Here is a 288,358-nt window from a genome sequence, read left to right as displayed (position 1 = left end):
AGCACACCGACTGGGTCGACCTGCTACTAATTCTGCTAGACCTAGAGGCATCATTATGCTCTTTCTGGAATTCACCAAACTCATGTCTGTCCTGAAAGCTGCTGAGCTTAAACGTCATCTTATTTGGTCGGGACATACCATCTATATCTCGCAGGATGTTTCCAATGCAACGAATGCTCGCCGTAAGGAGTTCCTGGAGTTACGTCCTCAAATGAGACATCTTCATCTTGATTATGGCATCCTACATCCGTGCCTCTGCAAGGTTACTCATGATGGGCGCTCACGTACTTTTGATGATCCTGTAAAACTGAAGTTATTCTTACAACATTTTCCATCCACGGGAACGGATACAAGTGTTTCAGTGTTTTCTTTCTCTTTCTCTTTTGCTCTTATTCCCTCTTTTCTTAGACATCTTCCTAGTATTTCCCTAACCATTCCTTCTTTTCAATTCTGTTGTCTTGCTGTTTTTTCTCTTATATAACTTTTTAACTGGCTTATTCCTACTTGAGTTGCTCTTTCCTTCTTTCTGTGTCTGTTTTATTTCTTTCTCTCTCTTTCTCTATGCCAGTGGTCTGCCTTGCCGTCCGTCACCATGCTCCATCTTCATTGTATTTTCGTTTTTCTACAGATCTGGCTCTGTTGCCCTGATCTGTTTCTTCCCCTATCCTTTCCCACTTTCTATATTCTCTTCTCTTCTCTTCTCTCTCTCTCTCTGCTTCTTCCCTCATTCTCTCTTCTTGGTCATTCTGTTTTTCTATTTCTTCCCTATTAATATTGATGCTTTTGTCGGAGTTCACATGTTATACTTATGTAGTTCCTCATGTAGATTTACCCTTTTGTAACATTTTTGTTTGCTGTGTTTTCCTTTGTAGTCTCCTTCCTGAAGTGTCTTCCCTTCATATGTATTTCGTCCATCCAATCCTACATTATTTGTAATCTTGTCTCGCGGAACGTCCGCGGTCTTGGAAACCCTGTCAAAAGTCAAAAGATATTGTCCCATTTATCTAAACTTCAATCTCAAATTGCATTCCTCCAAGAGACTCATTGTTCTGATATAGAGTCGTTAAAGTTAAAACGACATTGGGTGGGTACACAAAGCTTTGTCAGTTCAAATTATTTCTACTGCACATGATGACGATGGACGATGGGTGATGGCTAAGATTGTGGTCCAGAACAAGACGTTAGTTCTATTAAATATTTATGGCCCTGTTCGCCCAGATCCAAAATTTTGGTCGGATATTAAAATTCTCCTATCTTCTATCGATTGCCCTAATATTGTTGTGGCCGGGGACTTTAACCAATGGTTGGATCCTTACTCCGATAGACTCTCCAAATGTAAATTCCAACCTGACAAAACCCACAAATCCTTTCAATCAGCCATTGCCTCTCGTCCATTTTATGATGTATGGAGAATGTGTAACCCTGATTCTTTTGAATATACTTTTGTTTCTAACATGCATTATACCAGGTCTAGAATTGACTACATTTTAGTGAGTAAATCCTTGCTCCCCTCTATTCAGAAATCAGAAATTGGTTCCATTTTTATATCAGATCACGCACCTGTTTATGCTACCCTTGATTTTACACTTACCACCTCCAAATTTAGCCGTTGGAAATTTAATTCCTTCTTCTTATCTGACCCCCTTTTTATTAAAAATGTCACCACCTTCATTACTGAATTTTTTGCTTTTAATGATCCCTCGGATACATCTATTCCTAACACCTGGGATGCTTTTAAGGCTGCCTCGGGTGCCTTTGTCATCTCTTTTATCTCTAAGAAGAAAAAAGTTACCAAAGCTAAATATGAGGTTCAATTGCAAACTATTAAAAAACTAGAACTTCTAAAGATCCTACTGCCCTTCATGCCCTAATTGCTGCAAAAACGGAACTTAATAAATTGGCGACTATTGAAGCTTGTAACATTTTACTTAAAATCAAATCTAAATACCACGGGGGTCAAAACAAAGCAGGCAAGATGTTGGCTAATTATTTGAAAATCAAATCTGAACGCAAGACTATTGGTCCCATTCTTAATGAATCCACCAACAAATTAGTGTCATCTGATGAGGATATTGCGGATGTCTTTCATGACTATTATCGGTCCCTTTACTCTGATGACACTTTCCCCTCTACCCAGAACCTTGATTCTTTTTTTTCAGGTCTTCCTCCCCCTCCACGCCTCCCTGATGAATTTGCTATGTTAGAGAAAGACATTACCCTTCAAGAAGTCATTACTGCCATCCATGCTTTGAAAAGATCTAAAGCTCCTGATCCTGATGGCCTTCCTGTCGAATTGTATTCTACTTTCTCCTCGATTTTTGCCCCTAAACGTTTACAACTCTTCAATTCTTTTATTGCTGAGGCCAAAGCTTTAGGGTCCTTCATGGACGCGTTAATCATTATTATCCCCAAACCTGATAAGGACCACTCTCATTGTAAAGATTTCCGCCCTTTTTCCCTAATCAACTATGATTGCAAAATTTTTGCTAAGATCCTTGCTTCCCGCCTTGACAACATTATTCCCCTTTTGATTAAAACGGATCAGGTTGGCTTTGTGAAGGGTCGGCTAGCATCGGACAATGCACGTATGTTTGCTAACATTATTTCCCTTAGTAAGAAATGTAAAGACCCCCTTGCTGCTCTTTCTCTGGGTGCAGAAAAAGCATTTGATCGAATTAATTGGCAATTTATGTTTCAGACCCTCCAATAGTTTGGTTTTGGACCCTCTTTTATTTCCTTTGTTAAATTGATAATATTCCTGCCCCCGTGCTAGTATTTTTGTCAATAATCAGTTTTCCAAATACTTTTCTTTATCCCGTGGTACAAGGCACGGTTGCCCCCTCTCTCCCTTATTATTTATCCTATGCCTTGAACCTTTCCTAGAACGCATCCGCAATAATCACCTGATTACTGGCTTTAAATTTTCCTCTGTTGACATAAAAATTTCTGCACATGCGGATGATATCTTAGTTTACATGTCCAATCCTGCTGATTCGTTGCCATATTTTATGAATGAAGTCCAACTTTACTCCTCTATCTCTGGCTATAAACTCAATTTATCTAAAACTGAAGTTCTACCCTTAAACTCTATTTGCTCCCAATTTATGTTCAGTGACACAGAATTTACTTGGTGCCTCTCCAAAATTAAATATTTGGGCATTTGGTTTTCTTCAACACTACCCAACACTCTTAAATTTACCTTTAATAATTTAATTCAGAAACTACAAGCCCTTCTCCTCCTTTGGTCCCCACTTTTTCTTTCCTGGTGGGGTAGGCTGGACACTATTAAAATGATGATTACTCCCCATGTGTTGTATACAGTCTCTAAGCTTCTCTTCAAAATTCCCAATGTGTATTTTTCCCGAATCAACTCTATATGTACAAAATTCCTTTGGAATAATAAACACCCTCGCATTGCTTTGCTTAAACTTACTCGTCCTAAAACTGAAGGTGGTGTCCGATTCCCTCACTTTAAAGCTTACCATTCAGCTTTTCTGCTTAAACAATCGTTTTCGCTAGCTTATGACTTTCTAAACATACCGGTCCCCAAATGGGTTCTTTTTGAACGTTCACTTTTTGCTTTTATGTCCAACTGTTCCTTTTTATCCCACTACCCCATTTTGAAATATTCACAAACTCTCATCTCCAATACCTTTTCTAAAGATGTAAACCCCCTGCATTGTTTTTTATCTTCCATTATTTGGTATAATACATTTCTCAAATACAAGGGTAAATCTTTTTACTACAAATACTGGAAGGAGAAGGATGTATCTTTTGTTTACCAATTCCTCCATAACTTCACTATTATTCCCTTCCAAGATTTGCAACTCCGTTACCACATACCTGACGCTCTTTTAGGTGAACACACTATTATTGCTACAGCTATTCAATCCTTCTTAGCTACTTTTACACTTCCAACTGACTTTCCCTCCATAGCACCTCCGACCCCTTTATATCCTTTATTCTCTACCCACAGACGTAAGGCTGCTCTTGTTTATACCATATTGTTATCTAATGCTCAAATTCGTTCCAAATCTAATATTGAAGTTACTTCGGAAAATGACTTATCTGTTTCTTTTTCTATTACTATGTGGGAAAAACTTTGGTCTAAGTTATATAAAGTCTCTGCAGCTGCACGTATTACTCAATCTTTATATTTTGTCTATCATAGAGCGATTATTACTCCTATTAGCATTTGCAAATTTTCTCCCACTTCCTCTCCCCTATGTTGGTCTTGTTCTAATGCTACAGGAAAACTAGTTCATTTATTATATGAATGTGCCTCTGTTTCTTCCTTTTGGAATTCAGTTTGGAAGGTTTGCATGTCTATTTTTAAGTTTAATACTGCTATATCATTTATACATGTTTTTCTAGGATCCTTATCGCCTGATATTGATATAGCTTCATCTGAATCTAGACTGTTTGACCTTTTTATCGCTCTAGATTTTAAGGTCATCTTATCGTCATGGAAAGATAGTTCCAAATTATCATTATCCATGTGGTGGAACTTTATTTGTGATGAACATAGGATTGCTACTGTCTCCTCTTCCTCCATCCCTCAAAAAATAAAATCTGATCTTTTATGGCTCCCATTTACTTCCTATCGTTCCTCTACTACTATGGCTACCTGAGTACTATCTGCTTTTTTCTCTTCTTTTCTCTCTTCTTCCTTTTTTCTCCTTCTTCTTCTTTCTTTCCTTCCTTTCTTTCTTCCTTTCTCTCCCTCTCTTTTCTCCTGCCTCATCCCCTGCCTATCTTTTTTGATATATTTATTCGTATACTACTAGGCCTGATTGTATTTTCCTATTCATGTTTATAATGTTTTCATTTCATGGCATGTACTCTGTTTTATTTGCAAAAATCTTCAATAAAACTTTATTAAACAAAAAAAAAAGAAAGTTCAGTTCAAGGGGGTTTGGCGTATAGGGGGAAATCAAAGTTCAGTCTAACAGCATGTCAGGCAGGAAAATTGAAAATGATACCTACCACCGACTTCTCCACCATGGGAGCAATTATACTTCCAAAGTTCTCATTTTATGCCCACAAAGTATCAGTTCATTCATATGTTATGGTTTTCATTGGTTGACCACAGTGGGCTGCACATGGTGTAATCAATACCTCACTATGAAATATGGAAACATTAAGTAATCCTTTTATCGAGTCATCAATTTCCACAACTTTATTATTTGCATACTTTCCTCAGAAGTTAAGTAATTCATCTGATGCACTGTCTGTTCGTTCCCAGGTGCTTTCTCTAGGGGTTGCAACTGTACTGATACATTTCTGTCAAAAGTGTTGCTAAAGCAGAAAGGGCTCTCTGTTCATGAGCAAGAAAAGAAACACTCTGAAGATTTCTCATAGCGTCTAAAATGAATGCTTCAGCTAGATTCTGCTTGTTAAAGAAAAAGGCAAAAAGAAACAATCAAGGCCTACATGAAAACTCATCAAAATCATTACTACAATTAGCAATATTATAAATTACACATTAGCATGAACATTTAAATGTTCTTAGTATATTCACTCATTCTTTTCTTCAAAGATTACATGCCAATTTTAGGCCCTATTAAACAAAAAAACATTTTGCACGTTCTATTTTCCAAACAGATTAATATGTAGGTCATGTTTGTCATTTAAATTACGTTTCATACATTGCTAATGAAATGCAACAAAACTCGAACTATTAAGTATCTTTAACCTAAAATATTGATTCATTTTCATGTAATTCATTATGTAAGCATTTTTCATCATATCACATTAGGTAATCAGCAGCACATTTCTAAATGAGCCATGTTTCATTTTCCAAACACATGTCTACTATTCATTAAGCATTATAATTATATATATTTTTTTACATTTCAGAAAATTCTTCTGCGTGCTTTTACGATGCAGTTGAGAATCTCATGTGTTCGTCCTTATTCCATTTTGCACACTTTGTTAAAATTAGTACGGTAAATCGCATCTAATAGAGAGGATTGATAAAGGCAAACGTCTTTAAACTTTCATGCTCCATCAGTCTACTTCACAGAAAAGCACTTCAGTCGGTGTTCATTTATGCCTGCGGTTTTGCCGTGTTGCATCACATTTTTGTCTCTTTTTGCCACCACCAAAAGGTCCATAAACTTCTCCACAGTCCGATCCAAAATTAGAAAGATACTCGAGTAAGAGCTGCAGAAGGCTGACCAAATGTTCCATAAACAAAGCATAACAAAAGAGTTCACAGTCCCTGTGCATAATGTTACACAACTCGTGAACAATAGAATGCCAAATAGCAATGGCTGCAGCTGACTGACCTAGGGCTACTTTTGGTACCTGTTTTGTTGATTAGCATGAAAAAGCACACATCTAAATGTGAAATTGGACTCTTGATGCACAGCATACTATAGTCTTTGTTGTGTGAATTGAGTTGTTAATCCAATACCTATAGAATCCAATGCTTTTGGTTATAATTCTAATAATGTCTTCCCTTGGCCAGAACTGTAAATTCAATCCTTCGTTATATCCTGATTCAAAGGTTGCCATATGCCCCAGTGCATTTTGGGGGCTACCATTCTTCAGGGAACATTACTTTTCCAAATTTTTACAATCCAATGAAGAAGATAAAACAAAATATTCTCATTTGTACACTCTGAGCTTTAAATTCTCAATTCAATGGGTTATAACATTTATATGGTAATATAACACCCTAAGTGGCCATAGTAATGCCCAGACATGGCGCACATAATCCAAGTTGTACATAACTGATGAGTCTTAATAAGAATAAAAACGGCCCGGGGTTGCTTGTGTTCTTTTCTGGCTGCGGCCTCACTCAAAGTTCACAATGGACTATTTCCATGAGGAACAGGATCAGTAAAGATGTACCTGAGGAGGGTCTCTGTCTATAGTGGCACAGTGTAAACAGATTGATGGGTCAGAATGCTATGAAGACTGGTTGAGACTATTTGCAAGCATGCCTCTCATCGCCTTGGATGTTTTTTATATTATTAACAATGGGCAGTTTGCAAAGTAGCATCAACAAAAATAATATTTGCAATAAAGAATGCTATAATTAACTCTAAATATATGAATTTGTTCGTGGTTTTTTGGGTCGGCCTATATATTAAACAAATTCAAAAGTTAATTGTCACTGTATGTTCTCGTTAATAATATACAGTCATCCTAATTGAAAATATGCTAAGTCTCAATTATGAGTGCGTACATTTTTTCCCTGGCCAGTCTCATTTTGGAAAGTCACATGGTTACATTAGCATTTGTAGAAATATTGTGGAAATCAGTAAATACAGGTGGTCATTTATGGTCATCCCTCTTTGGGCTTAAAAACGACCATCCCGAACTATGTGCTTGTTCTTAAAAATGTGCTTAAAATACCCGACTATGTCACTGCTCATTTGCTTTCTAGAAGTCAAATTAAAACAGTTTTTCAGAATACATACGATGATGATATGTGTAAGACTATATGAGAGATAGTGACAAAACTGGTTGCCCCAGATATGTGTTGAGTGAATCAGTCAGGTTGGACGGTTCATTTTAAATTTCAACAAATTACTAGAACACATGAAAACAGGGCTAGCAATGCTAGCTAGCCAGTATGAGGAGGTAAACAATTATTGGAGGTTGTGCAACACTGCATACATAACAGGAATACAGGTACCAATAAACTGCAAAAACATTGAATGCATGCAAAGCTAACATGCAATTTGTGTAAACAGAATGTCTCCACATGGTTGGGTAGTTCAACAGTTTTCGTTTAGTAGCGAGAAGGATGAACCGTGGTATGCGCACTGGAGGTTTAGAAAAGTATCACATTAGTCAGCCATATTGGAATAATGGGTGTTTATGTCATTGGATTACTAGTGTGCAAAAATACTAATCTGTCTACCATAGCCATCTTAAAAGGATTATCAGGACTGAGAGTAGGGTCACAGCCCATGTATCAGAGAATTATGATTATCATTGTAGGCAAAACAATCAATTCCTGTTGACCTAACATGTAAACAGGCAAAATAAAACAAAGCATCACAATTTCATTCCACAGAAGTTCTCTCTTTTTAAGAGTATTTGATTACATTCTCTGTGCTTTTCTTCTTTTTTGTTGTAATGATTTTTATTGATCTCAATAAAGTTCAGAGGAACAACAGCGAAACAGTGACATTTATGTCCAGCACGAACACAAAATTGAAATACAAACGTAGAGAGTGGTACAGGCACGTTTATCAGAGAAATACTAGTATGAGGAGGGGCGGGGGGACAACAATTCAAACCAGGAGGTTACAGCATAGTCAGTGGGGGGGAGGATAGACTACAGAAGGGGTGAGGGAGGAAGTACAAGGTATAGTAAAAGAAGGTAGGAAAAGGGCTGAAATAAAAATGAGGGGAATAAATTAAGGGGAATACAAATGAAACAAGGGATAAAGGGAGGGAGCCGAGGGTGGGTCAGTTGGGTGGTGTCCTCGGTTCATATGGTGAGGAGAAGGATGAAAACAACAGAAGGTAGGGGATTAAGCAGGTGGAGGTTATCGAAGAAGAGTCAGGGTGGGTCGGGGCCACCTGCAGAAAAACCATGTCAACTTTGCCCATCAGGTTATAGATGAATTCATAGGATGCAGTTTTGTACATGGCTGTGAGCCATTCCTCATGCACCGGTAGTCACGAAGAGTGCCAATGTCACAGGATACAGATCTTAGCAGCTGTGAAGATGGTGACAAGTAAGCGGAGGGCATGGTGTGTCAGCTCGGAGAGTTCTGTCAGCTCATGGAGGGATACCAAAGGAAGTGGAAGGGTACATTCATGGATTCCCGAAGCAAAGACCCCACTGCAATCCAGACGGGGTGGCATCTCAGCGCCGTCCAGTAAAATATGGATGATATCACAGGGTGTGCAATTGCACTGCCAGCAGGGAGAATGAGGCAACTGTCCTGCAGGCTGAAGCCAGGCCGATGTCCAATGCCAAAACTGGAGGATCTTAAAAAGGCTCAACCTAATCTGGTCTTCCCAGGCTCCATGGTCCAGGTCCTCTAGGAGCTCAGCCCAGTCTTCCTCTTCATACTCCACCTGCAGACGAGCCTGCCAGGTCATCCTGAGGCTGTCCATTTGCGGATGGGAGTAGAGGTGGAGGATCAGGAGATTGTAAAATCCAGACATCACTCACTTAAACTGACCCCAGGTGTTAAGATAATTGAGCACCAGAGAGTGGGGGATGGTTCAGAGTTGGGGGCCTAGATTTCTCATCAGGCAGTGACGTAATTGCATGCAAAACCACTGTTGCTTCGGTGGCAGGGGAAATTCCTCCCAGAGCACCGTGAAAGATTTGAGTTCCCCACAAGAGAGCTGATGTGTGAGGGTTTGAATCCCTGCTCTACACCATGGGCTCCAGTGAAGCGTGGCCCCCCGTGCAGATACCATTGTTGTTCCAAATGAGAGCTTCATCGTGTAGTAATGCATCCACCAAGAGGAGCTTATGGGATCACGTCCTGGTGGCAGAAATGGCCTGTAGCATGGGGTTCAGAGTCCCAGTGGTGGAAGGGCCAGGAAGGTAGAGGGGATTCTGCCCTGGTGTGCCCTCCTGAGGTCTATTTCACTCATGACCCACACCGGGCATGTTCACCATTTGTGAAAGGTGCAGGGCCTTGCAGTAATGCTCCACGGATGGTAGGCTTAAGCCCCCTGCAGACCTACGGGCACTAAGTTTCCGGACCATCCGGAGTGTCGAGAGGGGTATCAGTTGGGGAAGCATGTCTAACACATATTTGAACCATGGGAGGGTGACCATTTTCACTGCCTAAGTCCCGCCCCACAGAGAGCGGTTCTCCAGGCCTCTGTTGTCCAGGACGCCAAGATATCTAAGACGGGTATTCTTACACTGAAATGGGTATCTGGAGATGGCAATGCATGTGGTTATCTTTGACAGTGGTAGGGCTTCACTATTCACCTAATTTACTTTATAGCCAGATATCGCCGCAAAGGAGTCAATGATCCCCAGTACCATGGAGTTTGGAAAGGGGAGGTCTGAAAGGGTAAGCTAGATGTTATTCGCATATAAATACAGCGTCCTTCATGCATGGGTATACTCACGATTCATTCCGACTGGCACAAAGCAAAGATTCTCTTTCCCTTTCAAGATATGTTCAGCAATCTGTCGTAATTGGCATGGCCGCGTTAGCGATTAGCTGAAACTACACGCTGTCCTCCTTAACTTGGCTATGTATGAAAACGCCATTTTGAATGTTGCGGCGGCCATCTTAGACCATAAGCGGCCTCGTGGCCGGCGTGCCCTTTAGTCCGTTGTCCGTTCCACTGACCACTTCAGTCTGCCCAGCAACAGGCTATTTTTAGTACTGGTCAAGCTTGCACATGCGCAGTCCCAACTGACCAGTAAGCCTTCAGGAATGTGCGCCAAACTGACCAGCGGAGTTGTGCCCCCTCCAATGAGCTGGCAGTGTTCCAAAACATGACCATATATGTATATAAATGTGTCCTAACTTGTGCCGCCTACCTTTTATTGCCCCAAAACTGTATATAAATCGGGGTCACACCGGTGTTCGGTGTGATACCTCTTGCATTACCGAAGGGTGCTGTTTGAGTGTACCACCACCCCATGGGGTCTTAATAAACTTGTTCTTTGCCTTTTACAGTTTCCGTGCCAACAGTTCTTGAGTGTAAGTGGGTTATCTTCGGTGCATGTAGGCCTTGGGAACCCTGATTACTTCAAATTGGCGACCACGAAGGGACTCATCGGTGACTCGGATGCCCGAAGGAGAGGTCGTGACGAAGGCTTGGAAACTCACATGGACGCGCGCTGCCACGAGTGACCCGAGTCTTGGCTCCCACGGTGTTTCTTCCTTTCCTTCCGATCTGACCTTCCAGGTGGCGCCGGTCCCCGACTGAGTTTTCGATCGTCTGTGTTGCCGGGAAAGTGCCGTTTGGCTGATTTGATCACAAGACCTTGGCAGTTGGAATCTGGACATTTGAGAATTTGGGTAAGAGTTGTGTTCGGTAAGGTAGTCTTCGGACGCTTACTGAAGTTCTATGATATGTGTTCGGTAAGGTAGTCTTCGGACGCTTACTGAAGTTCTATGATTTGTGTTCGGTAAGGTAGTCCTCGGGCGCTTGCCGAAGTCCTACGATCTGTGATTTGACTTGAGTTAGCTAACGTTTGTGAATTTGTGATCTTTGAACTTATATGTGTAGTGCACTTCACATAGGCAGGCATGTAGAGATGTTTCTCTAACTTTGTTTTTTTCCTCTGAGCGGCACAGTTGTGTGAAGTACTGTAAGTGCCATTTTGTACGGTGTCACGCTTTCGTGAGACTTTTTGAACATGCCTGTTTTTAGCACACTCCGAGGGATGTGCTGTCTTGGAGAGGGTACCACAATTAGGTTAGCGGAAGCACAGCCGGCTCCCCCAGAGGGAACACCAAATCGCGAGATGTACATCAAACTTGGCCTTCCCCCTATTATGTACAGTAAATTATGGCATAAGTACACAAAGGCCGATCCTGAATTGCAATGGCCTCTACATGGGTCATTCGATTTACGTAAAGTACAGTTTGTAGAGCAATGTTTGTTTCAACGCAGGTCTAGACAAAACATGTTTGATTGTGTGCGAATGTGGGAGAAAGCGGTGCGTGAGCGTATGAAGCGTGAAGTTGCCTTGGCGGACAAAGAGCAGCGCAAGGCTGCTCGGGATAAGGCTTTACAGCTTGAGGAAAAGGAGGCTCAGGAGAAGAAAGAGAGGGAGGAACGGGAACGTAAATTGCAAACGACTGGTCAATTTCCTATTCGCCGACCGCTTTATCCTGTCCTTAATAATGAATTTGATGATTTTTCATTGCTAGATCGGTTACCGCCTCCGTACGTTTCGCCGACGGCTCCAGCTGAAGATCCGGGAGATGATGGGCAGGATAAGTCGGAAAAGAAAGGTGTATCCGCTCTCAGGTTTACTGCGGAGAGGTCCGCACATTTACGTAGTTGGGCTCGTAAAGTGAATAAGAACTGTGCTTCTCAGTCTGAGGTGATTGCAGAGAGGGGTAAATGGTCGGAACTTGAATTAATGTACTTTTTGTCTAGTTTGGCGGATGAAGTTGTTGCCGCGTATAGTGATCTTTCAGATACGTTAGAACCTAAAGCTTTGTCAGTGCATCGTGAGAATTTGGATAAAGGTTTATTTGATCTTGCAGATGTCGATGGCCTATTCAAGCAACTGATCCAATTGCGAGATGAAACGACCAGATTGCGGGAGGAGCGGAAAAGGAGGCAAAAGGAGGCCGAATCGGCGCTTGATGAGCAGATTAAGGAGTGTTCTCTCCGGGGTTCAGATAAGAGTTCTGCGTTGCATGTTATGCCTATGCGTGAAGCGGCGCCCTTGTATGTTCCACCTAAAGGGGAAGGTACAGATGATGATAAATCGTCAAAGGATGCGAAAGGGTATTTTGTATATAACTGGGTATACACGCCTTGGAATAGAGCAGATGTTATGGCATTGAAAAATTCTCTACCTGATCTTCGAAAAAATCCGGCAGCATTTTATGAAGGGGTGGAAGGGGCTATTTCGTCTTGTGTGATGACTCTTGTGGATATAGATTTGTTCTTTGGGTTAATTTTACCACCTGATATGTGGAGGCAGATTCGTAAAAATAATGATGAAACAATATTGGGGGGCACATGGAAAGAAATAAATGCTGCCGATTTAGATAGGGAACCGGCATGTAAGCCTTGTCAGTTAATTCTAGATCTTCCGGCAGCTATTTTGATTAAATTAAAGACGCTTGTTCCCTCTAAAAAGATCGATTGGACTATGCTAACGTCGTGTAAACAGAAACCCGATGAAACGGTTTCAGATTTCTTTACACGTTTTGAGGAGGCATTCCATGATTACAGTGGTCAATCTTTAACAGACGATACGGGTCGGCATCTGTTTGTAGATAAGTATGTGGCTAATCTCCTACCGGAGATTGCAAAACGATTGAAGTCGAGTGAAAGTTCCTGGGCCACGGCGACCCCAGCGTCTTTGTTAACTATGGCTCAGTACTATGAGCGGCAGGAATTGGAGGCTAAAGAAAGTGTAGAGAAAAAGGCGAAGGAATTGAAAACGAAGGTGATGTTGGCGCAGGTTCGGGGAACACAGGGTAGAGGGAATGATAGAGGTAGACGAGGTGGAGGAAATACGTCGTATGGTCGTACGGACATAGCGGAGGATCAGTGCGCTTATTGTAAGGAGTTTGGGCATTGGGCCGAAGATTGTCCGGTACTTCGTGAACAGCGTAGTCAGCGTGGTCGAGGAGGCGGAAGGTCGAGAGGAGGTTATGCGGGAGCGAGAGGTGGCGGAAGTGATCGTGGAAGGGTTGAGGAGAGGGGCCGTGGCCAGGATGAACGAAACACGTTTGATAGGCGGAATCAATATCAGATTTCGGAGGGTGAGAATGTGGAGCATCAGGATTATGTGCATGCATAGGACTGCGTAGGATGGGGTAAGGAATCAGTTGAAGTGCCGGTAGATCAGCAGGGTCCATATGTAACAGCGGGTATTCTGGGTTCTACTGATCAATTTCTAGTTGACACAGGAGCTACACGTAGCGCTTTGTCGAAAAACTTGGTTCCGAGGGCTCCCCTGTCTGGCGAAATGATTACATGTGTAGGGTTTGATGGCACACCCTCCCCCAGCCCATTGTCCAAGCCCCTTGCACTATGTCTTGACAAATACTTTAGTTTTGGTCAATTTTTGTTATCACCCCATACACCAGATAATATCCTGGGTATTGATTTGCTTAAATATTTTCGAGCAACGATACGTTGCGCTCCTGAGGGAGTGAGGGTTATCCTGAATGACAATTATCCTGACCCCGACAGGTTTTACGCCATCTCAGATATTCCAGCCTTGGCCTCTCTGCCGCATACGTTATGGGCGACCTCAGATACGGATGTGGGAGAGATGCGTATTCCACCAATACACATTACTGTTAAGGAGGGGGCCCCTCTACCACGAGTACCACAGTATAAGATCTCGAGAGAAGGTGAACTTGCATTGACACATATTGTTCAGGATTTGATTTCTGCAGGGGTAGTGGAGGAGGTCCCTTATAATGTTTGCAACAGTCCTATTCTTCCGATCCTTAAACGAGATACTGACGACAAAGTCTATCGCTTTATTATTGACTTGCGAGAGATCAATAAAATTGTCATTCCCCAATACCCGGTGGTGTCCGATATTACGACTCTGCTTACGCTGGTCCCACCCACGGCCACCACGTTTAGCGTAATTGATTTAAAGAATGCGTTCTTTTCCATTCCTGTTCATTCTGATAGCAGATACTTGTTTGGCTTCACGTTAAATAATAAATCGTATAGATTTTGTCGTGTTCCCCAAGGTTATACTGAAAGCCCTAGCATCTACAGCCAGGCTTTGAAAAGGCAGCTAGATTCGTTTAAATTGCAGTCTGGCGTTGCTCTCATCCAGTACGTGGATGACCTTCTGCTTGCTGCTGACACTTATGCACAATGTGAGGAAAGTACACTTGCGTTGCTTTCCTTTTTGGCACAAACCAATCATAAGGTTTCGAAAAAGAAACTCCAATACTGTAGACCTCAGGTGACCTACCTCGGTCATCTGTTGTCTAAGGAGGGGCGTGCATTAACATCTGATCGAATTCAAGCAATTTTAGATACACCAGTCCCCCGCACGCAGAGAGATGTACGTGCCTTCATAGGATTGACGTCTTTTTGTAGACAGTGGATTATGGGTTTTTCACACATCATAAAACCCTTGCTAGCATTATTGTCCAAAGCTACACCAATGCCTCTAGAATGGACAGATGATTGTCAGAAGGCTTTTGAACAGTTGAGACAGGCCCTTTGTTCTGCACCCGTGTTAGGCACACCAGACTACACGAAACTTTTCACATTGTACGTGCACGAGAATGATGGGTGCGCGTTGTCAGTGTTAGTGCAACTACACGGGGATAAGCAGAGACCATGTGCATACTTCTCTGCCATTTTGGATCCTGTAGCACGAGGGTTGCCTGGGTGTTTTCGAGCGGTAGCAGCAACGGCAGTGGCCATACGACAGAGTGAGGGAATAGTGTTATCACATAAACTGCTGGTGTTAGTTCCTCACGCAGTAGATGCTCTGTTAAACCAAACAAAGACCCAATACCTCACGAGTGCACGGCTAACGGGATACGAGCTGACACTTTTGGCGCCACATATTACACTAAAAAGATGCGCTACCCTGAACCCTGCCACTTTATTGCCCTATCCGGCCGAGGAGGGTCAGGAAGAAAAACATCATGATTGTGTTTTCCTGACCGAGGAACAGACAAAGGGTCGTGTTGACTTACAGGATGCGCCACATCCAGATGTGGATGGGGAACTGTGGGTTGATGGATCGTGTTTAAGGCTGCCAGATGGCACGACTTCCGCAGCTTATGCGATCACGACACTTAAGACAGTGGTAGAAACAGCTAGGATACCACAGAAATCGGCTCAGGCAGCAGAGCTGATAGCTGTGACAAGAGCCTGCGAATTGAGTGCTGGCCTATGTGTGAACATATACACAGACAGCCGGTACGCCTTCGGAGTAGCACATGACTTCGGGCTACTCTGGAGGGAGCGTGGGTTTCTGACATCTCACGGAGAACACATTATGCACGGAGAGCTAGTGCGTGATCTCCTAAATGCGTTGCTTGGCCCAAAGAAAGTAGCGATAGTAAAATGCAGTGCTCATAAAAAGATCACGGATAAAGTGGGCCAAGGAAATGCCTTTGCAGACAGCATAGCTAGACAAACGGCTATGTCCCGAACTAGCTCCCCCATGTATGTGATACAATCGCAGGCTGAGCGATGGAGTGATGCTAGAGCAGAAATATTGGACATTCAAAAATCAGCTACTGAATCTGAACTTGCGGCATGGGCAGCAGATGGGGTACTAGATGACGAGGGTTGTTGGAGAAGCAAAGACATGGAGAAATGGAAATTGCCTGCGGCTTACTTGCAGGCGATGGTCCAGATGACACATGGACTGGCGCATGTCGGAGCTCTTGCAATTACTCGGCTGTTAACACGAGCTTGGGAACATCCTGAGATCGCTAATACTGCGAAGAGAGTAGTGCAGACCTGCCTGGTTTGTTTACAACACAATCCCGGAAAGGGGACCCATACTCCGAAAGGAGGGTTCGTTCCACCTTCTGCACCATTTGAGGTACTCCAAATGGATTACATCCAACTCGAGCGCTGCAACAACCTGAAGTATGTCCTAGTGGTGGTATGTGCCTTTAGTAAATGGGTTGAGGCCTTCCCCACGAAAGACAATACGGCTTTGACAACAGCCAAGGTGTTGCTTAAGGAATTCTTTCCTCGCTTTGGAGTTTGCAAATTTCTGTGGAGCGATAATGGGCCTCATTTTGTCGGAAAGATTGTGGAGTATGTACTGAAGGGGTTAGGGATTCAGCAGAAGTTCCACGCTGTATTCCACCCGCAGTCGGCAGGTCTGGTTGAGCGGTACAATGCTACGTTGAAACTTAAGCTGGCCAAAATTGTGGCGTCTACATCGTTGAAGTGGCCAGACGCTTTGCCGCTAGCACTGCTCTCTCTTAGATCAGTACCCCATTCACGAACTGGCCTTACCCCCTATGAGGTGGTGTTTGGGCGCCCCATGAATATCTGGGGGGTGCCTAAGCCGCGATTAATACATGATGTGCCTTGTGTTATGATGAACGACTATTTGGCACGATTAACAAATGATTTACTCTCTATTCATCAACAGGTTCGAGAAGCGCTCCCTGACAACTCTACTGGAGAGGGCCATGATCTCCGTCCTGGGGATCACGTCATGATTCGGTCGTTTGAGAGAGCAAGCAGTTTGGAGCCCAGGTGGAAAGGCCCCGAACAGGTCCTCCTTGCAACCCGAACAGCTGTACGAGTGACCAACAGGAAGCGGTGGGTGCATTTGACACATTGCCGCCGTGTCTCTCCGGATCTGGTGACCCCTGCTGTGCTGACCGACTACAAGGAGATTTTGGAGAAAGAAAAGAGCCCAGCTGTGACGTCGGCCGAAGTTGAGGGAGCCTTCCCGGACCACGCTGTTGCCGGACGAGAGCGCTACAACTTGCGTCCTCGATAAGAAGATTTTTTTTGTATTTTTAATGACTGGTTGGTTACCGCTCCAGGTTTGTGAAACGGAAACCGGGAATTCCAAGGGGGGGGGATCAGTTCTGCCAGTGTAGCGACACCCGTCTTGGCCCGAAGAAGAAAAACAACGGCTACCTCGGAGTTCAGCACCGCATTTTTCTTTTTTTTTAGGTATACACGTACGTGTATCTGAGACTCTGTGAACAATTTGTGCTATTTGAGACTTTTGCACGAGTATTCCTGAACTATGGAATCAATGGCATCACGAGATAAACGAATATTGGGTGCCTTTCTCTTTGTTCTGACTATTGTGGTGATAGCTGTAATAGCCTGGGTAGTTGAACTTGTGGTGCCTGTACGTGAACATTTGCTGCCGACTACCCCGGCTCCATCTGAACATTTTCACTTTACATTACCCTATCACGAAGAACGACATCGGCAAACCTATCTGAATAACAGTTTTATTCAGATTCTTCTTCACACACATAATATGACCAATACCTCAAATTGCTGGGTGTGTGGGATGTTGCCAGGGCACCAGAAAAGAGGGGGCACCCCACTCATTCCACTCCCGTTTTCGCACAATGGATCATGTAACGCCTGGTACACCCTCCTCTTTACCTTGAGATGGCCAACCAAAGGGGGGGTGCTTTTCCGTTTGAACAAAGTATGCACCCATGACAAGGATGGGTTTCCGCGGGCTGAGGGTACTCAATTTGAATGGGAGGAGTACAGGCCTGATAATATGTCTGCCCCACGTGTGTACAGCAACCAGAGAAATGTAAATGTATCCAGCGCACATGTTATTAATGTTATTGCCACTAAAGCCGATTTGTGTATTAGGAATAAGGGTTCGATTGCAGTGGGGAAAAGCGAATGTAACACTACCCTTACTTTTGATAGTCCGAATGGCATCTCATTTGTAGCATCACGAAACACGTACTTCATTTGTGGAACGAAGGGTTACCATCAGCTTCCATTGGGATGGTTGGGCACTTGCTATGTATCGTTTGTGCTACCTCCTGTATTCATTGCCCCACCAATGTATCACAATGATTATACTTTGTATCATGATTTCGTCCTGAATAGGGTTAAACAGACTGTTGTTTTGGATGACATAGACCAAACCGATACTGCTTTGCAACAGTATGTGGACTTCAATTTGGGACTATTTTCCTTCGTGGGGGCTGCACTGAACAGCCGGAAAATAAGACGACTGACACGTGTTGTTGAGGCTGTAGCGAATGACACTGCCATTGCCTTGGGAAACATCACTGAGGAACTACAGATTTCTAGAATTGTTACGCTCCAAAACAGGATGGTGTTGGATGTAGTTCTGGCTGATCGTGGGGGGGCATGTAGAATCATTGGAAGCAGCTGCTGTGTATACATTCCGGACAATTCTCCATCTGTTTATGATGCCATATCCAAGCTCCACAAGATCGCAGCTGAGATACATCCGGACAATGGAACTTGGACACTTTCAGGATGGTTCTGGTCCATGCTTGCTACCTGGGGCTGGAAACTGTTGACGATTCTATGTATAATCGTGGGAGCAATGTTTTTCATATGCCTATGTATTCAATGTGGCCCAGCCTTATGTTCTATGTGTCTATCAGCTTGCATACCATCAAGACGAGCTCTTGCTCATGACAAAATGATGCTTCATAAGGAAGTAACACAAATAATGTTAATAGACATCGAGGACGAACATCCTGATTATGTTCACTATGAGGTAGATTCAGCTAAACGCTAAAAGGGTCGTCTGTCGTAATTGGCATGGCCGCGTTAGCGATTAGCTGAAACTACACGCTGTCCTCCTTAACTTGGCTATGTATGAAAACGCCATTTTGAATGTTGCGGCGGCCATCTTAGACCATAAGCGGCCTCGTGGCCGGCGTGCCCTTTAGTCCGTTGTCCGTTCCACTGACCACTTCAGTCTGCCCAGCAACAGGCTATTTTTAGTACTGGTCAAGCTTGCACATGCGCAGTCCCAACTGACCAGTAAGCCTTCAGGAATGTGCGCCAAACTGACCAGCGGAGTTGTGCCCCCTCCAATGAGCTGGCAGTGTTCCAAAACATGACCATATATGTATATAAATGTGTCCTAACTTGTGCCGCCTACCTTTTATTGCCCCAAAACTGTATATAAATCGGGGTCACACCGGTGTTCGGTGTGATACCTCTTGCATTACCGAAGGGTGCTGTTTGAGTGTACCACCACCCCATGGGGTCTTAATAAACTTGTTCTTTGCCTTTTACAGTTTCCGTGCCAACAGTTCTTGAGTGTAAGTGGGTTATCTTCGGTGCATGTAGGCCTTGGGAACCCTGATTACTTCAAATCTGGAAATGTAATTGGCTGATATTGTACCCCAAATGATTGAATTGATTGGCTACTGAGGACTTCTCAGAGTTGCTTCTTATATTGTGGTTGTGATAAAAAAAACTGGTTTTGATTTTTTGCTCTGTTTTGCCAATATAAACATTCTCACAAGGGCATTTCAGGAGGTAAATACAGTTGTTTGCATCACACATTAAAGAAGCCTTAGGACTACCTTTGTAGCCCAAGTAAGATGTTGAATTTCTGTTAATGCATTGAACACAGTTGTAGCACAGTATTGTTCCATCTTTTGTATCATCCCCTCCATTTTGTAGACTATTCAAGTGTACAACATGGTTTTTGCACAGGATTTCTTTGATCCATGTCTAAAAGATTAGCATGACAAGGGGCTGCTGGTGATGCCATTGATATACTGTAAAGTTGAAAAAAGTATATATCTCTGTATTCAGAATTGTGACATAGTGCATATTCAAGCAGTTGAAGTAAGAAGGTAAAGTTGTGGGGTTTGGCAAAAGGGGCCATTTAGGGCCTAATGCCCATCAGACTGTGGTATCAGTGTATAAAGCAACTTTAACTCAAGTTTTCTGAGTGTAATCTGATAGGCCAATTGTGAATAGAATATTGAGTTGGTCCATTATGTTATTTGGGTAAGAAGGTTGGCTTTGAATGATATATTATAGAAATCAGTTTATATATTTGCTCAAATTCTCATACATGGAACCAAAACTAGTTATATTCAGACAAAATTAACATTACATACTGTATCTTGAGCAAAGATACATTTGTGGAGGACAAGTAAGTATTGGTAGCAGTAGTTTTTAGTGTCTTTGTTTTTGCAATACATCTCAACATCTTCTAATATTTTTCCCAGAATTCTCTTTAGGAGCCAGCTTGAAATTCAGGTATGGATATACCGTTTTACCTGAAACATGATCATGGACTTTAATCTAGTAATCAATCAATCAATCATGGACATTTGTATAGCGCGCTACTCACCCGGTAGGGTCTCAAGGCTCTGGGGGGAGGGGTCCGCTACTGCTCGAAGAGCCAGGTCTTGAGGAGCGTCCTGAAGGAAAGGTGATCCTGGGTCAGCCGGAGGTGGATGGGGAGGGAGTTCCATGTCTTGGCTGCCAGGTAGGAGAAGGATCTTCCCCGGCGGTGGCTCTGCGAATGCGTGGTACGGCGGCGAGGGCGAGGCTGGTCGATCGTAGCTGGCGGGTGGGCGCGTAGAAGGTCAGGCGGTTGTTGAGGTACTTGGGGCCCAGGTCGTGGAGGGCCTTCTGTGCGTGGGTGAGGAGCCTGAACGTGATCCTCTTGCTGACGGGGAGCCAGTGCAGGTCTCTCAGGTGGCCGGAGATGTGGCTGTGTTGGGGGACGTCCAAGACGAGTCGTGCAGAGGCGTTCTAGATGCGCTGGAGTCTTTTCTGAAGTTTGGCTGTGGTTCCGGGGTAGAGGGTTTTTCCGTAGTCCAGTCGGCTGGTGACGAGTGCCTGAGTGACCGTCTTCCTGGTTTCGGTGGGGATCCATCGGAAGATCTTACGGAGCATGCGCAGGGTGTTGAAGCATGATGATGAGACGGCGTTGACTTGTCTGGTCATCGAGAGGGAGGAGTCCAGAATGAAGCCCAGGTTGCGTGTGTGGTCCGTTGGCTTGGGAGTGGTGCCCAGGGCAGGGGGCCATCTGGAGTCGTCCCAGGCGGAGGGCGATGATCCTAGGATGAGGACTTCCGTCTTGTCTGAGTTCAGTTTCAGGCGGCTGTTCTTCATCCACTCGGCGACGTCTTTCATCCCTTCGTGCAGGCTGGTTCTGGCGGTGGCGGGGTCGTTGGTGAGGGAGAGGATCAGCTGGGTGTCGTCGGCGTAGGAGATGATGTTGAGGTTGTGTTTGCGTGCGATGGCTGCGTGAGGGCTCATGTAGACGTTGAAGAGGGTTGGGCTGAGTGATGATCCTTGTGGTACACCGCAGATGACTTTGGTGGCTTCGGATCTGAACGGGGGAGGCGGACTCTCTGGGTTCTTCCGGCGAGGAACGAGATGATCCACTCCAGTGCCTTCTCTTGGACTCCGATTTTGCTGAGGCGCTGCACTAGGGTGCGGTGGCAGACAGTGTCGGACGCTGCAGAGAGGTCCAGGAGGATGAGGGCCGCTGTTCCCCGTTGTCGAGCAGGGATCTGATGTCGTCAGTGGCTGCAATGAGGGCGGTCTCTGTGCTGTGGTTGGCTCCGAAACAGGACTGCGAGGGGTCGAGGGATCCGTTCGTCTCGAGGAAGGCGGCAAGCTGTCTGTTGACGGTCTTCTCGATGACTTTGGCAGGAAAAGGGAGGAGCAAGATGGGGCGGTAGTTCTTGAGGTCGGTGGGGTCTGCTGTTTATTTATTTATTTATTTATTTATTTATTGCCATTCATAAAGCGTGAACAAATACCGGCAGGAGTCTCTGCGCTAGACTTCAGGAGGGCGCTGAGCTCGGCGTGCTTCCAGATCTCCGGGAAGGTGGCGGTGTTGAAGGAGGTGCTGATGATATCCCGGAGTTGGGGTGCGATGATGGAGTTGACCTTGTTGAAGACGTGGTGAGGGCAGGGGTCGGTTGGTGATCCGGAGTGGATGGTGTTCATCGTGCGGGTGGTTTCTTCGGTGCTGACCGGGGTACAGGCGTAGAGGGTGGTGGTGGGGGGCGCTGGTTCGGTGGTAGGGTGTGTGGTAGGTGCGCCAAAGCTGTTGTGTATATCGCGATCTTGCGGTGGAAGAATGAGGCGAGAGAGTCGCAGAGGGCTTGCGAGGGAGTGATGTCGTTGTTTCCGGTGCTGGGGTTGGAGAACTCTTTGACGATGCTGAAGAGTTCCTTGCTGTTGTGGGCATTGCTGTCCAGTCGTTCTGTGAATGCTGTCTTCTTGGTGGTGCGGATCAGCTGGTGGTGTTTGCGGGTGGCGTGCTTGAGGGCAGTCATGTTGTCTGTGGTCTGGTTGTGGCGCCAGGCTTTCTCGAGGGTGCGGCAGTTCTTCTTGGAGTTCTTGAGTTCGTCGGTGAACCAGGAGGCTTTCTTGCTGCCGGGTCTGTTGGGAGGGTTCTTCATTGGTGCGAGATCATTTGCGCAGTTGGTGAGCCACTGTGTGAGGTTGCTGGCTGCTTCGTTGTGGTCCGTTGTCCTGGCGGGAGGGTTCTGGCGGAGGGAGGTGGTGAGCTGCTCGGTGGTGATCTTGCTCCAGCTCCTGCGAGGAATTTGTTGCGGTGGTGGTGGGTCGTTGTTCTTCTGAAGCTGAAGTGGATGCACCTGTGGTCAGTCCAGTGGAGTCCGGTGTAGTGGCTGAAGGAGATGTACTTGCTGGAGGAGAAGATGGGGTCAAGCGTGTGGCTGGCGTAGTGGGTGGGGGTGTTCACCAGTTGCTTGTGTCGGAGGTTGGCGAGGTTGTTCAGCAGGGTGGTGGTGTTGATGTCCTTATTGTTCTCCATGTGGTAAATAAATAATTAATTACCGGTACTATTTTTGAATACAGTGAATAAAACAGATAGCTCAATAAATAAGAGACAGGATTCGAGGTATCTTGAGTCTTACAGGCTTTAATCAGGCATAAGGGAAGGGACAGGAACGGGATAGCCTGCACGGAAATAGAAAGGATGGCAGCTGCCAGAGAATGGGTAAGGGGATAAGGGGTAACTTTCAGTAACAGTACACAGTATATATACTAAAACAATTACATTACATTCAATACAGTAGGCGTAGCAATAGGCGTAACTCGTAGCAGTCGCGAAAGATAAGAGTAAAATGGGTGTAACAAGAAGGCGTGTACAGGGCGTATACATAGACATGTGATGTAGACGTCATGGAAGTGTCATAAATGGGGCGGAAACATGGAGGGGGCTACCTGAGCAGCTAGGACCTTTAACCTAGTGGTGCGCGCAAACGGGCAATGACGTGTTACCAGGAAGAACTGGGGCTATGACTTCTACGCTGGAAGAGGAGACTAAAGTCTGCAGTGTCAGAACGACTTGTACCTATATCATATCTGGTATCTTGTGTTTGGAATACATGTTGATAGAATCCAAAAGTTATCAGGGCAAAGGCTACTTGACACTAAGACTGGTGCATGCATAATTCTACATGTATTGCGTGTGCTAGGAATATTCTATGAATATTAATACAGTATTTCTCTTACATGGAGACAGAAAGGCTAGACCATGGCTGAAACTATTGATGCGATTCAGTAGCTTAGGAATGCAGAGGAGGAGGGCTGGACTGATAACTAGAAGCATAACATACTCTTGACAGACTGGGAGGCAGAGCCAGGCCGGGCCGGGCACTGCGAGGTAGGAATGTAAGTGAAGGGTCAGGGATGCAGGTGGGGGCTGCATCGCTCCTCGGAGTGAGTTTAGGAGACTGGAGCTTGAATCTGGTGTCCGGGCCCTTTTGAGGCCTAGAAACGGGGACAATTCAATGAATTAACGTGTACACTGTAAATCGTGGTAACATGAGCCTAATACTTGTTGCTTTCACGAGAACTGGAGACTGGCATACTAGAGATGGACACAACTATGATTGCGTCTTTAATCGATCATAGGGGGATACATGCATATCGATCATGCACATATAACATAAAATGGGGAACACGTAGGCACATATAACATGGCAAAATTTACTTTTCCACATTCCCTCCTTGTGCCCTACGTTTCCATCAGGAAACATCAATATTCATTATACCATCTATCTGTTCATATAGCATCATTTGCTCGTCTCGAATTGTCTTGGAACGGGACTTAGAACTAGGAATACAGGATGTAGCACACAAGCCGCAAATCGCAGGGCCACATTGTAAACAGAGGCAGCAACTGAATATGATCATTACTGCTATACCTAGGAATGACAATACTTTCCATCCCCAGGCAGATATAATACTCCAGAGCCAACCGGACCACGTCCAGGTGCCTGGATTCTGGTGTAACTGATGGGCAATTTTATGAAGTCTGGTTATAGCTGAATAAACAGACGGCGCATTATTAGGAATGAAAATGCAGCAACTAGATCCGATGACTCTACAAGTTCCTCCTCTATCGGCCAGTATGACGTCAAGGACGAGACGATTTTGGAGCACAACAAAACGCATAGCAGATTGTTCTTCTGTTAAGTTACCTAGAGCGGAAGTAGTCTCATTCACTACTGCTTCAAGGGTTCTGGTTAACCTACGTATTAACTTACTATTCTGGACAGGGCCTATAAAGAAGAAGAAACCTTTATTGAAGTCTTGATATTGTTCTAGAGCAGTTTCAGTTTGATCGACAATTGGGGACTCGGTCTCCCTTCTATGGCTAACGTGTACTAGATGTGTGTTTCTGTGATAATCAGATGGGGCTAGAAAAACTGGTGGCAGTAGGAAGGCAATGTAACATGTTCCATCCCAATCAAGGGGCAGACGAACATATGCGGTCTGACCACAAACAAAATAAGAATGACGTGAGGCTTTGAAAATAGATTTCCCACTGTCACTATACTCGACCACAGTAGTACAATCACTATGTCCTACATGTGCGGAACCATTCTTTCTGACACATAATTCGCCTTTGACTGGTAGTACTGAAATAGCAGGCAAATCTGGAGTAGTATCGGACTGAACATTCAGGACCATGAAATTCGAGGAATAATTACCTAAATCATATACTTCGTTTTCTAGATCTAACCCTGTTCTATGGGAAAGACCTTCCTTGTCTGGAAAACATGTTCTATTCAGAAGGGACATATCAGTTGAGGATGACGTTAACGTGGACCATGCTCCACACGAACCATTATGTGAAAACGGATAAGGAAAAAGTGGCAGAACTCCCTTCGGTGTCTAGAAAGGGGGGAGTCGACCACACACCCAACAATTAGTGGCATTGCTGGTCTGGTGTGAATAGTGTAACATTCGAATGAATGTATTGTTACGCATAGCAAGACAATAGGATAGCTCGTGAGGAGGCAGATCACTAAATGAGTGCTCTACTGTAACATTAGAAAGCATATGTACATGTGAAATTGGAAAACATAAATGTAAAGCATAACTTATGCATGTAACCATAAGACTCAAAAATAACAAAAAGAATAGAACGATAATACATCTTTTAGAGTTTTGACTAACTCTCTCACTGTGTGGGTCTATCTCATACATGTCAGGAACCTGTCTAACCGTTTCACCCGAGAGGGACTTAGACAATTAAACTGGCTGACTTATTTTACTAGACCGGAGTTTATCTTTATACTCCTGCTGCGGAGTTTTCTCTAACAGGGGAAGTTTGAATACAGAGTCTGTTTTTGGGCAGTCCTTAGGAATAAGGCAGTCTTTAATCAATGTCTTTTGTCGCAGTCCATGGAATTTCTTGATATGACTGATGTGGACCCATCTTCGGCGTCCTTCTAGCTTGACTGCGGTCCTTGTAGTTAACAACACCATTTGGGGCTCCTTCCAACGGGGCTCCAGCGGACTTGAACGATCGAAATTGCGCACCAGGACATATTCTCCCGGAACGACCTCATGCGGTTTCACCTCAGTGTTGTCTGGAAATGCAGCGGCAACCTGTGAACGACAAGAGTGTAGGGCAGACATCAAGGAAGCTAGGTAATCTGTCAACATATTACTGGAAACGTCTGTAATCTTTCGGGGCATAGGTGTACCCCACATGTTAGGAGGACGGCCGAATACGACCTCGTACGGGGACAGACCTGATCTGGAATGTGCAACCATTCTCATGTAGAACAGAGCAACTGGCAGGGCAACTAACCAATCTACACCTTTTTCTGTACATACTTTAGCAATGCGGATTTTCAAAGTCTGGTTATGTCTCTCTACGAGACCGGCTGCTTCAGGATGGCGTACACAATGGAACTTCCACTGGTACCCTAACAGAAGGGAAACTTGTTTCATGAGTTCGGATGAGAATGGCTGGCCGTTATCTGAATACACGACCCTAGGCTATCCAAAGTGGGGAAAATACTCACGAACCAACTGCTTGGCAGTGGTCGCAGCTGTGTAATCTGGAACTGGATATGCTTCTGTCCACCTGGACAAAGCGCATACAACTACGAGGACATACTTAAAACCTCGACATCGCTCCATCTGAATATAATCCATTTGGAGGACTTCAAAAGGGTGGTCAGGAGGTTGGAATCCCCCTTGTTCCACCGGGACACTTTTACCTGGATTGAACTGACAACATATCATACAGGTACGTACTTTCTGCTTGGCTGCAGCTCGTAAATGCTTGTTGAACCAAAGGTTCTGGATACTGTCTAACATAGCTTTTTCTCCTAGATGTGCTGGACTATGTGCGGTATTAATAATGACTTGAACCATAGAGTCGGGGAGAAACCATGTGGCTTTTCCCTTCGTCAACCATCCTTGATCTGTCTGGACCCCTCCTTGTTTGGACCATTTCTTGATTTCTTCGGGAGTAGCATGTAACTGTATGTCTATGACATCTTGTGTAGGGTCCTTAACTGTCATACAAGTAGTCTGATCTGGAGTGAGTGTCTGTGTCGTGTTAACTGGAATGTCTGGAGTCTGAGCTGTAAGCTTGGCTGTTCGATCTGCTAGATCGTTACCTTGAGAAATGATGTCAGTAACTTTCGTATGTGCTTTGCACTTCATAATGGCGATAGCTGTCGGTAAATGTATTGCATCTAACAGAGCTTGAATGAGGAGACCATGCTGGATCTTGGTTCCATGAGAAGTCATAAAACCTCGTTCTTGCCAGAACACTCCGAAGTCGTGTACGACTCCGAATGCATAACGTGAATCTGTATATATGTTAACTTTCAGGTTCTTGGCACGTATGCAGGCTTGGGTCAGAGCGACTAACTCTGCTGCTTGAGCAGACAGAGTATCAATACGGTGTGTTTCTATAACATCGGTGTCAGTAGTCACTGCATACGCGGCTACTAGTTCTCCTGTACTTGTTCTCATACATGAACCATCCACATAAAGTGTCAGGTCGGGATCAGGTAATGCAATATCTGTCAAGTCTTGTCTTGGCTTTGTCATGGTGTTAACAATTTCCACACAGTCATGTGTGGCAGGATTTGAAGTAACTGACGGTAACAGCGTAGCTGGATTTAGAATGTTGCAGCGTCGGATTTCTATGTGTGGCTGAAACAGTGTCAATTCATAACCTGTTAAACGTGCAATTGTCAAGTGCTGAGTCTGGGTTCTGTTTAAAAGAACTTCCACAGAGTGTGGAACTTGTACTGTCAGAGAGTGTCCTAACACTATGGAATCACTTTGTCTGATAGCTAGAGCTGTGGCTGCAACTGACTTGAGGCACGCAGGCAGAGCCTGGGCCACTGGATCTAATGTGCTAGAAAAATAAGCACAGGGCTTGTATTGTCCTGCTTGATCTTGTGTGAGAACAGATAATGCAGTACCATCACGTTCTGTGACAAAAAGTGTAAAAGGCTTACTGTAGTTCGGTGTTGCTAGAACAGGTGCTTGGCATAAAGCTTTCTTTAATTCATTGAAAACAAGTGTATGTAAGGGAGGACAGTCGATACGGCTGCCTCCTGTGTCGTTAACTGTATCAGTGGCTTGGCTAGATATGCATACTGAGGAATCCATTGTCTGCAGTAAGAAGTGAGGCCGATAAAAGCTCGTACCTCCTTCTGAGTCTTGGGCTGTGGAAGATGTGCTATTAACTGGATACGGTCAGGTGTCAACTGCCTACCCCACTTGGACAGTAAGTGTCCCAAGTAGACCACTTGCTGGACACAGAATTGTAATTTGGAAGGGGACACCTTGTGCCCCATCTCGGCCAGAAAATACAGGACTGTAAGTGACGCACGCTCGCAGTCACGTTCAGAACGGGCTGTAATTAACAGATCATCGACATACTGGAGTAGGGCAGTGTCAGTTGGCATGTGAATACTGTCTAGTTGTCTTTTAAGTGCTTGACTGTAAATGCTAGGGCTTTCTGTAAAGCCTTGAGGAGCTCGTGTGAATTTATAGCTTCTTCCATTTAAACAGAAACCGAAAAGGAACTGGCTGTCTGGATGAATGGGGACACTGAAGAATGCGTTCTTGAGATCGATAACTGAAAAGAATGTGGCTTCAGAATCAATGGCTGTCAATAGGGAAGAAATATCTGGGACTACTGGGTACTGGGGTATGATACATTTATTAAGTTCTCGGAGATCAATCACTAATCGATAAACTGGAGGTGCATTTGGATCAGTACGTTTCAGGACTGGAATGATAGGAGAATTACATATGTTGGAGTCAGTTTCTACAACCACTCCTTGAGCAATAAGCTCGTCAATAATTTTGGATAAGGCTGCTACAGCCTCGGGTGGCAATTTGTACTGTCTGATTCGTGGTAATACTACACCTTGCTTCAGAGTCACACGATGGGGTGTGATATGCATACAACCTACATCAGTTGGACCTTGCGCCCATAAATGCTGTGGTACATTCAATAATCTTGGATCAAAATCACGTAATACATAATGACCTTTGAAGTCTCTCAAAAACAGGCGGACCCCCTCTGGGGAACAGCAAATAACTGCTCCTAATTCTTTTAATGTCTTAATGCCTAACAAATTTTCTGGACAAGATTTCGTGAGTAACAAATCAGTAGTTCGGGACAATGGACCGACTTCTAGAGTAACTGGTTTCGATATTTCATTAACAATCGGCTTTCCTGAAAATCCAAGGGAAACATTTCTTGAGCCTGAGAGCGGAGCCCCTGGAACCTCGTCATGACTGATGGTAGTCCTACTTGCCCCTGTATCAATCAGAAACTTTCTGTCTTTCCCTAATACTTGACTATGTACATAGGGACCCTCTTGATCTACAGGAATCTCGATGAGAGGCAAGCCTACCTCCCTCTCTAGGCTGTTTCATGAATACGGCTGATAATCTGGATACTCTGACTGTGCATACTGGTACATCTGCTGTGTAACATGCTGTGTTGTAGCTATAGGCTGCGGTACTGTAACTGTCTGTTGTGCATTCTGCGGTGGCTGGGAAGTCTGTGAAACTTGTTCTTGTCTCGGCGGACGTGGTCTTTCTTTAGTTTTACCAGTAGCTATGTTATGTTTCAGAACTGCACATTCGTTTATAAAATGACCTGGCTGTTTACAATAATTGCAGGTCCCTTTGACGGGAGCTGTAGGATGACTGGCTTGATTCGGACCCCTCTTCTGACTGTCTTGTGGAACAGATTGTGCAACTAATACTTTCATTTTCGTGTCTTTCATACGTCTCCTTTCGTGTTCCTGCTCTTCCCTGATTCTGTTCTGGTGATACTGGAGCATTTGTAACATTTGTGACGGAGTATTAGCTTGCCAGGTACTTTTGACTTTCAATACTCGATTTTTAACTTGTGGACTTGAATTCTCGACTAGTTTGGTAACAAAAAGATGAGGGTATGACTCACTACTTGTTTTCAGACCACTGTTAATAATAAAACATTTTTCAAATCTAGAATAAAAATCACTAGTGTCTTCATCTTGTTTCTGTTTACAAGCTGAGATGGCATCCCAATCTTCCTTTTTCGTGGCTAGTAATCTTGGCAAAACTTGTATTAACAGTTCGGGCAAAGCTTTAGCTTTATCCCCAAGACCGGTACCTGGTACTCGTAAACCATCTTCAGCTTCTAAAGCTGTCCAATCTATCTTTTTCTCTCCCACCTCCCATTCTTTTTCTTTGAGTTTTTCATATATGCCTGCAGGCAACAGGACCTTTAACATCTCAATGATATCAGGATACGTGTATTCTCCCATACGGAGCATGTCTTTTAATTCACGGTGGAACCCTGCTGGATCTTTGTCGTGACAGGGAATTAACTTTTTCATCTCTAAGAGTTCCATCTTTGTGATAGGGGTGTAAACAAATACTCGTTCTAGATCACCACCCGTTGTCCTAACTGGGTGTACTTCTCGTAACGGATTCTGTCTATCTATGTAAAATGATTGACTTTCTGGAGGTGAGACGTGAACAAAATGTGGATTCAGAAACGTTCGATATTTGTGGCGCTGTTCTAGAATTATACTAATTAAATCGGTACCTAGACCTCTCCATCTATACTGGAGTAACTCGTTCAATACATCATGTAGTGGACCTGGATCAGAATGTTGTTCCTCATACAGTGTAATGAGGTACTGGATCATACACATACCCACCAGTCGTTGCTCGGCTGGGGGCAGTTTCAGAAACATTTGTGCCACTATTTCGTCTGGAAAAGTGGTAGAATCAGTAGTCCACTGGACTGCTGATCGGGCTAGTTCTTGTTCATGCATTGTACTAAGCTCACTATAGCCTATTCGTGATTTCAGAATGTGATCGGTAGCTTGGAATACTTGTTCAAGGGAACCTTGTTCTGGTGCTGGAGGAGGAAAACTTTTCCTGTAATCTAGGCGTGAATGTCTGTCGGAAAGTCTAGTTCTACCTACATACGCTATTCTGGAGGGATTCTCGTCGTCTACCTCTTCGGTAGGAGAGTCGTCTTCTTTCTCGGTTACTTGTGCTGCTTCTCGTTTCTCGTGTAACTTTATTATTTCCCTACGAATTTTCTTGTACATACTCTCTATACAATTCTGTGTCTTGTGTCTTCCCTCTGCTATATGGTCACTCCACCTGGTCAGGACTTTCATTTCTTCTTGATCTTTTCCTGGACAATCTTGTTCTCTTATTAAACAGTTAATTAAAAACTTTAAAAGCATAAGCTGGGTCTCGACTTTTCTTTGAATCATGGCGTCGCGAACACTTTCTGGATCCACTCCTGTACGGATAAAACGATATATTCTGTCTAGATGTTCTCTCATATCGGGCAGGGTGTCCAAATAGTCGGTCACCCGTCTTAAACGTAATGAATATATGACCATAGTACCATCGCCTGGAACTGGATCATAACGACATTCGGTAAGTGCTCGCTTGATATCTGTAAATGTATGAACTTTTGGCGTACGCTGTAACGCTAGTTCATGTAGCGTCATACGTCTGTGTTGAGGCGGGGTACCAGGAGGACTTCCCCCCGCGGCTCCTAAACTGGAATCGTCGGTGGGTACTGTACGTGTTGGTAGAGTGACTGATGTAGCTGGAACATGTACTGTATGCTGGGCCGGGGGTGCTGTAACAGATGTTGTAACGGGTGCGGTAACGTGAACTGTACCCACGGCCCTGGTGGCTGGAGGAACAGGAATTACATTATTTACGGGAGCAGGCGGAACAGGATTTGCATATTCTGGGACTGTATCGTCCAAATAGGACGAGAGAAAAATATCAGCTGCGGTCGGTTTGTGACGTAGCTTAATCGGAACTAATGGTGGCGGGAAATTACATGGTGCTTCTGGGGTTACCTTTGGCAAGCCCTCGGCAAGAAGAGGATACATACCCTTAACAAGGGCATTTCTCTGTCTGTCTGACTGTTCTGCTTTAACTCGTTCACCTACTTCGATTAATTCCCTTTCTTGGACTTTTTCTGAACATTTCCTACTTAATTCTGTTTTTCTGATTTCTTTTTCGGTTCTTCTATGAGATTCTTTGCGCCATAACTCGATGGCATCTTTCTGGGACTGTCGGGCTTTCTTTTTCCATAATGTCTCTCTACTCGCATGATGCACTCGGCATCCCATGTACCTGATACAGGCCATCTATATTTCTCTTCTAACTCCTTGGTATAGTCCACCCATAAGTCTAGATATAGTATGGCACTTAAGCAATGCTTATGATACATAAAATGACCTGGACTGTCCCTAGGCGGGACAGGAACTGCTTCCTCGAGCAACCCTTTTCGGGTTTTTAACTGACGTAACTTAGAGAATAGAGGCATTCTGTACTTGATTCTGAACACAATACAATACACGATAAACACAATAATGACTAGAAAAACAAATCACTCATACCACGACATGACACATTAAATAACATTTAGAATAACAGTTCGGACAGAAATATTACCTGGTATACTGAAAACAAAGACTTGAATTTCTCGAGAACGGAACTTACTAGAATTACTAGATGCACTGCTAAAACAGTACGAAACATACCGGTCCCATAAAGAGACACGTCAGGACCCGCATCCACCTAGGTGGACACTTCGGACTGGATCTGCGTACCCAAACCCATGGACCAGAGACAAATTAATTGACCCTGTCTAGATACTACCCCAGCAACGGTACTCACCGGGCAGCAAGAACGGAAGGCCTCGGACTGGACTGGACTGCTACGACGTCGGACTACGAACTTTGGACACTTCGGACTTCAGTTACAGGTGGGCCTCTGGATACCTCGGACCTTGGACACTCGGCTTGGGCTCTGGTCGGGACTCGCCGCGTTCCTCACCGCCTCGTCTGGATGCTGGACCGCAACCTCCGTCTCCTCCGTGGGCCTGAGGGATACTTGAAGCAGAAATATCTGCACGTGCACGGTATAGTTCCGTCACGGCTGCAGAGGGTCAGGGGGCCTGCGTGGCTTCGCCGGCGCGTGGGGAAAGGGCAAGTCCCTGTTCGGGCGCCATTATGTGGTAAATAAATAATTAATTACCGGTACTATTTTTGAATACAGTGAATAAAACAGATAGCTCAATAAATAAGAGACAGGATTCGAGGTATCTTGAGTCTTACAGGCTTTAATCAGGCATAAGGGAAGGGACAGGAACGGGATAGCCGGCAAGCTGTCTGTTGACGGTCTTCTCGATGACTTTGGCAGGAAAAGGGAGGAGCAAGATGGGGCGGTAGTTCTTGAGGTCGGTGGGGTCTGCTGTTTATTTATTTATTTATTTATTTATTTATTGCCATTTATAAAGCGTGAACAAATACCCGCAGGCGTCTTTGCGCTAGACTTCAGGAGGGCGCTGAGCTCGGCGTGCTTCCAGATCTCCGGGAAGGTGGCAGTGTTGAAGGAGGTGCTGATGATATCCCGGAGTTGGGGTGCGATGATGGAGTTGACCTTGTTGAAGACGTGGTGAGGGCAGGGGTCGGTTGGTGATCCGGAGTGGATGGTGTTCATCGTGCGGGTGGTTTCTTCGGTGCTGACCGGGGTACAGGCGTAGAGGGTGGTGGTGGGGGGCGCTGGTTCGGTGGTAGGGTGTGTGGTAGGTGCGCCAAAGCTGTTGTGTATATCGCGATCTTGCGGTGGAAGAATGAGGCGAGAGAGTCACAGAGGGCTTGCGAGGGAGTGATGTCGTTGTTTCCGGTGCTGGGGTTGGAGAACTCTTTGACGATGCTGAAGAGTTCCTTGCTGTTGTGGGCATTGTTGTCCAGTCGTTCTGTGAATGCTGTCTTCTTGGTGGTGCGGATCAGCTGGTGGTGTTTGCGGGTGGCGTGCTTGAGGGCAGTCATGTTGTCTGTGGTCTGGTTGTGGCGCCAGGCTTTCTCAAGGGTGCGGCAGTTCTTCTTGGAGTTCTTGAGTTCGTCGGTGAACCAGGAGGCTTTCTTGCTGCCGGGTCTGTTGGGAGGGTTCTTCATTGGTGCGAGATCATTTGCGCAGTTGGTGAGTCACTGTGTGAGGTTGCTGGCTGCTTCGTTGTGGTCCGTTGTCCTGGCGGGAGGGTTCTGGCGGAGGGAGGTGGTGAGCTGCTCGGTGGTGATCTTGCTCCAGCTCCTGCGAGGAATTTGTTGCGGGTGGTGGTGGGTCGTTGTTCTTCTGAAGCTGAAGTGGATGCACCTGTGGTCAGTCCAGTGGAGTCCGGTGTAGTGGCTGAAGGAGATGTACTTGCTGGAGGAGAAGATGGGGTCAAGCGTGTGGCTGGCGTAGTGGGTGGGGGTGTTCACCAGTTGCTTGTGTCGGAGGTTGGCGAGGTTGTTCAGCAGGGTGGTGGTGTTGATGTCCTTATTGTTCTCCAGGTGGAAGTTGAGGTCCCCTAGGAGGATTTTGTCAGCGGAGGGGAGGGCGTACGGGCTGATGAAGTCTGCGATGTCTTCGCTGAATTGTGTGCGTGGTCCCGGGGGTCTGTAGATGAGGGTGCCTCTGAGGGTGGTCTTGGGATCGGTGTGTATCTGGAAGTGGAGGTGTTCGGCGGCGGTGAAGGTGTTGTCGGAGTTGGTCGTGATGCGGATGGTGTTCCTGTGGACGATGGCGATGCCTCCTCCGGTCTGGTTGACGCGGTCCTTCCGGGTGGTCTTGTATCCGTCCGGGATGGCTATGGCGATGTCAGGCACTGAGGAGGCGTTCATCCAGGTTTCTGTAAGGAAGGCGATGTCTGGTGATGTTGTGTCGAGCAGGTTCCAGAGTTCGACAGCGTGTCTGTGGACTGAGCGGGTGTTGAGCAGGATGCACTTGAGGTGGTTGCTGCTGGTGCTCGGCTTGTCGGGTGAGGTGCAGGTCCGGATGCAGTTGAACTTGCAGGCTTGGCAGGTGAAGGGTCCGTGGGTGCGTTTCGGGGTGGCTCGGTGGCAGGCGGGCTTCCGGCCGTGGTTGAGTGTGTTGAGGGTGGCGGCGCCGTAGGTCTGTCGCGTGGGCTAGCCTCCTCGGGGGCCAGGGGTTCTGGCGCTGGGCGTGGGCCAGGCTCGGACGGGCGCAGACGGGCTTGCCTTTGGCGCGCCTTCAGCGCACAATGGGCGCACTCGCTGCGCATGAATGCTGCGCGTATGCGCGGACTCTGCCATAAATGGAGAGTGGGAGGGAGGGAGGAGCAGCTGAGAGGCGGGAGTGGGGTGGCGGCTGGGAGGGGGCGAGGGTACAGAAAAAGAAGCGGGGCGGGGCCACGGGGCGGGGCCGCGGGGGAGCAGCGTCAGGGAGCGGGGAGTGGGGGAAACAGCGGAAAGCAGGCGGCAGAGAGGCACAAAACCGGATAAAAACAGGGGCACGATGATCAGACAATGAGCACAAGATTGGGCACAAAAGCAGAGAAAAACACAACACAACAGGCGGCAGAGAGGCACAGAACCGGATAAAAACTGGGGCACGATGATCAGACAATAAACACAAGATTGGGCACAAAAGCAACAAAAAAAAAACAGCCAAGGGGCACCTGAGCCCAGGGGGCAGCGGCGAACAGGCGTCAGCAGCAGGGGGAACCGGCGCACTCAGGAGGAGCCACGCGGCGGGTGGAGCGACCGGCTCTGACCAGGTCAGGTCAGATCACAGCTCCCCGCCGCGTGTGCCACCGCCTAAATAGCAGCTGGGAGGCTGGAGCGGGGTGGCGGCTAGGAGGGGGCGAGGGTACAGAAAAAGAAGGGGGGTGGGCCGCGGGGGAGCAGCGGCAGGGAGCGGGGGAAACAGCGGAAAACAGGCGGCAGAGAAGCACAAAACCGGATAAAAACAGGGGCACGACGATCAGACAATGAGCACAAGATTGGGCACAAAAGCAGAGAAAAACACAACACAACAGGCGGCAGAGAGGCACAGAACCGGATAAAAACTGGGGCACGACGATCAGACAATAAACACAAGATTGGGCACAAAGGCAGAAAAAAACACAGCCAAGGGGCACCTGAGCCCAGCGGGCAGCGGCGAACAGGCGTCAGCAGCAGGGGGAACCGGCGCACTCAGGAGGAGCCACGTGGTGGGTGGAGCGACCGGCTCTGACCAGGTCAGGTCAGGTCACAGCATACACAGTGTCCACGGCTACTAGGGGCCCACATCTGTCAAAAATGTTCAGGATTACTTTCTTATAATAATCCAATTTCTTTAGAATGCCTTGTTCTATTTTGGTCAAATTTCTGAATAGTTAGTCTTTAAATTGTATCTTAGAATGTTCTTGTAAGAGCATTTTTTTTTACAAATATTAATAATTGTTTGTCTCACTGAGGAACGTGGATGGCAGTTTAATTGTTGCATATTCTTTCACGATTGGCTCCTTCTGTTTCACTATATTCGCTAATATATATTTAAAATAGATGGGTCTCATAAAAACAAATAATGGTATCTCAGTTTTGGGTTTGGTGGAACTGTACGTAGCTGTAATTATTGATCCTTTCTGTAAAACATGCTTTTTTAATTTTGGCAAATTTCTTTTTTTTAGATATTCATAATCATTGTTTGATTTAGCTTCTTAGCATCTTTTTTTGTTTGGTTTACCTTCTATACAGCCAATCTTGTGGATAAGGCACTACTATCACTGTCAAACAAACTTGACTCCTTTTTCTGATGATTTTGTTTATTTAGCCCTTTAAGTCGCACAATGTTCACTTTGTTAACTTTGTAGTCTGTTATGCCATGTTTGAACTTGTGTATTTTTCGCTGGTTAATGTCTTTAAAAGATGTGTATGCTCTGCAGTTAGTTTTGTCCAGTATTTTTCGACACGTTTCTATTTTTAATTAGACAATGGTTTTTTTCTGAAATCTGTTCTTGCAATGATTTAATGACTTTAGACAGTTTCTACGCTATCAGTAAAATTAATCAGGGGAACTTTTGGTGGGAATGCATACCATTTTGCCTTAATTGGTTTATTCAAATCTCAAAGCGAAGCTTTCAACAAGATCCCAAAACCCCCGAGTTGTCCATGTGGCTTTCTGGTATTGTATAAATATGGTTGTGTGAAATATTTGATCTATTTCAGGTCAAAGGAGGTATTCTCGGTATCTTTAGGTGGTGTTCTGAATGGGTGCAGGAAGATTTACTACTTCACATAGATAAGACAGTATCTTTTTATGTTAACTGGAGTATGACAGTGTTGAGGATCAGTGCTTTGTTGACATTTCTTGAAATGACATGTAGAAGTGTAATATGCTGAATATTTTGAACTAGTGTCATGAGATACATGGACTGTTTTGTGACTGCACTCTGCTACTAGACACAAGGTTGGCTCAGCTTTATTAAGGACAGCATGCTTTCAGGATAAAACCAAAGTTATGCACCTAATGGCCAATGGCACTCATGTCCACTGGCTTACGCTGTTTGACCTGAAGCCAATCTCTGTACATGTTTTCTCTTGATCATGTGATTTGTGGTAGGCAGCTAAAACTGTATACCAGACTAGACCCTAAAATGAAATTCAAAAATCTGTCCCAGTATGTTGTTTTCTAGGCGTAACCTGCAAAGGTTTAGAAAATTCCTAAAATGTCTAAAACTACCCCCATGCAAGAGCAAATGTCTATGAACATTGGGGCAGATATAGTAAGCATTTTAACGGTTACAAACTCTGATTTTTCAACTGCTAAAATCCTTTTTGGAATGTACTTATATCATTTGCGACCATAGGGATTCCATACAAAAACAGAATCAGATTGAAATGTATCAATGTTTTACGATCGTAATTCAATTTGAGTTGGGGTGGTAAGGCATTTACAAAATGGAATTGTTCCCCTAAAACCACTTGTGATCAAATATAAAAGCTTGTTTGGGAGAAGACAGTCACTCAAGGGCCCACTGCCAATTCTTAAACAAACTCGTCTATCTTTTTTTTATGTTGCTCTGTTTCCTTTAAGGAAAACGTGTTGTATTTAAAAAGAACCGTGAGGTTATTATAAACATGGTGGTCTGCTGTCCCTAGCAGGGCACTATCCTTGTCATGGCTTTCAATCAGAGTGAATTGCAATTTAAAATCTGCCTCTATATTATTGAGATCGAATGGTTTGCGAACCACTTCCATTACCAATTTTACAAACCAACGTATTAGTATAGAGGTTGGTTCATAAAATTAATAACTGTTCACCAAAATACTCGTTGTAAATGGAGAACAGATATTTTCAACCAGCCATTTCATTATCCATAGTTACAGAATTAGAAAATGGGATTAGCACATTGCAAAAACCATTTCTGTGCTCTCAGACTCTGGATGGGAGCATTTGAGCCCATAAAAATCCCTTGTACACCTGGCCCCCAAATTCTGTTTTGTGCTCGTCAAGATGCATTGATTTCGGTCTTCAGATGTTTCTAGTGAATTATGAAAGCCTGGATTATAGCCGGCATCTGATATTTAATTTTACTTGAGTAAAACTAAGTAATTTTCCTCTGTTCCTCTACATAAATAAAACGAATTGAATAATTTGATTTGGGTCGTAGACATGCTTTACATCTCAGCTGCTCATGCGATTTACTTTTCAGCGGCATTGGGACTTCTCTTGAATGCTCCCTTTCAAAATGAAAACTTCTAAAAGCTTCCAAAGCATAATAATCAAAGGTATTCAAAAGATACTTACGCCCCAAAAAGATTGCGCAAACAATTTATTTTCAAATTTCGGTGATTAGATAAAATTGCAGCTTACTTCTCCAACCTTTCTAAATGGGTTCGTTTCACTGAAAATCAATTATTTTCCTTTTAAGAGTGAGATTTTTGTTTTAAGGAAATGTTTCAGTAATTACAGATTGTGTGCAGACAAAGCGCCAGATATCTTGTGCAATAGACCAGCTGCAAGGAGTGTTTTCAGAAGTGCTAAGCAACTTGAGTACATGAGAACACCTTGGTACGTTACTCAGAAGGCATCTGAGCAGTTTAAGTGAAGAACCTGTTCTCAGAAAAAAACGTTTTCAGGCAAGAAGACAACTGACAAAAGACCTCATATAAAAAAAAAACTGCACTGTATTAAAAGCAACACCAGTGTGAATGGAAAACGAACATACAGGTTTTGGTGTGCGTCTTCAGTATTTTTAGACTAAATTAATTCCAGACTATAGTCTGCATGAAGGCGCAAATGGAAACGCAATAAATGTGTTATCAAAGTTGTTCATATATTTCAAACTTGAGTTGATATAACATGCTGGATAGATTTCAAAGTTAAAAAAAACAACCTCCTGTGGTATGCAAATAATGAGGAATAAGAAGCCTAACTTTGCTGCATGTCATTAGAGTACTTTGCAAATGTTCGATAAAGGTTTACATTTAAAAACTATGGGCCCAATTCACAAAGGTAAACTTAAACTTTTGTGTACGTTTACAATTGTTTTCTATTAGCAAAGGTATTTTACGAGTCTCCGCAGATAAAAAAAATTACTGTCCTATCTTTTTATGAGCGGACAATTCACATTCGTAAAATGCCTTTGTGAATAGCAAACAGTCGTAAACTTACACAAAAATATAAGTTTACCTTTGTGAAGCAGGCCCTATATGCTCTAGATTTCCGTCTTTATCTACATTTCCTCCTTCTTCCACCAAATTGCACTCTAGTCAAAAATAAAAAGATAAAAAGTAATTCCAAAGCATTATATTCTCTTTACGCTGTTTTGAACCCTTTAATTAGTTTAGCGGTCCTAGCAAAATCAATTATCATGCACTCTTTGTGAGTCTAGGTGAATGGTGTTGAGCCACGATCCTCCACTGACCAGCAATGCAAGTCCAAACTGTATACAGAACTCTACGTTTAGCAGAATTCTTTACGTTTACTGGGATGCATGACACAGTGGTGTTATCAGGTGGGATTTTCAAAAAACACATTAAAAAACACAGCCTTTGTCAGCAGTTTCTCAGATTAGGGCACCACACTTGAGTATAGGAAGATATGGCAGGATTAATAATTTATATTTAGGACTGGAGGAAGGTGGTAGAAGGTGTCACAAATGTTATGTGATCACTTGGCAGCTATGAAAGCACATTATACATGGATCTCTTCAATCAGTACTTTGTTTGAAGTATACATTTCTCTGTCTACATAAAATAAATGGTTGAACTTCTGTTGTTTATCATTCAAAAACTGCTTACCCTGCTGTAAGCAGTACACCATTAGAGTGGCATGTTGTTTGCAGTGACAACTTGGCCCCAGATTTACCAAGGGTTTGCGGCAGCGTTTGTGCGACACAATGTGGTGCAACGTAGTGCAAAGCAGTCCATGCTATTTATTATTCAGTGCAAAAGCACTGGAAAGATGTACTTTTCACAGCACAAAAACAGCTTTGCTTTGCTTTGCATCCAGGTGTGCTGTAGTGCACAGCACACATCCTTTCTCAGTTTCTCTACACATATGAATTTGCACTCAAAGGGTATGTCTTACCCACCTCGGTGCATCAAGGAGACCTGCACACTCTAAACAAAATACATTACATTTCAGTCACAGGATTATTCAATCCCTAATGTGCTACTTAATTTCCTTAATTCATCCTTTGCTTTTTTACCTGGCTTAAGCGCTTGCCCTAGCCAACCAGAAATCCCATTTCTAACAACGCCCAACTTATCCGTTAGGAGGAACTTTTCAAAATCAACGGTGTTCAAATTTCCTCTCATACCTAAATGCCAGCCAAGTACTTGAAAGTACAACTCCCTTAGATGTGCAAGGTTAGCTTGTTTTAGCATCAGCACAGAGCATAATGCTAGCTGCATTGTGGATTCCCTACTAGTCAAAAATTGGGATGCTGTGCCCCATGGAGTTAAACATGAGTAAACCTGGGGGCATAGTTCCAACTACCTTGCACCATCAGAACATAACGTTTTGTGATGCTTTGACAGCGCAAATCACTAAATCATATCCATGAGGCCTCAATGACCTCATAGATATGGAGTAAAGCAAGGCAGCGCAAATCGCTGCATTGTTTTACTCTGCGCATTGGAGACATTCAATGGAGGTTGCTTTGGGTTTTCCAAGGCAACACTCATGGATTTAGACACTTCCCCAGATTTAAGAGAGCATGTAAACCTGGGCAAGTGCAACGTTTTTATTCCTACCGAGATAATGTGCAACGAGGAGAAATAACTTTATTTCTCCTTTTTTTCCCTTTTTTTTCCTCTTTCTATGTATGATGCATTCTGCAGCACACACAGAAAGAGGAAAACACCTCTTAGGATTGTTTCTCTGCAGGAAGGTGCCACTTTCTGCTCAAAAACAATCCTACCAACAACACAGGCACCCTTGCACCATGATGCAAGGGTGCCAGTGTTGGTGCTAGGCTACCAAACAGTGCCAGTGAAGGGGGAAAGGTCAGGAATGCACCCTAAATAAGAGCAGCGCCGCAAGATGACTCGCTGCTCTGTTTCATGTCAAATTCCCATAAATAAGGGCCCATTTACTTTTTTACCCATCTCTATATAAAAGCGTTCAGCATATGTCAACTGTTTTAGATGTCTATAAATACATCATCAAGCCTATTCCCGAAACTAGGAAATACTTTAGGAGCTGTGATCATATATCAAGTAATGAGGAAAGCCACTAGGGCGGAAAAAACCTCAGAAATTAAAACAGAGTCCGCCTCAGAAGGTAACCAAATCTTAGCCACTGACAAAAAAAATGGATCCATCTTAGAAAAGGTATTTGCATCAATCTTAAGTGTAGTGCAACTCATGGATACAGGAAGCAGATACAAACAAACTAGGCATATAGTATGCTATGGTTCTGAAGCAAAAGAAATGCTTTTTTGTTATGTAGAAAATAAAAAAGCAAATAATGTTCTCATTAAGTCAGATAAAATAGGTACACTCCTGCTAGAAAATAGTTTAGCTGTTTGTGCCATGCCCATACACAGTATAACAATACATTTTTCTTACAAATGTTATAAAGAAAATGATGAAAAACATTTGCAAGCACTGCGAATATTATTCCTCATGGTAAAGTTGCAGGATTAAGAGGGAAATTCAGGTGCAGGAACACTGGCTGGCCATCAAAACGCAGGGGCCGATTCACAGAACTAATCTGAGAAAAAATCCTAAACTTACTACTTTTGGTATTCACAGAAGGCATTTAGTAGTAGTAAACTTAGGATTCCAAATTTTACTACTACTAAATGCCTTTAGTGAATACGGAAAGTCGTAAAGTTAGGATTTTGTCTCAGATTACTTTTGTGACTCGGGCCCCAAGACTTTGTCTCCCGCGAGCATCAGATTTGCTCACCCACAAACTCTGGCACTGGCCAAATCTGAAAGCCTGCACCACTCTGCTCCTGACGCCCATGGCCCAAGTTGGAGTGGCCCAATACCACGAGGAAGTCTCCCCAGCCATCCTGACCTGAGATCCGGTGATCTCTGACCTGCCTTGAATCTCCAATCAATGCCTGCAGCCCCTTTCTGGACGATCCCCTGACCGAGACTGGAGCTGGTAAGAAAACCCGACACCTAAAGACACCCCTGCACCCGATTTCCCACAGCCTTGGCTGGCCCAACCGATGGTGTCCCAGCATCCCAAGGCACTCAACCTACCTCTCCAACCAGTGGTCACATCCAGAAGATCTTCGTCCCGAGCCTGCAGTTTTTGTTGCAACCGGAGAATCCCCATTTGAGACAACAGGGCATCATACGGCAAAAAAGCACCCTGCACCCAGCAGCACCTGCACCATTGCAGGTGTACTTTGGGTGCTGACTCGGATCCCCCTTTGCCCTGAGCCTAACACCAGGAGCTTTGCTCCTACAACTTTCTGGCCTGCTCGTGAGCAGCCACCAACCAGAGGCCCTCTATTCCCCATTGGATAATATTGGGCCTCAGCAATCTGCACCCGACCGCCCTAATGCCGCTGAGGGTGTTCTGAGAGTGCATACTTGACCCTGGGGAAACCCTGGTTCTCACCCCAGAATACCAACTCCCACAAATAAGTACTGACCTGCAAACCATTAACTTTGTTTCCTTCCATAGGATTGCAATGACTGCTTGAAAATTCTTCTAAGTGAGGAGCTGGTCTATATGAAAGATTAAAAAACTGCAATTGAACTAAAAGTGAATTACTTACCTTTTGTCCAAGAAATATCTCAGTGTGATATCTAGGCATATCACATTGATTAGCAAAACTAACTTAAAAGTAATTTAAAAACTAACGTGCACGGTAATCTGTAAAGTAGCTATAAAGTCATTTTGAACTGTTGACTTACTTGGAATTCAACCAACTGCATTTGAACCTGCATTCAACTGTAAATGACTGCATAATATTTTGCAAAGTATTATTTCACTTACCTGCACCAGGCTTGGCTTGGTTCTAAACTAAATAATATTTTTGAACAAACTCATTGGTCCGAGTTCAGTCTTTGAATGTGTAACATCATTTATTGCCTGAGCGTGTACAACAAATGCTTAAAACTTTACTTCTCACCCACACTACCACAAATAGAGAGTATGGTGCTATCTACTTTCACCTCTGCCTACATTTGGGGTTCTGCTGGACTCTGTGCACACAATACCTCATTTTGGTATATTATATTCAGAGCTAGCTTCCCACAAGGATGTGAAATTTTCCTGGGCCACCTGTTGAGTACGGTCCTGCAAGAATGAGAAAAAGCAGTCATGGAGTTTCCCTACGATCCCAGCCTCTATTAGCCGATTGAGGAGCTTGGAGTGATAGAGGGAATCAAAAGGTGTTTATAGATTCTACTAAAGTAAGGGCTCTCCATCCTCATCCCTTGTGTGTCAAATAGCATTGGTTACTTTGGCCAGGACTGTTTCTGTGCACAGTCCTTTATGAAAACCAGTCTGTGCATTGTGCAAGAGTTGGTCATATTCTATAAAAATAGTTAACTGCTTTTTACTTAAAGTCCCTGTCAGTTTGGCAAAAAGAGGAGGGGGAGAGATAGGATGGTCACTAGAGTGTGCGTTAAGGCCTAGGAAAGATTTCCTCAACAAAGGAGTGACTATAGCCAATCTGGAGTTTATAGATATCATCCCAGAGCTCAAAGAGGAGTTGCAAAGGATTTTCTGAAACAATGGTCTCAGTGAGATTCTCAGTTGTTTGGAAACAACAGACTTCTAAAGAGGAGGAGGAGGTCATAGAGATCAAAGTGTGGGGAAGAACTTTTCAGCAATCATAGTAATAGGGGGACTATCCTTTCACAAACAACAATTCAGATACAGGAGGGAGGCAATTGAAATGTTGACAAGTTTTATAAATTTTATTGTGAAATAATTCAAATAGTCCATCACACAGCTCTTATGATGGACTAATCATGTTATCCTCTGCCTTAACAGCATGCCATGATTTTATAAAAAATAAAGTCCTCCTTTGTGGGATTTTTAGAAGCCAGAATAATTTCATGGGCGTACTCAGATAATGTAACTCTGATTGATACTTTTATTAATCTATAGTAGGGTTGGAGTTCTACTTGGTATAAATAATTGTATTTTGCCAAGTCATTTTTCCTCTATTTTCTTTCAAACACTTTACAGTTGTGTTCATAATAAGGTGGAAGGTGCACTCATTATAATCAAACACAGGGGCGTTGAGTCCATAGAAGATTGTTTTCTTTATTTAGGTAATCTTTACCAAGACTGACAAGGAACGAAACGCGTTGGCTGTGTGTCGGTCTTGGTAAAGATTACCTAAATAAAGACACAATCTTCTATGGACTCAATGCCCCTGTGTTTGATTATAATGAGTGCGCCTTCCACCTTATTATGAACATTTTGACCGAAGTTGCACCTTGGGACGACAGGTGTGAGAAGTGTGTCGCACCAAAGCTGAAATTAGTCATGGTACATGTGTTCTGGTTGAGCTAGACCCTGGTCGGTCGTTCAGTTCTTTTTGTCTACTGCTTTACAGTTGTGCTTCATATCTTTTAGCTTTGTGTTGAACCATGATGCAGAATGATCTTTATTAGGTTTTTGTCTTTTATGTAAATAATGGTAACAAGGAACGGGGATCCATGTGTCTATTGAACTTGGATCATACTATTTAAACTAGGGCAACAACCATCTAAAATAGAACCACATTCTTTAAAACCAGGTGTACTTCACAGTCTGCATATGAGTACTTGTTTAGGAGTGATGTGATTAGTGCTATTTGCAGCAAATACATTGAAAAATTAAAATAGGTGATCTGTCCAAGGTAACTGAGTAGTCCTATTAACAGTAGCAAAAATGGAGGAGCTAAAAATCAGGTATAACAAGTGGGTAGGTTGATGAGTATGTTCAGTGAGAACCATCTCTAGATTCATGGCCTCCATGAAAAACTAGAACATTATCTGAATTATAATCGATATAAATATAAATAAAGCTCCAATAAAATCAGTTTATTGCTATTCAGTAGGCAGGAAGAAACAGATTAAAAAGCAAAGAAACAAAATTAGTTGATAGGCTTGGTGGCCTGTATATCACTGCACATTCAAACAATGGGGAAGTAGACATTGTAAGGGCTGAGGATGCGGCCTCTATCATTGGTGGGATATTAAGCATGGATACCTCAAAGTTTTCTCTAGATATACAGGTGGTACTACCAATGCATTTCTCTGTCCTGTCAACATGTTTTACATGGTAACCATCCAGAACAGTGAGAAACAGTTCTGGTGCAGATTTGATCTTAAGCTAGGTTTCTGTAATAAAGAAGAGGTTGAGATTAGATGCCTTTATCAGATCATTTATTTCTAAACATTGCTTAACCAGTGACCAACATTTATAGGGAAACAATTGAACTTAGTCATTAAGTCAGGTTGTAAGATCGTGGGAAGGTTTGGGATATATCCTGTAGTGTTTTACCCCTAGGCCTACTATAATTTGAGAAACTGATACATAGTGAAAGCTGTAGTCAAATCAGGGTAGGGTACAGGGCAAGGAGGGGCATAACTATAAGGTAATAAAATATCCATACTTGCCTGTGATGAGAAATCAACATAACAGGTAGTACAGCGGGTGGCTACCAGGATAGAAGGAAGTTGCTGTCTGGGCATATGTTTCCCTAGAGGACAAATTACATAATTAATCTACTTCTTAGAAATTGCCACATTCCTTGCTGGTGTGTCTGTGATAAATGTGTAGCTGCTGGTGTCGCAGATGCACTTTCAGCTATCTTGGATGCTGATCATACAGCTCGGTTTTTCACAGTACTCTGAATTCCCCCAAAGACAAATGAATTCTCTTTATGTGACAAGTAATTTCCTCAATTTAGTGACGTCTCCCCGCCTTAAATATGGCAGGTGGACCACCAATGTAATCTTGCAGTCAAGTGATGGACAGATTGCTGGATCAAGAGTTTCTGGCCATAGAGACAGTTGGAGCTCTGTTGTCAGAAACTCTGCATATCCCTTGACTCTAAATGAGGGGGTGAAACCAGGCCTTTGGTGAGGTGGCGGTACCAAGAATTTATGGCAATGCTTATGTTCTTTTAATCAACAAAGACCTGGCTTTTGAAGGTGCAATCTTGAATTTTTACAGAGGAAAGGCTTTTTCATGGAGGTATCTACCTCCACCCAATAGCTGGCAATTTGTCCAGTTTAAACCAGAACTAGGTACCCCAAACGTTCAAATTTCATAGACTAGAGTTAATCAGGACACTCGCAAATGTATACCCTTAACCACCATAGGACACATCAAAAATTTGTGAAAGAGTGAGAAAGCACCTCACATACGCTACACCAGGGAGGTTACGGCAGGTTCTCACCAGCATGCCTTCGTTTATCATCATCGGTTGCTTACTCACTGAAAAAAACTGAATTTGTGTCCAGTAAGAAGACAGAAGGAGTAAAAGAATAGAAATGAATATCCCCAAAACAGAAAAACCCTGTGAACTATCTAGGACAGTGTGTCCTAGAATTAAAAATGAGGTAAGACTCACAGTTAGCTTTGCCCTATTTATTCATATTCGTGAGCATGCTGCAAACCTTTTCAAAGTAGGCCAACATGTTTCATTGCCTATGCTTCGTTGTGGCAATTTCGTCAGGGTGCAAGGTTAATATTCGCCTCACTGGACAATTCACTTTGTGTGCCGAGTGTCTACCAAACAAAAACACAAACAGAACAACAGTTCTTGATTAAAAAGACCAACAAGATACAATATCCTCCAATGCCTCTGCTGATGTAGTAAATCACAGCCTAGAGATCATAATAAATCTGTATTTACCAGGTGGGAGCCAAGGGTGCACGTACCAGCTTCCACCGTGCCAAAAGGGTATGTATTAGACACAAGTACCTATATTTTAAAGCATTTCAGTTACTTGCATTACACCTGTGAAGACATATTTAATTTTTAATTTTTAATAGTGACCTCGCCAATCAGTATCACAATAATCATTATTTAAGAAAAGCTACACTGCAACTCTTCTAGTTATATAGGCTAATCATGTAGCACATAAACCTCTCCTATTCTGGGTGATATGTAACCCACTTGTTCCATACACCTACTTAATCTCTACTCGAGGGGCTTGTCCCTGCTAGCTAGCATCATATTTGTGTTTAGACTGACTGTTGTACGTAGACTGTCCTTATTTCGATAGTTTCACTCTCAGCAATCAAAGGTAATTTTTACTTTAACCAAAAAACACATTCCACACTCTAAACTTGCAGCAGCGGTTTCAGGACCTCCGCCTGGCTTTAGTGTATCGTAACTCTGCTAAAATTGAAAGAATACATGGCATTTCGACTGAAGAACAGGTGCAGGCTGCTCAACCAGCTATCGAATTACTGGCCCAACTTTGTAGCACAAAACTCCCCCGATCCACACTCTTACTGCATTCAGGCATCTTAAGAGCGTTATCTCATTCCGGCGTCCGAATGGGAGACACGACGGGAAATAAGGAATGGCTTTCCCATTCATTCCCATGGGCCTAAAGGCCCATGGGAATGAATGGGGAGTCATTCCTTATTTGCGATTCGCAATTAGCGAATCGCAAATGTGGTGCAATTTCAAGAGTGCCAGGGTGTCCAAAGGACACCCTTTTGCACCCCTGAAATGGTAATGTTCACTGGTGTTGCGCACACACATGTCCCTAGGACATGTGTGTGTGTAACATACAACTAAGAAAAATGCACTAAAGTGCATGTTTCTAATTTTTTGCTATTTACCACGTAGTTTGACTTCACGGTAAATAGCGGCCCCAGATTGCGAATTCGCAATCTTGGAATGGTTCAATCAATCAATCATGCCATTTGTATAGCGCACTACTCACCCGGGAGGGTCTCCAGGCGCTTGGGGGGTGGGGTATCCACTCGGCGACGTCTTTCATCCCTTCGTGTAGGCAGGTTCTGGCGGTGTCGGGGTCTCTGGTGAGGGAGAGGATCAGCTGGGTGTCGTCGGCGTAAGAGAAGATGTTGAGGTTGTGCTGGCGTGCGATGGCTGCGAGAGGTTTCATGTAGATGTTGAAGAGGGTGGGGCTGAGTGAAGATCCTTGCGGGACGCCGCAGATGACTTCGGTGGCCTCGGAGCGAAACGGGGGGAGGCGGACTCTTTGTGTTCTTCCGGCGAGGAATGAGATGATCCACTCCAGTGCCTTCTCTTGGATACCGATGTTGCTGAGGCGCTGGACTAGGGTGCGGTGGCAGACCGTGTCGAACGCAGCGGAGAGGTCCAGGAGGATGAGGGCCACTGTTTCCCCCTTGTCGAGCAGGGTCCGGATGTCGTCGGTGGCTGCGATGAGGGCGGTCTCGGTGCTGTGGTTGGCTCTGAAGCCGGACTGCGAGGGGTTGAGGGATCCGTTCGTCTCGAGGAAGGCGGTCAGCTGTCTGTTGACAATCTTCTTGATGACTTTAGCAGGAAAAGAGAGGAGCGAGATGGGGCGGAAGTTTTTGAGATCGGTGGGGTCCGCTGTAGGTTTCTTCAGGAGGGCGCTGATCTCGGCATGCTTCCAGCTCTCCGGGAAGGTGGCGGTGTTGAAGGAGGCGTTGATGATGTTCCGGAGTTGGGGTGCAATGGTGGAGTCGGCCTTGTTGAAGACGTGGTGTGGGCAGGGGTCGGTCGGTGATCCGGAGTGGATGATGTTCATCGTGCGGGCTGTGTCTTCGGTGGTCACCGTGGTCCAGGTGCGAAGGGTGGCGGTGGGGGGCGTTGGTTCGACGGTTGGGTGCGTTGGTGGGGCGCCGAAGCTGTTGTGGATGTCGGCGATCTTGCGGTGGAAGAACGAGGCAAGGGAGTTGCAGAGGTCTTGTGACGGAGTGATGTCGTTGGTGCCAGTGCTGGGGTTGGAGAACTCTTTGACGATAGTGAAGAGCTCTTTGCTGTCGTGGGCGTTGTTGTCCAGTCGTTCCTTCAGGGATTTCTTCTTGGTGGTGCGGATGAGCTGGTGGTGCTTGCGGGTAGCGTGTTTGAGGGCGGTCATGTTGTCGGTGGTCCGGTCGAGGAGCCAGGCTTTCTCGAGGGTGCGGCAGGTCTTCTTGGAGTCCTTGAGGTCGTCGGTGAACCAGGATGCCTTCTTGCTTCTGGGTCTGCTGGGAGGGTTCTTTAGTGGCGCGAGGTCGTCGGCGCAGGCGGTCAGCCACTGTGTGAAGTTGCGGGCTGCTTCGTTGGGGTCCGTTGTGTTGGCGGGTGAGCTCTGGCTGAGGGAGGTGGTGAGCTGGTCTGCGGTGATCTTGCTCCAATTCCTGTGAGGTACCTGTTGCGGGTGGTGGTGGGTCGTGGATCTTTTGAAGCTGAAGTGGACGCAGCTGTGGTCGGTCCAGTGGAGTCCGGTGGCGTGGCTGAAGGTGATGTACTTGCTGGAAGAGAAGACGGGATCAAGCGTGTGGCCGGCGTAGTGGGTGGGGGTGTTGACCAGTTGCTTGAGTCCGAGGTTGGCGAGGTTTTCCAGCAGGGCGGTGGTGTTGCGGTCCTTGTTGTTCTCCAGGTGTAAGTTGAGGTCCCCGAGGAGGATGTAGTCAGTGGAGGGGTGGGCGTGCGGGCTGATGAAGTCTGTGATGTCTTCGCTGAATTGTGTGCGTGGTCCCGGGGGTCTGTAGACGAGGGTGCCTCTGAGGGTCGTCTTAGGGTCGGTGTGAATCTGGAAGTGGAGATGTTTGGCTGCGGCGAAGGAGTCGTTGGCGTCGGTCGTGATGCGGATGGTATTCCTGTGGACGATGGCGATGCCACCTCCGGTCTGGTTGATGCGGTCCCTCCTGATGATCTTGTACCCGTCCGGGATGGCGATCGCGATGTCGGGTGCAGAGGAAGCGTTCATCCAGGTTTCCGGTGATGTAGCGTCGAGGAGGTTCCAGAGTTCCACGGCGTGTCTGTGGACGGAGCGGGTGTTGATCAGGATGCACTTGAGGTGGTTGCTGCTGGTGTTTGTCTTGGCGGGTGCGGGGCAGGTTCGGAGGCAGGTGAACTTGCAGGTGCAGCAGGTGAAGGGTCCGTGGGTGCGTCTCGGGGTGGCTCGGCAGCAGGCGTGGGTCCGGCCGGCATTGAGTGCGTTGAGAGTGGCGGCGTCGTAGGTCAGTCGGGTCGTCTTGCCTCGGCGGGGAGGGCCAGGGGTCCTGGCGTTGGGTGCGGGCCAGGCACGGACGGGCGCAGACGGGCTTACCTTTGGCGCACCTTCGGTGCTCAATCGGCGCTCCCGCTGCGCGCGTCCGCTGCGCGCGTCCGCTGCACGGTCGCTCTGGGGGCGTCATAAGTAAGGAGCCGGGAGGGAGGAGCAGCTGGGTGGCGGGAGCGGGGCGGCGAATGGAATCACAGGGGGGCGGGCCGCAGGGAGGCAGCGGCGGGAAATTCCAAGAAGCAGCGGGCAGCGAGAAATTCCCAGGAGCAGCGGGAAATTCCCAGGAGCAGTGGGCAGCGAGCGAAGGAATCTGCAGGCAGGAGGCGGCAAAGGCAGGCAGGAGCGGCAGCAGTGAGTGGGGCGACCAAGCCCTGTGCATTGCATTTAAGGAATCGCAAATTGCGATTCCTTAAATGCAATCGCAATTTGAGAACTCGCAATTATTTGTGAATTCTTAAATTGCGAGTGCATGAATCATTGATACATCTCAAATGCCATTTTTGCGGGCGCAATCGGCCGAATTTTGCGATTCGCACCGTTTGCGCTCGCAAAAATGCTTGATGCATCTACCTGTATGTAATGTTTTGATGTTTATTTTATGTTAAAACATACCATCAAATGACTCCTCAAAATTGAGTCACTGTATGTTAAATTTAAATGTGGTATTTATTGTCACAATATATCAGAAACACCGATGAATACTGATGGAATAAAAAAAAGTATTCAAACGTGATTTGAATTTTAGCTTGTGAACAGTGCGCATCCTATTCAAGTCTGGGAACTTGTTAGAATCGGTCAGTTACTTAATGCAGAATGATCAAGGTTGTTGTGGGATGCTTCCAAGCATCGCATATCTAGTCACAGTAAGTTCCAGGGTTACTTGTTGTATGCAAGTATTATTTCCACCGACCCACACTGTCAGGGAGGCACCGTTATAGCCTTTGTTGAATGTTTCCTTTATAGTTTTGTTTCTCTGTGCCGACTGAAAGACACACTTTTACAGAAGGATGTGCCCTTAACCTCAGCCCAAGAGACTTTTGATCTTCAGGTTGCAAGGTCTTCAGCTGAGATACAGGCACTAATACGAACTAACAGCCCTTTCCATTTCAGAGAAATGGTACTGTATATCTTTAACATGTCTGATACAAAAGGTATTTTACACCTATTTAAGACCATATGTTTTGGACTGTTAAGCACCTTGCAGACAGTCTTCAGAGTGATTCCAGCTTTCATACACTCTGTATTTTGAAGCATTTTTGGAGGGCCTCTGCTAATCCTGCTGCTGGTAGTGGGAATCCTGATTTTAAGTTTTTTTGCTACACATTTGACTTCCCAGAGCCCAATGAGAAGGAAAACGTGATGTTGTTGTGTTGGTGTGAACACATGGTAGTCCATCCGGGCACACCTCAGCTTCAGGAGCTAAGCGACAATTGGTTCCTATCATTCCGACCAGTATGGATTGACTGTGTATTGCCTGTTCTCTGCTGCTTATACTGCGGATAAGAATGAGTGTTGGATCTCTGTCTAACACTTCCATCATTTCCGCCTCCGGACCTGGATGTATTGCCGGACCCCTTATAGGCCCACATAGTGCAGTGCCCTCAGCTTATTGCCATGTTGATGTTGCCATTCTTAGAGCAACCACAGGATGCTTCAGCTCCTGTTGGATTGGACACCTGCTCTACGGCAGGCACACAGGCATTGGATGTTTCAAATGCTTCCCCAGCATTGTCTTTGGGAACTGAACAAGATAATCTTTGCTTGATTGACCTGATCTGTGGGGTGTTACAGGGACCTTCATCTGCGAAGGCAAGAAGCAGTGATGTTGCATCTCCCACACAGGATACATAAACATTTGGCTCTCCGTGTGCTGGGAAAAATGTGGCCTTTTTCTAAAAAAATCGAAATCGGAATTTGAGCACCATGGCTTTCAGACGTACACAGTCGCTCAAGCTATATATGAACATAGTTCAAAGGAATTACAGGGCTTTTTACATGTAGAAAGGACTTACATACTTTTTAGGCATTTTCGATAACTTTTAGAAAAATCTTTATTCTGAACATTTTAACAATGTTTTTATGATTGATTAGAAGGACATTTCTTTTTTTTGGTATATAGTTCGGACGGACGAGGAGTGATAGTTATGATTTGTAATGTACCACAATATAGCCCTGAGTAGTCACCTAACCTTTAACATACATTTACTGTGCCATTGAACTACATAACAGGTTTGTGCTGACCTTATTTTGCTGCATAAATGTTGTGTAGTTTTCTCCGAAAACAAGCCTCATTTATTATGCATGAGAATTTTCTCAAAATCACAGCAGGATTACCATTTTCTGCATCTTCTGCATATTAACTATGTACCCCCACAGGGTACCTTTTGGGCATGTGAGCACCATATCTTTGCTGGGGCAGACAGAGGAGAAAGACTTCCATGCTGACACAGAAACTCCAGCACACAGTGGTCTGACATCCCTCGCAGGGTGTCCATCTGGAGACCAAGACGGGGTCCTCCGTTCTCTCATTCCAGGTAACAGGGTTGTCTCTGTCCTAGGCGGATTCTTGGCTATGCACCCAGACACATGCTAGGTACATTTAGGTACTTCTAGTTAGGGTTAGCATCAGAGGAGCAAGCATTATAACTGTCATGTTTTTATATGCCTGCATATAGTCATTGTTTTATCACTATGGTACTCAAAACAGTATTTATCTATTTCTGACTTGTGGTTGTTGAGGCACACGTCTTTTACACAGAATGACACTGGTTCAATAAATGCTTATTGAAAATTACCCCACAGTTTATTCTATGTATCTCTCCGACAGAAAGTGAGCACGAGTGACTGAGCAAAACATACTGTACTGTTTCCATGATCCCTGAGGAGACAGGGTTGCCATGTTCTATAGTTGCCAGAAACTATTCTCTCCTTGGTAAGAGGAGTTCATAGTGGCACTGTGAGCTAGCTGGTATACAGGTGAACATATCTGGTAGGGGTGTCTGGAGTCAGTCTTGACACCGAACCCACAGTTTATGAGAATTCTGTGAATTGGTTTTTAGAGTGTTCAGAAGAATGGCGCACAACTTGTTACGGTAGGGTAATGGTCAATGAGATTTTAAGAGGATATTTTCGATTGGTGCTTCTTGGTCAGAGGAAAACCTTAACCTCTGTAAAGAAAGAAGGACAGAGACCTCCTTTTCTGTGAGTTAGGCAAGAGTCCAGAGCACACAATAAGTATAAATAGACTGGTTTGTCTTAGAGTAGTGATAGTAGGGATAGACCGGAAAAAAAGCGTATAGTTTTCAAAGGTTTTATTCACCCACAGTGTTCCCAATCTGGGAATCACTGTAAACACAAATCAAGCCGACACGTGTTTCGTCACAACATATGGCTGTGATTCTTCAGGGCTGGAAGAAAACAATCAGAAATAATTAAGAGGTCATAAAAAAGGGCAGGATGTTGCTTTATAAGTGTAAGAGGGAACACCCGTGAAGTGGAAACCAACACAGAAGGGGTAGGAACAGGAAAACTTTTTCCGTGTTTTTCAGCATTAGCTGTAGTTTATTTAGCAAAACATTACTGTAAATACCTAGTGTCAAGGACAGAACCAATGTGTGGTGACTTTCGGCGCAGTCGGTGTAAAAGTAGGTCAACAGTCTAGGTATACGTCACATACTTGATCTAGTGCATGTGTGCATTGAGGCGAAAGAATTGGTATAGGAACACATAATCAAAATCAGCGGTACATATAGCCAGTTACCAGAAGACACACATAAGTGTGTCAATTGTACAATTATCAACCATGCTTTAGTTTAGAGGAAAAAGAGTACTCTCAGATGAAATAATACTATTAATAATACGACATATGCGACATGGTTTAAAAAGGAGAGATGCATAAAAATTACTTGGATGTGCATAATTACTACCTGTGGGGAAATGCAAAAAACAATATGGTGAATAATTAATAAACATTTGGGAAATGTGTTGACCGAATAACTGATGTTTGTTAATGCAACATAACGAATAGAATTTTCTGTGGCAATGGTCCTATTAATTTCTCCAATGTATCATATTTCTTAATTTCAGTGCAATGACATGTACGGGAAATGGATCTAATTTAATCGGTCACTAAGGGTATCGTACCCAAATAAAGGCTTCTAGTTGGAGATATAGGAAGTAAAATAATAATTGTCTATATTCAGAAGCGATAGGTACATAATTTACAGTTTTGTAAATGAAAATTGCATTTTTAAATTAGTAAACATCTATTATCAACCGGGTAGAAAACTTCAGCTCAGCGTGAATCTGGTCTGCGTATTTAGAGCTGAGCCCCACAAAGAACGTTGAAATGAGAATTACGGCTTAATCATTATGCACGGAATTGAGCCCAAAGTGCTCCCATTAAAACACCACTACCGTGTAACCGAAAAAGAGAAAATTGAGAAATACGGCATTGTCATTGTGCATGGTAATAATTTAGCCTTAAGCGCTTCAATCTAATCAACACAGCCGTGTCACCGAATAGAGCCATCACTGTCGCGTTAATGAACGTCAGGTAAAATTCATGGTTTTTGAAACCAAGTAAAAAGAATGTGCAGCTGTGAAAAGGGCAACTAGGTCGAAAATGAGGGGAAATAAAATAAATATAAAAATAAGGAAGGCGTCTGGGTAAGCCAAATATTTACCTGATATGAATGATCAAGGGCGTGGTCTGCAAAAAGTAAAGAGGCAGAGAAGGAAAAGTGAAATTAGACTTTCCTTTTCAGTGCTCAGTTAAGGACATTAATGAGAAAAGTTACCTAAGAATAGGAAATGAACACTCACCGGGGAACCTGTGATAATTCCAACCCGGTCCTTATCGGGTGGTCTTAAGATTTAAACGGGCGGCACCAATTGGGTTGCCGGTGCCGATCTGTACGTAACAGAACTTGTTGTAATCAAGTTCTGGGGAGCTGTGGCTGAAAAGGGAAAAGGGGTATTTAGAGGGAAGTACGTCGGAATTTTGGCAATTGAATATGCCCGAAAGTGAACGGAGAATTAAATTCTTACCCGTATCTTGCCTGAGTTGTTGCGTGGACGTCAATCGGTTTCCGGGTGCGGGAACAACGACTGCGGCCGGAACCGCCCCTTTTGAAAGAAAATTAAAAAGGGGACTAGACCGCTCACATGAAGAGACCGGTCAGAAAGGGAAAAGTTACTTAAAACAAAAGGGGGGAAAGGAGACTAACTCTGTGCTTGATACCCTTGGTCTTGTGAAGTATCCACGTTTCACAGCTGCTCATTGCAAGAAAAATGAATCTTGAAAAAAGACCGCTAATGGTGAAGCGTAACTGTTAGGAGAACAAATAATTTTGAGAGGGTCAGTGGATGCCTCATTAGTATTCAATAAAGCAAAAGAGACCACAGTATTGCCCCAAGGACTGAGTCAAGTGAAAAATCATAATAATAGGCGGAAATTGAACGCAAAAACGTAACAGGGAGTAAAAAATTGGGTTCTAAAGTTTCAGTACACTACAACCCAAATTCATACAAATGAAAAAAGAATAATAATAAGCAGAAGAGTCATATGATAACCATAATTACATTAGACTTGTATAGGCAACGTTCTTCCCACTATAACTAAGACATGTATCTACACCACCAATGTTATGGTTACTCATTTGAACATTCAATTGGGAATAACAGTCGAAAATGTTTATCTGAGGAGAGAAATCATGTCCCAATCGCCGAGCTAATATTACAGGGTACAGCGAAGACAACATAGTGATTGTACGGGGGGCATCAATCCTCAGGTATCCGGGCCCAGAAAGAAATGTAGTTCATCATCAGTGTTCTGGCCTGTCTTGGTAGTGTCTAGACGCATTATCCAAAGTGCTTCTTCCCTTCTAAGGCGTAGTTCTCTATTTCCACCTCTTATCGTTGCTTCTACAACGTCAATGTAAATGTAAATGTAAATGTAAATGTATTTCGATTTATATAGCGCACGAATCACCCAGGGGTCTCAAGGCGCTTGCTTAGGGAACCCGTCCTGGTATTCCCCTGTGAGATATACCGGCAGGGTATTCACAAGGTGAAAGCCAGGCATCCCGCCGCGAGGGGCCGTAGTGGAGATTAAGCAAGCTATTGCCCAGAGTCGCAGAGTGTGACCCCGTGAGTCGAGTAGGCACCGGAGCGAGAATTGTCGAGTCCGTGGAATTATTTTTTTTGAGCCCGAGACCCGCCAAGGCGGGGAATCGAACCCTGGTCCACGGCTGATCTCAGCTTCCGGGTCTGCCGCCTCTAACCACTGAGCCACGCTTCTCCACTCAATGCCATAGAAGGTAAAGGTTTTGATATTTCCTTGTGACGGACATGAAGCCATATGCATTGCCATGGGGTATCTGGCATCTTTCGTAGCATATGCCCTTGCGTGTTCTCTTATGCGTTCTCTGAGAGGCATGATGGAACTCCCCACATATCTGCTTTTACAAGCACATTCAATGATGTATACTGCAAACTTCGTATCACAATTGATATTTGTGTTGATGGTGTGCTGCTTGGATCTATGGTTGGTAAAAGACTTGATTCCATGGTTTGCCCATCTGCACATCGAGCACATCCCACATTTGAAAAAAACTTTAGATTTTTGGGTCAGCCAATCACATGTTCTTGTGCTTTTAGGCACGGTCGGGCTCAGTCTGTTCTTCAAGTTTCGACCCCTGCGGAAGGTAATTTGCGGATGAGTTCCTTTCATGGTAGTTAATGTTTTGTCAGCACTTAGGATTCCCCAGTGTTTGTTGAAACTTTTGCGTATCACAGGACTGAGTTCGTTGAAGTCTGTTATAAGTCTTACAGTTTGTCGTTGTTCTGACCTAGGAGCTTTGGGCATTAGAGTTGACTCTCTGCTTATCTTCTTGATTTTTCTGTCTGCTTTCGAGATGATCTGAGGTTTGTAACCTCTTTTGATAAACCTGGACTGCATTTCCATGATGCAGTTATCAAATTCCTGTTGTTCACTTTAGGTCCTTCTGGCTCTGGTAAACTCCCCATATGGGATTCCGTTAATCTGGTGGATAGGATGTGAGCTGTTGCTGTGTAAGACCGCATTACAAGCCGTTGTTTTACGGAAAAGTTTACTGTGGAGTGTATCATTCTTTACATATAGTTCTATGTCAAGGAAGGTTACATTCGTAGTGCTTATATGTGAAGTGAACTGCATGTTCATGTCATTCCCATTCAGATATGCACAGAAATCCACAAGTGTTTCTTCTGATCCTGACCATATTAGAAGGCAATCGTCTATGTAACGACCCCAGTACACTATATTGTCAATCCATTTGGTGCCTTTAATGCTCCAGATCATTTCTGCCTCTAGAGCACCCATGTAGAGGTTCGCAAATGAAGGAGAGAACCTTGAGCCCATGGCTACTCCCCTTATCTGTTTATACCATCTCTTGTCAAACAGAAAGAAATTCTGGTTTAGTATGATGTCCATCATTGTCACTAGCATTTTGGTGTGTTCTAACAGTGTAATAGGTCTTGTGTTTAATGCTCTAGTGACCGCTGCTAAACCCAGATCTGGCTCAATGGAGGTATATAATGATACCACATCCAAGGTCGCCATTACCAGTCCAGGTTGCCAAGTGATATAAGCTAGGATACTCAGAATATGTTTGGTGTCTTGTATGTATGATGGCATGTTTTTTACCATTGTGTTGAGGAATTTGTCAACATATTGTGAGAGTCTCTCCGTGGGACCCCCAATCCCGGACACAATCGGTCTACCTGGAGGAAAGATAGCAGGTTTATGGATCTTCGGAAGAGTATATAACCAGGGGTACGTAGGGCGTATCACCTTCAAGTACAAATATTCTCCATCATTTATAAGGCCCGCATCCTTCCAGTCCCTAAGGTGGTTATTAATCAGCATCGTCAGAGGACCCATGGGATTACTTGCTATTGTTTCATAGCACGAGTTATCAGAGAGTTGAGAGAGTATTTCTGAATTATAGTCACTTCTGTCCATGACCACCACATTCCCTCCTTTGTCGGCTTCGCGGATAATTATATCCTGGTCTTCACTCAATTTCTTTAAAGCCATTCTTTCATCTCTGGTTAAATTGTCTTTTTTTGTGTGCCTCCTGCTTGCTGATTTGGTCTCATATTTCTCAATGTCTTCTAGAACTAACTTGTAGAAGGTGTCGATAGTATTGCCACTGGGCAATGTAGGAGTCCAATTTGATTTGTTCTTTAAACCACTGTCTATCGTACTGTTTGTTTTTAATTCAAGGTCAGTAAGTAGATCATTGAAGGAATTTGGGGGATCATCAAAATCAGATCCCACAGTTTATGTTGTCTAAACGAACAGATCCTATATAGATTTATAGGAACTACATAACAATAGCAGCAATTATTCTACTAGAGGTGCATGATTTACTAGACCAATGGAGAACTAGATACACAACAGTATGGGAGGATTTATTTATGTCCATTGGTTCTGATTAAGTGTAGACTACTTACTGACCACTAGAGACATCAAAGCACATACACAATCTACCCAACACTTAGCAAAACAGCTCTCATATGATCACTCACCCGTTGTGCTGAGAGTGGGGTACCTATCAATCAATCAATCACAGACATTTATATAGTGCACTACTCACCCGGAGGGTCTCAAGGCGCTAGGGGGGGGGGGAGAGCTGCTACTGCTCGAACAGCCAGGTCTTGAGCTTCTTCCTGAAGGAGAGGTGGTCTTGGGTCAGGCGCAGGTCGGTCGGAAGGGAGTTCCAGGTCTTGGCGGCCAGGTGGGAGAAGGACCTTCCTCCCGCTGTCGTTCTCTGGATGCGGGGGACGGCGGCGAGGGCGTGGCTGGCTGATCGGAGATGTCGTTTGGGAACGTGGAAGTTGATGCGGTTGTTGAGGTAGCTGGGGCCTTGATCGTGTAGGGCTTTGTGTGCGTGGGTGAGGAGGCGGAAGGTGATTCTTTTGTTGACGGGGAGCCAGTGCAGGTCTCTCAGATGTCCGGAGATGTGGCTGTGTCGTGGGATGTCGAGGATGAGTCTGGCTGAGGCGTTCTGGATCCGCTGGAGTCTCTTCTGGAGCTTGGCGGTGGTTCCGGCGTAGAGGGCGTTGCCGTAGTCCAGTCGGCTGGTGACGAGTGCCTGGGTGACCGTCTTCCTTGTCTCGGTGGGGAACCTAGATACATGTCACCCCTCATTCATATAGAAGTTACAAACAGGGTGCTGTTGGATACAATATTCAGAGACTGCCTAAATGGGAGTACTTCCTCAATTAAGTCAGTACAGTGGACAGCGTATGCACAATCTAGAACACTTTTAAAGTAGTGATGAGTGCCTGTATAGTGAAACAAAATAGGGGCCTTAAAATAATTTGAGTCCTGTGTTCAGGTGATGAAGAAGGGCTCAAACAGCATGTCAGACCTCTGACGGTTCATGGCAGGCTCCGGGCAGCAAAGTAGTTCTACCAGGTGCAGCAAAGCAGTCTTGTGTTGTACACAGCTGGTCAGAGCCACAAGCAGTCCTCTTAGAGTCCTTCCACATGTCCAGAAAGTGAACTTACAAATGAGTCTGAGAGCCAAATTGGTATACCTGGTACCTTCTTTGAAGTTGGGAGAAGTTTCTAAATGATTCTCTTAGATGTTCTTACAATGTCCAGCTCTGCCCCTCCATCCTGCCAGTAGCTGGCCATTCAGGCACACCTAATTCCTCTATAGTATGACTGTCTGGGCAGAACCCACAAAGTCTGTCCGTTACGCCAAGTCATGTGGTAGGGGAGTGGGCTGCAGGCAACAAATTACTAAGGGCAGGAAGATGCCATCTTTCTAAAAGTGAAGTTCAAAGTTTCAATCTAAAATCTGACTTTACTATTAAAGAGGATTTTTATTACAGTTTCATAGATACCAAACATGAAGGGCCCGATTCACAAAGGTAAACTAAAATGGAAGTCTTACTTTATGACTTTCGGTATTCAAAAGAGCATTTACTACTCGTAAATGCCCTTTGTGAATACTGAAAGTTAAGCTTTATGACTTTCAGTATTCACAAAGGACATTTACAAGTAGTAAATGCCCTTTGTGAATACCGAAAGTCCTAAAGTTAAACTTTCGTCTCACTTTGTGAGCGGGCCCGAAATGTTTATCTGTACCCAATCAAATGTTATTACTTATTAAATGTAATAAGGTTACCCAATGTTATCCTATGAGACAGATAGGCTTCACAGAAGTGAAAAACAAATTTAGGAGTTTTTCACTACCAGAACATGTCAAATGTAAAGTTACATGTCTAACCTTTTAAGTAGATTTCACCCTGCCTTATGGGTTCCCTAGGACTGACCTTAGGGGTGACTTATATGCAAGAAATGGGGAGCTTAAGGCTTGGCAAGGGGGTTATTATGCCAAGTCGAAATGGTGGTTCAAAACTGCAGTCAGGCTGGAATGGCAGACCTGGGACATATTGTAAGGGGCTATTTTAAGTAGGTGGCACAATATGTGCTGTAGGCCCACTAGCAACATTTAATTACAGGGTCTGGGTACATGCAATGCTAATCTACAAGAGACTTATATATAAATATGCCTATCAGGTGTAAACCAAAGTAACAATGTCTAGGGTAGAGAGCAAAGCACACAGAGCCTGAAGGCCAACAAAAACAAATGTCACCAACAATACATGGAAACAGGCAAAAGGTTGGGGGAATACCACCCTAAGGCTGGCAGGTCTAACACTCTGAAACAAAAATGATTAGAGAAACGTAGAGGTACCAGATTGTCAGCTCAGGTGTTAATCTGACTATAGATGTTCAGCAATCAATAAAACATCAAAGCAATATTATCCAGGGTGGCTTTTTAAAATGTATAATATTGTGTATGAGCTATACATGTGTTTGATATTTTTGTAAGGAAGCCCTCTAAGAGGATCTTGGTCCAAATCACAAAACATAGTCTGCATGCCAATATAGCAGTCTAGTGGCTATGGCTGCTCCATGCAGCCGTCTGGTGGCTATGAGTCCTACAATAATTTATTTATTTACCAGTACTAACTGTACCTTAATTGTAAGGCACTAATATCAATTGACATGTTACTCATTTCATTTCATGAAGCTTTATTTGGTACATGTTTGACAATGACCATAAAAGCACACAGGCAAAATGCATAGTAAAATACAGGTACAATTTAAGAAAAGGAAAAGAATAAATATGTTTAAAATATCATGCTGTTTCTAAACTGGATTGATTTACATATAAAAGTCGCTGTATAAAAACATTTGTCCATAGAATTCACATTGTAAATCAACTTCATTGCGTCCTCCACATTTCTGACACCATACTTTACAAAGATTGGCTTCAAGTAGGCCACCCTGACATTCAAGAAGAGAGTACAAATTAGCATAAAGTGCAGGGTGCTTTGCTTCGAACGCCCATCACATGGGCACGGCCTGACGGGGTGCTTCTTTGGTTGGGGGAAAGCCACCAAAACGTGGGCCGTACCAAATCTGAGTCTAGTTAAAACAAACCTATGGGCGGGTCTAGTTACCATGTTCAAGTATAACTGGAAACCATCGCTTTCAATATATTTGTTATAAAGATGGACTGTATTAAGGCGACAGTTAACTACTAGACGTTTCAGGGCTCTATACAACATAAAGGTATTTTCCATATCTGATTTAGAGATGTTTCCTGCAGAACATGGTTAAAAATACATTTTGCTTCAGTTTCAAGCTTCACGAGGGCATTTCCCAATTCCTCGATAGCCTTATACCATGAGTTATCAAAGACATTGTTATAAAAATTAATTAAAAGCAACTCTGACCCTTCCTTCTGATGTACCCATAAAATTTGGGAATGGCTTCCTACTGTTATATGTTTAACAACAGTCAACAATAAGTCCACAGATATTAGTATGAGCAAACCACCCTTTGCCCTGCCATGCCGTGACTCAGTAGCTTCTAAACTGTAACAAACAAACCCTTCAACGCTAGGTTTTTCTGGACACCAGGTTTCTTGGAAACATAAAATATCGTATGACCTGATCATGTCCACCCATCACAGTTTTTCCCCCTTAGATGCCCAACCAGCTATATTCCAGCTAACAATGGATGTACCCTCCATAGTACAACTTTTTCATTGATCTAACACATTATCACAGTTAACAACCTCTACAAGGGGTACAACCACTACTGGACCACCATTGGTCTCCTCAGTACATGTTAAAATCTGGGTATTCGCCGCACTCTTTGAAGCAGGGGCAGATTTAAGCCTATTTCCATGGTGCAAAGTAGGATTTACTACCCGAGATTGCTCAGGCTCTATACTAGTTCCATTTAAGTTTCCAACCTGAGCTTTTGAAGTTACCCTCAGGCAGAGCCTACTATCCTGTGAATGTCAATCATTCAGATCCAACGTACTCAAGGCTTGATATCTATTCTGAGTCGGGATCTCGAGGATTGGGTACTTGTTGGTATTGGGAAACCTACTTTGGTTATTAAGGTGGGGTACCTTGCTAAGGTGATTATAAAAATACCCCAAAGGATGCACACGTACACCATTCTCATCCGGTGTTAAAGAGGCTGCTCTAAGTAGGACAGTTGCAACATGTTGAGGGTGTTTCAAATTAACAATGAAGCAATCACCCCTACAGGTTTTCCTAGCATTACCGATCCAATCTACCCTTCTAGTTGTGAGTATTTGGTCAGAGTAATTTGTTGGGAACCCGCAATGCCTGTTCAGCCAGGAAACAGTTTTATTTTTAAGTGAATCATGAGATTCCTGGAGGGGTTGCGTCAAATTGGAATCCACAGGCGGGACATTGGAAAGTACAACAACATAGGGTGCGCAATCTTGTGGGAGAGTAATAAAACGGGTTTTCCTAGTTAATGGGACTGATGTCCCCGCTATACCTACTGGGACCACTGGGACCGGTTTTATCCGACCACCCTGTGGACCCGGTTCACCAGGGTTGTTAGTACTAGCTCTTCCCACAGGTAACTTCTGTGCAACATTGCTGTTTAATACATCCCTAACTTTAGGCCTAGGGCTCTCATTGTTGACAGTATGGGCACCCAGGAGACTTCCTAGTCTAGACACTTCAGCTGTCAGTAGGTCTATTTTGTCCACTAGAGGCTTAACAACAGAGTCCAACTTAACCTCTATCAGATTAACTAACAAATCAAATTGCTCAGAGTTCATATTAACTCCATTGTTATTAGTCATAGTCTCCTTGTGTCGAACAGAGTTCTTAGGTATGGTTTCAGTTCTTTTCTTGTAAAGTGTTCACCCGTGCTTGGTCTGAGCTTTTCTACAAGTCCTTACTGCCCTCTTAACTGGAGAGCACCGTGATGGAGTATCAAGAGGAACATCCGATATATCCTGGACTGATACATCCTGGTCAGAAGCTGGTACTACCAGTGATTCCTCTAGTGAAACATCAATGGTACAAGGAGGATCCATAGACGGTACAGAGCTAACAACGGGGGACATGTTACTCTTTATCACAAGTAGAGTAAATGGTGCTAAAAAGTTATGAGAACAAGATTGATAAAACATTAGGTGAATCTTAACTGAACATCTTTTAAAGTACCAACGATATCCAAGAAGTAATTTGTTCGATCACCTATGAACCAATTGGCCAGAAGGAGCAAGATATAATAACTGAATATACATATGTTCTCACCTATTTTTAAAGTGCTACGGGAGTAAAGTACCAAAACTCAACACCATATAATGAATGGTCAAAGCCTTAGTGCAATGACCACAATTTTCTTATGCTGACTTCTCTATCTATACCCCAGCAGTGAATCTGCACAAGGCATACACTTTCATACTTAAATGTTGTTATTATGTTTGGCTCTCATAGAAATCATCTATAATTTATTTCGCTTCCTGAAACAGCTGATAACAAAACTAGTTACCCACTGTTGTGATGTCATAAAGGTTTCCAGGTCAGGCTGAGAGGCCAGCCTGGGAACCTGTCAGTGCAGCTCTTCATGGCTGCTTTGACTGTAATCAGAAAGCACATCTGCAGAAGGGGAAGGAAGGAAGGTAGTGAAAGTGGTGAGGGTTGTTCAAGTATTGCAGGTAAGTTTTTATTTAACCTTTGGGACATGAAAATATAATGGAAAGCTATGCTATGTATTGCTCCCCCTTTACTCCTTTGCCACTGTGTAGCAGTTGAAAGCAGGGACAGATAGTGTTGGAGGCCACACATAACACAGCATTATTGATGGGTAAAATGTGATTTATGGGGTTGCTTTTCACCTCAGGGTTCTGAGAAAAATTATAGACAACTAGTGCTTCTCTCTCATTGTCTATTTAATTACTCTCAGAAGCCCTAAGTGAAAGAATACCCATAATTCACTGGTACCCAAACAATAATTCTACATGTGTAGTGTAATGCTGGAATAGAGTGTGCATTTCAACAGGGATTGTGCTCCAGTGAATGGCACCCTGAACACTGAAAGCTCTGCCACTCGATTGCTTCAATCCAGTTTTAAGTATGAAGAACGTAGATCTGGAGCTTCTTGTTGCAGTGTATGTCTTGTTTAATTATTTGTTAGGAATAGAGATCTTTGCCATAGTAAATGTTGTGTTTAATGCAACAAAAATGTGTGCTTCTGTAAGAGGAGCTAAGGGACCTGTTTATGAAATGATGTGCCTGAGTCAAATATTTTATAATTAAAAATGAGTTCTGGCTAATATGTTGTGAGTTTTTTTAAGTGACAATGTCGTTTTTAGGTAGACCCACATAAATAGAGGGGCATATTAACAAGATGTGCGATAATAAAAGCACATCGCACATTTCCATATCGCCGGCCATCGCCGGATTTAATCACCGTGATAGCGCGTAATTATCAACGCTCAACACGTAGGCGAAATTAAATCCGGCGATAGTCGGCAATAGGGAACATTAGCGCATGAAAACAAGCGTTGTTTTCACGCGCTAATGTGTGCTTTGATAATATGGGGGGGTGGATTCAGCTTAATGATCCACACCCCCATGTTATCAATGCCTAACACCTGATCAAAGCAGGCGCTTGGAGACCTGCGATAAACGAGTTTATCGCAGGTCTCCTTCTCCCAACGCCTGCCTTGATAATAGGGTGTTAACACCTCCAACCACATTTTACATGTGGTTGGACGTGGGAACGCCCACCCTGCATCGCATTAGCGTTATCTATCGCCCCCAGCGCGGGGCGATAGATGACGTCAAGAATACGTCTCTAACTCAGGTTAGAGACATATTGGTAATAGTGCGATGAAAAAAAAAAATGCGTTACCGACTTTAAAAAGTCGCTAACGCATTTATCACGGGCTTGGTAATATGCCCCTGAGTTTCCAAAGTTTTGTCTAGACTGGAAAGAATATTTTGCCACAATGATCTCCTGAAAGAAAGGCACGATAGGCATGTTTCTTCTGAGAATTCTGATTTGGTAGTCACCCGACTTCATAACATTGGTGATTTAGAATCATGCAATCGAGTTTGTGTCGAACAGTGGCTACGGACAAGCATACATTTCTAAATCGAATGTATGTACTTGTTGGGGTGCTGGCTGCACACAGTGTAACGCAAAGTTGCACACTCTTTATATTTTACAAATTACGACATTACATTTTAACAGATACTTTATATGCGCATGCACTTAGCAAACGTTTCTTACTTGATTCAATGATTAATGACAATTGGTTACACAACTTTGCTATTAAAAAGTGCCTTCATTGTATAATTTGAGGAAATACTCACAAGAGAGTTTAGACACGTAACTTAAGATGTTTCAATGAAGTCGTCATGAAATAAAACGATCCTTGCTTAGTAGATAATGTGCTTACTATGAAGAACGTATAAATAACACATAATGTCTTGATACTGTGATTAAAAACAACCTCATATACGTAGAAAGTGATCTAACTAGAAATAAAAAAGTTTTAGTGCACTAATGTTACACAAATAAGCACCTAAATGTAGTTCTTAGTCATACTTATACTTTATTTATTTTAAGGATCTACTGCATGCCATACAGTGTCTGAATTAAATAACATGTACTAGAGGCTAATATTCATTTGTGTTTAAACGTGCACACACGTATTACATGTGCACCATTTAATTAATGTTTACCTTGTCTTAATAGTTTGTATTTCCTGTAGTTTATAGCCTGTATTTCTCTGTGCTGTATTTCCTAAAATATTGTTTTTCTTTTTCTGCTGACAGGCCATTACTTGAAGGTTTTCACATGCATTGTTAGTGTAGAACAGATACATTACTGTACTAGAGATAGGGTAAAGAGCCTGAGAAGAAGACCTTGACAAAGGTACATAGAGAACCCTAGCGCTAACTGAATGGACTTGTTCGATAAATGTTACGATCTATGTGTGTCTCAGAGACAGTTGTTCCCATGTCCAGTGTGGGATAAATCATCTATGTTGCAGTCTTCAACTTTGGAATTTGGCGAGGACAATGGACTCCTAATGGGGTGATCAAGGGGGTGTTACCTAAGTAGACTTTGCACTATATTACATACTGTTAACCCTGGACATTTTCAGAGAGATGCTTCGCAGATTCCCTCGCTAAGTTCGGCCCCTTCAGATCTCTCTTGGGTATTCCTTGCAGGCACCTTCCCTGAATCCCCATTATCTGAATGGACTTTGAGATGTTTAGACCTCAATGATTTCCCTTTTGATTCTTGCTTACAATTTACTTAGGCTAACACTTATTCTTAATCCTTAGAAGACTCTTGACTGAGCTCCTGAGATGCTGACTCTTTCACACTTGATTTTATTTTATTTTGCCCTGACTTACTTCATGGAAATATCCTGATTTCGAGTTCTCTTAATACCCAACCATACTCTGGGCTTTGAAATTCTAGATTATTAATTTGTAATAAACATTTTGAACTTGGCTACAGATTCCTCATTGTGTAGCCAAATCTAATTACTGTTAATTTAAATTGAGTTTAATGCAAAAAGACTAACTCCCATCACATCTCAGTCCGGTTTAAGAGGTCCATCGGAGGACCAATGGTAAACAATTGGGCCCAGAAAATGCTGCAGCACGTTTTGGGTATTTGCCTGGAATAAACAAATACAGAAACTGTATGATTTACTGAAGAGGAGCAAATCATTTCAATTGAAGAGTAAGCACAAAAGAAAGAGGCAAGAATTGTTGAAGGTTTTTTGAGGGACAGCTTTAAAAGTTTTTAAACAGGTGTGATCGGGTTTCTGTTGTTAGTGGACATTGCATTCCATGGTTTCAGCATAAATATGGATTACTCACTGGGACTGATGTAGGACGTCTGAAATCTGAGAGTTGGTGAACTATCAAAGTTTCTTTCTGTCTATTTGTATTCCGTATTGAAAAAAATTAGGTAGCGTCACCTCCACTGAATGAACTTGCAATCTCTTCCTTGATCACATATAGTGAAGCGAGGGAAACAACTAGAAGACAATAAAGAGGGCGGTGTTTAGCACTTCTAAGATGCAATAATTCTTAATGGACTATTAGGCCTCGACTATGAGTGCCCCAATAAATTCTGATATGTGCAGTAACTCATGTTACTGCACACATAGAAATTTTGATTTGAGTGGATATTATTGCACCCAGTACTTATAGGGTGCAGTAGAACCTGGATCCTCTGGATAAGTTTCAGCAGTTAAAACTCACGGGTATTTACTCAGAGATACATGCCCAGCAAATACCGGGACATCCGATTTTTGGTGCAATAACCACATATTCCCACATGTTATTCCCCATTTTTGGAATGCACAGATCGGAATACAAGATCATTACTTCATCAAATAAATTCCAAAAACAGAGTTGTAGAATGTTATCAAGTGCAATAATTATCATAATCGAGACCTATTTTTAGCAGAAGAATATGCTGAAGGGCCGGGCCCTTACCATTCAAAATACAGCATCTATGATTGGAAAATGTCGTCTTTAGGATGGTTAAGAGTGTGTGCGAGAAAGACGACCAAGATGAGGATGTTGCACTTTTCTCTTGATCTTAAAGGAATAGGATTTTTCCAGCTATTCACTTTTCTCCCCAAATACTTTTCATTACTTAAGTTAAGCATTGCATCCTCACACCTGAAATTTTCTGCCTTGCCCATTATACAGAAATTACATATTCAGCGGCATCGTCGTCACTAACACGGCACTCAGCCTATTTGAAGCTATCACGTCTCCAAGAAATCAGACACATATATGGCGCTTTCTCACAATTGCTCCCGGCTTGCGTGTTACAGGCAAAGAAAAGGCTGAAAAGTCTTTTGAACGCGAATTCATAGACGGTATAAATGTGTACATATCAACACTTAATTATAGCTAATCACATTTAAATGCAGCAATGTATATTTTTAGTTAGGCAAATTGCAGCATTATATTACGTTCTGTAAAGACGAAGCTGTAATCATCACGTTCTAACAGAGGTTTACCAGAATGGGAGCCGATTTTCCTTAAACAGTGACATTGTTTTAGAGGCATACTTAGGGCAACTAACTTGCAAAGAGTACGTAATAACATGTTTACTCACCTCATTCGTCTTTTATCTGAACTGGAGTTTCCAGGAAATAGTCACGCACACCTTAGCACAGCGGTAGAGGCAGTACGTCATGGAACACCAAGGGCCTGATCAAACAAAAGCTCATTTAAATGTTTACAGGAAGGCTGCAGAGTGGAAAACGTCTGGCATGTGCTTCCTCCCTACAGAAATGAAATACATCGTTGCATTTTTATTGAAAGATGCGTTGGTATTATTGGAGTGGGTATCAGTTTCCTCCGTGAAGAATTAAAAAAAGCTTTACTTTTTATCGAAAGATGCTTTGGTACTATTGGGTGGTAATCTATGAATACGGTCATTTTCATAGTATGCAGAACCGGCGCCAGGCATGGGCAGTATGGGCAGCTGCCCAGGGCCCCGTAGTCCGCACTCCAACGTGGTGCCCCGCATCAGGGTGACAGTCAGGCCACGACATAAAAGGTGACACCTTGCTAGTGCGCCACCTTGGGAGGCCCCCACCCCGGCCTCACTGCTATGGTGTTGCAAGGGGAACAGGAGGGGAGGCCCCCACCCCACCTGCTAGGGGCCCCCTGCCCATTCACAGTTGCAAACTCAGGTTTGTCCTGCAATTAGGCCTCCACCCTCCACCCATGCAGAGGCACAGTGGGATTGCCATTGCCCTGTTGATTATCTCTCTGGCAGTATGGAGATAAGCAACCCTCACACCTTCAGCCCTTGATGTTAAGAGGTGCTTGAAGGTGGCTGAGAGGAAGGTGCTGCAGCTTCAGGAGCATGGGGCATGCACCTATTGAGATGCAGACACCCCTGAATGGGTCAAGTCTATGCAAATTAGAGGGACTTCTCAAATTCCCCTTCTGCCCAGGGCCCCAAAAATCCTAGGCCAGACCCAAATGCACACAGCGTGGAAGTCGCCATGCAACACATCTAAATAGCATCACCCTCCACCCGCCTTTCGTCCCCCCTCCGGTTTCGCAAAGTGTGAGAGAGTCAAAACACCATTACGGGATTCTACCAAGAGGTAGCTCTTCAATTCCTATCTCAAGAAGGAATGAAAAGGGCAGCTATTCAGATACTAGACATGAGAAATAAAAAGATAAGACAAAGCTGCCCACTGACTGTATAGCACTTGTCTCTTGAATTATACATTCTACAAGGCACATTTTGCCAGGAATATCTCTTGAGAAACATTGTATACCTACTGAAAGAAACACTATTTCTGCAAGTTATTTACATACTACTAGGCTGCAATATTAATGGTATATGAACAGCTGACGGTAATCTTAACAGCAGTTCACCCCTTTCTGGCGTAGTTTATGATCGTTAAGTAGACGCCAAAAATCTGAAAGAGGGCATCCGCTTTTTGGACAAAGCTATGAAAGTCCATAACCGGACAAAGCTATGAAAGTCCATATCTTTGCTAAATGTAAGTCAGGTAGATAAGGAACAAATTGCTATTAGCTGCCAATTACAGCATCGACACCACAATCAACATGTGGCAAAGCATGCAGATTTAATGAGTGCGAACGCTCTCGTATGCGGCCTCTGCAATCAAGCAATAAAAAATATACTAGCAACAGAATCATAGCCACGTGTGCAAAGTAACACATCCAAAAGAGAAAATGCTCAAAGAATATATTTTCACACTAAGGGCCATATGTATCATAGTTCCGTTTTGCAAATTCTAAATAGCGATTTTTAAGGAATCGCTATTTAGAATTCGCAAAACGGTATGTATGTAAAAAATCGCTTCTTTTTAGCGATTCCTTAACATTCCTAATTTGCGATTAGCAAATTGCTAATCGCAAATTACCCATTCATTTATATTTTCAAGGGTGCAGGTGTGTCTCAAGAACACCCTGCTGCACCCCTGAAAATTACATGTGGGGGCATATGGCGCACATACAGGCATGTATGAGCGTCATATGGCACCTTTGTTTTTTTGAAAATTGCTTTGTTAAAAGAATTCGCAACTTACCACCAACTAGAAGTTGGTGGTAATTTGCGAATCCTTATGGGCATTTTTGCATTATTTTTTCTTTGATACATTGCATTTAACCCCTTCGGGGCTGATGAAGAGCTGGGCTCGTCATGGCGCACACCGGTCGTGCGCTGATGACGAGCCCAGCTCGTCATGAGCCCCACCCTTGGGGGAAGCGCTGGCGCTCCCCCCGAGGGTCTCCGATCTTGTTCCAAAGTACCGAGATGGCAGCGGAAGAGTTTCCGCTGCCGCCCCGCCCCTCCCCATGGAAATCTCTGATGACGTCAGCGCGCACAGCGCGCGCTGACATCATCAGTGATTCCCAGGCGCTCGGGAAGCCATTTGCTTCCTGCGCGCCTGGGAACAAGGTAGGTTTTTGGAGTCCGGCGGGGGTTTGGGGCCACAAAGAGGCATCAGGGGAGAGGAAAGAGATTTTCCTCTCCCCTGATGTCTCTTTGCAGGGCATTTCTGCCTCACGATCGCGCACAGCGTTGCAATCGTGCGGCGGAAATGCCCCCACTAGCACCAGGGATTTTAAATTTAGCTTTTTGGAAGCGACCCCTTGGGCAAGGGTCGCTTCCAGGTGGGCAGCAATAACATTTTCGATTTTCTGCCCCCCCTGGGGGCAAATCGGGCAGTTTTTTTGGCCGTTTTGCCCCCAGGGGGGCAGAAATGCCCCACTGACACCAGGGATTTTTTATAGGGCAATATTTGTTTTTGGAAGCGACCCATTGGGTAAGGGTCTCTTCCAGGTGGCCATGATTTTGTTGTTCATTTTTTGTCCCCCCTGGGGGCAAATTGGCCCGTTTTTTTTGCCGTTTTGCCCCCAGGGGCGGCAGAAAATGCCCACTAGCACCAGGGTATTTAAATTTAGTTATTAGGAAGCGAACCCTTGGGCAAGGGTCGCTTCCAGGTGGGCTGTGATAATTTTTTTGATTTTCTGCCCCCCCCCGGGGGCAAATTGGCCTGTTTTTTTGGCCATTTTGCCCCCTGGGGGGGGCAGAAAAATTCCCCACTAGCACCAGGGATTAGTTTTGGGACAATGTATTTGTTTTGGAAGTGACTCCTTGGGGAAGGGTCGCTTCCTGGTGGCTAGTAGTTCTGTTTATGAATTTGTGCCCCCCCTTGGGGCAAATAGGCCCATTTTTTTGACGTTTTGCCTCCTGGGGGGGGGAGAAAATTGCCGCTAGCACCAGGCTTTTTTTTTTACATGGTTTGTATTGACCCCTTCTGCAATGGTCACTTCCTGGAGGGGTCTTAATTTTTTATGTATATTTTTCCCCCCCCCGGGGGTAAATAGCCCAGTTTTTTGGCCCGTTTTGCCCCCAGGGGGGGGGGCAGAAAATGCCACTAGGCACCAGGGATTGTTTTTTTTGTGTTATGGCGACTACCCCTTGGGCAAGGTTTGCTTCTTAGAGGGAACTTGTTTTTGGAATGTTTTTTTGCTTCACCCCACCCCCCTGGGGACGAATAGGCCCTTTTCTCTTCTGTTTTTTGGCCCACTAGGCCCTAGGATTTGAGATTTGTAGTGTGTCGAAGCGATCCCTTGGGCACGGCTTGGTTCCAATGGTGGTTATATTTTTGGTTGTTTTTTACTGGCCGCCTCCCTTGGTGCCAGTTGGCCTTTTTTTGTCCTTACTGCCCCCGTGTGATGGGGGTACTGTTAGGAGCAAAAGACCGACTGGCACCAAAGGGGTCAGGCAGTAAAAAACTTTCAAAAAATTAACCAGTGTTTTGATGGTTTTCCTCACCTAATCCCAATTTGTACAAGCCCTATTTGATGGCCCATCTGGGTGAATGTAAATTTGGGGGGCAAATTTGTGTGTTGTTTTTTTAATGCTTATAATGTTTGTGAAATGTGGTAGTAATTTTTTTTCTTCTCTATTTTTGTCTTGTTCCAGGCTTTTGCTGTTTGGATTGTTGTAGGTTGCGGGTCTGTTACTGCTGGTTTTGCAGCTTGTGTAGTTGCTTGTGCTTGGTAAGTGAATGTATTTTGTACTACTTTCCCTTGATGATTGTCTTTTTGAAAAAGGTGTACTTATAGCAGTTTGTGTGGCTCTGTGTTTTTTTTTTCAGCATTAGTGCTTGATGTGCACTTTGTATTCTAATCTGTAATTTTTTTTTTCCTTTCTAGTGGGATATAATTTCTTTTTGCTGTGTCTCAGCAGAGTAGGTGCTGGTGAGTGTAGCTATTTTTGGTAAGAGTGAAATTGTTTTGGATTGTATTGTTCTTTGTGTGAAAGCCTTACCTTGTTTACTTCTTACTTTGCACAGTGTAGGTTGTTGTTCACTTGTGTGTGCAGTCTTCTTGCTTTGTAAGGATAATGGCTAGTTGCAGGATTACTGCTCAGCAGGTTCTTGGTTTGCTTTTTGAGTCTTCCTCTGACCATGGTTCAGAGACTTACTCCGATTCGGACCCAGAGGTAGGGGCAGAAGATTCAGGCAGTGAGTTTTCTCTTCGCATGGAATCATCGGATGATGAATCTTCTTCTATTGCTGATGAAGGGCCTATGGTAGAGGAGGACATTGATGTGCCGGTAGTGGGCCAAGAGGCATCTGTACTGCTGCCTAGGGCCGCAAGGTTTCCTTTCTTTTTACGTCGGCAAGAGGCATGTGGGCTGCAGCCTGCGCCCAAAAGGCTTCACATTGCTGTGGTGCGCCAAGAGGCATCTGGTGCTGTTAGTCTTCCTGTTGGTGTAGTGCGGCAAGAGGCATCTGGGGCTGTTAGGCTTCCCATTGGTGTAGAGCGGCAAGAGGCATCTGGGCCTGCTTGGTTTCCCGGTGGTGTAGTGCAGCAAGAAGCATCTCAGGCTGCTAGGCTTCCAGTTGGTGTAGTGCAGGAAGAGCCCTCTGGGGATGCTATGTTTTCTGTTGGTGTTGTGCAGCCAGAAGTATCTGTGGCTGTTAGGCTTCCCGTTGGTGAACAGCAGCAAGAGGCTTCTGGGCTGCAGGCTGGGGTGGCTGCTCCCCCCGTTGATAGGGATGGCCTCTGGGTTCCCCCTGGCATGGTGCAGCCGGCATTGCCAGAGTTCACTGGTGTTCCTGGGTGTAGAGTGAATACTGAGAATTGTCTGCCAATACATTTTTTTCAGTTGTTTTTTGACGATGTGTTTTTGCAAGAGATTGTTGATCAAACTAATTTGTATGCAGAACAGTTTTTGAGGGACAACAGTGCCAGCCTTAAGCCCCATTCTAGAGCAACCCCACAAATGTTGAAGAGATGAAGAAGTTTTTGGGATTAACTTTTTTGATGGGCCTGCTAAGGAAGCCATCAATGTCTTCATATTGGTCCACTAGTCCCTTGATGGCAACAGCTATATTTCCAGCAGTCATAAGTCGTGATCGGTATATGCTTCTTCTTCGGATGATGCATTTTGTTGATAATGGTTTAGCGTTGCCACGCGATCACCCTGATTGTGACTGTTTGTTTAAAATTCGGCCTATCCTTGATCACTTTGTTGATCGTTTTTCAAAGATCTTTGCCCCTGGTAAAGAAATTGCAGTGGATGAGTCTTTGCTATTGTTCAAGGGCCCGTTGGTTTTTAGGCAATACATTCCTAGTAAGAGGGCATGCTATGGAATCAAACTGTATATGCTGTGTGACAGTGAGACTGGATATGTCTACAATTTCAGGGTGTACACTGAGTCCAGCATTAACCCTCCTGGTTGTCCTTCTACTTTTGGAGTGACTGAGAAAATTGTGTGGGAACTAGGTAGAGGATTATTTAACAAAGGCCACCATTTATATGTAGATAACTTCTACACTGGTGTGCGGTTGTTCAAGGAGTTGGCCAAAGTGGGCACTATTGCTTGTGGCACAATGCGCAGTAACCGTAAAGGTTTCCCAAAGGAACTTGTTTGCAAAAGGCTTGTGCGGGGACAGTCTACTGCATTGCGATATGGGGAGCTTCTAGCTGTGAAGTTTTCAGACAAGAGAGATGTGTACATGCTGACTACTATTCACAATGAAAGTACTGTACCTGTGCCTGTTTGGAGTCAGGGTGCTGAAGTGCGCAAACCTGTGTGCATTTTAGCTTACAATAAGTTCATGGGTGGTGTTGACAGAGTAGATCGGAGGTTGGAACCTTATGCTGCTCTTCGAAAGGCTTACGTTTGGTACAAGAAGTTGGCTATCCATCTGTTCCACTTGGCATCCTTTAATGCTTTTGTTGTGTACCAGAAGTCTTGTCCTGAGACGAAGATGCCTTTTGTTAAGTTTCAGGAGTCTATAATAGGCAGCCTTGTACTTGTGGAGCAGGCAAGTGTTCCTAGATTTGGAGCAGGATGTGGCTAGATTGAAAGATCGTCACTTTCCTGAATACATTCCTCCCACTACCGCAAGAGACTTTCCGACTAGAAGATGCAGAAACTGTTGGCGAAGAGGCATGCGGAAGGAGTCTCGTATGTACTGTCCTGACTGTCCTTCTAAGCCTGGATTGTGTCTGTCAGCTTGTTTTAAATCGTACCACACGCAAAATAAGTTTTGGGAGTTTTAATGAGCTGTAAAGTGAATTGCCTGGTCTGCATTCTGTTTCAAGGATTGGCATTAGTGCAAAGTGTTTAGTTTTAGAATTTGTGTTAGCTGATTTGTAGGTATTTCCATTTGTTTAGTGTTATTTTGAAAAAAAGAATTCTAAATGTGTTTGTGGTGTGTGTAGGCTGGTGCTTGGCTGGCGGTGTGTGTGGAGTGGCGCTTGGCTGGATGTTGTGTGTGGAGTGGTACTTGGCTGTCTGTGCACGGAGTGGTGCTTGGCTGGTGGTGTGTGTGGAGTGGTGCTTGGCTGGTGGTGTGCGTAGAGAGGTACTTGGCTGTCTGTGCACGGAGTGGTGCTTGGCTGGCGGTGTGCGTGGAGTGGCGCTTAGCTGGTGGTGTGCATGGAGTGTTACTTGGCTGTCTGTGCACGAAGTGGTGCTTGGCTGGTGGTGTGTGTGGAGTGGTGCTTGGCTGGTGGTGTGTGTGGAGTGGCGCTTGGCTGGCGGTGTGTGTGGAGTGGCGCTTGGCTGGATGGTGTGTGCGGAGTGGCGCTTGGCTGGTGGTGTGCGTGGAGTGGTACTTGGCTGGCTGTGCACGAAGTGGTGCTTGGCTGGTGGTGTGTGCGGAGTGGTGCTTGGCTGGTGGTGTGTGTGGAGTGGTGCTTGGCTGGCGGTGTGTGTGGAGTGGCGCTTGGCTGGATGGTGTGTGTGGAGTGGTACTTGGCTGTCTGTGCACGGAGTGGTGCTTGGCTGGCGGTGTGTGTGGAGTGGCGCTTGGCTGGATGGTGTGTGTGGAGTGGTACTTGGCTGTCTGTGCACGGAGTGATGCTTGGCTGGCAGTGTGTGTGGAGTGGCGCTTGGCTGGTGGTGTGCGTGGAGTGGTACTTTGCTGTCTGTGCACGGAGTGGTGCTTGGCTGGTGGTGTGTGTGGAGTGGCGCTTGGCTGGTGGTGTTCGTGGAGTGGTACTTGGCTGTCTGTGCACGGAGTGGTGCTTGGCTGGTGGTGTGTGTGGAGTGGCGCTTGGCTTGTGGTGTGTGTGGAGTGGTACTTGGCTGTCTGTGCACGGAGTTGTGCTTGGCTGTCGGTGTGTGCTGAGTGTTGTTTGGCTGACGGTGTGCATGGTCTGGTGCTTGGATGGTGGTGTGGGTGGACTGGCGCTCGGCTGGCGGTGTGTGAGTAGTTACTTTCTGTTGGTCACTACACACACTGCTAGTTGAGTGACACTCCCCGTTGTCCATCATTTTGTGTAGTTGCAGTGTCAGAAATGTGGGCGTGTGAAAGTGATGGGCCCTTGAATGGAGCTGTTTGCTGGTGTGAGTGTTGAAATGTGATGGGTCCGCGGCTGGCGGTGTGAATGTTTTGTATGTGTCACACGTACAAAAGGTGTATGAATGGCCTGTAAAAAGGTTGGTGCCTTGACGTGGCTTTACAGCTCACGAGCTGTGAGTCAGAGGTTCAGTTAATTATACTTTCAATTATACGCAGTGTATTTCATTTTTGTGAAATTACTTGCGAATAGAATTGTATGTACTGAATCATCACTCACCCTCGTGCCAAATCCAACCAGTATGTGTGTGTGCTTGCGGATTAGATGGCTGTGCAGTAATATTTGTTTTTTTTCTCTTTCTGCAGTAGGGTGTACCTTGTCCCTGATTGTGATTGTTGTAATGTGTTGCTTTCCCTTCCAGATGGTGTCAGTGGTCTGGTTTGTATCAGGTATGAAAGGCGCGTGAATGGCCTGTAAAACGGTTGGTGCCTTGTCGTGGCTTTACAGCTCACGAGTTGCAAGTCACTGGTTCGGTTTTTATGCATTTATTTATTGACTGAGCATTTCATTTTTTTGAAATATCATGTTAATAAAATTTTATGTACTGAACCATCACTCGCCCTCGTGCCAAATCCAACCTGTATGTGTGTGTCTTTGAGGAATAGATAGCCGTGCTTGAATCTTTGACTTTTGAGCAACTCTGTTATGGTGTATATTATAGCTATAAATAACTTTCTAAATTTAGATATTATTGTTAAATCATGGTAGTATATGGTCATGTCTTTCTGGTGAATTCTATTGTTGTTTTTTGTCCACAATCTCTTGCAAACTTGAAATTGTCTGTCACAATTTCCATGCGATATTATCCCCAGAATCGCACGTTCTCCAATTGAAAACTTAATTCATTCAAAACAATTTGGTTTTGCAAGGGGGTTCCCATGAGTTTTTGGTCCAAACTACCAAACCCAAACAGTTCTGAAAACTAGACACCCGGGGGAGTCCAAGGGAGGTATGGCATGCGTGGGTCCCCCAATGTTTTCCTAAACAGAAATCCCTGCAAACTTTAAATTTAGGTTAAAAAACCCACTTTTTCATACATGTTTGGGTGGGATCTCCCTGCCGGCACAAATGTCCTACCACCCAGCGTTCCCCTTGATCTCCTGAGTAAAATGATACCTCACTTGTGTGGGTGGGCCAAAGGCCTGTGACTAAGGTGGGGTGCTTAATTTGTCAAACCTAAAAACTACATTTTTTAAAAATTCATTTTTAGCCTGTTCTGCTTTGGGGCACCCACACAAGTGAGGTATCATTTTACTCGGCATAACAAGGGGTACGCTGAGTTGTAGGACCTTTTTGCCCGCACAGAGATCCCACGCAAAAAAGTTTGGAAAAGTGTTTTTTTTACCTAATTTTAAGGTTTGCAAGGAATTCTGGGAAGGAATACATTGGGGGACCCACGCATGCCATACCTCCCTGTACTCCCCCGGGTGTCTAGTTTTCAGAACTGTTTGGGTTTGGTAGTTTCCAAAGATGGCCGCCGAGCCCGAGTCAAAAACTCAGGTGCCCCCCCCAAAATCAAGGTAGTTTTGCTATAGGGTATGATTTGGACCTTTTCCTGTTGCAGCCACTATGCCTAACCACGCAAGTGAGGTACCATTTTTTTCGGGAGACCTTGGGGAACGCTGGGTGTGAGGAAATTTGTGTGAGCCCAGTGATGCCACGCTTTCCCATACAAAAAAGTGTGAAAAAACTGATTTTTTCAGCTAAAATTGGGGTTTGCAAGGGATTCTGGGTAAAGGAACGTTGAAGGATCCACGCAAGCCATACCTCCTTGGAACACCCCGGGTGTCTACTTTTCAGAAGTGTGTGGGTTTGGTAGGTTTCCCTTGATGGCCGTCTAGCACAGGGCCAAAATCCCAGGTAACCCTTCTTGCAAAAGCTGGTGGTTTGGACATTGTCACCAATGTCAAGTTCTTAGCTTTGCAAGGGATTCTGGGTAACAAAACCTGGTGGTAGGCAGTCGAGTCACCCCATCCTGAATTCCCCTCGGTGTCTAGTTTCAAAAAATGTATAGGTTTGTTAGGTTTCCCTAGGTGCTGGCAGAGCTAGGGCTCAAAAACAAAAGGTAGTCTCTTTGTCCAAAAAGGGCAAGATTTCACTGGGAAATTGAGGTGCGACCACGTTGCGTTTTGCGCTGTTCCATGTCGCAGCCACTATGCCTACCCACGCAAGTGAGGTACCATTTTTTTCAGGAGACCTGGGGGAACGCTGGGTGGGTGGAAAGTTGTTGATCCACGCAGATTCCAGAACTTTCCACCACAGAAATGTGAGGAAAATGTGTTTTTTTTGTCAAATTCTTAGCTTTGTAAGGGATTCTGGGTAACAAAGCCTGGTGGTAGGCAGTCGAGTCACCCCATCCTGAATTCCCCTCTGTGTCTACTTTTCAAAAATGTATAGGTTTGGTAGGTTTCCCGAGGTGCCGGCAGAGCTAGGGTGCAAAAACTACAGGTAGGCACTTTGCCATAAAAGGGTCAATTTTTAACTGCAAAATTGAGGTGTGACCACGTTGCATTTTGCGCCGTTTCCTGTCGCAGGCGCAAGGCCGACCCACACAAGTGAGGTACCGTTTTTATCGGGAGACTTAGGGTAATTCAGATTTGTAAATCAACTGTTATTACCAATTGAGTTTTCATGCATTTCTCCCTTCCCAATGAAAGACATTGTGAAAAAAAAAAAAAATTTCAAAAATGACCAATAATTCTCATGCTAGTTTGAGTATTCCCAATTTTGAAAATGTGCAATTATATTCTGTTTCTAGACTCTATAATTTATACCCAATTCAGAAATACATAGGTGTCTTTCATACCGATTTTTCCACATATACATTTTCCAAGAATAAGTGCTCTATACCCAGTAAATAAAAAAAAATCATTGCAAGTTGATGCTCAGTTTTTGGATCTGGGTTCGTCGGGTTCTTGGAGAAACTACAAGTCCTATATAACCCCACAACCAGGAAGATCTAACGAATGTAATGGTACATTGCTTTCCAAGAGCTGCCAAAATTACAAGAAGTTATAGGTGAAAACGTTGAGACAAAAGGCTGTTTTTTTCAGCAAATTTTCAATTATTCCAATATTTAACTGTTAGTTTCTACAAAGAAACCTTCATGGATTTAGACAAATGACCCCTTTTTGAATTAAAAAATGTGTCTACTTTTCGCAAATGTATAGCTTTCCAGGATCCTTTATTGCATTCAAACTCATTTCTACCATTAACTGGAAGGAGGTGAAAAGCTCTAAAAATAGCAAAAATAGGCTATGTCCCAGAAAAATGCCAAAACTGTGTGAAAAATGTTGGTTCTCTGACAAAAGACTGTCATTCCCTAAAAGCTGAGAAAATGGAGATTTCAGCCCCACAAACCCTTTTTTGATACCATTTGCAGGGAAAAACCCAGAGGCTTTCATTTGCAGCCCGTTTTTCACATTTTTCTGAAAAAAACAAACATTTCACTATATTTTGGTTAATTTCTGGGACCTCTCCAAGGGAATCCACAAACCCTAGGCACCTTTAGAATCCACATGATGTTGGAAGAAAAGGACGCAAATTTGGCGTGGATACCTTATGTGGTCAAAAGGTTACAGGGGTCTAAGCGCGCGCTACCCCAAATCGCCAAAAAAAGGCTTAGCACAGGAGGGGAAAAGACCTAGCAGCGAAGGGGTTAAGGAATCGCAAAATTTGCGATTCCTTAAGTGCAATTGCAAAATAAGGAATAGCAAATTTTGCGATTCCTTATTTTGCAGCAAAAATGTTACTTACATACCATTTAGCATATTTGCATTCGCAAAGGTCGAAATTCAGCGAATTTCAGCCTTTGCGAATGCTAATTAGCTTGATACATATGGCCCATACTCATTAAAAACAAATGTCTGCAATGCGATTTTCAAAGTATTTCCCACAAAACTCTCACAGAAACAAAACAAATTTAACACAGCACAAACATGCTACACATATGCATATCAAACTTGATAAATCATAGACGAAATAGGACAAGACCTACATCTGGAGACACCTGCCACATCTATGTATGTGTACTGTATTTCTATGGAGCAAACTAAGCCAAAAGACAGAGAAGCGCTATACATGGTCAAATAGGCGTGTAATAGGAGAGGAAGCTGAGTTGTAGATGTCCAATGCATTGCGATGTAGAATTCCTGAAAAAGGCGAGAGTTCAAATCTTTCCTAAATTGGAGCATCATTGGGGTGGTCCTGTTGGATGCAGCGATGTTGTTCCAGAACCTGGGTGTATTGATGTAAATAACCCATTTACATTTTTTACACTTCTTAGTTGGCAGCCAAATGGCGTCCTGCCTGAGTGTGTGTTGACAACCACCAGAGATAGTTAACTTGCCTGCCAGATAAGCAAGGGTGCTGGTTGTGCTGGCTTTTAAATGATGCAGCTGGTTCAGAAAATGGTGCGGGCTGGCAAAAGGAGCCAGTGAAGTTCCATGAGGGTGGGGGGATATCATATTTCTTTAGGCCCTTCATGGGTTATGCTGTGGCCTATAGAAAGATGTCCCTCGTGTGTTGCCTGTGTGGATTCCCAGAGACCATGGAGTAGGTATGACCATCATCCAGATGCAAGAGTACAAAGGGTTGAATAGCCGCTCTGAAGTCACTTTCCTGAAAGAAATGGGTTGTCTTTTAGAAGATTGAGCTAGTATCAGGCCATCTTTGTATTTTTTGGTAATGTGTTCCTTAAGGGAGAGGTTGGTGCCAAGGGTGAATACAACTGATTTGGCATTCTTTGAGATTGGATTTCGAAGCTTTTCAAGGCTCATTTAATTGAGCCAGGTTTGTTCTCTATCTTGTTTATTGTTGGTAAATATTAGGAATTCTGTATTTTTATTTTTTATTTAGATAATTATTTATTGGATTTTTAAGAAAGTAAAACAACATAGAGCATAGTATCACTTGGAAACTATGTAGGTATATAAGGCAGAGCAAGGAAGATCACCTAAAGTGTCTAACATATGGATCAGAAGACATGAGCAATAAAAGAAAAAGGATAGAAAATAGTATAATATAACATAACAACACACTTCAATTCCAGCCCCCTCAAAAACATCAACATTTCCCAAGAATGCCCTCCATACAGGTCACACCTGGTCCATAGGATGGTGACATTCTCCCACTCACCTCCAAGACAGCCACATCAATGATAAGGAAAGAAACTTCCACCAAGAGAAAGCAACAAGCATCTGGTCAATAAGTCTCACACAGTCATTCAATTCCGCCCCTTGTTATCTAAGAGGAAAATGGATGACCCTATATGAGAATGCCCCAAATCCCATATATCAGCCCCCTTATGTAGATGTGGAAGCAAGGAAAGGAAAAGGAAAAAAGAAAAAGAAGAAAGGAGGCCAGAGTATGAAGTATATGAAGGTAGGGAGCCGGCAACAGCCTCTCAACCTCCCTCTATAGTTTTCGTAGGTGCAAAGAGGGGTCCTAAACATGATCAAATAGGCTAATTTGGTCTTGAAGTTTATTTACGTACCTTTCAGAGATGGCTAAGTGATAATGTTCACTTAGTCATTCCTGTTGTACTGGCACCTGTGGAGATCACCATTGTTGAAGTATACAGGTCTTGGCATCCACAAGGGCTGTTACCATCCACCTCTGCCACTGTGAGGTTAAGTCCTCTATATACAAGAAAGCATGCAAAAGAGCAAGCTTGGCCAAGCCTAGGAAAGGGATAGCACAAATATCATGCAACTTCTACCAGATGTCCTGTCAATATTGTGCTAGGTAAGGACATTGCCACGGAATATGATTGAGGTCACCGCCTTCCTCAGCACATCGCCGACACACGTTGTATGTTAGTAATTTAGCTTTGTGTAACTTGTAGGGAGATCAGTGCCAGTCATGTAGAATTTTAAAGTGGGAGAGTTTTTCCGCGCCTCTTGTAGGGGGTGGTCATGGGTGGTCAGGAGTTCGGCCCAGTGTTCGTCAGCATAAGAGACCCCAAGACACACTACCAAAATATCTTGAATGCCTGCCGCGTTTTATGGGAGTACATACTGTCTATAAGGATCTGGTATAAATTGGAGACTGGACCTCTTGAGTGGCCCCAGTGCCGTATGTATCCTTGAATAGTACAGTCCGAGTGAGAGACTGGGTGAGTCCTTGTCCAGCATACTCAAAGACAATGCCAACATTGCTAATATTTCCAGATTTGCAATTGAGGCAAACCAAAATCCGATCGCAACAACACAAAGGATTGACATGTTATTGATTAAAATCCCCTTACTGTCCCATTGTGGTCATCTAAGCATTGCACTGTAGATTGTAATTTTACTGTTGGACCAGAGTGGGGCATCCCTATGGATGGAATAAATGATGCTCAAGAGTTTATGAGAGTCTTTTCAAGCAGAACACGTTGTCTTCAAATTGAGCTGATAGTTGTCTGACACACAGGCATTAGAATAGTACAGTATTCTGAGGCTAGACAAGACACCTATTGTATTACGCTCCAAGGATACCCAAACTGGTTGCACTGAAGAAAAAATTCCTAGGCAGTAAATACAATTTACATTACATTAATTTATTCTTGACATAATGGGGGGGATAACCCAAGCTCAGTGCAATTGCCCTGTCCTAGGAGTTCTAGAAGTAAACAGAGGGTCCTAGATATTTACATGATTTACCCAAGCTGGTTGTTCATTGGAAGGCACCAATAGATAAACTAGTTGCAACAGATCGTGTGCTAAATAATATAAGTACATATCTGGAAAGCGCAGACCCCGGCTCAGGTTCTGACATGGAGCTTGGCCAGCATAAGACAGGGTTTCCTGCCTGCCCATATGAATGACTTGATGTGCTTATTCAATGTACGCAGGATTATTTTTGGGGTCAAAAGAGGCAGCATACCAAAGCTTGGAAACATGTTCCATAGTCATCATCAAAGGGTGCGAGTTATCGGTCACAATGTTGACAAGGCCCTTATTAATGAGAACACCTAAATACTTTAGTATGGTCTTTTTCCACATGAAGATGAAGTAGTACGCGGTATCTTGGCCCTCTGTCAGTCATCAGCAAGGCCTCATATTTTGACAAATTAATCTTGTAGACTGAGAAGGAATCAATAAATGCAAAATCAAAGTCAGGGTCGGTTAAGGGTCAGAAGGATGTCATTGGCTATAGCAGAATTTTATTCCAGCCCGCCGATGTTTCCATGCCTTTTATACACTTGGCCAGAGCCAATAAAAAAGCAATGGGGATAGAGGGCATCCCTGTCGCATCCTCCTGTTAATTGGGAAGGCCATTGACACATGTCCTCTAAAAACCACCTGTGCTGTTGGGTTAGCGTAAAGCCACATGGCCTTTGCCACCAAATCAGGACCCAGTCCAGCTCTGTAATGGGTGGAACAAGGATTCGAATTAGATCCAATCAAAAGATTTCTCCCTGTCTAAGGATAGAAGAATCTTGTCATCAGGGTGATTCTGTGCCTGCCAAAGGATATATGTCAGGAGACACATATGGTTACGGGATGATCAACCTGGTACATAGCCTATTCACAATGTGTGTATCAGGATCGGAATCCCGTTCCTCAATCGGGTGGTGAGGACTTTTGCAAGCACTTTCACATCTGTGTTAAGAAGGGAAATAGGATGATAGCTGGAGCAAATGGTGGGATCCTTGCCAGGGTTCAGTATAAGGCTAATGAACACCTTATTGTACTCTGGTAACAAGGAATCAGTTTCCTGTGCTTTTTTGAAAACTCTATGGAGGAGGGGTACCAGTAAGTGTTTATTGATTTTTTAGAATTTGATGGGAAACCCATTCTCACCTAGCACTTTCCTGGTGGCCATGTCTGCTATGGCATCATAGATCTCATGTTCTGTAATCTCCCCATCTCGCAACACTTTGCCAACGTCAGACATGGTGGGTAGATGTAGTCCCTTAAAGAAGGCATGTTTGGACGAGAGGTCTGTTGGTGCCTCTGAACAATAAAGTGAGCCAAGAAAGTTGGCAACAGTGTCTGCTGTGAGTACTGAATTAGTCAGCAGTCTCTCCTCCTTGTCCTGAATCTCCAGAATGGCCTTCTGTGCCTTTTGCAGCTGCAGCTGCACGGTAAGGAGCCTTCCTGCCTTCTCCCCCTGTTCATAGTGATGCCAGCTAATGCATAGCTGCGCTCATTTAGCCAGTGTAATAAAATATGTATTTAGAGTGTACTTAGCATTATCTAATCAGCAGGAAAGAAGGGGTGTGGGTTTGCATGTGTATTGTTTCGTAAGGGTGCCCACCTCCCTCCTAATTGTGTTAGCCTCCCCCGACCGTCCCATTTGCATAAAGCTGAGTCTTTCAGAAGACTGCCCATTAGAATGACTTTTCTCGCTGCCCATAGCAATTGGATTCAGGAGACGATGGATTTTTTGCCAGCCAAATATTGATGGAAATATGTCACAAGTTTCTGTTTATCCTAGGGGAGGCTGTAATGCCTCATGTTTAACCTCTACCTTTTTGGAGGTGGGAGAGATATGTCCTGAGTCCAGTTCAGGGCATGGTCTATGACCCCTCCCCCACAGCTACACTACAATCCTGTAAAAAAGCTAAAGAGGCATGGTTCATAAGGAAGAAATTCATCCTGAAGCATGTCCCATGTGTACAGGATAAAAAAGGATCCTCACTTTCCTGTGGGTGAGTAGGCAATGATCCTACAAGATGTCATCCAGAAAAGCCCAGTCTTGGGCATTAGACATGTCCGAGGGACCCAAACTGCCTAAGACTGAGTCAAGCACTAAAATTCAGTCCCGCTCATGACCAATTTAACATTGCTGAATTCTGCCAGAACTCTGGAGAGGGAGGGAAAAAGGGCTTTCTGTCTGGTTTGGGGCATAAACCGATCCTATCAAAAATGTTCTGTCCAGTATTTCCAGTTTTGCGAAAACATAGCAACTGTGCGGTCTGTCAGTGTCTTGTGAATGTTGTGTGGACAGGATTTAAATATGAAAATCGCTACCTACGCATCTTCTTGGACAAGGAGAGTTCAGAGGAGGTCCAGTGAGGACCCCAAAAGTAGCTGCTACTAATTACCTCGCGAGTATGGATGAACGAGATAAGCAATGAACCCTAAATACGTAATAGAGAGTATTGAGGAGCTGTGGACACGAGGTAACACTGCTGGCAAAGCAAGTGAAAGGCTGGTGTCGTGTGGTAAATAAATAATTAATTACCGGTTCTATTTTTGACTATAATTAATAAACAGGTAGCTCAATAAATAAGAGTCAAGATTCGAGGTAGCTGGAGTATACAGGCTTTAATTAAGCATAAAAGGACAGGAACAGGACAGCCTGTACGGGAATAGGATGGCAGGGCCCGGCAGCTGCCGGGGCAGGATCTGGGAATGGCTAGCAAACTTTAATAACAGTGCACAATATTTATAGTTAAACAAATACATTGTATTCAATACAGTAGGCGTAGCAGTAGGCGGAGTTTGTAGCAGTCGCGAAAGATAAGGCATAAAGTGGGTGTAACAAGAGGTGTGTACAGGGCGTATACATAGACATGTGATGCAAACGTAACAGAATATGTCATAAACGGGGCGGAAACATGGAGGGGGCTACTTGAGCAGCTGGGACCTCTAACCTAGTGATGCGCGCAAACTGGCAATGACGTGTTACTAGGGAGAACTGGGGGGCTCTGACTTCTGTGCTAGAAGAGGAGACGAAAGTCTGGAGTGTCAGAGCGACATGTACCTAAAGCCTATCTAGTATCTCGTGTTTAGAGAACATGTTGATAGAATCCAAGAGTTATCAGGGCAAAGGCTAACAGACACTAAGACTGGTGCATACATAATTCTACATGTAGTGTGTGTGCGAGGAATATTCTATGAATATTAATACAGTATTTCTCTTACATGGAGACATAAAGGCTAGACCATGACGGAAACTATTGATGCGATTCAGTAGCTTAGGAATGCAGAGAAGGAGGGCTGGACTGATAACTAGAATCATAACATACTCTTGGCAGACTCGGAGGCAGAGCCAGGCCGAGCCGGGCACTGCGTAGCATGAAAGTAAGGTAAGGGTCAGGGATACAGGTGGGGGCTGTATCACTCCTCGGAGAGGGTTCAGGAAACAGGAGCTGAATCTGAGTCCGGGCCCTTTTGAGGCCTAGAAACGGGGACAATTCAATGAATTAACGTGCACACTGTGAAACGTGGCAACGTAGCTTTACATAGGCCTAATATTCGTAGCTTTCACGAGGACTGGAAACTGGCGTACTAGAGATGGACACAACTGTAATTGCGTCTTTAATCGATCAGAAGGGAATACATGCATATCGATCATGCACATATAACGTAACATGGGGAACACGTAGGCACATATAACATAGCAAAATTTACTTTTCCACATTCCCTCCTTGTGCCCTACGTTTCCATCAGGAAACATCTATATTCATGATACCATCTATCATTTCATATAGCATCATTTGCTCGTCTCGAATTGTCTTGGAACGGGACTTAGGACTAGGAATACAAGAGGTAGCACAAATGCCGCAAATCGCAGGGCCACATTGTATACAGAGGTAGCAACTGAATATGATCATTACTGCAATACCTAGGAATGACAATACTTTCCATCCCCAGGCAGATATGATACTCCAGAGCCAACCGGACCATGTCCAGGTGCCTGGATTCTGGTGTAACTGATGGGCAATTTTATGAAGTCTGGTTATAGCTGAATAAACAGACGGCGCGTTATTAGGAATGAAAATGCAGCAACTAGATCCGATGACTCTACATGCTCCTCCTCTATCGGCCAGTATGACGTCAAGAACGAGACGATTTTGGAGCACGACAAATCTCATAGCAGATTGCTCTTCGGTTAAGTTACCTAGAGCAGAAGTAGTCTCATTCACTACTGCTTCAAGGGTTCTGGTTAATCTACGTATTAGCTTACTATTCTGGACAGGGCCTATAAAGAAGAAGAAACCTTTATTGAAATCGGTATACTGTTCTAGAGCAGTTTCAGTTTGATCGACAATTGGGGACTCAATCTCCCTTCTATGTCTGACGTGTACTAGATGTGTGTTTCTGTGATAATCAGATGGGGCTAGAAAAACTGGTGGCAGTAGGAAGGCAATGTAACATGTTCCATCCCAATCGAGGGGCAGACGAACATATGCGGTCTGACCACAAACAAAATAAGAATGACGTGAAGCTTTGAAAATAAATTTCCCACTGTCACTATACTCGACAGTAGTAGTACAATCACTATGTCCTACATGTACGGAACCATTATTTCTGACACATAATTCGCCTTTGACTGGTGGTACTGAAATAGCAGGTAAGTCTGGAGTAGTATCAGACTGAACATTCAGGACCATAAAATTCGAAGAATAATTTCCTAAATTATAAACTTCATTTTCTAGATCTAACCCTGTTCTATGGGGGAGACCTTGCTTGTCTGGGAAACATGTTCTATTCAAAAGGGACATATCATTTGAAGATGACGTTAACGTGGACCATGCCCCACACGAACCATTATGTGAAAATGGATAAGGAAAGAGTGGCAGAACTCCCTTCGGTGTCTGGAAAGGGGGGAGTCGACCACACACCCAACAATTAGTAGCATTGCTGGTCTGGTGTGAATAGTGTAACATTCTTATAAATGTATTATTTCTCATAGCAAGACGATAGGATAACTCGTGAGGAGGCAGATCACTAAATGTGTGCTCTACTGTAGCATTAGAAAACTTATTTACATGAGGAATTGGGAAACATAAATGCAATGCATAACTTGTGCAGGTAACCATCAAACTTAAGAATAATAGAAAACTTAGAAAAACGATACATCGGATAGAGTTTTGACTAACTCTCTCACTATGGGGGTCTATCTCATACATGTCAGATACCTGTCTAACCGTTTCACCCGAGGGGGACTTAGACAATTAAACTGGCTGACTTATTTTACTAGACCGGAGTTTTAACTTATACTCCTGCTGCGGAGTTGCCTCTAACAGGGGAGGCTTGAATTCAGAGTCAATTTTTAGGCAGTCCTTAGAAATGGAACAGTCTTTAGAATTGTCATTAAAAGTCTTTTTCCGGACTCCATGAAATTTCTTGATATGCGACAGATGGACCCAACCCTTGTGGCCTTCCAACTTCACGGCCGTACGGGTGGTCAGAAGGACTAGTCTCGGCTCCTTCCAGCGAGGCTCCAGCGGACTTGAACGATCAAAATTCCGGACCAACACGAGGTCGCCTGGAATTACCTCATGTGGTTTCACTTCAGTATTGTCTGGAAATGCGGCGGCAACCTGTGAACGACAAGAGTGTAGGGCAGACATCAAGGAAGCTAGGTAATCTGTCAACATATTACTGGAAACATCTGTAATACTGCGGGGTCTAGGTGTACCCCACATATTTGGGGGGCGGCCGAATACGACCTCATAAGGGGACAGACCTGATCTGGAATGTGCGACCATGCGCATGAAGAATAAAGCAACTGGCAGGGCAACTAGCCAGTCTACACCTTTCTCTTTACATGTCTTAGCAATACGGATTTTCAGGGTTTGATTATGTCTCTCTACGAGACCGGCTGCTTCAGGATGGCGCACACAATGGAACTTCCACTGGTACCCTAACAAGAGGGAAACATGCTTCATTAACTCGGATGAGAATGGCTGGCCGTTATCAGAATACACGACCCTAGGGAGTCCATAACGGGGGAAGAATTCACGAACCAGCTGCTTAGCAGTGGTCGCGGCTGTGTAATCTGGAACTGGATATGCTTCTGTCCACCTGGACAAAGCGCATACCACTACAAGAACATACTTGAAACCTCGACATCGCTCCATCTGAATATAATCCATCTGAAGGACTTCAAAAGGGTGGTCAGGGGGCTGGAATCCACCTTGTTCCACCGGGACACTTTTACCTGGATTGAACTGGCAACATATCATACAAGTACGGACTTTCTGCTTGGCTGCAGCTCGTAAGTGCTTGTTGAACCAAAGGTTCTGTATACTGTCTAACATAGCTTTTTCTCCTAGATGTGCTGGACTATGTGCGGTATTAATAATGACTTGAACCATAGAGTCGGGGAGAAACCATGTGGCTTTTCCCTTCGTCACCCATCCCTGATCTGTCTGGACCCCTCCTTGTTCGGACCATTTCTTGATTTCTTCAGGAGTAGCATGTAACTGTATGTCTATGACATCTTGTGTAGGGTCCTCAACTGTCATACAAGTAGTCTGTTCTGGAGTGGATGTCTGTGTCTTGTTAACTGGAATGTCTGGTGTCTGAGCTGTAAGCTTGGCTGTTCGATCTGCTAGATCATTACCTTGGGAAATGATGTCAGTAACTTTCGTATGTGCCTTGCACTTCATAATAGCGATAGATGTCGGTAAATGTATTGCATCTAACAGAGCTTGAATGAGGAGACCATGCTGAATCTTGGTTCCATGAGAAGTCATGAAACCTCTTTCCTGCCAGAGCACTCCGAAGTCGTGTACAACTCCGAATGCGTAACGTGAATCTGTATATATGTTCACTTTCAGGTTCTTGGCACGTATGCAGGCTTGGGTCAGAGCGACTAGCTCTGCTGCTTGAGCAGACAGGGTGTCAATACGGTGTGTTTCAATAACTTCGGTGTCAGTAGTCACTGCATACGCGGCTACTAGTTCTCCTGTACTAGTTCTCATACATGAACCATCCACATAAAGTGTCAGGTCGGGATTAGGTAATGCAATGTCTGTCAGGTCTTGTCTTGGCTTTGTCATAGTGTTAATAACTTCCACGCAGTCATGTGTGGCAGGATTTGAAGTAACTGACGGTAACAGAGTAGCAGGATTTAGAACGTTGCAGCGTCTGATTTCTATGTGTGGCTGGAACAGTGTCAGTTCATAACCTGTTAAACGTGCAATTGTCAAGTGCTGAGTCTGTGTTCGGTTTAAAAGAACTTCCACGGAATGTGGAACTTGTACTGTCAGGGAGTGTCCTAATACTATGGAATCACTTTGTCTGATTGCTAGAGCTGTGGCTGCAACTGACTTGAGGCACGCAGGCAGAGCCTGGGCTACTGGATCTAGTGTGCTCGAAAAATAAGCACAAGGCTTGTACTGTCCTGCTTGATCTTGTGTGAGAACAGATAATGCTGTACCTTCACGTTCTGTGACAAAAAGTGTAAAAGGCTTACTGTAGTTCGGTGTAGCTAGAACAGGTGCTTGGCATAAGGCTTCCTTTAATTCATTAAAACTAAGTGTATGTTCAGATGTCCAAGGGAGGACAGTCGATACGGCTGCCTCCTGTGTCGTTAACTGTATCAGTGGCTTGGCTAGAAATGCATACTGAGGAATCCATTGTCTGCAGTAAGAAGTGAGGCCGATAAAAGCACGTACCTCCTTCTGTGTCTTGGGCTGTGGAAGACTCGCTATTAACTGGATACGATCTGGTGTCAACTGCCTACCCCACTTGGACAGTAAGTGGCCTAAGTAGATCACTTACTGGACACAGAACTGGAGCTTCGAAGGGGACACCTTGTGCCCCATCTCGGCTAGGAAATACAGAACTGTAAGTGACGCTCGTTCGCAGTCACGTTCAGAACGGGCTGTGATCAGTAGATCATCGACATACTGGAGCAGGGCAGTGTCAGTGGGCATGTGAATATTGTCTAGTTGTCTCTTAAGTGCTTGACTGTAAATACTAGGACTTTCTGTGAAACCTTGAGGAGCTCGTGTGAATTTATAGCTCCTTCCATTTAAACAAAAACCGAAAAGGTACTGGCTGTCTGGATGAATGGGAACACTGAAAAATGCATTCTTGAGGTCTATTACAGTAAAAAATGTAGCTTCGGGATCTATAGCTGTCAATAAGGAAGAAATATCTGGGACTACTGGATACTGGGGTATGATACATTTATTAAGTTCTCGAAGGTCAATCACTAATCGATATACTGGAGGTGCATTTGGATCAGTACGTTTCATGACTGGAATGATAGGAGAATTACATACATTGGAGTCAGTTTCTACAACCACTCCTTGAGCAATCAGCTCGTCAATAATTTTGGATAAGGCTGCTACAGCCTCAGGTGGCAATCTGTACTGTCTGATCCGTGGCAGGACTATACCTTGCTTAAGAGTCACACGATGGGGTGTGATTTGCATAAAACCTACATCAGTTGGACCTTGCGCCCATAAATGCTGTGGAACATTCAGTAATCTTGGATCAAAATCACGTAATACATAGTGACCTTTAAAGTCTCTCAAAAACAATCGGACTCCTTCTGGAGAACAGCAAATTACTGCACCTAATTCTTTCAATGTTTTAATGCCTAACAAATTTTCTGGACATGATTTCGTAAGTAACAAATCAGTAGTTCGGGACAATGGACCAACTTCTAGAGTAACTGGCTTTGAAATCTCGTTTACAATAGGCTTTCCTGAAAATCCAAGGGAAACATTTCTAGAGCCTGAGAGCGGAGCCCCTGGAACCTCGTCATGACTGATAGTAGTCCTACTTGCCCCTGTATCAATCAAAAACTTTCTGTCTTTCCCTAATACTTGACTGTGTACATAGGGACCCTCTTGATCTACAGGTATCTCGATGAGAGGCAAGCCTACCTCCCTCTCTAGGCTGTTTCATGAATACTGTTGATACTCTGGATACTCTGTCTGAGCATACTGGTACATTTGCTGTGTAACATGCTGTGTTGCAGCGATGGGCTGCGATGCTGGAACTGTCTGTTGTGCATTCTGTGATGACGGTGAAGTCTGTGAAACTTGTTCTTGTCTAGGCGGACGTGGTCTTTCTTTAGTCTTACCAGTGGCTATGTTGTGTTTCAGAACTGCACACTCGTTTATAAAATGACCTGGCTGTTTACAATAATTGCAAGTCCCTTTAACGGGAGCTGCAGGATGACTGGCTTGATTCGGACCCCTCTTCTGACTGTCTTGTGGAACAGATTGTGCAACTAGTACTTTCATTTTCGTGTTTTTCATACGTTTCCTTTCGTGTTCTTGCTCTTCCCTGATTCTATTCTGGTGATACTGGAGCATCTGGAGCATTTGTGACGGGGTATTAGCTTGCCAGGTACTTTCGACTTTCAAAACTCGATTTTTAACTTGTGGACTTGAATTCTCGACTAGTTTAGTAACAAAAAGATGAGGGTATGACTCGCTACCTGTCTTGAGACCACTGTTGATAATGAAACATTTCTCGAATCTAGAATAAAAATCACTAGTATCTTCGTCTGGTTTCTGTTTACATGCTGAGATTGCATCCCAATCTTCCTTTTTCGTGGCTAATAATCTTGGCAAAACCTGAATCAATAACTCTGGCAATTCTTTACATTTGTCCCCAAGACCGGTACCTGGTACTCGTGCATTATCTTCAGCTTCTAGAGCTGTCCAATCTATCTTTTTCTCTCCCACCTCCCATTCTTTTTCCTTGAGTTTTTCATATATGCCCGCAGGCAACAGGACCTTTAACATTTTAATGATATCTGGATACGTGTATTCTCCCATACGGAGCATGTCTTTTAATTCACGGTGGAACCCTGGTGGATCTTTGTCGTGACAGGGAATTAATTTCTTCATCTCTAAGAGTTCCATCTTGGTAATCGGGGTGTAAACAAATACTCGTTCTAGATCGCCACCCGTTCCTCTAACTGGGTGGACTTCTCGTAACGGATGCTGTCTATCTATGTAAAATGATTTACTTTCTGGAGGTGAGACATGAACAAAATGCGGATTCAGAAACGTTCTATATTTATGGCGCTGTTCTAGAATGGTACTAATTAAATCGGTACCTAAACCTTTCCATCTATACTGGAGTAACTCATTCAGAACATCATGTAACGGACCTGGATCAGAATGTTGTCCCTCATACAGTGTGATGAGGTGCTGGATCATATACATACCCACCAGTCGCTGCTCGGCTGGGGGCAGTTTCAGAAACATTTGTGCCACTATTTCGTCTGGAAAAGTGGTAGAATCAGTAACCCATCGGACTGCTGATCGGGCTAGTTCTTGTTCATGCATGGTACTAAGTTCACTATAACCGATTCGTGATTTCAGAATGTGATCGGTAGCTTGAAATACTTGTTCTAGAGAATCTTGTTCTGGTGCTGGAAGGTGAAAGACTTTCTGGTGTTCTAGGCGTGAATGTCGGTCTGGAAGTCTAGATCTACCTACATACGCTATTCTGGCGGTATTTTCGTCTTCTACTTCTTCAGTATCAGTGTTGTCTTCTTTCTCGCTTACTTGTGCTGCTTTACGATTGTCGTGTAACCTTATTATTTCCTTACGAATTTTCTTGTACATACTCTCTATACTACTGAGTGTCTTGTGTCTACCCTCGGCTATATTATCACTCCACCTTGTCAGAACTTTCATTTCGGTCGGATCTTTAGTCGGACAATCCTGTTCCCTTACTAAACAATTAATTAGAAATTTTAATAGCATGAGCTGGGTCTCAGCTTTCCTTAGAGACATGATTTCACCAATACTTTCTGAATCTTCTCCTGTACGGATGAAACGATATATTCTGTCTAGATCTTCTTTCATATTCGGTAGGGTGTCCAAATACTCGGTCACCCGTCTTACGCGCAATGAATATATAACCATATTATCATCGCCTGGGACTGGATCATAACGGCATTCGGTAAGAGCTCGCTTGATATCTGCAACGGACTGATATTTGGGCGTACGCTGTAACGCACGTTCATGTAACTCGACTAATGTTACACGTTTGTGTGGCGGCGGGGTACCAGGAGGACCTCCCCCCGCGGCCCCTAAACTGGAATCGTCGACTGATACTCTTCGTGCTGGCAGAGTGACCGATGTAGCGGGAACTTGTACTACGGGCTGGACCGGGGGTACCGTAACAGGTGCTGTAAAAGGTGCCCCGGTGGCTGGAGGAACAGGAATTACATTATTTACAGGAGCTGGCGGAGCAGGATTTGCATATTCTGGGACTGTGTCGTCCAAATAGGACGAGAGAAAAATATCAGCTGCGGTCGGTTTGTGACGTAGCTTAATCGGAACTAATGGCGGCGGAAAATTACATGGTGCTTCCGGGGTTGCTTTTGGCAAGCCCTCGGCAAGAAGAGGATACATACCCTTAATGAGGGCATTTCTCTGTCTGTCTGACTGTTCGGCTTTAACTCGTTCACCTATTTCGATTAATTCCCTTTCTTGGGCTCTTTCTGAGGATTCTCTACTTAATTCTGTCTTTCTGATTTCTTTTTCGGTTCTTTTATGAGATTCTTTGCGCCATAACTCAATGGCATCTTTCTGGGACTGTCTGGATTTCTTTTTCCATAATGCTTCTTCTACTCGCATGATGCACTCAGCATCCCACGTACCTGATACAGGCCATCTATATTTCTCTTCTAGATCTTTAGTATACTCGACCCATAAATCTAGATATAATATGGCACTTATGCCATGTTTATGATACATAAAATGACCTGGACTGTCCCTAGGCGGGACAGGAACTGCTTCCTCGAGCAGACCTTTTCTAGTTTTTAACTGACGTAACTTAGAGAACAGAGGCATGACTAGACTGGAGTCTAGAAACAATACAATACACAATAAACACAATAATTAAAAACAAATCATTCATACCACGACATTGAAAACACATGAAATAACATTTAAAATAACAGTTCGGACAGAATACTACCTGAAATACTGAGAACAGAACACATGAATTTCTCGAGAACAGAACTGACTAGAATTACTAGATGCACTGCTGAAACAGTACGAAACTTACCGGTCTCATAAAGAGACACGTCAGGACCCGCATCCACCTAAGTGGACACTTCGTGTTGGATCTGTGTACCCAAACCCACGGACCAGAGACAAATTAATTGACCCTGTCTAGATACTACCCCAGCAACGGTACTCACCGGGCAGCAAGAACGGAAGGCCTCGGACTGGACTGGACTGCTACGATGACGGACGGACGAACTTCGGACTTCAGTTACAGGTGGGCCTCCGGATACCTCGGACCTTGGACTCTCGGCTTGGGCTCTGGTCGGGACTCGCCGCGTTCCTCCACCGCCTCGTCTGGACGCTGGACCGCAACCTCCGTCTCCTCCGTGGGCCTGAGGGATACTTGAAGCAGAAATATCTGCACGTGCACGGTATGGTTCCGTCACGGCTGCAGAGGATCAGGGGGCCTGCGTGGCTTCTCCGGCGCGTGGGGAAAGGGCAAGTCCCTATTCGGGCGCCATTATGTGGTAAATAAATAATTAATTACCGGTTCTATTTTTGACTATAATTAATAAACAGGTAGCTCAATAAATAAGAGTCAAGATTCGAGGTAGCTGGAGTATACAGGCTTTAATTAAGCATAAAAGGACAGGAACAGGACAGCCTGTACGGGAATAGGATGGCAGGGCCCGGCAGCTGCCGGGGCAGGATCTGGGAATGGCTAGCAAACTTTAATAACAGTGCACAATATTTATAGTTAAACAAATACATTGTATTCAATACAGTAGGCGTAGCAGTAGGCGGAGTTTGTAGCAGTCGCGAAAGATAAGGCATAAAGTGGGTGTAACAAGAGGTGTGTACAGGGCGTATACATAGACATGTGATGCAAACGTAACAGAATATGTCATAAACGGGGCGGAAACATGGAGGGGGCTACTTGAGCAGCTGGGACCTCTAACCTAGTGATGCGCGCAAACTGGCAATGACGTGTTACTAGGGAGCACTGGGGGGCTCTGACTTCTGTGCTAGAAGAGGAGACGAAAGTCTGGAGTGTCAGAGCGACATGTACCTAAAGCCTATCTAGTATCTCGTGTTTAGAGAACATGTTGATAGAATCCAAGAGTTATCAGGGCAAAGGCTAACAGACACTAAGACTGGTGCATACATAATTCTACATGTAGTGTGTGTGCGAGGAATATTCTATGAATATTAATACAGTATTTCTCTTACATGGAGACATAAAGGCTAGACCATGACGGAAACTATTGATGCGATTCAGTAGCTTAGGAATGCAGAGAAGGAGGGCTGGACTGATAACTAGAATCATAACATACTCTTGGCAGACTCGGAGGCAGAGCCAGGCCGAGCCGGGCACTGCGTAGCATGAAAGTAAGGTAAGGGTCAGGGATACAGGTGGGGGCTGTATCACTCCTCGGAGAGGGTTCAGGAAACAGGAGCTGAATCTGAGTCCGGGCCCTTTTGAGGCCTAGAAACGGGGACAATTCAATGAATTAACGTGCACACTGTGAAACGTGGCAACGTAGCTTTACATAGGCCTAATATTCGTAGCTTTCACGAGGACTGGAAACTGGCGTACTAGAGATGGACACAACTGTAATTGCGTCTTTAATCGATCAGAAGGGAATACATGCATATCGATCATGCACATATAACGTAACATGGGGAACACGTAGGCACATATAACATAGCAAAATTTACTTTTCCACAGTCGTGCTGGCCAACTGGAGAGCGATGAGTTCGGTGAGTACTGTGGGGGAACAGAAACTGAGCTGAAACAGTAGACAAGGAGGACTGCGGGATTTGCACAGCACCTTTCAGCTGGAGCGGGCCCATCACGGGAGGCCCTGTCCGCCATCGCCACAGGACCAAGTCCAATCTCTGGAGCTCTGAGGTAGAGTCACCTTTGGGGATTCCTGAGTCAGGGGGTGGGGAGATTTCCTGCCCCCCCATCATCCACTTCCTCTGCCTGCACTGTAACCTCCATGGAATCCAAAGATATGAGGAAGACCTTGAGAGTGTCCGGGTAATCACATTTTTTGTTCTTAAGTTCAATAGTGAGCAGAATGGCTGTTAGTTCCAGTAGCTCCGACGATAGGTTGCAGTGCCTAAACTCTCCTCTGCAGGATGGCGGTTTCGTGAGAGAAATCAGTTGGTACATATATCTTATCCCATTGGTATAAGAAGGGTCTGTTGCACTGTTTTGTGGCTGATATGAGTTGAGGAGCCTGTTGGTGCAGAAGGCAGGCAATCAGTGGCGGCTCGCACAGTGAGTGCTGCGGGCCGGTGAGGCGTGGGGGGTAATGGAGTTGGACATACGACAGCCAGAGTAAAGTAAGTAAATCAATAAATAAAACTATTTACCTTGCGCTCACTGCATCTCCAACTGCAGCGTGATCTGAAGGCAGAGTGGTAGTCGCTCAGGAGATGGTTGAAAGAAATGTCTACTACTTCAAAGAAGGCACCAGGTATAAAAAGAGGAACCTCAGACCAACTCTTCAGTGCATTCCTTGGACCTGTGGAAGGACTCTCAGAGGACTGCCTGCTGCTGTGTACTTCAGAAGACTGATATGAGGCACCTGGAAAAGGACTACTTTGCTGCCTGAAGCTACCTTGAACCCTGAGAGGCCTGCTCTGCTCCTTGAGCCCTGTTCACCTTCTTGAAAACACGACTACCACAGTGACTCCAAGAGCTATTTGCCTGGCATCCTGATCATAACCTCAACAACAGAAAAGGCTCCATCTTTCTTGAGCCTGCACCTGGGCCCAGTTTGAGTGAGTCCTAATCCCCCAAGTGGTGCTCTTCCAGTATTTCACCCTTGGGGGTGGTGTTAAATGTTACCAGATAACCAAAATCAAGAATCTAGAAAAAGTTTGGCTAAAAACTTCTCTGAGAACTGAGAGGAGACTCGGACCAACTTGTTCATCAATACACCCAAGGTGCATCATCGGTCGGCCTGACTTCTCGGCAGCTCCCATCACATTCTTCTCTGCACCAGCAAATCCTGTTCAGTGGTCATTCGCAGAAGGAGTATCCAGCTTCATGGACCCCTTGTCAGCTACAGCTTCCAGCCTCACCCCCAGGAGATCTTTGACTTTCAAAAAAGGGATTTATTAAGAATGTGGAAATCTTCACCTCAACTTCGTCCAGCAGCTCCCCAACTACAACACCTCCTCTTCTGTCAATGCCTGAATCCTTGCCCTGCTGAATTTCAACCTTCTTAGAACATTCGTTCTGAAGTGTCTTCTTAGTTCAAGGGTAAGCGCCAACCGGGCCTAATTTACTCTTTGTACGCGACTCGAGCTCCATCACGGTCAGCCATATTATTTTACTTTGACCCTGTCTTGCGCAACTAGATGTCCATGGTTGGTGCTTTGATCTTCACGGCACGAGTTTGCACCTCAAAATGTAACATTTCATAACATTTAACATTTCATAACTCTGGTTTTATTGACTGGAGTTTTGTTGTTTTGGTGTCAAATAATTTATTAAAATGTACTCTATTTTTTTCAAATGGGTGTGGGGTTTTCCTTGTATCATATATAAATACTTTACACATCGCCTTTATGTTTAGCCTGACTGCTTTCTGCCAAGCTACCAGAGGGTTAAGCACAGGTTAATTTAGTGACTTTAGTTTTTCACCCTGACAAGGATTGAGGCTGCTGCTTGAGTAGGGTTTCACCCTGAACCCCTCCATCAACAACCTAATTTCCCACATCAATCAAGATGTTGTTGAGTGTTAGACCTGGCACCTTATCGTGAGTTTCCCTTCCACTTTTTGCTGTTGTGCCTCAGATGTTTTTGCTGGTGTCCGCTGCTCAGGGCACTGCGCCACGGCCAACCCGTGCCGCAGTGCAAGTGCTCCCTACTGTAAAGTGTACCTGTGATTGATGTCCATGATTGGTTCATTGGATTTACTGTTAGTCCCCAGTAAAGTGCACAAGGAGTGCCAGGGCTTGTAAATACCAATGCTGCTAGTGGGCCTGCAGCGCTGGTTGCGCCACCCACAGAAGCAGCCTTTAAAATGTGTCTAGGGTCTGCCATTGCAGAACCTGCGTGCAGTCTGGTGCTGCCATGCTGGCTGGGCAAGTGCACACACTTGCCAGCCCCTAAACCTTCCCTTAACTTCATATTAGTCACCCCTATGGTAGGCCTAAGGGCAGGGTGCATTGTAAGTGTAAGGTAGGACATGCTCTGATGTGTGTGGCATGAAAAAATAGTGTATTACTGCCAAATTCGTTTTTCACTATTGTAAGGCTACCTGTTCCCTTTAGGCCAGATGGGCTGCTGGGATTATTACACTCTATAATCCCAGCAGGCTCAGGGAACATGGTAGAAATTAATGTTTAGTATGCCTGAACTCAGAATAATAAAATACTTCTTTTAGTAAAGTTTATTTTAATATCCTGTGTTTGCAAATGCTACTTTTAGAAAGTTAGCCTTTGCTTGCCTAACCATTTCAGCCCGCCTCTGCTTGGATGTGTATCTGACTGTCTGGGTTGTGTGAGTGACAGGGCTGGGGGATGACAGCTGGTGAATGGGAGGATTACACCTTAGTGGGAGGTGGGAGTTTCCCTGGACTATGCATCAGCCACCACAATGCCACCACAATGCTGGCTCCGCCCCCCTGGGGAGCGACTGATGACTCAGCCTGCACCTGGCCCAGGAAGGGCGAAGCTTGTCAACAAAGTACTCCTGGCTGCCCCTCTCCACACAATGCTGGCTCCGCCCCCCTGGGGAGCGGCTGATGTGCCTGCCCTCACATTGAATGCAGAAGCCAGAAGTACCCCCAACAAGTGCTCAGAGGCTTAGAGCAGTTATGCAAAGGCCCCCCTGGCCTGTAAGAACAAAAGAAACTGTGTATAAAAGTAGGAGCCCTGCTCCTTGTAAATCGGAATCCTGTTTTACCACGAAGGACCTCTACCCGACTAGAAGGAGAAGAGACGCTGGGAGGACTGGCCTGCTGCTTGCCTTGCTGAGAAAGGAGAGGAGAAGACTTGCTGAGAAAAGACTTTGCTTCTTTGTGCTTTAAACATTCTCCAAGGGCTTGATTGAGCTTGCCCCCTGATCTGGACCCCAGGACTAGTGGGTCCTTGGTGCTTGTGCTCGTCCTGACGTTCGAGCCGTGTGTGCATCCCGCTGGAGCCAGACTGCGCCCCTCTTCGCCCCCTCCTAGGGCTGTGGCACTCGGGAGCTTGCCAGCCTTTGTCCTGTGAGAGCCTCGCTCCGACCGGAGTCGCTCTCTGCCCCCAGGCTTGGCTTCCTGCTCCTCTGCCCCTTGCCTGCTACTGGAGCGCACTGAAGCGCTCTCACCCCTCCCGCCGGAATTCCCTCTGTGGATTGTGATCCACGCCGGGTCTACAGCTGCACAGTCCGTGCCCTGTGACCCCGCTTCGCAATTTCAGAGGCTCGTCAGGCCGCGCCGCCCCCGCTGAGGAGACCCCCGCACCGTCGCGCCAAGGGTCGCGGGTCGCGCCTGCCTGGCTGCACACGCCCGCTGGCGTCAAGATCCACGAGTGCCCCCACGTCGGAGTCGCCCAAGCCGGTGCCGACTCTCATCCAAGTGAGGAAAGAAGTGCTTCCCTTAATCATCAACGTGCTTGGGGCCCGCAACTTGTGTTTTCCCCTTCATCGAGCCGCTTCCTGACCTCAAGCCAAGAAGTCTCCGTGTGCCCGGAGCCCCCACGGGTGAGTGAGAGCTGTGTGCTCCGTCAGCACTCCCCGTCAGGGACCCCGAGCTTCCTCCTACCTTCTGCGCTGACCCCCGAGTCCTCCCGCACCACTGGGCCGGCTCACAGCTGACTCTGTCCTCGAGCCGAGAGGAAGAGCCGGGCCTGGCACAGGCGTGCTCACGCCCGATGCATGAGCCGCGGTAGGGACTCAGTCAGTTTCACGGAGGAGAGCCCGGGAGGCGCTGCAAGGCACGCCGAAGGCCCGGGGTGGGTTCAAAACTCACAGAACAGAGAGAGACTATCTTTTTGAAAGGGGATAACGCGCATAAGAACTATTTACTGAAGTAAAGTAAAACGAACTATTTTTGAACTGCAACTAAGAAGAAAAGTGCCTATTTACAACCTGTGGTGCTACAGAAACATTATTTGGTCTTGTGATAAGTCTGTTGAGATACATATATATATTTTTACATAAAGAAGCGTATTTTTTATATATTCACAGCCTGGTGTCCAATTGTGGGGGGATTGGTATATTTTACTGTGTGTGCTATTACAAATGCTTAACTAATAACGCCTGAAGAATAGCCTTGGCTGCTCACGCCACGCACCTAGAGGGTGAGTAAGGGTAATTCTAAGGGGTCATCCTTCGCCCTGACTTAGAGGAGAGGGTCCCTGCTTGTCACAAGTGCATACTTGCGCCAACCAGAGACCCCCAATTCTAACATTGGACGCAGCGGTGAGGATTTGCGAATTTGCATTTGTAGTTTGCACACAGTGAATTGCTGATCACCACATAGTGAGAGCAGACCTATAAGGCAGCCACAGGTTTCCATTTTCTTTTTAATTTTGTGGAAACATCTGCCATTGTTGGAGCCATGCCTGGCTCACTTCCTGCTGGAAGAGCACCCTCTGTCATTTCTGGAATTGATGATGTGGACTGGGAACAAGGAGGCCTGGAGGGCTACAGAGTACAGGATTTGAGAGACCTCTGTATAAAGTTCAGAGCTGCACACACAGGGTGCAAGAAGAAAGCCCACTACATCAAGGCGCTGAGAGCCTGGAAGGAGTCAAGAGATCCCCAAACTCCAGTGGATATCATTCCACCAGATGGCGCTGTGGAGCCCCCCAGAGGCCTGTCACCAGAGGAGCTGGCAGACAGGGCAGCAGACAGGGCTCATGCAATGGAGATGGCAAAATTGGCTGGACAAATGGAGATGGACAAACAAAGATTGGCCATGGAGGCACAGCAACGCCAAAATGAGCATAACCTGAGATTGAAGGAGTTGGAGCTGAGACGTTTGGGAACAACTCCTTCTGGTGGCAGCACAACGCCGGTGCAGGTAGAGTCCAAGGTGTACATCCCCAAAGATGTAGTTAAGGAGTTCTTTAGGGGGGATGACATAGGACAGTGGTTCAGTGCATATGAGGTAGCCATGTCCTCCCACCGGGTCCCTGACAAGGATTGGGGAGCGGGGTTGTGGGGGAGGTTCCTTAGCGAAGGGCGGGACACCCTACTAGATTTGCCCACTGAAGAACAGAGTTCCTATCCCCACATGAAAGAGGCCTTAATGACCAGGTATGGGCTTACCCCTGAAATATATAGACAGAGGTTCAGGGGGTGTGCGAAGCGTCCTGGGACTACATATGTGGAGTATGTGACTTTTTTCTGCAGAGCCCTGGATGGTTGGGTGAAGGGTAATAAGGTGAATGATTTTCAAAGTCTCTTTGATTTAATTGCATGGGAGCACTTGTCTGATAACTGTTTTCCTGAGTTACGCCAGCACCTGATTGATAGCAAGCTGTCCAACCCGAGGAAGCTTGCTGAGGAGGCGGACCGCTGGCTCAGCACCAGGGTCCACAAGGGTTCAGTGGGAGACTCCGCCAAGGGTGGGCAGGGTCCCCAGCAGAAGAGTGGGGGGGACAGGGGTAAACAGAAAGGGTTCCCTAAAGGCCCCCAAAGTAATCCCCAAGGGAACCAGCAGCGAGGTTCTCAGCCACCCCCACCCCCAAAGCAGAATGGGGCCCGACAGGTAGGCCTGTTCCAAAGGGGCCCTTCAATTGTTTCAGATGTGGTGACCCGGGGCACATTGCCAGTGACCCCAAGTGTCGCCTGTTTGGAAAACACGCACCCACTGGTGCTCCCCCCCGACAAGTGACTAGTGTTCACTTAGGAGAAGAAGTGATGGTCCCAGGGGGTGGAGATCCTGTTCAGATGACCCTAGTCTCATTAGGAGACAGTGAAATGGTCCCTACAAACTACCTGCCCTCTAACACTAAAAAATATGGGCAGGTAGTGACCATCAATGGTAGGAAAGCTGAGGCTCTTAGAGATACAGGAGCCAGTGTGACTGCAGTGAGGCAGCACCTGGTGTCTCAAGAGCAGGTTGTACCCCATGCCTACTGTAGGGTTGTCAACGCTGACAATTCAGAGAGTCAGTGTCCGATGGCTCAAGTTCCCTTCGAGTGGGGGGGGGTCTCTGGTACTCTGCAGGTCTGTGTGAGGAAAACCATGCCTGTGGACTGTTTGCTAGGGAATGACTTGGAGGACTCCCCTTGGGAAAAGGTGGAGAAAACGACTCACCTGAAGATGGTGGGTCTACCTGACTGGGCGTGCGTGACCACCCGGTCAATGGCAGCCAGTAGGGGTGATCAAGAGGTCCTGGGGCCTGAAGGAGAGGCCCAGGAACCGGCCTTAGAGAGAAGGCGCAGGGGGCGCCGGAAACCGGCCCCTGTTCCCACGGTCCAGGAGGAAGCAGACCTTGAGGGGGATGCCCTGGAGCCTACTGGGGAACAGATTGCTGAACTGGGGGACCTGCCTGAGCTGACCCATTGGCAGCAAGAAGGAGGCCCCTCCAGGGAGGAATTCTGCAGGGAGCAGAAAGAATGCCCTTCTCTCGTTTGTATGCGGCAGCAGGCTGCAGACCAGGCCAATGGTGTTCAGGCCAAGACACATTATGTGTACTGGGAGAATGACCTCCTGTATTCAGAGCCTAAGGCTGCTGAACCTGGGTCAGCCCGTGTGCTGGTGGTACCCCAGAAGTTCAGAGCCTTCCTACTGGGGCTGGCTCACGATGTGCCGTTAGCAGGACATTTGGGGATGGACAAGACCTATGACAGGCTTGTCACCCACTTCTACTGGCCCCAAATGCACAAGAGCTCAGATGCTCATTGTAGGACCTGTCAGACTTGCCAGGCAAGTGGGAAGTGCGGAGGGAAGAACAAGGCTCCCCTCCAACCATTCCCGGTGGTCAGTACTCCATTCCAACGAGTGGGTATTGACATTGTTGGGCCTCTGGACCCCAAGACAGCCATGGGCAACAGGTTCATCCTGGTCTTGGTGGACCATGCCACCCGGTACCCTGAAGCCATCCCTCTGAGGACAGTGACGGCCCCCGTGGTGGGACGTGCAATGATGGGAATTTTCTCACGAGTGGGATTCCCTCTAGAGGTGGTGAGCGACAGGGGGACCAACTTCATATCCAAATATATGAAGTCCCTTTGGCAAGAGTGTGGTGTAACCTACAAGTTCACCCCCCCTTACCATCCCCAAGGAAATGGGTTGGTTGAGAGATTCAACTGAACCCTGAAGGGCATGATCATGGGCCTGGAGGGTCCAATGAGGCGTAAGTGGCACGTCCTCTTGCCATGCCTTCTCTTTGCATACCGTGAGGTGCCACAGAAGTCCCTAGGGTTCAGCCCCTTTGAACTGCTGTATGGTCACCCAGTGAGAGGACCTCTGAGTTTGGTAAAGGAAGGCTGGGAGCAATCTCCCAGGAAACCTCCCCAGAATGTATACAGTTACATGCTGGCCTTCAGAAACCAGACCAGGCGCTTCAGAAAACTTGCTGAGGCAAATCTGGAAGCCAGCCAGGAAGAAATGAAGCAGTGGTACGACCAGAATGCCACTCTGGTAGAGCTTCAGCCTGGGCAAGAGGTGTGGGTCTTGGCCCCAGTGGAGCCCTGTGCACTTCAGGATAAGTGGACAGGTCCATTTGAGGTTGTGGAGCGCAAGAGTCCGGTAACCTACTTGGTGGACATGCAGTCTCCCAGGAACCCTTTGAGGGTCCTACATGTTAACCGCCTGAAGCCCCACTTGAAAAGGTTCGAAGTGGGCATGTTGTTGGCAACTGATGATGGAATGGAGGAGGAGTCTGAGCCTCTACCGGACCTCTTAGTGGCCTCTGAGAAAGATGGGTCAGTGGATGGAGTTAACCTCTCACCCACCCTGACGCCTGAACAACAGGAAGACTGCCGCCAGTTGCTGGGGCAGTTTCCAGATCTGTTCTCCCTGGTTCCTGGTGTCACAGATTGGTGCGTCCATGATGTAGACACAGGAGACAGCTTACCTGTGAAGCATAAGGCTTACAGAGTGACTGACAGGGTCAGGGCCTGCATCAAGGAGGAGGTCTCCAAGATGCTTGCTCTTAGGGTGGTTGAGTCCTCCAGCAGTCCTTGGTCCAGCCCCGTGGTCTTGGTCCCAAAGGCTGCTGCACCGGGAGCCACACCTGTACTCCGGTTCTGTGTGGACTACAGAGGACTTAATTCAGTCACCAAGACTGACGCGCACCCTATCCCCAGAGCTGATGATCTCATTGATCGGCTAGGGGCTGCCCGGTTCCTCAGCACGTTTGATTTAACGTCTGGGTACTGGCAGATCGCCTTGACCGATGGGGCAAAAGAGAGGTCAGCATTCTCTACACCAGATGGGCATTTCCAGTTCCGGGTTATGCCATTTGGAATGAAGAATGCCCCTGCCACCTTTCAGAGGTTGGTCAACCAGGTGTTGGCTGGACTGGATGAGTTCAGTGCCGCCTACCTGGATGACATCGCAGTGTTCAGTGGTACCTGGCCAGAACACCTGCGACACCTCTGGGAAGTGTTGACGGCCCTGAGCAAGGCAGGCCTCACAATCAAGGCAAGCAAGTGCCAGATTGGGCAGGGTTCAGTGGTGTACTTGGGACACCAAGTGGGGAGAGGCAAGGTGGCACCCTTGCAACCCAAAATTGAGACCATCCTGGCTTGGGAACCCCCCAAGACCCAGACTGCAGTGAGAGCCTTCCTGGGGCTCACTGGGTATTACAGGAGGTTTGTCAAGGGCTATGGCACTATTGTGACCCCCTTGACAGAGCTGACTTCTAAGAAGCAGCCCAGGAATGTGATTTGGACTGACACCTGTCAGAAGGCTTTTGACACCCTGAAAACTGCCATGTGCACGGCGCCCGTGCTCTTGGCTCCTGATTTCTCCAAGGAATTTCTGGTGCAGACAGACGCTTCAGAGCATGGTGTAGGAGCTGTTCTCTCACAGATGACTGAGGAGGGCTGGGACCAACCTGTAGCCTTCATCAGTAGGAGGTTACTTCCACGGGAAAGTAGGTGGAGTGCAATAGAGCGAGAAGCATTTGCTGTGGTCTGGGCGCTGAAGAAGCTAAGACCCTACTTGTTTGGGTCTCACTTCCGGGTTCAGACAGACCACAGGCCCCTCTGATGGTTGATGCAGATGAGGGGTGAGAACCAAAGCTGTTGAGGTGGTCCATCTCCCTACAGGGTATGGACTTCACGGTGGAACATCGCCCTGGCACAGATCACGCCAACGCTGACGGTCTGTCCAGGTTTTTCCGCCTTAGTGATGAGGAACTCCCTGGGGAAGGGTAGTTCCCCCCACATTTGAGCTGGAGGGGACACGTGTTAGACCTGGCACCTTGGCGTGAGTTTCCTTTCCACTTTTTGCTGTTGTGCCTCAGATGTTTTTGCTGGTGTCCGCTGCTCAGGGCACTGCGCCACGGCCAACCCATGCCGCAGTGCAAGTGCTCCCTACTGTAAAGTGTACCTGTGATTGATGTCCATGATTGGTTCATTGGATTTACTGTTAGTCCCCAGTAAAGTGCACCAGGAGTGCCAGGGCTTGTAAATACCAATGCTGCTAGTGGGCCTGTAGCGCTGGTTGCGCCACCCACAGAAGCAGCCTTTAAAATGTGTCTAGGGTCTGCCATTGCAGAACCTGCGTGCAGTCTGGTACTGCCATGCTGGCTGGGCAAGTGCACACACTTGCCAGCCCCTAAACCTTCCCTTAACTTCATATTAGTCACCCCTATGGTAGGCCTAAGGGCAGGGTGCATTGTAAGTGTAAGGTAGGACATGCTCTGATGTGTGTGGCATGTCCTAATAGTGAATTACTGCCAAATTCGTTTTTCACTATTGTAAGGCTACCTGTTCCCTTTAGGCCAGATGGGCTGCTGGAATTATTACACTCTATAATCCCAGCAGGCTCAGGGAACATGGTAGAAATTAATGTTTAGTATGCCTGAACTCAGAATAATAAAATACTTCTTTTAGTAAAGTTTATTTTAATATCCTGTGTTTGCAAATGCTACTTTTAGAAAGTTAGCCTTTGCTTGCCTAACCATTTCAGCCCGCCTCTGCTTGGATGTGTATCTGACTGTCTGGGTTGTGTGAGTGACAGGGCTGGGGGATGACAGCTGGTGAATGGGAGGATTACACCTTAGTGGGAGGTGGGAGTTTCCCTGGACTATGCATCAGCCACCACAATGCCACCACAATGCTGGCTCCGCCCCCCTGGGGAGCGACTGATGACTCAGCCTGCACCTGGCCCAAGAAGGGCGAAGCTTGTCAACAAAGTACTCCTGGCTGCCCCTCTCCACACAATGCTGGCTCCGCCCCCCTGGGGAGCGGCTGATGTGCCTGCCCTCACATTGAATGCAGAAGCCAGAAGTACCCCCAACAAGTGCTCAGAGGCTTAGAGCAGTTATGCAAAGGCCCCCCTGGCCTGTAAGAACAAAAGAAACTGTGTATAAAAGTAGGAGCCCTGCTCCTTGTAAATCGGAATCCTGTTTTACCACGAAGGACCTCTACCCGACTAGAAGGAGAAGAGACGCTGGGAGGACTGGCCTGCTGCTTGCCTTGCTGAGAAAGGAGAGGAGAAGACTTGCTGAGAAAAGACTTTGCTTCTTTGTGCTTTAAACATTCTCCAAGGGCTTGATTGAGCTTGCCCCCTGATCTGGTCCCCAGGACTAGTGGGTCCTTGGTGCTTGTGCTCGTCCTGACGTTCGAGCCGTGTGTGCATCCCGCTGGAGCCAGACTGCGCCCCTCTTCGCCCCCTCCTAGGGCTGTGGCACTCGGGAGCTTGCCAGCCTTTGTCCTGTGAGAGCCTCGCTCCGACCGGAGTCGCTCTCTGCCCCCAGGCTTGGCTTCCTGCTCCTCTGCCCCTTGCCTGCTACTGGAGCGCACTGAAGCGCTCTCACCCCTCCCGCCGGAATTCCCTCTGTGGATTGTGATCCACGCCGGGTCTACAGCTGCACAGTCCGTGCCCTGTGACCCCGCTTCGCAATTTCAGAGGCTCGTCAGGCCGCGCCGCCCCCGCTGAGGAGACCGCCGCACCGTCGCGCCAAGGGTCGCGGGTCGCGCCTGCCTGGCTGCACACGCCCGCTGGCGTCAAGATCCACGAGTGCCCCCACGTCGGAGTCGCCCAAGCCGGTGCCGACTCTCATCCAAGTGAGGAAAGAAGTGCTTCCCTTAATCATCAACGTGCTCGGGGCCCGCAACTTGTGTTTTCCCCGTCATCGAGCCGCTTCCTGACCTCAAGCCAAGAAGTCTCCGTGTGCCCGGAGCCCCCACGGGTGAGTGAGAGCTGTGTGCTCCGTCAGCACTCCCCGTCAGGGACCCCGAGCTTCCTCCTACCTTCTGCGCTGACCCCCGAGTCCTCCCGCACCACTGGGCCGGCTCACAGCTGACTCTGTCCTCGAGCCGAGAGCAAGAGCCGGGCCTGGCACAGGCGTGCTCACGCCTGATGCATGAGCCGCGGTAGGGACTCAGTCAGTTTCACGGAGGAGAGCCCGGGAGGCGCTGCAAGGCACGCCGAAGGCCCGGGGTGGGTTCAAAACTCACAGAACAGAGAGAGACTATCTTTTTGAAAGGGGATAACGCGCATAAGAACTATTTACTGAAGTAAAGTAAAACGAACTATTTTTGAACTGCAACTAAGAAGAAAAGTGCCTATTTACAACCTGTGGTGCTACAGAAACATTATTTGGTCTTGTGATAAGTCTGTTGAGATACATATATATATTTTTACATAAAGAAGCGTATTTTTTATATATTCACAGCCTGGTGTCCATTTGTGGGGGGATTGGTATATTTTACTGTGTGTGCTATTACAAATGCTTAACTAATAACGCCTGAAGAATAGCCTTGGCTGCTCACGCCACGCACCTAGAGGGTGAGTAAGGGTAATTCTAAGGGGTCATCCTTCGCCCTGACTTAGAGGAGAGGGTCCCTGCTTGTCACAAGTGCATACTTGCGCCAACCAGAGACCCCCAATTCTAACATTGGACGCAGCGGTGAGGATTTGCGAATTTGCATTTGTAGTTTGCACACAGTGAATTGCTGATCACCACATAGTGAGAGCAGACCTATAAGGCAGCCACAGGTTTCCATTTTCTTTTTAATTTTGTGGAAACATCTGCCATTGTTGGAGCCATGCCTGGCTCACTTCCTGCTGGAAGAGCACCCTCTGTCATTTCTGGAATTGATGATGTGGACTGGGAACAAGGAGGCCTGGAGGGCTACAGAGTACAGGATTTGAGAGACCTCTGTATAAAGTTCAGAGCTGCACACACAGGGTGCAAGAAGAAAGCCCACTACATCAAGGCGCTGAGAGCCTGGAAGGAGTCAAGAGATCCCCAAACTCCAGTGGATATCATTCCACCAGATGGCGCTGTGGAGCCCCCCAGAGGCCTGTCACCAGAGGAGCTGGCAGACAGGGCAGCAGACAGGGCTCATGCAATGGAGATGGCAAAATTGGCTGGACAAATGGAGATGGACAAACAAAGATTGGCCATGGAGGCACAGCAACGCCAAAATGAGCATAACCTGAGATTGAAGGAGTTGGAGCTGAGACGTTTGGGAACAACTCCTTCTGGTGGCAGCACAACGCCGGTGCAGGTAGAGTCCAAGGTGTACATCCCCAAAGATGTAGTTAAGGAGTTCTTTAGGGGGGATGACATAGGACAGTGGTTCAGTTCATATGAGGTAGCCATGTCCTCCCACCGGGTCCCTGACAAGGATTGGGGAGCGGGGTTGTGGGGGAGGTTCCTTAGCGAAGGGCGGGACACCCTACTAGATTTGCCCACTGAAGAACAGAGTTCCTATCCCCACATGAAAGAGGCCTTAATGACCAGGTATGGGCTTACCCCTGAAATATATAGACAGAGGTTCAGGGGGTGTGCGAAGCGTCCTGGGACTACATATGTGGAGTATGTGACTTTTTTCTGCAGAGCCCTGGATGGTTGGGTGAAGGGTAATAAGGTGAATGATTTTCAAAGTCTCTTTGATTTAATTGCATGGGAGCACTTGTCTGATAACTGTTTTCCTGAGTTACGCCAGCACCTGATTGATAGCAAGCTGTCCAACCCGAGGAAGCTTGCTGAGGAGGCGGACCGCTGGCTCAGCACCAGGGTCCACAAGGGTTCAGTGGGAGACTCCGCCAAGGGTGGGCAGGGTCCCCAGCAGAAGAGTGGGGGGGACAGGGGTAAACAGAAAGGGTTCCCTAAAGGCCCCCAAAGTAATCCCCAAGGGAACCAGCAGCGAGGTTCTCAGCCACCCCCACCCCCAAAGCAGAATGGGGCCCGACAGGTAGGCCTGTTCCAAAGGGGCCCTTCAATTGTTTCAGATGTGGTGACCCGGGGCACATTGCCAGTGACCCCAAGTGTCGCCTGTTTGGAAAACACGCACCCACTGGTGCTCCCCCCCGACAAGTGACTAGTGTTCACTTAGGAGAAGAAGTGATGGTCCCAGGGGGTGGAGATCCTGTTCAGATGACCCTAGTCTCATTAGGAGACAGTGAAATGGTCCCTACAAACTACCTGCCCTCTAACACTAAAAAATATGGGCAGGTAGTGACCATCAATGGTAGGAAAGCTGAGGCTCTTAGAGATACAGGAGCCAGTGTGACTGCAGTGAGGCAGCACCTGGTGTCTCAAGAGCAGGTTGTACCCCATGCCTACTGTAGGGTTGTCAACGCTGACAATTCAGAGAGTCAGTGTCCGATGGCTCAAGTTCCCTTCGAGTGGGGGGGGTCTCTGGTACTCTGCAGGTCTGTGTGAGGAAAACCATGCCTGTGGACTGTTTGCTAGGGAATGACTTGGAGGACTCCCCTTGGGAAAAGGTGGAGAAAACGACTCACCTGAAGATGGTGGGTCTACCTGACTGGGCGTGCGTGACCACCCGGTCAATGGCAGCCAGTAGGGGTGATCAAGAGGTCCTGGGGCCTGAAGGAGAGGCCCAGGAACCGGCCTTAGAGAGAAGGCGCAGGGGGCGCCGGAAACCGGCCCCTGTTCCCACGGTCCAGGAGGAAGCAGACCTTGAGGGGGATGCCCTGGAGCCTACTGGGGAACAGATTGCTGAACTGGGGGACCTGCCTGAGCTGACCCATTGGCAGCAAGAAGGAGGCCCCTCCAGGGAGGAATTCTGCAGGGAGCAGAAAGAATGCCCTTCTCTCGTTTGTATGCGGCAGCAGGCTGCAGACCAGGCCAATGGTGTTCAGGCCAAGACACATTATGTGTACTGGGAGAATGACCTCCTGTATTCAGAGCCTAAGGCTGCTGAACCTGGGTCAGCCCGTGTGCTGGTGGTACCCCAGAAGTTCAGAGCCTTCCTACTGGGGCTGGCTCGCGATGTGCCGTTAGCAGGACATTTGGGGATGGACAAGACCTATGACAGGCTTGTCACCCACTTCTACTGGCCCCAAATGCACAAGAGCTCAGATGCTCATTGTAGGACCTGTCAGACTTGCCAGGCAAGTGGGAAGTGCGGAGGCAAGAACAAGGCTCCCCTCCAACCATTCCCGGTGGTCAGTACTCCATTCCAACGAGTGGGTATTGACATTGTTGGGCCTCTGGACCCCAAGACAGCCATGGGCAACAGGTTTATCCTGGTCTTGGTGGACCATGCCACCCGGTACCCTGAAGCCATCCCTCTGAGGACAGTGACGGCCCCCGTGGTGGGACGTGCAATGATGGGAATTTTCTCACGAGTGGGATTCCCTCTAGAGGTGGTGAGCGACAGGGGGACCAACTTCATATCCAAATATATGAAGTCCCTTTGGCAAGAGTGTGGTGTAACCTACAAGTTCACCCCCCCTTACCATCCCCAAGGAAATGGGTTGGTTGAGAGATTCAACTGAACCCTGAAGGGCATGATCATGGGCCTGGAGGGTCCAATGAGGCGTAAGTGGCACGTCCTCTTGCCATGCCTTCTCTTTGCATACCGTGAGGTGCCACAGAAGTCCCTAGGGTTCAGCCCCTTTGAACTGCTGTATGGTCACCCAGTGAGAGGACCTCTGAGTTTGGTAAAGGAAGGCTGGGAGCAATCTCCCAGGAAACCTCCCCAGAATGTATACAGTTACATGCTGGCCTTCAGAAACCAGACCAGGCGCTTCAGAAAACTTGCTGAGGCAAATCTGGAAGCCAGCCAGGAAGAAATGAAGCGGTGGTACGACCAGAATGCCACTCTGGTAGAGCTTCAGCCTGGGCAAGAGGTGTGGGTCTTGGCCCCAGTGGAGCCCTGTGCACTTCAGGATAAGTGGACAGGTCCATTTGAGGTTGTGGAGCGCAAGAGTCCGGTAACCTACTTGGTGGACATGCAGTCTCCCAGGAACCCTTTGAGGGTCCTACATGTTAACCGCCTGAAGCCCCACTTGAAAAGGTTCGAAGTGGGCATGTTGTTGGCAACTGATGATGGAATGGAGGAGGAGTCTGAGCCTCTACCGGACCTCTTAGTGGCCTCTGAGAAAGATGGGTCAGTGGATGGAGTTAACCTCTCACCCACCCTGACGCCTGAACAACAGGAAGACTGCCGCCAGTTGCTGGGGCAGTTTCCAGATCTGTTCTCCCTGGTTCCTGGTGTCACAGATTGGTGCGTCCATGATGTAGACACAGGAGACAGCTTACCTGTGAAGCATAAGGCTTACAGAGTGACTGACAGGGTCAGGGCCTGCATCAAGGAGGAGGTCTCCAAGATGCTTGCTCTTAGGGTGGTTGAGTCCTCCAGCAGTCCTTGGTCCAGCCCCGTGGTCTTGGTCCCAAAGGCTGCTGCGCCGGGAGCCACACCTGTACTCCGGTTCTGTGTGGACTACAGAGGACTCAATTCAGTCACCAAGACTGACGCGCACCCTATCCCCAGAGCTGATGATCTTATTGATCGGCTAGGGGCTGCCCGGTTCCTCAGCACGTTTGATTTAACGTCTGGGTACTGGCAGATCGCCTTGACCGATGGGGCAAAAGAGAGGTCAGCATTCTCTACACCAGATGGGCATTTCCAGTTCCGGGTTATGCCATTTGGAATGAAGAATGCCCCTGCCACCTTTCAGAGGTTGGTCAACCAGGTGTTGGCTGGACTGGATGAGTTCAGTGCCGCCTACCTGGATGACATCGCAGTGTTCAGTGGTACCTGGCCAGAACACCTGCGACACCTCTGGGAAGTGTTGACGGCCCTGAGCAAGGCAGGCCTCACAATCAAGGCAAGCAAGTGCCAGATTGGGCAGGGTTCAGTGGTGTACTTGGGACACCAAGTGGGGAGAGGCAAGGTGGCACCCTTGCAAACCCAAAATTGAGACCATCCTGGCTTGGGAACCCCTCAAGACCCAGACTGCAGTGAGAGCCTTCCTGGGGCTCACTGGGTATTACAGGAGGTTTGTCAAGGGCTATGGCACTATTGTGACCCCCTTGACAGAGCTGACTTCTAAGAAGCAGCCCAGGAATGTGATTTGGACTGACACCTGTCAGAAGGCTTTTGACACCCTGAAAACTGCCATGTGCACGGCGCCCGTGCTCTTGGCTCCTGATTTCTCCAAGGAATTTCTGGTGCAGACAGACGCTTCAGAGCATGGTGTAGGAGCTGTTCTCTCACAGATGACTGAGAAGGGCTGGGACCAACCTGTAGCCTTCATCAGTAGGAGGTTACTTCCACGGGAAAGTAGGTGGAGTGCAATAGAGCGAGAAGCATTTGCTGTGGTCTGGGCGCTGAAGAAGCTAAGACCCTACTTGTTTGGGTCTCACTTCCGGGTTCAGACAGACCACAGGCCCCTCTGATGGTTGATGCAGATGAGGGGTGAGAACCAAAGCTGTTGAGGTGGTCCATCTCCCTACAGGGTATGGACTTCACGGTGGAACATCGCCCTGGCACAGATCACGCCAACGCTGACGGTCTGTCCAGGTTTTTCCGCCTTAGTGATGAGGAACTCCCTGGGGAAGGGTAGTTCCCCCCACATTTGAGCTGGAGGGGACACGTGTTAGACCTGGCACCTTGGCGTGAGTTTCCTTTCCACTTTTTGCTGTTGTGCCTCAGATGTTTTTGCTGGTGTCCGCTGCTCAGGGCACTGCGCCACGGCCAACCCGTGCCGCAGTGCAAGTGCTCCCTACTGTAAAGTGTACCTGTGATTGATGTCCATGATTGGTTCATTGGATTTACTGTTAGTCCCCAGTAAAGTGCACCAGGAGTGCCAGGGCTTGTAAATACCAATGCTGCTAGTGGGCCTGTAGCGCTGGTTGCGCCACCCACAGAAGCAGCCTTTAAAATGTGTCTAGGGTCTGCCATTGCAGAACCTGCGTGCAGTCTGGTACTGCCATGCTGGCTGGGCAAGTGCACACACTTGCCAGCCCCTAAACCTTCCCTTAACTTCATATTAGTCACCCCTATGGTAGGCCTAAGGGCAGGGTGCATTGTAAGTGTAAGGTAGGACATGCTCTGATGTGTGTGGCATGTCCTAATAGTGAATTACTGCCAAATTCGTTTTTCACTATTGTAAGGCTACCTGTTCCCTTTAGGCCAGATGGGCTGCTGGAATTATTACACTCTATAATCCCAGCAGGCTCAGGGAACATGGTAGAAATTAATGTTTAGTATGCCTGAACTCTGAATAATAAAATACTTCTTTTAGTAAAGTTTATTTTAATATCCTGTGTTTGCAAATGCTACTTTTAGAAAGTTAGCCTTTGCTTGCCTAACCATTTCAGCCCGCCTCTGCTTGGATGTGTATCTGACTGTCTGGGTTGTGTGAGTGACAGGGCTGGAGGATGACAGCTGGTGAATTCGAGGATTACACCTTAGTGGGAGGTGGGAGTTTCCCTGGACTATGCATCAGCCACCACAATGCCACCACAATGCTGGCTCCGCCCCCCTGGGGAGCGACTGATGACTCAGCCTGCACCTGGCCCAGGAAGGGCGAAGCTTGTCAACAAAGTACTCCTGGCTGCCCCTCTCCACACAATGCTGGCTCCGCCCCCCTGGGGAGCGGCTGATGTGCCTGCCCTCACATTGAATGCAGAAGCCAGAAGTACCCCCAACAAGTGCTCAGAGGCTTAGAGCAGTTATGCAAAGGCCCCCCTGGCCTGTAAGAACAAAAGAAACTGTGTATAAAAGTAGGAGCCCTGCTCCTTGTAAATCGGAATCCTGTTTTACCACGAAGGACCTCTACCCGACTAGAAGGAGAAGAGACGCTGGGAGGACTGGCCTGCTGCTTGCCTTGCTGAGAAAGGAGAGGAGAAGACTTGCTGAGAAAAGACTTTGCTTCTTTGTGCTTTAAACATTCTCCAAGGGCTTGATTGAGCTTGCCCCCTGATCTGGACCCCAGGACTAGTGGGTCCTTGGTGCTTGTGCTCGTCCTGACGTTCGAGCCGTGTGTGCATCCCGCTGGAGCCAGACTGCGCCCCTCTTCGCCCCCTCCTAGGGCTGTGGCACTCGGGAGCTTGCCAGCCTTTGTCCTGTGAGAGCCTCGCTCCGACCGGAGTCGCTCTCTGCCCCCAGGCTTGGCTTCCTGCTCCTCTGCCCCTTGCCTGCTACTGGAGCGCACTGAAGCGCTCTCACCCCTCCCGCCGGAATTCCCTCTGTGGATTGTGATCCACGCCGGGTCTACAGCTGCACAGTCCGTGCCCTGTGACCCCGCTTCGCAATTTCAGAGGCTCGTCAGGCCGCGCCGCCCCCGCTGAGGAGACCCCCGCACCGTCGCGCCAAGGGTCGCGGGTCGCGCCTGCCTGGCTGCACACGCCCGCTGGCGTCAAGATCCACGAGTGCCCCCACGTCGGAGTCGCCCAAGCCGGTGCCGACTCTCATCCAAGTGAGGAAAGAAGTGCTTCCCTTAATCATCAACGTGCTCGGGGCCCGCAACTTGTGTTTTCCCCGTCATCGAGCCGCTTCCTGACCTCAAGCCAAGAAGTCTCCGTGTGCCCGGAGCCCCCACGGGTGAGTGAGAGCTGTGTGCTCCGTCAGCACTCCCCGTCAGGGACCCCGAGCTTCCTCCTACCTTCTGCGCTGACCCCCGAGTCCTCCCGCACCACTGGGCCGGCTCACAGCTGACTCTGTCCTCGAGCCGAGAGGAAGAGCCGGGCCTGGCACAGGCGTGCTCACGCCCGATGCATGAGCCGCGGTAGGGACTCAGTCAGTTTTACTGAGGAGAGCCCGGGAGGCGCTGCAAGGCACGCCGAAGGCCCGGGGTGGGTTCAAAACTCACAGAACAGAGAGAGACTATCTTTTTGAAAGGGGATAACGCGCATAAGAACTATTTACTGAAGTAAAGTAAAACGAACTATTTTTGAACTGCAACTAAGAAGAAAAGTGCCTATTTACAACCTGTGGTGCTACAGAAACATTATTTGGTCTTGTGATAAGTCTGTTGAGATACATATATATATTTTTACATAAAGAAGCGTATTTTTTATATATTCACAGCCTGGTGTCCATTTGTGGGGGGATTGGTATATTTTACTGTGTGTGCTATTACAAATGCTTAACTAATAACGCCTGAAGAATAGCCTTGGCTGCTCACGCCACGCACCTAGAGGGTGAGTAAGGGTAATTCTAAGGGGTCATCCTTCGCCCTGACTTAGAGGAGAGGGTCCCTGCTTGTCACAAGTGCATACTTGCACCAACCAGAGACCCCCAATTCTAACATTGGACGCAGCGGTGAGGATTTGCGAATTTGCATTTGTAGTTTGCACACAGTGAATTGCTGATCACCACATAGTGAGAGCAGACCTATAACGCAGCCACAGGTTTCCATTTTCTTTTTAATTTTGTGGAAACATCTGCCATTGTTGGAGCCATGCCTGGCTCACTTCCTGCTGGAAGAGCACCCTCTGTCATTTCTGGAATTGATGATGTGGACTGGGAACAAGGAGGCCTGGAGGGCTACAGAGTACAGGATTTGAGAGACCTCTGTATAAAGTTCAGAGCTGCACACACAGGGTGCAAGAAGAAAGCCCACTACATCAAGGCGCTGAGAGCCTGGAAGGAGTCAAGAGATCCCCAAACTCCAGTGGATATCATTCCACCAGATGGCGCTGTGGAGCCCCCCAGAGGCCTGTCACCAGAGGAGCTGGCAGACAGGGCAGCAGACAGGGCTCATGCAATGGAGATGGCAAAATTGGCTGGACAAATGGAGATGGACAAACAAAGATTGGCCATGGAGGCACAGCAACGCCAAAATGAGCATAACCTGAGATTGAAGGAGTTGGAGCTGAGACGTTTGGGAACAACTCCTTCTGGTGGCAGCACAACGCCGGTGCAGGTAGAGTCCAAGGTGTACATCCCCAAAGATGTAGTTAAGGAGTTCTTTAGGGGGGATACATAGGACAGTGGTTCAGTGCATATGAGGTAGCCATGTCCTCCCACCGGGTCCCTGACAAGGATTGGGGAGCGGGGTTGTGGGGGAGGTTCCTTAGCGAAGGGCGGGACACCCTACTAGATTTGCCCACTGAAGAACAGAGTTCCTATCCCCACATGAAAGAGGCCTTAATGACCAGGTATGGGCTTACCCCTGAAATATATAGACAGAGGTTCAGGGGGTGTGCGAAGCGTCCTGGGACTACATATGTGGAGTATGTGACTTTTTTCTGCAGAGCCCTGGATGGTTGGGTGAAGGGTAATAAGGTGAATGATTTTCAAAGTCTCTTTGATTTAATTGCATGGGAGCACTTGTCTGATAACTGTTTTCCTGAGTTACGCCAGCACCTGATTGATAGCAAGCTGTCCAACCCGAGGAAGCTTGCTGAGGAGGCGGACCGCTGGCTCAGCACCAGGGTCCACAAGGGTTCAGTGGGAGACTCCGCCAAGGGTGGGCAGGGTCCCCAGCAGAAGAGTGGGGGGGACAGGGGTAAACAGAAAGGGTTCCCTAAAGGCCCCCAAAGTAATCCCCAAGGGAACCAGCAGCGAGGTTCTCAGCCACCCCCACCCCCAAAGCAGAATGGGGCCCGACAGGTAGGCCTGTTCCAAAGGGGCCCTTCAATTGTTTCAGATGTGGTGACCCGGGGCACATTGCCAGTGACCCCAAGTGTCGCCTGTTTGGAAAACACGCACCCACTGGTGCTCCCCCCCGACAAGTGACTAGTGTTCACTTAGGAGAAGAAGTGATGGTCCCAGGGGGTGGAGATCCTGTTCAGATGACCCTAGTCTCATTAGGAGACAGTGAAATGGTCCCTACAAACTACCTGCCCTCTAACACTAAAAAATATGGGCAGGTAGTGACCATCAATGGTAGGAAAGCTGAGGCTCTTAGAGATACAGGAGCCAGTGTGACTGCAGTGAGGCAGCACCTGGTGTCTCAAGAGCAGGTTGTACCCCATGCCTACTGTAGGGTTGTCAACGCTGACAATTCAGAGAGTCAGTGTCCGATGGCTCAAGTTCCCTTCGAGTGGGGGGGGGTCTCTGGTACTCTGCAGGTCTGTGTGAGGAAAACCATGCCTGTGGACTGTTTGCTAGGGAATGACTTGGAGGACTCCCCTTGGGAAAAGGTGGAGAAAACGACTCACCTGAAGATGGTGGGTCTACCTGACTGGGCGTGCGTGACCACCCGGTCAATGGCAGCCAGTAGGGGTGATCAAGAGGTCCTGGGGCCTGAAGGAGAGGCCCAGGAACCGGCCTTAGAGAGAAGGCGCAGGGGGCGCCGGAAACCGGCCCCTGTTCCCACGGTCCAGGAGGAAGCAGACCTTGAGGGGGATGCCCTGGAGCCTACTGGGGAACAGATTGCTGAACTGGGGGACCTGCCTGAGCTGACCCATTGGCAGCAAGAAGGAGGCCCCTCCAGGGAGGAATTCTGCAGGGAGCAGAAAGAATGCCCTTCTCTCGTTTGTATGCGGCAGCAGGCTGCAGACCAGGCCAATGGTGTTCAGGCCAAGACACATTATGTGTACTGGGAGAATGACCTCCTGTATTCAGAGCCTAAGGCTGCTGAACCTGGGTCAGCCCGTGTGCTGGTGGTACCCCAGAAGTTCAGAGCCTTCCTACTGGGGCTGGCTCACGATGTGCCGTTAGCAGGACATTTGGGGATGGACAAGAATTATGACAGGCTTGTCACCCACTTCTACTGGCCCCAAATGCACAAGAGCTCAGATGCTCATTGTAGGACCTGTCAGACTTGCCAGGCAAGTGGGAAGTGCGGAGGGAAGAACAAGGCTCCCCTCCAACCATTCCCGGTGGTCAGTACTCCATTCCAACGAGTGGGTATTGACATTGTTGGGCCTCTGGACCCCAAGACAGCCATGGGCAACAGGTTCATCCTGGTCTTGGTGGACCATGCCACCCGGTACCCTGAAGCCATCCCTCTGAGGACAGTGACGGCCCCCGTGGTGGGACGTGCAATGATGGGAATTTTCTCACGAGTGGGATTCCCTCTAGAGGTGGTGAGCGACAGGGGGACCAACTTCATATCCAAATATATGAAGTCCCTTTGGCAAGAGTGTGGTGTAACCTACAAGTTCACCCCCCCTTACCATCCCCAAGGAAATGGGTTGGTTGAGAGATTCAACTGAACCCTGAAGGGCATGATCATGGGCCTGGAGGGTCCAATGAGGCGTAAGTGGCACGTCCTCTTGCCATGCCTTCTCTTTGCATACCGTGAGGTGCCACAGAAGTCCCTAGGGTTCAGCCCCTTTGAACTGCTGTATGGTCACCCAGTGAGAGGACCTCTGAGTTTGGTAAAGGAAGGCTGGGAGCAATCTCCCAGGAAACCTCCCCAGAATGTATACAGTTACATGCTGGCCTTCAGAAACCAGACCAGGCGCTTCAGAAAACTTGCTGAGGCAAATCTGGAAGCCAGCCAGGAAGAAATGAAGCGGTGGTACGACCAGAATGCCACTCTGGTAGAGCTTCAGCCTGGGCAAGAGGTGTGGGTCTTGGCCCCAGTGGAGCCCTGTGCACTTCAGGATAAGTGGACAGGTCCATTTGAGGTTGTGGAGCGCAAGAGTCCGGTAACCTACTTGGTGGACATGCAGTCTCCCAGGAACCCTTTGAGGGTCCTACATGTTAACCGCCTGAAGCCCCACTTGAAAAGGTTCGAAGTGGGCATGTTGTTGGCAACTGATGATGGAATGGAGGAGGAGTCTGAGCCTCTACCGGACCTCTTAGTGGCCTCTGAGAAAGATGGGTCAGTGGATGGAGTTAACCTCTCACCCACCCTGACGCCTGAACAACAGGAAGACTGCCGCCAGTTGCTGGGGCAGTTTCCAGATCTGTTCTCCCTGGTTCCTGGTGTCACAGATTGGTGCGTCCATGATGTAGACACAGGAGACAGCTTACCTGTGAAGCATAAGGCTTACAGAGTGACTGACAGGGTCAGGGCCTGCATCAAGGAGGAGGTCTCCAAGATGCTTGCTCTTAGGGTGGTTGAGTCCTCCAGCAGTCCTTGGTCCAGCCCCGTGGTCTTGGTCCCAAAGGCTGCTGCGCCGGGAGCCACACCTGTACTCCGGTTCTGTGTGGACTACAGAGGACTCAATTCAGTCACCAAGACTGACGCGCACCCTATCCCCAGGGCTGATGATCTCATTGATCGGCTAGGGGCTGCCCGGTTCCTCAGCACGTTTGATTTAACGTCTGGGTACTGGCAGATCGCCTTGACCGATGGGGCAAAAGAGAGGTCAGCATTCTCTACACCAGATGGGCATTTCCAGTTCCGGGTTATGCCATTTGGAATGAAGAATGCCCCTGCCACCTTTCAGAGGTTGGTCAACCAGGTGTTGGCTGGACTGGATGAGTTCAGTGCCGCCTACCTGGATGACATCGCAGTGTTCAGTGGTACCTGGCCAGAACACCTGCGACACCTCTGGGAAGTGTTGACGGCCCTGAGCAAGGCAGGCCTCACAATCAAGGCAAGCAAGTGCCAGATTGGGCAGGGTTCAGTGGTGTACTTGGGACACCAAGTGGGGAGAGGCAAGGTGGCACCCTTGCAACCCAAAATTGAGACCATCCTGGCTTGGGAACCCCCCAAGACCCAGACTGCAGTGAGAGCCTTCCTGGGGCTCACTGGGTATTACAGGAGGTTTGTCAAGGGCTATGGCACTATTGTGACCCCCTTGACAGAGCTGACTTCTAAGAAGCAGCCCAGGAATGTGATTTGGACTGACACCTGTCAGAAGGCTTTTGACACCCTGAAAACTGCCATGTGCACGGCGCCCGTGCTCTTGGCTCCTGATTTCTCCAAGGAATTTCTGGTGCAGACAGACGCTTCAGAGCATGGTGTAGGAGCTGTTCTCTCACAGATGACTGAGGAGGGCTGGGACCAACCTGTAGCCTTCATCAGTAGGAGGTTACTTCCACGGGAAAGTAGGTGGAGTGCAATAGAGCGAGAAGCATTTGCTGTGGTCTGGGCGCTGAAGAAGCTAAGACCCTACTTGTTTGGGTCTCACTTCCGGGTTCAGACAGACCACAGGCCCCTCTGATGGTTGATGCAGATGAGGGGTGAGAACCAAAGCTGTTGAGGTGGTCCATCTCCCTACAGGGTATGGACTTCACGGTGGAACATCGCCCTGGCACAGATCACGCCAACGCTGACGGTCTGTCCAGGTTTTTCCGCCTTAGTGATGAGGAACTCCCTGGGGAAGGGTAGTTCCCCCCACATTTGAGCTGGAGGGGACACGTGTTAGACCTGGCACCTTGGCGTGAGTTTCCTTTCCACTTTTTGCTGTTGTGCCTCAGATGTTTTTGCTGGTGTCCGCTGCTCAGGGCACTGCGCCACGGCCAACCCGTGCCGCAGTGCAAGTGCTCCCTACTGTAAAGTGTACCTGTGATTGATGTCCATGATTGGTTCATTGGATTTACTGTTAGTCCCCAGTAAAGTGCACCAGGAGTGCCAGGGCTTGTAAATACCAATGCTGCTAGTGGGCCTGTAGCGCTGGTTGCGCCACCCACAGATGCAGCCTTTAAAATGTGTCTAGGGTCTGCCATTGCAGAACCTGCGTGCAGTCTGGTACTGCCATGCTGGCTGGGCAAGTGCACACACTTGCCAGCCCCTAAACCTTCCCTTAACTTCATATTAGTCACCCCTATGGTAGGCCTAAGGGCAGGGTGCATTGTAAGTGTAAGGTAGGACATGCTCTGATGTGTGTGGCATGTCCTAATAGTGAATTACTGCCAAATTCGTTTTTCACTATTGTAAGGCTACCTGTTCCCTTTAGGCCAGATGGGCTGCTGGAATTATTACACTCTATAATCCCAGCAGGCTCAGGGAACATGGTAGAAATTAATGTTTAGTATGCCTGAACTCAGAATAATAAAATACTTATTTTAGTAAAGTTTATTTTAATATCCTGTGTTTGCAAATGCTACTTTTAGAAAGTTAGCCTTTGCTTGCCTAACCATTTCAGCCCGCCTCTGCTTGGATGTGTATCTGACTGTCTGGGTTGTGTGAGTGACAGGGCTGGGGGATGACAGCTGGTGAATGGGAGGATTACACCTTAGTGGGAGGTGGGAGTTTCCCTGGACTATGCATCAGGCTGTGCTCTGCCACCACAATGCTGGCTCCGCCCCCCTGGGGAGCGACTGATGACTCAGCCTGCACCTGGCCCAGGAAGGGCGAAGCTTGTCACCAAAGTACTCCTGGATGCCCCTCTCCACACAATGCTGGCTCCGCCACCCTGGGGAGCGGCTGATGTGCCTGCCCTCACATTGAATGCAGAAGCCAGTAGTACCCCCAACAAGTGCTCAGAGGCTGAGAGCAGTTATGCAAAGGCCCCCCTGGCCTGTAAGAACAAAAGAAACTGTGTATAAAAGTAGGAGCCCTGCTTCTTGTAAATCAGAATCCTGTTTTACCACGAAGGACCTCTACCCGACTAGAAGGAGAAGAGACGCTTGGAGGACTGGCCTGCTGCTTGCCTTGCTGAGAAAGGAGAGGAGAAGACTTGCTGAGAAAAGACTTTGCTTCTTTGTGCTTTAAACATTCTCCAAGGGCTTGATTGAGCTTGCCCCCTGATCTGGACCCCAGGACTAGTGGGTCCTTGGTGCTTGTGCTCGTCCTGACGTTCGAGCCGTGTGTGCATCCCGCTGGAGCCAGACTGCGCCCCTCTTCGCCCCCTCCTAGGGCTGTGGCACTCGGGAGCTTGCCAGCCTTTGTCCTGTGAGAGCCTCGCTCCGACCGGAGTCGCTCTCTGCCCCCAGGCTTGGCATCCTGCTCCTCTGCCCCTTGCCTGCTACTGGAGCGCGCTGAAGCGCTCTCACCCCTCCCGCCGGAATTCCCTCTGTGTATTGTGATCCACGCCGGGTCTACAGCTGCACAGTCCGTGCCCTGTGACCCCGCTTCGCAATTTCAGAGGCTCGTCAGGCCGCGCCGCCCCCGCTGAGGAGAACCCCGCACCGTCGCGCCAAGGGTCGCGTGCCGCGCCTGCCTGGCTGCACACGCCCACTGGCGTCAAGATCCACGAGTGCCCCCACGTCGGAGTCGCCCAAGCCGGTGCCAACTCTCATCCAAGTGAGGAAAGAAGTGCTTCCCTTAATCATCAACGGGCTCGGGGCCCGCAACTTGTGTTTTCCCCATCATCGAGCCGCTTCCTGACCTCAAGCCGAGAAGTCTCCGTGTGCCCGGAGCCCCCACGGGTGAGTCAGAGCTGTGTGCTCCGTCAGCACTCCCCGTCAGGAACCCCGAGCTTCCTCCTACCTTGCGCGCTGACCCCCGAGTCCTCCCGCACCGCTGGGCCGGCCCCCAGCTGACTCTGTCCTCAAGCCGAGAGGAAGAGCCGGGCCCGGCACAGGCATGCTCACGCCCGATGCGTGAGCCGCGGTAGGGACTCAGTCAGTTTCACGGAGGAGAGCCCGGGAGGCGCTGCAAGGCACGCCGAAGGCCCGGGGTGGGTTCAAAACTCACAGAACAGAGAGAGACTATCTTTTTGAAAGGGGATAACGCGCATAAGAACTATTTACTGAAGTAAAGTAAAACGAACTATTTTTGAACTGCAACTAAGAAGAAAAGTGCCTATTTACAACCTGTGGTGCTACAGAAACGTTATTTGGTCTTGTGATAAGTCTGTTGAGATACATATATATATTTTTACATAAAGAATAGCCTTGGCTGCTCACGCCACGCACCTAGAGGGTGAGTAAGGGAAATTCTAAGGGGTCATCCTTCGCCCTGACTTAGAGGAGAGGGTCCCTGCTTGTCACAAGTTCATACTTGCGCCAACCAGAGACCCCCAATTCTAACATTGAGTAATATAGATCCTTGAATAATTGCTAAGAAGTGTACAATTTCCTCCAAACCTGGCCTTGCTAAGGTACTAGCATTGTATTACAACGATTAATAGAACAACTTCTTATTTCATTGATAATTATGCCTCCTTAAACCAGCAGATCAACATTGAAAAGCAAAAACTATGTTTGTCTTGTGCACTACTAAATTTAGATGGGAATGGTTAACTAGTTACATCAAAAGTATGGTGATCAATTCAATGTGCTTGAAAATTCTACTATTAAATATCTTGATCATTGACTTGTTATGTGTCTGTGCTTATTTTATATTTTTCTGTTTATGTATATCAGGCTCGGTTGGCACAGGTGAGAGCCGTGGGGCAGGGTAGAGCAGTGGGGGGGGGGGGAGTCGACAGACACCGGCATAGGTAATATTAAATAAAAATGTAATAAACCCACTTACCTTGCACAGTGATCCCGTCATCTCAGGACTCCCCCAGCACCAAGCACGCTCCCCGCCCCACCGCTCTTACCTGTGCTGGCCACACCTAATGTATATGTTTGAAACGTTGCTCTATTGGAAATACATGATCACTTCAATAAAAAGGTATATTCGAGCTGAGCCAAACCCCATGGATGTATTAAGCTAATTAGATCTTTAAAAGCTGTTGAGTTCCTTTGAGATTAGATTGAAGTTCCGAGCTACTGAAAGGCGCAAGTATTACTGTTCCAAGCTCATCGTACTAAGAGACGAGTTCTAGGCGCTAAAATATTGTTATCCGTGCTGCCTCTACAGTGGATACGTGATTTTGATATGTACTTCACAAGGACTGGACTGTTGGGCCTCCCAAATTATTGATTAATAAAAACAAATAAAGAAAAAAGTGGCAACGGATAGCAACATTTATTACTGAAAAGCAGGTTGGCTTCATGACTTTTATCTTACATCATTATGAGAGGAGATGATCAGCAGCTGTTTTAATCAAAAATGCTATTTTTTTTAATGCAGCTATGTCGTTGCTTCCGTTTTTCTGTACTTTTCAAATACAAATAAAACTTCCATTAACTTTAAATAGACTGCTTGCCGTTATCATCTAACATCCATTATACTTTCACTCGAATGGACTGCAATGGAAATAATATTAAAACAATTTCTTTTTTTTCTGATACCGTTTGAAAAATATGTATTATTTATTTCCTACAAATGTATGACACAATAAAAAACAAAATCGTTATATTCTATGAAATGAAGATGACCAGGAAGGTGTCCATTGTATTTTAATGTTAGCACTGGGTGTTATTGATGGTAATACTAATTTGAAGCCATATTTAGGATAACAATAATGAATAAAGTCACAGATACATTGTTATGAATTTGTAGCAGTTCAGTGGGTACCAGGGTACTTTAAGAGGTCTGTGACCTTATTAACAAAAGTGTCTTTGGAGAACAGCATCTGTTTTTGCACTCTGGTAGACCTTAAATCATAGTAAAGGGGACAAACCTTTTTACAGCACATTCTATTTAGCACATACAGAGGTAAAATGTGTGCAGTGTAAGAGGGCTTTCCCACATTTTCATTCAAGTGTGGTCCCATGCAAATGAGGGGATGTCTTAGCCTGTGTGCCTTTGGTATGTTACAGTTGAAGGCACTTTAGCAAAATATCTTGGGGGATGCACTACATGTGCAAAATCCAGGACAAGGTGCACAAATTCTGTACCTACCAGTGACCTTCCATGGCATGACTTTCAAAAAAGAGAAGGAATCATTGTTTCCTATCATCCACTGGACTTACATCGCCCTGTGAACGTGAAACACGGTAGAAAAATTGTACTTAAACTATGTAATTGGTGCTAAGAACAATAAGCAGAACCAAAAATTATATGGCAAAATCCAGCAAAGCTGATGACCATCGAAGGGCAATTTTGTTCATGTTCTGAGTGAATACTGAGACAATCAAATAAATAAGCATGATAAGAGGATCTGTGTTCCCACTGTCATGATGAGTCCTGGTCAATGTTCAGAGATTTCAAGTTACCCTTGTTATAGTGTTCCTGAACCTGGTCTCTTAAAAAAAGGTTTCGGGACCTGTTGAACTAGTGATAGATCCTCTGATTTTCCTCCCATTCTGCACAGCAGTTCTCTGGAGCCAATAGAGTGAGTATCATTCCCTACAAGCCTTTATTGTCACCCACTATTTGAGAAGGTTTAAGTCAAAACATTTAACGCCAATAGGAAGATTGTCATGTCTAAACCTGTATTCGAAAATTCCTTAAGGAATGCCAATCACTGGGATATCACTATTGTCATTTGGCAATGTCTTCCATGGTGTGACAATTTGGTGCAAATCCGAAAGAGTTGCCTGTCATACATACCATTCTTCTTTCAATATCAGTTTTGGATTATTTATGCAAAAGTCCACTCGACCTCTAAAACTGTATATGGTGAGATGTGTTTAAGAGGATGCATCAAGGCTCAGATCTTTAGTTGCTTATCATCTTTTGACTCCTTTCAAATCTTCACCAACCTTCTCCACATGGACAAGATTGGTGAAATGTTGGGCCACAAATAGTAATTACATTTTCGTGTCCATTTATCCCTGCGGGTCCAATGTCTCAAAATCCTGTATTGTCAGATGTATTTTCTAGAATACATCCTAAGGTCTACTAACTGTTCAAAATAATCCACTGCTTAGTATTGCAACTTCAAGTACATCAAAATGCCATTTGAATGATGGTTAAGCGCTATAAAATGCATCAAGCATGTGCTTCAATTGTGAGAAAGTGAAAGTGTATGGGAAAATCAGATTTTTATTAAACACATGGTGGCAGATATAATAAATGTTTCAATTCCCACCCCGGCTTGTAGACTGCTTGGCTCGATAAGTAGTTTAGTACTGCACAGCATGGTAATCCAAAGTTTGGGGGCAGTATGGAAAAAACATTGGCAATGGGACAGGTTAAACAAGGAATATGGAATAGCTAGAAGAAATTGGATAGAACAGCAAAGACTATGTAAGACAAGGTGAATATATACAAGTGGCGAAGAGATAAAGGAGGAACAGAAAAGTAGAAGAAAACCATCATGTATATAAGAGAAGTATATATATGGCCAGCAGAGTGGAAATGTAAGACATATCACAGAAAGCAAACAAGATCAGACAAACAGTTTCAGAAAATAAATTAAAGAAATCTAGTGGACTGTAAAGTTAGCTAATTATAAAAATATTATACTATTGGTAGTGATAAGTCTGGGTGACAGAAGAGACAGCCAAGGAAAAAGAACAAGAAAAGTTAAAGATCATACCAAGGTCAGGGGAAGAGAGCGAGATTTTTAAGGTAATGATGGTGGTAAATGTATACAGACATGCATGGGTTGAAGAAGTAGAGAAGAATTGTACCTCATTTTAATTGTATTATGATTAAGAAAGTGCTGAGACAGCCTCAATTGTATTACTGAGCGGTAAGAGGCAATTTTGTAATGGAACTGTAGCATAAATGAAAAAACGAGACTTGTGAATTGTTATCATTAAATGAGAGATTAAAAGAAGACATAAGAGAGACTTCATAAATGATATAAATTGAGTAGAACATAGGATTTAGGACAGATCAGTGGAAAACACCTAAATGAATGTGAGGAGGTAAAGTAACAAATAGAGGATGCTGGATAACGAGAAAAGGAGGGTCAACACATGTCAAGAAAGATTTGAATAGCTAGCAGGGCCATGAAAGTTAGAGACTGACAGAAGGGCAGTTTGGATGGAATAAATAAGGAGGAACTCAGACCGAAAAACACGGGGAAGAAAGATTGAGTCAAGAAAAAAGAAAGCATTCCATAGAAAACCCCTTTCTAGACATTTAAAGAACAATCATTGCATAGCCAATAGGTCTCGCCTTTGGGACCTTATAAGTGTATAGTTATCCAGCACAATATCCTTGGTGCAACAACATCAACTGTTGCATGGCTAATCACATATAAGGTCCCAAAGGCGAGACCAATTGGCTATGCCAATGCTTGCAATTCAATAGGTCTCTCATTTACTTGAGTTTAAGCTGTTGGCATCGTTAATGACAATGCCTTTTATTCATGTTTTAAAAACGAAAATAAAAATAAAAGGCATTGTTATTTGCAATGTCCAAAGCTGAAAGTTGCGTAAGTGCAAGACCTATTGCATTGCAAATGTTTGTAGCTCAGTGGGCTATGGCGCCTGCTGCAGAAATCCACACTTAACCTTAAGGCCATACCTCTTGAAGTCATTTAAATGAGTTCCATTGTTAACTTCAGAAACCTAAGACCTCTCTCCTGCGCCTGACACATGCCACACTGCCAGGGTTGTCACCTTCCCAAGGGAAATATACCGGTTAGGTGTTGTCATGTTAAGAGTCTGTGAAAGGACAGGGCATGATACTAAGGGGCATGATACTGGCGGGCGGACTTTGTCCGCCCGCCACCCTTTTAGGAAACTGGGACTGCCCACCATAAGGGCGGGGGTCCCATGTGGTCAATTAGGATGCGCCTGCCACAGTAGCGGGCACATCCTGCATTCCTGTCATTGTTGCGGGCAATGAACTCAGCACCGCCCGCCACAATGCCAGGAAGGCATGTTGTGCACTTCCATGCACAACATGGCAGGCACCGCGTGGTGCCTGCCAAGTTGTGCATGGAACTGCAGGGGGGTGCCATAGGTATCCTCTATGTGCACCACCACCCCCCCGGAGTACCTGGGGGCCCGCAACGGGCCACCCCAGTCTATTCCCACATGCCTTTCTGTGGCAGCAATGCCACCACGGAAAGGCACCTTTCCCCACCCATGGTAATATGGCTGGCGGTGTCTAACAGACACCGCCACCATATGAAACACTTTTCCGCCCAGTCCTGTCCGCTGCGGTCCCCCCGCATAGTAATATGGTGGGGGAAATGGGTGGCGGGCAGGGTCAGATCACGGGCAGATCGCCACCGCCATGCAGGTGGTGGCGATCCACCCGTAATCCTAATGGGCCCCTAAATGTGACTTTAAACAAAATCGGATATATTCATTAATAGCATCACTTTACTGTCTCTGTTTTCTTTAATTATTAGCCTGGAACTATCGCAGCTCCCTCAAACACTTCAAAAAAAGTGCTTTCTACTCATGTTTGCTGTTTAAAGTATGTACAGGCAATGGGGAAAATAACGGCTTTTGGTTATTTTGCTTATTTTTGTACCTTCCACGGCGTTAAACTACGGTCGGCGCTGATAGAAAACCGGACTTGGAAGCCCTACACGCTGCCCACTTTGATCAGGTAAGGGCGCCTCAATAGCCTGTGTCAGAACCGCTCCGTATGTCTTAGGCTGTCCTCAAAGCTATCACCGCTAGATTAAGTAATATCAAACCCTGGCTTTAATATGTTGAAAAAGGGCAGCATTGAGGCATCGGTGGACAATTTCTTACTGCGAGTGAAACGGTGGGCCCCCAATTATAGAATCACAATTAACGGCTAAAACTTCAAAGATGAAAAGAAGTAAACCACGCGTATGGTTTTTTATTTTTACGTTTGAGTTTGTTTGTGTTTCACTTTTCTAGTAATTTTTTATTTTTACAGATTATTATAGAATTATTTTAATGTTCGGCTGATCTATCTTGACCACGCAACATTGAGCGGTAAGAAGGGGGTGAGGGCAGGAAAGCGAGGGAGTGAGTGGAAGAGGACTGTTTTGGGTGGGAGAGCAATAGAGACGAGAGTGAGTAGGTCAATGAGAGCGGTACAGGAGAGACAGAGAGAGGTGAAGAGACAGTGTGGGTGCCAACGGAATGGAGAAATAGTAATAGTAATTGACAGAGAGGCACAGAAAGGACCCAGGAGAAGAAGCGAGGGTCACAGGAAAAAGAAAGATAATTATGGTGTGTGTGCGAGAGAGTTGAGAGCAAAAGATGCGGGGAGAGAGAGAGCGGAACACACATATGTTGAGAGATTGAGGGGTGACAACGAAAGAGTGCATGGGACACAGAAAGAGGAAACTGAGGATGAGAGAGAGTCTAGATAAAGAGAATGGGAGAAAGAATCAAGGGGGTAAGAATCCAATCAGAGAGAGAAAAAGAGAAGTGAATCAAGCAGAGTGGGCAGAAAAAGAAAGGGAAACATGGGAGTGTGTTAGAGACACATAGACCTAAGTGCGAGAGATACAGACTAATGAAAGAGAGGATAAGTATCAGGGGGAAGGAAGAAAGGAGAAAGACAGAAAAAGGCGATAGAGGAGGTATAGGGGAGAAGAGAGACACAAGTGAGAAAAAGAAGTGAGAGAGATGGGAAGGAGAGAATGAGCAAGAAACGACCAGCCGGCTGAAAGAGAGATGTGTATGTGAGAGAGAGAAGTGAGAAAAAGAAGTGAGAGAGATGGAAGGAGTGAGTGAGCGAGAAACAACCAGCCTGCTGAAAGAGAGATGTGCGTGTGAGGGAGAGAAATGAGAAAGTGGGAAATGGGTAACAGTGAGAGAGCGAGAGAGAAACAGTCTGCCTGACTATAGGAACCAAACAACAGAGTTTTTGTAATCCCTGCTTTGCACCTTATTTTGGATTCCGCAACAACCTTACTGCTCTCTATAGTGCCCATTCGAGGTCCTTCTGCTAGAATAAACACAAGCTGCTGCCCATCGAAGCTAAAAGGTGCAATATTAACTGTAAATAAAAGTGCACCCGAGATAATATGCCATGCTTAATGCTCAACATGAGGGGAGAACCCCCCCTGGGCCAGGCAATAACTCTTCATTCTCAAGAGCGTCCCGTCCCAGGGCAAGGGGCGTGCGCCTCATCAACATTCATGTATTCCGTCAAAGAATAATTGTCATTCTATTTAAAGATAACGCAAGTGGACTCGGCACACAAAGTCCTTCGGAAATGGCAGCCTTGTGCTTGCGAGCCTGGCTGACAAGTGAGGGCATGGAAGACAAGCCCAGGAGTTGTGTGCATGCATGCGCTCTAAAAGGACATTTTAAAAAAAGCACTGGAGTGGTGCTCGCACGCAGCAGCAAAAGTGAAAGCAGCTGCAGCGTCCCACGAGTGTAAGGGTGCCATGATGAGACCGGAAAGCCAGACGGCACCTGTGCTCGTAACTGTGCACGTAACCACACGCTCTAGGCCACACAAAAAGCTGTGGTCGGCTTTTTAAAAGCCCACTTACTAAAAGTCTTGCCAGAGTAGCGCATGCGCTAGCTCAGGCGAAACCTAAAAGGTGAAGGAACCAGATGCAGGTTTATTGTTCAGTTGAAATATAATAGTGTGTTTCAGGAACAATGTCATTAGTGCAGGAAGATCAAACAATAAGGTACAAAAAAGTAGATAAATAAAAGCATTATGGGATGATGATGTTTGGTGCCGAAAAGTGTCTGGTCCTTTTAAGGGGAGTAAGAAAGACAACATAAGAATAAGGGTTAAGACAGAAAGAGAGAACACTAGAGGAAAAAGGAACTAAAACACAGTGAAAACATCTAGGAAATGGAGAAATACAAAGTGTATCGATTTTAGAAAATGAAAAAACAAGAGGAGTATTTGAGGGGGGATAGAAACGTTGTTTGAGTAGGGAAAAATCTGCCATGGTGCTGTTAAGAAGAATTTGTAAGGTGTGATTGTTTTTCTTCTTCCCATCTACAAAGTCTAAGTCTTATGATAAGTGGAGGATTGACGTGCTGTTTTAGAAAGGATTTTCTAGATTATTTATCATAAAGTAGTGCGCAGAAAGGTTTGAGAGCAGGAATGAATAAATCCCGAGGGGGTTAAGGCAGGGAATGAAGGAAGCTAGAGAATATTGTATTCCAGCCAAGAGACACCGAAGTAAAAAGAAAATATGCAATACGATTTAAAGAAATAAATGTAGAAGGGGCAGCCTTACACAACTTTCATACTTATCAATTACAACATCTTTATGTTTTTTTGCAGGAACACACAAAGAAGTATCTTGTACTTTTTTTTTTCATTGAGGGTGTAGACAGTATAGAAATGTGGGAGCATATTTACAAGCCCCTAGCTCCACTTTTGTGTCAATTTTAACATGGGAAAAGTGATGCAAAAGTGGAGCTAAGGGCTTGTAAATCTGCCCCGTGATGTTTAAGTGTAGCGATAAGGTCTACTGTGCAAGAATTCTCTCTTTCAACCGACTTCAGTTCATAAAGAAGTAGAGGGTGGAAGGCTGAGAAGGTATGTAGTGAAGGTATGGAGTCATGCTTACCTCATACTGTTTCCTTTTGTTGCTAGCAAATAGTGAAATGAAGAAGATTTGTATATAACATTAACTTTAGTCTAATTTATTAATAACATCTTAGTAGTGCCTGCATGCTGCTAGTGAAATCACCAATTTGAGTTGCAGTGAGATTTAACTTTATGCATTTTTCTACACTTGCACTAAACTCTCTCACTTTGACTGAAACTTGATCTCAAACTATTTTCTTCTTGTATCTGCTAGGCAGTAACCAGACCTTATGACTACTCATTGATGCTTGACCCTTAGCTCACGGTGTCCACCTATCATTCTCAGGAAAATCATTCTGCCTCCTCACTCTCCTCAGGGCTCCATTTTACATTTCACAATTTGGGCCGTGACGCAGTGCACAAGTGAGACAAAGTAGTCTGCAAAGTAGAAATGCATTCTTCCTGTGGCCATTTCATGGCACACAAAATTCCCACGTGGCTTGTACTGCCAGGGCTGAAAAGGAGCTGCAGTGGAAGTGAGAGTTGGGCATAGTTACAAAGCTGACTCATGCATACTAGATTCGTGTAAATTTGTTACTCCTCTTTCACTCTTATGGATGACATCAACAACATATTTCGTCTTAATGCACTTAACGGTATTTTGTGTAGACCATAAAGAGGAAATTAAAAGTATTTTTAAACAAAGACCTCTTTTATATGGTGGGGTCTGTTTTCCATAGGATGTATCAAATATATATATTTTCATTAGAAGAATAAGTAATGACTGACATGTTTTTTTCTTCCTGGTCATATTGTTAACTTTGTTATTGTTTGGCCCAAACAATGCTATTCTGATATTGGATCACAGTTGTCGGGTGGCATATGGCCAGAATCATGGATCCTGTGAAGCCCTATTCCTTAGCTTCAGGCATTTTTTCATAGGTGAGTGCTATAAAATGAGACCTCCTCCACTGTGGTACTCTCCTTAATGTCCTTCAGGTTTTTGCCTAGCACATGCTCTGCTAGGGAAACCTCCTCGTCTGTAGGCAAAAGTTGAATGCAACTGATTTGGAAAGTAAGTGCAGCAGAGTTGCAATTTGTGGCAACACATGTAACATTGTCCTTTTGATAAAGAGAGAACATAAAATATAGTAGATGCTTCTTGCGTGATGAACTGATGGCAATCACTCCTCTTACCAACCAGAGTGATCATCAACCTCATAGTTAAGTGTGCAGGCAGATTCATGAAGAGAAGCAGCATCCACGGTATCAGCATGCATCAATGTAAGCTTTTTATTGCACATTAGCCAAGGTGCTCTCATTGGAGTTCGCTTCTGGGAAGAAGACTGATTTGAATGATAATATGGGAAACCTGAAAAGAGCAACAGGTGCAGCACAGATGGGGAAGCACATAGGTGCACAGTGACTCCATGTCAGCACCACAGCCCCAGGTGGAAGTACTCCCTTTTTGTCAGTTGTGGTTTTTGATTAGATGATAATTGGCAAATTGGATTGCAGTGCACTGGCTTTGGGGTGTATACCTTCATCAACCAACCTATTACAGATGAACAGCGATGCATGTCATCACTGGGCCCATTTTGAATGTAAGTTAGACATTGTCCGGTGTCCTGAAGTGTGTAAATTCTACAGTTAATTCTATGGTCTATATGATATAAAGGCAGTTTAAAGGTATTTATTACATCCAGCATATCACCCCATATATACCTCTAGAAGTACTTATATGTTATGGTATGTTACATGGATTTGTAAAGCACACCATCACCCATGAAAGTATCCTGGCTCTGAGCAGGTGTGTGTGTCTAGCCATGCCTATGGTAGGTTTGTTAATTGAAAAGCCAGGTCTTCAGCTTCTTGTGAAATGCAAGAATAGAGGAGGAAGTTCTGATGTGGAGTGGGAGACTATTCTATGCTTCAGGAGCGATGCAAGAGAACACCTTTCCTCCTGATTTGGTTCTGTGTATGCCTGGGATGTGTGCCGGTAGGAGTCCTCTGGAGTGGAGGTGTCTGGGTGGTCAGTGGAAGGAGATGCAACTGTTCAGGTGGGTGAGACCTAGGTTGTGTAGTGCATTGAAGGTGTATGGGATGAGTTTGAAATAAGCATGTTTGTGTATCGGGAGCCAGTGGAGCTTACTGAGGTGTGGGATGATGTGAGTTCTGTGTGGGAGGTTGAGGATGAGGCTAAATGCGGAGTCCTGAATTGTTTATAGTCTTCTAGAGAGTTGCTTAGTGATATGGCCTAGACTATGTAACATAGATGTATTGTCTTATTCTTCATAAAGGCAGCCCTTTATATTATAATTCTGGGAATAAAAGCTTACACCCAATTTAATGCACTCTAATGCTATCATACCGATGTAACCATTTACACATAGTTTTTTCACGTACGTCGAGGTCAGTTCCAAAATGACTTCTTTTTATTAAATCAATCTTTTAAAACTGGCACCCAGCCAGCTGATCCTATATTAGCCCTGACGAAGTTCCCTCTGGCAAAAATCGGGAATCAAATGGGTTGGCTGTGTGCCAGTTTTAAAAGATTGATTGAATTAAAAGAAGTCATTTTGGAACTGACCTCGACGTACGTGTATTGACTTCGCAACGAGTGCACCTTCGGTTTCCTCTAGTGAATCTAGCTACTACTGACCCCTCTGGCGGCAGGTGTGGGAAGTGATTGCACCACCATCTGAATTTATTGTACATATTGACTGGATGTGCTTGACATTGGTCTGCTGTTTGCCCTTTCTTTGTCACACAGTTTTTTCTTTATTCATTTAATTGGGAGCTTTAGTAATGCAGTTGGTTTATTACAGTCAGGGGATTTGTCCTTCCTTTTTTCCTGTGACTGGACCTTGGACGCTGTTGTAGCGCATCGGCGCTGTGGAACCCTGAGTGCCCTTTTCTCACCCTGATAGCGCTACCTCTTGCCGGACCCGCTTCGCGGGTCCCGCTTCGAGGCGCTGGACTCCAGTGGGTGGAAGAGTTACTTAAGCTTGTTCTGGGCGCAAGTGTGAGCAGGGCTGCGAGCGTGTAGACAACTGGACTCAGTTTCCCAGGAGTCCCTGCTGTTGTTGTCCCGCCCGAGTCACCTGGGCAGCTCTCCCTGCTCGGACACGCCCACCTCCTCTTGGCCAAAACCACCGGACTTGCCTGCATCGTGGGATTTGTCCTTCCTTTTTTCCTGTGACTGGACCTTGGACGCTGTTGTAGCGCATTGGCGCTGTGGAACCCTGAGTGCCCTTTTCTCACCCTGATAGCGCTACCTCTCGCCGGACCCGCTTCGCGGGTCCCGCTTCGAGGCGCTGGACTCCAGTGGGTGGAAGAGTTACTTAAGCTTGTTCTGGGCGCAAGTGTGAGCAGGGCTGCGAGCGTGTAGACAACTGGACTCAGTTTCCCAGGAGTCCCTGCTGTTGTTGTCCCGCCCGAGTCACCTGGGCAGCTCTCCCTGCTCGGACACGCCCACCTCCTCTTGCCCAAAACCACCGGACTTGCCTGCATTGTGGGATTTGTCCTTCCTTTTTTCCTGTGACTGGACCTTGGACGCTGTTGTAGCGCATCGGCGCTGTGGAACCCTGAGTGCCCTTTTCTCACCCTGATAGCGCTACCTCTCGCCGGACCCGCTTCGCGGGTCTCGCTTCGAGGCTATGGACTCCAGTGGGTGGAAGAGTTACTTAAGCTTGATCTGGGCGCAAGTGTGAGCAGGGCTGCGAGCGTGTAGACAACTGGACTCAGTTTCCCGGGAGTCCCTGCTGTTGTTGTCCCGCCCGAGTCACCTGGGCAGCTCTCCCTGCTCGGACACGCCCACCTCCTCTTGGCCAAAACCACCGGACTTGCCTGCATCGTGGGATTTGTCCTTCCTTTTTTCCTGTGACTGGACCTTGGACGCTGTTGTAGCGCATCGGCGCTGTGGAACCCTGAGAGCCCTTTTCTCACCCTGATAGCGCTACCTCTCGCCGGACCCGCTTCGCGGGTCTCGCTTCGAGGCGCTGGACTCCAGTGGGTGGAAGAGTTACTTAAGCTTGATCTGGGCGCAAGTGTGAGCAGGGCTGCGAGCGTGTAGACAACTGGACTCAGTTTCCCAGGAGTCCCTGCTGTTGTTGTCCCGCCCAAGTCACCTGGGCAGCTCTCCCTGCTCGGACACGCCCACCTCCTCTTGGCCAAAACCACCGGACTTGCCTGCATCATGGGATTTGTCCTTCCTTTTTTCCTGTGACTGGACCTTGGACGCTGTTGTAGCGCATCGGCGCTGTGGAACCCTGAGCGCCCTTTTCTCACCCTGATAGCGCTACCTCTCGCCGGACCCGCTTCGCGGGTCCCGCTTCGAGGCGCTGGACTCCAGTGGGTGGAAGAGTTACTTAAGCTTGTTCTGGGCGCAAGTGTGAGCAGGGCTGCGAGCGTGTAGACAACTGGACTCAGTTTCCCAGGAGTCCCTGCTGTTGTTGTCCCGCCCGAGTCACCTGGGCAGCTCTCCCTGCTCGGACACGCCCACCTCCTCTTGGCCAAAACCACCGGACTTGCCTGCATCGTGGGATTTGTCCATCCTTTTTTCCTGTGACTGGACCTTGGACGCTGTTGTAGCGCATTGGCGCTGTGGAACCCTGAGTGCCCTTTTCTCACCCTGATAGCGCTACCTCTCGCCGGACCCGCTTCGCGGGTCCCGCTTCGAGGCGCTGGACTCCAGTGGGTGGAAGAGTTACTTAAGCTTGTTCTGGGCGCAAGTGTGAGCAGGGCTGCGAGCGTGTAGACAACTGGACTCAGTTTCCCAGGAGTCCCTGCTGTTGTTGTCCCGCCCGAGTCACCTGGGCAGCTCTCCCTGCTCGGACACGCCCACCTCCTCTTGCCCAAAACCACCGGACTTGCCTGCATTGTGGGATTTGTCCTTCCTTTTTTCCTGTGACTGGACCTTGGACGCTGTTGTAGCGCATCGGCGCTGTGGAACCCTGAGTGCCCTTTTCTCACCCTGATAGCGCTACCTCTCGTCGGACCCGCTTCGCGGGTCTCGCTTCGAGGCTATGGACTCCAGTGGGTGGAAGAGTTACTTAAGCTTGATCTGGGCGCAAGTGTGAGCAGGGCTGCGAGCGTGTAGACAACTGGACTCAGTTTCCCGGGAGTCCCTGCTGTTGTTGTCCCGCCCGAGTCACCTGGGCAGCTCTCCCTGCTCGGACACGCCCACCTCCTCTTGGCCAAAACCACCGGACTTGCCTGCATCGTGGGATTTGTCCTTCCTTTTTTCCTGTGACTGGACCTTGGACGCTGTTGTAGCGCATCGGCGCTGTGGAACCCTGAGTGCCCTTTTCTCACCCTGATAGCGCTACCTCTCGCCGGACCCGCTTCGCGGGTCTCGCTTCGAGGCGCTGGACTCCAGTGGGTGGAAGAGTTACTTAAGCTTGATCTGGGCGCAAGTGTGAGCAGGGCTGCGAGCGTGTAGACAACTGGACTCAGTTTCCCAGGAGTCCCTGCTGTTGTTGTCCCGCCCAAGTCACCTGGGCAGCTCTCCCTGCTCGGACACGCCCACCTCCTCTTGGCCAAAACCACCGGACTTGCCTGCATCATGGGATTTGTCCTTCTTTTTTTCCTGTGACTGGACCTTGGACGCTGTTGTAGCGCATCGGCGCTGTGGAACCCTGAGCGCCCTTTTCTCACCCTGATAGCGCTACCTCTCGCCGGACCCGCTTCGCGGGTCCCGCTTCGAGGCGCTGGACTCCAGTGGGTGGAAGAGTTACTTAAGCTTGTTCTGGGCGCAAGTGTGAGCAGGGCTGCGAGCGTGTAGACAACTGGACTCAGTTTCCCAGGAGTCCCTGCTGTTGTTGTCCCGCCCGAGTCACCTGGGCAGCTCTCCCTGCTCGGACACGCCCACCTCCTCTTGGCCAAAACCACCGGACTTGCCTGCATCGTGGGATTTGTCCTTCCTTTTTTCCTGTGACTGGACCTTGGACGCTGTTGTAGCGCATCGGCGCTGTGGAACCCTGAGTGCCCTTTTCTCACCCTGATAGCGCTACCTCTCGCCGGACCCGCTTTGCGGGTCCCGCTTCGAGGCGCTGGACTCCAGTGGGTGGAAGAGTTACTTAAGCTTGTTCTGGGCACAAGTGTGAGCAGGGCTGCGAGCGTGTAGACAACTGGACTCAGTTTCCCAGGAGTCCCTGCTGTTGTTGTCCCGCCCGAGTCACCTGGGCAGCTCTCCCTGCTCGGACACGCCCACCTCCTCTTGGCCAAAACCACCGGACTTGCCTGCATCGTGGGATTTGTCCATCCTTTTTTCCTGTGACTGGACCTTGGACGCTGTTGTAGCGCATCGGCGCTGTGGAACCCTGAGTGCCCTTTTCTCACCCTGATAGCGCTACCTCTCGCCGGACCCGCTTTGCGGGTCCCGCTTCGAGGCGCTGGACTCCAGTGGGTGGAAGAGTTACTTAAGCTTGTTCTGGGCGCAAGTGTGAGCAGGGCTGCGAGCGTGTAGACAACTGGACTCAGTTTCCCAGGAGTCCCTGCTGTTGTTGTCCCGCCCGAGTCACCTGGGCAGCTCTCCCTGCTCGGACACGCCCACCTTTATCACTTCCCCTATAAACAGCGCACGTCATCTCCGCTGCGCGGGACGTGCGCGGGACGTAAGCCCGGGGCTAAGCCTGGGCAAAGGGCGGGCCGTTTGAGGCCGTTAGAGAACGGAGGAGACCGGACCGGGCCTCTCCCCTTGGCTCTATTTTTATTTTATTTTTATTTTTTTGTCCCTTAAACTTTTGCCTTTTGTTTCCTACTAATTCCTGTTGATTTTTATGTATAGACATAATGTCTGTGCGCGAGGTTAGAAACAGGGCAGCCAAAGGGAGGAAGATGAACGGGACTCTTGATGATTTCATCACTAGAACTAACACTGCCATTGATGTATAAATCAATAAAATGCAGCAAAGAGTCTCTATGGACCTTGATGCAGCCAGAAGAATATCGCTGGAGTGGTCCATAGCGAGGAAGTCATCCCTAGGCCACCTTGCATTAGCTAAAACTCCCGATCGTAGGACAGGTATTGCTCCCGCCCTGACGCAGGCAGTTGTCCATCAGATCCCGGTTTCTCCACCTCCTGCTCAGATGGGGGGGCCACCACTTTCTCCGTTCCTCAAACGCTCGCCCACCTTGGGAGTGTTGGAGCCGGTAAAGGGATCCTTTATTGACATAACTTCTGATCCCAAGGGAGAGGGAGGTAAGAATCCTTCCCCACCTAAAGAGGTTGCTGTTTCGAAATGTAAGCGCCAAACTACATCTGCCTTTTCTAGGAAGAAGGCGAAGGTTGCAAAGGCCCAGATTTTCACAAGTGTTAACCCTATTGTAGGAGGGGTGCCCACTATATTCTCCCACTTTCCTCCCCAATCCCTACCACCTGTGGCCCCCAACAGTACAACCAATGTAGAAACTAGTCGGATGGGTTCAGAGGGGGTGCAGGATCTAGTAATTGATGGTGAGAACGAAGGGGTCCCTGTGTGTGTGATAGGGGGGAGAGATGTGGAATTCTTAACGATTGTCTGGGAAACGCTAAAGAAACTTCTAGCACCTCTGGAAGTCAGGCTTACGTGTATAGAAAACCAACTGCTTGAGACAGAAAAAAGCATTTTAAATTTAGCTACTCTTACTATAACTGATCACAAATCGAGCAGTATACCTGACCCAGTCCACCCCATATTACCATCCACAGTCCATATACCCTTGGTTCCTGTAACCAAACCCATCCCTAAACCCCGCTCTAAGGCAACCATAAGTAATAATACTAATGGCATAAAGGAGTCACCCAAGCAACCACCTGCCCAACTTGTTCCAGCCACAAAGGCCATACCACCTACAAGGGCAAAACAACAAAAGTCCTACTATCCAAAGATGCAGGGGGCAAACCATAAGGAAAAGCATCGTGGGGGTTATGTCGAGCTCCCCCCAGATGTTAGACCTTATGTGGTGGTGCTGACAGGCGTCCCAGAAATTGCATACCATCAGCAGGAAGACTATGGGTCACTAAGAAATAAGGTAACACACTGGCTTAATGAAAATAGGCCGTTACCCGCTCACCTGAGAAGTAAAATTCTCATGGTACGGAGGGTACCATGGGTAGGCACCTCTTTCAAATCAATTCCAGGTGACTGTATAATTGTTTCCTTTGACGACCCCTATACAGCACACCACATATGCACATGGAATGATCATGGAGGGAATTCGACCATAGTAGCAAGATCCTTAACGTATTTCTATCCCCCGCCTTTACGCCCCAAAAATGGGGGGAATTGGCCATTGTCTAGAAGACATGCATGGGATGATGCAGTAGACTGTTGGCAGGGTACACAAGGGAGGTGGGATGGGGCACCTACCTACAATAGATTCGGTTGCCTTGAAGATATCGATTGACTCATTAATAATGCGCCTTGCACAGTTTTTCATGAGGACTTGTCCCTACCTCTCCAGTATTTTACTGCTGCGCATTTTCGATGTATTCACCACAACCACAATGCACCGGAAAATAGGGTTTTGTCCACAGAGGATAGACCACCCGAATTCCGATCAGAGGACACAATCCTTGAGCGCCTTACCAGCAACAAATCAAGTCAGGTAGTCCTTTCTTACGACAACGTCAAGTGTAATCCCCTTCCCGGGGAGTTGCCTGCAACAGGCTGCCCACAGTTAGAGGGATCCCTTCCCCTAGAACCTTCTCCACCCGAACTGGCCAACAGTTGTATTCCATCACCGCTGTTGACCGAGGGGGGAGAGCTATTCTGTTCCTCGGCAGCAGAGCCGGTAACGGAGACTGTTGTAACAACTACGGCTGATTCCTCCACTGCTGTTCCTATCACTACTCCTAGTATTGTTTTGGTCAACCCCATAAATGACCAGGTGTATGGCCTAAATAGGGTTCCAAGGGAGGGTTTCAAGGTACTCAGCTGGAATATAGCAGGCCTTGCCCGGAATATAGACATACCCGGTTGGAATCTCTTTATTGAACAATTCGGGTTGTGCCTATTCCAGGAAACCTGGTGTCTGGAACCATGTTATAAGGTGGGGTTTACCACTTATTTTGTTTCTGCAACACAATCGCAAGCAGGGAAAGGCCGTCCTTCTGGCGGTCTTCTCATTTGGGCAAATATCTCGCTAGACCTCACTATTAAACACATGGTTAAGGAGTCACCGGATCTACAGAGAATTTCTGTTAGAATGCCACAGGGGGGGAGTAGCCTCGAAGTTTTTAACATCTATGTTAGGGGGGCAAAGGGTGGAAAATCAACACTGTCCACTATGGGTATTGAGGAGGGCCTTAGTTCCTGTGCGCCTGATGCCTTAGTGATACTTGCAGGGGATTTTAACTGCACATTTGAACCTCTGGCTACCGAAGATATATTGGGCACTTGGGAGGATGATGCCAGAAGAGGTATTCCATCCCTCTCGCTGGCCCCTATCAGAAGCTGGTCCCAAAATGCTATTGACCTCAATGTACTCTGCCTGGAACATGGCCTTATGGCCACCAATGGTAGAACTAAGTCAGACCAGCTAGGAGCTCATACGTACAATAGAGTGGGTCATTCATCGCAAATTGACTTCATACTGTTTAACTATAGACTCTGGGCACACCTAACCGATATGGAAGTTATGCAGTCCCCCGTCAGTGACCATAATCCTCTACTCTTGTCCCTGTCTTCCCTCATGGAGGGTGCTCCATCTGCCCTAACTTCTCACGTCTGGAAAACAACTAACGAAGTAATCCCCTCTAACTGTGCCAGACAGTTAAAATGGAACACCTTTGTGGCAAATGATGCCAAGATCTGGGAGACCAAATCTATAATGACCAACATCGCAACGCGGTTAGACTCACTAGGACCCATTGATTGTGACCTTGTGGTTCCTAATTTATTTTTTGAAGCGACTATCGCACTGGGAGAACTTTTTGTGGCTCACCCCTCAGGCTCAAGGCGCAGCACGAATGGTAGACCAACGCGTAATACGGGTTGGTATTCGCACGACTGTAGTGTCGCCAAAAAAGAATTGATCAGGGTGGTAAAAGCGAAGGACGGGGCTCAGATTAGTTGTGCTAGGCGCCACTATAGAAAGACCTTGGCAAAGGCTAAGGCTGAACACGAGAACCAGTTCTGGCAGGATTTACTGGCAGCCAGCCTTAGGAAAGATTCTAAATGCTTTTGGGACGTAATAAGAAAAAATTACAAACCTACGGACTCGCTCATAACGTGTAATATAACTGAGGGAGCCTGGCTCGATCACTTTTCTAAGCTTTATGCAGTGAGCGAGCCCTATGTCCCGAATGAGGTGGGTCAGTACGCCCTGGGTAAATCGGAGCCCAATGAGGATTCCCAATTCACATGTAAAGAAGTAGAATGGGCGATTAAGCGCCAGGTCCCAAATAAAGCAGCGGGCCCGGATGGCCTTCCAGGGGATTTACTCCATGTTAACCTGGCCGAGTGGGGGAGACTTATTGCTTCCGTTATGAATGCTGGTTTGGTTGGTGCGGCCTTACCGGATTCTTGGAGGGGAGCTGAGGTCGTCCCTGTCTTTAAGAAAGGAGACAGGGACGACCCTGCTAATTATCGCCCCATAAGCCTCCTCGATAGTTCCCAGAAGGTGGCAGGCAAGGTTGTCTTAGGAAGAGTCACGCAGTGGATTGAAGAGAACAATATTTTGTCAGACTTCCAAGCAGGTTTTAGAACTGGTACGGGGACAATCGAGCAAGCACTCCGCTTGCTGATGCTCTACTGGAAAGTGGTTGTACTGGGCAAAGGCAGCCTATACTTGGCATTTATAGATCTCAGGACTGCCTTTGACCTGGTCCCACGAGAGCAGCTTTGGAGTGTTCTCGATACATTGGGTATCCCCCCTTACCTGCTAGACATGCTGATAAAATTCCACGCAGACAACTTTGCCCAGATCAGGTGGGGAGCCCATGGACAAAAGACATCACGTATCCCTGTAAATAGAGGTGTCCGCCAGGGTTGTGTGTTGGCCCCCACACTGTTCTCGTTATATATCAACGGAGTGGTGGGAGCATCTGCTACAAAATCCAGCGGATGCCCCCTCCCTGGCAGGAAAGAAAACACCCACCCTCTTATTTGCAGATGACACTCTCCTGATCTCTAAGACATCAGTGGGCCTACAGAGTCTATTAAACAGCTTTAAAACCTTCTGTGACTCAAGAGGCCTGGTCATAAACAAGGGGAAGACAAAGTTCCTGGTTTTAAATCCCCCAAGGAAATTAGTCAAACCACCTACACTTGATCTAGTCCCACTGGAGAGGGTTAGGGAGTTTGACTATCTCGGCATCCGCATCTGCGACTCCATGAGTTGGAAATCCCATCTCCGAAAGATGTTGCTGTCCCATAAGAGAGTGACAGGTGCCCTTCTCAAGAAACACCGTGGCTCCTCTCAGAAACCAATCGCACCGGCACTGGATATTTACAGGGCTCGGGGTGTAAGTGCAGCTCTATATGGTGCAGAATTATGGGGTGTGCAGAATGTTGACCACCTGGCCCGCTCCGAAAACAAATTCCTTAAAGATTTAATGGCCCTTCCTTATAATACTCCAACTATCCCCCTCTTACTAGATATGGGCATTTGTTCTATTAGTGATCAAGCGAGGTTGCGTCCGCTCCTCCTATGGGCCCATATCTGGAAAGTCCCTGAATTGTCTAGCTATGCAGATGGCTTAAAAGAGATACTTGCATCGCCTGGCTGGGTGAAGATTCAGTGGCTAAATTCAGGGTAGGTGTGCTTCCAGTGGGAACTGTGACTGCTAACTGGAAGGTTCCGGCCCAGACTTCGCCCGATTGCCCTTGCTGTTCACACAGATTAGAGACTGTTCCCCATCTGCTGTTTGAATGTGTGGCCTATGCAGCACCCCGTAGCAGGTGGCTGAAGCCACTCTGTAGAGCACTTGGGACTAGGTCACATCGGGAGGCCTTAGGAATTCTTAAAATGGACCCTCGTCCCCTGTTCGCTATTGCAATGGCTAAATTTTTAGGCTGGGCATGGCGCATTAGACTTAACAGACTTTCTTATCTTGTCTGAGCCCACCCTATATTGCTGTACTGTTTTATTGAGTCAAATGCCTAGTGTTCCATAGAGCTATGTATTTTGTACTGTTTACTTTTTTAACTGTTTTAATGTCTATGTAATGCTTTTAAGATATCAATTGAAATCGAAATAAAGCTACAAACAAACAAACATTACAGTCAGTCTCGGGCACTTACAGGGATATTTTTCTAGAGGTTGATGGCAAAGTAAGTAAATGGACGGCCACTGTGTGTCTCCTTTTATCACAGTTTTAGAGTTTGTCAAAGTAGAAGTGCTCTTTATCAAATCAGAATTAAGCTCTCAACCTCAACATTTAGGCCCTCATTTCTACAGTGGGCGATCAACCGCCGCCCACTATCACATTGGTCAAGCAGGCAGCGGTCCGACCGCCCAATTATGATGCAAATTCTGGGCTGGTGGTCGTAAAGAGCTCATTTATACGGCAGCTGCTGAGCCCAGGAAAAGGGTTGCAGCACAAGCTGGTGTGTAAATGAGCACTTCCTGCACCTCATTGCACCATGTGCCATGCACCATGTGGTGCATGGCACATGGTGCATGGAGGTGTATGGGGGCACCACATGTGCCCAATGGGCCACTTAACAGTGGTCTTCGAGTAACGGGGGTCCTATTTGAGCCCCTCAATATCCCTTTCCAACAGCCATTACTTGGTGATGTTCCCGCACTGTAAAGGCTGTCAGAAAGGAATATCCAAATCTGGATGGCGATGCCTGACTTGGCACTGCAGTCATGGTCAGAGGCAACTCTGACTGCCGTCCCGCCATGATCTTAGATCCTGTTGGAGGCGGCTGTCTTGCCTCCAAGCACTGTGGGCTGACCGCCACATATTGTATTACGGCTGTCAGGCCGAAGTGCTATCGGCAGTTGGACTGCCACCGACAGGCTGTTGTTGGTAGTCTGGCCTTCACTGTAATGACGCCTTATGTTCAGAATACAACAGATCTTCACATGAACCTCAAAAACCATAAATGGGCTTTTTGCAACAAGACACTAATGTTCCACCGCCAACTCCCTTGGGATACTCTGCTGCCTCGTAGCAGAGTATCTTTCAAACCCTCCGCCTCACCTACAAATGAATCGACAGAAAAGACTGTACAAACTTAAGCAACAACATGAAAGAATGCCATGTTCAAGTCATATTCAATTGCCATAAAAAACTCGACAATGTTTAAGCATCACATATAAATAATTGAAAACCCTGCTTTTATTGTGCCAATCAAAACCTTCTTCACACCTCAAAAGCTACTGCAAGTGCATATGTAATGGTCAGTTCACAGGGCCATGGATTTGGTATGGAGAATGAGCAAGACTGTTAAAAACATCCAGTAAAGGTGGTGCCCAAAAATCAGGTTTATGCTTTATAAGATCGATTTGAACCCCATCCGGGCCAAGGGCTTTCCCATTTATACTCTAGCCAATAGCATCTTCAACCTCACTCAAAGTTAACAACACTCCCTCACAATCGGGGGCCATGGGATGTTCACTTCCTGCTTGCATAGCAGGATATATATTTGTAAAGTGCACCGCCCAAGCCTCAGTAGTGATATTATAGCTAATTGAGGTCACTACCTAATTCATTTTCTCATATTTGATACAGCAGCCACATAAAATTTACAGTTTGTTTTGTTTGCCACTGAGACTAATGGATCCCATTGTTGGTATAGTACTTCCTTCTTCGTCTTGGAAGTAATATCTTTATATTTCTTACTTAAGAATGCCACCTCCAATGGGCCCCTAGATTTTGACGTGAGGCCCTTTCATAATTGGCAAATAGCCATGGAACATTTGTGATTAAACCACCTGGGTCTAGGTTCATTTGGGCACAATGTCGCAGTAGCTCTTTCCTAATGTTCAAACAGAGCTAAGTAAAGGCACCAACCACATGATGTTCATTAATATTCTGGGCTATACAAGCCATGACCAGATCTTGATTCTCTTTGACCACTTTATGAAACAGTTGGGTAGGCTCCACTGCTCTCCGTCTCAATCTCAAACCATAACTATATGGTTTGAGGTTTCCTGCTCCACACTTTGTTCTAAAATTAGGCGTAGGGAACAGTATAAATGCTACCTCAATGGAATTATGGTCCCATATTTCGATGGGAGAACTTTATTTTGTTGATACTTTACCATACAGCAATAATTTCTCCAGGTTAGTCTATTATAGAGGAACAATCTCAGCCCCTGTAATGGGTAGCTGTGGGTCATTTAGTCCTGCTATGTCCATAACATTATGTAGGACCTGTGAGGCCAAATAAGCCAACAACTCTGAGCCCCTAGTAGAAGTGCTATTTAGGAAATATGTGAGGTTATTTATTAAGGCTGCAGCAGAGCCTTGCGTTAAAACCTCATGCTAGAACAAAAGCCTTACAGTTACCTTTTATAACTAACATTACTTTGTAGAAATGTGATATAGTAAAATAGCATGGGAGATCTAGTATTTGGCGAATTCATGAAATCACCATTATAAAAATTATTTAAGTTCAAAATCGGACACCTCTTGTACCTCTCAACCTAGAAATTTTCATTATGAGTCTCAATTATTTTTGCACACCCCCCTGCCGAAATGTCCACCCAGGTGGCCAGACCACCTGATGCTAACCCCGATCTGGAAAGGGTTACCAAAGTACTATGACACCCGAACCCATCAATTAATATTTCCTGTGTCGCCCAAGTTTCCTGTAACATGAATATATCAAATTTTTTATGAAAAAATAACTATTGGTTATTGAAATCTTACTTTGTAGGCCAGCCACATTCCAAATCAGTATCTTCGACACAGAATCACCCTGACCCAAGACATTGCACATGCATGGGGAGACATCAGAGTGGGGCTCACTTTGTGTTAGAGTGGATGCTAATACTTCCCTATCTGCTGGTTTGGGCCTCAGTCAATCCAGCCCATTAAAGTCACCTAAGACGGAGAACCTATTTTGATATACAAAAGGTGCCATAGAAAGTTGATAATTTGGCGAACTTGACGGGGCTCTCAATGCTTTTGGTTTGTAAAAATAACCCAATGGAGGGAACGTATTCTGGTGTCATTACAACCATTGACCTCATGATATCTGAATATGTTTCTTATGCTAGATTTTCTGAAAAGTACACCACAATACAGTCTCGAACAATATCTTTACTCGAGTGACCAATCCATCCCACTCTTCGCGCCATTAGAATCTTGTTGTGCTCATAGGGTTAAAATGTTTCTGTATAGTAAGCCAGTCAACCCTATATTAAATAACTCCCCATGATTCAATTTGAGTATCCCTAAGAGGGGGTACTCCAGCCAGTACTAGAATGTAGGGGCAAGCTGCAGGGGACTTGTCCAATATGACTTTTAATTGACTTGTGGCAGGTTCCAATTTGAACTTCATTGGAAGCTCTGGTTCCTGGTAGTTTGGAATTCATTCCAAACATATGGCCCATACGGGAAGAGCTGGCATCTGCCCCAGATGGACCCTGTCTGTTAATGCCCTTAGTTGACTCCAGGGTTACTTCTGGGGCATTCAGATTTTTATTAGCATTGGTTTTGCTTATATTAACTGTAGTGGCAATAGTATGGGCCTGTGCAATCATGCCACTTTCAAAGATAGAAATCCTACTGGAAGTGATCATTGTTCTCTAAACATTTGAGCTGATCCACGATTTTTTCAACTTTTCCCGGGCGTGTTCCGCAAAGTGGAATGCTCCTCAGCCTTTTTATCAGGATTTAGCTGAGGCCCTGCTTCTAAAGCTGCCAGTGGTCAGTGGTTCCTAGGACATGTAGCCCCTGATGGCAGCAGCAGCTTCTCGGCATTTAGTTAAGGGCATCTACAAGACGCCCCTTCCATACACCGAATCAGAATCCATTCAGAATTCCATTTTAGGAGTTTGAAACACTTTTCCGACTGATAAAATATGATTTGCACACACGAAGAAGAATTTTAACAGCCACAAATGCCAAATCGATGCGTTTGTGCATATTACAATGCTTAGCACACCAGAGCACTATTTCCTTCATCATAAGAAATGGTATGTAGTGATGGGGTGCAGTGCTAGATGAACATGATCAAACATAACAATCGAAAAAATCCCAAAGTAGAAATATATAGATTACCTTCTTTTATATAGTAATCAATGCTTTAATGAAGAACGCTTAAATGCAAATGTGTATTTAGTTTTAGCATGGCAATGCACCTTCAGTTGCTGTCGTTGTTAAGGGAAAAAATGTTTCCAGTGACGCACAATGTTCAAGCGGGAAATGCATGTTAAGTGTATTTTGTGACTCATTGCAGTTTGATATTCATGGTACTTGCAGTTCGTTCATTAGCATCAACACCGGTGTCTAATGTAAACACAGCAGGAAATGTTTGATGAAGAATAGAAACTAAAACAGTGAAGAGTGATCTTTATGATAACAGCTTCTATCTTGACAAGAAAAATGCGAGGTAAAAGTAAACTGTCTGAGATGATAGTGCTGAAAACCATTGTCCACGTGGCGCACAAGGAGGATGGGGACAGTTCATGAGGAGATTCAGGCAGAGGAGCACTGATCTAAGGGCCAGATGTGGTAAGCATGTTGGCCAAAAATGCTCAAATTCAGTGGTTGTATCAATTAAATGGCTTCTTCTCATGTACTAATTCCATTTTAAGAGTCAGAAAATATTTTACGACTTCTAAAATGTGATTCTGAATGGATATCAATTCAATGTCTGCTAAGGCCATTTTGCAGCGGACCACTGCCTACTCTCAAACAAGCTTTCAAAAAAAGGAACAATTTTTGTTCAATGCTTCAATCATGGCAATCATAGACATGATGGTCTGCTGGTCGCAGGAGGCCACCATGCCAGGGATTGACTCCAATTGCAGAGTCGTAATTTGTGACCTATTTCATTGATATTTAATAAGGAAGGTCAGGTTGTGATCCACTCCAATTCTGATTTGTACAAACTGACCTATTACCACTAATTGTCGGTTCTTTAAAAGCTTTACTATTATATCCGGCCCAAACATCAGAGTTTGCTTTATTATTCACGAGAGCAGACTTTAAATAAAATACATGAACGAATTCAAAATGTAGAATGACAAACTAAAGTAACCTGAATTGGGTAGTTTTGTCTTTCCGTTGTACTCATTACTTTTTCACTACCTGAACATTTTTCCACAGCGTAGATATTTCTATATTATCATTATCATGTGGTCAATAGTTAAATAAAATAAGTACTATTAGAGCCACATATATTGTACCACCGCTGCACTTACCTGTGAACTGCACCTTCTTTGTGCCTACCACTGAGTAGCTTGGAGCGATCAGTGCCTGTACCATTTTTTGTACCAAAGTGGTATTTAACAGTGATCAGTAACTACATACTAAGGGGTATATTTACAAGAACTGGTGCACCGCTGTTTTGCCGCTGCAGTGAGCCAAAGAAATTACTGCAGCGGTACGAAAGATTCTAAATTTGGTGTCAAATTTACAATACTGTGCGCCATGGCATTAGGAAGAAGGTGTCATAAAAACTGATGCTGTTGTGTGGGCTTTGTCATTAGGAAATTTTACGCTAATGCCGCAAAAGTGACTTTTGGCCAATTAGCATCTAGAAAATAGACACTAGCCATTCTAACATCACTTTCTGTGTCTAACGAGGAAAAAAACATTTTAAAAATGCCACTATGTGAAAAAAACGCTACACTTACCTGAAATCAGAAATGGAGCAGCCAGTAGTGAGAACAGCCCAAGACCACACTCCCAGCAACCCTAGTACCAGCCAAGATGCCCAGTTAGAGTTCCAAGGGAAGATGAACTACAAGTTTAGTGAGCAGGAGAATGAGATCTTGATCACGGAGGTGACAGCGCATCAACACCAGCTCTTCGTCAACTCCAAAATGTCATTGCGGAGGAAAAAGGCCATATAGCAGACCATTGTGGACAAGGTGAACAGTGTTGCCAAAGTCAGGAGGACAGTGAGTGTCTGCAAAAAGTGCTGGGATGATTGCAAGCGCAGGACAAAGGAGAAACTGGTAACCAATCTCACAGCAGCATTGCAGACCGGAGGTGGTAGTCCCGTGTCCCAGTAGGAGCTAGATCCCTTGGATGAGCTAGTGTCAGCAATTATCCACAAGGAGTTGGTGGCAGGAGTTGTGGAACAAGACAGTGCTGGCTATGACGAACTACAACAGCAACAGGGTAAGTTGCAATACAAAGCATTGTGGGTGACACGGTCATGTTGTGCGGTGCAGGCAGCTATGTCCCAACTCTTTGTGGCACAGTCTGCAAACCAAAGGGTAGTATTCTCGCTTATCTATGATTAAATATAACATAAATGGAAGGCTCATGGGCATTTTGACAACATTTTGGTGTAGGGCAGTGCCGCAAGTCTTCTAGCTGTGCTACCCTCATTTGAAAGAAAAGTCAGGAATGCGCAATGTCTACAAGATATGGCAGATTATTGACCTTTCTGCCAGTGCAGTGCACAAACAATAGCAAGCACCCTTGCACCATGGTGCAAGGGTACCCGCATTTGTGCTAGCCATCCTATTGTGCACCAGCACAGAGGAAAGAACAGGGAGGCGTTATATTGTTGTAAATACAGTACATCCTTCCACTTTCCTAATGACACAGCTTGGTGCAGCAAGATGTTTTGTGACGCCGCACTGCACCATATCTTTAGGAATTATGCCCCCTCTGTCTCACCTGGGCCAAATTCACATTAACCTAGCCTGCAAATCCATAGCATTGAATGGGTTTCACAGAGGAGAAAACACCTCCCTGAGAGGTGGGGGATATGTGGGACATGGGAAGTATCTACACATAGGGGCACTTCAAGAGCCCTGTCCAGTGTGGCCTAGATTAAACTACATTGCACACAGCAGTCCTGGCAAGCAGGGACAGGGCACACAGGTTTCAGCTACCCAGGTAGGGAACACCTGAACTCCTCTTATCTACTAAATCTAACTGGGTGTGAGGGTGTATGCAAGTGATGTACGCCAGAGGACCATGGGGCATATTTACAATAAAATGGCGCAGTGCCTTGTCGCTAACAGTTTAGCTGTGCCGAGCCTCATTATTTAAAAAATGCAGGGATGCACCGTATTTACGGAAATACATGCCATCCCTGAACTCACTCCTGTGCCAGTGCAAAAAAAACTGCTGTACAAGAGTGCCTGCATTATAGGAATGATTGTTTATGTGCCGAAAGATTAACCACCATGGTACAAGGGGGCCTGCGCTGGCACACAGTTGTTCTATTTGCATCAGTGCTGGGGTGAGGAGAGGGGTGGCATGTGTGTCTGTAATTATGGTGCATCCCTTCCTGCACATAAACAATCATTAATGGTGTTTTGCTCCTTCTATGTGTGCTGCAGAATGCAGCACACATAGAAAGAGGAAAAAACGAGGAGAAAAAAAGTATTTCTCCTCATTGTCCCACTTTAAAGCCTCCTTTTGAAAGAAATTAGGGGCATATTATCAAGCACTGCGTTAACATTATCGCCGCTTTAGCGGCAAAAAACTGCTGCTAAAGCGGCGATAATGGGCCTAATAATACGCCAACATGGGCTTCTATGGGAATTCACAAAGGCGTATTATCAAGCACATTATCGCCGCTTTAGCTGCAGTTTTCTGCCGCTAAAGCGACGATAATGTTAACGTCGTTTCTTGATAATATGGCCCTTAGTTTTTGGCACAGCTACAGATGTACTATTACTTGTAAATATACGGCAGTGCAAACAGTAATGGCTGATGCATGGGAACTTCTACAGCAACCCACATTGCAAACCCCTTTGGCACAGAAAAGGGGACAATATTTACAAGGTGATAATAAGCCATGCAAAGTGTCTTAGCTCTACCTTGGAAACATGGAGCAGGGCATTGCACAAATGGAGATTTGCAAGAAGATATGCTCTGGTGGTGCGATGCCCTTCTAAATATTCCCCCATGTGTGTCAAAACAAATGATGGTGTGTGGCCCTGGTGGGCTCCTGCTGGTGCAGTGTGTAGTAGGTGCTTGCTGTCAGGTTGAACTGCCACTCTTTATAAAGAGGGAGACATTGCATTGCAAGGAGGTGAGAAGGGAAGTGTACTGCAAGGAACCCTCATAAAAACACACACACTGCTGGGTCTAACTGGGTCACACTTGTGTAGCAGCTGGTTAGGGATGACAGCCATCAGCCCATTGTAGTACTACATTCAACATGTGATGGGGACCTGGGTGAAGCTGTAGTATGTGCCAGGAGGAAATCGGTTCTGAAATTGTGTCACTGTGACACATGTACAAGTCAGAGGATGTCATACAGGGAATTGTCAAGGAATAGGGAGAACGACTTAGTCACCACAAGTCTCTGAAAACTGGGTAGGTGCATATCACCATTCCCAGCACTACTACCATGCGGAGTGCTGCCTGACCCATATCACTCTATGACAGCCTGCCATGTCAGTCCATTGGAAATGGTAATGCATAAAGTAGGTGTCATAGGCACATGAGAATGAATGTATGATATGCATGGCAGTAAGTTGGCTGCCAGGAACAAATTGGGTCAAACAAAAAAAGGTTTCTGTTTCCAGATACCTAAGAGCCTTGCTAGAAACAGCCAGCACACACTGGGGTTGACTGTGAGAACTATGTTTGAAATGTAAAAAAAGGAAAAATTGTTCCTTTTTTAGGTGTCCCCTCACTCACCGGGGTTGCCCCACGGTGACATGCTTCATCATTGGGGCCATCCCAGTCCTCTACGGGCTGGGGCGTGCTACGACTTGCGAAGTTACGTAGGAGCACTTTAAGGACTATGTGTGGTGCATGTGTATTTGTGGGGAGTGGACTATGTGATATGGGTTAAAAATACCTGCCCAGTGGGTTCTCAATAAACTTTATTCTGACCTCTAGGTGGTAACATTAAAAACGGGGTGGGGAGATAGGCTGCCTTAAACTTAATGTGTCCAGATGTACCTATCCACTCCGAAGTCGACATGTTTCGTGCATACCCCAAGCACTTCTTCGGGACTACACAGGGACCAGGCACCTACTTGTGTCCCTCCGTTCCACATTCGGAACGGAGGGACACAAGTAGGTGCCTGAATGCAGGAGGTAACCGGAGCACAAAGTTGCTAGGATACCGATACCCCTCCGACTCCATGGGGCCCAGTTAGGTCTCTTGAAAAGAACCACGTGTTTCTATGGAACAAAATACGTAGGTATTATTGCATGCACTTAGTAGAGTTCGCTGCAGTTGAAAGTCAATTTCTAATTTCTATACTCTCATTGAAAGAGTTAAGGAGTGGCGAACACAGGGCTGGTCCCTGTGTAGTCCCGAAGAAGTGCTTGGGGTATGCACGAAACATGTCGACTTAGGAGTGGATAGGTACATCTGGACACATTAAGTTTAAGGCAGCCTATCTCCCCACCCCGTTTTTAATGTTACCACCTAGAGGTCAGAATAAAGTTTATTGAGAACCCACTGGGCAGGTATTTTTAACCCATATCACATAGTCCACTCCCCACAAATACACATGCACCACACATAGTCCTTAAAGTGCTCCTACGTAACTTCGCAAGTCGTAGCACGCCCCAGCCCGTAGAGGACTGGGATGGCCCCAATGATGAAGCATGTCACCGTGGGGCAACCCCGGTGAGTGAGGGGACACCTAAAAAAGGAACAATTTTTCCTTTTTTTACATTTCAAACATAGTTCTCACAGTCAACCCCAGTGTGTGCTGGCTGTTTCTAGCAAGGCTCTTAGGTATCTGGAAACAGAAACCTTTTTTTGTTTGACCTATATCTTGGAGGGCGAGCCTAGCTAATAATCCTCTAACCCCCTTCCTTATTTACTGACTAGGAACAAATTGGGAACAGCCAGAGCAGACATGTATACATACACGTGCATGGGTCTGATTAAAATGTGTGTCACCCTGCAGATAACCAACTGTGGTCATGATGAAATGGGTTGAACGTCACTGATCGTAATCTGACTAGTATGACAGGGTCCATCTGCTCACAGTAGGCACACAGTGGTAGTGGGAACAATTCTGATATCCAGTCATCTGAAAGGGAAATACTGTGCAATTTGGAAACCATACCCTTGTGTAACAGGTGTCCTATGAATAAATGAGGAACTGGAAGTGAAATGTATTGAACCTTGATTGTCAACTTGATTACGTATGTCAACATCAAAGGGAGATCAGCAATAGCATTTCTCCATCTCATTGCAGAGGATTAACCCTCATCTCCTGGCCTGCACGTTGTCCCAGACTTCAGCGATGATGTGGACGACAACCTGTAAACCATCGACCAGGACACCCTCCAAAAACTCTTTAACTCCATCGGGACACCACCTCCGGACACAGGGATGGTCAACAGCATTGTGGAGTCTCCACATCCCCCGCCTACCAACAGGCATCACCTTCCACACCACCAAGAGCCCTGGACTCCAAGGATCCACAGATTACTTTCCAATGAACTGCAGTAGAAGTCCAGCGGGAAATGGCACAGAAGGTGCGGATTGGAATGGAGCTCATGGCGGCCACCCTAGAGGGAGTCCGTGGGGGCCACAGTCCCAATAGGGACAACACTGTGGTCATCAGAGGCACCTACTCCCAGCTCCTTGGTGTCCAGAAGTCCCTTGGCTGACATCAGTGGTGTCATGAGCCAGAGGCATGAACAAATTCCCTGCCAAAGTGGCACCAGCGAGGTGGCCAACTAGCTGGGGGCAATAAGAATCATCTTGGAGTCCATGGAGCAGAAGCAGGACTCCCACTTTGCTGCCATGGCTGCCTACCACTGGAACGTTGCTAGTGTTTTGCAGAACCAGCAGATCCTCCTCGCTGCTGTGCTGCCTCATGTGTTAGCACAGATGAATGCTACTACAGGCACTGGAAACATACCTTCTACCCCAGATGTGTGTTTGTACACCTCCCTCAGTTGCCACACCTACAACCCCCCCCCCCTGGGAAACATTACATAAATCAGAGGAGGAAGACATGGACTGTACCATTTTCAAATGAAAAAGTGTCTGGTAGTATTCATTGGTGCCACATACCCAGTTTCTCCTTTGCCCTGTGCTTATGAACATGCCAGTGAAAATCAGCTGCCACTGTCCTCATTTTGCTTTCACCCTGTTCACTTTATTCATTTGTGGACAGTCAATGTGTCCTATCCTCCCTAATGGAACTGAGGTCATCCTCCTCACTAAAGCCCTCTTCTCCTACACATGTCCCATGGCATGTTCCCTCCATGGACTCCGTCTGGACATCGATTGGCTCAAAACATCTTCGGGTTGTTGTCCTATCAACTGTACCCGTGAGCCGCATAATTATTAGCACATGTAAATAAATGCACTTAGTACTACCTGTGTGTTATCTGTCTGTTGGAGTCTGGACCAAGTTGACCATTGTACATTCTGTGAAGCAAAGATACCAACTACTTGCCAAAGAGACATGTGTTGTTTGGAGTCAGGGACAATGCTTGACAGTGAGAAAGAAATTGATTTTGTTAACCCTATGTTTGTGTTCACTAGCGAATGGTTTTTCAAGGTTGCACGCATGAAGTGCAACAGGTGTCATGCAGTCAGTGTTAATGGTGACTGAAGTCACATCACAAGTGCCGAGTCTACCCATGGATACTAGCAAGCAAACAACATTGGTCTGACAAGTGAGTGTGAGTGTGAGTGTGTACTGGGCAGCCATCAGTGTGTGAGTCCAAAACTCTTCAATGTGGGAAAATGTTTTGACCATAACATCCCTCCAAAGCAAATTGCATGACAAGCCCACACATAGAAATCATATGTGAATACGTGTTTGTTGGACCCGGCCTCATGGCGTGGTCCTACCCCTCCCGCATGGTGGGCCCAGGACGACATCGGCCATCCACCCAGCATCGGGCAGCCCTTTTGCCCGACACTGCACGGCCAACATTGCTGGTCCGGCCACCATCCCGGACCCCTACTACCGACCTGGCTCCAGCGTGGGCCCCTCACGACCTAAGCACGAGGCTGCGCCCGACTCCATCTTGGGCCCACCACGTCACGACCACGTGGCCTCGGCCCCGGCCTCAGCACAGCCCAGACATCGAGGCACCAAGATCCACCCAGGTGGTCGAGTGGCCACTCGACAGATCCCGGAGAAAAGGGTGTTTTGATGACCCTCCAGCCGTCCCCGGACGCCTGGTTTCGATCGCCCTCCGGCCTCCCTGGGCGCTGGTTCCACCCCCCTGCTGGGTGTCTGGACACCATCATCCCGGCCCCTCTGACCCCCAGGCGCGAGGGTCCGGACATCAAAGGACTCCAGTCCTATATCTGGGCCAGCCCTGGATTAGGACATCAGTTGTATCCAGGACTGGAAAGCCCTGCTGACACTGTCACGGCCGACCCCAGAAGAACTCATTTTCCTGTGACCTTACGAGAGTTTGAGAGCCTGCTGGCGCTGCCGCGGCCCACCTTTGCCGAACCATCTTGAGAGCCTGCTGGCGCTGCCGCGGCCCACCTTTGCGGAACCATCTTGAGAGCCTGCTGGCGCTGCCGCGGCCCACCTTTGCCGAACCATCTTGAGAGCCTGATGGCGCTGCCACGGCCCACCTTTTCCGAACCATCTTGAGAGCCTGCTGGCGCTGCCGCGGCCCACCTTTGCCGAACCATCTTGAGAGCCTGCTAGTGCTGCCGCGGCCCACCTTTGCCCAACCATCTTGAGAGCCTGCTGGCGCTGCCGCGGCCCACCTTTGCCGAACCATCTTGAGAGCCTGCTGGCGCTGCCGCAGCCCACCTTTGCCGAACCATCTTGAGAGCCTGCTGGCGATGCCGCGGCCCACCTTTGCCGAACCATCTTGAGAGCCTGCTGGCGCTGCCGCGGCTCAACCTCTCGGAACCCCCGGCTCGAGGATTGAGAGCTGTGCGCAGGGTATCCCTTCATACACCCCAACCGAGACTGTCCCGCTTCCCTGACCCCCCTTTTCCGAGACTTTACAAACCCCTCGGTCTACTTGTACATATCGCTGGGAACCAGCGGCCTTTACTTCCTGATAAAGCTTACCAACTCGACCTCTGGTGTGGTGTCCATTTGTGGTGTGTGGTTACTCTGCTGTGCGATCCTAGGAGAGGGCCCTCACCCAGGAGGCCTCTCAGTAACGCTCGGCTACTTCTTGACGGAGAGGTGGACCTAGGGGTGGTCAGTCAGACATCTTCTGCCTCCCCCGGGGTCGCCTTTCTAACATTGGTGGCAGGCGACGGGATCCGAGCCGACGCAGATCGTACAAGAGAGTAATTCACTCACTACCGAGAAAAACACACCGCGATCATGACTACTCAGGAAACCAGACCGACAGCGGAATTCCAGAAAGAAAAGATGGAAGATTACAGCCACAAGGAATTAAAACAATTTTGCAAGGACCTAGGCATCGCTACCACGGGCCTCAACACCAAAGAGGATTTTAAATCAGCCCTGCAAGCCTGGGTGGTCGCCGATAATGCGCCGCCCCAGAATTAAGATAACCCGGGCCCGAAGGGACGCCCGGAGACCGACGCGAACCCAGCGGGGGAAAGACCCGCAGACCTAGACACGGGCCTCCCCCACGGAGACGCCCAAGAACGAGAGAGGAACCGGCTCCACGAGTTGGAGCTCGCCCGACTCCGACAAGAGGGAGAGATACAGCTGGCAGAAAGGAAATTAGCCCTCGAGCAACTACGGCTGGAAGGAGACCTAGAGGAAAGGAGAAGACAACGAGACCTCGAAGAAAAGAAACTCGTGCTCGAGCATGAGCGCGGCCTCAAAGAACTGGAAATCAAGGCCAAGACAACGGAAACCGGCACTGCCGGGGGTAAGGCCTCACCCCGGCCGGGGGACACGAAGGTGCACCTACCCAAGGAGGTCGTCAAAGAATACTATAAGAACGACGACATCCAACAGTGGTTCAAGGCCTACGAGGTCGCCATGACCGCCCATCGAGTACCCCTCAAAGACTGGGGCGCCGGCTTATGGGGGAAGTTCATCAACGAGGGGAGAGACGCCCTGCTAGAGCTCCCCGACGCCGAGATGACCTCGTACGAACACATGAAGACCGCCCTCCTCACTCGCTACGGACTCACCCCCAAAATGTACCGGCAGCGATTTCGAGACTGTAAAAAAATCCCCGGTACCACTTGGGTGGAGTACGTGAACTTTTACAGCAGAGCCTTCGAAGGGTGGATCAGAGGCTGCCAGGTCACCACCTACCAGCAGTTGGTCGACCTCATCCTATGGGAGCATCTTTCCAATAATTGCTTCGTCGAACTCCGGCAGCACCTCCTCGACAGCAAATTGACAGAGCCACGAAAACTCGCTGTCAAGGCGGATAGATGGGTGAGCAACTGAGTTCCCCGGAGTCCGATGGGAGACTACGGCCGGGGATCCCCGGGGAACCACCGACCCCGAGGCGGCGGAGGAGGCCAGAGCAGGGGCCGAGACACCCCCACGGGGTCATCCCCTACCTCCCCGTCGCCATCCTTGGGTTGGAGGGGAGGCCCCCCAGCCAGGCCCGGGCCCCGCCCGAATGTTACGTGCCACAGATGCCAGCGACAGGGCCATTATGCGAACGACCCTCTCTGCCCGATGAACCAGCGACCCGGCACCACCGGTCCCCCGAGCCGCCAGATCGCGGCCGCCGCCCTGAGTGCAGAGGGAGGCGAAGAAGAGGGCGACGACACCGAGCAGGCCGAGTGGGAGCCCGCAGCCATGATCTTAGCATGCCTGGGTGATCGAGACATGATCCCCCGAGACCCGATCCCAGGTAACACCCAGAAATACCGCCAATGGGTCACCATCAATGGACGCCGGGCCGAAGCCCTCCGGGATTCTGGAGCCAGCGTGACGGCGGTCCGCTGCCACTTGGTGACCCCAGAACAAATTCTCCCCAACGTCTTGTGCCCAGTGCGGTCGGCTGACAACTCTGCAAGTTTGTGCCAGATGGCCCGCATCCCCTTCGAGTGGGGAGGGGTGTCGGGCATGCTGAAAGTGACTGTTCGAGACGATGCCCCCGTGGACTGCCTCCTCGGGAACGACCTGGAAAGCTCCCACTGGGCCGTCGTAGAGCGGAGAGAGCATCTGGGGATGCTAGGCCTTCCCGAGTGGGTTTGTGCGACCACCCGCTCCATGTCCGCCCGGGCCTCCCCCCCCACGGAGGTAGCCCCGATCGAGGAGCCGGAGTGGCCCGCACCTCCACCGCCCGCCGTCCCGGAGGATACTGACCCTGAACCCGGCCCCCCGGGGCCCAGCCATGAGGAAATCACCGAGCTCGGCCACCTGCCGGAACTAGCTCAGTGGCGCCAAGAAGGTGGCCCCACCCGTGAACAATTCCGACAAGAACAGAGCACCTGTCCCTCCCTCGAGGGAATTCGACGACAAGCCGCCACTCAAGCCGCTGGAGACCCTGCGGGGTCCCACTGGGTCTATTGGGACAACGACCTTCTCTACAGTGAACAGAAGATTGCCGAACTAGGGGCCAGCCGGGTGCTGGTCGTTCCCCTCCGATTTCGAGGCTTCCTCTTGAACTTAGCACATGATGTGCCCCTCGCCGGGCACCTGGGGCAGGACAAAACTTACAGCCGCCTGGTGACTCATTTCTACTGGCCGAAAATGCGCAACGATGTGCACAATCACTGCCGATCCTGCCCGACCTGTCAAGCCAGCGGGAAGAGCGGGGGGAAAGTCAAAGCCCCGCTCCAGCCGTTTCTCGTGGTCACCACCCCCTTTGAGCGAGTGGGGATAGACATCGTGGGGCCCCTGGACCCCTGGACCCCCGCACCCCTCAAGGGCACCGCTTCATCCTCGTGCTGGTGGACCATGCCACCCGATATCCGGAAGCCATCCCCCTCCGAACCATCACGGCCCCAGTAGTAGGCCGAGCCCTAATGGGGATCTTCTCCAGAGTCGGCTTCCCCCGAGAAGTCGTGAGTGATCGGGGCACAAACTTTATTTCCAAGTATATGCGATCCCTGTGGCAACAGTGCGGGGTCACATATAAGTTCACCACCCCGTATCACCCCCAAGGAAATGGACTTGTGGAGCGGTTTAACCGAACACTGAAGGGAATGATCAAGGGCCTCGAGGAGCCACTACGACGCAAATGGGATGTTCTGCTGCCTTGCCTCCTGTTTGCGTACCGCGAAGTACCCCAGAAGTCCCTGGGGTTCAGCCCCTTCGAACTATTGTATGGGCACCCAGTCCGGGGCCCCCTCAGCCTGGTCAAAGAAGGCTGGGAGACGGCTGCCCGAGGTGCCCCACCAGATGTCTACCAGTACCTCCTGACCCTCCGCAATCAGACTCGGAAGTTCCGGGAACTTGTCTAAGCCAACCTTGAAGCCAGTCAGGAGGAGATGAAACGCTGGTATGACCAGAACGCCTCGTCCATCGAATTCGAACCGGGCCAGCAGGTCTGGGTCATGTCCCCGGTTGAACCTTGTGCCCTCCAAGACAAGTGGACGGGGCCCTTCAGAGTGGTGGAGCGCAAGAGCCCCGTCACCTATCTGGTGGATATGGAGTCCCCCAGGAACCCCCTCCGGTTTCTACACACTAACCGGCTCAAGCCGCACTTTGCCCGCACTGAACTAAGCCTGCTGTTAGCGACCGATGAAGGAGCTGAAGACGACTCCGAACCGCTGCCAGATCTCATGAGCGCCACTGAGAAGGACGGCTCCATTGAAGGGGTCATGCTCTCCTCCACCCTGATCCCGGAGCAGCGCCATGACTGCCGGCAGCTGCTGGGGCAGTTTGCAGATCTGTTTTCCCTCACCCCTGGAGTCACCCGGTGGTGTGTCCACGATGTAGACACCGGAGACAGCCCGCCTGTAAGACACCAAGCTTTCCGAGTGCCCGATCGAGTTCGGGCCTGCATCCAGTCCGAGGTGGCCAAGATGCTAGCGCTGGGGGTAGTCGAACCCTCCGACAGTCCGTGGGCCAGCCCAGTTGTCCTGGTCCCTAAAGCCGCCGCCCCCGGCACGCTCCCGGAGCTCCGGTTCTGTGTTGACTACCGGGGGCTGAATGCCGTCACCAGGACCGACGCCCATCCCATCCCCCGGGCGGAGGAACTGATCGATCGCCTGGGGGCTGCGAAGTATCTCAGCACCTTCGATCTCACGGCCGGGTATTGGCAGATCGGCCTCACCCCTGGAGCGCAAGAGCGATCAGCCTTCTCGACCCCTGATGGCCACTACCATTTCAAGGTGATGCCCTTCGGCATGAAAAACGCCCCGGCCACCTTCCAGAGACTCGTGAATAGAGTGCTGGCCAGGCTAGAAGAGTTCAGCGCCGCCTACCTAGACGACATTGCAGTGTACAGCCTCCGCTGGGATGCACACCTGACCCATCTCCGGGAGGTCCTGTTGGCCCTCCGACGGGCCGGACTAACAATAAAGGCCAGCAAGTGCCAGATCGGCCAAGGGTCCGTGACGTATCTGGGACACCAGGTGGGAAGCGGCCGGGTGGCTCCCCTCCAGCCAAAGATTGACGCCATCCGGGCCTGGGAGCCCCCGATCACCCAAACAGCTGTCCGAGCCTTCCTGGGGCTCACAGGATACTATCGGCGCTTCATCAAAGACTATGGAAGCATTGTGGGGCCCCTCACAGAACTGACCTCCAAGAAGCTACCCCAGAAGGTGTGCTGGACCCCAGAGTGCCAAGCAGCCTTCGAGACTCTAAAGACTGCCATGTGCACCGCCCCTGTGCTCCAGGCCCCCGACTACAGCCGAGAGTTTGTGGTCCAAACCGACGCCTCGGAGCACGGCATTGGGGAGGTCCTCTCCCAAGTGAACTCTGAGGGAATCGACCTTCCCGTTGCCTACATCAGCCGGCGGCTGCTAGACAGAGAACAGCGCTGGAGCACCATCGAGAGGGAAGCCTTCGCCGTCGTGTGGGCCCTAAAGAAGCTCCGGCCCTACCTCTTCTGCACCCACTTCCGGGTCCAGACCGACCACCGGCCCCTGCGGTGGTTGATGCAGATGCAGGGCGAGAACCCGAAACTGTTGCGATGGTCCATCTCCCTGCAAGGGATGGACTTCACTGTGGAGCATCGCCCCGGCAACGACCACGCCAATGCTGACGGCCTCTCCAGATTCTTCCGCCTCGGCGAGGAGAATCCCCAAGAAGATGGGTGACTCTCCCCTGCCTTCAGCTGGGGGGGACGCGTGTTGGACCCGGCCTCATGGCGTGGTCCTACCCCTCCCGCATGGTGGGCCCAGGACGACATCGGCCCTCCACCCAGCATCGGGCAGCCCTTTTGCCCGACACTGCACGGCCAACATTGCTGGTCCGGCCACCATCCCGGACCCCTACTACCGACCTGGCTCCAGCGTGGGCCCCTCACGACCTAAGCACGAGGCTGCGCCCGACTCCATCTTGGGCCCACCACGTCACGACCACGTGGCCTCGGCCCCGGCCCAGGCCTCAGCACAGCCCAGACATCGAGGCACCAAGATCCACCCAGGTGGTCGAATGGCCACTCGACAGATCCCGGAGAAAAGGGTGTTTCGATGGCCCTCCAGCCGTCCCCGGACGCCTGGTTTCGATCGCCCTCCGGCCTCCCTGGGCGCTGGCTCCACCCCCCTGCTGGGTGTCTGGACACCATCATCCCGGCCCCTCTGACCCCCAGGCGTGAGGGTCCGGACATCAAAGGACTCCAGTCCTATATCTGGGCCAGCCCTGGATTAGGACGTCAGTTGTATCCTGGACTGGAAAGCCCTGCTGACGCTGTCACGGCCGACCCCAGAAGAACTCATTTTCCTGTAACCTTACGAGAGCTTGGGAGCCTGCTGGCGCTGCCGCGGCCCACCTTTGCCGAACCATCTTGAGAGCCTGCTGGCGCTGCCGCGGCCCACCTTTGCCGAACCATCTTGAGAGCCTGCTGGCGCTGCCGCGGCCCACCTTTGCCGAACCATCTTGAGAGCCTGCTGGCACTGCCGCGACCCACCTTTGCCGAACCATCTTGAGAGCCTGCTGGCGCTGCCGCGGCCCACCTTTGCCGAACCATCTTGAGAGCCTGCTGGCGCTGCCGCGGCCCACCTTTGCCAAACCATCTTGAGAGCCTGCTGGCGCTGCCGCGGCTCAACCTCTCGGAACCCCCGGCTCGAGGATTGAGAGCTGTGCGCAGGGTATCCCTTCATACACCCCAACCGAGACCGTCCCACTTCCCTGACCCCCCTTTTCCGAGACTTTACAGACCCCTCGGTCTACTTGTACATATCGCTGGGAACCAGCGGCCTTTACTTCCTGATAAAGCTTACGAACTCGACCTCTGGTGTGGTGTCCATTTGTGGTGTGTGGTTACTCTGCTGTGCGATCCTAGGAGAGGGCCCTCACCCAGGAGGCCTCTCAGTAATGCTCGGCTACTTCTTGACGGAGAGGTGGACCTAGGGGTGGTCAGTCAGACATCTTCTGCCTCCCCCGGGGTCGCCTTTCTAACAGTGTTGCACTGTGTACCATTTCCATCATGATTGCCACGTGCACTGCTCAACAATTTTGCAGATAGATAATGGAAAGCCATGGCCAACCTGACAGATCCCTGTCCATAGGTAAAGCACCTACTCACACATTTGCCAAACACTGCTAGCAAACACTAGTGCATGAACATAACATTAATTGAGCACACATGCTAACACCCACACAGTAAAACATGATGTAGACCTGCAAGAAGCAAACAATTACATTTAATGCCAACAGAAAATGTTTAATTGGTAAACCAACCTAACCTATAATAACTAACTAATGTAACCTAATCTACACTACCTTATTTTACATACTATCTAAGAATACCTTAACTTAACTTAACTTACTCTGCACATTTAGCATGACATCATAAGCATCAACCCCCACCCACCCCAAGACACATCTTCACACAAGGACAGAAACTACTCCTAAGCATCAACTAACTACACATAGAATCCTAAACAATCATATATTTGTGTTTCCTCACTCCAAAAAAATGCAAAGTACCCCTACCCACTAAAATTGTACTCACCCATACAAAACCCACTAAAACCACTACCCCTACACTATAAGTACACTAACTAACCCTAACTAAGATATAAAACCATTAAGGCCAACATTAAAACTGTGTGCAGGGATAAGGGCAGAAAGGCACTCCCTGGCTAACAAGTGGCTAGGGTCTTGCCAGTGCCTGCTTCACTTCCTGGAGCAGTTTATTAACCCAGTCCATTTGTGCTCAAGCACCACCACACTCAACTTTAGTTCCAACAGGTCCTTCTTTCTATCTTGCTCAAATGAGCTAACCCCTCCTGTGGGCTGAGGTGCAGGGACTGGTGGTTGTGAGGGTATGCTGGTGGAGATGCTGGGTACACATGCCTTGGAAGTACACTGACCTGCCTGACCATATTTTCATTTGCTTGTCTTGTCCAAGATCGGTGGTCCCTGAGGGAAGAATTTCTATTTGCCCAGAGCCTTCTCCTCATGTCACCTCCACACTGCCCGGTGAACCTTTGTGGCTTGTTGAATGTGGAGGTTGCGGTCCTTCCTGAGGTTGTGCTTCCTCAACTGCTCTGGAGTCATGTTGTCTGTTCAAGCAAAAAGGAAAACTGTCTATCAAAGGATGACTAGGAACAGGTACAAATATCATAAAACAATAGTATTTTCACAACTTCAAAGGTGGCAGGCACCCTCTATGACCTAAATTCTTCTTGCAGCTTAGCGTGAGAGTACACATGCCTATTATCTATCATGTCAAATTTGCTAAGGCTAAATTACAAAGGCATGGAAATTGTTGCACAATGCAATTGCACCACCTTGGCACATCTAGGTATGACCATGCCAGTACATAGTATGCTTAGGAAAAATAATGTTTTGTACCCATAGTATGGTACACATGTCATCTTTACTGAACATTAGTGTGCATTCTGCATCCAGCAATGGCCTTTATGCCCTTGGCATTTGCCACAGTTAGATGTGCAATGTCTGCAAAGTACATATATTGTCTCACGACATAGTGTAAATGATATGGCAAGGACACATATCAGACACATTGCTAACTATACTGAACACTTGGCAGGCATTATATGGAACAATGGACGCTGGATAAGTAACTCACATCACGCAGAGACTTATGAAACCTCTCCTATCTGAACTGTTGTAAGTCCATGGTGGACCATGCCTCCGCTCATTACATGTTCCCAATATCATAGCATGTGTAAGTGACATGTATGCCGAATTGTTAACGTCTACGACCACTTTCAGATTTGTATCTACCTCCACACAATTTCACACAGTTTGTCACTGTGATCATTGGCTCCTCTGTCAAGCCTCTATCATGTGCTCCAACCCAGATTGGCAATGTAATCTCCTTGGCATTAGCAATAGGCTGATATACATGCAATAATTAACATCCTCTTTCCCTGACCTATTAATCATTATACAAAAGTTTATTTGTGATAGGGATGCACATTGAATATGGCAATTAACACAACATCTCACATCACACTCAATCCTTGCACCACACAATTAGCATTGACAAAGGCACTCACTGGTGATGTTGGGGTCTCTGAAACCATCCACCTCACCAACTGTGGATGATGATGGTCCACCTACAAGACATAACATGTGAAACACATCAGTTAAATTAGAACACATATATCATATGCAACAGAAGCACAGTCCATATGCAAAGCTGTTGGCTATGTAACCCTTCAGGTTGTAAGTAATCAAATGGTACAGTTGACATGCCTGAATGATGCACATTGGTAAGGCAGGCTGAAGTGTACATGAATATGATGAGCCAAAACATGCACCTGTTGATCAATTTGTGGAACCAGTTCTTCAACTTCATCACTACTATTTTTCACTATGGTAGCTGACGTCGATGAGTCTCTGTACCTACATATGCTACATACATCACCCATTATGATTACTTGAAGGGGGGCCTCATCTGCTGAGGCTGTTCCACGGAATATTATCATTCAGTCCCTCCGTGTGGGTTGAAAATCTGTAGATCCAGCGTTGTTCTTTGGACAGTAGCTGCTTCTCGTTGTCTGTAGGGTGGATCCCTGTCCACCCTACAGACAACGAAACACTGGTGAGAGAATGTATTGGAAATGTGCTCTGCAGTGCATTGGTCTCCCTGCCTCCCATGCCCTGACTCCAAGCTGGCTGCAATGAGTTGTTAGACCTATTGAGAGAGGACAGGTCCCCCCCCCCCATCCTGCCATATGGTAGCCATTAAGGCTCAGCTAATCCCACTACTGTGTGACTGTCTAGAGGGAATTCAGAAAGTCAGTTACACCCAGTTCTGTGACCTAAAGCAGGCTGCGGGCACAAATGTCTGAGGGCAAGAAATGGCACCTTTCTGAAACTGGCCTTTTAAAAAAAAGTATTTACCTCCTCTCATTTATGAGATACAGCTTCTTAAATGTAATATGGAATCCCCACTGTTATCCTACAGGAGTAGTAGGCCTCCAGTAGTGAAAAGCAAATTTGGCAGTTTTCACTACCAGGACATGTAAAACTTGAAAGTACATGTCCTATATTTAAATTCATAGTACCCTGGCCTATGGGCTACTTGGGACTACCTTAGGGGTAACTTGTATGTAAATAAAGGTGTTTTAAATGCCAAGTCGACATGGCAAGACTGCATTCAAGCTGCAATAGCAGGTCTGGTACAAGTTTCAAGGTGCTTCATTAGTGAATGGCACAATAGGTACTGTGGGCCCACTGGTAGCACTTAATTTACAGGTCCTGGGTATATGGTATAACACTCTATAAGGGACTAACAAGTAAAGTAAATATGGCAATTATGTCAGTTGGGTGTACCATGTATAGGGGAGTGAGTACACGCACTTTAGCACTGGTTAGCAGTGGTCAAGTCCCAAAGCCAAATAAAATGAAATCAGAAAATAGCTGAAGGAGGAAGGCAAAAAGGTTTGAGGGTGACACTGCAGAGAGTGCCATTTACAACATAAGGAGTATCCAGCAGGTGTGGAGATGTTGACCGCTTGATAAAAAAATATTGATCACTCCCATCTGGAACACATTTAAAGAGGTCATATTGTTGTGCTGATAGTTTAAACAGCCCCATTTGATGAACTGAGGGAATGTGTTTAATCTTCAACAGGAAACAGAAGTCTTAATCTGATGAATATAAGTCACTGAAGGTTGCTGGAATGATTCCTTTTTCTCATGATTTTATTGCTTCACTATTGCCACAAACTTCATCAAAGACACTGTTCTCAAACATATATCTATTTCTACTGTATGCTTACACCCTGATTACTAGCCGGGTAAATTGGAATTACAGTATAGAATTCCACTCTACCTGACCACAACTAGCCCAGTGTTACACTACTGATTTTACGGGCTGGTGATTCCAGACTCTCATATTGCAAAGAGGCTTTGTTTGCAACAGCAGCCAAGTATCGTTGTCCGTTCTCCGGCAAAATCTTTTTTAAGGTTCTCCTACCCTACCCTCCCATCAAACTTCATCCACTCCTGCACTGCAGAGATATCGCTACTCCAATGTCCCCCTTCTATAAGCAGGGGGTAATTGGGAACTTTAAACTCAGCAGCATAGGGAATACCGAAGCAATTCTTCTTGACAGTTTCATGTTCACACAGTTATTCCCCATTCTGAGGGGCTAATTCATAATAGGTGGAATTCAATGCAGAGACACCAGATGGTAAAATCTATACTGGCAACTGGGAATCTTAACATGCACTACTGCCTAACTCGTAATCAGGGCCTTACTCTATAAAAGAATCAAAACTATGTCACACATCTTTTTAAGAAACTTTGTCTTGAATACTAAAATGCCTCCCAGTGAGTCAATTATATATCTTGAATGTATGATACTCTTATCTTATCTTATCTTATCTTAAGTGGCATTTGTAGAGCGCACTGTCGCCGAAGCTTCCTGGCGCTAAAGACAGAATGGAAGAGGAGGAAGTACAGGGTGCATGGAGCCTAACTGAGGGAGGGAAAGAGGTGCGTTTTTAACAGTTTCCTGAATGTGATAAGAGATGTGGAGGATTTAATTGGGAGAGGGAGGAGGTTCCAAAGTGCAGGAGCAAGGTAGGAGAAACGGCGGTCGCCGAATTTTTTTGTTTTGCTTTTGGGGGTAATTAGCAGATCTCGGTGTGCTGATCGGAGATTGCGTGTCGGACAGTGAGGATGGATAAGGGATTTGAGGAACCCAGGACAGGGGCAGTGAAGGGCTTTGAAGGTGAGACAGGCCACCTTAAAAGTGGACCTCTGGTCCACCGGGAGCCAGTGAAGGCTGCGGAGCAGAGGCTTGGCTGATAACCATCTAGGGGATCCGTGAATCAGGCGAGCCGCCTGGTTCTGGACGACTTGAAGGCGGTGTATCAGAAATAAAGGGAGACCGTGATAGATTGCGTTGGAAAAATCCAGACGGGAAAGCACAAGTGAGATAACAGTTTGAGTGAGTGCTTCGGGGGGGAGAAGGTGACGAATTTTACGAATCCTCCGGAGTTGGTACATACAGGAGGATACAACAGCTCCAACTTGGGTTTTGAGAGAGAGTTCGGCATCAATGATTATGCCCAGGCTTTTTACAGTTTTGACTGGGGTGGGGGGGAACCAAGCTTTGGAGGCCAGTACTGAGGGCCCCACACGGTATGGCTGAGTCCCGGGAGAGGGAGCTCAGTCTTTCCGGGGTTTAGCTTTAATTGATTCTGGTTCATCCAGAGCTGGATGTGAAACATGACCTCGTGAAACGTCTTGATGGCATGAGGGGAATTGAGGGGAAAAATGAGTTGTAAGTCGTCTGCGTAGTTGAAGACTGTGATATCCCAACTAAGGAGGGATTGAATCAGTGGCCGGAGATACAAGTGGAAGAGGAGCGGGGAGAGGGAAGAACCTTGAGGGACACCACAGGAAGTGAGAGTATTGTTAGCAGTGTAGGGACCCATGCGGACTGCCTGTGATCTTCCAGTAAGGAAGGATTTGATCCACTCATAAGCTATGCCTTGGATGCCCGCCTGCCCGACACGGTGGAGAAGAATATTGTGATCCACCGTGTTGAACGCGGCCGACAAATCCAGCAGGACCAGGGCCTGATGGCGTCCGCCGTCTGCGTTGCATCTGAGTGTATCAAGGACTGCCAGAATGACCGCCTCAGTAGAATGGGCAGGTCGAAAGCCCGCCTGATTGGGCTCCAGATGGTAGGAGGATTCGATGAAATTTGACAGGCAACGAGTGACATGGGCCTTTAAGATTTTGGAAAGATAAGGAAGGAGGGAAATAGGACGATAATTTGACAACTCTGCAAGATCGGCACCAGATTTTTTAAAAAGAGGTAGTAGGATGGCCTTCTTAAAAGAGGTAGGGAAGATACCGCAGCAGAGGGATCTGTTAAGTAAATTTAGAATGTCGTTGGGTAAATTAATTTAATGCAATTACGGTAGCATTTTAGCTCCGAGTTCTGAGGGCAGCGCGTAAAACATGTATAACCATGGGGTGATCTAAACGAACAGCAGAACCATGTTACTTTGGTGCAAATTGTATTTAATTGTAGTAATCTAAGCAATATGTTTACAGCAATGTTTTTGTTTAATTTTCAGTGGACCCCTGAGGAAGAACTTATAAAAGTTTGAAATGCATTGGGTTACATCAGCATTGAATATTAAGGATGTATAATGTTTGAGATACGTGCCCGGAAAAAGGCCTGTTGTGGCATATCCGTGGTAGTAGAAGTATCATCGATAAACATTGGCTAATCATGTGTAGATAGTACATTGGAAATAAAGGAAATAACATCATTCGAATCTATGGAGTTTTTTGGATTCTTTGGAGTAAATAACGGAACTTATATCAACAAGCGCAAAATTAATGATTACAGCAGTGCTTCTGGATTTGGGGCGCCATGACGCTCCATTCATCTTGATTTATGTTGGGTAAATTAAGACATACATTCCGCATAACGGATGGTGGGCAGCAGTCGTTGGGGGAACCAGATTTGACGCGGGTGGCAAGTTCCGCTAGGGAAGTTGAGTCCAGAGCGGGGAGGGTGTCAAAAGTCATAGGATTTGTGGAGGAAGTATACAGTGGGGATGATTGGGGAGGCGGTGGAATGGACATTTTAATTTTTGTGATCTTTTAAAAAAAAAAACAGGTTTAAGGAATCGCAGGCCTCCTGAGTAGGGGTCTGGGTTGGAAGAGTTCTGTCATCAGAGGTTAACTCGTTCAGGACTCTGAACACCTCCTTGGATTTATCTTCAGCCGATGAGATTCTGTTTGAAAAAATGGTCTCTTTTTGCCGATCTAATGGCTTCCTTGTATTCTTTGCGTATAGTCAGATAAGTTTGTCTGGCTAGGTCCGAATAATTGCATCTCCAGATGCGTTCCGACTGGCGGGTTTTTGGTTTGTGGGCTTTGAGCTCATCAGAGAACCACCTATGAGAATTACGGTGCCTGGTGCGGGGGAAGTTGACTAAGGGAGCGACTAAATCGCTGGCCGATTCTAGCCAGGAACTTAAATTTTGTTCTAGTTTATCAATGTCGTCGGAGGGGTCCGTACGAGAGTCGGCCAGGGCGGTAAGAAAGCCCTGGGCATCATAGGTGCTCCATTTCCGTGACACGCCACCGGCCATCAGTGGGGCAGAAATCTGACCAGCCATTGTTATGGTGGTATCCACCAGGTGATGGTCTGACCAGACGCAAGGAAGTATGTCTGGTGAGGAGAGGGACAGGTTACAGGACCAAATCTGGTCCAGGATATGTCCCTTGATATGGGTGGGTTGGGAGACCTGTTGGATAAGATTCAGGTTAGTGAGGGTATCAAAAAGTTTGGTGGCATGAGTGCCCGCGTTGGTGTCATTGAACCAGTAGTTCAGATCGCCGAACATGGCGAAACTGGAATGCATTGTTAACAGGGAGGACAGTTGTTCATTTACAATGGAGGAAAAAGAGGGCATTGAGTGAGGAGGTCGGTATAGGAGGAGAATAGTGAGAGGGCCAGAGTCCGTTTGCACACTAAAGAGTAGGTTCTCCACCTCGGGGAGGGGGAGAGTGTGAGCGGGGGTAGATATCAACCGTTTTGATATAATGGCTGCTACCCCACCACCAGGCCGATCGTCAGGGCGGTCGGTATGAAGGATGTAATAATCGGGGGGAAGAGCCGCCAATATGTCAGGGAGGGACTCTGAAGTTAACCAGGTTTCTGTGAGCAGAAGTAAATCGGGGTTGGAGTTGGATAACAGAACAAAGATGTCCTCGGCGTGTTTCACAAGTGAACGGGTGTTCAGGTATAGAATCCTGATATGCGAGGAGTTCCTGATTGGCGGGGCTGGAAGAGTGCGGCCACGGAAGGAGATTTTGTCGGGGCGCATGAGGCCAGCCGCAGATATTCGGCGAGAGGCCGTTGGCGAAAGGGTGGTGGCAGACTTTTGTAAGTCCCTAAGAGTGTTAGCCATATACGTGATGGTTTGGCCAGCCTGACGTGCCCTCGGGCCCGTACTGGCGCAGACGGGCTTGCCTTAGGCGCTCCCGCTGCGCTCGTCCGCTGCGCTTCCGGTGGATACACATTATATGCTGGAGCAGGGGGAGGGTTGAAGGCGTGGCCTAATAAAGGGGCGTGGCCTCTCTCGTGGCCGGGAATGGCGTGTGTGTTTGGCGGCGCGGCAGCGCTAAAATCCGCTGTGCGTGGCTACACAAAGAGAGAGAAGTTACTCACAAGCAGGTAGGTAAGTTAAAAAGCAGTTGCAATCAATAGTTTTAAAATGTACAAAACGCAAGTGCGCCTCCCGGCTTCTGCCTCAGGAGGGTATGTCAATCTGTCTGATTAGGTCGCTTGTATTCAGCGGCCTTTTAAGGCGGCAGTGGGCGTGGCCTAATAAAGGGGCGTGGCCTCTCTCGTGGCCGGGAATGGCATGTGTGTTTCGCGGCGCGGCAGCGCTAAAATCCGCTGTGCGTGGCTACACAAAGAGAGAAAAGTTACTCACAAGCAGGTAGGTAAGTTAAAAAGCAGTTGCAATCAATAGTTTTAAAATGTACAAAGCGCGAGTGCGCCTCCCGGCTTCCGCCTCAGGAAGCTCTTCTGCAGAGCTGCGTTTGATGATGAGAGACGCAGCAGCCAGCTGCAGTGGCTGATGCTCTGGCTCTCATTTGGCCCCTGCCCTGAGGTTAAGAACATACAGAGCAACGTAGATGAGAGTGCAATAGTTGACTAGCTGCTGGATCAACAGCGACCTGTCATGTGCCCCAATTGGATTGATCGATGTTTCCAAACGCTGCTGGAATAGATCTGTTCAACCTGGGAGCCGCCCGCTGCCATACACGCTGGGCTTGCCAATTTGGGCCTGCCAGCCTTTCGAAGTTTAACCAAATACCAAGCCATGGAGGGAGGCTGCCCTCCATGTTAGGGGATCTTTATATGCGTAATACCATAATAACTTTTCAGGAAATATAATAACAATATAGCAGGCAGATCCTGTCCTATAATGCACTTGCGAATGTGATAGGAACATTGTGGCGCCCTGAGTGGAAAACCAGAAGCCCATCCACCATTGCAGACCCTACTTTCTCAGGGGAATGTCAGACCGGCAATCATGATGCTGCACTAAAAGTGCTGCTAGACACTCAACTCACAGATTTCCTCACCTGCAAGGCTAAATGGGATCATTTGATGGGCATGAACCCACTGACCGCATGAAGTACACCCACTTCAATGATGTAATCATACATATCTTACGCTAATGAACATCCATTACATGTACTCAACATACAACAGATGCCCCTCCCTACAGCCAGGCTTTTACTACATGGTAAAGACATGCAGAATCATTAAATAATTTTGAACAGTGGTGACGTGAAACCTGTTGAACATCACCGGATGCACGCTACCTGTAGATCCACTGCAATGCCTCTGAGGTTTAGCAGTGTGCACACACAAAAATAAGTACAGCATATTATTTATCAACTTGGTATACATACTAGAGAAGTGTTGTATAGCCATGACTTGGAAATCCCAAGACGCTCCCCCAATACAGAGTTGGCTACCATAGCTGCTCAAGCAGGTGAAAGCAGAGGTCGCGTCCTGGCATACACTAATCACGCCAAGAGGAAGCATGGCACGGTGATGCCTGGGACAAATCTCTAAAACAACTTGCAGCAAAGACAGATGATAGACCCCCATGAAGGTGAACACCTCCACAGTTCCCAGGAGATTGATGCCCTACAATCCACAATGCCAACTAAGACACATGCACATGAGGCATGCACAGTGCATTGGTGTAAGAAATTGGGTTGTTGGTTGCCTGGGGTGTGAGCCCTGGTCAAGAAGCTACCACAAGCCTTGTCAGGGTGAGTCACAAGTCAACCCTAAATGAACCTGTGCTCAGCCCTCTAGTAGTTTGTCACAGAGCAGTCAGGCGTTACTTAGAGGTAATGTGTAAAGTATTTGTGCAACACTTCAAACAATAATAAAGTTAAAAACCTGAAGCAAAAAACTCACACACCAGATTAGAGAAATAGAGAACTTTAAAATAAATATAACAAGAACAAAACAAAAAAAATCTGCTCAGTACAACAAGAGATATTGAATTGTTTAAGATTTTGGTAAATTTTGTGCCCACGAAGGGAGACGTTCCAAAATGGTTGCCGTGGATTCGAGTCTTGGTGAAACAAGTGGCTTGGAGTGCTGTTTTACTGCCCCCGATTCTTTTGCTATCTAATTGCTGCTCGCAACACCGCAACACCGGCAATGAGGAAGTTTAGGGGTAACTGAATGCTTGTGACGAAAGCCCATATCTACTTCATAAGAGACGCCAGAAGAGACGCTGCCATTAACACGCTGCCTCTAAGAGTAATACGCTACCTGCCCCCCCCCGTACCCACCCACCCCCCCACCGGACGCCGCTGATGATCGCGGGAGTACAACGATATGGGGCTGAGGCAACACAGCAGAAAATCTGGGAACTTCTAGACCAGCAAGCTCGCCTTTAAACTGCAAAACCTGGTAGGACAGAGTTGATATATATATATATTTTTTTTTTAAGCTTGACAGCTCTCAGGATACTCGACACTCCATGCTCTATGCCCATAAAGAGGGCTTTAGCACTTGTACTATATTTCTCCTCCCTTGCATATCCCTGCATATCCTTGCATACCCTCCCAGGAGCGTAAAATAGAATCTTTGTTTGGTTAGCACCTGAGTTTAACTGAACAGACCAGACCCGAGCTGAGATGTGCTGTTGACGTGCTGCTGAAAAGGAGATTGACAACGGCTCATTATTCTATTTAATCAGCAAATTAATAAGGGTCCCTTAGCTCTCACTGGCCGGTGTCCTGCATTATTGGTTCCCGCCACTACCTCTGCTATCGCTGGACTCAGCCCCTGGGAGGGCTGCAACGTCGAACTTCTCCTGGAACTGTGCCGCACACAGAGGGGTAAAACTCCATCTCCCAGTGTGCTCTACTCACCTCCTTGGCGCCTCACAGCACGTCACCGCCAGAGCGCCAGGAAGCGCTTTAAAAGCACGAGAGCGCTCCGCAGCGCGGACACGCGCGGGCGTGCCCAGGCACTGCCCGGCAGAAGCCCGGGCCAAGGGCGGGCCCGTCCGCGCCCGTCTAAGCCCGAATAAGACTGGACTGGGCTACCTCCTTGAAAGTTTACTAGCCGGTCTTTTCTTGAAACTTGTGACTGGCAAGAGACTTGATTTAATATAGCTCGTGGTCATTGTAATTTGGGATCCAGCTCACTGCAATAGACTCTTTGTACCCTGAAGTCCATTATTATAGGCCGTGTGTGCTACTCTGGTTTAGGTGGAGTCCATCATAGCTCTCCAGTAGGTCCTCTAGTAGGAGTATATGTGCTGAGAAGTTATATTAGTAACACTATTTCTGTGTACTTATTAAATGTGATATTTTGCTGCAGCTCTAGTAGCCTGTGGTTAAGTATTCTGGGTCACAACAAACACATGAGTTAAAAGCAGCTGTAGGTCTTGCATGATTAACACTCTTGTACTCTCACTTTAGATTGGTTCTCCCCCTCTGGAAGAACACTAGAGATGGGGAAAAGAAAAACAGCAGAAATAACTACTGGTAAGGAAAAAATCCCAATGACCCAGAGACCCCCAAATTCTGCAGCAGAGGATTGCACAGTAGCAGATATTGAAGAGGTTGAGAATATGCTAGCTGATGGCAAGGAGCCCCCTACTAGAGGCAGAAACAAAATTTCAGCCTACTATTGCAAGAAAAATAAATCACCACATAGGGAGGTCGTTAGTGATATAGTTACAGTTCATCAGACAGCAGGAAAAGACTCTCTCCCTGTAGCACCAGCCTCATTGTCGCAAAAGGTAGTGACCGTAACCAGCAAACCTGATGTTCTAAATAAAGAACCAGCACATAAACAGCCCATAGATATTACCACTCAAGATGAAATTGTAACCAATGAATGTTCCAATAGATATTCTATCCTAGCTGAAAAGTTAGAAACTTGCCCAGAGCTTTGCCAGTGGGGCGGACAAATATTTAATAAGAACCTAAGTAACCCTCCTGTATCATATTCCTTTCCGCACCCTCATCTTGCTGAAACTCACAGTTTAATAATTGCACTGACCGTTAAATTAACTAAGGTTGAAGAAGAGGTCAGTGTGATTAATAGAATGATAGAAACGCTTACTAACAACATGCCCACAAGTGAGAGGGGCACTATTACTGTAACCAATGGGATTAACTCATTAGAGCAAAGATGAAGAAATTATGCCAATAAACCGGTTGTGTGTCCTAATCAAACTGCAGGGCCAGTTAACCCGCAGCCTTTTAGCACTCATGGGCACCATATTAAAGGCCATGGTAGTGGTTGTCAACAAAACCCAGGATACCGAGTAACAGCCCGACAGGAACAGCGTAGCTTATATAGAGGAGAGCAAATTCCTCCCCACATGAGAAGGTCCCTCGATAGTCTACCACTCGCGAGTTTACACAGCGGTGTACGTGAATGGGCGAATTAACAAATAAAAGAGGCACCCAATAGATTACCATCAGTTAGCTTACGGGGGGGTGTGCACGCGAACGGGCGAACTACCAGAGAAAAGAGGTACACCTAGAGTTGCCCCAACAATACTTAAACTGGGGATTGCCACATAATTCGCACAATGAAATGATTCAATCTCATGTTTTTCTCACGAATGCCCCTAGATTGAAGCCGGGAACAAAGGAGGACCCAGATTCTTTGGTTAACAAGGTTATACATTGGATTAGGACCAGGCGCCACTGCCTCTCTATAATTAAATCTGACATTAAAAATGCTGAATGGCAGCAGCAAGTAGGAGGGGATCTAGATGACATCAGGGTAACTTTTTATTCGACGGTTATAGCTGAGAACTTGATAACCTTTAATTTCAGAACCCATGCATTCTTCGATTCAAAGATGGGGATCAGACAAAATAAAACAATAGTGTTCAACGCTGGCCCCAGGACAAATTTCATGGTGACAGAGGTTACTCCAACTAGCCCAGCGACTATACCGAACCTGCAAAGTGGTCTTGAAGCAGTAGACTGACTAGTTGAGTCTGTAATCCAGATATTGGTAAACCACGGGGACCAGGGGGGCCATGTAGGGACCCAAGGGGAAACAAGTCCTGATGAAGAAAATGCCCATGAGGACTTTGAGGGGGTACTGATTGATAATCTCACTGTAAAACGTATTACCCCTACAGCAAGTGAGCAGACTATAGCAAGTGATATTGTCCCTATAACAAGCAGCTTTTATATTTTGTCTTGGAATATAGCAGGCCTTTCAAAACAATTATTGGAACCAGATTGGCAACATTATATAGATAAATTTGATATATGCCTCCTCCAAGAGACGTGGGCCTTTGAACCATTATTTAAAGTAGGTTACCGAACATTTAGCATTGCAGCAACTCACCTTAATAAAGGTAGACCTTCTGGTGGGCTCTTAATTTGGATTAGGAACCAAATAGAAGCTGAAATAGATGATATATTGACAGGTTCACATGATCTCCTGGGATTATTTCTAAAATTCCCTAATAAATCTACTATTCTACTTTTTAATATATATATATAAGACCACGTGACCTCTCGAAACAAACCCCGCTAATTACACAATTAACTGAGATTATTGATTCTATTACCAACATGAGTCTTATCCTAATTGGCGGCAATTTTAATTGCTGTTACGAACCCCTACGGGGTATGGTAACAATAACTGAGGAAGACGATCAAGCATTAGGTATCCCGCAGTTAAGCACTGACAAATTAGCAAGGTGTACTGTTTCAGCTCTCCAGATTTTTAATTTTACCATAGAAAAAGGTCTACAGGCGCATTCACCAATAGATTACATTTTGATAAGCGCTACACACTGGGGGTATGTGATTGATTTTAGAGTAGAGGGAAGGAGGGAAAGTGACCACTTCCCCCTATGCCTATTGTTAGAAGCCGTACACTTCCAGGCCCAGATTAGCCTAGGCACGCAGGGACCACAGCCTATGCTGTGTAATAACAGGCGGGCCGTTAGATGGCCGACAATTTTAGGGAAAATTGAACCGTTGACTTCTATTTACATTATTTTTAGTGACCTTTTATTCTTATTTCTTTCTAATGATGATGCAAATCCTATTTTAATCACCCAAATACACGCTATGTTAGTGGAAAAAATTGAACCCTTTCTCACTAGAGCAGCAGAAAATCTTCTCCCAATAACAAGTATAAACTAGCTAACCCTCGGTTCAGCGAAGCATGTAGAACAGCTAAAAAAGACTTAATAATAACATTGCGCTCTAAAGAACAAGTTCCAATTAGGCAAGCGAGGAACAATTATAGTTGGCTTCTAAGGATAGAATGCAAACATTGGGAGGATGCAGGCTGGGAAGACTTGTTAGTCGCAGCAAGGGCAAGAGACCACTCACTATTTTGGCGGATCATTGCACAAGGTACAAAGTCTAGTAAGTTAGCCCAAGACTATTACCTGGCTCCTACCACCTGGTTTAAACATTCTGCACATTTATATGCAACTGAGGAATTGATATCAAATCAGAACTCAGACATAATTAGTGAGTTGTTGAAATCCGATGATATTGTTCCATTATACTTTGCTATCACAGAAACTAAGAAGGCTATAGTATCAATCAAGGCATCGAAAGCTCCAGGGCCTGATAATGTTCCGGGGGGACCTTTTTAGACAAGACCTAGATGTATGGGCCCGTACATGAATCTACTGTGTAATGCAATAAGTAGGGGTGAGCCCATTCCTGTTTCATAGAAGGGGGCGGTGATGGTCCCTATACATAAAGGTTCTAGAGACAATCCCGCCAATTACAGGCCGATTAGCCTGATAGATATTACCCAAAAAATATATGCACTTCAAAGGTATGCCTCTTCATACATTCCTGACCTCAGCTCTAGACTAACTACAGGGGCTATGCAGCACTTAGGTTTGGAGGAAAGACAGTCTAAGCATAAGTGGGGGGGCTGGTCCAAGATCCTCCCTCTTATCCTGACAGTTATGGTGCCTCTAGGCACACCTACGCTTCCCTTTGTGTCAGACTATCTAGTCATGTGATCCAGAGAAAGGATGCATGCATCAAATTGCTAAGAAAGGAAAATGCCAACTGAAAGTGGCATTTTTCAAAACTCTAATTTAAAATCTGACTTCACCATAATTTAGAATGTTTCATTACAGTTCCAAAGACACCCAACATGAACTGGGTACCTTCTCCAATTTGGAAATTACAGCATATCAAATGTAATGAGGTAAATTAAATGTTATTCTATGGGAGAGGTAGGCCTTGCGGGAGTGATAAACAAATTTAAGAGTTTTTCACTACTAGGATATGTAAAGATTTAAAGATCATGTCCTACCTTTTAAAGACATTGCACCCTGCCCTCTGGGCTGTCCTAGGCCTGCCCTAGGGTTGCCATATTTATTAGAAAGGAAGATTTGAGCCTGGCAAAACCTTATTTTGCCATGTTGACATGGCAGTTTAAAACTGCACACACACAGGCTGCAATAGCAGACCCGAGGAATGTTTAAAGTGCTACTTAAGTGGGAGGCAAAATCAGTGTAGCAGGCCTACTAGTAGCATTTAATTTACAGGCCCTGCACATAGGTAGTTCCACTTCACTAGGGACTTACAAGTAAACTAAATATGCCAATTAGGTGTAACTAATTCTACCATGTTTAAATGAGAGAGCTCAAGCACTTTAGCACTGGTTAGCAGAGATAAAGTAGACAGTGTCCTAAATCCACCAAAAACGAAGTCAGCAAACAAGAGGGTCGAAGACAAAATGTTAGGGGAAAAACCACACCAAGGATGCCAGGGCAAACAATGTGGCAATCCATGTTTTTGCACACTCCCTTCATCGCCCCGCCCTCATCTCGGGCAAGCCACAATGGTGGTTCTAACATTACTACTCCACCCACCATCATGACCCACCCACACTCATTCATGACTCAAGTGTACCTGTGCAAGGAGAGAGCAGACATGCTCCATATCTTTGTAAATATAGAGCATTTCTAACCTCTTTCTTTCATGCAATGTAGTGCAGCAACTTTGCTTGCTGCCCAGTGATGCATGAAAGTTTAGTAAATGAGCCCCGTTGTATTTTGGAGGCAGTGGCGGATGGGCTGACACATTGCTCTACGCTGTTGTGAGCTGAAGCAAAATGTGTATGGCTAATTAACTGATCAGTGGCTAAAGTGGACTCATCTATTGCCCCACAATGTATTCTATGCAAGGCATAATTGCCAAGTAAATGGCGCAATAAATGATCAATGGCTAAAGTGTGCTCATCCATTTCACCAATGATATATGCTGTGCTGGATGGAAGTAAAATGTGAATCAAACAATAACTCATCAGTGACTGACATAAACTAACACATTACCCTATGCTGTGGTGGGTGGAAGCAGATGACATGTAGCGTACATTGCTAACTTCACTGTACGTCACCCACATTCTGTCCTTTCACAAGGAGCATATCTTATAAAGAAGTTTCTCCTGGCATCAGGGACAAATTTGGGATTTTCTGCTTCTGCCGTATTAGGTGTTGCACCATTGAATCATTTTTTCCTTTCTTTTTCTCTTAATTTTTAAAGAGAACTATGTGTTGCATTTGGATGTTTATATAGGTTCTTTGCAGTATCCAGATAGACAAATGCAAGTTTGGAAACTGCTATTGGTGGCAGTACATTACATTCTTTCAGTCATAGCGCACACAGACACATACACAAAAACATACAGACACAGCACACACAAACACACACTTACACACCATTTATTTCAACTAGTACCATCACATTCTACCTACGCCAGAATGTTGTAAGTACGAAAAACAAGATAATGTCTCTTTGGAGGACTAGTTCTGAAGCTCTCATTTAAATAAAGGAGGACATCGAGGCAGGGTCTGATACAGAGACAGCATTTTGTGGGAGAGGGTCACGGAGCAGAATCTTGGACTAATGTTTCAGTCAAAGCTCTTTTCAATGACAGCTCATGTTCTAGTGATTTAGAGGAACATGGCCATGGTAGTTCGGAAGTCTGTTCATTAGCACAAATTGTGCCGCTGTGAACCATTTGCAGAGTAGACTATCCAGAGTGAAGGCAGGTATTGTACTGAACACACTGTGCACTCTTGGCAGGCCTACTAATTTAGTTCAGCCAGTAACTAACTCACTGAAGAAGCTGAACTTCTGTTCTAAGCTGCAATCTATTTTGCTTGTTGACAATTTCAAATTTGCATGCAGAACAGATTCTGAGTGAGCATGGAGATACACTGGTGCTTGACTCTAAGGCATACCTTTTGACTCTCACTTTACTTGGGAAGCTGAGAAAAATGTTGGTCCTAATCCTCAGCATGGGAATAGTGCTAAAACAATTTGAAAAGTCCTACTGGTCTCCTGAATGATTTGGGCAACACCCAGTTTCTCAGAAGTAATTGCCAGAGATAGGTTTTTGATTTTGTAGAGCATGCTGCATTTAAATGACAATTCTGTTGCATTGTTCTGGGACCACCTAGACCATGACAGGTTGTTAAATATTTCATTCTTTCATTGAGCATTTGTCTACCAAGTTACCAGAGATGTATACTTCTGGAAAGAAAATAGTAGTCAACAAATGCAATATTTTGCAAAGTGTGACTGCTGTTCAGGTAGTACCTACCAAGTAAAAGATGTACATGTTGTGAAGAGCTTTATTTGTTATGTCCATAGCTTCTTCAAAGTATATGCAGAAGAGGGCTTCACAATAAATTCTGAAGGTTGCCGTTCTGCATTAGGCCTTAATTAGAAGATCATATGGGAGCTTGTCCAATCTCTCTTTCATGAAGGTTATAACCTTTATGTAGATAACATCAATGCAGGAGTCCAGTTGTTTAATGAGCTACACAAAGCTGGCACTGTGGCTTGAAGTCCTAATAAAACGACTTCAAAGGATTCATGCAGGAGCTTGTTTGTAAGAAGTTTCAAAACAGCCGGAGTATATGTCGCATTGCGTCCAACTGCTCACTGTCAAATTCTCTGACAAGAGGAGAGTATATGTTCTCACTATACTTCATGATGAGGTTCCTTCTTCCCTTCAGGGTTAGGGGTCAGTTGGTAGAAGTCCACAAGCCCAACGTTGTACTTGATTAGAGCAAGTACATGGATGGAGTGGAAAAAAATGACCAGGTTTTTCAACTCTATAATGGGAGTCAAGTTGGCTACTCATTTGATTCAGGTGGCAACATAGTATGCATATGCTGTCTATTGATAGACCACAACAGGTAGACAGATATCCTTCCTTGACATTTTGGCTGTTATTGAAGCCTTACTACTATAGAAACAGTAGCTCAAACTTCATCTGTTGCGGACATTGCAAGGCTGCAGAATTGGCACTTCACCAACAGCATTCCTGCAACAAAGCAAAAGAATTGCTGTTATTCCTAAGACACAGTTTAAGCTCTGCAAGGAAAGAGGCAGGAGAGTACATATTACTGTCCCTCATGCTCCTCTCAGCTTGGGGTGTTTTTTTCAACGTACTTCACTTTGTACTACACAAAAGTGGCGTTCTGGGAAACTGACTGAATGGGAACATATAGATCAGGAGTTCCTATCTGCCACAATCGCTGTTCATGGGCCATTATTTGAGTAGCTGTGTAGATTTTCAAATTTGTCCATCTAATTTTGAAGGAATTTTGTTAATCAAAGATTATTTCTGGGGTGTCTCCTGCACATGGGAGTAGGAGCATCGCCTCACTGTTTTGTCACAGTGCGAGAAGCAAAAACATAAAATTATATTTTAAATACTATTTTATGTTTCTGTTTCCTGCACTGTGAGAAAGCAGAAGGCAGGGTTTGATTGGGGGTGGTCGGGTAGTGGGGTCCTGCTCCAGCAGGGGAGGAGTGGCAGCCCACTGTTGTGGGCGCTCACTGTTTCGTAAGCCCCAGGGCCGATCAAACCAGTCATGCACACTCTGCATTTTCTCTATGTAGGCTGCATGCAAAAATGGCCTCCCCATAGATGTCGAGGGGAGAGGAGGGCGGCTGCCTGCTTCCTATATGGAGAGGAGAGAGGAGACCCGAAGCGGGACCGGAGGTATGTTAAAAAAAAATTCTATTATATTAACACCCACCCTCTCGCCGTGTGACCCAGCATGACAAGCAAGTGATGCCTGCCACGACTGGATTATTTATTCCTAAACTTAAGACTTAAGCCACCATGTTTTTACTGACTTTAGTAAAGATGCAAATATTATTCTTGCTTTTAGTTGCTTATCACCCTCATCTGTGGCAGATTTCAGTTCACCTTATTTCAAGTGCATTTCATTCAATGAACTGCACATAATGTTGAACAGTACATGGACAATGTTTGGACTGGGTACCCTGTCCACCAAATCAAATACCTTTTACAGGCATTTATAGAAGCCCCTATCGCCATCAAATTGTCACTTTTAGTGGCGATATGGGATTCGCCTTATTTACAAGGCAGCGTTAAGTCACTTAACACGGCCTAATGCTGCCTTGTAAATAAGGCACCCTTTCATGATGTACTTAGCGTGAAAGGGGAGGGAAATGGGTGTTGCAGTGGGTGTTTCTCTGCAACACCCTTTGCTTTTGATGCTGCCCCCTATTTGCAAGGGTGGCATAAATAGGAGGCAGCAAAAAACTAAGTCAAGGGAACACCTGGTCCTAAACAGGCAAAATGAGGAGAAATTCTTTATTTCTCCTCTAGTTGCTGTTTCCATGTGTACTACATTGTACAGCACACATAGAAGCAGCAAATTACCTAAGATTGTTTATGTGCAGGATGGTAACCCTTCCTGCACCTAACCAATAAAAAAAATTGACATTTTGCAACTTCTAAGTGTGCTGCATTAAGCAGCACACATAAAAGTTTCAAAACACCATGAATGATTGTTTATGTGCAGGGAGGAATAGCTTCCTGCACATGTTAAATGTCGTATACTTGTAAAGCGCACAGCTGCCCCAGCAAAGGGGTGTCCCGGCGCTGTATACCGCTGGGGAACCCGTCCTGGCTTTCCCTGTGGGATGGTCCCTACTGGGAATTCCCAAGGTGGAGCCAGGCATCCCCGGCGTTGATGGGGCCGTTGTGGAGATTAGGCAAGCTAATGCCCAGAGTTGCCGAGTGGGACCCCAGGTTAGAGTAGGCACCGAGGCGAGAATTGTTGAGTCCGCTGACCCTGATCCACGACCCTGCCGCGTCAGGAATTGAACCCTGGTCCCGTGCCGACTTCTGCTCCCAGGTCTGCCGCCTCTAACCAGTGAGCCACACCACGCCACATAAACAATCATTTTGCCCAATGCAGGCACTCTTGCACTATGGTGCGAATGTTCCTGTGTTGGCACTAGACAGCTGAACTCAGTGCTAGCACTAGATGAAACACAGGGGTGCGCCGCATTCTTGTGAATTCTGACTAATCCCTGCATTTTCAGAATGGAGAAGCATGGCGTGAGCAATGTTTGATTAATGTCAAGCTTTTCCATTCTGTTGTAAATGTGCCCCTTAGTTTGTCCGAAAGTTGTCTTTATGGAACTGAGTAGAGTATGCTCCAGCATGTTTAATCCATTTTTCACAAGCTGTTTGCTCACACTGTCCAAGGAATGGGCCTCAAGTGAATCCCAGAAATCCCAAAATTACTTCCACACCTTGTAAAGAGTTTGATTCTGTGCAGTGTGTGCGCTGAAGACGAATGAAAGAAAAGTATGTTTGACGCTAATCAGGCTTACACAGTTAGGCATTATTAAAGGGGCAATGTACATTGGTGGTGGGATGCACTCCGGATTATTCCTTTTTAGACTATGCTTTATGTGCAATCCTTAACTGCTTCAGACGTATACAGGCGTGCTCGCTGGAAACACGCTCCGCCCTCTTGCGCTAGCAATATCAAACGAACATACGGGTGACCTATTATGATCCCACTCCAGCTGTAGAGCCTTATCTGGTGCCAAATTAATCCAATAAACCAATATTATATTCCACTCTTCATTTTTTCATGTTTTAAACGCAATTCTCTTCATCTTTATCCATTTTTTATCGATTTATTCTATCAATTTCCGTTCATAGGCAAGAGATGTTTCCGTAAAACACAACTTTATTTAAACTTCACACAATGCATTTCGGTATGAAACCTTCGTCAGGTGTATCTAGAAAAATTAATACATCCTTCAGTTTAAACATACATCATTAGTTGTAATGCACAAACATAAACACTTATAATACATTTATAAAGTTTTTTTTAAAAGATTCTTTCATGAGGATGTTATGTTTCAATAAACTGCTTGTCTACATTTATTTCCATAATTCATTTAGTCAGCTCTTGTCAACCGGCTCTAATCTTTGTCAAACCACCCACTTACTAAAAAGCGCCACATGTCTCTGCAGTAAAGTTCTCACTGCTACCAAGTTACCATTTGTGCAATAAATAATGCCCCCACAATGTGTCAAAAACTAACTTCTGCTTTTCACTCCCACACTGTTTATCCAGCGCGCTTACCGGTATTTATAAAAATCAATTTGCTTAGTTCCCATTTGCTGGTGAGCTCGTATTTCATCAAAATGTCCAAGCTTCTCTTTTCATGCAAATGTTGCACCTGGCACCATTCCTGTGTTAGGACTCTGGGTGAGACAGACATGAACAGGTAGTTAAAGTTTAGTCCAGATTTATTCCCATGGGTATCTTTTGTAGGATGAAGGCATATGTGAATCACTGACATAATATTGAGGCTAACAATATTAAATAATACAAAACAAATCTGAAATAAATATTGTTGATAAAAATATCACCTTCCTATACTTACCAATAAAACCACAAATATCGAGAGCACAAATATGGTTGTCAAAAATATTGATTTATGCATATATTGAAAACACGACTATCGAAAAAAATATTGTTAACTTCAAATAAACATGTACTATGTCAAAAATATCACCTGAAACCATATAGACAACAATATTATCACCAAAATAGTTACATTACTGTTAATACACATAACATTTTTTTATGTTAAACAAATAATAACAATTAACATTAAAGAATATATACACATTTTTTAATAAAAAAACAAATTATATTACATCACCAAAATAATTATGATTCACCCCAATAAAAGACATAACTAATTACATAACAATATAAGCAAGAAAAATGTTTTTACATAAACTACAAAAAGAAAGCACAGAAATCCACCAGTTATAGTTAGCAGGACAAACTATAACCTGTTCCCCTGCTGGACACTGCTTCTGACCAGGGCCAGACTGAGAACCAAAACCGGCCCCGGCAAAGTGCTCAGCCGCCCCCCCTTGGGGTGCGACCGAGCTCTTTGCCGGGTCGGATTTCGGACAAATGTATTACTGGGCCGATTTTGCAGCTATGCTGCAAAAACGGCCCTGTAACAAAAACGGCCCCCAGGGCCCAAAACCGGCCCCCACCCTTGCGGCGCACCGGGGGATTGCCCGGTGCCTGTAACGGACTGTCCGGGCCTGCTTCTGACCTCACATATGATAAACACCATCTCTACTAGGACCTACTCCTTTCTATTTTTCATGATATCATGAGATTATAATATGGTCTGGCTAGATCGTAAAAAAAAATTAGAACAAAATTAACATTCCACTCTTCACAGTACTTATGTCTTACACACATCATCTCAATGAGAAGGGACAAAATATTCATTCTACTGGTAAAATGTATTGAGAACTCACATGCTTCTTTTTACTATTCCCGATTCTGCAAGAGTTCTGTGAGTTCGTAATTGTTTTAAAAAACAATATATATTTATTTTCATTACAGTAGTTATGCCTAGTGACCTCCTCTCCAAATCTAGGAAGACAGGATACCTTTCTGCTGCCCCCTTATATAGCTTTTTTGATTCATTCTCACAACGTTTCCAATTTTTCTCAGTAAACAGTAATGGCGGCCATTTAATTTCGAAAACTCTAGCAACCAGGCAATTAGAGCGCTTGCAGGGAAAAATGGGACACTCGACCAATCACAGGGCTCCAATTTTTTAATTTCCGCTCCCACCGGACCCTAGTGAGACTCATGCAGACCCAACTGACAAAATATGCAATTATTTCTCACCATACATTTATCAAAAAAGACTTAACGGATTAACATCAAATCACAAAAAGAACAATTTGCGGACCAAGATCTAGCCTCCTGCAGAATTTGGCATAATTCCATTCAGAAGTTGGTGCTGTAACTTTGTCTAAAGAAGTCTGTACAAAATGCATGCGTATTTTGCATTTTGGGGTACCCCTCTTTTTCGCGAACCTCGCTTGACGGATCACCCAAAAACTTTCCAGGAAGGAGCTGAAGATTTGTCACATGGGCCAAAGTTTTTAGCAAACAAAAAATGCCATTGCTATGAAAAATCAGGCCTGACTATAACTATACACACACACACACACACATATATATATAGGGAAACGTCGTTTACAACGCGGTGTTTACACCGAACGACCTTTTCCACGCAGCTATTACAACGCAAGTCGTTACTACGACTTGCGCTGGATGGCGCTGTGGGGTAAGGAATGTTGTAATTTTATATTCCAACACCTTCCCTACTGTTACGGGGACTGGTGTTGGAATATAAAATTCCTAAATCCGCGCCCTCCAACGCAAGTCGTTGTAATGACTTACGTTGTAAAATCTGCGATGTCAAGTACCGCGATCTAAAAGATCGTGTTGTACTGACATACATCCATATATATATATATATACATATTGTGAAAGGGTGTATGAATGTCTGCATAGGTCTGTGAGTTGGTCTCTGAGTGGCTGTATGGGTTTGTGAGTGGGTATGTGAGTGGCTGTATGGATCTGTAAGTTGGTGTATGTTTGGTTGCATGGGAGTGTGAGTAGTTTTCTGGGTGTGAGTGGGTGTGTGAGTGGCTGTTTGGGTCTGTGAATGGGTGTGTGAGTGGTTATGTGGGTGTGTGAGTGGTTTTGTGGGTTTTTAGTGGCTGCATAAGTGTGTGATAGGCTGTATGGGTCTGTGAGTGTTTGTGAGATGGGCTTAATGTGTGTGTCAGTGGGTGTGTGAGTGTCAGTGTGGTTATAGGTGTGTCAGTAGCTCAGTGATTGATTGTGCCAGAATTGAAGGTTACCTGCTCCTTTATTGAACAAGAGTCCACAGTTTTGCAGAAAAGTCTAACCAACAGGAGCTCTGTGTACTGGTTAATTAGTAACTACCCTAGTTGGGTAGATTTCCAGCGTGTATTTTCCACTACAGCTGCGTAATGGACCACAAGGAAATATCTCCTGTGACCGTGTGTGCAGTACGGCAATGTGAATCTTCCCTATGTGTCTTTATCCAGAAATCTGTGATAACATAAATCCTCCTATAGAGAACATAATGAGACTACAAAGAAATGAATCTTAACCAAACAAAGGTATGTCATGTTAGCTATAGGATGACAGGTTTCTTTGTTTGGTGAATATGTCCTCATTTTCTCCAGCATCAGGAATGTGTCCCCAAAATTGGTGGTAAATGCACTGGGGGGCTTTTGGTGAGTAACCCTTCATCCTGGCAAAAGGCGGGAAGACCGGTGACTACTAAAGTGGACTTGGCGGGGCAAAACGGGTGGCGCTTCATGTGATTTTGCACATTTGAATACTCATATTCATTTAAAGGGTGAACCATGGACTCTGCTCTCATCAGGAGAGGACAAGAAAGTACTTACTCATCACAGTCACTACAGATCGCACTCTGATTGATCAATGATGCATTCACCTTCACCAAGGATTTCATATCCTTTTTAGGTTGAGTATTCGAGACCACTTGTATATACTTTAGTGTATACTTATATGTGTATGTACTTTATGGGCTCAGGAGATCACCCCTAGGACTTGCCTGCTTCCACTTAGGAACTTTTATTTTGTTCAACTGCCTCTTATTTAACTGTCTTGATAGAAAACGACCACTAGAGGTCAGTAAAATACCAGAATTGCTTTCTGCTGAGGGACTTTATTTTTCTTATTTTTCTAGCAATTGCCTCTATTTAACTGTCTTGATAGAAAACAACCAGCAAAGGTCAGTAGAATACCAGAATCACTTTAGCGTTCTCTAGATTCTAATGCATAGAAATTGTCTTCCATGAGCACCCGTAGACAATAATATTTTTTTCAAGTCTTGTATTTTTAATGATATGACCACCGAAGGCCCTGATTCCATATTAAAAACAGAGCTTTGGACTATACCATTTCCCGCTGTAAGGCAACATTTCTCTCCATGCGTTCCCATACCTGGCGTGTCACGCAGTTTAGTGCTAACTTTCCCTCCATGTTAAAGAACAGTAGATATTTCATCACCCAGGCTAATGTGCTGCATAGCTAAATTTAATTTAATTTAATTTAATTGTGGGTTTATATAGCGCTAGGAATCGACTCCCAGAGGAGTATCTCCACGCTTCGACCGCTGGGGAACCCGTCCTGGCTCACCCTGAGAGATGGTCCCTGATGGGTATCTCTAAGGTGCGACCAAGCATCCCCGGCGGTCTGGGGGGGCCGTTGTGAAGATGAGGCAAGCTGATGCCCAGAGTTGCCGAGTGTGGTTTCTGACTAGAGTAGGCACCGAGGCGAGAATTATCGAGTCCGCTGACCCTGGTCCACGACCCTGCCGCGTCGGGAATCGGACCCTGGTCCCGGGCCGTTCTCTGCTTACGGGTCTGCCGCCTCTAACCAGTGAGCCACACTTCTCCCTAAATACATATAAGGTGTCAAAGGCGAGACCGATTGCATTGCAAATGCTTGTTCAATTTGGAACTGCTGAGAAAACAGACTTACTTTGCCTTCGCCAAGCCCATGGAAGTTAGAATCATTTGTCCTTTATAGAGGTGGCGCTTCAATTGGAGCCCCTCGTAGCTGCCAAATCTTTGGTCAGCTTATGTATGACATTTCCAAGTTTTCAGTGTGGAATTGTGTGACATTTCATCATCTGATGTCTGACACTTTGCGTGACACTTTATTGCTAGTAGAACTTGAGAATTGCAGATAAACAGATACAAATCTCACCATGCACAAAACAGTGAAGCTATTAAAGTTTCAGGCCAGCAAGAGTTGGCAAGGATTCTTAGAGGGTGCAGTAACTGCTGACATCTTTGACAAATAATGGTGCCATGTTGGAGCGGGAATATTACCTTACCTTACTAAATAAATACTAATATGTTTTTCCCGAATTTACTAATAAACTTTTCGATTCCATTCATATTATGTAACATTTAGAGTTTGATTGGGCTTAAATCACAGGACAAAGCACCATGATCAATTTAATACTGTAAATAATTGTTTACATGATTAAATAGATCATTTCTTTTTGTTAAGTTTTCTGCTTGAGCTCCATTACACATTTAATTGGCACCAGATTTGAATCACACTATTAGAATGAACCCCTCTTAGCTCAAGTACTAAGCAGCTGACTTAAACATCACTATCACAGACACAGACACTCCAAAAGGACCGAAAGAAAACAAATGCGAGTTAGTAATGTAGGCTTGCAGATGGTCTTGTTGTCATGTTCAGCACAGTGATGTTTCTAGGCTTACCGTTTTGCTCGTTGTGTGCCAGTTATCATGATGCCCCAACTCTCTGTGTGCTTCCATGTACTTAAAGCAACCGTGCTGGCAGAGCAAGAAAACTCAGTCAAAGGTGCAAGCACAACCATAGGGCATTGCGATCAGCTTTCCCCGGGTCCATATTAACTGTCTATGCAACTGGTACCTTGCCTTGTATACCCTGCATCTCGTCCTTTCCCACATCTTTGAAGGGATTAATTCAGCCCATACTCCCTTCCCCAATGCAGAGCATTTAGCTAGCTATTTCCTAACACTGTGTTCAGTTTGTTTCCTAGTAAGTTTCTCCCAGGGAATGCGAGCAGTTTCCAATCACATAGATACTATAGAATGTCTGCAGGTACCTCCTCCACTTTAAAGCAAGGCCCTCCTATACCCAACAACCATGCCCTCACCACAACCACTGTATGCAACAGCCTTTTTTCGTGTTGGAATCGACTGGTCCCACTGTTTACAGCTATAGTGGGGAGCTGTTTCTGTTCATGACACTGAGCCCAAAACATTTGATTAGTTTTCTCAAGAAATTGGGGTATTCCAAGCACCTTCAACATTTTTAGGGCATCTTAGTAATGTTACATTCGACAAACAGAAGGCAACAGAGGGCCCTGTAAAAATAGTTGCACCTCTGTGCATCGCAAAACAAATCGTATCTGAGTAGGTGCCCTTAATCATGCAACCTCACACGTACTACATACATTCAGAACTACATTCTCCTAAGCACCTAAGGTGATTTACTTGGCTGCAAGTGTCAGTTATTGTGAAGAGATCGACCTAAAAGAGGATTTCGCCCAAAGTTTAAAAGAGCACGCAGAAGGATGGCATCATTGTGCAGTGTTACATGATACTCTATACTTCACAAATGCAAGTTACCCTTGTACCTAAAGTACCTTTCCTTGGGTTATTTCCTCAAGCTATAGCTTCCCTGGAGCTCGTATGGCAATCCTATAATTAGGTCACGTTTGAATTTGAAACTGCTTGTCCGTTTTTGCCGCACTAACCTGTTGCTGCTGTTATCAACGAGATAGTAACTTAGTGGAGGTGAGAAATGCAGAGCAGACATCACTCTCTTTAGCAAGCTGCAAAGGAAATAGCTTCCCCAGTTCACTCAGGGACACCTGCTGGGTTGCGTTTCTGTTGTTTCTATTATTTATGTGCTTTTTCTTTGAGCAAGTTGTCTCGATATGAGCCACATCAATCAACTGATCAGGCTGCTCACACTCTGTTGGTCATGGGTGTGCCACGGACGGCCCTCCCTGAATTTTATTGGCATCTCTTTCATACCTTCTCATTTCAACAAACTGCTGTAGACTGACACTCTCTTACTGAGGTTGAGAATCATGTAAAGTACAACGCATTTGTTTTCGAGCCCACCAATGGTGGTGACCAATAATGTGACAAACAATGATGCCATAGGCTGCCAGTTGTTCTATGCACTTCGCCTACCTCTGACCCTCACAGAGGTGTGAACTCGCAGCCCAGCACAGCATATACAAGGCAAGGCCAGCTGTAATCCGCCAATTACACTCAACACCACGGCTGGGTGGCCACTCATGATATCAGGTCCTTGCAAGGCCTGGCCTATCAGACACCATATAAACACATTTTCAGCTGATTGGCCATCTGTTCCATCGAACACAACAATAGTTTAAACCCCCAAAACATATTTTTTAAAGAATACATGGTTTCCCAATTTGCATGAGAAATGCAATTCAGGTTTGATTTGTCTGAAATTAGCATCAGGGCCAGAATGGCCTGATCAAAAGTGAATGCGGGAGAGTGGCATCCCTCCCCGGAGACTCCATCCGCTAGACCAAGGTCTCTTTATGTTGGGTGCACTGGAGCCCACCCAGTGTGCAACCATGGGGACCACAAGGGTAGCCTCAATGCAAATACAGTCTCTGACAGCTCCCCACCTCCAGCAGGAGCCGCCATTCCTCTCACATATAGGGATCAGCACAAAATAATGTTCACTTTGTGTGGGAGCAATTCTTTCACCTGTTTTCCTGCTCGCTTGACAGCAGACAGAGAAACAGATTAAAAGTTTGCTCCCAGCTGGGGGGGTTTGCTCCCACTCCTGGGAGCAGACTTACTGTTTGCTCTCACTTGGTGGGGCTGTCTAAGCTCCCACCAAGAGAGGGCAACCAGCTATATCCCGGGAGTGGGCACCCTGGGTTATAGGGAGCCGGCCCGGGGGTGTGGCAGTCCCATGGGCCCTTAATGGCTCCAGGAGAGGGGCCATGCTACCCCCCTCCTTTCCTTTTCAAGGGTCTGGACCAGGGAGCTGGTGGTCCTCGGGGCAGAATACAGCCTGGGAGGGGGGCCACCTGGCCACCCTCTCTCTCTTACTTAACACATGCACCGTGGCTAGTGGTCCCTGGGGCAAATTACCACCCAGGAAGGAGGCTGCATTGCCCAATCCCCAATTACCTTTTTAATGCCCCAGGGAGGAGGTGGTCCCAGGGGCAACTTTTAACTGAGAGGGGGATCTGTGCACCCCTTTCCTTTTATGAAAGCATGCCCCGGGTAGGAGGTGGTCCCCGGGGCCTTTTAAGGCATGAGGAAGAGGCATACAGCCCCCCTTCTATTATGCCAGTGAACCCAGGGGAGGTGGTAGTCCCCTGAGTAAAACTGCCCTTAGGGACGGGGGCCGCATATGCCCCCTCCCCTTTTCATTTATGATTAATCCATGTCCCCGGGACCTGGTCCACCCTGGGGCTAAAAAAAAGAACAAGAGCAGGAGACTGCGCTTTTTAAACTTTTTATTTTTGCAGCAAATTTGCAAATACTCGCAATTTTGTAGCAACAATAAAAAAAAAGGCTTCTTACGCACTGGCGGGGTCCCTGCAAAAGGTCTGGGAGGGTGTCAGGGTATTTTTACCCTTCCCTTTTTTCTATATTTTTATAATTTTTCTGGGCTGCCAACACTTCCTGTTTGAAGTGTTGCCAGTCAATCAAATCTCTGCACAAACTCGTCAATATTCGCAAAGTATCCACAGCCATAGATATAAAAATGAGTTTTTCTTTAAATATCTGAATGGATTTATACCAAATAACAAAAATTGTACTTTCTGGACCAATGGCTACTTTTCTGACAAATGTGGTGTAATTTTGTCCAGCGGTTTGGGCTGTAGTCATGTCTACAACCCCTATGGGAATTAACATTGACTCCCTTCTTCTCGGCCCCCATGTGACAGATCACCCCAAAACTTCCACTGCACAATAAGACCCACCGGCACACTTTTTGAGAAAAGTTTGTGAAGTTTTGCCAAATAACGCCAAAAATATAGGCTAGTCAAAAAACCATTTTCCAATGGAAACTAGGTCCTAAGTATTGACGACCACCAGTAGGTAATACATATATATGTAAGAGAAATACATCTTTATTAGGCCGACGATGTGCATCAGCCCACTGGGGTGTTAATTTGTGACATCACAGCAGGGCACATTTAACGGACTCACATGAGGTAACTTCAAGCACACTACAGGGACCAGTAGGCTTTGCTTAATGGCCCCGCCCACTGGGGCTGGTCCAAGTGCGATATAAAGTGTGCTGTTTTCCGTTGTGCAGGCTGAACTTTTGCCATTGAGAAAGGGATGCAAGATCCTGAAACGCGTCTGGCATATGAGGAAGGATGCAGTTTTCCTGTTTGTACTGCTGTAGCTGACTTCGCTAATAAACCGGCAATTCAGAAACGATATGTGGGCTCTTCCATTGGGGCTAAACTCTGTTTTGGATTTGTTGAGTGGCTAAGTCCAGCCGCGGAAGAGCCCCACCGCTTGAAATCGGGCCCCGGGTGGTGCAAACATGGCGCCATCTAATTTGGGGAGACAGTTGTGTCGGCGAAAAACAGCAAGAGAAATAAATTTTTATTAAGAGGACAATGTGCATCAACCCACTGGGGTGTTAATTTGTGACATTGCAGCAGTCACGTTTAACGGACTCACATGAGGTAACTTCAAGCACACTACAGTGTCCAGAAGGCTTTTCTTAATGGCCCCACCCACTGGGGCTGGTCCAAGTGCAATATAAAGTGTGCTGTTTTCCGTTGTGCAGGCTGAACTTTTGCCATTGAGAAAGGGATGCAAGATCCTGAAACGCGTCTGGCATATGAGGAAGGGTGCAGTTTTCTTGTTTGTACTGCTGTAGCTGACTTCGCTAATAAACCAGTAATTCAGAAACGATTTATGGGCTCTTCCATTGGGGCTAAACTCTGTTTTGGATATATATATTAACTGGCTATGGTAACTGTCGCTCACGTGCCCACCATCCACAGTTTGAGGTTGGAGGCCTTACGACCGACATCGTAATAGGATGCTTAGTTGAAAGAACAGTTTATAACAGCAGTATGAGCTTAGACAGAATGGGGATAGGATAGCAGAAGACTTACTCAATATTCTGCAGGGGTTACTGTCAACAAAGCAGTAGCACATGGGCAGTAGCACATGGGCATTCTAAACAAAAGGCCTTACGACCGACATCGTAATAGGACGTTTAGTTGAAAGAACAGGTATAACACCTGTATGAGTTTCGATAGAATAGGGATAGGATAGCAGAATACTTACTCAATAGTCTGCAGTGCAGGGGTTACTGTCAACAAAGCAGTAGCATTCTAAACAAAATGAGGGCCTAAAAGCCAAATTCAAAAGATTAGAGAGACATAAGAAAACAGAAATTTTAAAGTGGTGGGATAGAGCCACACTGGAAATGAAATGAAATGAAAAATTATATTTGTATAGCGCATAGACTACCCGGAGGCCTCGCAGTGCTTTAACTGAATTCCAAGGCGGTAGGCTGGGGAAATTAACAGGCTCTTCCGAACAAGTGAGTTTTTAAAGACCTCCTGAATGCCATCCGGTTGTTGTTCTCTCTAAGGTCAAGTGGGAGAGAATTCCATATTCTCGCAGCGTTGTTGTGTGAGAATGAGCGACCACCCCAGCGAGCTTTGTTTATTTTAGTCGTGGTGGCTAGATGCAACGAACTGGAGCGAAGGGCTCTGAGGGGGAGGTAGGGACTAGCTAGAGGGTACATTATGGCTGGGCATGTTCTATGAATGGCTTTTTGAACAAGGCACATGGCTTTAAATTGTACCCTAGCAGCCACAGGAAGCCAATGTAGCTTCTTTAGAGCATGTTTGGCCGACTGCCAGCGTGGAATATTAAACAGCAGTCGGGCCGCGCAGTTTTGGGTGACCTGGAGTTTGTTGATCGCTGCCACCGGGGCTCCTAGATAGAGAGCATTACCGTAATTCAGGCGGGAGAGTATTAGGGCCGGAACCATGACTCTCCTCGCCTGGAACGGGAGCAGAGGGAGCACTTTCCGGAGCATTCTCAATAGCCCAAAACAGGTAGATGCAGTTTTAATGGCCTGGAAGGTGAAGTCCAGTGATTTGTCGAGCCAAACTCCCAGGCTCTTTATCTGAGGTTTGGGGGGGGGGGGAACCTAGACACGTGGGCCAAATAGAAGCCAACGTAGTCGGTGAGGGATTGCCCAGTAGCATGATTTCTGTCTTCTCCCCATTTAGTCTGAGGCAGGAGGATTCCATCCATTTAGCCACTGCCTCTAAACAGGGGCCCAGTGTGCTAGACGACCCCTCTGTGTGGTCCAGTGAGACCACCAGCTGAGTGTCGTCTGCGTAGGTGACAATACGAACGCCAAAGGGATGGACTATCTCCGCTAAAGGCCTCATGTAAGCATTAAAAAGTCTGGGGCTCAGGGCGGAGCCCTGAGGGACCCCACAGCTGAGTGGCTGCTTGGTGGTTACTACCTCCCCCTCAAACACCTGGAAGAAGCGCTCGTCCAGGAAGAAAGTTAGCCAAGCCAGGGCCACGCCCGACACTCCCATGTCCTTCAATCGATGTAATAGGGTGGCATGGTTAACCGGCGCTGAGGTCTAATAATATGATGGCTGCTTTCCCTCCCCGGTCTAGCACAGTTCTTGTTTCTTCGGTCACTGCTAGCAAGGTTGTTTCAGTTCCGTGTTGGGGGCGAAATCCCGTCTGGGAGGTGCACAGCAGATTATTAGATTCTAAATAATCTACTAAGATATTATTAATGTGCTTTTCTAGCAGTTTACTCATCCAGGGTAATAAGGAGATGGGACGGAAGTTAGCTAGATTATTTTGGTCTAGAGTGTTTTTTTTTAAAAGGGCCTTGACCATTGCACATTTCCACGAGGTCGGGACAGTGCTCGAGATGATAGAGGAGTTAAGAACGTCGAGGATAACTGGGCGGATAGCATCAATGACCACGGTAAGAAACTGAGGGGGTGCTCGGTCACTAGGAGATTCTGAGATGACTTTAGGAATTATTTTATCTAAGGAGGAGGAATCTAAGAGAGTGAATTTGTCCAGCATACAAGGGGCTAAAATATTAGGGCTTGCTGTGGTGGCAAAATCCGCGTCAATTCTATCCGTGGCAAAAGAAGAATAGATATTCTGGATCTTCTGAGAGAAGAAAGTTGCTAGATTGTTGCAGCGAGCTGATGCCCCATCTGGTGCCATACGTTTGGGGGGAGGGGAGATCAATGATTTAGCTATTTTAAAGATTTCTTTAGGGGCGTTTGCAGCCAGGTTGATTTTTGATTCGTAGAATTGGGCTTGGGCTGACTTAATTTCCTTTTCATATAGCCTGATTGCGGCTCTATAATCTGCTTTCTTAGGCTGTGAACGGTCCTGCCTCCAGGCTCTTTTCAATATACGACACGATTGTTTCAAGTTTAAACAGTATCAGAAGCTTTACAGGATTGCATGGGGTCTTCACTCTTACATTTTTCCCACTTATGATAATCTTGATGAAGATGTATTATTACTTTGAGAGAAAGGGCTTTCTAAGTGATTCTATGAGTATAATGAATATATTAATTGAAAATGCAGCTAAAAATAAAGTGGAAACTATACTTCATAGTGGATGTTGGATGCTTTGAAGTTACAGTCAAAACTGGAAATAAATCGAACATTCGGACATTCATACTTGAAAATTTTTGCTCAGGATTTCTGCATCTCTGTTCAAGGAGTTAGTCTCCTATCTAGAAGTGTAAAGTGGCCTCTCTTAATCCTTAGAGCAATTTTACTCAACTACTTTCTATTGTACAAGCTATGTACTAGACAGTGTAATCTGCGGAATCTGGATGTTGTTGGCACAGGTACAGCATATTGTCTGCGACACCACTGAGTTTTAGCTGTATATTTGCATACTCACAGTAATTTAAAGGCAAACCCATTGACTGCTCTCACCAAGACAGCACAAGAAAGAACCCACTCATCACAGTCAAATATAGATTCAAAGATGCAGTCACCTCCGTGAAGAATTTAAGATTGCATTTCAATATTGAATTGCCAAGAAAACACACTTGCTTTTATTTCACCAAGCCCATGAACTGCATAATTTGTATTTTACAGAAGAGGAGTCCAATGAGGGCACCTACTATGTTTATATTTCGAAGGGCCTCACGTTGAGGTTTAATCTCTGTGAAATGCACATAATGACCGAAACGACCCCGGCGATCCTATTCCCCGGGGCCCAGCTGAAATGCAATGGGGGAAGAGGGCTATGCAACCCCCCATCCCGGGGCCAATTTTTACCATGGGAACCACATCCCTTGGGGCACAGCCACTTCTCAGTGGGTGCCCTGGTCCCACCCAAAGGTTACAGGGACGTTATAGTTAGGCAGATATTTTACTCGCACAAAACCAGAGAAATTCCACAGTTATAGTTAGCCGAGCTAATTATAACTAATGCCCCCGCAATGCACTGCTTATGACTTCACATATTACATCATTAATGACATGGTCAGTGACATCACTCATGACATCATTGATGACATATCAAATGACATCACTGATGACATAATCTGGTGACTGTGAGTGTTTCTAAAGAGATTATGAGTATTAAATATATATACACCAAGGTGTATTGATGAATCAGTGGGTTTATGACTGCCTGTATGGATGATTTAGTGGGTGCGTGACTGACAGTATAAGTGTGTAATTTTTGTGCCTCAGTGAATGTATGGATGAGTGATAATCTGTGTGAATGTCTGTATCAGTCTGTAAATTGGTGTGTTAGTGGATGCATGGGTTGGTGAATAGGTACATGAGTGCCTATATGGGTTATTGATTGGTTGTCTGAGTACCTGTATGGGTGTATGAGTGTCTGTTTGGGTGGGTGAGGGGGTATATAACTCCCTGCATGGATGAGTGAGCGGGTGAATCACTGGATGTAAGGGTTCATGAAGGCATCTGAGAGGAGCTGTGTGGGTTAGTGAATGTGCGTATGGCTGTGTCGGTGAGTGAATGGATATGTCATAGGTATATGGATGAGTAACTGCATATGTGAAAGGCAGTATAAATGAGTTTTGGAGTATATAAGCAACTGTATGTGTGTGTGAGTGATTGTGAGAGTGGCTGTATGGGTGCTCATGTGCCTCTGTCAGTGACTGTATAGTTAGTAAGTATGTGTTAGTATCTCACGCCCCTGCAATGCACTGCTTATGAATTCACATATTTTATCACGCATGACATGGTCAGTGACATTACTGATGACATCAATGATGACATCTCAAATGACGTAACTGATGACATCATCCAGTGTGAGTGTTTTTACATTTTCATTTTCATAGGTAGCAGAAAGACGGCTACCCAAAGCTGAAGGAACTTCGACTTCAGCAGCACACTAAAGTAGCGAGTCCATTCAAAAGTCCAATCTTAACTTCAAGATTTGGCTCCACAGTTTTTTCCGATGGCATCATACTGCATGGATTGTGGAGTTGTAGTGAGTGCTGGAGAGCAGTCCGTAACGGCTTTTCACAATTCTGCAAAAAATAATAAATGTTGATTTTTTTGTAGTTTTGGCCCTTCTTATTTTTTCTACATTAGCATGCATTTTATTATCAAAATGGGTATCCAATATCTATGTGTTATTCCTTTTATTATCTTCTAATTTATTGGAACACTACTAACATATAATTTGCTGTAAAGACAAGTCAAAACATCCCTCTACAAATAAACACACAGGTAACTTTTGCCAGTTATCATGATTTACTTTTTCACTTTTTCAATATAAATCAACAAACTGTGTTTAAATCTTCTAGTAAGTGCATCAACAACATATACAAACATTCTCAGTTTTTTTAGACAACACTGTTTTAAATGTTGTAATCTCTTCTTTAGAACTATCAACTCTAATATATGTGTCTCGTTCTGGAACTCCTCCTCTTAACAACTCTTCCTTTTCCCTAGAATCCTTCTCAGGACCAAACAAATAAACCTGCACTTCACCAGACACCTTTTCTACGTCTGCCACACTACCTTGCAAAAGTGCTCTATTCATTTCTCCTAAACATAAAGCAGGAGTTTTCATATAATACAGCCTTCTACCTAAAGTTTGCATTGTTGAGTGGTATAACTTTTGTTGTGTTTTAAATTTTGCCTTGGAAAGATATGCAGGAATTTTCTTAATATGTCTTTGGATTGCTGTCTAATACTAGAAACACTACTACAATTCCATTTGTATACAGTATCCTGACTACGCCTTCCTTGTACCTCTTCTGCAATAACTTCATTTTCATTTCTAGGTAGCCTTACCTCATTTGCTATAGGACTATCATTCTTCAGTTCTTAACATCATCCTCTTTAAACAATAGCATGAACTAATTAGTTATTCTAGAAATATCTTTCTTCATTAACTAAAGGCTCTGTACAATAAGTATGTATGCATTCTCTAGTAAAAACTGTACAACAGTTACTTATTTTCACTAATCTTTTCTTCTGGTTTTGTCAATAGTCTTCATTCTCTTTAGAATTAAAATGAAAAGCTTCCTCTTCAAAGCAAAGGCCTTATCAACTACTCTCACAACACGTTCTTTCTGTTTTAGTGCATCTCTCCTTCTACACTCTTTAAAATCTAACACTACGGGGTCGATTATGATCCCGTTCGGAAGGGCTCCAAATCAGATTCAGGTTTGCTGAATCTGATTAGGAACCCTTGTTGCCGACCGAATCGTACACAGTTCCCAACGACCAATTAAGATACACGTGAGCAGGTACAGCTGTCCGAATCAGTTCCGAAAGGCATTTGAATAGGTCGAGTCTATCGGAGTCGAATCATACAGTTCTAAAGACTTTTTTCTGAGCGAGCGATTACGATAAACGATTCGGACAGCCATTCCAAATTGGTCGCTCCGGAATGAATCCGCTGCCAGAATCTGTCTTTGGGGGCCTATAGCAGGCCTCCCTTATCCCATGGCCCTCCGAAACAGGCCCGTGGGAGTACCCAAGGGACCCACTTTCCAACCATGCACAGTGTGAGAGGCACCAAGGGGTGCCTGCCTCAAGGTGCAAGGTTTTACTCAACCACCCCTTACTTCAATAGGAGCCTGTGTTCTCCTTCAGAACACAGGCTCCCATTGAAGTCAATGGAAGTCGTACCAAATCGTATCCGGAAGCATCCGTATACATCCAAATTGCTCGTTCAGACTCACCCAATCTGAGTCGTCTGGAAAGCATTCTGGTACCGATTAGGTAGGAATACTTCCTGGACGAGATTGTAACCGGCCACGAAATTTACAAGGGTGTAACTATTAAACCATTATAACATTTGCACAGAACCTATACAGCCATTTAAACATCCACTTACAACCCATGCAGTCATATAAATACTGAGGCCCATGCGTGCACTGATGAAACACTCAGGCCCTACTCATGCACTCATGTAATTACGCAGAGAGTACTGTTGTAGTAAACCTATCATCCATATTGTCTAAAGACTACATATTCCTCAGTAAAAACTTGTAAATATATGGATTTGTGGTTGAACACATCAATAATCCCTGAATAATTGAATGAGTGCATAGGTAGTGCCTAGGTGAATCCCTGAGTATACAAGTAGTGACTAGATGTTTCCCTGACTATGTCATAACTCCATGGGTCATTCCATATCTGCATACTTACTGCCTGCATGTCTTCATTAGTATACCACTAGTATCTGGATGTTTGAATGAGTGCATGAGTAGAGCCTAAATGATTCGACAAGTGTGTGACTAATGCCTCAATAATTTAATGCCTGCATGGATACAGGTAGGATCATTAAATCAGTTCAACTCTAGTGCCTAGATGATTTCAAGAGTGCATACATAGTATATAGGTGATTTATGCAGTGCATGACTGGTGCATTCATGATTGTTTAGGCCCATGCATAGCACCTAGCCTATTGTCAGAGTAGATGAATAGTGTTTCAACGATTGGATGCTGCCCATTTCTTTTTAGTTGAATGAACAGGTAGGGCCTCAATGCTTACATACCTATATGGGTAGTGGTTGAGAAATGAATACGTGCATCAGTAGTGCCTGGCTAATTACATGAATGCATGACTAGTGTCTGAGTGACTGCATGATTCCATTATTAAAGCTTGAGTGATTGGATGAAAGTAAGTATATTGCTTAGGTGATTGTATTTTTGCAAGACTATTGGCTCAATAAATAAATGACTGCATAGTTACTGGATGGATGATGTATGATAGGTTTACTACAGTGGTACTCTCCACGTAATTGCATAATCAGTGCACCCATGTACCTCAGAATTTCAATTACTGCATAGGTTGCAAGTGGGTGTTTAAATGGCTACATAGATTATGTGCATTTGTTATAATGATTGCTTAGTTACAGCCTTGTTAATTGTGTAGATCAATAGTTAGTACCTAGGTGATTAGATGAATGTATAGGTAGTGCCTGCATAATTCAATAACTACATAGTTTTTGCCTGCCTGTCTGATTGTACATGTATAGTATCAGGGTAATTGAATACCTCCATGGGTAGTGAATCACTGATTTGATGACTCCCTGGGGGATATTCTCAAGAACTTGTGATGAACATCGCAAAACTAGCTCAACCCAACTCTTTACATCATAGTCTATCATGGGAAAATAACGCTGTGTTAACGTTGTATTCTCAACACGGCACTACCATGAGATATTCTCATGATAACGCGTCAAATGACCACGTAAAAATAATGCGACACTGCAAAAGTGCGAAACACGAATGCGAAAAAAGTGTTGATGTCCCAAACTGCGATACAAAAACCAGTGATAACCAGCAACAGGCCTGCAATTCCCACGCGTCATGCAGGAAAATGCACCATAAAAGCAGAGAAAAAACGGTGAGATGACAATGTACGAGTACAAACTCACATCCGTGATGTAGAACAAATGCCCATTGTCCTGCATCAATTAGGCATCTCCTCACAAACAGTCACAATGTACATTGACATGCAGTCTGTATGTAAACTGTGCAAATGCGTAAACATACATGGAACACACTTGAAACTGCATCTCCAATTCACATTGCAGAGGGACAATCAACACCTCCTGTTCACAGACGTGGCATGTATATGATCAATCAAGTATGAAAGCATGGGCGAATGTAGGGGCAGTGACTCCCCCTTTTGTACATGTTGAGCATGTTGTGGGACTTGAGTCAGAGGGTGCATCCCTGCATCAGGGTGGTACAAATTTTACCCCAAATGAAGCCCTCTTGTCACTTGTAGGTCACAAATGACAGCCTATATGTAATGATGAGGGACACATGTGAAATGCCGATGAGTGTAATCCGTACTACCTGTGACACAAAGAAAAGTCATTTCGAATACGTTACACCCTAAACAGCCTCTCTGTACAGAGGTGACACACCTACCATATATTTTCAAATAATGAGATTGTTAGCACTACATGTTGCACTCAGGAAATATGTGTCGGAATGAATTTATTTGCACATGCTGTGCCTGTGGTCATTTTGTACTGTCCCATGATTGCTAAGGACTGTGACAATGTGACTTGCTCATGTAAAGAAATTGTCAATGATGGTGTTCCTAAGGGCTATTCCTGCTACAGCTGCAGTGGGGTGTGGTCCACCTGCCTCATCTTCCTCATCATCATCCGGGTGCATCTGGCACTTGTATCCATGGGGCATTGGTGCCTACACATATATTGTGCAACACACAACATGCAACGATCATCTTGCACACGATGTCTGGGCTTTACAGGAGCCTTCCACCTGTGATGTTCAGGCATCTGAATTGTGACTTCAACACACCAAATGTGCGTTCCACGATGCCCCTGGTGCATTTGTGGGCAGTATTGTACTGCCTCTGGGCCTGTGTGTTCGGGCCTGGAGGGGTGTCATCATCCAAGTGCAGAGTGCGTATCTTGATCACCCGTGACAGTGTAGAGAGACATGAGTCAATAGTTGGTTCTGCATGATGTGTTGGCAGGCTCACTGGTACATTGTTGTGTGATTCCTGTTTGACATTTACTGCTTGTAGCAAATGAGCATCATCATTGTGTATTACGTAGCCTCATTGCTGCTCCTCCATCCCCCCGGGCCTAATTACTAGTGTGTGTAGCATCCCTTGCACCCCTGCGGCATAATATTGTCATGCCTGTCTGCACATGTCCACAAGCCTGACAACGACACAGTGATGTTGTGCGCTGAAGGTGGGCGGCCACGTGTGTGTAGGCCTATGGTAAGGATAGGGCGGATACAGATGTGAAGTTCATGGCTGGCTGAACTCCCCATGCGGTTGAGGATAGACCTTTGGTTTATGCTGCGGTAATAGCGACATACACAACAGTTGACATGCATGATCTCTGACCCCAAGCGGGCTTGCGCTCCCTCATTTACCCCTTCGGCCGAGCCCGCACTTCGTGGGCATGCTACATTGCAACATTGTCCATTGTGGGATGGGTGGGGCCGACACTACAACCGAGACACACCTGTTAGTTACTTCCTTGGCAAGGCCAAAAATTAATCACGCCCAGAGTCCGGGTTTGATTAACGACACCCCTACGCTGGACTGTCGTACGCAAGTCCACTCCGCTTACGCTCACAGGGGGGTATGCTACAGCTACATGGCCCAGGTCTACCCCACTGCCTGAGGTGACATGGTTGCGTCCGCTGTACACAGCACAATGTAATGTGGTTGGGCCCGGGCCCTCATGCATTCATACTGACCACACGGACACACATAGATAGTTTGTGGGACTGGCTATGGGCACGTGCGCTCGGCCCCTTTTATTGCCAGGGTCACATGTCCAGTGATGCCTGAGCTGGATGGGTGTGGGGTGAGTGTAAGCCAACCCTCAGGGGCTGGTTAGTGCTGGCAACAACTATAACAGTGATCATACAATCAGAAGTTCAAAGTTCAAACAGCAAGGGTCCATTACTTGAGCTGCACAGAGTTAGTGGCCATGGATGCACTGTGGCCAGCACAGGCACACCGCCTCAGGACTGTGACTTGCACTGCACTGAGTTAGGGCCACGCGAGCTGAGCGGGTTCTCGTCGATGTCCAAAGTGAATGTCGCGGAGGGTTGCGGGGGATAGCGGAAGGTGTTCTTCCAGGGCATGATGCAGAGGGCAGAACCAAGCAAAAGCAGGCAAAATAGAGGAGATGAATGCTACAGATTAATTTTGCCCACCAAGTCATTATCAGCTACATGATGATGAAGACAACCCCCAGGCCATATACTCAGATGCCACCAAAGTTCAACCAGTGAGTGTCCATGAATGTCGGGGAACTGACTTATTGGCACCAGAGCTGAAAGGGTATGCAGTCTGTGATACGGCTTGTACAAACTCTGCCATAAATAAATCAAGACTCAGTTCCAAATGTGTGACCTACTTGACCGCAGTGTAGGCCGTAGGCAGCGGACAGCAGGGGCTCACAGCCACGTGTCGTTGGCTTGTGATGCCCAGAGTTAGTGACACCAGAGCTGTTGTTGGTAGTGTTCAATCACCTCCGTAACGATTATCCTTTTTTCCTCTGGACTGGAACGTGCCTTCCTCTTACACCTCTCCTTGCGTACAATGATATGAACTCTGCCTTTGAGAAATCAAAACTCAGTTCCAAATATGTGACCTACTGGACCACAGTGTGGGCCGAAGGCAGTAGTTAGCAAGGGACCACAGACACATGGGGTTGGAATGCAGTGATATCAAACGTCCCCTGAACATATCAACTCGGCCATCAGGATATCAAGATTCAGTTCCAAATGTGTGACCTACTTGACAGTAGTGTAGGCCGGAGGCAGCGGTGAAATATGTCAATGAGTAGGGAGTTCTGGGGGCCTGTGTCGTGGAGGCCATCGATGGTCTGAAGAGGCTGTCAAGGTTGCGGGCCTCAGGCTTGGAGCTTGGACCAGCACGTGGTGGGCCCTCTTTGACACGTGAGGCTTGGGTGTGCAGGGCGGGCAAGATGGGTTCGGGGACCAGCGGCCTGGGGTACAGCAGGCACGCAGGATCGCAGGCAACACTGCTCATGGTGTCGGCCTCGTTGGCCATTCCGGAAATGAACCACGCCCAGAGCTGTGGGCTTTTTATTCACACCCCTACACTGGCCTGGCTTATGCCAGGCCAGCCCACCCCGCTCATGCTTACAGGGGAGACGTAACAAGCGACATTTCCACAACCTTCCCCACTGGCTGAGGTAACATGGTTGCCTCCACCGTCCACTAAAGTCCAAACACCAGCAGTGTATGTCGACATGGATATGTCTGTGGTCTGCATACTGCAGTCCGACCAGCACATCCACGCCACACTTGGCATTGTGGACATTCTCATTCATGGGTCTCATCATGGGTCACTTGCCTCCTTCGCACATGCCTGGTTCCCAACTCTCCCCACTATCTGCTTTTGTGTGGCTAGGGTGCCATGCGTTGATGACCCATTTACATGGCTAGCCCAGGTGGTTAAGAAGGCTTTATGTAATGAAAGAATTCAATATTCACTGATGTCCCCAGCCCGCCTACAAATAATTCTAGATGGACTGACGCACTTCTGTGATGAGCCCAAAGAAGCGTGAGATTGGATCGAAAACGATGAAACTGGTAGCCTACCCGCAAAGCAAACTCGAACGACTACTCCTGGAGGGCAGGTGTCGGAGAAGAGATGGCAAAGATGGCGAAGATGACTGTGACAAGGATGTTTACGGAAGCCAGCTTTCTCCCAAATGGAGAGGGAGAGAGGAGAGGCACTATCGGTGGTGACAACAATGCTGCAGGGACACAAAACACCAATGGAGGGAGACACTGGATCAGATAAAGGATCTGGTGGCTAGGATTCAGACACATCCCAAAGCGGCAGTGTTAAGATACTGCATGTGATGGGGGCGTGGTCTGCAGCCCAAGATGGTGGTCGCTTAAGCGAAATGCTCTGGACCGTCGTACCTGATCCGACATTCCCTATTATGTCTACAAGCTGAAATACTACAGGGTACAGCCTGGCTACGACGCGCTCCCTGCGGTCACAACTCCGAGACGTGATGATGCTCCCAGTTACGGGATTGGGACATGAAGTTCGTCAGTGCGACGCAGTTCTGGGCCTGAAAGAAGAGCCCACATTGCACCGAGCTGGCTTGAGAAGCACCAGACTGCACTGCTCGGAGGTTGACTACCTCTGCTAGTTGAGCCCCTGGACTTGGGCCTGGTGTCGGGTGCCTCCACTCACCACCCGCAACGCCATCCTGTCGTCGCCTATACAGCGAGGGTCCTATGGTGAGTCTGAGTTCCCCGGATGTAATTGAGTGTGACTGCTGTAAGGGCCCCGGGTTTCTGTTCGGCGTGTCATCACCACAGTTTTGTCTCCTTATCCCTGGCTATGCGGATGGGATTGCACTCCAGACGTGCGGGACAAACCCCTTGGACTGGCGGACTTGGCCGGTGTAGTTAAGGCTGTGGGGCCCTCCTCCCAGACCCTCCCATTCTCATGATGCTGTGTACTCCCAGTTGGCTGCCAACCGTAACATACTTCTGTGGAAGACTCCGGGGGTAATGTGCCCGAAGATCCGCATGCATACAGCATATCTGCATGAAGGATAGTGACCAACGCTGGTGATTGTGGAGTGGTGTGGCTCACTGGTTAGAGGCGGCAGATCCGGGAGCAGAAGTCGGCCCGGGACCAGGGTTCAATTCCCGACGCGGCAGGGTCTTGGGCTCAATGTCAGCGAACTCGACAATTCTCGCCTCGGTGCCTACTCTAACCTGGGGTCCCACTCGGCAACTCTGGGCAATAGCTTGCCTAATCTCCACAACGGCCCCATCAACGCCGGGGATGCCTGGCTCCACCTTGGGGATTCCCAGTAGGGATCATCCCACAGGGAAAGCCAGGACGGGTTCCCCAGTGGTATACAGCACCGGGACGCCCCTTTGCTGGGGCAGCTGTGCGCTTTACAAGTATACGACATTTAACATTTAACATTGCTGCTGCGTCGCAGATGGGCCTGGAGTCCCTCGCTTCAGCTTGGCCGATCGATCTAACGGGGCCTCTAGTCCTGAAGAGGGTTTGATCTACTCTATTTGTGGACTACTGGAAATACACATTGTAGTTGTGTGTTGGCACAACAAGTGCCTGGCTGGCTTTCTCTTCCGTTTACTTTCTCAGCCACTACGTAGCTCACCTGTGTAGTAGTAACCTGTGGATGGTGTCGCGGAATGGCAACTTGGCATTAATTATAACTGCTGTATTGTGGTATAGTTGACGCTGCCCCTTGACTCTTGATTACCTGTGTGTTCTCCTTCTATATTCACTGGGATTATCAGGTGCGTCAAATAGGGCTTTACCTTATCAGATCTTGACACAAGTTGGTTTGAGTGAGGGGATTAGGCTAGCGGTTTAACACATGCCCTTGGAAGACATGACTAGCCTGTGGAGGCCGCATAACCACTATTGTTTCCATTAAGACACTCACTGGCTAAGCATTGCGCATTACCACGCCACAGCGACAGTAGCCGATAGAGAAGTGACATTGCCTTGCGGCGCACCAGTTGTAAATCGCCTGGTTTCCCCAATAAACTACAGCTCTTCAGGCTCTGTGGTACGCCAGCTACACCCTGCGTTCACTTGCAACATCCAGTGGCTTCCTTGAGTCCTGCGATTGAGCCCTTCTATGACTCATAACCCCAGATGCATCAACAACCCATTTTGCGATTCCTTAATAGCGAAAAATACCGATTCGCTATTAAGGAATAGCAAAATGGAATGCATCAAGAAATCACTTAAAAAATAGCGATTTCTTAGAATTCCTTAATTGCGACTCGCAAATTGCGAGTCACAATTAAGGAATACCTCCCCATTCATTCCTATGGGCCTTTAGGCCCATAGGAATGAATGGGAAGACAATCTCAATTTGCGAATCGCAATTAGCGAATCGTAAATTCAGATTGTGATTTCAAGGGTGCAGTGGTGTCCAAAGGACACCCTGTTGCACCCCTGAAATTGATCTGTGCACATATGTTGCGCACACACATGGCCTTAGGGCATGTGTGTGCGCAACATGAAACTTTGAAAAATGCACTTTACTGCATTTTTCAAAGTTTTTGCAAATTACCATGAAGTTGTACTTCATGGTAATTTGCGTGCCCTATTAGCGAATTTGCTATTTCTAAAACTTTCATGCATTGCATTTAAGGAATCTCAATTTGAGATTCCTTAATGCAAATAATCGCAATTTAGCGATTTCTCAATTTGAGATTTTTGCATTTGGGATGATGCATCCCAAATGCAAAAATACCGGTTGCAAAGGGGCAGATTCTGAGAATCTGCCCCTTTGCGGGCTGATTTTTGTTTGATGCATCTAGCTGATAGTTTCTCCACTACTGGGCGTGTTGGTCACCATGGCTTGAGGTAAGCCGAGAACGACATCCAGATGCTGAAGGACAGGATCGCTTTTGCTAACACTCCTCTGGTCACTAACACCATGCTGAGAAGGGAGATATGACCAGTCCACCGAGTGACAAACTGGATATGATTTTGAACGAAATCCGTGATTCAAGAACAGCGCTAGAAAACCAATTGTCGACCTTCAATTGAGGCCACTTCGGACTCTGAATCATGGCGCTGTTTCCATCGGTGTCCCCGCAGCTGAGTAACAATCCACTGGGGTGATCTTCTTGTATGTACCGTGGACCGGTAACTTTGCCCAGTTAATCTGCACCCAATGAACATGGTATGTCGATTATAATGTTACCCTAAGGTCTTGTATTTCCAGACTGTTCCACATTATGTAAATCAGAATGTGTTATTTATATACCCAGTAGGGGATTGAGTAATATGTTCCCTGGCCCACCCTGTCATGGGCACATCCACGAATTGCTCTTTGTTATCACGTAGAACTGATAGTTGCAGACTCCCCCATAGGCAATAGCAACAGTTTGATGTGAACTAGGTTAATGTTTTACACACAATTTGGTTGAGGGATGTTAGATCATTGGACCTAGTACTGAGTTATCGTTTTGTTGTTTGGAATTTTGCCGTATTATCCGAGGTGGGGGATTGAGTGGAGGGTGGGGTGGGGTGGGTTGGGAGAGATGGGAGGGTTTTTCCCACATACCCCGATGATGTCTACTCCCAAATCTTAAAGAAAAGAATCAGGAGGCCCCCTTAATGGACAAATCTGGGACCAGGGGAAAGATGCTGTAAAAATCTAAGGGTGTCCCTATGGCATATATCCTATGGGCAATGTTATAGTCCAGAAGGATATATGCGTCCAAAATTGGACTTGTGAACACACGTGTTCTTTAGGTTTATCTAACAACCACAGAAACCATAGAACTGACTCATATAGGGGGAGCATAAACAATCAGGTATATAAATCAATAATCTTGATAATTAATCCACACAAGTAGACAGAACACAAGCTGTGCAGGTCATCAAAAAAAATTACTATCATAACAAACTTATGGTTAAAGAATTTTTTAAAACATATATACGTTTATTCTGCATGGTATAGTTTCATATATATACAATAACAATTACATACATCCATAAAAAATCAATATATCATAATATTCATAAGGAGAATTTAAAAAGGTTTACACATCAATATTTTAAAATTGTTCAAGAGAACAAATGTCGACGCAGCATTTCGGTGTTGGTAATAAGCATCTTCAAAAACCAGAACACAGAGATTAAAATAAAAAGCTTTATGAATTGCCGCACTAAAAATGTTATTTATTTGATCAAATGTCCGTGTGACCGTATATACATAGGAGAGACATCCCATGAGGTACGTGTACGCATGAACGAACATAAATCGGCAATTAGAAACAGTAAAAAAGGTGCTCCACTGACAGACCATTGGAAGGAAGATAACCATACCATTAATGAGTTCAAATGGTGTTGTCTAGAAACTGTGAAAATTAATGCCCGCGGTGGAGACCTGAATCAAAAAAGGAAAAAACGCGAGCAAAATTATATGTCTAGATTCAATAGCGTTAGAGATGGCCTTAATAGTTGAGAAGACTGGGAACGAATAATAGATCGATAATTATTATAAAGACCATCGAACAGTACAAATAATCTTCAACTTATGAATAACAGAACAGTTGATCCCTCCCTGAATACTAATAGATTAAGGAAATACCCAATAGTGGGGTAAAAAGTATCTGTTCCCATTAATAGGCGATTTTTAAATATCCAAAACAGAGTTTAATAGGTCATCACATCGACACATGTATATATGAGCAAAATAATTATTTGCCATTTCATTATTAAATTTTGTGCGCACAACTACTTTATATAATTGTTGAAAAGGTGCCGTTTTTGTGTCTCACAACCTTTGGGCGAACAAATTGTGCGTACGAGTAAAGTTTATTGAGATTCAACCGTGAGTAAAATTTCTTTAAAAAACACGGCAACGAACGAGTGTGCCGCGTGACTAGGATCAACCAATGAGGAGTAAGCTTGGACGCGACCAATCACGTTCGCCTTCTTATTTAATGAGCTACCAGAATTGACATCTGATACTATACTGACGTACGCAGAACCCCACACACGCTGCCTGCGGAGGAGCAGGGAGACCGACTATTTCTAATCAGGTAAGAATGATTGAAAGGGAGCTTCAGTAATGGCAGTTTTGTGCTATTTCTAATTTGAGATAAATGGGCTCTCTCTCAAGTAGCGAGAGCGAGAAACGTACTAAATTAAACGACTTACTCCTGTACAACCTAACATGCTAGATGATTGCTCGTTTGGTGCTGTTAATAAATAAATGAATATAACAAGTGTTACATTTAACCCTATGAAGCTACGCAGAATAGAGACCATTTTTTTACCATGTGCCCACCCTAATAAACTTGCGGTGCATGTGATAAACATTGCGGGGGTCTAACGAAGTCGCGTGGTATTTAACATGTGCACGTAATTTTGTGCGCCTTTTATTTAATGAATGACTGCTCATACAAGGTTACCAATTGATACGTAACACTGTCGCAATCGGGCCATATATTAGAATATAGATAAAAAATTTCTGCACAACCGTTATTCTCCCTCGAAAATATAAGGCGATACTAAACACAATATAAACACTTGACAGCCCACAGATCGCCGTTAAACCTGAAGTCACCCCCTGAGTTTATCAGTGCCGCGGAACACAGTATTACAGGCCCGGCTACAGCGATTCAAGCACATACAAGAAATAGGTGGTGAGTGCCATTCTACCAGTTGGGATAATGGAAAACTATAGGATAACCAAGCACTTAGTGAAATGTGTGTGTTCTCTCTAGATATCAAGCACCTGAATGAGAGATCGGTGGCTCCCCTCAGGCAGGGTAGACCTTTATTGAAAATCTAATAAGGTATTTTTGTTATCTTTATAATAAAGAGCATACTTGTATTTATATAAATCATCCACCAGCGGTATTAATACCTGCCTTCACATGTCTAGAAACTGAACGTAGTGTACTACGTAGAAGTATTGATACGAGTACTAGATCTGTGTTGCAACGCCACATGAGGACGCGACCTTGCAAGGTGACTCTGAGTAATTCCAGAGTATTTATATATAAGGTAAGAGACGTAGCAATTCTTTGTCTCTATAAGTAATAGAAAGTAGGATTCACTGAGAATTCGATATATTTGATAACCACAAGAAACTATATTGTGAACTCAAAAGAAGAGGGGATAACTTTATGTCTAAACACCTGGATTGTGTAAATGCAATATCAGTTATATGTTTCTCTCCACAAAAATAAGGGTTTTCATAAATAAATGGATTAAGTGACTACTAGGTTGACAGAACATTTTTAGCTTAGGTTTGCAATGTAAAGTTTTGAATTGCTATGTTTTCTGTACGGTAATTATGTATCTCGTTTTAGAGAAACAGTCCTAAAGAAGGTGCCTATTACCAACACCGAAACGTTGCGTCGACATTTGTTCTCTTGAACAATTTTAAAATATTGATGTGTAAACCTTTTTAAATTCTCCTTATGAATATTATGATATATTTATTTTTTATGGATGTATGTAATTGTTATTGTATATATATGAAACTATACCATGCAGAATAAACGTATATATGTTTTTAGTATTAACTCTGTTTTAGAACGTATATATGTTTTAAAAAATTCTTTAACCATAAGTTTGTTATGATAGTATTTGATGACCTGCACAACTTGTGTTCTGTCTACTCGTATGGATTAATTATCAAGATTATTGATTTATATACCTGATTGTTTATGCTCCCCCTATATGAGCTAGTTCTATGGTTTCTGTGGTTGTTAGATAAACCTAAAGAATAGGTCTGTTCACAAGTCCAATTTTGGACGCATATATCCTTCTGGACTATAACATTGCCCATAGGATATATGCCATAGGGACACCCTTAGATTTTTACAGCTACTCCCAAATCTTATACTCTTATATCTTGGAATGTCAGGAGAATGAGAGCAAATCCTAAGCACCATCGTATAGCATCACAACTACTACCAAATAGTATATTTGCAAGAGACACATCTAACACCCTCCGAAACCGTGAAATTGCAGCGACATTGGAGGGGTCAGTTTTATGCCACAGCACATTCTGCCTTTTCTAGAGGGACTGCAATATGGGTACGGGTGGGCATTCCCTTTTCCCTAAGTGGGAGTAGGATAGATGAACAAGGGAAGTATGTGTTTTTACCTTGGAACTTAGATGGCACGCAAATAATGTTGGGGTCCCTTTATGCGCCAAATGTAGGCCAAGATACTTTTGTGACCCTGGTGTCGCTGGCTCTCTCAGATTGGTCCTGCTACCCATGGTTACTAGGGGGAGACCTGAATGCAGTTTTTAACGCGTCCCCAGACCGCTCTCACCCTCCGTGGCTTAATACCAAAGCGCACTCCCAGGCTGCGGCATTGTCGTACTGGGCACAAGGATGGCATTTAATACATGTCTGGAGGTCCCAGCACGTGCACATGCGGGAATACTCCTTCTGCTCTTGCCATCATATGCTACATACACGTCTGGACTATTTTTTGTGTTCACCTGAACTCTCATCGACTATTTTGCATTGTACATACTTACCCCCGAAACCGGTCCTAGGATCCTTATTTCCGGTCAAGGGAGGACCTGGCTTGGCAGTTCGGGCAGGACTGTTCCCATGAGGCACAGTGTCACGACTGATTTGCATATGGCCAGGTCTAAACGGGGTGGCATGGTGAGCAAAAGAATGATGGATTTAACCCAGATCTCTTGACTGGGGTTGAATGTTTTGATCAGTTCGACATTCCGTCCATCAATTGTGTTTCTTTTGCTTTCTCGCCCTAAGTGCGCCAGGTACGCCGAGACGTGGGTCCCAGGCTCACTGTGCCACTGGATTCAAGCTATCCTGGCTGAAGAAGGCTGAAACCCCCGAAACAGGTCCTAGGATTCTTGTTTCTGGTCCAGGGAGGACCTGGCTTGGCAGTTCGGACTAGACTTTTCTCATGAGGCACAGGCTCAAGGCTGATTTGCATATGGCCAGGTCTAAACTGTGGTGGCATGGTGAGCAAAAGAATGATGGATTTAACCCAGATCTTTTGACTGGGGGTGAATGTTTTGATTTGTTCTGCATTCCGTCCATCAATTGTGTATCTTTTGCTTTCTCGCCCTAAGTGCGCCGGGGATGTCCAGACGTGGCTCCCGGGCCCACTGTGCAACTGGATTCAAGCTATCCTGGCTGAAGAGGGGTGAAACCCGGAAAGCAGTCCTGGGATGCTTGTTTCTGGTCTGGGGTGGACCTGGCTTGGCAGTACGGGCTGGACTGTTCCCATGAGGCACAGGGTCAAGACTGATTTGCATATGGCTAGGTCTAAACTGGGGTGGCATGATGAGCAAAAGAATGATGGATTTATCCCAGATCTCTTAACTGCGTGTGAATGTTTTGATTTGTTCTGCATTTTGTCCATGTTAGATCTGGGGGTCTCTAGTTGGCAATGGTTATCACCTTTGTCCAAATGGGGACCCTTACTTCTAAGTCAGGATAAGGGGATTACACTCCTTAATAACCCCTGCTCACCCCCTTTGGGAGTTTTGCCACGAGCAGACAAGCGTACCTCAGGGGCAGTGGGTTAAGCATTTATGAATATACACAGTAATACAGTGAAAACACTACAGATGGACACAACACAGGTTTTTATAAAAATAAGTATTCTTTATGTAGACTTAACACAAGACCACAAACGACAAAAATCCACAATGCTACACTTAAGATTACTTAAAAGATGATTAAAGTCTCTTAGTTCAAGTTGATGGTAAATGCGACAAAGTTCTCAACAAAGTACCTGGATGCGTAACGCAAAGTGAACAAAAGGCTCGCAAAAAGGAAGATGCGTCGGTTCCGTGACCCGGGGGAACGGTTGCGTCCTTCTTCAATGCTTGCGCAGAGTAGGGAACTCGTCGTGAGCCGTAATGGTGCGGAGGTGATGCGTAGATTCATGGCCTGCGGGCCCGTTGCCTTGCGCAAGATGGCACCTTGATGCGATGCGATGATTTGGTTGTGATGCGAGAAGATGGCGCCCTTGATGCGGCGATGCGATGACGATGACCCCCTGGCAGCCTTGCGACGACTCTTTAATTTGGAGCCGCGACAGGCCGTGCGACACGCTTCTCCGGTGATGCGATGGCGACTCTCTCGATGGCGTCACGCTTCTCCGGTGATGCGACAGCAGGCAGCTTTGATGAACACACGCTTCCAGGGAGATGCGGCGAAGGCTCGCTACTCCGGCGTTGTGATGATTTCAGCTGCGGCGGCTACACGCTTTCTCTTGAAGCGTTGCACTTCCAGCTCCCAGCGGCACGCAATTGACTGGAGTCAGAATTCCCAGCAAGGAAATTCAGGGGGGAGCTTTAGGGGAAGTCTTTCATCCCTGAGACTTCAGCAGGAGGCAAGCACAGTTCAAGCCCTTGGAGAAAATTCTGTAGATGAAAGTCCTTACAAAGTTCCTTCTCCTTTCCCTTGGCAATGAAGCAACCACTGCAGGCCAACCCAGCAAACAGCACACTGGCAGTCCAAACTCCTGCAGCTTCCTTGGTTCTTCTTCTTGGCAGAAAGGTTTCTTGTTCCAGAAGTGATCTAATTTCCTGGGATCAGGGTCCCAATATTTATACCCCAAAATCCTTTGTTCTCTGAAGGCAGAGGCCTCCAAACCAGTTCTTGAGCACTTCGTTTACATGACTCTCTTCTTCCTTTCACTGTGCAGGGCAGAGACATCAGCCGCTCCACAGGAGATGGAGCCAGCACAGGGGGGGGGGGAGATACAGCTCTGGAACACTCTGTTGACATGATTCCTCCTCTCCTTTCACAGTGCAGGGCTGAGACATCAGACACGCCACAGAGGGTGGAGCCAGCATTGTAGAGGGAAGGCCCAGCCCTATTCAGGTCCCAGGTGCAACTCCTCCCTCCCATCTAGATGCAGGTCTCTCTATTCACCACTGGGCTGCCCCAGCCTGTCTCCTGGAATTCCCCAGCCCTGTCACACACATACCCAGACAAGGAATACACAACTCAGCAGAGGCAGACACAAAAGGTTAGGCATGCAAATACCTACTTTCTAAAAGTGGTATTTGCAAACACAGGATATTGAAATAAACTTTACTAAAATATGTATTTTATTATTCTGAGTTCAGGCATACTAAATTCAAATTTCTACCATGTTCCCTGAGTCAGTTAGGATTATAAGAATGTAATAATCTAACTGCCCATTCTAGCCTATGAGAACAGGTAGCCTTCAATAATGAAAAACGAAAATGGCTGTAATTCACTATTAGAACATGCTACACACATCAGGGCATGTCCTACCTTATACTTACAATGTACCCTGCCCTTGGGCCTACCATAGGGGTGTCTAATATGAAGCAAAATTAAGGTTTAGGGACTGGCAAGTGGGTGCAGTTGGCCAAGTCGACATGGCAGTGCTAGACTGCCCATAGGCAAGCTGCTTCTGTGGGTGGCACAACCAGTGCTGCAAGTCCACCAGCAGAGTTTGATTTACAAGCCCTGGGCACACATGGTGCACTGTACTAGGGGATTACAGATAAATCAAATAACCCAATCATGGAATCCAATTAGTATATCAATTTAACATGGGGAGCACTTGCACTGTGGCACTGATTAGCAGTGGCACAGTGCCCAGAGCATAAATCCGGAAAAAAAATATCAAAACAGAGGAGGCAATCCGTCAAAATGGAAGGGAGACTCACGCCAATGATGTCAGATCTAACAGTCCATCAATTGCGTGTCTTTTGCTTTCTTGCCCTACGTACGCCGGGTATGCCCAGACGTGGGTCCCCGGCTCACTGTGCCACTGGATTCAAGCTATCCTGGCTGACGAGGGGTGAAACCCCGAAACCGGTCCTAGGATGCTTGTTTCCGGTCCAGGGAGGACCTGGCTTGGCAGTTCGGGCTGGACTGTTCTCATGAGGCACAGGGTCAAGACTGATTTGCATACGGCCAGGTCTAAACTGGGGCGGCATGGTGAGCAAAAGAATGATGGATTTAACCCAGATCTCTTGATTGGGGTGAATGCTTTGATTTGTTCTGCATTCCATCCATCAATTGTGTGTCTTCTGCTCCCATCCATAAAGTAGTGGAAGCTAGGAGAGACTGGCAACAATGGTGGGGTTTGGTGGACTCTTGGAGAGAGCAGCACCCAGGGGTTTGGGATTACTCAGTTTTTCTCTGCTCTTCATGACCTTCACGTTTGGCTGGATGTTGTTCTGTGCTACCCCAATGTAATGAGGGGGTATAGAGTAGTAAATAGCTCACCAGGAGCATATCAGATCATATCCCGATCCTGGTTCTGGTGAAGTGGTCTCGTACTAGGCCTAAAATACCGGCATGGCAGCTACGCCCTGAAGCCTTGGACAATCAGGTTTTCCATGAAGCGGTGGGCACAGCCATTGTCCAATATTTTCAAGAGAACGCTGATACAGCATTAGCTTCCTCTATGGAATAGGACACCTTTAAGTAGTCATAAGGGGACACTGCATCTCAGAGATATTGGGAGTGCGTAAAGTGCTCTTGAGGGACATACAGGAAGCAAATCAGAACCTACGAGAGGTAGAACAGGAACTTCCTGAGAGGCCTGATAAGCAGGGGGACCTTATAGATGTGAAAGAGGCAGTTGTTGTACAAGTTGAGCGCCTGCACAGCTTTGATTATAAAAAGCACATTGTTCGTGCCCACACGGAAAGGGACAAGTCCTGGGCCCTTTTGGCTTGGCTGGCTAACCCGGCTAGGAGGGGGACGGTAATTTTGGTGCCTAAAGGCCAAACTAGGGAGGTCTGCTATACCCAACAAGGCATTAATGACTGGTTCCTTGCTCAATATGTAGAGTTGTATCAGAATAAATTGACCCTAGCAGACAACAACATCAATACGTCTGTGACTGCGGAAGACCTGCTGCACCTTTATAGGGAACAGGCGGATGTACTGGGTCGGGATATTACACTCAGAGAAGTGAGGGGGTCTATAAAACACATGGGACGTATGGCCTACCAGTTGAATTTTACTTAACATACACTGACCTATTGGCCCCTAGACTGGTAAAACTTTATAATGATGAGAAACAGGTGGGACAGCTGCCTGCGACAACTCAGGAGGCAATCGTTATTCTGCTGCTGAAACCCGGGAAACCGTCCTAGGACAGGTCCGCCTATCAACCACTTTCTATGCTTAACACAGATTATAAGATCCTGTGTCATATTTTAGCTACCGTCTCCTTCCCTATATGACAACGCTAATACACAGCGAACAATCTGGGGTCATCCCAACTAGGGACACGGCTATTAACACAAGGCGCCTGTTACAGGTCTTAGAAGCTGATTCCTATCAGAAAGATGCTGCAACAGTTTTCACAGTGGACATAGAAAAGGCATTCAATAGTCTGGAATGGCCTTACTTGTTCCAGGTCATGCATAGGTTTGCACTAGGGAATATATTTGTAGCTTGGACAGCTCTGTTATACAAAAATTCCACTGCCAGGGCTAGAATGGGCGGGCTGATCTCTGACACCTGTGAAACGGGCCGGGGAACGAGCCAGGGATGCCCATTATCCCCCCTCTTATTTGCCCTAGCTATGGAGCCACTTGCGGCTGAGGGCGAAGCGCTTACTGGAGCGAATCGCTTACTCTGTGATCTTGGTAGGGTAGCAGGGCTCAAAGTAAATTGGGCAAAGTCCTGCCTGTTCCCAACAGCTGTGATTAATCCTGCCCCCAAAGACACTGACAGAGTGAAGTATAGATGTTTGACGTATCTAGGGACCCAAATATATCACACGCAGGTAGGGCGACTTACTGGAGGGCAATATCGGTAGAGCAGTCAGAGGAATGAGAGGTAACTTTGATTTTTGGGGCGCTCTGCCTCTCTCAGTAGCTGGCTGGGTGGCCCTACTTAAAATGGTGACCCTCCCGACATTTCTGTACTATTTTCAGACCTTGCTGATTTGGATCCCAATGAGATTCTTTACTCAAAGAAAGACAATGATTGCAGGGTTTTTATGGGGAAATGGCAGGTGGAGGGTGGCATTGGGAGTCCTTATGAGACCGAGTACCTGACTTCAAGGCATATTACCTGGCTGCTTAGCTACAATGGATCATACAGCAGGTAGCGTCTGGGCTTCAAGGAGTGAGGGAGCATGGAGGCAGGGTCCTGATGCTGCGAGTACTGTCCCAAATTGTTTTCAAGTTGCCTGGCTGACACCATTCTATACCGGGTGAACTACGAACAGCACGACAATGCTGGAATAGGAGCCTGAAACGTGCACAGATTATTTATCCCTATGTGCCTGAAATCCCCCTATCCATGTGTGATGCATTTCCACATGGGGGTAACTGGAAAGCACTGACAACCTGGAAAGAGCGGGGACTGTCCACAATAGGATACCTGTATGAGGGCAATACTATGATTCCCTTCAATGACTTACAGGAAAGATATCACTTGCCCAGAGGGGATTTTCTGTTGCACACTGCGCTTGCTGCCACTATCCGGAAGCACTGGAGGGAATGCTTAAATGAGCCACAGATATCGATGGGGTGCCAATACATAGTGACGGCGGCAGGAACCTTTAAGGAGGTCACCTGCTGCTAAAAGCGTATGACACAAGAAATGCTAGTTCCTTTCACTGTGCTGAGGTTAAAATGGGAAGAGGATCTGGGGAATGAAATTCCAGAAAAGGCCTGAGCTGATCTTGTGAAAAGGGCGTGGAAGAGTTCTAGGAATGCCCGATTCCAACTGGTGAATTTTTATGTATTACACAGAGTATATCACCCCCGCGAAGATTAGCAAATATTTTGACACGAGGACAGCAGCATGCCCATCCTGTAATGGGGGGGGCAGATTTTCGACATGTGTTTTGGGTTTGCCCTTAGCTGGAGAGCCTATTATTAGCTAAACGAGATACGAATATTTCTTCCTAGGAGGAAAAAGTACTTTCATAAACAATATTTCTAATCACGGAAAGGCTCTAATGTTCCTGGAGTTCATGCGACTAAGGGAGCAATAACAATTTAATTCTCATGTGTAACAAGCCTTTAATCTTTTTGCTGAAATTTCCAGTGAGAGTACCATGTTTACAGCCTGATTCATCAAGCTGATTTGCGCTCGCAAAGGGCCAGATTCTGAGAATCTGGCCCTTTGCGAGTGCGATTTTTGCATTTGGGATTCATCATCCCAAATGCAAAAATCTCTATTACCGAAATCGCATATTTGCGAGGAATTGGATTTAAGGAATCTCTAATAGAGATTCCTTAAATGCAATTCATCAACCAATTAGAAATTGCGAAATAGCAATATTTGGTCGCAATATACCACCAAGTCTGACTTGGTGGTAAATTGCGAAAATAGTGTAAAAAGCACTTTAATGCATTTTTTTCTTTTGCATGTTACACACACACATGTCCTTTGGACATGTGTGTGCGCAACACCTGTTCAAATGTGCATTTAAGGGGTGCTACAGGGTGTCCTTTGGACACCCCTGGCACCCTTTAAATCGCTATCTTATTTGCGAGTAGCAAATTGCTACTCGCAAATAAGGAATACTCCCCATTCATTCCTATGGGCCTTTTGGGCCATAGGAATGAATGGGGAGTTATTCCTTATTTGCGAGTAGCAATTTGCTACTCCCAAATAAAGAATGTGTAGGAATCGCTATTTATTTAGCAATTCCTACATGAATACCGTTTTGCGTGTCCTTAATAGCGATTCGCTATGAATCGCTATTAGGGCCACGCAAAACGTCCCGTTGATGAATCAGGCTGTTAGTTTCTGAACATTTATTCTGCGATTTTCTTTTAATTAGCTTTCGATCATTTAACACTGGCAAAACGTTTCTAATCGTCGAAGACCGGGTCCTGAATATAAAACGGCAGTCGGGGGGAAAAGTACCCAGCTCAAAACATCTAACCACAGAATTATCCAGCCACTTGGCGATAGATCATTTCATCAGGCATGGCACACTGCGTCCACGTAATGCAATCATACACCCTTTGCCTGGATCAGATTAGATGCTGGAAAATGCATCTATTTGAACTTGCTTCAGAAGTACTGGACTGACTTCAATTGTCAACATGGCATTTCCAATAATTTAAGCTTTCCTGAAATTACCATTAAATTCAGTCCATTCTTTTGGATTGAAGCCATGATTTGACTAGTATGGAATTAAATATAGAGGATTCACCTTTTGGAACGTATTCTGATAATGGCATAATGTATCTCTTTCGCTGGTTTTGTGTGTACTCTGGGGCATATTAGCAAGAACCTCGTAAAAATTATCGCCGTTTTAGCGGCAGGAAACTGCAGTTAAAACGGCGATAATGGGCTTCCTAATATGAGTTATGGAATTCCAATAGAAGTCCAGGTTAGATGTGCAGGACATCTAACCTGGGCGTCTATTGGAAGTCTATAACGTATATTAGCAAGCCTATTAATGCCGTTTTACGGCGATAATTTTAATGAGGTTCTTGCTAATATGCCCCTCTGTTTTTTTATACAGAAATCAGAACGCCATTGTTTAAAAAACTAATTGTGGGTTCACGTTTCGAATATTTTGCTGGTTATTGCAATTATCTAAAGATATGTGCCATTCAAACATTCAATCACACCACAAGTGTATCTGTTTACTTTTTTAACATTTTTATTAGAAATGAATATTAAAGTAACATGAACATCACTTATTCACTGATGTCTAGAAAACTTCTAAATTGTTTTTGGACATTACTGGACATTACAATATTGACAATGTTACTTACAGCCTGATTCATGAAACGAAAATCGGCTCGCAAAGGGCCAGATTCTCAGAATCTGGCCCTTTGCGAGCGCAATTATTGCATTTGGGATTCATCATCCCAAATGCAATAATCGCTATTACAGAATTCGCTATTGTGTGAGGAATTGCATTTAAGGAATCTCTATTAGAGATTCCTTAAATGCAATTCATCAACCAATTTTAAATTGCTAATTCGCAATTTCGGGCCGCTATTTACCGAGAGGTCAGACCTCTCGGTAAATAGCAAAAACTTAGAAAAATGATTTTAAAAGCATTTTTCTAAGTTGCATGTTGCACACACACATGTCCTTTGGACATGTGTGTGCGCAACACCTGTTCCAATTTGCATTTAAGGGGTGCTACAGGGTGTCCTTTGGACACCCCTGGCACCCTTTAAATCGCTATCTTATTTGCGAGTAGCAAATTGCTACTCGCAAATAAGGAATACTCCCCATTCATTCCTATGGGCCTTTTGGCCCATAGGAATGAATGGGGAGTTATTCCTTATTTGCGAGTAGCAATTTGCTACTCGCAAATAAGGAATGTGTAGGAATCGCTATTTATTTAGCAATTCCTACATGAATACCGTTTTGCGAGTCTCTAATAGTGATTCCTTATGAATCTCTATTAGAGACTCGCAAAACGGTACCTTGATGAATCAGGCTGTTAGGGCTTTAAATTGTATAACACTGATAAACCTTCTTGCACAGATCTGCAGTTTAGGAGGGGCAAGAGACGTCTGCTTTTCGTTGTGTTTGTATTTCATTTTATAATTTAACATTTAGGGCCCGATTCCGATGTTGTTTGGAAGTCCGTCCCAGATGCGTCCGGAGGCGAACAGTACAATCGACACGTATTGGGAGCTGCTTAAACCAAACAATGCAGTACGATGCACAAAAACCTTTACTCACCGAACGATACGGTCGCTCCAATTCCGTCCTCATAGTCCAAATGAAAAGCCTCCAGAAACGCAGAAAGGAGTCTTCAGGAGCCATTTGCAAGTACGATTCCAAACGCCGAAGTAAGATGCGTACTTCCCATGCGCCGAATTTGTCGCTACAACCAACACGTCAGAGCAGCCGGAAGTGGAGTATTTCAGCACCTATTCGCGCCACAACACGATTCCGGCTGAACAAGACGTGCATTCATGAATCTTATTGTGCATGTAATCCCCATACTCTACCTCTTCAAGCACTACTACAACCACAACCAACGCGTTCATCACAGAAGGCAAGTACAACACCTACCCACACAGCAATGATGAGTCAATGGGGGGATGGCAACTACCTACAGCAATGTCCAGTCAATATGAGGGATGGCAACTACCTACAGCAATGCCCAGTCAATATGGGGGAAGGAAACTACCTACAGCAATGTCCAGTCAATATGGGGGGTGGCAACTGCCTACAGCATTGCCTGTCAATATAGGGGGTGGCAACTGCCTACAGCAATGTCCAGTCAATATGGGGGGGCGGCAACAACAATGTTTAGTCAACATGGGGGTGGCAACTACCTACAGCAGTGTCCAGTCAATATGGAGGGTGGCAACTACCTACAGCAATGTCCAGTCTATATTGGGGGTGGCAACAGCAATGACCAGTCAACATGGGGTTGATAACTACCTACAGCAATATCGAGTCAATAGGAGGGGTGGCAACTACCTATAGCAATGTCCAGTCAACATGGGGGTGGCAACCACCTACAGCAATGTCCAGTCAATAGAAGGGGTGGTAACTACCTACAGCAATGTCCAACCACTATAGGGGGTGGCAACTGCCTACAGCAATGCCCAGTCAATATGGGGGGTGGCAACAGCAATGACCAGTCAACATGGGGTTGGTAACTACCTACAGCAATGTCCAATCAATAGGAGTGATGGCAAAACCTACAGCAATGTCCAGTCAATAGGAGGGGTGGCAACTAACTACAGCAATGCCCAGTCAATAAGAGGGGTGGCAACCACATACAGCAATGTCCAGTCAATATGGGGTGGCAACTACCTACAGCAATGTCCAGTCAATAGGAGGGGTGGCAACTACCTATAGCAATCTCCAGTCAATATGGGGGGTGGCAACCACATACAGCAATGTCCAGTCAATATGGGGGTTGGCAGCTGCCTCCAGCAATGTCCAGTCAATATGGGGGGGTGGCAACAGCAATGACTAGTCAACATCTGGGTGGCAACTACCTACAGCAATGTCCAGCCAATATGGGGGGTGGCAACAGCAATGACCAGTCAACATGGGGGTGGCAACTGCCTACAGCAATGTCCAGTCAATAGGAGGGGTGGCAACTACCAACAGCTATGTCCAGTCATTATGGGGGGTTGCAACAGCAATGTCCAGTCAACATGGGGGGTGGAAACTATCTACAGCAATGTCCATTCAATAGGAGGTGTGGCAACTACCTACAGCATAGTCCAGTCAATATGGGGGGTGGCAACCACCTACAGCAATGTCCAGTCAATATGGGGGGTGGCAACTGTCTACAGCAATGTCCAGTCAATATGGGGGTTGGCAACAATAATGACCAGTCAACATGTGGGTGGCAACTACCTACAGCAATATCCAGCCAATATGGTGGTGGCAACAGCAATGACCAGTCAACATGGGGGTGGGAACTACCTACAGCAATGTCCAGTCAATAGGAGGGGTGGCAACTACCTACAGCTATGTCCAGTCATTATGGGGGGTCGCAACAGCAATGTCCAGTCAACATGGGGGGTGGAAACTACCTACAGCAATGTCCATTCAATAGGAGGGGTGGCAACTTCCTACAGCAATGTCCAGTCAATATGGGGGTTGGCAGCTGCCTACAGCAATGTCCAGTCAATATGGGGGGGGTGGCAACAGCAATGACTAGTCAACATCTGGGTGGCAACTACCTACAGCAATGTCCAGCCAATATGGGGGGTGGCAACAGCAATGACCAGTCAACATGGGGGTGGCAACTACCTACAGCAATGTCCAGTCAATAGGAGGGGTGGCAACTACCAACAGCTACGTCCAGTCATTATGGGGGGTGGCAACAGCAATGACTAGTCAACATCTGGGTGGCAACTACCTACAGCAATGTCCAGCCAATATGGGGGGTGGCAACAGCAATGACCAGTCAACATGGGGGTGGCAACTACCTACAGCAATGTCCAGTCAATAGGAGGGGTGGCAACTACCAACAGCTATGTCCAGTCATTATGGGGGGTTGCAACAGCAATGTCCAGTCAACATGGGGGGTGGAAACTACCTACAGCAATGTCCAGTCAATAGGAGGGGTGGCAACTACCAACAGCTATGTCCAGTCATTATGGGGGGTTGCAACAGCAATGTCCAGTCAACATGGGGGGTGGAAACTATCTACAGCAATGTCCATTCAATAGGAGGTGTGGCAACTACCTACAGCATAGTCCAGTCAATATCGGGGGTGGCAACCACCTACAGCAATGTCCAGTCAATATGGGGGGTGGCAACTGCCTACAGCAATGTCCAGTCAATATGGGGTTGGCAACAATAATGACCAGTCAACATGTGGGTGGCAACTACCTACAGCAATATTCAGCCAATATGGTGGTGGCAACAGCAATGACCAGTCAACATGGGGGTGGGAACTACCTACAGCAATGTCCAGTCAATAGGAGGGGTGGCAACTACCTACAGCTATGTCCAGTCATTATGGGGGGTCGCAACAGCAATGTCCAGTCAACATGGGGGTGGAAACTACCTACAGCAATGTCCATTCAATAGGAGGGGTGGCATCTTCCTACAGCAATGTCCAGTCAATATGAGGGTGGCAAAAGCAATGTCTAGTCAACATGGTGTGTGGCAACTACCGACAGCAATTTCCAGTCAATAGGAGGGGTGGCAACTACCTACAGCAATGTCCAGTCAATAGGAGGGGTGGCAACTACCTACAGCAATGTACAGTCAATATGGGGGTGAGAACTACCTACAGCAATGTCCAGTCAATAGGGGTGTGGCATCTACCTACAGCAATGTTGAAGAAAATATGTGTTTTGTTAGAGGATACACCATATGTGTGTATGTATATGTAGTTTTGTGTGGAAATACCTACATACATGATGATGCCTAACTTGATTCTGGTGTACATACCCCCATACATGAAGATGCCTAACTTGATTTTGGGGCAAATACCCCCATACATGAAGAGGAATATCTTGTTTTTGGGGTAAATACCCCCATACACGAAGATGCCTATCTTGTGTTGGGGCAAATACCCCCAATCATGAAGAGACATATCATGTTTTTGCCGTAAATACCCCCACACATGAAGAGGCATATCTTGTTTTTTAGGGTAAATACTCCCATAAATAATTATGCATATCTGGTGTTTGTGAAAATACCCCTATACAATAAGTTTCATTACCTGTGTTAGGGTGAAAATAAAGCATTAAAAATGAACATGAACAATGTAACTTCCAAAAATACAATCTTATATCAGTACATGTACAGTACATGCTGCAGGTATTTCCACATAAACAATCTCACACGGTATCGTCAATGAAAGGTATTCACACCCTGTTGCAGAAAAACTAAATGCTAACCTTGAGGTGAAGCCAGGCATCCTAGCGTTGTTGGGGCCGTTGCGGAGATTAAGCAAGCTATTGCCCAGAGTTGCAGAGTGGGACCCATGATTAGAATAGGCACAGAGGCGAGAATTATCAGGTCCAAGGAAATTGAGCCCAAGACCTGCCAAGGCGGGAATTGAACCCTGGTCCCAGACTAGACCTCTGCATCAGGGTCTGCCGCTCTAACCATTGAGCCACACTTCTCCACACAGTCCCAAGCAGGACAATGCAACATTAGGCTACAACTTCCATGGAATGCCACCTGATCTTTGAATAGAGGCTTCTGGTCAGCCTTTTTGGCAGAACCACCATGGTGCACTGCCTTACATGCATTGACAGAGGTAGTGTTGAATGCACACCCTTAACTTTTAGGGCATGACAGGTGCAGGGATTTGGCCTCAATGCAGGGAGGTAAGTCACAACTGTACAGTCTAACCTACATACCATAACATTGATCTGCAGCATTGGTCATTTAACTACAAAAACAATTGACCAGTAAAAACATACATGCCATGTTCAAGAGATGATCACAGATTGTGTGTCACTTATTTTTAGAGTGCCTGAGCATCATTGTGATCACAATCAGTACATGGGTCAATAGTATGTTGCGTATGCAGGATGAGGGATTTTCATCATCAGGTAGTTACAGTCAGCATGCTAAATTCCAGAGGAATAGCAAAGTTGATGCTAGACCAGGAATAGGAATAAACACACAGATGTGTGATCACACAGTGAATGCATAAGTCCACCACAACACACACAGAAACATTGCAGGACAACACCACTCAACTTTACAAATAAAAGTAAGATTTTGTGATGCATTTCACACTCTGATAGAAAACATAATTTGGCATTGACAACCATGAAATGCAGACCCCGCATCTTAAAATACCTTCTGTCAAAGTACAGAAACTCCATGTAACATATGCCATACATGCCCCACTAACAGCATTGTACATATAAAAAAACAATTCTACTTGTCACACAGTCAACTCTGAAACAAGTTGTTGAACAACAATGTTTTCATTCAAAATAAAAAATTGTTTCATTCAGCAGTAAAAAAAATATATCTTTCATCATTATCAAAAGGCCTTTGGCCAGTCCTTCACTGGTTAGTGTCCATGTGACCTTTGAACATCAGGCCCAAATCGTCTTGCCAGCACAGTTCCTGAAAGGGGACACCTCCCCTGAGAGTGGCATCTTGGGGGCATGCCAGGCACCAAATGGGACAAACTATTGGGGCCTGTGTTGTGTTTTGGGAGGGATGGGAGCAGGAAGGGTTTCAGAGTCCACTGCAGTGGAAGGGTCTGATGGCGGGGTGTGGGACTCCACTGCTGTGGTTGGCTCTGATTGTGAGGGGGTGCAGCTGTAGTGGGATGGGCAGTTTGAGCTTGAGATGGTGTGGCCTTAACTAATTTAGGGATCTTACATTTTGTGAGGAGTGAGTCTGAAATGGGGAGGGGAGGTGTCTTTTTGGTGGGTGTTTTAGCCAATTTCGATGTACTGGTCTTGTCTGGGGATCTATGGGGTGTAGGAGTAGATGCTTAGGATTGGAACCAGAGGGATTTTCTAACGGGAGTTGATGCCTTCTGTTCCTTTGAGGGTGTTGTGGGGCTAGCAGATGCTACAGGTATGACATCCTGTAGATACTTCCTCTTCTTAGGCGGGATAGTGCATGTTTGTTGAGGGACAAATTCAATGGGAACAAGGTGGGGAGCCTGGGTTGAGGGTGGTACAGCAGCGGAAAGGGTAGGGGTTGTGGAGGCAGAGGGTTGTGAGGTATGCAGAGTGTCACTGGATGCATGTGTGTCGGGTGCTGACACTTTGTTTGGTGCGAGTGTGCTATCTGTAGCATGAGTGTGCGAGGGTGTGGCTTGTGACTTTGGTCTGTGTGTTTGTGTGCTGCATGTGGATGTTACAGTGTGTGAGTGTGTGTTTGCATGTGCTCGGGTCAGGGAGGGTAGTTGGGATGCTGGATGAGGAATAGGTAGGAGGGGGAGGTACTGCTGGAGGAGTGATAGTGCTGCCATCAGTGTTGAGGCCATAGCCTGATTTGATCCCTGTAGGTCAGACATATTTGAGTGAATGCCCTCTATGTACAATGATAGGTCTGTCAAAAGAGTCGTTTATGCATGGAGGACACTCAGAATTGATGTCAGCACTGCAGAGATCTGCCTCAGGAGGTCATTGATTGCTACACTATGGGCAGCAGGGGAGATAGGTGCTGAGGCTGAAGTGCCTGGCCCAAAGGATAGTTTGCCCTCAAAACAGGACATGGACAGTGGAACTGGGAGCAGCAGGGAGGGTGGGGATGGTGGTGGTGGTGAAGGTGGACTCTGGTGTTGTAGATGCAGTCGCTGTGTCCCCCAGCACCACATGGGAGTCCTCACTGGAGCTGTGATCTGATTCAGAAGCTGTTGCAGATACTCTGCCAGTGAGACTACCCTCACCCTCTCCGTCACTGGGTCCCCCCTACGATGACTCTTCACTGGACCCAGTTTGACGTTCTGGTTCTTGGCACTCTCTGCTCCTGTGTCCACTGATGATGCTGTGTCCAAGTAAAAAAAAGATTTACATGAGTCATCCATTCCTAGTTGACACATAGTTAACACACACATGTAAATAGATATCAGGCATCACATTGAGTTCTGCTATTAGCACCCGCTGCATTAACAGAAATGGTACTCGTTAGCCTGCCACTTTCACATTGCTCAATGACACATGATGTGATCAGTAACTTTGCAAGTATCAACATCAAAACACAGAACAAGAATGTTGAGTATTAGAGTTTGTGGCAGGGAATGTTTTGTATTGTGCTCAGGATGGGCTTGTGTACTGGTATTACTTTCTCATCTTCTGCATGTGAGTAGAGCCAACAAAAAGAAAGTTAATATGAATCTTAGATGTCATTGTGACATGGTACACATCCTGAAATCATTTGTCATCTAATGTTGAACCATTGGCTCATATGTCATGGCTCACATGTCTACCTTGTCAAACATGTACGATGCATACTCATTGCATGATTCATGTTACACAGTTCACAGTGATTGATAACGTGTTCAGTAGCTTTGCATACCCAATGTCAGTAGACACATATGAGTGTCATTCCGGAGACACCAAGGCAGTACGCATTATGGTCCAACAGTCATGTAGTACTCTGTCCTGTGTCATGTAGCAGAATCAAATAGATTTGAAGACTGAAAACAAATAAAGTTTTGTAGATGTAATTAATGGTCTACCAATGTCCACATGTGAAAATCTCAGCTTCACAATGCCTCAGGTGGAACAACATTTCACTTGCACATCTGGGTGCAATGACTGTATGGATTGTTGTGACTGAACCCATTTCCAGCATGAGTACAGTGAACACTGTTGAACAATCTTGCCTCCACTGAACAAGTCCAGCATCATATTAACAAAGTCTGACTGTCTTTGCCTTTGATTAGAAAATATGCACACTTTCTACTGCTGAGATTGCTCATGTCTTACAAACCATGTGGTTAACAAATTTTTAACTGGTGCACATTTGACATCTCAGAATCAGACAGTAATGCAAAAAAACCTTGTTTACCAAATCATCATGTTTGAGTATTCAAGACCATAAACACACATGTCAACAGTTGTGACTGTGTAGTTCACATCATACCTAATAAATCCAGACATGTTGCAATCAGTGATAACCTGTGTTTGAAAATGAATGGCTTGTGATTTCACCATCACATACTCCGACACATGAACTCACTTTTCCAAATGTTGTCTGTATGTTTAGACAGGACATCATAGGAAGGACTTTGTGAAATGTGACCCGATTTACCCTAGCTGTGACTGTTCCCTGGGATACTTGTGTTCACAATTGGCGGCACATCAGTGAAAAAGACCTTTACACATGGACCAGGATGAACCAATCTATGTCTCAACATGGAGAGAAAAAAAATTCAAAAGATGTTTAGCACGTGATTTGCAAAATTGAATCACCTATCACAACATACTTCAATGATTGGTTCCAACCACTCTGAGAACAGGATCACACATCAGTGGATGTGCAGACACTTGTAAAGCCATTGGATTCATTCTGAAACTCATACACACACCTTGTGTAAATTATTAAGCACACATGTGCATGTCACTACTGTTACAATCCCTGAACATGACTAGCAACAGGTCCCTGATGAATGGGTCATTACCTGTCATCTATTGCTCCATCTGCTTTTTTCATCGAGTGAGAATGCTTGCACATTTGGCAGACTTACAACCACTAAAAGTGCCATCAAGCTCAGATCTCAAAACCTGTTGTGATAAAGATAGAAGTGCAACATGTAAGTGACTCACTCCTTCCTTGCTGCTGTTGGCCTTCAACTGCCCATCCAGGTCAGGGAAGACCACCGCTATGATGCATCACATGTGTGGGTGTGGGTTCAATCTTCGCCGGCCGCCTTGCTTGCCAGGTTGTGACAGGCCCAGCTTGACCTCAGCAATCTTATTGGCCCAGCCACAAAGGTCCTGCCACCTCTTGCGGCAATGATGAACACGACAATATGTGACCCCCATGTCAAGCACCTTCTTGGCGATGGTCAGTCACATTCAGACCTTCTCATGGGAGTTGACCTGTAAGGATAACACGGTGATAGTTCCTTAGTCCACATGGGTCATGTGTCTCTATCATACACTAATATACCTAGCTCGTTACATGTTTTAACAAATAACTAAGGGTAATGAATGTGGCATCATGTGCATCAGTCATGTGTACAATCTAATCTCTGTTCCATTTGGGAAAGTGATGACATGTTTGCCCCAGTACACACACTTCTACAGCAGTGTGCCTGTCAAAATCAGTTCCATTCACCCATTTATATATATTTTTTAAAACATAAATGAATATCTCTGATAGAGATTCCTATTGCTAGTAATGCACAGTGGTCACACATGTCCAAGGGAAACGCACTGTCAATCTCTGTCACCTGCTCCTCTGGTTCGCCATACATATGGCTGTGTAGTGGCATGAGTGTTTCCAGCAGGGCCTGATTCTCCTCCTCAGTGAAAGCTGGGGCCCTGGGGTGTGTCCTTGCCATTGTGGCTACTAGAGGAGGTTGTCATAGCAGCAGAGAGAGGGGGAGGTGCAGGAATAAAGCAGGTAGTGCTGGCAAGTGACGTATCTAGGGAACAGACAGATTTATCTCAGAGGCGGTCTCAAATTCATGCATCAAAAGTGATTGGTTTCCGTTGGTCGCATTGTACAAATCGGTCCAATGCATACCTTTATTAGCAAACGACACGCCTGCTGCGACGTTCACTCTTCATGAGATCTCTTTTCAAATGGATTCATTTGTGATGTGTGGTGACATAGTCGTTCTCCTGGTGCTGAATAAATGAGTCCAAACACGAGTCGCTCGCCATGCCAAAAAACAGACAATGGCTGTGACCGAATCATTTCGGATCCGGATAATGCGTCAGTTGAAAACTCATCTGCGTCTTTAACTATGACAATCAATGGATGTGACTGAATCGTTTCGGGCTGTGAATGATGTATTTTAGTACAATACATGTGTGTATGAACGTTATATATCAGACACATGAGCTGTACATTAATAAGACAACACACTCCCATGAGGTGGTAACCTTAAGGGACACATGCCACACTATAATTTGCATGTAAAGCATGTCTGGATATGAAGTCCTGTTTTCTGCACTGCATTGGTCACAGTGAACATCATTTTATGTGTGGATGTACATGTGCAATATTGCCTTGGCACTGCATTAGTGCCCCGTATGACCAATTGCAAATTTTAAAAAAAAGTCAGACTTTAGATGTCTGTTGTGTAAGTAATGGCTAAGGATTTTACAATTGGATGATTGGACAGTGAAATCATTATGCATGTTCATTTGGTGTGTGCAATGTGAATTACAAGTCTATCTGTGTTCCCCAGACTGCAGTGTAGGATATTGTTACATATTTCTAAATCCACTACTTTGAAAATAGTATGTGAATTCATGTGTTAAGTAGACATGCATGAACAACAGTGTCCAACCTGTGACAGTGCTAGGCATGACTGTGTATTTGAGATGATGTGTATATCAGTGTTAGAACTGGGGGTCTCTAGTTGGCAGGGGTAGGTACCACTGTCCAAATAGGCACCCTTGCTTCTAGTCAGGGTAAGAAGGAAACCCTCGGAGATAACCCCTGCTCACCCTCTAGGTAGCTTGGCACGAGCAGTCTAGGCTAACCAGAGGCAATGTGTAAAGTATTTGTACCAACACTCACAGTAACACAGTGAAAACACCACAAACTGACTCCACAACAGTTTGGAAAAATAAAGGTATTTAATCTAAACTACACAAGACCAAAACGACAAAAATCCAACATAGACAGTTCAAGAATATGGTTTCAAAAGAGTTCTTAAGGTTTGCGATAGAATTCTTTAGGTTGTGATAGAATAATCCACAGATGCGTGAAAAGTTCACAGTTGCGTCACGTTTACTCACAGTACCTTTTAGTTGCAACAAAGTTCCAAAAGCAGAAGCTGGTGCGGTGGAAAACAAGCGATGCGTTGCTCCTGAGGCCCTGGGGAGGCGATGCGACAGCCCCGCTGCAGCAGCGGACGTGTTGCGACGAATCCGGTCTGTATGGGGAGGAAGGCCACTTGTATGGATTCCGGTGCGTAGGTTCCGGAGGAAGTTTGTTCTCGCAAAGGCACGATGCGACGATCTCGTAGGGGCTGAGACGATCTCCGGGGCGACGATGCGTGGTCCAGCGGTGATCCTCTCTCTCGCAGCTCCTCGATGCGATGGTTCTGCGACGATGCGCGCAGCGACGTGATGCGGTCCGCAAGCAAGCAGTGCGTCGATCTCACCCAGCGAAGACAGGCTCTGCGACGACACTCGCAGCGATGTTCGACTTTCCCGCACCGGTCTGGTGCGTCCCGCAAACGAAGGATGCGACGGCTCTGGCAGCGGCGTCAGGCGCTGCAACGATCTCGGCCTTCGTAGAGGCGGGAATCTTCTCGCACTGTCGGGGATGCGCTCCGCAAGCGAGCAATGCAACACTTTTCAAATACAAAAGTCTCTCAAGCTTAGTTTCAAGCTTCCCAGCACAGGTACAACTTCCAGAGCCCCCACAACTGGATCAAGCCCTCTAGGAAGGACATAACTCTCTCAGCAGAGTTCAGGGAAGCTGGGGTGAAGTCCTTTTGTTCCTGGGACTTCTGAACAGGGAGCCAGCTCTTCTCAGGCCCTTGGAGATTCTTTCAAGACAGGGGACACAGCACACTAGCAAAGTCCTTCCCCTCTCCTTGGCAGCAAAGCAACAGCAGGTCAGTCCAGCAGAGCAACAGCAGGACAGTCTTCCTTCTTCAGAGTCAGCTTTCTCCTTGGCAGAGGTTCCTTCTTGATTCCAGGATGATCTAATGTTCTGTTGTCAGGGGTCCTGTACTTATACCCCTAAAAGTCTTTGTTCTTTTTGTGCAAGTGGGCCCTGAGCCCGGTCTGAACCAGTTCTGGGTGTCTCCTGAGTGCTTTGTTTTCCTGGCTTCCAGGGGCAGGGTCGTCAGCCACCCAGCAGAAGGGGAGCCAGCATTGTGGAGGGAAAGCACAGCCCTGGAGCGCTGCCGCTTAGTTGACATGATTCCTTCTCTCCTTTCACAGTGCAGGGCAGAGACATCAGACACACCACAGGGGGTGGAGCCAGCACTGTTGGGGGCGGGCACAGTCCTATTCAGGCCCAGGTGCTAACTCCTCTCACCACTCAAGTTGCAAATGCAGTCATTCAGCCTAGGGCTGACTCAGCCAGCCTCCTGGGGAATCCCCAGCCCCTGTCACTCTCAAACCAGACAGTCAATACACAAACAGGCCCAGGCACACAGAAGGGTGGGGCAAGAGAACAGCAACTTTCTAAAAGTGCTGTTCTCAAACACAGGATTTAAAAACAACCGTTCCTAAAAGATGTGTTATTAAATTCTGAGTTCAGGGATACTAGACTCTTATGTCCTATCTTGTTTCTATGAGAAGAAATGCTGGTAGCCACTGTAGCCAGCATCCCCCATGTTAATCTATGGAGCAAGATAGCCTTACAATAGTGAAAAATGAAAATGGCTGCCATTCACTACCAGAGCATGTCACCTGCACCAGTACATGCTCTACCTTTTACATACACTGCACCCTGCCCAGGGGGGTACCTTTGGCCTTCCAAAGGGGTGACCAATGTGTACAAATAGGAAAGGGTTAGGCCTGGTCAGTGGGGACACTGGCCAGGAGGACATGGCAGTTCCTAAACTGCACACAGGCACTGCAGTGGCGGGCCTGAGACACCATTTTAGGGCTACTCATGTGGGTGGCACAATCAGTGCTGCAGGCCCACTAGTAGCATTTGTCATCACCAGCCCTGGCACACCGAGTGCACTTTACTAGGGACTTCATGGTGATACAAATATGCCAACCATGTATATCCAATCGGAATAATACTTTGCATAGGGAGCACTTACACTCTGGCACTGATCAGCAGTGGCAGAGTGTCCAAAGCATCTAAACTAGCAAAAACGAAATCCAGCACAGCATCAAAAATACAGGAGGTAGAGGCAAAAAGATAGGGGAAAACCACGCCAAAGATGCCAGGTATAACAATCAGGTGTTACACATCTCTTGAATTACTTGTTCCTATTCAATCTTTTTAATGGACATGTAAAAAATGTAAACACATTAAAGTGACATATTTTAACTATTGATCTTTGGAATATGTGCTGTTTGTAGACATTCATAATGTTAGACACTAGTGACTTATACATTACACCACTATAATTGCTGTGTCACTATACCCTGATAACATATCTATGTATGGTACTGATGTCTGCATATGTATATAAGGGAATTTTTCGATAATTAAATCATGTATTTGAAGGATCTGTAGGTTCAGTTGTGTTCACATTTCATGTTCCATTTGTCTCTAAGCATGTTGCTTGGTACATTGTGACTTGACAACAACTCTGTTCATACTCTACACATAGGGATCGCAGACGACCTGCAGTCCACAGGCCCTTTCCAGACCTGGCAACCATGGAAGAACATGACACCATCAGGAAGTACCACTTCACAAGGCCAATCATTGAAGACTTGACTGTGCAGTTTTCACCTCATCTACAGCCTGGTCGGCCATAACCAACTACACTGACGGACAAAGTGAAGGTTATGGCAGCTTTACATTTCTTTGCCACCATTACAATTCAGTACAGAGTGGCAACATCTGATGGGATATCACAACCATGTTCATCCGTGTTCTGCGAGATGTTTTGGCTGCATTGGTAAATTTTCTGTGCCAATACATAATGTTTCCAACACCTGGAGAATTTGGAAACAGCAAGGGTGCATTTTATGCACTGGGGCAGTTATCTCATGTAATTGGCTCCATTGATTGCACCCACATTGTATTTGTGCCACCACAGGCTACTGAGGTATTGTATAGTAACCGCAAACATTACCACTCAATTAATGCCGAGGAGGTTGTTTGGCAGACATGTTCATCTCCCATGTCTGTGCATGTTTCCCTGGATCTGCACATCGCTTACATCATGAGGAACAATGCAATCCCCCGCTTGATGTCACAGGCACATCATGACCGTGCTTGACTTGTTAGTAGGTGATATTACATATGTGTGCTGTGTTGTGTGTAGATTGTATGTCTGATAATGCTCTGTCAACCAACTACAGAGTATTTTTTTCTTTTTTCAATGTAAGAGACTCTGGGTACCCCAACCAACCTTGGTTACTGATGCCACTCCGTAACCCAGTCACCCCTGCCGAAATGCGGTATAATGAGGCCAGAGTGTCATTGAGCAGTGTTTTGGCTTCCTGAAGACAAGATTCCGCTGTCTTGACCTGACGGGAGGAGCCCTACAAAGTGCACCATTGAAGATGTGCAACATTATCACTGTTGGCTGTATGCTCCACAACCTGGCTATAAGGAGGGAAATTCCACTTATACAGGACGATGGAGACCGGTATCCGCCAGTGAGGGAGGATCCTGGACTGGGACATGACGACAGTGGGGATGATGATATTGGCGTGGATTTGAGGCGATAACTTATGAACAACTTCTTCACATGAGTGTAGGTATGCAATGAAAGTAGGGGAGTACCCCCAAGTGTTTGTTGTTGTGTTGCTGGTGCACAATGTGTATGTATGTTTGTGAGAGTATAAAAATTGCCATGATGTTCGTTGTATGATAAGTGTTCGTGAGATGGAAAAGTTGAGATGTACAGTGTTTCTGTGAATCAAAGATAGTTTACACACTGACAATCTTGTACTTCAGCTAACATTATTGTCAAAACTGAAGTGCCTAACTCTGTTATATGTTTCTCCTTACCAGGGTACTTGGCCGTGTAAACCATGCAATATATGACCCCACCGGACACCTGATACTTTGACCTACTCAACATTGGACTTGTTTGTAAATCCATGACAAGCTATTCCTTTTGGACTAATGGAAATTGTTCTTCATGTTACAGCTTTTTCTTTCTGTGTGATGTCCATTTAAATAGTGTTAACAAGCAAGGTTGTGTCAGGGAAATCCTGTGCTACACAAAGATTCATGCTTTGTGTGTTTTCACACATCCAAAGTAATTTATAAAAATAAACATGTTCCATGATGCACTAATATACTAACAAACGTTTGTCTATTGTGTCTTAAAATGGTGCCAGCATTTTGACAAATATACTTGCATTGCATCTGTAACATGTCCTATGGGTTGGGCCATGACCTGAGTGTGTCCACGGACGTATTACAAAATAATTACAGTGGAGCTATACCTACCAACAGTCCCCACATATCGCCTTACCAAATAATCAGTCAGTTGGCAGTGAAGAAAAGTCAATCGTTTATTAAACAACCAATATTCTATAGAGGAGCCCCTCTGACGTCACCCAGCTGGTGCGTGGAGAAGACTGCCGATTCACACTCAATACATGGCATGTATACTTTCAGTAAGTTACATGGGAGCACCTTACATGGAAAATTACTGGTAGGCACAGTGGTTAAAAGGAAAAACCATATATGGCACACAAAGCTCATTTAGAAGTCTGCTTCTGCTATTATTGGGGAGGGTCAGGAGGGGTGACTCCCTTTCGACTCGGTGCCTGGGAGCACGAGTACGGCGCCTCCAGGAATGCGCTTATCACTTCTGAAACCAGATGCGACCTTGGGTCTCAGAACAAGAAAGAATAGCATGAATTCAGCTGTCTGTGTAACTCAGCTTACGGGGCTTACTCGGCTGCTGGGGGATGGCACATGACCACCGTTCAAATCTAATACATGGACCAACAAAATGGAGTCTGTGTGCATCTCGGTCTGCGTACAAGAGTATATACTACAATGGCAGAAAGGGGGTTCCTGTATTGTCATAACTAATAAACGTGGTTTATAAGATGCATATGCTTATAGATACATCGTGCTAACATAAAAAGATTAATGAAAAGGCAAAAGATCGATTTTACTCCTTAGAACCACCCTTTTAGCATGATGTAGCTAATAAAAGAAATTAATCCTCGAAAATACACTCATCAATCTCCATTATCTCTTGTATTTCCTGTTGGACCATTTGGGCCTTTAGTTTAGTCGGGGAGGGCTCTGTCACAGAGGAGGCTAATTTGGATGCGCAGTAAGAACAACAAGCAGGTCCACAGTGTATGCAGAGACTACAGGTAAAGATGAAACCTGCTATACCAGCTAATACCATCAATATCTTCCAACCCCAGGCAGTCCATAGACCCCAAAACCACCCGGAAAGGGACCAGGTACCAGTATCGGCATGAATTTCAGAAGCTAGACGATGCAATTTTTGAATAGCCAAATGGACCGAGGGCGTGGAGTCAGGGGTACACACACAACACGAGCTGCCAATCACGCGTCAGGCTCCTCCTCGATCTGCTAAGATAACGTCTAGCACCATATGATTTTGAAGAGAAACAAGTCTTGTAGCTTGAAGCTCTACCGTCACATTAGTTAATTAACCAGCAGTGGTATTTATAACTCTCTCGACTACCCTGGATAGGCGTCTCACTTCTTTACTAGTAATGATGGGACCCCAGATAGGAAATACTTCCTTGACAATGTCAATGAAGTGTTGTTCAGGAGTATCAGTCTGATCTATCTCAGATGTGTACAATTCCCGTTTATCTCGTATTACAGGCAAACTTTGTCCATCTAACTTATGATCTTTATGATAATTGGAGGGTGCTATATAAACCGGTGGATACAAAAAGGACAAATAACACCGACCCATCCATCCCCGAGGTAGCCACGTGTAAGCATTTTCACCACACACAAAATATACATTTGGAGGTGTTATTAGCGGAGGGCTGCTAAAAGTGTGTAATCGATATGCATAATTACAATGACTGTCTCCTACTAAAATGTGTCTGTTTCCCTGTACACAAAAGGCAGAGGTGCTATTCAATATAGGCACTGGGATGGCTTTGTCATCCGTAACATTCCGATCCTGGAATTGCTGAAAATACTGAGTAAAATTAAATTGTGCAAATCAAGGATTTCACTCTTCAACCATGTAACATTCTCATATTCTGTATAAGGATTCATGCAGGCATTTGGGTCTAATGGTCCCTCCCCATCATTCCCCTTTGCGTCAAAACCCTGGTGTACCTCTATATAGGCCAGAATCATTTCATAGACGCGCTCAGAGTATCGAGATGAATCTGCCACATAATGCAGGTACATCATTGACAGCAATTTAAACCAGGCCTCACTACTTCCCAAAAAAGATAAGGGCAATGAAATAAAAAGATCATGTCTATGCATCACTGAGGGCAGCAGACCACAAACCCAACAATTTGTCGTATTGGTTGCACTATGCGTTTGATGCAACATTTCTACGAATACATTTTTAACATATGTCTGACGGTGCCTTTCCTTATGTGGTGCTAACGTAAGGAAATAGTGCTCAGTCGGGGGAGTAGTAGTTCCCAACACAGTATGCACTGGATGATGAAATTCTAAATATAAAAACACACTCATTATTATAATGAAGAATACAGCAACAGTGATTACAAAAGCTACTTTCAAACATGTTGTCCAAGAAGAAAACATAGGTACATAGGTAGGCATATATCTAGGAGCGAGGGGATGTTCTTCCTCAAGAATAAAACGACCAAAGGGATACATTCTAACTAAATGTCCAAACTACACTTAGGGACGCAGTCCAACCTGCCAGAGGGTGCTTCTTTCCTGTGTCCGTCTAGAGCCTCACAGGCAGGTTCCTATCGTTCATCAAAGAGAGAACAGATCCGTGCTATAATGTTATATATCCCGTTGCAACCTGGGCCCTTTCTTCGGTTTCTTAGTCTTTCTTTCTGAACAGAGCAATACAATGTTCAGCTCTCAGCGTGTTCAGTCCAGTGTCTCGCTCAGTACCCCCTGTCTAATCTAGCAAAGCCCTAATACTCAAGTCTCTCCCTATCTCCTGCCGTATTCATAGGGGGTACCGCGTTGTTTTCTGGGCCGCAGGTTGTAGCGAACATGACCAGGTAACTCCTGGTCAACAAACAAAGCAGGCAAAGTGACATCCGTGACGCCTGAATTATCCTGAACTCCTTGTGCATCAACCGGGGCAATAGATTCAGGGGTCCTTTTCACTGCTGACGGAGGAGACCCCTTTCATGCCTGATGCTCCTTTCTCTTGCCTTTTTTCGCTTTCTTGGGCGTCGGAGAAAGGAACAACACAAGGAGCCCTCTCACTCTCCTGGGTCAGGATTCTCTCTGGATTTGGTTGATCACCAGGAAGCGGAAAAGGTACTTTCTTCAGATGGGAAACATGTATCCAATGTTTCCGGCCCCTCACTTTCACCGCTGTCTGGGTTGCAAGCAAAATCTGGACTGGCTCAGTCCACCTCTGTTCCAAGCTAGATTTCCGCTGATAGTTCCTCACCAACACCCATTGACCAGGTTCCAAACGATGTCCGGGACACTCCGGCAGGGGCTGCAGCGTATCTGACATCTGTTGATGGCTAGAATGAAGATCTTTAGTCAAAGTATACAAAGAATCTGTCATCATTGGGTAATCTATTTCTCGAAAATTTCTTGGTCGTGGAACGCCCCAAACATTAGCTGCCTGCCCAAAAAATGACTTCATAGGGTGACAATCCTGATCAGGAATGGGGGGTGACCCGCAAAGGCATTAAAGCTAAGGGCAACGCGTCAGGCCACTTCAACCCGGTGCTTTCCTGGATTTTTGTCATTTTCAGTTTCAAACTTCCATTATATTTTTCAACCAACCCTGCAGACTGAGGATGCCGAGCTGCATGAAATTTCTGTTTGATATGCAATCCATAACAGATATGCTTGATAAGATCTGCATTAAAGTGTCTCCCGTTATCTGACCAGATCACTCTAGGTAATCCGTATCTAGGGAAATACTCCTTAATCAAGGCTTTAGCTGTGGCCAGAGCAGTGTTTTCCTTGGTGGGATAGGCTTCCACCCATTTACTAAAAGCACAAACCACCACTAAAACGAAGTACTTCAAAAGGTAAGGACAGGGGGTGCAAAATTTCCACCAAGGACAGATTCCCGCCCTCCCGGGTTATGTCGTGGGCAAACCATGCAATGTTGAACTAAATGAATTGCAGTCTTGGCAATATTAGGGTTATTCCAAACAGGGTCTAACAAAGCGCAAATACCCTTCGTTCCAACGGGCGCTGTTCCATGAGCCATAGTTACCACAGCATTAACAAATGCGTTGGGAAGCATCCACCTCTGTTTTTCACTTAAGTCGATCCAACAACCATTATCATCCAACCTCTCTACCTCATTTTCCCAATGGGACAGTTCAGCAGGAGTAGCTTCTTTCTGAATTTCTCAGACACTTTCCATAATAGTATCAAATAGATCAGACTTCTCGACCCATCTAGCGGAACTTACATACATGGGAGACACGTTAGACCTAGCTGCCTCCTTTGCTATTGGGTCAGCAAAGGCATTCCCTTCTCCTACAGTATCCACTATTGTCTTGTGTGCACTACATTTCACAATTGCTACCATCCGGGGCTGTGTCAAAGCAGTTAGTAACCTTAAAATCAAAGGGCCATGTTGTATTCGTTGGCCATGTGAATTGGGAAATCCCCTTTCCGCCCACAACTTTCCAAAGCTATGAGTCATGCCAAAGGCGTATTGGCTATCAGTATAAATGTTTACCTCCAATCCCTCACTTAATTTGCAGGCTTGCAGCAGTGCTATTAACTCAGCTGCTTGCGCAGAATGATAGGGAATTTGAGAAGTCTCAACTATAGTGCGAAGAGTAGTAATTGCATAAGCAGCTGTTGTTGTGCCATCTGGTAACTTGAAACAGGAGCCATCCACATACAACTCCCCTTAGGGGTCAGATAGGGGTGTGTCTGTGAGGTCCACCCATCCCTTCGTCTCTTCCTCAGTCCCAAATATGCAATCATGAATGTCATTGTTTGGTTCATCCGATGGGAGGGGTAGTATCGTAGCTGGGTTCAGGGTGGCACACCTTTTTATGGTAATATGGGGAGCAAATAAGGTTAAGTCATATCCAGTAAGTCGTGCACTCGTAAGGTGCTGAGTCGTAGTTTTATTCAAAAGTGTGTCCACAGCATGTGGTACCATGACTGTGAGGTCAGAATTTAGGACGAGTCCTTCCGATTGTCGGATGGCCACCGCCACTGCAGCAGTAGCCCTCAAACAACTAGGAAGTGCTCTGGCAACATAATCCAATACCGCCGAAAAATAAGCACAAGGCCTTTGCTTACCACCAAATCCTTGTGTTATCACTGAAAGCGAACAACCGTCTACCTTGTGTACATAGAGCACAAAAAGCTTCCGGTAGTCAGGAGTCCCTAAGACAGGGGCCGAACAAAGAGCAGTTTTTAAAGAATCAAAAGCATCCTGACATTCATCAGTCCAAGGTAAAGGTTCATGCACATCCTTAGTGGTTAGATACAAAAGAGGTTTAGTAAGAAGGGAAAAATTAGGTATCCACTGGCGACAGTAAGAAGTTATGCCTAGAAATGCACGAACATCACGTTGAGTACGAGGGACAGACTTGTTAAAAATAGTAGACACACGTTCAGGAGTTAGTTTCCTCCCCTCTTTTGACAGTAGATGGCTGAGATAGGTCACCTCCTGTCGACAATATTGAAACTTCGATAGAGACACTTTATTACCATTAGCTGCTAAGTGTAACAATAATTTAACCGTAGCTTCCTTACAATCTTCCTCCGTACCTGATGCTACCAACAAGTCGTCCACGTATTAAAGAGGACGTTCCCTGGAGGCAAAATCAATTCGTCTAAAAGTACTTTTAAAGCTTGACTGTAAATACTAGGACTTTCTGTATAGCCTTGGGAGGGCGCGACAAAATCTAAAACTGCATCCAGATAACGAGAAGCCGAAAATCTGACGGCTATCGGGATGTATTGGAATGGGATCACTGAAATAATATCGACTACCAAAATATCGACTACCCAAAATATCGACGAGAAAATATCTACAACCAAAATTTCGAGTTTGTATGTACAAACAGGTAAGTACAAAAATATCGAGTACAAAATATCGTTAACAAAAATATAGTTGTAAAAAATATCGACTTTAATAAAAACAATGTTTAATTACATTAATATAAAAAATTAATTACTAAAATATAATTAACAATACTTACAATAACTTTTAATAATTAAATAATTAATGAAAGTAAAAAAATAATATTTTTTTAATCATATTTCTTAAAACATATATATATATAGTAACAAAATTTAATTAAATAATAGCCAATATTATTAACGTACAAATACAAAAGAGTAAAAATTACTATTCCCACTGCAAAGAGTGCAACAGTGGATATATGACGTTACAACGCAACTTTTACAACGCACTACCATTACAACGTAAGTATTGGTAAGTATATAATAATTTTTTTTTAATTTAAATTATTTAAAATTATTTAAATATAATTTAATTTAATTTAATTTCAATAAATTAAATTAATGTAAATTTAATTTTCCTTTATTTTTACACTGTACCCCTGTACCCCAAAACTGACCCTGAACCCTAAAAAAACCCTTTACCCAAAAACCCAAAACTGACCCTGAACCCTAAAAATACCCCTTTACCCAAAAACTAAAAACTGACCCTGAACCCTAAAAATACCCCTTTACCCAAAAACTAAAAACTGACCCTGAACCCTAAAAATACCCCTTTACCCAAAAACCCAAAACTGACCCTGAACCCTAAAAATACCCCTTTACCCAAAAACTAAAAACTGACCCTGAACCCTAAAAATACCCCTTTACCCAAAAACTAAAAACTGACCCTGAACCCTAAAAATACCCCTTTACCCAAAAACTAAAAACTGAACCTGAACCCTAAAAATACCCCTTTACCCAAAAACTAAAAACTGACCCTGAACCCTAAAAATACCCCTTTACCCAAAAACTAAAAACTGACCCTGAACCCTTAAAATACCCCTTTACCCAAAAACTAAAAACTGACCCTGAACCCTAAAAATACCCCTTTACCCAAAAACTAAAAACTGACCCTGAACCCTAAAAATACCCCTTTAATTTAACATAATTAGCAATTAATCAATTAAATTAAATTAATTACCAATTACATTTTAATTAATTAACAAATATTATTTAATTACCAATTAATTAAATATTACTACCAATTAATACATTTACATATTTAATAAATAATAATTAAATTACTTCCCACCCTATTCCCCTATAAACCCACAACCCGCTACAGGAAATACATTATTTTAATTTACATAATTAGCAATTAATAAATTAAATTAAATTAATTACCAATTACATTTTAAATAATTAACATATAATATTTAATTACCAATTAATTAATTATTACTACCAATTAATACATTTACATATTTAATTAATTATAATTAAATTACTTCCCACCCTATTCCCCTATAAACCCACAACCCGCTACAGAATAAAATTACACAATAATTTAAACAAAATCATTAATTAAAAATAATTATAACATAAAATGACACTTTTCACACATATTATAACATAAAAACACTATAAATAATTACATATTATATAAAAAACGATATTTTTTACTTTCGATATTATTTACAGTCGATATTACTTCACTTACCTTAAAAACGATATTTTGGCTGTCGATATTCTGTCCTGTCGATATTTTCTCCAAACGATATTCAAAACTCGATATTCTGTCCAAACGATATTTTGGAGTCGATATTATGTCTGTGCACCATTGGAATGCTAAAGAAAGCATTCTTCAGGTCTATAACAGAGAAAAACTTGGCTGTTGGGGGAATCACGGTAAGAATGGTTGTAATATCTGAAACCACGGGATATTGAGGGACTAATACTTTATTAATTTTGCGCAGGTAAACCACAAAACGATAAGTATCAGCATAATCGGGGCCACTTCCCGTTGGGGCCTTTTTCAAAATCAGTGATATAGGGCTATTACAAATATTGGAAACAGTTTCTTCCACTACACCTTTGTCAATGAGGTCCTGTATGATCGTCAACAATGCCTTCTCACCTGCCTGTGAGATCTTGTACTGTGGAATACGGGACAAACTAGCATTCGGCTTTAAAGTAATAGAGACTGGCGGAATATTCAAAAGTCCAACGTCCGTATCACCAGTTGTCCACAATGTAGATGGGATTACAGCCAACTCAGGAAGAAGGGGTTCATTTTTCGCAAAACTCTGCCGAGTGTGCTGACTAGGTGGTTGAATAGTTAGATACACTCCATCTGGAGAAGAATAAATCGTTGCATGCAATTTCTTTAGCAGGTCCAATCCCAATAAATTTCCCCCACATTGTGACGTCAACAGAAATGGGGAATCCACCGTGACTGGACCTATGGTAAGCGGAAGAGGCTTAGAAATGGGGCTTACTACAGGGATTCCAGAGAACCCAACTGAAATATTATTCTGCCCGGACAGAGCAGCCCATGGGACCAGTGAACGAGCAACCGAACTATTCATTGCACCCGTGTCTACTAGAAAATCCTCTACAGTTCCCATTAATTATCCTTTAACATAAAGCCCCTTTTGATCGACGGGTACTGCCGCTCGGCCCCTGCTCTGTCCGTGGCTGTCCGATGCATAATAATACCCTTCTGGCCCTCCTGTTCCACAATCTTCATTATAGTACTGTCTCCCTTTTGACTTATCAAAATAATTTCCCCCTGCCTCACCTCGAGTCGCTTCCTCTCTTCTCATGTCACCCCGATCAACTCCTCCTCGTCCCCTCCCTCGTCCTCTTCCTCTACCTCTCACAGCTCCATTTTGTGCTAGGAGGAAAGGACACTGAGCTCGCCAATGCCCATCCTGTTTACAATAAGCACATTGGTTTGCTCCTAATGCAACAGCTGGGCCGCCTCCTCGTCCTACTCCCACACCTCTTGGAACCGATCCTCGTGCTACTGCATCTCTGCCCCATCCTCTGACTACTTGCTGTAATAACCCTCCAGTTTTAAGATCCTTCGCCTTCTTGTCAGATTTATCTTTACTCTCGTTTTCTCTATGTTCGTAATATTGGCCCATACTCAAAATAACAGAAGGAGTAGAGGTGGTCCAAGTGCTTTCAGCTGCCTGGAGCCGGGCAGATACTTCGGGTAACAAATTAGTCACAAACCTATTCACGAATAATCTTAGCCCTCCTTCCACTGACAAATCTTGCCCACTGAAATCAATAAACACCCCTTGGAATCGAGTAAAGAAATCAGATACACTCCCATCCTTCTTTTGTTTGGAAACAGTTAGTTTATCCCAATCCACTTTCCGGGGTGGAATTAAAGAATGCATATACGTGATAATTCTATCCGTCAAAGCCAAAATTTCCGGTCTTGGCTTATCTCTGGGTTTCCGTTCCTTGTCCCAGTCTTTAATTTGGTCCCAGGTTCCTCCCAACTCATTAACATGAAGATGATCATGTACCTGTCGCCATACGTTGACAGGTACCAGTAACCCAAAAAATAATTCAATATCAGCTAAAGTCATCACGGCCGATGAAGCAGCCTCAGTAAGTTCCTTATAATAAGCAGTGGGATTTTTCCGAGGGTCTGGCAACTGGGACTTTAGGGAAAGAACCTCACTCCTTTTACAAGGGGTATAAACCCATTGCTCTTGAAATCGGGCTTCCACACAGGCCTGAATAACTTGATTACTATTGTCTCTGACCTCGGGGATTTCAGGGTGATAGATCCGATGCACTTCCCGCATGGGATGTTCGGTATCCCAACTCGGGGATTTAGTAAACAATCTTTCTCGATACTTCATTATGGTCACCAAATTCCCATATACATCCTCTAATCCTAACTCAAATTTGTGTGCCCGGTCCACGATGTCATATAGGACCTGTGGGGCTCTGCCATCTGCAAAACCTTGCTCCCATAGGGAAATTAAACGATTTGCCATAGTTTCTAAAGCATATTACTGCATAACTGGTTCGTAATCGTGCATGGTCCCCCATATATCTGTAACCCTGTAAATGGCATTTCGCACCCATTGGGATGCTTGATCTATCACCATCTGTTTTTCCCTTGAGCCCACCGTATTGCAGGTATACATCCGTCGGGCGCCCAGAATCCGGGAGGCATGGGAGGGGCTCGAATCCATCATTGCAGGAGTCGATGTGGCCGACAGACAAGGCCAAGCCAAGGCCGGTGAAGCTAATGTTATAGAGGACATGATGGGAGGAGACGGGCCACCGGTCAATAAAGTAGCCATGGCTGGTACTGGGGAAACGGGAGTGTACATTGGCCCCACAAGTGTGGAGGCTGCAGCAATGGCCGGGGCCGTGGCTTGTGGGACGGAGAGGGCGGGGTCATTTACAAGTGGTATTGCAGGATACACTCGTTGCGGAACATAAGGAGGCGGGGGACGCACATCCAATAAGTCCTCAATTTCATCCTCTGGTTCAGTTCAAGCGGTATAACTTTTATCTGCCTGCAACCTAAACTGCCTATCTAGACATTCAACATTTTTCTCAGTTTGTTCCCTATCATATGCTACAGCCTTCTGGGTTATAGTCTGACCATTTTTTACTCTAAGTAAATTCTCTTCCCTAATGCAACGGCGTTTTGCCTCCTTCTGCCACAGTTTCTAAGAATCGAACATTGCCTGTCGGCTTCTTTTGGTGAACAATCGATCCTGTAAATACTGGATCTTTTTCTCATCAAATGATCCAGTCAAAGGCCATTGTAATTCTACATTATCTTTTGTGTACTTGTGCCACAAATTATTAAACAAAATAGGTGTAAGGCCATGTTTTACATACATATAAAAATTTGGGCTGCCCTCTGGCAGGGCAGGCTGGCTTTCATCCAATCGTCCGCTCTTACGGCGGCAACAACATCCAAAACATATTTTACTAAAACACAACATTTTATTTATCCACAGTGGACCCACTCACATACTCTCAAACATGGCCACGTTCACTCGTTTCAATCTCTCCTCAAACAAGATTTGTCATATAGAAAGACGGACAAAACACACGATTTTACATTGAATTGCCCTTTTCTCAAAATCGAACAACCAAAGAACGGAGCCCGTCGACTCCCGTTCGTGGATAACTCGTATGTTTCTAATCACCAGACCAACAGATACCAGAAACAGGCAGTCCAAAGACTACCTAGAGGCCATCAGACAGGAATTAACCACAGACCGGCCTACAGACCATCCCGTAATCTCTCTGGTTCACCTTCAGGATTATTCTGACTGAGCCCGCTGCCTTAGCGCCGCTTCAGATGTGTCCAAAAGGCTACCCAGTTGCAATCACGGGCCTTTCCGAGAACAGTCCGGTTGGGTGCGCACCACACATGCCTCACCAAGGCGTCCGATCGTAACCTCTATTATTCACCAAACAAGTCCGTGGAGCACCTGCCCGTGTAACCTCAGTGCCACTCTGTCAGACCTCCAAAGTTCTCCGTGGTACACCGACCACCTACCAAATACAGTTAAATGTTTCCAAGACTCCGCTCAACAACGTAATCCAAAGACACCAATTTATTACACTCACCTGGTGCACACAGGTATGATTGCGTGTTCTCCACTGCCCACTCCTGAGGTCCAACGCAGTCAGCTCCTGGGTTACGCCCGTAGGACTCCAGCGAGGGGTCTCTAGCAGCTGGGGCTCTCTGATCGTGAGAGCAGAGTTTAGCCAGAATCGTTAGTCAGTCCACCCCCTCGACCAGAGTGACCCTTCATTTGTCCTTTCTAACCCCGTGCTACGGGAGGACGACCCCAAACGGGGAACCCCGGCGGAGTTGCCAACTGACGTATTACAACATATTTACAATGGAGCTATACCTACCAATAGTCCCCACATATCGCCTTACCAAATAATCAGTCAGTTGGCAGTGAAGAAAAGTCAATCGTTTATCAAACAACCAATACTCCATAGAGGAGCCCCTCCGACGTCACTCAGCCAGTGCCTGGAGCAGACTACCGATTCACACTCAATACATGGCATATATACTTTCAGTGAGTTACATGAGAGCACCTTACATGGAAAATTACTGGTAGGCACAGTGGTTATAAGAAATAACCATATATGGCACACAAAGCTCATTTAGAAGTCTGCTTCTGCTATTATTGGAGAGGGTCAGGAGGGGTGACTCCCTTTCGGCTCAGTGCCTGGGAGCACGAGTACGGTGCCTCCAGGAATGCGCTTATCACCTCTGAAACCAGATGCGACCTTGGGTCTCAGAACAAGAAAGAATAGCATGAACTCAGCTAACAGGGCATACTCGGCTGCTGGGGGGTGGCACATGACCACCATTCGAATCTAATACATGGACGAACAAAATGAAGTCTGTGCGGTTCTCAGTCTGCGTACAAGAGAATATACTACAATGGCAGAAAGGGGGGTTCCTGTATTGTCATAACTAATAAACATGGTTTATAATATGCATATGCATTTAGATACATCGTGCTAACATAAAAAGATTAATGAAAAGGCAAAAGATCGATTTTATCCCTCACCACCCATCATGCCGTGACAATGTACATATACTCACAAGGTAGTAATGTACTCCTTCAAAGTGATGTGTTACCATGTTGTGCACACTTTCTTCTTAGCCTTTTCCAGCATCATTACAGTTATTACATTTGCCATTCAAAGTAACAACATTACCAATTTTGTAGGGTGCAGAGTGATTTATTTGAGTGCATAACGTGAAGATGGTGCACATCATGGTGGTGTCATCAAACACATAAAGAACTTATATATGTGCAGATAGGAGTTGATAGTGTTTGTAGATGAGGTTTTCCAAAGTGGATGCACAGTTCTGTAAGTCCATAGTCTAACTTAGACCCTCCAGCCAATGTGGGAGAGTTCTGTGATAGTCAACAAAGTAAATGCTTGGCACACAATGGAGGATTTCAGGAGCAGGTAATCACTTCCTGGGTGTGATGCGTAGACATCTGTCTCTCACCGTTTCTTCTTAGGACAACCTACTCCACACAAGGGGGTGTGGAGATATTGTTGGCAATCTGGCAGAGGGAGGTGGCAATGTCCCTGTACAACGCAGTCTGTTCATCCATTTTTGACATGAACATGTCCAGTTTTTCATTTTTCATTTCATTCCTATGACCTGGCCCATCTCTCCTTGTGAATCCTCATACACATTTAGGATTCTGGAGAGGTTTTGGGTCTCCATATCAACAGCACAAGCTGCATGATGTTGCCGGTCCCCACGACACCTCCCACCACCCCTACCCACACGAGTAGGACAAATTGGTGCTGGCACAGTTTACGATGAGCCTCCTTCGGCATTGGTGTTGTTGGGCAACTCCAGAGTGGCCCCTGTTGCTGGTGTTGCTGGTCTCCTGGGATGCTGTGTCCGTGCGGGTAGGGGTCAGGTGGGTGTTGGCAGGTGAGGCAGGAGTGGGTGCAGAGGATCGGGGTCTTTCTACCACTCTTGCTGTGGAGTGACTAGAAGGGCCAAGTCTGTTGTCGTCATCAGAAGAAAGATGTGAGTCATCAACGCTGGAGGGCTTTTGGTGGATCGGAGTCTGGGCCTGGTTGTCCTGGATGGTTCTAGTGTTGTCCTCAGCTGGCACTGCAGGTACAAACATAACACAATAACTGATGTGAATGTCATCTGCAACTCAAATCATTCACATTACCTAGACTAACTAAGCTCATGATGAGTAACTGTAAATAGAGTGGACTCCTTACTCCATGATGCAGACATATTTTATTTGATGATTCTATTTTTGAGACAAGAGGGTGATTGATGGACATGTCCAGGTATGTGCATCAATGGGGCTGTTGTGTTTAATTCACATTGCATGTTGGAAGACATTGACTGGTTATTGACACCCTGTGAATGACATTGGTGTATTTAGGTTGTCCACATTTTTACTTTCATAGTAAGAGACATGTACTTTCTCGCCCTTTGTGTGTTGTATTGGTCTTAGTACATGTGTTTAGCAGTCACATTGGTGTGTCTGCCTACACACTCGCATTCTGTTAACTTAGCCTGATAGGTGTGGGAATGGAGTGATTGAGGTGCTTCTTGTTTTCATCTCATTCTACACGTGTGAATGGCTGTGAGTATGAACTTGTGTGACAGTTTAACTTTGTGTCTACACAGATCATGTACTTTGTACATTGACTCCATTTTCAATCAATTAACCAATCAAGCTTTATTCGATTATAAAATAATCATAAAATCATGTTATACAATGGAAATTCTCACATGAGGATGGTCTTTCTACAGTTGAAAACAGACTTTAAAAACAGCACAACAGATAAAATTCCAAGTTCTTCCCAAAGGGATTGCATGGCTATAAACGCAGGACGACATTGTCTCAAACCTAGTGTTCTAAGCACCGAAAGTATCCACCTTTTCCTCTGGACTGTATAACATTTGCAAAAGAATAAACATGCATTGTGGATTGTGCTGACAAATCATCACATGGGCAATTGGACAGCTGACTGGACCAATCATTGTTTACTGGAAAGCTAAGCAACCTATGGACAATACCCATCCTAAAGCGTGTTAAGAAAAATCTTGCAAAGTCAGAGGCTACAAAAGTTAAATACAGGTGCATCTTAAAAGTAGTCAAAGTGTTTTGGTGGGCAAGGACAGAGGGTTTTAAGATCTCTGTGTTTAGTCTAATATTTTCATTGTATTGCAAACAACTAAGTTTAAAAACATTCCGGTTTACTTTAGTCAAGGTATTGGGGTCATCAAAATATTCTTGATGGCCTAATTTACACAGAAATTCCTAGACATACTTAAGCCAATCTAACCTACAACAGTCGGTGATCATTTGACAATTTAAAAAGGTCTCCTCTGAAGTCCAAATGTGACACCAGAGGAGAATTGGTTGAATGCCAATGACATTCGCTAAGTAAGGTATGCCCAATTCCGAGTGGCAATTAAAATAGAGACACTAACCGGGACAGCAAGCAAGTGTCTAAGGGCCAGATGTAGGAGGCCATTTACCGACCGGTAACGGACGATTTCGGCCGTTACCGACCGGTAAATGGGTATTTGGGATGTAGGGGCCTCATTTTACAGATTCAGTAAATTTACCGAATCGGTAAATTTACCGAATCTGTAAAATACCGAATCGGTATTTTTACCGATTCGGTAAATCCCAGATGTAGGTGGGACTCTTCTGAGTCCCAAAGGCCTTACAGATTTGGTATTTTACCACCCAATCCAATTGGGTGGTAAAATACCGAATCCAGGTGTGCATGCACATGTGTGCATGCACACCTAGCCATGTGACAGACAGACATGCCCTTAGGGCATGTCTGTGTGCCACATGGCACACATGCCCGTCTTTGGGGTGCTAGAGGGTGTCAAAGTGACACCCCCTGCACCCTTGCTAGAATCGGTATTTACCGCATCGGTAAATACCGATTCGGTAATGCCCATTGATTCCTATGGGCTTCAATGCCCATAGGAATCAATGGGCATTACCGAATCGGTATTTACAGAATCGGTAAATGCCAAATCTTAACGATTCGGTATTTACCGAGTCTGTGTTACATACATCCCCCCCCTCCATTTTACCACTTCTTAAATACCGAATCGGTAAAATTCGGTATTTAAGAAGTGGTAAAATAGAATTACCTACATCTAGCCCTAAGAAATCTATGTTCGGCCCTCTGCAAAGATGTCACATCCTCATGTCCCCAGATATCCGCTCCACAGGTCGCTATTGCGACGCATTTAGCTTTGTAAATTTGAAGTAATTCTGAGGGGGTGTCTGCTCAATTTGTTACTAAAATTAACCAGGGCTGCCAGTGCCTTTGAGAATAAGAGTCTCCTTAAGTTAACAGCCTGTGTCCACTTGCCAGTGCGATCAAATATGACCCCCAAGTATGAGAAAGTGTTGGCGTAATCTAGACAATTCTTCTCTAAGAAGAACGAGCAACACTTTTTGCTCTCCAGGCCACATTTTAAAATAAATGTTTTGAAGGTATTTACTGTAAGACCCAGGTTGGGCATAAAATTCGCAAAACTGGATAATACATTCAGAAGACTATTCGGAGTGCGGCCATGAGCACAGCGTCATCTGCATATATAAGCACAGGGAGTGAGCACTTCCCTACCGTCAGAAGGTCCTGCACTCATCTCAAGACCGGATCTAGGTTGTTCATATACTAGGTGAAAAGAAAGGGTGCCAGGACACAGCACTGCCTTACTCCTCTTCCGACGGTAAAGGAATCAGTGAACTCGCCCCTTATTCCAAATCAAACCCTGGCCCCAATATAAAATTGTCTCGTTAATATATTATATTTAAAAAGGTCCCCAGGAATGCCATCTGGCTCTGAGGCCTTACTACTCCATGGTTAAATGATTTCACATTCTTACCTTAGTGCAGGGGTATTCAATCCACAGGGCGTGACCCCCAAGGGGGGAATGGAGTTGTGGAAATGGGGTCGCACCTTCCTGTCGCACTTCTGCCTGGAACTGCTGTAGTGTAGTTCCTATTATCCCAATAGGCTCTGCGCATTGGAATAATATCTTCAATAGTATAGACCTAGGGCAGAGGTTAAATAGGTCTTCTACTGACGATATTAGACTTAAAGTTTTTGGTTTTGCCAGCTAGCTCAGAGTTCACTAGAAACTTTCTCGAATAGACAAGGAGGAGTTTAACTTCCCTGGATAGACAAGAAGGGATTTAGTTTCTGACAACCATAGAACATGACAACTTTGCTCTCCCCCAATCAAGAGTGTATCTCTAGAGTCGTGTGAAAACAAAAGACAACTTATTTTACTCAGTCAGTACGTGCATTCTTAGTTTCACCAGTTTGTAGAGAAAAGGAAGAGACGGGCGTGTTCAATAAAAGATGGTATTTATTGATCAGTCTCTTTTCTCGTACAAGAGAAATGAATCGATATTATTGCGATACTTATGGTTAAGTAAAGTGCATACAATAAAAGCAGAAGTATAAAATAATACTGCAGAAGCATTGATATGGTTTCTAAGCCATATGATATTTAAAATCGATAAAATAGATATATACATATATACATTGACTAATCGTACTCAACTGGTGCTTCTAACCACGCCTACCCCAGTGTACCTGACCTAAGCCTAATACGTGGGCGGGAGTAGATAAGTAGCAGTTTAAGTTAAGTTTGTTTTGCCAAGTGACTGACTCAAGAATTCTCTGCAAGGGGTTGTTCAGTTCTGTACCTGAGATCTAGAATGGTTGAGGGCTGGTATCTCTCGTCTCTGGTCTTGATATTCCAGCTGCCTGCGAGGGCTGCTTGGAAGCGCCGGAGCTGGATTTCTCGGCAGGAGAAAACAGCGTCTCGTTCTCAGCGCGTCAGGAAGGCGGGGCAGCGCGTGTGGGCTTCGCTCTCTGCTGGGCTCCTCAGCACGTCTCGCTGCTCCGATCTCGTCACCACCGCGTGTGTTTGCTTAAGGCAATGTCGGTAATATTTATACCTGTAAGGTGTCGAGATTGACGTAAGGATGGACATGGATACGTCAATAAGGATGTCATACGAACGGGCTTGTTCGCGCATTCTTTTGCTGAAGTTCTCGGTGAAATCAAAACAATGGCCGCAGGGATTTTCCCAGGTTGTCATAGGTTTGATTTGTTTTGAGAACTCCGTATGCCTTATCAGGGGCTGGAGGAATAGTGCTTGTCTAATTAGATGGCATGCGTTATTACCTAATCAGATAACACGTTTCTGTGCCGTGGTTTGGCTTAATCAGATAACGGTTTTTTGCACCGTGGGTCGGCTGCTAGTTAAGTATTAACCAGAACAGGGTCAGGAATAGGGGAATCGATACAGAACCTATAGGAATACATCACACCCACTCCACGCTGACTACGTCCATATTTACAAGATCTAGGCATAGTAAATATACTAGTAGAGCATGTGTATACCGTACCACCCCAAAATACATCCATATGCATTTTGAAACATGAAATATACGAAAAGATATATATATATACATTATATGCACTCAAGCAGTATATTAATGCTAAATAAATCACGCATATTCATACATCATTATTAATAAAATATGAAAATTACACATGAAATGGCTCTTAATACAGAAGAAAAAAATGCGAGACCATTTCATCACAAAATAAAACATTTATGAACATGCCAGAGGGCAGCTAATGTCTCTAAAGTTCCTAAAATAGAAATATAGTTCTCTAAGAATAGTTTCTACTTTAATCAGAAGATAAGTGTCCCGAAAAATTGTAAAATATTTTTGGGGCCGCTGAAAAATTATGTTCCGCTGTCCTTAAACTGGAGAAAATTGTTCATGATACTTTATTATCAAAGTTGAAGGCCAAATTCAGGGTGTTGGGAACGCCTTGTGCTAGCTTGTTCAAAAGTCATTATTTCTGCTCTGGTGAGAACATCATATCATTTAGACTCTCGAAAAAGCTGTCAACAGCTTCCTGTGAAAGTTCCATTAACTCGGGAAAAGATGTTACCATGCATTCGTGAGCATGATTGCCTTCATTGATGTTTGGATCAGCATAGCTGACAGAAGGTCGTACCTGATCGATGCTGCTTTCATCTTGAACCTCACTACCCCTTAATCGTAGTGGTGAAGTCTCCACGAATGCCGTCATCAGGATTGGTAGCCGCTGGGGACAGCACAATGCATGAGCCGTAACCGGACCCAACAAAGTTTCTGCATCCATTGGCGCATCCAATTGTAGCGTCAGACAGGTGTCCAACACGCATTCTTCTCCGCATAGCAAGCACCTTAATACAGGTAAAACACAGCTTTGCCACATAGGTCTAAATGAAAGAAACCAAGTCATGTTCAGGTCTCTAAGCCGGGACAGTCCAAGGATTTTAGATATCTGGTCCCGGTATCCAACGGCTAGGATTGTTTCTTCCCTTGTCGCAGGTGTTTTGTCTGTGACACGGTTTGCCATAGCGAAATAACAGGATCAAAAATAGGATTCCTGCCACTAGTCCCAAAAGGAGAGGAAGTCCACCAAAGACGGAATGGACAAAGTCTGGAAAAATACCCAGAATGGCTTTAAATGGTGTTAGAGCCCCTGAAAACACTGTCTTAAATACATTTGAGACTCCACTGGTATCAGAAATATTTAAGATTTCGTTCAGGGTTTCTGCGAAATGTATGGGGGAATTAGTCGATAACAATGAATGAATCTCTGCCGTTGTCCTTGCAACTTGGAGATCATACGTTTCTTTTGATGACGTGAGCCTGGTCGGCATCTGAAGGAGCACAGTTTTCATTCTGCTTAAAGTATCAACTCTAATGGAAGAAATTTTCAAATTCGGCCATAACCTTGCCTCCCTGTCTGGCATTGCGCTGGGGAACAATACTCGTTCACAGCACATGACCTTCGCAGTAGTAGTTATGAGATAAGCTATTCCGGGCACCAAGCTACAACATCTGCGGTCTACAATTATAATGTAACTCCCGTTCGATAGTCTCCTAAAGAATGGTTCTATTTGTGTCGCAGGTGTGCCTAGCTGGTGACATGAAAGGTTATTTGAGGACCCTTCACAGGCTCCGTGTAAACTAATACCATTACACAGAAGTGTACCGCTTAGTGACATGGCACAATTATCGCCACTAAGAAACACTTTCCGGCCTTTATTACTGACACATGCATGTGAATAGGGCAAGTTCCATGTTGACTTAATGTACCCTTTACCCAATTTTTCGTACATGCCAGCCTGTATATATTTTTGGCAGTATTGAAACCTGAAATTAGATATTGGAATATTAATTATTCCATGTATTATCCACTCACTGACAGGTCGTTCTGACATTGTCAATGGTAATCTCTCGAGTTTCTCAATGCTCAGAATTGTATAATCAGCACCCTTCTGTGCCATACTGATTTGTTTATCAGTAAGGTTAAAGATATTGAACAGTGACGTTGTGTTGATTAAACGCCAAGGCACATAGCCTGAACGCAGATTTTGTAACGTCCAGCCAAGTTGTACAATAGAACGCAATTGGGACTGACCGTGTTGTAATAACAGTAAGTCTTGTGATATTATGTCGATTGCTGAAGACACAATGCTGTCCAAAGAGTATATTCTGGAGGACAGAGTCATTAACCCATTGTCCACCACAGAAAGTGATTTTTCCAAATTAATACGGTCAATTTTCCGTATTTTCTCTGATGTTTCAATTTGAGTTATTTTCCAGGCTTCGTTATAAGCTGCATATACAGAGGCTGCTATGAAGCGTTTTTGACGCTGTTTGCGTGGTCCCATAATGAAATCACGCAAGTCAGCACCATCAGTAAGTAAAGTTAGGTGTTGCTTAATTTCAGACAGTGTGGATGTTTGTAGCCATTGAAGGCAGAGTTTGCCCACACTGTACGTGGTAATTATCCCTGGGTGTTGTGTTTGGGAATATCTAGGGTCTGGCCTGGTCAATTTGAACCCCTGGATTTTGTTCAGGAATCTGTCTTGACAGTTATTAGTATCTGTGGGCCAGATCAACCACTTTTTCCAATCTGGATGTGTTCTGTTTTGGCTTAATATATGGTTTACGTCTATCTCCTCATCTGTAGAGCTATTACTGTTCATTGTTGGCTTTGGAATAGACGGTTTGTTTAAATCTTTGATTTTGGCTAGGCCAAGACAGGTAGTCTGTTGAATAGTGTCATTCAAAAATATCATTTGTTCTGGGATCATGCAGGCTCTAAACAATGATTCTATACCTTGTACTTGCCATTCCTTTGTACCCCAAACACTTTTTACTTCAACATTTTTGTCCCAGTAATCAAAACCAAATGCACTCATTTGTTCAAAAAACGAGTCTGAATATATCAATTTAGTGTTTGTAAGCATGGTCTTTGTACCTGTCTTATTTGATAATTTGAAATAAAATGTTTCTGCATTACTTGTGTTGAACCCTGAAAAATATGAATATTTGTCATAAAAAGTTCTTGAGCTACCTTTTGGAGGGGTTGCACAGTGTTCCCATTGATTATAATTTAAAAAATTTCTAGGTTGTGCAGATTTATGCAGATAATGATTACTATAGTGATTATAGCAGAACATTTTATCATAATTAGACGAACCCTGCAAATAATCATGTTTTGTAAATTTAGCAGACATCACTAGGTCAGACATCATATTATTAATGCTTTCAACGTCCCAATCATCAGCAACTGAGCTTGGTTTTACAAAGTCACTCAATGAGATCTTGATTTGATGTGGATACTTCAGGATTTCAACCGGACCATAGATTTCATAATCAGTATTGTCCCATGCTACCCCACCGGGTATAGGATTGGCTGTGAAGTTGACTGAAGAAAGTTCCCTTTTCTCGATGTGTGAAGACGTGTGTGGTTTGAGGACCAAGTTGATTTTCTGGCTTGCTGTGTCCATTTTAGCATATTTTCCCTCAATGAAGTGTCCCAAACATAGTACCATGATGAGCCAAAGTATGAGGATAAGTGCACCTAAGGCCACCCAGAATTCAATTCATGGAGAAATCAGATAGGTTTCTTTCAGATGTTGAAAAAGTTCCTTAGCTTTATTTTTAAAGGTTTTTGTTGATTTTTGTTCCTTTGATTCACTCAGGTTTTCAGATGAAACACTGAAGTTGATGAAGTAACCGGATGCCGTTCTGTCTATTGTTCCAATTGCTTCAGGATTAATATTTGCTTTATCAGTGTGTTTTGTTGCAGCAGCATAGTCATTTATTACTTCATTGTAGATTGGTGTGTCTCTGCTAAATGTTTTTATTTGGGTTTTTAGAGGTTTGAGTTCCATAGCATTGTTGCATAGTCCTTGTTGTTGTTCTTTTGGCATTTCAAATGTGAGTAGCCTCTTAGATTGAACCTCTGTGTTTGTAGCAAACCTTGGTGTTCTGCTACTTATCGGGAGTCCACTTGGCCTACTGTTTGTTATCGGCCACATGATTGTGGTTTTATCAGGTCGATTGATACAACCCTATTCTCTTTTTTACCAGCAAGGGGCGGTAGTACTACTGATTTTGTCCCGTTGATAGACAAGACAGGAACTGCTTTTCTGTAAGAAGGCCCAAATTCCTTCTTTACCGCGATCTTTTCTCTGACTAGATCCCCGACTTTTGGAATCCAGACAGGTCTTGCTGGGACAGGTGGTTTTTCTTCAGTGGTCGTTGGCTGTTGTTTCAACTTTATGTTGCTCAGGTCTTTCCTTGTTTCGTTTAAGTCCTGTAAAATAGCCAAACGATCTTTGATATCAAAGCTTTTTTCTTTAACCACTGAAGTCTGACTGTCAAGATCTAAGACCATCATTCTAGTTCCAAACAATAGTTCGTACGGACTGAATCCCCTCAGAGAATTTCTTGGCAGGTTATTTAGACTATGTTGGACACTTATTAGATGTTTGACCCACCCAGCACCCGAACCTAATACCTTTGCTGTTATAGATTGCTTTATGCCCTTGGTTTTTTCTTTACACCATCCCGTATCCCTCAGGAAGTAAGTGTGAAGAGTCCTGCTATGCTATGCTCATCTGGCCTTGCTTCCCCATAAGCTTGAAGGCTAAAGGGAATACATTAGTCAAAACGTAGCATGCTCCTAGCGTATATGCCATTATAGACTCGCAAATCTTTTTATAACAGTCCAGACATCAGCCGAGCGCTGGGGTCCTACATCATGAGTGTAAATGAGTCTTTATGTGTTAATATAACGCTTTTTTTGTGATGGGTACTTTTATTCTTGTTGTGTTTCTGGAGCGAAGTGCCATGGTAATAGTCCTCCTCGCTCGCCACTGCGATCTCTATTGCAGTCTGGGCAGTTTTTTACATAAATCTGATGATGCAGGCTCATGCCTGGCCACCAGTACACTGATTGTAATTCTTCCAGAGAATCTTTTTGTTTAAGGTGTCTGAGACCCTCACCCATATGTGCGTCAGCTATTAACAAGCCTCTCCTGTCCGTGTTTGGAATCACTCTATCCCCCACTCCAGGGATTCGAGCAAAAGGAACGGAGTTTGCATCGATTATGTATGTATAATTGAGTGGATAATTGATCGGTAGTGCTGAGCAGTCGCCTTTTGATGACGTTTTCACCGCCAGCATAGTTTCACCGTCAATGTGTTTTACTGTACGCTTTTTCTTGACTACGGAAGCCGATTTAGTTGCTGCCGTTGTGGCTTTCTCAGCCAATGAATTCCCTGCAACGTGAACGCCATCACGCTGATGACTCACTGAATTTATCACGTGAGTTTTTGGTAGTTCTTTCTGTAAAAGAGCTACTTGTTCCCAAAGCACTTTTTGCTTTATTGTTGCACCTGTGTCATCTTTGTAACCGTTTTGAATCCATTTCTGTAAATCGTTATTGTATGATTTGACGCAGTAATACGAATCGCACACTATAAGTGTCGGGAATTCGCGATCGGCATTATCTAACGCCATTTTTAACGCTATAATTTCAGTTTGTTGTTCTGAATTATTTTCCACTGAGTGTGTTTTTGTAAGTAGAGGTCTTAATTTACCTCCGCGCCACACTTCCTTTACAATTTCGCATGTTGCCTTGTAAGCCAGCTCTCCCCAAACTGAGGGTTGAGCATGCCCGTCTGTATGTATTACACAGGCGTATTGTCGTAAAGGCAGAATGTCGATTGGCAGAGGGTATATTCTTTCATATTCTAGATATTTTAATTCCTTTAATTCTGGATCAAAGTAGTATTTTACTCTGTCCGTTGTAATCGAATTCACCCATTGTATCCATTCTGGATTCAACGCTGTTGTTGGTAAATTACATGGGTTGTTAATGCCTCAAAGGCTGACTCCGCTGTTCTGACTGTGATACGTCTACCGTCAGCGTTGTCTTTTTCTCTTGCTATAGCCGTTTGAACTGCATGAACAATGTTTTCTTTAATACTGAACTTCTTTTCAGCTTCTGTGTACAAGTGTGATTTGTACGCAATTGGTACCTTTTCTCCCTCATTAGAGGTCAGGTATGTGAATCCGCATCTTCCTTGGATGACTCGAATCACAAGATTACATGTGTTATCATGTGTTTCTAATTTTGTTTTAATTAGCATGTCTGTTTGTAAAGATCTCAAAATTTCTGTGTGTTTTTGAGTCCAATTGATTCTTTTAAAATCTGGTTTTATTAGATCATAACGGGGTTTGACCCTTTCTGCATAATTTGCAATGTATGTTCTTCCGAAATTTAGGAAGCCTAGAATTGATTGTAAGTTTTTTAGTGTTCTAGGAGCTTGGAGTACAGCACATTTCTCTAGGAAATTGTCAGCCAGGCTTTTGCCTTCACTTGATAATTCATATCCTAAAAACAGGACTGTTAGATGGGCAATTCTTGATTTTTTAAAGTTGAATTTGTAACCCTCTGCTGCGAACCCAAGTATTATGGTGTTCACTCTCTTCAAGTGAGTATCCAAGTCATCATCTGTTAGGTAAATGTCGTCGACATATGATAATGCCTCGTCATCGTATGTTTGTAGTAATTCTGTTACTCTCTTTGAGAATAATCCTGGGCTATTCTTGTGCCCCTGGGGTAAACGGCAGAAACTTTTTTGCGAGCCATTTACCGAGAATGCAGTCAAATATCTGCTCTCTTGTGCTATATTTTGACAAAAGAAGCCATTAGAGATGTCTAATGTTGTTTTGTATTTTTTGCGTACTATGTTATTCATTAGTGCAGCACTATGTGAGTTTTGTACTGCAAAGGTTTTGCAACATGAGTTAAGGTGTCTGTAATCCAAAACTAGACGATATGAGTTATCTGGTTTGGAGACAGGAAACAAAGGATTGTTCATTTGTGAGGTGCAAGTTTCAATCACCCCCTGGTATTCAAGTTGATCTAGGATCTCTTTTACCTGTTTTTTAGCTTCTTGCTTAATTGGGTACTGCCTCTGTGCAGTAGGTTGTGATTTTAACTGGATTTTGTGAGGAGGAGAGTCCTCATCCCATCCTACATGATTTTTATATAAAGCAGGAGCTTGAGCTACTGCAAGTGTATATTTTTTATGAATTGGAATATGATTTGAGAAGGCAGGCATAATTATTTCTTCGCCATGAGGGCACTCTCTGACAAACTCGGGTGGCCAGTCTCGTTCAGCTAGAAGGATGTCATAGCCCTGGGATAGATTATCCCAAAAGAGACCCCTTATTTTTCTAGTCTTATTCCCCTCTATACGTAATGTTATTTCATATATTTTGTGAGGTTTGCTGACTCTGGTGTCTGCAGTTTCCACTTGAATATATTCATTCGTGTCCACTGTCTCCAGATGATTCATAAGGACTTTGCGAGCTATGCTCACTTCTGCTGCGCTGTCTAGCATTGTCTGAGCCCATTCTCCGTTTTTCAGCTGTGTCCTCAGTATTCTCGGCATCTTTGACTACTTTAATACTGGCTACCTTCTTTTTTGGAAATTGTAACTTTTTATTTGGATGAGCAGGTTCCTTGTCTTTGGACTTGACGTGCTCTTCCCTGTGTTCTGATCGTCCTCTTCTTTCCGATTTCTGCGAGGAAGTCTGAAAAGATTGAGAGGGACGTTTATCATTATCTTGATATCTATCAGGTTTCTTTATATTATCCCTATTTCTAAGGTTGTATTTTTTCCCAGAGGGCTCACTTTGGGGAGACCTGCGTCCTTGGTTCGGAGATCTTTCTCTCCGCCGAGGAGACCTTCCTCTGGACTGGAATCTTTTTTCTTTAGGATTGGATTGTTTGTTTCCATCCCAGCTCTTTTTTTGAGTGTTTAAATTATTTTTTTTAATAAATATCTTTTCAGGACTTTCAATCAGTTGAGGTTTTACCGGTATTCCACCCAGACTATCCCTTCCTAGTTCTTCATAGGATTTCTCTATGATTCTGGCAATTTCAGTTGGTTGGTCCGCTATGTCTGTCTCTTTTAACCTTTGGCGGATCGCCACGTTTGCTGCTTCTCCCTTTATGTTGGCTAATAATATAGCCGAGACCTGCTTGAAGTCTTTCAGTAATTTCATACCAAGAGTTAAAGCGGGTTCTGGACCATATTCATCTTGAATTTGTTTTAGCACATCTGGTATTACTGACATGGATGGTACACCATGTGTTTTCGTGTATATGGAAGCAAAGACTGTACCCCAAGTGTCACAGTCCTCCACGTGTGGTGCGATTCCCATTGGAAGACAGATAGTCAGAATCCTGTGTTTATCTACAGGGGTGGTGTCTGGAAACACCACCTCTATTTGAGTGATTTTTTGTGCTAGCCAGAAAGGTATTTGTTCCCGTTTTGCGGGTACTTTACCTAGACAGGACTGTATGTTCTGTGGTGTAATTTTATTTGTGTTACCCTGATGAGGGGTCAGTTGTGGAATTTTACTTGCTGGTTGGATTGTTGAAGTCCGCATTACATATTGGACTAATTGTCTATGTATTTTGATTAGTTGTTTTAGCTGTATTAGAAGCTCTGCTGCAGACATTTCTTCAATGTCTGGATGTGGTATATATCCGGCTAGGACCGGCCACGTTGCTCCTGGTCTACCTAGTGGACCGAGCCTGGTGATGTGATTATTATGTTTTAGGGCGCCATCAAACAAGAGCAGGTGCTCTTGGAATTTGAGTGGTACTTCTACCTCCTCAAAAGGAGTGTAGGTATCCGGTGGTTCCTCTATTTTATAATAGTGGAACTCTTTTGTTACAGCGTTCGCTGCTGGAAAGTTCATCCATGAATAGAATACCTCTGTCTGCCGATATTCGTGTGCCTCAATTACGAATATGACTGTACCACCTCTCGATGTCAGTCCATTTTCTATAAGTTTTAAAGTTATAGATTTTCTTATGTTGACCGGGATGAGTTTTATATCCGGGTCATTTTGTAGCAGAGTATTATCAGCTGCTACGAGTTCAGCTGCTAGTCTAGCTGTCTCCCTTTCATCATCACTGTCTACCATTTTACCGACAGGAAGGTTATTCTGTTTGTTTGCAGATCAGGTTTCTACGGAAACAAAGATTAGATGCAAAATATTTTGGAACAGTGTATCCTTCAACGTTGACTAAACCAAGAACCATACATAGGAGTCTCCTCCTGTGAGGTTTGGCGGATATGACCTTTCACCCACTCCAGACGTCTTTGGAGTATTATGGGAAAAAAAGGGGTTCTGTGTGAAAAAGTACGACTGAGTTACTCTAATGTCTTGCGTTAGTTTTATCGCCTATCCAAACGTTGGGCGCCATGTAGTGTAGTTCCTATTATCCCAATAGGCTCTGCGCATTGGAATAATATCTTCAATAGTATAGACCTAGGGCAGAGGTTAACTAGGTCTTCTACTGACGATATTAGACTTAAAGTTTTTGGTTTTGCCAGCTAGCTCAGAGTTCACTAGAAACTTTCTCGAAAAGACAAGGAGGAGTTTAACTTCCCTGGATAGACAAGAAGGGATTTAGTTTCTGACAACCATAGAACATGACAACTGTGCTCTCCCCCAATCAAGAGTGTATCTCTAGAGTCGTGTGAAAACAAAAGACAACTTATTTTACTCAGTCAGTACGTGCATTCTTAGTTTCACCAGTTTGTAGAGAAAAGGAAGAGACGGGCGTGTTCAATAAAAGATGGTATTTATTGATCAGTCTCTTTTCTCGTACAAGAGAAATGAATCGATATTATTGCGATACTTATGGTTAAGTAAAGTGCATACAATAAAAGCAGAAGTATAAAATAATACTGCAGAAGCATTGATATGGTTTCTAAGCCATATGATATTTAAAATCGATAAAATAGATATATACATATATACATTGACTAATCGTACTCAACTGGTGCTTCTAACCACGCCTACCCCAGTGTACCTGACCTAAGCCTAATACGTGGGCGGGAGTAGATAAGTAGCAGTTTAAGTTAAGTTTGTTTTGCCAAGTGACTGACTCAAGAATTCTCTGCAAGGGGTTGTTCAGTTCTGTACCTGAGATCTAGAATGGTTGAGGGCTGGTATCTCTCGTCTCTGGTCTTGATATTCCAGCTGCCTGCGAGGGCTGCTTGGAAGCGCCGGAGCTGGATTTCTCGGCAGGAGAAAACAGCGTCTCGTTCTCAGCGCGTCAGGAAGGCGGGGCAGCGCGTGTGGGCTTCGCTCTCTGCTGGGCTCCTCAGCACGTCTCGCTGCTCTGATCTCGTCACCACCGCGTGTGTTTGCTTAAGGCAATGTCGGTAATATTTATACCTGTAAGGTGTCGAGATTGACGTAAGGATGGACATGGATACGTCAATAAGGATGTCATACGAACGGGCTTGTTCGCACATTCTTTTGCTGAAGTTCTCGGTGAAATCAAAACAATGGCCGCAGGGATTTTCCCAGGTTGTCATAGGTTTGATTTGTTTTGAGAACTCCGTATGCCTTATCAGGGGCTGGAGGAATAGTGCTTGTCTAATTAGATGGCATGCGTTATTACCTAATCAGATAACACGTTTCGTGCCGTGGTTTGGCTTAATCAGATAACGTTTTTTTGCACCGTGGGTCGGCTGCTAGTTAAGTATTAACCAGAACAGGGTCAGGAATAGGGGAATCGATACAGAACCTATAGAAATACATCACACTGCCTCAATCTGGAATACAAAACGTTTACTCTTTGTTTTGGATTCCGAACAGTGCACCTCAAAGAGCTCTCTGATTGAAGGACATTGTAAAATAATACAATGTCATCGATGACTGTCCTCCAATCAGAGAAACTGCAGGATGCACACCAGGAAATGCTGGGAACTGGGGTAATAAATATGCACCTATGGAGTGTGGAAGGCTCTGGGATTGCTTCAATATTTGTTTGTTCCTGCTGCCTTGCACTCCTGCTTCCTTTCCTGGACTTCCTTGTTCCTGCTGCTGTGTTGTTCCAGCTAGTTTCCTCTTCATGCTTCTTCCTCGTGGCTTCTTCTGCATTCCGATCTCCCGGCTGTTTCCAGGTTTCCAAGGCAACTAAAGCTTTGCAAAACTTGTGAGTAAGCTGCCTCTTCCCCTGCCTTCCTCTGCATCCACCCCACCTTTAGGAACCCTCGGTTTCTGTGATAGGGCAAGCAGAAACAATGTAATTCAAATATTAATATAAAGGAAGCAAATAAGGAACTATTCTGTTCAAGTTTTGTTAAATGGTAAATGCAACACCCTTACTTCTAAATAACTTTGTAGCCTTCAGGTGAGGGGCACTGAATGTAATGAGCAGAGTGCTATCCATTTTGCCTAAGATAAAATTCCATCAGCGTGTGTTCACTTATTAGGCAGGAACATGGACAGCAGACAGGAGACCAGAATAGCACCAGTGTGAGTGAAGTAGGCCATCTAATTAAAGCACAGGGATTCAAAACATTTCACCGCCGTCTCTGTAGACCCACTGGTGGTGGATGGACTTCTCCTGCAGTACCATTCGTGGGCTTGGACAGGGGATTCTGCTCTGATCCATTCGTGGCACAGATGAAGTTCTGTTAGTCTCCCTGAAGATCACTAGTAGGTAGCAACCTAGAAGCACAGGGTAATGTTCTGGAAGAGCACCCGCTTGATTTGGAAACAGGTGGACACTGGCTTCTGGGGAGAAAGGGGGTTCAGTGGCAGATACCCCCATGTGATGCAAGAAAAGGGCAGTCTTCAGACACTCTTCACCCCTATTAGCAGCAGAGAATGCACAGCAGAGCGACTGATATGCCCCAACCTCTAAAGGGTAAGAATCTCCTATGTCACTCTCGCTTGCCAGCTCGAGAGGGACACAACATTACACCAGCAGAGTACATATTTCTTTGTTGGTTATGGATTGGATGGAAATCACACTGTGATTGATGGGATGAGAGGTGTGCGTGGCATTGTGAATAATCCCAGGTTTAGCAGCTTCCTGGACATTGCTCCTTATCTTTACGTGAGTAGAGATTTTAATACATATTTTTGATGTACATATAGAAGGCTGACCAGCAATGAGACTGCAGAACAGCCCTTTGGCAAATGGGCAGATGTCAGTCAGAGCTTGCAGGTGTGTCTTAAGGTGTTCTGTGTTTTCTTCCATTGATATTTAATTTTCCTGTGGGTGACCTTCATGCCTCTCTGTTTTGTAATACACCTGAGAGCAATGCATGTTTGATCTCTGGTTAATGATTCTGGGGCACTAGCAGTGAGAGTTCTTGTGATTAGATTAGAGATGTTTTTCCATCTCAGTGAAGTAGAAGGTTTCACCGCAACAGGTCCAGCTCCATATGACAGACACCCTTCAGTAGCCACAGCCTTCTCTAATTCAGCAATGACCACCTGGCCTCTCCTCTACATGTGGTGCTGGCAGGGCTGCCACCATGTTTTTGACCAATGTCCACAAACCCATCAGTCACCTCACCACTGAAGGGGTGTCTCCTGAGTCTACCACCACTCCCATTGTTCTAACTAACTGACAGCTTAGAGGGGTGGCATGCCCCCAGCACTACAATAAACCACGGCATATGCATCTGGCATAAACTATGAGTAAGTTATAGCATATTGATGGGAAGGGTTGGTGCACTACAGAAATGAGCAGGACTCCACTCCGCATAAGAAAAGTGCAATGTGTATCCAGTCAAAAAGTATACAAAATTTAGAAAGGAATGGCATTAGATACAACAATGAATAGGCAGAGCATATGGGGCTGTATAAGGCTGGATTTGTTCTTCTGCGAATGCATAGGACTGCATTAATTTTCGAAAAGTAAATGCAATATGGTGATTACAGTCTTCCCTTTATCCTTTCATGAATGACTCTGGTGGAAACAATGAAAATAGTTCAGTTCGTGGTAAACACTATTCATTTGCATGTGTAATTGCTGTTTTGTGTTTGTTTCCGCAATTTTGTATTTAAGAGCCCTAAGGAAGATCCCAAGTGGTTGAAATGCATTAGGGTTACAGTGAAAAATACTCAATATAAAGCTAAAGTTTTAAGAAGAAAACGAGTTAACTTTCCACATAAAACACGATTTCATATGAAGATTGAAAGTATTTAAAAGAAATTCATGGGATAATGAAATCAACATTTTCTTATTAATCAAAATCAAACGTGAACTAAAAAGTTACTAAGATACTGAAACATAAACACAAGTAGTGCCATCAAGCCGGTGGCTTAGTGCACTAATGCATCCACTGTAGGGGCCTGTGTTTGACCTCATGGTCACAGGTTCAATCCTGGTGGATCTATTCAGCCTTTCATCCACCTGAGGCTGATAAAATTAGTACTATTTAGTTTGGTAACAGTAAACATCTAATATTCAGCACCTTGAGACCCTAGCTTGGGTGATACTTGCGCCTCACAAACACACATTATGTTATGAAGCTGACAGAAAGGCAGTGTGCTTAGTGGGGCCCTGTGTGGGCAGGGGTCTTGGAGGGGGCAAAATATTGATGGGATGCAAGAGAGGAGACTGGACAGACAATGCCTTGCCTGTGTGTGTTTATTAGGTATTGAGAGACAGGGCCAGACATACTTTAACTGACATAGATGAGAGGGATGAATGGTAGGGGGTGGGAGGAAAGAGGTGTGTGTAAACTGTTTAACTCTGTACAAGGGGCCCCTTACTTCTCCCGGCCAGGACCAGTTGAGCTTTGAATGTGGCTACACATATTCCTGCAGATTGGAAGACCCTTTCAAAGGTTAACTACACATCTTTCTGTTGTTCATTGCTGTATTTTGTTTATAAACTGCTACTGGTGAGGTGAAACCATTAGCCAGTGTTACCTTGTGCACAAAATGTCACAATAATGAAGCAGTAGTATCCCAAAATATGCTTATCACATAGCATTATTTAAATTTTCTTGCCACACAATTTAGTTGACCCTGCTGCATAATTTTGTCCTCCCTTGCCTCATAATTTTAGTAGCCCTTCCTATAGGGAAGTCTGGCAGTGCCCAAAGGGGTGGCCAGTCAGGTCAGTGTGTGTGCTTTGTTTTGCTTCTTACAGACCTGTTTTACAGTCTGATAGACTGTTTTTACTCTTAATTCCTGTGCTAATACAACAAATATTGTCTGCAGGACGCACAAGTGCAGTAGTCTACCATACCTTCCAAAATACCTCTACCGCTCGGCCTTTACAAGTTTAAAACCGTGCCATAATGTCGTCCTCACTTGCCTCATAATTCCAGTAGCCCTGCCTATAGGGCAGTCTGGTCATGCCCAAAGGGGATGCAGGTCAGGTCAGTGCTCTTGATTTCTGTGCTATTACCACAAATATTGTCTAGATGAAGCACAAATGCATGCAGTCTACCATACCATGCAAAACACATATACAGCTCAATCAATTACAAGTTTAAAACAGCCCGCTTTCCAAATAAGGGCCCCTTTTTAAGATCTCATATACGCTGCACTCACACGATGTAAACTTCATTGTCCACTCTGCGCTATATCCCTTAAAGCTCAGTGAGCTCCAGTGATGAGTGAGACGGGAGGCGACACTTGGTGGCTTCCGGTCCAGGGAAGACATGGCTTGGCAGTTCGGGCTGGACTGTTCCCATGAGGCACAGGGTCAAGACTGATTTGCATATGGCCATGTCTGAACTGGGGTGGCGTGGTGAGCAAAATAACGATGGATTAAACCCAGATTTGTGACTGGTGGTGAATGTTTTGCCAATGTGCAACATTCCGTCCATCATCTTGTGTGTTTTCCTTTTAGCCCTATGTGGGAAGGGTAGGCCCAGACGTGGGTCCCGTTCTCACTACGCCACTGGAGTCAAGCTATCCTGGCTGATGACGGCTGATAGCCAGAAACCGGTACTAGGATGCTTGATTCCGGTCCAGGGAAGACATGGCTTGGCAGTTCGGGCTGGACTGTTCCTATGAGGCACAGGGTCAAGACTGATTTGCATATTGCCATGTCTGAACTGGGGTGGCGTGGTGAGCAAAATAACGATGGATTAAACCCAAATTTGTGACTGGGGGTGAATGTTTTGCCAATGTGCAACATTCCGTCCATCATCTTGTGTGTTTTTCTTTTCGCCCTATGTGGGAAGGGTATGCCCTGACGTGGGTCCTGTGCTCACTACGCCACTGGAGTCAAGATATCCTGGCTGATGACGGCTGATAGCCAGAAACTGGTCCTAGGATGCTTGATTCCAGTACAGGGAAGACATGGTTTGGCAGTTTGGGCTGGACTGTTCCCATGAGGCACAGGATCAAGACTGATTTGCATATGGCCATGTCTGAACTTGGGTGGCGTGGTGAGAAAAATAACGATGGATTAAACCCAGATTTGTGACTGGGGGTGAATGTTTTGCCAATGTGGGAAGGGTATGCCCAGACGTGGGTCCCGTGTGTTTCACTGGTAGGAAGCCAGAGAGTATCAAGCTGGGCGCCAGGTTTAGAAATCATAACTATTGGTGACAAAGGTGGAGAGAATTTTTGCAGGCTTTCATTTCAAGCTGTCAGGAAGGAGAGGATGGGCAGACACCAACCTGTCAAGGTAATGGGAATTCCTAGGGAGAAAGTACATACTTTGTGAGTAGGGTTTTTGTGTTTACTAGATAATCCTCATCAGAATACAGCAGCAAAGTCTTCATGACCACTGAATGTAAATTGTGCCACACACAAGTCACCTTGTTAAGCGTGTGAGTGGCCTCTTGGTGCATCCCCAGTTATGCAGAGCCTTTTGCGCTGTTGGCAAAACAAAACAAAAACAAATAGAGCACCCCATGGTCTTACAGTTGTTCAATGCATTAGGAGTGATTTTAGGGCAAATGGGGTGAGCCAGAATCGCTAACAAAATGACAGAATTCCATTAGTGTCCATGCATGTATGGCCATTAATTCCTTTAAGAGAAAGAGAGATGCAAAAGAGAGGTTAAATACAAGGAAGGGGATAGAATATGAGAGCAAACACAAGAAAGTCAATAGAGGAATATAATGTATTGATGAGTAACCAAGAGGCTGCCACAACAGCCTACACTTGTCTAGCAGGGTTTCCAAGCAAGCACCATAAGGCTGGCTTTTACTGGATAGCAGTGGTCTTCCTTCTGAGATCAATTATGACATGGACAACAACCTTAGAGTTCTTCAACCTTTCTTGAAGAAGGTGTCAGGAGATCATGAGTTGGACTAGCCTACATAGAGAGCACTAAAATAATCAATGTGGGCAGTGGATTTTTGTATCTCATTAACAATTAGGCAGTGGATTTTAAACATTTTGTCCACCCATGTTACCTATTGCTATCAATGTGTGCGCACTCAAGGGAAGGGAAACCTTAATAATGGCCCACAACGCCAGCTCACGTATGGAAGCCAGGAACAGCAGCAATTTCTGTTTTAAGTACGTGGAAGGAACCTGATGTGTTATTCGCATTTTAGATAAAATAAGATTTTTTACACTTCTTGTGAAATTGCAAACAGTTTTTTTTAAATGACAACCATACTGCATACAGCAGCAAGTCTGTGGTAATCATTAATATTGGACTTTGGAATTTTTAGGTCAAACACACATTTGACATGGATTGTTTCCTGCAGCCAACAGATGGTAGATCACTCAAACTAAAGGCCGAAACAGACATAAAAAAAAGTGTTGCAAAAAGTAGGACCTATGATGCCTCCTACCTGGACCTTGGATTCACTTGCATCACCATAAATGGTGAAATAAAGCCACAGTGTGTGGTTTGTGGCATGACCTTGGCTAACGAAAGTTTGAAACCAAACAAATTAAAGCGCCACCTGGAAACTAAACATGGGTCACTGGTAGGAAAGAATACACATTTTATTGCCTGAAAGCTGGAAGACATCATCCACCAAAAAGACACTGTGAAAAATGTGATCTCCACGCCAACAAATGCCTTGAATGCATCTTACCAAGTGGAGTACCACATTGCCAAAAACAAAAAGCCTTTTACAGATGGGAAAAAGTGATTCTTCCAGCAATGCTTGATGTGGCCAGGACAATGCTTGGTGAAAAAGAAGAAGAGGAGTTGAAAATGGTACCACTCTCAGACACAACTATTTGCCGCCGAATCTCTGACATGTCAGAGGATATCCACAGGCAACTCCATGCACTCTTAAAATTAGGTTTGTTTGCTTTGCAATTTGATGAAGTGACTGACATATCTTAGGAAGCTCATTTAATTGCTTATGTCAGAAACAGCCACAAAACTGTAATATTGGAAGAATGTTTATTCTGTAAACCAATCAGGGGACAGGCAACAACATCAACCCTGTTTGACATTCACAATGACTTAATGTGCTCCAATGGCTTAAAATGGGACAGCTGTGTTGGGATCTGTACAGATGGTGCTTCTTCCCTGTGTGGGGCTAGGGAAGGCCTAAAAGCCAAAGAGTTAAAAGTGGCTCCTCATATTCTATGGATCCACTGTATGGTACACCGGGAAGCCCTTGCAGTCCAAAACATGGATAGAGAACTTGGGGATGTGTTGGATTGTGCTTTGAAAATTGTTAATTTTATAAAGGCTCACCCCACTAGAGCTTGTCTGTTTGCAATTCTGTGTGCAAAAATGGTAGCTAATCATAATGGTTTGCTTTTCCATGTAGAAGTCCAATGGTTATCCAGAGGGAAGATTCTGAATCGTATTTTGGAATTGAGATATGAAGTACGGCAATTCCTTCTAGATTTGGATCCATACAAAGCAGAACAGTTGTGTAATCCCTGTTGGCTTGTGCTTTTAGCATACTTTGCAGACATCTTGGATACATTAAATTCCTTGAATATGTCTTTGCAAGGAGCTGAAAGTACATCTTTCACAATGTGCAAAAAAAATCTGCTTTCAAGAAGAAGCTAGAGTTGTGGAAAAGACTAATCAAAGATGGCCTGCTGGAGGCATTCCTTTGTTTATCAGAAGCTGTTGAGGACACAGGATATGAACTTGAAAGTGTTGCTGAGGTCATAAGAAATCACTTGACTCTCAGGGAAGGTTTAGAAAAGTACTTTCCTGATGACATTGATCATGACAATGACTAGGTCTTTCAATCTTTTCTAGTGGATCCAGGTACTCATCTCTCAGTGCACCTTGAGGAACCCCTAATTGAGGTCCAGAGTGACCGCGTTCTCCAGATGCAATTCAGCAAAATGTAATTGGAGGAATTTTGGCTGAAAATGCCTGAAGAACATTCATGTTTGTAAAAATTTGCAGTCAAGACTATTTTGCCTTTTAGTTTGTCATATTTATATGAGATTGGGTTCTCGGCATTAGCAGTATTAAGGACTGAGGGGTATATTCACAAGAACGTGTGCAAAAAATCACCAAAAAAAGCTAACGCACCTTTACACATCGCAACTGATAGCGGGAAAATAACTAACCCTGGGCGTAGTTCGAATAGTAGCACTACGCGTAGCTACGTGAAGTGCACTTCACACTACGCGAGCTACGCGAACTGCGTAGTTCACTGTGCAAAATGCTGTTGGCACTGATTGCACAGTGCAAGATGCTTGTCCGCACTGTGCAATCAGTGCAAACCACATCTTGCACGGTGCAAGCGGTCATTTTCTGCTGCTCGAGTAGATTTCTACTCGAGCGACAGCTTTCTCAACGTGGACTGGTAGTTTCTCACCACTCGCAATGAGAAACCTGACCTCCCCGCGTTGAGAATCTCGCCGGGAGGTTAATTTTCCATGCTCCCAATCGGCAACTTGATGTTGCTGATCGCGAACGAGGAAAAAGTCTAGCCGAGATGTCATTTTGCTCGCTCGCGGTCGCAAACTTGACGTTGAGGACCGAGAGCAAGTAAAAAATGACCGCTGCACTACGCTACGCATGTTTGCACTGTGCTACGTGCAATTCGCATAGTGCGAATTTGTGCAAACCTCACAAACTACGCGAGCGTAGCATAGTACTTTGACTAGGGTTAAAAATAACCCTGTGGTAACGTGCAATTCACAGCAAGGCGGTAGCATGCGATAGTCTACCGAAACCGAGTCCAATGTCTGCGATACAACCACCCCGGCGGAGATAAAAACACAAACTGCAATGCGGAAAAACACGCAATGTGCCCATTGGCATGAGGCCAGCAATATCCATGAGTTAAGCATGAAAAGGAACAAGAACAGCAGACGGAAAATGCCACTGAAAAAACGACACCAACTGCAGAGTACCACAGATGCAGCCTGACCCACTGCAGAGGACAACATGAACCCCATGAACCTCACGGAGGAACACCCAGGAATACAGGGCCCATGAAAGGCCAATGAGAAGAGGAAGAGTAAGACGGGACACAGTCGCCAGAAAAATCCGAGTACTGCCACGGATAAGCCAGAACACCTTCGCCAACTGTACGTCACCTCCAACGTGTCATTGGCAACAAAGAGGCAGAGATGGCACACCACCTCAGACCATCTGAAAGCCGCTGCATGGCAGTGAAGGCCAATGGAAGAGCACAAGAGACCCTGGACTGATATGAATGGTAAACCATGTAGAAACTCGCTGTCAACATGGAAGCAGCAACGCACCACGGAGGAGGAGGGCCAGCAGAACACCAGGAGCTGAATGACATGGAGTAGATGGTGCAAAAACAACAATTGATGGACAGAATGCAGAACAATGTCATACATTCACCCCAGTACAGAGATCTGGGCCTACATCGATCGTTTCTTTGCACTCCACACCACCCCAGGTCAGACATGGCCATATGCAATTCAGCCTTGACCCTGTGCCTCATGGGAACATTCCAGCCCGAACTGCCAAGCCATGTCTTTCCTGGACCGGAATCAAGCATCCAAGGACCGGTTTCTGGCTATCAGCCGTCATCAGCCTGGATAGCTTGACTCCAGTGGTGTCGAGAGCATGGGACTCACGTCTGAGCATACCCATCCCACTCGGGGTGACAAATGCAAAAACAACAATTGATGGACAGAATGCAGAACAATGTCATACATTCACCCCAGTACAGAGATCTGGGCCTAAATCCATTGTTTTTTTGCACTCCACACCACCCCAGGTCAGACATGGCCCTATGCAAATCAGCCTTGACCCTGTGCCTCATGGGAACAGTCCAGCCCGAACTGCCAAGCCATGTCTTTCCTGGACCGGAATCAAGCTGCCAAGGACCGGTTTTTGGCTATCAGCCGTCATCAGCCTAGATAGCTTGACTCCAGTGGTGTGGAGAGCATGGGGCTCCCGTCTGAGCATACCCATCCCACTCGGGGTTAAATGCAAAAACAACAATTGATGGACAGAATGCAGAACAATGCTCAGACGTGAGTCCCAGGCTCTCCACACCACTGGAGTCAAGCTATCCAGGCTGATGAAGGCTGATAGCCAGAAACCGGTCCTTGGATGGCAGGGTAGAAACATCCTGACCTTCTAGGCCTGCTCAGGGGGTCTCACATGGATCTTTCAGGCCAAAAATTATTATTATTTTTTTTAATCGCTGAGTACGCGTATGGTACGCGTACGCGGTGGAAAAGGAAAAAAACTAGAAGTCCATTTAATTCTTAATTAGCCCCCGGGGCAATTTTTTCCATAATGGGGGGCTTGTAAGGCCCTCCGAGCCCCGGGGAACGCCACCCCCCGAAGTTTGATTTTGAAGTATGCGGGGGGCTCACGGCCCCCCCGTAGCCCCGGGGACCGCCACCCCCTCGGGGCAGTAATATTTAAAATAGGGGGTCCGTGACGGCACGGAACCCCCAGCCCCAGGGACCACCACTTCCCGGGGCTTTTTAAAGTTGGGAGGGGGTCGCGTGGCCTCCCTCGTGGAGCCCTTGATGGCCCTTGGAACCACTACCTCCCAGGGCTGGCTCCTGCAGTGTCCCGGGGTGCCTACCCCCGGGACACAGCTGTTTGCTATGGTAGGGTGGGAGCGTTGCGGCTCACACTTTACCACAGCAAACTGCTTTTCTATTTGAAAGAGAGAACAAGTTAATCTGCACTCTCTTTCAAGTAGTAAAGCAGATTGCTTTTTGTCAGAGAAAGCAGCATATAAGCTGCTCTCTCTGACAAAGCAATGCCGGCTCTGGAAGGACGCGGGGAGCCGGCTGGGACCGTGGGGGTATTAGGTTTCCCCCCATGGTCCCCAATGTTATTTTTGAGTCCCGGGGGATGGGGTCCCCGGGGATTATAAAAAATTAGTGAGAGGCTTTTTTTTTACTTTTTTTACTATCCATGTTGAATCTATAAATGTATGTTGGCAGTGTGTGTTGACTGGGGTTTGGCTGGCGTTGATGGGGAACAGATAGTATTTCTTCTCCCCGTGGTTTTGTGTACCCCCTAAGTCTAAAGGGAGGTTATACAGGCCGAGTCTAGGTTGTCAGTGTGTGTTCACTAGGGTAATGGTGTTTGTGTACCCCCCTTGCAGCTTTTTAAACATTCGAACATATAGGGGTCGATTCCGATCCGGTAAAAAGCGCTCCGAATCTACGTACGGAGCGGTTTTTCGTATTCGTAAACGTCCCCGTACGATTCAGCAAGTACGATCCCAACCAAAAGCGTCACTCCGTAGGACTCGTAACAAACTCCGTACAAATCGCAAGTCCATACGATTTGCATTTGGATGACGCTCCACGCTACGTCCGAACTTAAATAGACCGCGTCATCCGTACCAGGAAGTACGATCCGTGTTGGAGACACTCCGTACGGCTCTTTTGCTACGAGAGCTCAAAACTGCCGTAAAAGCAGAGTCCGGCACGAACCGCACCCCGGTACATGACAAACAAGACATGAACCCCATCGTCCGTGTCATCCCAGTCCTGTACGCCCACCACCTCGTACATAGAAACCGACGACGGCGCAGACGGTGAGTACAACGAACCCCAACAACTGAAGTATACCTGTACGTGGTGCCACACACGCACACCACCATTGCACGCCTGTAATGTTGTGGTACGTTGCGCCACACGCTGCCGCATATCACCATTGTAATAGTGAGACGTGCCGCACCTACGTCATCGACCTCGGGGTACGGTACGCTACCGCATATCACCATTGTAATAGTGAAATGTGCCGCACCTACGTCATCGACCTCGGGGTACGGTACGCTACCGCATATCACCATTGTAATAGTGAGATGTGCCGCACCTACGTCATCGACCTCGGAGTACGGTACGCTACCGCATATCACCATTGTAATAGTGAGATGTGCCGCACCTACGTCATCGACCTCGGAGTATGGTACGCTACCGCATATCACCATTGTAATAGTGAAACGTGCCGCACCTACGTCATGGACCTCGGGGTATGGTACGCTACCGCATATCACCAGTGGAATGGTGAGATGTGTGTGACATACGTCAGTAATGTATGTGTATGTTGCGTCACATCTAAGTGATGTGTGGAAACAACACCCAGCAGTGCCCAGCAGTGCCCAGCAGCATAGGGTGTGTGTGGCTAAGACCCACAGCAGTGCCCAGCAGTGCCCAGCAGTGCCCAGCATTAGAGTGTGTGTGTGGCTAAGACCCCCAGCAGTGCCCACCAGCAAAGGGCATGTGTGGCTAAGACCCCCAGCAGTGCCCAGCAGCATAGGATGTGTGTGGCTAAGACCCCCAGCAGTGCCCACCAGCATAGGGTGTGTGTGGCCAAGACCCCCAGCAGTGCCCGCCAGCATAGGGTGTGTGTGGCTAAGACCCCCAGCAGTGCCCAGCATTAGAGTGTGTGTGTGGCTAAGACCCCCAGCAGTGCCCAGCAGTGCCCAGCATTAGAGTGTGTGTGTGGCTCAGACCCCCAGCAGTGCCCAGCATTAGAGTGTGTGTGTGGCTAAGACCCCCAGCAGTGCCCAGCAGTGCCCAGCATTAGAGTGTGTGTGTGGCTAAGACCCCCAGCAGTGCCCACCAGCATAGGGTGTGTGTGGCTAAGACCCCCAGCAGTGCCCAGCAGCATAGGGTGTGTGTGGCTAAGACCCCCAGCAGTGCCTACCAGCATAGGGTGTGTGTGGCTAAGACCCCCAGCAGTGCCCACCAGCATACGGTGTGTGTGGCTAAGACCCCCAGCAGTGCCCAGCAGTGCCCACCAGCATAGGGTGTGTGTGGCTAAGACCCCCAGCAGTGCCCAGCAGTGCCCACCAGTATAGGGTGTGTGTGGCTAAGACCCCCAGCAGTGCCCACCAGCATAGGGTGTTTGTGGCTAAGACCCCCAGCAGTGCCCAGCATTAGAGTGTGTGTGTGGCTAAGACCCCAGCAGTGCCCAGCCGTGCCCAGCATTAGAGTGTGTGTGTGGCTAAGACCCCCAGCAGTGCCCAGCAGTGCCCAGCAGTGCCCAGCATTAAAGTGTGTGTGTGGCTAAGACCCCCAGCAGTGCCCACCAGCATAGGGTGTGTGTGGCTAAGACCCCCAGCAGTGCCCACCAGCATAGGGTGTGTGTGGCTAAGACCCCCAGCAGTGCCCAGCAGCAAAGGGTATGTGTGGCTAAGACCCCCAGCAGTGCCCACCAGCATAGGGTGTGTGTGGCTAAGACCCCCAGCAGTGCCCATCAGTGCCCAGCATTAGAGTGTGTGTGAGTCTAAGACCCCCAGCAGTGCCCGGCAGTGCCCAGCATTAGAGTGTGTGTGTGGCTAAGACCCCCAGCAGTGCCCAGCAGTGCCCAGCATTAGAGTGTCTGTGTGGCTAAGACCCACAGCAAAGCCCAGCAGTGCCCAGTAGCATAGGGTGTGTGTGGCTATGAGTCCCAGCAGTGCCCTGCAGTGAAAGTAGAAACATACCATGGTTAACCTCATTACCATCAGGAAATAGACACATGTTACAACACCCAAATGTGAACATCACACCAGCTCCCAGGCACACAGCAGTCAAAGCCATTATCAGAAAACCAAAAGTACTGAACCAAAAATCAAAAGCTTTATTCAGCCGCATCAAAAGATAAAACGTAAATATGAGTCCATGCTCACAGAAGGCCAATGGCCAGTCCAAATACCGTTATAAAAAGGTTGTGGCATCCTGGATGTTGTCTCACCCAAACTTGCCTGCACATAGAGTTCAATTGTCTGTGGAAACAGTGGGGGCATCATCTGGGGAATCCTCTGGTACCGCAGGGACAGGAGAGGGAAGGACAGGTGTAGTGGGTGCAGGTGGTGTGGATCCCTCCACACTGGCCGTGCCTCGCAGAATGTGACTAGATATACTTGGCAAAAAACACAGTTGATGGACAGAATGTAGAACAATGTCATACATTCACCCCAGTACAAGGATCTGGGCCTAAATCCATCGTTTTTTTGCACTCCACACCACCCTGGGTTAGACACTGGCTATATGCAAATCAGCTCTGACCCTGTGCCTCATGGGAACAGTCCAGTCCGAACTACCAAGCCATGTCTTTCCCAGACCGGAATCAAGCATCCAAGGACCGGTTTCTGGCTATCAGCCTTCATCAGCCTAGATAGCTTGACTCCAGTGGTGTGGAGAGCCTGGGACTCACGTCTGAGCATACCCAGCCCACTCGGGGTGAAAATTGCAAAAAACGCAGTTGATGGACAGAATGTAGAACAATGTCATACATTCATCCCAGTACAAGGATCTGGGCCTAAATCCATCGTTTTTTTGCACTCCACTGGGCCTAAATTGGGCAATTGTAAGAGACACAACGCTCAATGTATAGTAGGATACAAGTAACAGGCAAGGCAACAATTTGTATGAGAGACACAATGATGAGCCACTGCCTGACAACAGGATAGCTGATGATGAATCACTGTTCATTTGCCCACCCTGCCACCCAAATCCAGACCTGGTCATGTTTGAATCGCTTTGACCCTGTGCCACATGGGAAAAGTCCTGCCCGAACTACCATGTGATGCCATCCTGGGACCTGAACCAAGTGTTCCATCACCTCACACTGGCATCACAGCTGTCTACACCCAAAGTCACATTGTGTGGCTGACCATCAATATTATTTACAAACAACATGCAACATATTTTGAGAATATGCACACACGCACTGCCCAGTGTGAGTATGCACAAGCCAAAATTAGTTTACATGTACAGTGTGCACCTGTAGCTAACACATGACAATTAGAAAGTGTACCATGGACAAAGGCCACTGAGGCTGACTCGTGCCGAAAACACATGTCGAGACTCCTTATCAGTGCCAAAATATGATTAAGGGGAGACACAGTGCACATGTGGTGCTACATGTAAGGTACCAACAGGTGCCACAGACCTCCCTCCAACATGATGATGTGCAAAGGAATATGCATACTAAGACAGTGCACCTTAGGAGTACATGTGAAAAACAATACATAGCCAAAGCGCTGGTCAAATGTGGAGTAGGTCAAGGCATGTAAAGAAGCATCTGCTGAAACTGGGCCATTCTTATGCCAATGCATAAAGTGCCTGTCTGACAACACCACTCCAAATGTGGGAGTGTTACCATGCTTCGGAGCACTGCAGGTAGCATGTGACACACATGACAACAAACAGACATGTACCTATCCCCTTTTTGCTGCTGTCCCTCCTGCAACTGCCTATGGAGGTCTGGGAACACCCCTTCCAGGACCCGGAGCATGTGGGGGGTGAGGTGGCGGGTGCCGCCATGCCGGCGTGGAGCTTCGAGCTTGAGCTGTACCCTGGCGATGCGGCGGGTCCAGCACCAGATGTCCTGCCACCTCTTCCTGATGTTACCGAGCCTCCTGCGAGGCCCCCCCTCACTCCTGACAGCCCTGGCGATGTCCAGCCAGATGTCACCATTCTCATAGGCAGATAACTGTCACGAATATAAAGTGAGACAACATCAGTACACCTGGTCCATGTCCCAAAGACACACACTTGCACCAAATAGACAATGACAACAGGGCATCGGATGCTGACCACACTTGCATCATTGTCCATGTGTATGTGGCCTGTGAGCAAACAACAATGCACTACATGCCATAGTAAGGCTACAGATGCCATAAGGGGTGCAAACCACTCTTTGAGCATGGCACACACTGAGCAAGATATGCTACATCAGGGTGCACTGCAGCACGTGACATGCTGTCACACACCCCACTACATCAAATAACCATCTTCAGACCACACATGCTCACCCTGGCACAGCTCATCTGCTTGTCATTGTCAACAGTCTATACAACATCACTTAGCACATGTCACACCTGCGAAAGATGTGACACAGGCCTCAAGCAAACTGTCCAAGTCATGCACATGGCACAGCATACTTGTCTCTTCACATGGGTATAGCTGCGGCATATGTCATGCACCAGCAAAACATCACCAACACAATTTGCCAGGTGACACAAAGATCTATCACACTCTTCAATGTACATCACTTCAAAGCATGCTTTTGTCCAACAGGCACACATGTCATGAACAAATCCATCTACAGTGAGTACATTCATCTGTCATTCATGGGGGAACACTGCAACAGCTCAGGAAAACATCCAAAAAGAACATGCAAGGTGTGGCACAGCAGAAAGTGTGATTCACATTGCAGTTAATGTCACAGTTAGCACAATGCTGAGGAGCAGTAAACACTATTACACCACATCATTAACTGCATGTGAGAGACAACACTGTACACACCGGCACTCACTCCAAACAACATAGCATCTCTTAACAATACATACACAATGGCTGTAGTGTCACACACACAACAGGTGCACAGTCCAAGGTAGTGCACACATCACTCACCTGCTCCTCTGGTCTCCCATATAGCTTGCTGTAGTTAGGCAGGAGGGCATCCAGCAGGGCCTTGTTCTCCCCCTCACTGAATGCAGGTGCCCTCTCCATGCTCAGCTAATCAGGGTCCAGAGGATACAGAGACAGCAGCTGTGTTGTCCACTCCAATGTTATGCAGGCAAGTGCCCTCTCACAGCCACATGCTGCCTTATATCTGTGCTGCTGAGGGTCTGTGAGTCCAAGGAGTACTGTGTGATAGGCCAGAATAGTTTGCATCCTATGTTTCATCCAATACCATGACACATAAGGCCATGACACACATTTGCATGGTTTTAAAACTGAGCCTGAGCTCAATAACTTTTGCAACATTGTATAGTTTTGCCAAACTGAATTTTCAAGAATACCTGTAGAACACTCTAAAATCTCTGTTTCCTTGACAACCTGGCTGCATTCTAACCATTCCACTGTTCCCCTAGATGTTCCCTATGTATTTTCTGAAATCCCCACACAAGTACGGTGCGATTGCCGTCGCAAATGCAACTCATTCAATGGTGAAACGAGCCGTACACACCCACGTTCACTTGGGGTACGCATTGCGCGCGTATAGCTACAATGCAATAGGGAAACGAGCCGTACCCACGCACGGTCATTTGGGGTACGCATTGCTCACGTATAGCTACAATGCAATAGGGAAACGAGCCGTACACACGCCCATTCACTTGGGGTACGCATTGCTCGCGTATAGCAACAATGCAATAGGGAAACGAGCCGTACACACGCCAGTTCACTTGGGGTACGCATTGCTCGCGTATAGCTACAATGCAATAGGGAAACGAGCCGTACACACGCACGTTCAATCGGGGTACTGTGCATTTGACATGCTCAAGTGAATGCATGTGTAGGCTGCGTACATAAGCTCATTCATGTCAACATTGGGAGAGTGATACCAGGAAATCACATGGCAGGTATGTAGGTGTAGGCTCATGTTGAGGATGTGGATGTATAGATTTGCATGGCATCCTTACATCAGCAGGCCCATGTGTGGCAGACAGTGATATAGCACAGGGAATGTGATATTGTGGCACAGTTGATGTGGGAAGAGCTGTTCAGACATGTCATTAATCATGGTGCACATGTGTTCCACATACATTCAACACTTCTCACCTGAGTTACATCTTGAACATATTGTGATGCACATCAACACTGGTATGGCACAACATTCAGAACAGGCATCTGTCACATGATGACAGCAACATGCCCACTGTCACAGATGTACAATTGACGCCCAGCATGACCGTGTGTGACCACGTCATGTGTGTGCCATGTGCGAAATTGTGCATGCTGTTTGTATACTGTCAAGTTCATCTGCTGTAGGAGCATCAATGATGGGTTCTTTGCCGTGATGACAGGGTTACACATGTACGCACACCATACCACTGGTGCAAATCATCCGCTCATATGTGTGATGGCATTATAGACCATTTGTCCCCAAACATACATATCTGCAGTCTGATAATGTCCATGTTGTAAATGCACACCTCAAGCACAATATGTCTGATATGTGCGAATGATGGCACATGTGATGTGGGTGTGTGCATTGTTGTCTGGATGTGCAGACAACCTCCTCATGCAGTTCACGTGACATGTGTCACTGACATGATATATGGTCCTGCTCACTCAGACCAGCCCAGCAGATCATTTGTATGCATGTCATGTCTATTCCACAGACAACAGGTCTATCAGTTATCATGGAGGAGAGGCAGCCAGCTGGCACATGTGTCCTCAATGTGTAGCCCACGCCAGACTCAAAAATGATTAGATGCGTTGAAGCAGTGTTGCTTGTGCCATGTACATTGTAATTGTCTTTGTCTGACAGTTGTACCCTTTTTTCCTTTATATGTTGTGCAGGGCATCCCCTCTGGCAAGGCCATTGCCAGACTTGGAAGCCATGAGGGAACTTGATTGCATACGGCGTTACCGCTTCACATGAAAGTTGATTCATGACCTGACGGACAGGCTGGAACCACTTCTCCAACCACGACACAGGTATCCAACTGCGCTGACACCCAAGGAAAGGTAATGGCAGCACTATATTTCTTTGCCACAGGTACGTTCCAATTTACCATAGCTGATGTGGGGGGGATGTCCCAAACAATGTTCAGCAGGGTTTTACGTGATGTATTGGCAGCCATGTTGATGCACATAGATGAATTCATAACATTCCCTACTCCTGCATAGTTGACAGATGTAAAGTGGAAATTCTATGGCCTGGGGCGCATGCCACATGTAATTGGTGCTATTGATGGAACACATGTTTCTCTGGTGCCACCACAGGCTCAGGAGCAAGCGTACCGCAACAGGAAACATTACCACTCGATAAATGCCCTGGTGGTGTGTCTTGCCAACATGCTGATCTCCAATGTTTGTGCACGTTTTCCAGGATCGTGCCACGATGCATTCATCATGAGGCGTAGCAGGGTACCACAGATGATGCTGCAGCTGCGCAACCATCGGGCATGTCTTGTTGGTGGGTAAACTCTGTTACTCATGTATGTCTGTATGTCATTATTTCCTTAACTGCATCATATTACACACCCATTTCAATGATGTCAATTTGCAGGAGACGCAGGATATCCAAACATGCCGTGGCTCATGACTCCGCTACGCACCCCAGAACAGCTGCAGACCAGCGGTACAACAATGCTCATGGGCAGACCAGGCGGGTGATAGAGCGAACATTTGGCCTCCTTAAGAACCGGTTCAGGTGCCTCGACAAGATAGGCGGAGCACTCCCATACACCCCACTCAAGGTGTGTGACATCTTCACCATGTGCTGCATGCTACACAACATTGCAGTGGAGGAGGCCTTGCCACTCATCCTAGATCCTGATGAGCTGGAACATCCGCCTGTGGAGGATGAAGGACTTGGCCAGGATGACAGTGACGAGGAGGTTGAAGATGATATCCGGAGTCACCTCATCCGCAACTTCTTTTCATAATGGTGTGTCCTAGGTGCATTTTGTTCACGCATGTACCATAGAGTTGACTGGGTAGCATGCTGTGTGTCCAGCTGACTGTATGCAATGTCACTTTGATGTTTGTTGTGCAGTGTCACACAGGTGCAGATGTAATGCCACACACAGACGTGCTAAGTGTGAACTTGGAATGTACAAGTGTAGTACAACCATAGTCTATTCAACATGACCATGTCTGATTGAAATTATTATGTACTTGACCCCTGTGTGACTCTCATTCCCAGGTCGCGCTGCCTGTTGTCCGTTGGTGTCATCTTGGTCAGCCTGCTATTGCTCGTGATGCTAGCAACATCAGCCAAATCAGCGGACCATGCACGGACATGTGGAAAAGTCAGTTTGGGTAAGGACTCATATATTAGGCTTTTTTGCGTTGGTATGGTTTCAATTGTGTGGTGCATGTTCATGCGCAAGTTGTTGGACCATGCGTACATGCAACAACATCAGGTTTTCGATTCAATTTAGCCCCACTCCCATGACAGGATAGTCACCCTATCTGACAGTCATCTGTCATTGTGTTTTGACTCTGGTGAAAGCATCAATGTATGTAAACATTGACACTGAAACATTGCATATACCATGCTTGGACATTGTGTGGGAGATCACAACCACGAACTCTGTGGGGGATTGCAGCCTCACTGTGTGCAGCAGGATGTGTCTTGATCATCCCCTCAACCCTGTGGGCCACTACACTTTGGTTTCCCAAATACCATGTCGTGTAGGTGTGGGCCGGTGTATGCCCCTCATGTTAAGACAACTGTCGTGTGAGTCTGTTTGCATGGATGCATTGCCCCTTGTGCCAGTATGTCATGTCACTGTCATATTGTTACCTCAGTGCAGGTTGAGAATACTGCTACGCTTGCTTTCACAGTGAGTTGAAGTTCACTTTCCATTCCCATGATGCCAGGTATGTTGGGCTGATGACATTAGAATGGTGGGCTGAATCACATGTAAATTATTCCGTGGCACCAGTGGAGTGAGGTTAATCACATAATTATCTAGTCCCTGCAGCATCTCATGGTGATGGTAGGGTTCTTTATGTGGCCTAGCTCCTCATTACTTGCTGTTGACTTAATTTCCACCTGCTTGTCATGTTTAGCACAGTGAGGCTCATTTGCAAGAGCAACAGACTGGCTCCAGAGGGGCTTCATTGGATTTAGGTCATTATCTTCCTCATCATATGACATGCTTACAGCTGTTGTGGGTGATGTCAAGTTTGCCTTCATGGCCCTTATGGATACACAGGGCCAAATACAGATATTTGACTTTGCGTAAGGAGCACTGCCATACAATTTGATGTCTTGTTTTGGGACACATCATCATACACTGTGACTTAGGGGCAGATTTATAATGACTGGCGCATCCCCAGGGATGCGCCAGTCATCCTGCGCCGCTGCTCCGCCACCCATAAATGCGGCGCACCATGGGGCAAAAACGGCACAGATGCGTGACGCATCTGTGCCGTAAAGGTGGCGCATTGCTGGAGCTGCGTCGCAAGCGTGACGCAGCTCCAGCAAGGCTCGGGGGTGCCCCATCTCCACAATGCTGCATCAAGACCTACGCCTGCTTCAAGCAGGCGCAGGGTTTTGGCGCAGCATTGTCCTGAAAGTGACTGAGTGAAATCTTATAGATTTCACTCAACCACGTTTAGGAGGCGTTCCTGCGCTGGAATGCCCCCCCCCCCTGCGCAGGAACGCCTCCTATGGCGCAGGGCTTTACAACGTGACGCATCTCCTAGATGCGTCACGTTGTAAATAGGGTGCATTGTTTGCGCCGCCGTTGCATCAAATAAAGTGACGCACCGGCAGCGCAAGGCCTTTATAAATCTGCCCCTTAGTTTTTGTCAACATGGATCTCATTGCATAGTAGCAGACTTGTGAGCGTTACACAAGATTCTAATAGGTGACAGACTGGACTATATTATCTGTGTCTGTGTACATGCATCTGATCTTATGTCATAGCATTATCTGTGATCTCAAATAAGGTACAGTGGTTACACTTCACAGGTGTAACTGGTACAGTGTATCTCATGAGGTATTTGTTGAATCAGTGACTTTAAATGCAATCCTAATGCTTGTTTGCCTCTGTTTCAGATCTCCCTCCCTGCATTTCCCATCCTCTCCTTCCCTCGCCTGATCACCCTTTGTGTCTGTCATTTGTACTCAGACCAAGGGGCTATTTGGAGGTGGAACCCTTTCAGCATCACATAACTCTGATGATCAAAGGTACGGACAGTCCCTGGCAGTCATGTCGAGAATCTTTCTGCAGCATTACAGGTGACATCATTACATGACAGTTATTGTGTTCAGGGCAATGCCACTGGCCATGTACATTGGATAATGCTGCATGGCCTCCCAAGGAACTTCATCATGTTGTGTATGACGTGTGATTTCCACAGAACATTGTGCCTCCTTGCTGTCAAAGAAAAACCAAAGGGGATGATGGATGGAGCTTTGACAATACAAACACTCAATCCCAGTCAACTGATCTGGGTTTAATCCATCACCGTTCTTTAGCTCACTCCGCCACCCCAGTTCAGACATGGCCATATGCAAATCAGTCTGACCCTGTGCCTCATGGGAACAGTCCAGCCCGAACTGCCAAGCCATGTCTTCCCTGGACCGGAATCAAGCTTCCCATGACCGGTTTCTGTCAAAGCACATGTTTTTCTAATGTGCATGTATTCAATATGGCCTAATGTTAATTAATTGTTCATATGTGGATACGTGTACAGTGACAACATGCATGGTGTTGTTAAGGACAAAAGTTCAATATTGTGCGTGAGGTAGATGGCTGTGTAAGTGCTGTTTACCTTGCTACCCACTACATGCAGACTACACCTGCTGACGCTGTGTGTCCTGTGTCCCACTTGGCCCTAAGGGGCCTGATCCTGTGACCGTGATATTTGGTGATTACTGTGCCATTTTGCTTGCAGTGACCCTGTGTCACCCAGACAATTCCACAGCTACAATGCAGCACCGAGTGGCCAGATCCTGGAGCCCACAGGCCTACAGGATACTCCTCCTTCCATCCATTTGTAGAGCATGCTCCTGCCAGCCTACACACAGAGAATACCAGACATTCATCCACCTGGTATCACGATACCTCAAACTCACCCATAACAGCTTCACTGCCTGTGTGTGCAACACATAATGGCAAGACTATGCTGCCCCACATGACAGTGTGTCTACGTACAACCAGGTCTTGTGCCTCGTACAGCACACACACACCTTCCAGCTGCACAATATTGTACTGTGTTACCTTGGCAACACCACAGCAGCACACCTCGCCTTCCTTACAGTAACATGGCAGTACGCAACCTCAGCACACCACTTCAACATGGCCGTCACAGACAGTCAAAGAGCCCCCAGGAACACACACAAAAACCACGTCTCTTGGGTGTGGTGTGATGTGGCCGGTCTGGTGAAGAGATTTCTCAGACGTGGCAAGGCGTCTGGATGCGTTGCACCCGTCTCATGAGTTTGGTTGTTGTAGCTGCATAGGGGGTGGTCACGTGATCAGGTGAGCTTGTAGAGAGTGCAACAGGCCATTGCCCACAGTTTGTCCTGCCACCCTTGGCCTGTGCACCATTAATCACATCCACAGTACAGCTGCATGCTGATGATAGTTCT

The sequence above is a fragment of the Lissotriton helveticus genome, chromosome 6 (genome assembly GCF_964261635.1).
Source record: "Lissotriton helveticus chromosome 6, aLisHel1.1, whole genome shotgun sequence".
In the NCBI taxonomy this organism is placed as follows: domain Eukaryota; kingdom Metazoa; phylum Chordata; class Amphibia; order Caudata; family Salamandridae; genus Lissotriton; species Lissotriton helveticus.
Note: the sequence above shows the minus strand (reverse complement) of the source record.